General features: G+C 43.0%; 4 protein-coding genes across 12 annotated transcripts in view; 3 read left to right on the top strand and 1 right to left on the bottom strand.

The window, feature by feature from the left end:
- Window positions 1-13,680, top strand: part of LOC124031405 (solute carrier family 2, facilitated glucose transporter member 1-like) — a 20,646-nt gene extending 6,966 nt beyond the window's left edge. For both annotated transcript variants that reach the window (XM_046342612.1, XM_046342611.1), the window contains 9 exons: window positions 2,761-2,856; window positions 6,574-6,734; window positions 6,878-7,118; window positions 9,103-9,265; window positions 9,499-9,686; window positions 9,796-9,900; window positions 10,019-10,120; window positions 10,280-10,483; window positions 10,659-13,680. In XM_046342612.1, coding sequence (XP_046198568.1) covers window positions 2,761-2,856; window positions 6,574-6,734; window positions 6,878-7,118; window positions 9,103-9,265; window positions 9,499-9,686; window positions 9,796-9,900; window positions 10,019-10,120; window positions 10,280-10,483; window positions 10,659-10,859 — 1,461 coding nt within the window. In that variant the 3' untranslated portion in view covers window positions 10,860-13,680. The remainder of the gene's footprint in view (window positions 1-2,760; window positions 2,857-6,573; window positions 6,735-6,877; window positions 7,119-9,102; window positions 9,266-9,498; window positions 9,687-9,795; window positions 9,901-10,018; window positions 10,121-10,279; window positions 10,484-10,658) is intronic.
- Window positions 13,681-50,447: 36,767 nt separating this feature from the next.
- Window positions 50,448-225,073, top strand: LOC124031403 (rap1 GTPase-activating protein 1-like). 6 transcript variants are annotated; one of them, XM_046342607.1, is made up of 24 exons: window positions 50,448-50,705; window positions 107,851-107,876; window positions 145,353-145,388; window positions 191,011-191,104; window positions 201,501-201,548; window positions 202,124-202,162; window positions 202,336-202,515; window positions 202,886-202,989; window positions 205,508-205,586; window positions 205,725-205,778; window positions 206,147-206,230; window positions 206,493-206,593; window positions 206,948-207,077; window positions 212,020-212,175; window positions 212,416-212,487; window positions 212,584-212,670; window positions 212,921-213,061; window positions 214,141-214,260; window positions 216,439-216,548; window positions 221,035-221,151; window positions 221,673-221,808; window positions 221,945-222,056; window positions 222,147-222,247; window positions 222,817-225,073. In XM_046342607.1, the coding sequence occupies exons 5-24, from the start codon at window positions 201,510-201,512 to the stop codon at window positions 222,898-222,900; spliced, it is 2,046 nt and encodes a 681-aa protein (XP_046198563.1). In that variant the 5' UTR covers window positions 50,448-50,705; window positions 107,851-107,876; window positions 145,353-145,388; window positions 191,011-191,104; window positions 201,501-201,509; the 3' UTR covers window positions 222,901-225,073. The 6 variants fall into 6 exon arrangements, 5 of the variants coding, with proteins under 5 accessions (XP_046198563.1, XP_046198562.1, XP_046198560.1 ...); XR_006838122.1 differs by lacking the exons at window positions 50,448-50,705; window positions 107,851-107,876; window positions 145,353-145,388; window positions 191,011-191,104 and adding exons at window positions 198,064-198,498; window positions 200,187-200,222; window positions 222,648-222,713; XM_046342605.1 differs by lacking the exons at window positions 50,448-50,705; window positions 107,851-107,876; window positions 145,353-145,388; window positions 191,011-191,104 and adding exons at window positions 198,065-198,498; window positions 200,187-200,222; window positions 222,648-222,695.
- On the bottom strand, window positions 224,415-240,642 carry LOC124031404 (protein-arginine deiminase type-2-like). 3 transcript variants are annotated; one of them, XM_046342608.1, is made up of 16 exons: window positions 240,384-240,642; window positions 235,423-235,591; window positions 234,022-234,091; window positions 233,638-233,699; window positions 233,224-233,341; window positions 232,809-232,961; window positions 231,397-231,590; window positions 230,466-230,569; window positions 230,235-230,346; window positions 229,873-229,980; window positions 229,615-229,766; window positions 228,244-228,391; window positions 227,904-227,997; window positions 225,870-225,946; window positions 225,663-225,788; window positions 224,415-225,421 (listed from the first exon to the last, which is right to left on the bottom strand). In XM_046342608.1, exons 1-16 carry the CDS (start codon window positions 240,563-240,565, stop codon window positions 225,188-225,190), a joined length of 2,103 nt encoding a protein of 700 aa, XP_046198564.1. In that variant the 5' UTR covers window positions 240,566-240,642; the 3' UTR covers window positions 224,415-225,187. The 3 variants fall into 3 exon arrangements, with proteins under 3 accessions (XP_046198564.1, XP_046198565.1, XP_046198566.1); XM_046342609.1 differs by having other exon boundaries at window positions 231,397-231,587; XM_046342610.1 differs by having other exon boundaries at window positions 231,397-231,470.
- A 27,813-nt stretch (window positions 240,643-268,455) lies between these two features.
- lrig2 (leucine-rich repeats and immunoglobulin-like domains 2) lies at window positions 268,456-277,681 on the top strand. The gene is made up of 17 exons (XM_046342602.1): window positions 268,456-269,147; window positions 269,464-269,538; window positions 269,762-269,896; window positions 270,062-270,205; window positions 270,381-270,524; window positions 270,825-270,968; window positions 271,216-271,359; window positions 272,286-272,366; window positions 272,467-272,538; window positions 272,741-272,809; window positions 272,935-273,098; window positions 273,547-273,858; window positions 274,020-274,301; window positions 274,407-275,000; window positions 275,178-275,318; window positions 275,482-275,781; window positions 275,996-277,681. Exons 1-17 carry the CDS (start codon window positions 268,960-268,962, stop codon window positions 276,226-276,228), a joined length of 3,222 nt encoding a protein of 1,073 aa, XP_046198558.1. The 5' UTR covers window positions 268,456-268,959; the 3' UTR covers window positions 276,229-277,681.
- Window positions 277,682-288,358: the final 10,677 nt, after the last annotated feature.

The following is a 288,358-nucleotide window of genomic DNA, read 5'->3' as shown; positions in this document are numbered from 1 at the left end:
TAAGAGATTTTGTTTGCTGTCAGTATGCCAGTTAAACTCTCCTGATTTTGTTGTCTCACTGAAAGCTGTTTTCATTGACAATGTTGTTTTATTATATAACCAGTACCTTTAGTTCCTTATTGAACATGGGCATGAGTCATCAGTCATCATGTGATAACAAGGTCTTTTTGTATAGCTTAACTAATCAAAAGACTCAAAGTAAACATTTGAATGCAAATGAATACATCTTTAGCCGGAATGTTAACACGGCTGGTGACGCCAGCTGTTTTAGAAAGATGGTGACATTATGTGTTAAAGGGCCAGTATTAGTCTGTAAGGCTGCGACAAACATCTCCGAGCTGAAGGGTGTGACTTCATTGTTTCCTAGGTAAATGATACATGACCATCCCCTTTCAGGAAGGAATGTTTTCTGATAGCATAGAACACAATATCTTCCCTAACTCTTCCTCCATGCAGTGTGTGTGTTTGTGTGTGTGTTTAGGCCAGGGGGAAGGCATGGTCTCCCTCTACACACTGGTATCTAGTTTAAACGCAATGTCACAGAGGAGTGTTTCATAGTTCCTCACACCCACTCACACGCAACGCATGCACGCGCACACACACACACACACACACACACACACACACACACACACACACACACACACACACACACACACACACACACACACACACACACACACACACACACACACACACACACACACACACACACTCCAGTGAAGTTCCATATTTATGGAGTATTTGCAAACCAGTTTGGCTGTGTTAAAGAGTCCCAGACTCACTCAAGCAGTGGCCATTTAAAACTTGCACATCTTTTGAGTGAACAAGATGGAGGTAGCCTATGAGTGTAGTGTTGAAGGAAGACTGTCTCTCTTGCTAATTTCGAAACTGGTGTTTTTACGAAAGTGAGTTATTGTCTATATAAGAATGACATAACTGGTTCACTGAAAGGAAGCATGGCTCCTTTAAGAACCTAGCCAACAGCTTTAAAACCTCTGGATTCCTGAACATGTGTATTTGTGTGTGGTGTGTGTTCACATCCTGTACTTGGGCTGGTTATAACAACCCAGTGATGCACTCGTTGAACCCCATCTACTCATTGATTGTGTGGAACCTTATTGGTCAACATGTTATTGTGGGGTGGGCCCACAAAACTTTCAGGCCTGCCCTTTTTTGGGCTTCTATTACTGAGCTACATTGTACAGAGTGTTTCCAAACTTTCTAGCTTCCTACCCTCTTCATACCCCCAGGCAAGAATCTCAGAATTCACAAAAATGTTATTCCTCCCCTTTTGTTTAGAATAGCCTTGAGTATTTCTTCTCAACAGATATTTTAAGGTAGGTAGGGTTATTTCACTAGTGCCCTTAAAAACTGCCTTATATAAACCCTTTTTCCCTGTCAGATAGTCCTGCTAGTGGGCCTAGTCTAACCCATGAATAAGAAACACATTTAGGCTATAACAACCAATGACGCAACGCTGAAATCATGAAAGTTCAATATCTTAGTTTATATAGTTGAGTGCTTTTTATAACAATGTGTTAAAGCGTATGTGTCATAGTTTTGGGATGGTTCACTTTCACACACATTTTACAGACATGTGGGACCTTGTCATAACTACACTGGCTTTAAGTTTGGAATCCCAATATAGTCACATCACAACATGAGTAAGAAAGAGGATCTCAGCTGCCATCACAACTGGTGTGAACCACTAAGGCTAACTCTAACTTTAACAGAACAGCCATGTCACTACCAAAACATCACCACAGATACAGACAACTCCCAAACAGTGGAAAACTCCCATTACCAGTAACCCACATACCTCTTCTGTTCACGATTGTAACCAACTCAAAAAATCGACTCATGGGTAGCCTAAACTCCAATATGACTACAATACTGATTTAGCCACAGACACTACATGAAATGTGAAAGTGGCATAATGGCTCATCTGAAAAGGATTATGTGTGATGTTAACTTGATGGCATGAGGATAATCTCTGCCTGCCTTGGGGCTCCACTGGGATTAAACCCATCAAATGATTTTTAGAACTAACCAGAAACAAGAACAATGCCTGGGACTAAACCACCCCTCCTCTGAGAGAGCTGGGTGTGGACACATGATCCTAATGCACCAATATTTACATTCAACCACCTGAGGTGGACAGTTTGAGGATGAACCCTCCCTTCCTGTCTGCTTGGACTGAGGTTAGATTGCCTTCTTGCAAGTTGCGTCACTATCACACACATTTGGGGCGGTACAACCACCTATTGCACAATGTCGGATACTAGCCCATTCTACGGAAACTGCAGCTCAAGTTAGGCAAGTTTTTTTTTACATTTTGGAGGAGGTCGAAAAGCATTTAGGAACTAAAACATTACCAGGGCCACATTCATTAAAGTGATGTGCAGTCAAAACAACACAGAAGGTCCATGCAAAGGACATGAGTCAGGAGAATCAGGGCATTGTGCTTGTCACTCTTCAGGGTGTTCATAGTGAAATGACTTGTCTAACTAGTAGAACAGGATGAAGTCATTGGTTATTGTAAAACTAAGTTGATTAACCCTTACAGTACAGTACCTAGGTTCTCACTCAAATATTCCTAAAGGCCTATCTAGCCTAGGCCTATATGGAATGGCGTCAATGGGATAACTTCGCCTACAGATTTGTTATCACAATACAATAAGCCTGTCAACTCTAGGTACCTACAAGATTTGGAGGATAGGTGATTTCTAACTGACTCTCTCTCTTGTCTCTTTGCAGCAAGTAACCTTCCAGTTGATGCTGACAGTAGGAGCAGCGGTGATTGGCTCACTGCAGTTCGGTTACAACACAGGTGTCATCAACGCCCCTCAGAAGGTGAGTCCATAGGGATGAGATTGGGGGGGGGGGCTGATGTGTCTGATCGGAATTGGGCGTGGAAGACTTGTCTATATTTATCCCAACGACACCGTTTTCAAATCGTCACTGTGTTACGATCAACTAGGAGTGGTGGGTGGAATCAGGCGCAGAGAGCAGGGTTCAGTCTTTCTTTCAAATGTATTCCCCAGTGCAACAAAACAGTCACGCTAACACACAGGGCGTATAAAAGTTGCCAGTCCAAACAACAGGACAAAATAGTCCGGAGAATAAATACACAAATAACTTACACCATCAAACACAGAGTAACAAAAACAAGCCCGCACAAATACCCAGCGGGCCTAGTGCCCTTAAATACCCTACAAACAAACCCTAATACAAAACAGGTGTACCCAATTACCCAATAACCCAAAACAAACGGAAAGGGAATCGATGGTAGCTAATAGGCCGGCGACGACGACCGCCGAGCACCGCCCGAACAGGAAGAGGCACCATCTTCGGCAAGGTTTGTGACACACTGACACCTTTTCCCAGACAGGACTGCCCCGGTGCCTGTCTAGGCCAGACAAGATGTTCCCTGCAACACGTGAAAAGAAGGGGGCTAATAATAACTTGACGTAGGCCTATCTCATCCAAGGCTCTCTCCGTTAGAGGACCTCTGTGATGTGATTCATGTGTAAAGGAGTGTTTCCATGCCCCAAAAGGGCCTGCCAGACTGTAGGTGAGGAGAAAGCCAGGAGAGTGCTACTCACTCCGTTAAAGGAAACATAATTTAGGAGCTCTCAGTGAGATGTGACTCCATCAATTAAATGAACCTCTTTTCCATGAACTTAAACACGTTTCTTTGACCCTACTCCTTCAAACTGTTGCATATGTAAGTGTATCCCCTGGACAGATTTTTACTGTAGGTGCTAATTCTACAGAATGGTTTTGTTTACTGAAAGCTCCATAAGAATCTCTTAGTTCAGGTAAAAGGGCTAAGCCACACACAATATTTCTCTTTGTCTGAACAAACCTTGTGGCGCTCAGCTCTGCTCAAAGTTCCAGGTGCCTTGTTGCCAGAATACTAGAGCTCGACCGATATATCGGTTTACCAATACTATCAGCTGTTATACCACAGCATTGTTGAATACTTGTTTCTGATTGGCTAGAAGGACATACTAGAATGGACACAAGCCAAAAAAGTTTGAAAAGATATCAGGACACTTTGCAATCATGACGCAATATCACATGCAGACAGTACTTGCTACAAAGTTACAGAAATCTAATCCAACAACCACACAAGCTAAAATGGAATACATTATAAATGCAGGTACAACGAGCAAAAAAAATAGCTGGCTTACTAGCATTGATTTGTTTTTGCAGAGACATATTTTTTGGGAGAATCTGATGACCTGACGTGGTGAGTGATGAACATACATTTCTCCTCTGCCCTCCGCCACGAAAGTTGTCAAATCCTCCCACATGTTTCTAGTTTGACCAGCTGATTTCAGCAACTGATATTTTAGAATTCGGTTGTCATTGGCACGTTTACTAGCAACAAACTATTTAGCTAGCTTCAAGCCTAGTGTTTGATATGCAGTGCGATCTCCTTGTAACTTGCAGTCAGTGTCAACAAGTGTCCTGATGAGAAGGGATAAACACTACCATTCTGTACATTACCTTGGAAAAATTAACTTTGCAAAGGGTCTCAGCTCCACTTCGCCCCGCTGTGTTTTCCATTATTTCCAAGGTAATGTATCCCTTACATATTGGCCTTTTATTGCTATATCAGTATTGGACAATAATTCCACCGATAACTGATATTCAATAAATAGGATGATAAACATGAATCTAATGCTTACCATTCTCATGATATGTCATTATTGTCACAATGTAAGATTTAATTTCCCCGGCGTGAAACAGTATATCAGCAGATAAGTTTTGTCCTCCCCCCCAAAAAACGTAAATCGTATCGGACCCCTAAAACCATATTGGTCAGCCTCTACTCTAGATCCACGGGACACACAGGCCCTCGACCTTAACTTTGTCAAATTAGGGCTCTGTGGACATGTCCCTTCATCCCACTAATCTGCAGTCTGAGTTTACTCCTGTCCTGGTGTTCCTCTCTCAGGAGACAACTTATTGCTCCATTACACACTCATCTGTCTGTCATTATGTCTGAAGTGGCTACCTTGCGCTGACATTGTTGTCTGTGATCCAGCAATGTTTTACATTATTTTATAGTACTACTGATATTGATTACTGCATACAGTTCCTTCAGAAAGTACTCAAACCCTTTTAGTTTTTCCACATTTTGTTGTGTTACAAAGTGGGATTCAAATGTATTTAATTGCCATTTTTCTACACAAAAGACTCCACAATGTCAAAGTGAAAGAAAAATTCTAATAAAACACTAATACTGTAAGCACACTGACACATGCTCAGTAATACCACACCATGCCACAGCTGTTTAGGAGCAACATACAGAGTGCAGGGAAGTGTTCACAGAAACGACAGTGTTGCTGAACATAGAGACACATCCAGATTTAGGGTAAATGTGAGAACAGCATTGCTACTATATATGGAAACCCTAGATTATCCCCAACCTACCTCCCCCTCTCTCTCTCTTTCTCTATGATTAGGGATGGAGTGATGCGGGTTGTTGTGACGCAGGCCCTCCGCTCTAAAGAGTGCAGCACTGATTAGATTAGGTGTCTCTCAAGGGCCCTGGGCTGCTGTCCTGTTTGTCCTTCTGCCTCCCTGCCCGCTCCAAATTGGGCACCTTGTAGCACAGACAGACCTGACTGCCTGCCTAGCCAGGAGTCCACAGAGGCATTAACACTTTAATCAGAACAGGGTCATGAATGAACAGTGTATTTCATTGTGGCCAGGTGCTTGCTAGGTCTTGAGTCAGACACCAGACATTCTCTATCTGTAAGAATGTTGATTTTATTGGACAGTGTTAGGCTGACTAAGCTAGGCTATATTAGATTTGTCATCACTTCTTTGCAGAATAATTAGGATAACTTTCTGGGTCTGTATAAAATATGATATACCCTATGCCATATCTTGAACAGCCTACCCCTCAGCTGACTTATACATACATTATCAGTTCTATATGACTCACTCAGCGTTATGTAAGTATCGGTAAAGAAGTATATTGTATAATCTATCAGCAAAGCACATGACAGGAACCAGCGGTGATATGTGGGAGATAAGGACAGGAGGAGGCAGGGCTCAGTGCTGAGTGCTAGAAGTGCTAGATAGAGGGCACATTCTTCCCAGCCTGTACAGCTTAACTTCCATCACAAGCTGGGCGGACTTATGTATTTTTGTCAACACTGATAAGTCACTGTGGGGGAAGGGGCTGAAACCCAACACTTCACTCTTTCATAAACTTCCTTGTTGAAGGAAAACGAGGGGCGTGTTCAGCAGGACGCAACTTTTTGGAACGTTCAGATAGAAATATACTATGTAGAACAAACATGCATCTCTAACATGTAGAATAAGAATGCCGGCTCTATTTGTGGCAATTCTATCTACAACGTTCAGAATGTTTTTCGTACGGAACATGGCCCTGAAAACCAATCCTATACCGTCATCTACTGGCCAGACACCAAAACAGCAGTCACCTGGCCAATGGCAATGAGGACAATAATCTTCAATTAAAAAAACAAGTGAACAATTGACTGTGATTTCTTTCTTTGGCACTGTTTCATTTTCCTTCTCTGCTAGGTTATTGAGAGGTTCCTCAATGAGACATGGTTCGACCGCTACCAGGAGCCCATCACCAAGACCTCCCTCACCACCCTGTGGTCCGTCTCCGTCGCCATCTTCTCTGTCGGCGGTATCTTCGGGTCCTTCTCCGTGGGCCTGTTTGTCAACCGCTTTGGCAGGTAAATACGTAATTTTACAATGTTTATTTACAACTGTGTTATGTGAGATTATATGATGTGGATGGCCTATGTACTGTTTAATATGTGTGACATGTAAAGGTTTGGCCAGTAATTGTAATTGACTATTTCTGTGGTACCCACAGGAGGAACTCCATGCTCATGGCCAACGTGCTGGCCTTTGTCTCCGCTGCTCTCATGGGCTTCTCTAAGATGGGTGGCTCATGGGAGATGCTGATCATCGGGCGCTTCGTGGTGGGACTTTACTCCGGCCTCTCAACTGGCTTTGTACCCATGTACGTGGGTGAGGTGGCCCCCACTGCCCTTCGAGGAGCCCTGGGTACCCTCCACCAGTTGGGCATTGTCACGGGCATCCTGATGGCACAGGTCAGTGCCAGTGGCCACAGGGATATTATATGGAGAGTAATGGATAATACAGTGCCTTCGGAAAATATTCAGACCACTTAACTTTTTCCACATTTTGTTATGTTACAGCCTTATTCTAAAATGTATTAAATAAATACAAATCCTCAGCAATTTGCACACACTACCTATAATGACAAAGCAAAAACCTTATTTACAGTATTCAGACCCTTTGCTAAGAGACTCTATGCATCCTGTTTCCACTGATCATCCTTGAGATGTTTCTTCAACATGATTGAAGTCCACCCGTGGCAAATTCATTTGATTGGATATGATTTGGAAAGGTACAAACATGTCTATATAAGGTCGCACAGATTACAGTGCATGTCAGAGCAAAAACCAAGCCATGAGGTCGAAGGAATTCTCCGTAGAGTTCTGAGACAGGATTGTGTTGAGGCACAGATTTGGGGAAGGGTGCCAAAACAGTTCTGCAACATTGAAGGTCCCCAAGAACACAGTGGCCTCCATCATCCTTAAATGGAAGAAGTTTGGAACCACCAAGACTCTTCCCAGAGCTGGCCGTCCGGGCCAAACTGAGCAATCGAGGGAGAAGGGCCTTGGTCAGGGAGGTGACCAAGAGTTCCTCTGTGGAGATAGGAGAACCTTCCAGAAGGACAACCATCTCTGCAGCACTCCATCGGTAGCCACTCCTCAGTAAAAGGCACATGACAGCCTGCTTGGAGTTTGCCAAAAGGCACCTTAGACTCTCAGACCATGAGAAACAAGATTCTCTGGTCTGATGAAACCAAGATTGAACTCTGTGGCCTGAATGCCAAGCGCCTGGAGGAAACCTGGCACCATTTCTACGGTGAATCATGGTGGTGGCAGCATCACGCTGTGGGTTTTGTTTTCAGCGGAAGGGACCTGGAGACTTGTCAGAATCGAGGGAAAGATGAACGGAGAAATGTACATAGAGATCCTTGATGAAATCCTGCTCCAAAGCGCTCAGGACCTCAGACTCGGGCAAGGTTCACCTTCCAACAGCACAACAATTCTAAGCACACAGCCAAGACAATGCAGGAGTGACTTAGGACAAGTCTCTAAATGTCCTTGAGTGGCCCAGCCAAAGCCCGTACTTGAACCCGATTCGAACATCTCTGTAGAGACCTGAAAATAGCTGTGTAGCGACCATCCCCATCCAACCTGACAGCTTTAGAGGATCTACAGAGAGGAATGGAAGAAACTCCCCAAATACAGGTGTGCCAAGCTTGAAGTGTCCTACCCAAGAAGACTCAAGGCTGTAATCACTGCCAATGGTTCTTCAACAAAGTACTGAGTAAAGGGTCTGAATACTGTAAATGCAATATTTCCGTTTTTTTATAGATTAGAAAACATTTCTAAAAAACTGTTTCTGCTTTGTCATTATGGGGTATTGTGTGTAGATTGACGAGGAAAATAAACAGCTTTAAACATTTTTGATTAAGGCTGTAACGTAACAAAATGTTTATTTTGACAGGGAGTCCGGCTGAGACCAAGGTCTCATTTACAGATGAGCCCAGTAATTACAAAACAATCAATGCACTACCAAAGCAAAACAGAAGTACAGAACACAATCATAGAAAATAAATCTGTTTCAGTAAATATGTCCTCAATCAGCCGTCAATATTGCCCTAGAAGCACCAAATCATAAAATAACATGCAAAAAAAACTAAAAGCAGATTTACCATTCAGTTGATAGAACATGGCGCTTGCAACTTCAGGATAGTGGGTTTGATTGCCCGGATCACATAAAATGTACGCATGCAAGTCTCTTCGGATAAAAACGTCTGCTAAATGGAATATTATTATTATTATTATAGGTCGAAGGGATCTCCAGAGTTAGCCATGACTGAGACCGGCTCGGTCTGGCTGCTCGTACGTCTTTAGGTTAACAAATAAGTAAGGTATGGAGGTCGTTTGCACAAGAAGGCTTCATCTGATGGTGGTCTAACGATGTGTTTTGGTTCAGGTGTTTGGCATGGAGGCCTTAATGGGGAACGCGTCTCTGTGGCCCTTCCTGCTGGGCTTCACCTTCATCCCAGCCCTGGCGCAGTGTGCCCTGTTGCCCTTCTGCCCCGAGAGCCCCCGCTTCCTCCTCATCAACCGCAACGAGGAGAACAAGGCCAAAACTGGTGAGTAGAGTACATTTACACACAAACACACATTCATATGTCATCAGTTCAGACAATTTCAGGTCTGTCAGTTTGAATGACTTGAAAAGATTCTGAATCTAAAATAATGGCTTATTTTCAATTCATTAGTTGAATTTAAACTCATCCATGAATTGTCTGAATTTACCAGGTATGGAGTGACCCAGCCCTAGCAGACTGTAATGTAACCTCCGTTCTCTCTCTGTCCCTGTCAGTCCTGAAGAAGCTGCGTGGGACCACAGACGTAAGTGCAGACATGCAGGAGATGAAGGAGGAGGCCAGGCAGATGATGAGGGAGAAGAAGGTGACCATCCTAGAGCTGTTCCGCTCGCCACTCTACCGCCAGCCCATCTTCATCGCTATCATGCTCCAGCTCTCCCAGCAGCTTTCTGGCATCAACGCTGTGAGTTACTTCTCATACTTCTCACCCCTAACACACACTCCACATATACAAACACCTATACAGCCATGTCTATTTTGTAACTTTAATCTATGCTGTTGGTTTCCTCCAGGTTTTCTACTACTCTACCCGTATCTTTGAGAAGGCCGGAGTTGCTCAGCCTGTTTATGCTACAATTGGTGCCGGTGTGGTCAACACGGCCTTCACTGTGGTGTCGGTGAGTAACTATGGCAGATACGGGTGTGTTTGTGTCATTTTTGGTGCACATGATGCATGATGCACTTAATTTGTGTTTAGACACTTAATTTGTGTTCAATCCTCTCTCCCTTCCTCAGCTGTTTGTGGTGGAGCGTGCTGGACGCAGGTCTCTCCACCTGCTGGGGCTGATAGGAATGGCAGGCGCTGCCGTCCTGATGACCATCGCTCTGGCTCTGCTGGTACTTAGACTAACTATAACACACTTCACATAATGGTAGCAGCTCTCATAAGGAATCAATGAGGAAAAACACTTGTTTTTCATACTAGTCCTTGTTAATGTAATATGTAGAATGAATACCAGTAGTTTAACCCCCTGCTGTCTGTTTGTCCTCCATCAGGACAAGCTGCCATGGATGTCCTACGTGAGTATTGTGGCCATCTTTGCCTTTGTGGCATTCTTTGAGATCGGCCCGGGTCCCATCCCCTGGTTCATTGTGGCTGAGCTGTTCTCCCAGGGTCCCCGGCCCTCGGCTTTCGCTGTGGCTGGCTTCTCCAACTGGACTGCCAACTTCATAGTGGGCATGGCCTTCCAGTATGTAGAGGTAAGCACTGAGCACAACCTTGTTAGTCAGATGTTCAACATGGTAAATGTTGTAGAAATACTAATCTTGATATATATGAACTGGTAGTTTGAATACACTTTTGTTTGGAGCCCACTGCTTAATAAACTGTGTCATCAATGTTCTATTTTCTTCTCTTCTCCGTCTCACCATACAGGAGTTGTGTGGCCCTTATGTCTTTGTCATCTTCACCATACTGCTGCTCAGCTTCTTCATCTTCACCTACTTCAAGGTGCCTGAGACCAAGGGCCGGACGTTTGATGAGATCTCAGCCGGGTTCCGCCAGTCGGCTGGCACAGGTGGAGAGAAGCACTCGCCAGAGGAGCTCAACAGCCTGGGGGCTGACTCTCAGCTCTAAGCACCTGTCCCTCCTCTTTCCTCTCGTTCCACTCCCGCTGATGAGGCCCGGCCCTGAACCCTCTCTGGCCACCCCAACCTGAGGGGACCACTCACTAACTGCGTGCAAACTGACTACTAAACTGACACACTGGTTGTCATTACATTTCAAGCATCTTCACCAAGCAGAGAACAGATGCCCCGATCGCCCCTCCCGATCCCCTGTCTCAACGTCTCTAGCTCCTTTCTCTTCTTATCACAACACTAACTTGGTGGGAGCAGGGACATGGGTGGCAGAATGTGGGTTGGAATGGTAGATGGTTAGTAGAATGAAAAGGGGGTCTTCAATTATACAACGGTCACTGCCAAGTTACATTTATTTTAATTTCTCTTATTTTGTCTGTTGCCTTAATCATTTTGTCAGTTTAGATATCCATGCGTATGTCTCTTATGTAGGTCTCAGTACTTCTCATTGAAGTAAGGGATAATTTTAAAGTTCAGAATTTGTGTTTTTGTTCCCTTTGTTACTTGGTGAAACAGAGCATACTGTGTAGCAACACTGTAGCCACAGCAAATTTGAGCAGTTGTTGTGGAATTGAAATATGACATATGTACTGTTTTCCAACAGGGGGAGCAGTACCCTCAATGAAAGGCCTTCTACTGTATCGTACCACAACTTGACTTGCTTTGCCAGTCCAGAGACTAAACCACAGCAAATCGTTATTGTGTTCCACATAGGGGATGTCTGAGGCTACATATAACAATATGTATCTTTGTTACACAGACAGTTTATGACCTAAATGATTTACTGGATCAATCAAGACCCTCAAGACATTGTATGCCATGTAAATATTTTTTTTACCAACTAATTTTTAACTTCTGTCCAGATAGAATTTTGATTATTTTAGAAATATTTGTTTCTTATGGAAAAATAAATCAAATCATAAAGAGTCATTTTTTATGAGGTTTATTTCTTAGTGAATTACAGCACTGTTACAAAAATGTTATCAAACATTGGGTGCAAACGTTTTGGCTGTAAGTACTCTATGTGTACATGTAATATTTAATTCCCAAGCAATACCCATGAGCATGAATTTTACACTATGAAATCATAGGACTAGCTGAAATATTTTCTACTCTGACACTAGTGATGGTAGTTGGCGTCTTGAATATGACAGGAGATTTGATCATTGGAATCACTCATCCGCTTCTTCATAAGAGCAAACCGTTGAAAAGCAACGTACGCCTGTTTCACTGCATGCTAATTGCTAATATGAGCGTAACCCCCCGCTAAAACTAAACTGAAGTCCCTCACAACAGGCTTCCTTTCAAACAGGGTCTAGTATGTAATGTGGCTTCCAGCCGTACCAAGGTCTGCTTCATCCTGAAAGTGCTTTTACACCCTTTGGGGTCAGACTCACAACTAATGATCCATTTTTCTAGAAAAGTTGTGATTTTTGTTATTGTAACTCCACAATGCCTTTGCATAGTTCAGCACTGTAGGGACTGTTATATTGTTCAGTTATGTTTTGTGACACATAGCTGACAACCCTGTATAGTTGGCTGATTCAGGCGACTCCACCTCTTGATGTAGAGGTTCCTGTCTATGACTGCTGTGCCACTTCAATAAGTTTTCCTTTCATTTTATAAGGCATTATGAGAAGTGTTTTTAGCTGCATTTTTTTCATCCACAATGTTGGTTGTTTTGTCACAAAAGAAATCTTACGTAATAGTAGTTGGAGTATTTCTCAAAATGTTCTACAAAATGTGGAACCCCGTTGTTACTGAAAAGAGATTGGGTTAGATGTCATTGTTGTTGTTTTTAACTACATGATTAGCCTAACCTATCCCTACATTCACAGGTCTTTGTTATTTGAAATCAAAAGGTAGGCAGAATATGTTTTACAATCTAATATAGGCTAATCCAGCGAGTCTAAAGTGAATATGGTTTTAAAGTGGTTTATATGGTTTTCGTAATGGCCCTTGACCCAAACAGAACTCCACAAGAAACATCCATTGTAATCATTCCATGATGACTTTGTGTGCATTCACATGCATGCAAATATATGTATGCGTCTTTGAAATGATATGGGACTCTTTAGTACAGTCTCCTCCACAAACAATCTGTCGGTTAAACACTGCAACCTCCGTGACTGTAAGTCGCCCTAAATCATCAAATGTCAGGATCAATGTTGGCACCAAAGACTTGGCATATGTCGGATTGAACTCCGACCCTGTGATGGAGAGAAAAAGATGCACTTATGGACTGAAATCAAATGCAATGTACTTTGTGTGTTTAGTTTTTGACAATTATGTTTGGGCATTTTATAAACACATTTATTAACACATGATGTATGCATAAAACAGGTGAAGAAATCTATCACTGCACATAATGAGGCCACACGACTTTTAATGTAAATAAAATAGTACAGAATCCAAATATATAAATATTTTATTTTAGTTACTACTCGTATCGGTAGTTGTACATCTATTTTTGCATAATAAACACACCTGCCTTTATTTTCTCTGATTTGCTCTCTGAAGAAATATTGTTTGAGATAACTATTAACACAATCTTATTTCAGCTTTGTACATGAACCATTGAATGATATATACTATTTATTAGATGTCTAATTTATTAGATGTTTTTATGTTCAATTTTAGTGCAGTATTAATTTACATTTTGTAAAAGCACCTGTGTGTATGTTGGGTGGATATGAACCTCCAACAGAACAATCTTTTGTAAAACAGTGTGCTATGATGTCAGTGTCCTGATGGTTTTCTTTTGTAAGATGTGTGGTTGGATTTTTTAATCAATAAAATAAAACAAGCTTACAGGGAAACATGGAAATTAGCTGGGTTATTTATTTTCACAAGAATTGAGTTCAGATTTTAATCAATGATTACAGATGCATAATCTATTTTTCGAATAATTTATGTGCTTTCTGATCTAAATAATGTAGTTAGTAATTTGATGTATACTACAGTATTTTGATAAGCAAGTAAGAGAAGATCCTTATTGGTTCCTGAGTGCCACAGTGCTATCGCCAGGGAAACAAAATTGTCTCGTCCTATGTAAGTGTAGATGTGTGTGAGTCTGTTTGTGTGTACGAGCGAACCTGGTATGTGTGTGTGTGTCCGTGTCTGGGTGGCCAGATATCAAAGGAAGAAAGCTTTGAAAATCACGCAGTCAGAGACTCTTCTCTCTCTCTCTCTCTCTCTCTCTCTCTCTATATATATATATATATATATATACTGCTCAAAAAAATAAAGGGAACACTAAAATAACACATTCTAGATCTGAATGAATGAAATATTCTTATTAATTTTTTTTTCTTTACATAGTTGAATGTGCTGACAACAAAATCACACAAAAATTATCAATGGAAATCAAATGTATCAACCCATGGAGGTCTGGATTTGGAGTCACACTCAAAATTAAAGTGGAAAACCACACTACAGGCTGATCCAACTTTGATGTAATGTCCTTAAAACAAGTCAAAATGAGGCTCAGTGGTGTGTGTGTGGCCTCCACGTGCCTGTATGACCTCCCTACAACGCCTGGGCATGCTCCTGATGAGGTGGCGGATGGTCTCCTGAGGGATCTCCTCCCAGACCTGGACTAAAGCATCTGCCAACTCCTGGACAGTCTGTGGTGGATGGAGCGAGACATGATGTCCCAGATGTGCTCAATTGGACTCAGGTCTGGGGAACGGTTGGGCCACTCCATAGCATCAATGCCTTCCACTTGCAGGAACTGCTGACACACTCCAGCCACATGAGGTCTAGCATTGTCTTGCATTAGGAGGAATATGGTCTCACAAGGGGTCTGAGGATCTCATCTCGGTACCTAATGGCAGTCAGGCTACCTCTGGTGAGGACATGGAGGCCTGTGCGGCCCCCCAAAGAAATGCCACCCCACACCATGACTGACCCACCGCCAAACTGGTCATGCTGGAGGATGTTGCAGGCAGCAGACTCTGTCACGTCTGTCATGTGCTCAGTGTGAACCTGCTTTCATCTGTGAAGAGCACAGTGGCGAATTTGCCAATCCTGGTGTTCTCTGGCAAATGCCAAACGTCCTGCACGGTGTTGGGCTGTAAGCACAACCCCCACCTGTGGACGTCAGGCCCTCATACCACCCTCATGGAGTCTGTTTCTGACCATTTGAGCAGACACATGCACATTTGTGGCCTGCTGGAAGTCATTTTGCAGGGCTCTGGCAGTGCTCCTCCTGCTCCTCCTTGCACAAAGACGGAGGTAGAGGTCCTGTTGCTGGGTTGTTGCCCTCCTACGGCCTCCTCCACGTCTCCTGATGTACTGGCCTGTCTCCTGGTAGCGTCTACATGCTCTGGACACTACGCTGACAGACACAGCAAACCTTCTTGCCACAGCTCGCATTGATGTGCCATCCTGGATGAGCTGCACTACCTGAGCCACGTGTGTGGGTTGTAGACTCCATCTCATGCTACCACTAGAGTGAAAGCACTGCCAGCATTCAAAAGTGACCAAAATATCATCCAGGAAGCATAGGAACTGAAAGGGGTCTGTGGTCACCACCTGCAGAACCACTCCTTTATTGGGGGTGTCTTGCAAATTGGCTATAATTTCCACCTGTTGTCTATTCCATTTGCACAACAGCATGTGAAATGTATTGTCAATCAGTGTTGCTTCCTTCCTAAGTGGATAGTTTGATTTCACAGAAGTGTGATTGACTTGGAGTTACATTGTGTCGTTTAAGTGTTCCCTTTATTTTTTGAGCAGTGTATATATACATATATATATATATATATATATATATATATATATAGAAGAGATTCAGACTTAGAGAAAATTTTGGGTGAGTGTACATTCCCCTCACACAACAGAAGACAGTAGATTCTGAATGACCCCTATCTACACATAAACTCAGCAAAAAAATAAACGTCCCTTTTTCAGGACCCTGTCTTTCAAAGATAATTCGTAAAAATCCAAATAACTTCACAGATCTTCATTGTAAAGCATTTAAACACTGTTTCCCATGCTTGTTCAATGAACCATAAACAATTAATGAACATGCACCTGTGAACGGTTGTTAAGACACTAACAGCTTACAGACGGCAATTAAGGTCACAGTTGTGAAAACTTAGGACACTAAAGAGGCCTTTCTACTGACTCTGAAAAACACCAAAAGATGCCCAGGGTCCCTGCTCATCTGTGTGAATATGCCTTAGGCATGCTGCAAGGAGGCATGAGGACTGCAGATGTGGCCAGGGCAATAAATTGCAATGTCCATACTGTGAGATGCCTAAGACAGCGCTAAGACATCCACCTCCCTCATGTGGTACCCTTCCTGCAGGCTGATCCTGACATGACCCTCCAGCATGACAATGCCACCAGCCATACTGCTCTTTCTGTGTGTGATTTCCTGCAAGACAGGAATGTCAGTGTTCTGCCATGGCCAGCGAAGAGCCCGGATCTCATTGAGCACGTCTGGGACCTGTTGGATCTGAGGGTAATGGCTAGGGCCATTCCCCCCAGAAATGTCCGGGAACTTGCAGGTGCCTTGGTGGAAGAGTGGGGTAACATCTCATAACAGAACTGGCAAGTCTGGTGCAGTCCATGAGGAGAAGATGCACTGCAGTACTTAATGCAGCTGGTGGCCACACGTTGTTGATCATTGCTAAACAACCATTTTCAAGACTTTGCCATAGATCTTCAGGCAGATTTAAGTCAAAACTGTTACTCGGCCACTCAAGAACATTCACTGTCTTCTTGGTAAGCAACTCCCGTGTTGATTTGGCCATTGTGTTAGGTTATTGTCCTGCTGAAGGTGAATTAATCTCCCAGTGTCTGGTGGAAAGCAGACTGAGCCAGGTTTTCCTCTAGCATTTTGCCTGTGCTTAGGTGTGTTCCATTTATTTTTCATCCTGATTTTTGCATTAGATGCGTCTCAAAGCATTCCAGGTGAAGATGGTTGAGAGAATGACAAGAGTATGCAAAGCTGTCATTAAGGTAAAGGTTGGTACTGTATATATATATATATATATATATATATATATATATTTTTTTTTTTTTCTTTTCTACTTTGCTATATTGTATTTACTTTGCCACCATGGCCTTTTTTGCCTTTACCTCCCTTATCTCACCTCATTTGCTCACATCGTATATAAACTTGTTTCTACTGTATTATTGACTGTATGTTTATTGTACAGCCTTATTTTAAAATGGATGAAATAAAAACATTTCCTCGTCAATCTACACACAATACTCCATAATGACAAAGTCAACACAGGTTTTTAGACATTTCTGAAAATACAGCCAGAGCCCGGACTCAAATATCTCTGGAGAGACCTGAAAATAGCTGTGCAGAGACACTTCCCATCCAACCTGACAGAGCTTGAGAGGATATGTAGAGAAGAATGGGAGCAACTCCCAAATACAGGTGTGCCAAGCTTGTAGCTGTCACGCCTTGGTCATAGTGTTTTGTGTTTTCGTGATATATTTGGTCAGGCCAGGGTGTGACATGGGTTTATGTTGTGTTTCGTATTGGGGGTTTTGCAGGTATTGGGATTGCGGCTGAGTAGGGGTGTAGCATAGGTTGGCTGCCTGAGGAGGTTCTCAATCAGAGTCAGGTGATTCTCATTGTCTCTGATTGAGAACCATATTTAGGTAGCCTGGGTTTCGCTTTGTATTTCGTGGGTGATTGTTCCTGTCTCTGTGTAGTGTTCACCAGATATGCTGTAATAGGTTTCACGTTCCGTTTGTTGTTTTTGTATTTATTAGTTATTTCATGTATAGGATCCGTTTTGCTTCATTAAAGACATGAGTAACCACCACGCTGCATTTCGGTCCGACTCCCTTTCTACAAACGAAGAACGCCGTTACAGTAGCGTTATACCCAAGAAGACTCAAGGCCGTAACTGCTGCCAAAGGTGCTTCAACAGAGTACCGAGCAAAGGTTCTGAATACTTATTTAAATGTAATTTTTCTGTTTTTATTTGTAATACATTTCCCCTAAAATTCTAAAACACTATTTTTGCATTGTCTATTGTCAGATGGATGGCATATCGCTGCAGAATTCTGTGGTAGCCATGCTGGTTAAGCGTGCCTTGAATTCAAAATAAATCCCAGACAGTGTCACCAGTAAAGCAACCCCACACCAAACAATTCATATTCAGGACAAAAAGTTGATTGCTTTGACACATTTTTTGAATACATTATTTAGTGCCTTATTCCAAACAGGATGCATGGAATGTTTTTTTTCTCTACAGGCTTCCTTCTTTTCCCTCTGTCAATTAGGTTAGTATTGTGTAGTAACTACAAAGTTGTTGATCCATAATCAGTGGTCTCCTATCACAGTCATTAAACTGGGCTTGAATTTTTCATTGGGTGTTTTGATATCTGTAGCGTTGCGCACCATGTCAACTTTGATACTATGTAGATCATTTGCAGATGGGAGGCAAGCCTTTTCCAGCTGCTATGTCTCCTGTGGCTTCTTGGTCATGCACTTTCCAGAATGGTGTTTGCAGCTGGGACCTATTTACATAAACACAGGATTGGTCATTGATACACCCTTTGTATCTGAGTAGTCTACAGTACTATAGCAGTAATTTAATAGCAGCATTGAGGACCTTGGTTCAATGCTGACGAATGTTACTCTAACCTGCTGATCTACAAACCTGAACCTCTTCCCCTTGCTTTATCATCAAATCTAAAATTCCTGGAATAGTTTGTTGAAATACTGTACCTCCTAAAAATCATATCTTCGGGTTTTTGTAGACACATTTCTATTTTTACCTTTGTCTTGGCTTTTCTGAAAAATCTAAAATGTGCTTTTGGGTTGTTTACATTAAAACCTGAAGATAAAGAAATCTGAACCCCCACACCATCAAACCTCTTCCTCCATGCTTCGTGGTGGGAACCACACATGCGGAGATCATCCGTTCACCTACTCTGCGTCTCACAAAGACACAGCAATTGGAACCAAAAATGTCAAATTTGGTGTCATCAGACCAAAGGACAGATTTCCACCGGTCTAATATCCATTGCTCATGTTTCTTGGCCCAAGCAAGTCTCTTCTTCTTATTGGTGTCCTTTAGTAGTGGTTTCTTTGCAGAAAATTTGACCATGAAGGCCTGATTCACACAGTCACCTCTGAACAGTTGATGTTGAGATGTGTCTGTTACATGAACTCTTTGTATTTATTTTGGCTGCAATGTCTGAGGCTGGTAACTCTTATGGATTTATCCTCTACAGCAGAGGTAACTCAGGGTCTTCCTTTCCTGTGGTAGTCCTGTGGTAGAGCCAGTTTCATCATAGCGCTTGATGGTTTTTGCGACTGCACTTGAAGAAACTTTCAATGTTCTTGAAATGTTCCCTATTGACTGGCCTTCATGTTTTAAAGTAATCATGGACTGTTGTTTCTCTTTGCTTATTTGAGCTGTTCTGGCCATGATTTTGGCTTGGTCTTTCACCAGATAGGGCTATCTTCTGTATACCACCTCTACCGTGTCACAACACAACTGATTGGCTCAAACACATTAAGAAATTCTACAAATTAACTTTTAACAAAGCACATCTGTTAATTGAAAATCATAGCAGATGACTACCTCATGATGATTACTTTGAAGAATCTCAAATCTCAAATATATTTTGATTTGTTAAATACTTTTTTTCTTACTACATGATTCCATATGTGTTCTTTCCATATGTGTTGTTTTATAGTTTTGATGTCTTCAATATTATTATATAATGTAGAAAATAGTAAAATAAAAAATAAAAAACTTGAATGAGTAGGTGTGTCCAAACTTTTTGCTGCTACTGTATATGTCAGTGGAGGCTGCTGAGGCGAGGACGGCTCATTTATTTGTATTTTTATTTTATTTCACCTTTATAGGCCAGTTGAGAAGAAGTTCTTATTTACAACTGCGACCTGACCAAGATAATGCAAAGCAGTGTGACAAAATCAAACAACACAGAGTTACACAACACATAAACAAACTGTCACGACTTCCGCCGAAGTTGGTGCCTCTCATTGTTCGGGCAGCATTTTTCGGAGGTCGTCATCACCGGCTTTCTAGCTGCCACCGATCTACATTTCTTTTTCTATTTTGTTTTGTCTTGATTGTACACACCTGTTTCCCATTACGTTAATATTATTTTCCCTATTTAACCCTCTGGTTCCCGATATGTTTTGTGCGTGTTTGTTCCTTGTTGAGTGTTAGACTGATGTGTTATGGTATGTTTTCCCTGCGTGGAATTTATGGTTGTTTCTTTTCAGGTAAAGTACGTTATTTTACTCAGTTCTGTGACCTGTGCCTGACTCCGTCCTCACCGCTGCACACTGACACTTGACAAAAATGTACAGTCAATAACACAAATGTGCAAATGTAGAAGAGTATGGAGATAGGCAATAAACAGGCCATAGCTGCGAAATAATTACAATTTAGCATTAACAAAGGAGTGATGGATGTGCAGATGATGATGTGCAAGTAGAGATACTGGGGTGCAAAAGAGCAAGAGGGTAAGTAATAATATAGGGTGAGGTAGTTGGGTGTGCTATTTACAGATTGGCTATGTCGGTACAGGTACAGTGATCTGTAAGCTGCACTGACAGCTGATGCTTAAAGTTAGAGAGGGAGATATAAGGCTCCAGATTCAGTCATTTTTGCAATTTGTTCCAGTCATTGGCAGCAGAGAACTGGAAGGAAAGGCGGCCAAAGGAAGTATTGGCTTTGGGGATGACCAGTGAAATATACCGTCTGGAGTATGTGCTATGGGTGGGTGTTGCTATGGTGAGCTGAGATAATGTGGGGCATTACCTAGCAAAGACTTATAGATGACCTGGAGCCAGTGGGTTTTGCGACAAATATTAGAGTGAGGGCCAGCCAACGAGAGCATACAGGTCGCAGTGGTGGGTAGTATATGGGGCTTTAGTAACAAAACGGATGGCACTGTGATAGACTGCATCCAATTTGGTGAGTAGAGTGTTGGAGGCTATTTTGTAAATGACATCGCCAAAGTCAAGGATGGGTAGGATAGTTAGTTTTACGATGGTATGTTTGGCAGCATGAGTGAAGGATGCTTTGTTGCGAAATAGGAAATCGATTCGAGATTTAATTTTGGATTGGAGGCCCATAATGTGAGTCTGGAAGGAGAGTTTACTGTCTTACCAGAAACCTAGGTATTTGTAGTTGTCCACATATTCTAGGTCAGAACCGTCCAGAGTAGTGATGCTAGTCGGGCGGGAGGGTTCGGGCAGCAATCGGTGGAAGAGCATGTATTTAGTTTTACTTGCATTTGAAATCAGTTGGAGACCTCGGAAGGAGTGTTGTATGTCATTGAAGCTTGTTTGGAGGTTTGTTAGCACTGTGTCCAAAGAAGTGCCAGATGTATACAGAATGGTGTCATCTGCCTAGAGGTGGATCAGAGACTCACCATCAGCAAGAGCGACATCATTGATGTATACAGACAAAAGAGTCGGCCCGAGATTGAACCCTGTGGCACCCCCATAGAGACTGCCAGATGTCCGGATAACAGGCCTTCCGATTTGACACCCTGAACTCTATCTAAGAAGTAGTTGGTGAACCAGGCGAGGCAGTCATTTGAGAAGCCAAGACTATTGAGTCTGCCGATAAGAGTGCGGTGATTGACAGAGTCGAAAGCCTTGTCCAGGTCGATGAAGATGCCTGCACAGTACTGTCTTTTATCGATTGCGGTTATGATATCGTTTAGGACCGGTGAGGTCACCGCATGTGTGGGAAATGGAACGAAAGGGCTAGCTAATGCATATTGAGCAGGGATGAAGGCTCTACATTGAAATAAGACAATAATAACGAACCATAACAGCAATGGACAAGGCATAATGATATTAGGGAGAGGCATGCGTAGCCGAGTGATCATAGGGTCCTGTGAGTCCTGTGAGTAACTAGGTGAGCTGGAGGCACGGAGATTCAGACAGCTAGCGGGCCACGTGTAGCAGGCTAGCAGATAGGCCTTCAGGGGACGTCGTGACAGAGGAGCCTGTTGAAACCCACTTGGGCGGATTACGTCGGTAGACCAGTCATGATGGATCGGCGGGGATCCGTGTCAGCAGTAAAAGGGGTCCACGCCAATTGGCAAAATAGGTATTGTAGCCCAAGAAGTGTCCGATGGACCTCTTCAGCTAGCCGGGAGATGGGCCTAGCTCCAGGCTAGCTCCAGGCTAACTGGTGCTTGCTTCGGGACGGAGACGTTAGCCAGGAGTGGCCACTCGGATAGCTAGCTGCAATGATCTAGGTGAAAAGGTTCAGAGCTTGCGGTAGGAATCTGTAGATGTGGTAGAGAAAAAGCAGTCCGATATGCCCTGGGTTGAATCGCGCTGTGCAGACTGGCAGGAGTTAACCGGGCAGAGGCTGGCTGATGACCGCTAGCAGTGGCTAAATGACTACTAGCGAGTAGCTAGTTAGCTGGCTAGCTTCTGTTGGGTGTTCCGGTTCTAAGCAGATTCATACCACATTGGGTGAGGCGCGTTTCCGGACGGTATGTTGAAATTGAGGTTGAAAATACAAAAAATGTACATTAAATATATACGAAGAAAAAATATGTATATACACAGAACACGACAAGACAAAGACGTCTGACTGCTACGCCATCTGGTATTCATAATAACGGCTGGAACAGAGGGAATGTAATGGCATCAAACACATGGAAACCATTTGTTTGATGTATTTGATACCCTTCCACTATTCTCCTCCAGCCATTACCAAGAGCCCATTCTCCCCAATGAAGGTGCCACCAACCTCCTGTCATATATATACAGAGGGTGGGGGTGTTGTCGGGGTTGCCGGGAGAGTAATTTAAGATACTCTTCAAACAGGTAGGGTTTTTTTGGAAGATGGGCAGGGACACCGCTGTCCTGACTTTAGGGGGAAGCTTGTTCTACCATTTGGTTGCCTGATCAGAGAAGGGTTTTGACTGGACTGAGCAGGAGCTGCCCTCCTATAGGGGTGGGAGGGCCAAGAGATCAGAGGTGGCGGAATGGATTGGGTTGGTATGTAGGGTTTGAGCATAGTCTGAAGGTAAAGAGGGGCAGTTTCCCTTGCTGCTCTGTAGGCAAGCACCACTGTTATGAAGATGATGCGAACTTCGAGTGTGGAATGGGTGGAGGAGTGGGATGACATGGGAGAACTTAGGAGCTTGAACAACAGGCAGACGGTGGCATTCTTGATAGATTGCAGGGGTTTGATGGCACAAGCGGGCAGCCCAGCCAACAGAGAGTTGCAGTAGTCTAGACAAGAGATGATTAGTGCCTGGATTAGCACCTGTGCCCCTTCCTGTGTGAGGCAAGGTCGTACTCTACGGATGTTGTAGAGCATGAATCTGCAGGAGCAAGTCACTCCTTTGATGTTTGCAGAGAATTTTATTTGTATTTTTATTTCACCATTATTTAACCAGGTAGGCTAGTTGAGAACAAGTTCTCATTTACAACTGCGACCTGGCCAAGATAAAGCGTAGCAGTGTGAACAGACAACAACACAATGTTACACATGGGGTAAACAATAAACAAGTCAATAACACAGTAGGGGGAAAAAGAGTCTATATACATTGTGTGCAAAGGGCATGAGGAGGTAGGCAATATTAGTTTTATTTATTTTACTAGGCAAGTCAGTTAAGAACAAATTCTTATTTTCAATGATGGCCTAGGAACAGTCGGTTAACTGTCTGTTTAGGGGCAGAATGACAGATTTTGTACCTTGTCAGCTTGGGGATTTGAACTTGCAACCTTTTGGTTGTTAGTCCAATGCTCTAACCACTAGGCTACCCAAGGTTCTTTGCGCTCTGGGAGGATGACACCCTGCAGTTGACAACCGTGAAGGTTGACAATAGGGTCCCGGGGAGGAAGAACAGCTCCGTTTTTGTTGAGGTAGTTGGCCGACATACAAATTGAGAAGTTTGCCAGGCATGCAAAAACCTGTGTCACCACCTGGGTGTCAGATGGGAGGGAAGGAGAAGTATAGTTAAGTGTCATCCGCATAGCAATGATAGGAGACACCATGTGAGGAGGATATGAAGGCACTGAGTGACTTGGTTTATAGAGAAAAGAGGAGAGGGCCTAGAACGGAGTCCTGCAGAAAATCAACAACAAGTGATGAATAATGTCATTGTTCATCTCTTGGATGTGTTCACGTACAATATACTTTATAATGTGCATTTTAAATCGCATGCAATAACATGAGGCGGAAATTCTAATGAAACCCATAGTTTCACTCTCAGCCCGACAGACAGCTTTGACCCCAGACGTCAGCAAGATTTTACATTCTCCTTTTGAAATCCAATGATTCAGGGGAATCAGAGGAATTGACATAATTTGCCAGGGAACTGTAAATTTAGAGTCCCTTAGAGTCCCTTTGACCTAGGTGAGACTAAACTGTAAAATAAGAATCCCAATGCAAGACTCTCTAAGATCTGTGTGTTAAATATGTGTATTACATCTGTGTGTTAGATCTGTGCTAGATCTGTGTGTTAGATCTGTGTGTTAGATCTGTGCTAGATCTGTGTGTTAGATCTATGTGTAAGATCTGTGTGTTAGATCCTTGACAATGATTAGGGTTTGTTATAGTAATCCCCATCTCAGTCACAGGAATCACGGGGGTAGGACATCTGGATGGGGAAGAGAATACATCTAGCCTCATTTCTATCGTTCACCTGAAATCGTTTCCCTCCTGATAGCAATTACGGTGACGGCATGTCGTCAAGGCCGTCGTTATGCAAATCCTGTCATTCCCAGGATTGCGTGATTTTAGCAAAGATACAGCCATTCCCTCTCTCTCTCTCTCTGCCCTCAAAAAGGCTTACTGATTTCAGAACACATACAGACAACTCAACTAAAACATGATGCTTTTTGGTTTTAAAATGTAAGACAGTCTGACAGTGGTTTGCAAGAGGGTTCATTCAAATCCAAGGCGTATTCAGTGGGATAGATGTATATGCTTTTAGTCATTCCAACTGGCATTTTCCTTCTTTTGATGTTCAGTTGTTTCTTCCATGAGGTCTGCAGACACCATACATCAGCTGTAACAAACTGTGGCAGTTTGAAATGCTGAAAGATGTCAGGGAGTGACACGATCCCAGCAGCAACAATTACATAAACCTTGAAAGAGAGAAAGCGAGGCTACCAGAACTGGCAGCAGCAGCAGCAAGCAGGGCAGCAGCATTGGGTGGATTCTGAAGAGCTGAAGCAAACATAAAGGGGTGAGGAGGACATGGGGGAGGAGAGAGCTTTTACAGGGAACATAATGGAGGACAATATGATGTGTTGAAAGCACAGCAGGGGATACGTCCCAATTATGTCACCAGTGCAGGGATTTGAGTCTTGGGTTCGAAAGGGCAATCGTAGACAAAAGGTGGTAAAGTGGCACTGAATTAATGTGACCATGATTCCCATTCAAGTGAAAACTGTAGAACGTTTTTTTTACACTACCGTTCAAAAATTTTGGGTTACTTAGAAATGTCCTTATTTTTGAAAGAAAAGCTATTTTTTAGTCCATTAATAACCAGTTGCGACGAGCAAACCCGTATCCGGGAGCGTAATCATAGCCTCAAATGCATTAGCATAACGCAACGGACATAAATACCCCTAGAAACTTTTCCTATTCATGAAAATCACAAATGAAATGAAATAAATATATTCAAACACAAGCTTAGCCTTTTGTTAACAACACTGTCATCTCAGATTTTCAAAATATGCATTACAGCCAACGCTAGACAAGCATTTGTGTAAGTTTATCATGGCATAATGCTATGCTAGGCTCTGCTGGCAACATTTTCACGAAAACAAGAAAAGCAACCAAATTAAATAATTTACCTTTGAAGAACTTCGGATGCTTTCACTCAGGAGACTCCCAGTTAGATAGCAAATGTTCCTTTTTTCCAAAAAGAGTATTTTTGTAGGCGAAAAAGCTCCTGTTTCTTCACCATGCTTGGCTGAGAAATCAACCGGAAAACTATAACGCCAAACGTTTTTCAAAATTTGCTCCATAATATCGACAGAAACACTGCAAACGTTGTTTAGGATCCATCCTCAAGGTGTTTTTAACAAATATATTCGATAATATATCCGTCGATGCAGTTGGTTTCTCATAAGAAGCGATGTGGCTACCTCGGTATTTTACTCAAGGTTTTATGCGGGAGACACCATGTGACCACATGCCATATATGGTCCCTTACAGCCATTCTTCAAGGGAAATGCCTAAAAAGACGTCACAATGCTGTAGACACGGAAAACGTAAGCTCATTCGTAGCTCATTCACAGCAAGATAAGGAGTCATTGGCATGAGGCGGTTTCAAAAAATGCGGCACTTCCTGATTGGATTTTTATCTGGGTTTCACCTGTAACATCAGTTCTGTAGCACTCACAGACAATATCTTTGCAGTTTTGGAAACGTCAGAGTGTCTTCTTTCCAAAGCTGTCAATTATATGCATAGTCGAGCATCTTTTCGTGACAAAATATCTTGTTTAAAACGGGAACGTTTTTCATCCAAAAATTAAAATAGCGCCCCCTAAATCCAAGAGGTTAAAATAACATAAAATTGATCAGAAATACAGTGTAGACACTGTTAGTGTTGTAAATGACAAATGTAGCTGGAAATGGCAGATTTTTTTTATGGAATATCTACATAGGCATACAGTGGCCCATTATCAGCAACCATCACTCCTGTGTTACAATTGCATGTTGTGTTAGCTAATCCAAGTTGATAATTTTAAAAGGTTAATTGATCATTATAAAACTATTTTGCAATCATGTTAGCACAGCTGAAAACTGTTGTCCTGATTAAAGAAGCAATACAACTGGCCTTTAGACTAGATGAGTATCTGGAGCATCAGCATCTATGGGTTCGATTACAGGCTAAAAATGGCTAGAAACAAAGAACTTTCTTCTGAAACTAGTCAGTCTATTCTTGCTCTGATAAATGAAGGCTATTCCATGCGAGAAATTGACAAGAAACTGAAGATCTCGTCCAACACTGTGTACTACTCCCTTCACAGAACAGTGCAAACTGGCTCTAATCAGAATATAAAGAGGAGTGGGAGGCTCCGGTGCACAACTGAGCAAGAGGACAAGTACATTAGAGTGTCTAGTTTGAGAAACAGATGCCTCAGATGTCCTCAACTGGCAGCTTCATTAAATAGTACCCGCAAAACATCAGTCGCAACTTCAACAGTGAAGAGGCGACTCCGAGATGCTGGCCTTCTAGGCAGAGTTCCTCTGTCCAGTTTATGTGTTATTTTGCCCATCTTAATATTTTATTTTTATTGGCCAGTCTAAGATTTGGCTTTTTCTTTGCAACTCTGCCGAGAAGGCTAGCATCCCGGAGTCACCTCTTCACTGTTGACGTTAAGACTGTTGTTTTGCGGGTGTTTTCAATTGTTTTCTATGGGGAACTAGATTTATGAGGCTCCTGTTTGCAGTTCCTATGGCTTCCACTAGATGTCAACAGTCTTTAGAAATTGGTTTATGTTTTTCCTTTGAGAAATTAAAAAGTAGCCCTTTCCTTTCTGAGTGTCAAGCCAAGTGTACTTTTTTGTTTGGTGCGCGCGACCTGGAACTCGCTCCACTTTTATTTGATCCGCTATTGAACACTGTATATTCCGTGCTTGTGTGTGTGTGTATATAGTGTATGTGTGTGGGTTTTGTGTGGGAATGTGTGTGAGCGAGTATGCATGGTTGGGTAGATTCTTTTTTAAATGTAATCAATTACAGTTACTAGTTACCTGTCAAATTGTAATCAGTAATGTAACTTTTGGATTACCCAAACTCAGTAACATAATCTGATTACATTCCGTTACTTTTAGATTACTTTCCCCTTAACCTGTTAAGGAAGTTGAGAATTCAAGCAGCTTTTCGCAGCTTTTTGTTAAAAATCGCGCAACATTTCAGCGCCCTGATATTCATGCCAGGAATATAGTATATGCATATGATTAGTATGTGTGGATAGAAAACACTCAGACGTTTCTAAAACGGGTTAAATCACGGCTGTGACTATAACAGAACGTGCGTTTCATCGAAAAGTGCATGAAAATATGATCACTGAAAATGGAAAAAAATATCCATCTGCGACATCAAGGAATTGTTCAAAGTGAACCGAATTAAAGTAGGCCGAGGTTGCAGTGCCTACAGCTTCCACACGTTGTCTAGAGTCTTGTCATTTGATTCGCAATTGATTCTTGGTCTAACCGAATCAAGGGAACTCCTTCCCTCCGGTGATCGAGCTCTCTTCAGACATGTTTTGGACACGGACAGCTAATGAATTTACATCGCCTCCTGATGAATTTTATCGCTTATTAACGTGTACTAATACCTAAAGTTGCATTACAAAAGTATTTCGAAGTGTTTTGTGAAAGTTTATCATTGACTTTTTGAATTTAAAAAAATGACGTTACGTTATGAAACGCTATTTTTGTCCGTTTATCACACAGTATTCTTAGATCGATATCTAGGCTATATATGGACCGATTTAATCGAAAAAAAGACCCTAAATTATGTTTATGGGACATCTAGGAGTGCCAAGAAAGAAGCTCGTCAAAGGTAATGAATGTTTTATATTTTATTTCAGCGTTTTTGGTTTGCGCCGGCTAACGCTAAATCCGTCGTGTTAGGTGACGTTTCAGTATTTTGAGGGTGCATGGTATCAGATAATAGCTTCTCATGCTTTCGCCGAAAAGCATTTTACAAATCTGACTTGGTGGATAGATTCACAACGAGTGTAGCTTTAATTCAGTATATTGCATGTCAATTTTAATGAAAGTTTGAGGTTTATCAACCTCTATAGGTGGCGCTCTTTAACATTTCCGCTGATTGTGGTTCCCACCTCGGTACCACGTCCTTAATTAAGAGGCATTAGAAGAAGACAAAAATGTATGTTACCGATTGAACGACATCTATTGCAGGATAAATCAATGTTAAGGTTTACATAGCTGGCCATATATGGATGTTCAATTTCACTGTATGGGTTGGTTATGTAGGCTTCTTCTAACCCATTGCTTTCTACTATTGCCATGCCTGCTCCCGCTCCCTGGCACTCGAAGGCGCCAGACTACCCAGTTTTACTCACTCCTGCCACCATCATTACGCACACCTTCCTTCCCCTGTCACGCGCTTCAGCAATTATTGGACTCAATCACCTCTGACATTATCTCTCATATATTTGTCAGTTCCCCAGCTCTGTTCCCCGCTGCTGCATTGTTTGTCGTCTGTCCTTATGTTACCCGATGCTGACGCTGTTGCTTGTTTGTTCCATGTCTGTTGCAGTTAAATGTTGACTCCCCCCGTACCTGCTTCTCAGCTCCAGCGTCGGTTCATTAGCCAAATTGTTTTATCTTAGCATGACCCCAAAACCTTTTCTTTTGCATTATTGAGTGTATGTTTGTTTATTCTATGTGTAACTCTGTGTTGTTGTATGTGTCGAACTGCTTTTCTTTATCTTGGCCAGGTCGCAGTTGCAAATGAGAACTTGATCTCAACTAGCCTACCTGGTTAAATAAAGTTTAAATAAAAATAAATGTTTGATTTTTCATCGGAGGTTGTAGCGGGCTTTTTTTGTATGTGTCCATGTCCTTGTAAGTCTCATTCATTGTAAGCGGCAGCTCTAGCCTTTAGCCCAGCGCAGATATTGCCTGTAATCCATGGTATTTGGTATGGATACGCTCTTATAGTCACTGTAGGGACAACATTGTCTATGCACTTATTGATGAAGCCCATGACTGTTGTGGTAAACTCCTCAATGCTATCGGATGTTTCCCGAAACATATCCCAGTCTGTAATAGCAAATAGTCTTGTAGTCTCGTGACTGCTTCATTTGACCACTTCCGTATTGAGCACATCACTGGTACTTCTTGTTTGAGCTTTTGTTTCGTAAACAGGAAGCAGGAGAATCGAGTTATGGTCAGATTTGCCAAAGGGAGGACGAGGGAGGGCCTTGTATGCATTTATGTGGGTAGAATAAAAGTGGTCAAGGGTTTATGCACCCCAAGTTAAATTCTCCACCCACCAAAAACTATGCCTCTGGGTGAGAAGTTTCTTGATTGTTTATGGCCCCATATAGTTTGTTGAGCGCCAGAGTGGTGTTGGCTTGGTGCGGGATGTAGACAGTCGTGATAATTACAGATGAGAACTCTTTTGGTAGATAAAAGGGTCTTCCATGAAGTATTCTATATCCAAAGAGATGGCAGCTTCGCTTCAAGTCCTTAGGAAACTGTGCAGTATTTAGTTTTTTTATGTATTATTTCTTACAATGTTATCCCAGAAAACCTTAAGTGTTACTACATACAGCCGGGAAGAACTACATGATGCTGCCACCTCTGTGATTCACGGTTGGGATGGTATTTTTTGGCTTGCAAGCCTCCCCCTTTTTCCTCCAAACATAACGATGGTCATTATGGCCAAACCGTTATTTTTTTGTTTCATCCGAGCAGAGGACATTTCTCCAAAAGTACGATCTTTGTCCCCATGTGCAGTTGCAAACCGTAGTCTGGCTTTACTGAGTGGCCTTTTAGGTTATGTCAATATAGGACTCGTTTTACTGTGGATATAGATACTTTTGTACCTGTTTCCTCCAGCATCTTCACAAGGTCCTTTGCTGTTGTTCTGGGATTGATTTGCACTTTCACACCAAAGTACGTTCATCTCTAGGAGACTGAATGTGTCTTCTTCCTGAGCAGTATGACTGCTGCGTGGTCCCATGGTGTTTATACTGGCGTACTATTGTTTGTACAGACGAACGTGGTACCTACAGGCATTTGGAAATTGCTCCCAAAGATGAACCAAACTTGTGGAAGTCTTGGCTGATTTATTTGGATTTTCTCACGACGTCAAGCAAAGAGGCACTGAGTATTAAGGTAGGCCTTGAAATACATCCACAGGTACACCTCCAATTGTCTCAAGTGATGTCAATTATCCTATCCATGACATAATTTTCGGGAATTTTCCAAGCTGTTTAAAGGCACAGTCAACTTAGTGTATGTAAACTTCTGACCCACTGGAATTGTGATACAGTGATACAATTATAAGTGAACGAATCTATGTGTAAATATTTGTTGGAAAAATTACTTGTAACATGCACAAAGTAGATGTCCTAACCGACTTGCAAAACTATCGTTATTAACAAGAAATTTGTGGAGTGGTTGAAAAACGAGTTTTAAATCCCAAAACAACAGCAAAGGACCTTGTGAAGATGCTGGAGGAAATAGGTACAAAAGTATCTATATCCACAGTAAAACGAGTCCTATATCCACATAACCTGAAAGGCAGCTCAGCAACGAAGAAGTCACTGCTCCAAAACCACCATAAAAAAAGCCAGACTACAGTTTCCAACTGCACATGCGGACAAAGATCATGTAACGGCTGTTTGAAGAAGTGGACCAAAGCGCAGCGTGGTAAGTGTTCATGATATTTTAATAGAAATGAACACTGAATAACAAAAACAACAAAGAAGAGTGGTGCCAAGGCTGCGCACCAGAGCTCCAGTGCTCCCCCACAGCCCGGTTCATCCGGTGCCTCCTCTACGCACCAGGCCTCCTGTGCGTCTCCTCCCTCCAGCGACGCCCTCCAGTTCGGAGCCTCCAGTGTCGCACTCCAGTCCAGAGCCTCCAGAGGCGCCCTCCAGACCGGAGCTTCCAGTGATGCTCTCCAGTCCGGAGCCTCCAGCGACACCCTCCAGTCCGGAGCCCCCAACAAGGGTGCCCAGTCCAGGGCCCGCAGCGAGGGTGCCCAGTCCGGGGCCCGCAGCTAGGGTGCCCAGTCCAGGGCCCGCAGCGAGGGTCCCCAGTCCGGGGCCCTCCCCTATAGGTTTGGCCTTAGAGCTTTGGCCTTGGCCTTAGAGCTTTGGTTTGGTCAGGGTGTGATTTGTGTGGGCATTCTATGTTTTTGTATTTCTTTGTTTTGGCCAGGTGTGGTTCTCAATCAGGGACAGCTGTCTATCATTGTCTCTGATTGGGAACCATACTTAGGTAGCTTTTTCCCACATGGTTTTTGTGGGTAGTTATTTTCTGTTTCGTGTTTTGCACCTGACAGGACTGTTTCGGTTTCGGGTTGTTCTCTTTGTTATTTTGTTAGTGTGTTCAGTTTCAAAGCATGAACACTTAAGTTTTTAACACGCTTTGGTCCGATTCCTCTTCTTCAGACGACGAAAACTGTTAGACTCGGGTTATTGGTCACCTCCTTGACCTTCTCCCCCAATTGCTCAGTTTGGCCGGGCAGACAGCTCCAGGCAGAGTCTTGGTGGGTTCAAACTTCTTCCATTGAAGAATGATGGAAGCCACTGTGTTCTTGGGGACCTTCAATGCTGCAGACATTTTTTGGTACCCTTCCCCAGATCTGTGCCTCGACACAATCCTGTCTCGGAGCTCTACGGACAAATCATTCAACCTCATGGCTTGGTTTTTGCTCTGACATGCACTGTCAACTGTGGGAACATATATAGACAAATGTGTGCCTTTCCTAATCATGTCCAATCAATTGAATTAACCACAAGTGGACTCCAATCAATTTATAGAAACATCTTAAGGATGATCAATGGAAAATGGAAGCACCTGAGCTCAGTTTTTTGTCTCATAACAAAGGGTCTGAGTACGTATGTAAATAAGGTATTTCTGTTTATAATTTAATCATTTTTGAAAAAAGCCTGTAACATAACAAAATGTTGGAAAGGGGAAGGTGTCCGAATACTTACTGAATGGACTGTATGTGGTCAAATTTCACAACTCTGAGTACAAAACTCAAAACAGATAATCATATTTTCTTAAAACTTCACACACATTTTCAAGTACAACACTCAAAATCTCAAAATCACACAGTTACTCTTTCACCAAACCTAAATAGTGTTTAATGTACAAATAGCTTTCATATAAAGTAATTGCCTTTCACAATGAAATGCTCACAATGCTTTTCATATGATTCTCTTCTAATTTATTAAAATACATTTAACCATCACTTAAAACCTCTTTGGGATAGGGGCAGCATTTTCACTTTTTGGATAAATAGCGTGCCCAATTTCAACTTCCTGCTACTCATGCCAAGAATATAAGATATGCATATTATTAGTAGATTTGGATAGGAAACACTCTGAAGTTTCTAAAACTGTTTGAATCATGTCTGTGAGTATAACATAACTTATGTAGCAAAGTTCTTATGTAACAAAACCCAGAGGACTAACCATTCAGAATTATTTATTTTTGAAGTCACTGTCTGTTCAATGAGGTCTCATGGGGAAACAATATTTATTAGGCACTGGTTTGCAGTTTCTACCGCTTCCACTGGATGTTACCAGTCTTTGGAATTTGGTTGAGTTTATTCCTTTGTGCAATGAAGAAGTACGGCCATCTTGGAAAAGGGTAACACTGTTGAGAATTGGGCAAGACTAGAAAAGTAGCGTTAGTTTCCTCTCGTCCTCTATTGAAAACAGATAAAAATAATAATATATGCCATTTAGCAGACACTTTTATCCAAAGCGACTTACAGTCATGTGTGCATACATTCTACGTATGGTTGGTCCCGGGAATCGAACCCACTACCCTGGCGTTACAAGCGCCATGCTCTACCAACTGAGCTACAGAAGGACAGACCCATCTTCAATTTGATTGATTATTAACGTTTAAAAATACCTAAAGTTGTATTACAAAAGTATTTTGAAATGTTTTGGAAAAGTTTACAGGTAACTTTTGAGATATTGCTGTTTTTTTATCTCGATCAAACACGCTAAATAAATGGACATTTTGGATATACAGTGGGGCAAAAAAGTATTTAGTCAGCCACCAATTGTGCAAGTTCTCCCACTTAAAAAGATGAGAGAGGCCTTCATCATAGGTACACTTCAACTATGACAGACAAAATGAGAAGAAAAAAATCCAGAAAATCACATTGTAGGATTTGTAATGAATTTATTTGCAAATGATGGTGGAAAATAAGTATTGGGTCACCTACAAACAAGCAAGATTTCTGGCTCTCACAGACCTGTAACTGTTCTTTAAGAGGCTCCTCTGTCCTCCACTCGTTACCTGTATTAATGGCACCTGTTTGAACTTGTTATCAGTATAAAAGACAGTATAAAAGACACCTGTCCACAACCTCAAACAGTCACACTCCAAATTCCACTATGGCCAAGACCAAAGAGCTGTCAAAGGACACCAGAAACAAAATTGTCAACCTGCACCAGGCTGGGAAGACTGAATCTGCAATAGGTAAGCAGCTTGGTTTGAATAAATCAACTGTGGGAGCAATTATTAGGAAATGGAAGACATACAAGACCACTGATAATCTCCCTCGATCTTGGGCTCCACGCAAGATCTCACCCCGTGGGGTTAAAATGATCACAAGAACGGTGAGCAAAAATCCCAGAACCACACGGGGGGACCTAGTGAATGACCTGCAGAGAGCTGGGACCAAAGTAACAAAGCCTACCATCAGTAATACACTACGCCGCCAGTGAACCATAGTGAACTGCATCCTACTCTGTCCTAGATTGCTAATATATGCATATGATTATTACTATTGGACAGAAAACACTCTGAAGTTTCTAAAACTGTTTGAATTATGTCTGTGAGTATAACAGAACTCATAGGGCAGGCAATCTTCCAAACAAGAAGTGAAATTCTGAATGTGGGTCAAATTTGACGTCATCGCCCCTTCCCTTCCAAACAAGATATGGATCTGGTAGCACTTCCTACGCCTTCCACTTGTCTTATGAAGCCCAGGTCATCGTCGTTGAACGTATGTTAAACAGAGTCCTTACCATGGCAGAGACTGTCAAATTAGTTCACCCCAATCTGAAAAGATCAACTGTCAATTCGATCATGAGAACATTTTGCCAAGAAAAACAGTAAGTCTGCAGGATATGCACTATGCTTAACCATTACATTTACAGTAAATGACATATTATAATGCATGTAAATTCACAAAACGTTACAGTAGTCGTAAAGTATGATCTATTGACAGCATACTTTGTTCTACCCTCAGAATTGACAGAAAACCCCATGGTGGTGGCCATGGCCGTGTGTTGACCGACCAGCAGGAGTGGACAGTGGTGGAAATGGTGAGGGCCAAATAAAGCAGGCCTTGGAGAACAATGACATTTTTGCCAATGCTGCTTCCATCAGCCTACCAACAATCACCCGCCTTTTGAAGAGGCAGCATGTGTTTATGAAACACATTTACCTGGTGCCACTTGAGAGAAAAAACGACCGGGTGAAACAACTCCAGGCCGAGTTTGTTCAGGTACAGCACTATATACTGTATTACTGTTACTATTTGATGCACATGCTATTCAAAATATCATATTGGAACTATACTGTTAAATAATGAATGAAAATATATTTTTAGAGGGTGATGGGGCTTGATTCTGCTGTGAACCATCGCAAGTATGTCTTTGTTGATGAAGCAGGCTTCAACCTGGCCAAAACTTGACGCCGTGGGAAGAACCTCATCAGCCAACGGGTGACCGTCCAAGTTTCTGGACTACATGGGGGAAACATCTGTCATGACGTTGGCCTGGGGGTAGGTTTATGACAGTCATAAACACCTCTTTCTCCCTTTTTCCTCTCTCTACCCTACTGATGTTACATTTGCAAAACCCTTGGCTAACATAGAGATTCTGGGAACATCAGAAGGTGGGGGTTAATGAACTATATTCTGGTAATCCGACCAATTGAACATATGCGGTGGTACTTAATGAATAAGATGTCAGTTCGGCTGTCATCTGAGACATTCTCATCAGTGATAAGATGACAAACTCTACAGTGGAAAGTCTGCACATCAGAGTTATCGGATTCACATGGACTTGTTGTTCAATGTAAATGTTTGAATATGAAATTATTTGTGATGGGATGAAATGTGATTTTAGCTTCTAAAATGTGAGAATTTATAAGGTTAGGGCCCTGCTCAATCAGTGGCCCGCCCCTGTGAAGGGACATGGACTATAAAACGTTTCAAACACGCCCTCCTCTCCCTTCATATATAAAGCCTTGACGACAATATAACGTTCTGTTCCAAGTATGTGAGGACAACGGTCTGATGTCAGAATGGTTCAGATAATAACTACAGAAAGAAGCCAACATCAGCGTGAGCTTTGGTTGCGAATGGTATGAACTTTGAACTCTTATTCACTACAGAAGTGATACCTCCTAGCCGTTGAGTTAGCAACTGCAGCTGCAAATGAGGGTTAGGAAGGAACATACAGAGTATCCCGTCTATCATACAACGAAGTTACTACAACATATCCAATTGACCACCAGAGACATTCTTCAAAGGACAAAGGACTCGGTTTGGCAACAGGGCCTTCCATCTACGACCAACCTACCGAAGCGCAGCTCAGAGTAAATATTTATTGCACTTTCCTTTTCCAAATGGGCGGTAATTTAGAATGCATAGGATATTGTATTTACCATAGCACAGCTTCGCCCTTTGTTCCTCACTCTTCCCGCTCTTTCACTCAAACCCAGCCCCTTTTCTTTTGTGTAACAAGCTGTCATATCTGTTCCGCCCGCTAGGGACGTTTTCCTTTATGACGTCATTTGTAATCAAGTTATGATTTCATTATGTGTATGTGTAATTCTGTGTGATTAGTTAGGTATTTAGTAAATAAATAATTAAACCCAATTTTGTATTGCTGATTCAACTTGTTAGCCAGGGTTAGTGCAGATAACCAAGAATTTACAACTTTCAGATGAGACTGAATTAAGATGATGATTAATATTGACTGTTATTGATATAAAATATTACTAGGTCGTTAAGAGTTTATTCGGAAGATAACGGCTCTATAAATATTATTTTGTGGTGCCCGACTCTCTAGTTAATTACATTTACATGATTAGCTCAATTAGGTAATATTTACTACGGAGAAATTATTTTATAGAATAGCATGTCACAACACTTAATCCGGCATAGCCAAAGACACGACACATCTCTATGTACTGTATACAGTTATCTCTGAAGATGGTGTGGTAGGACATAGACCATTATTTGGATCCTGCAACACTGCACACTTCATTGTGTTTTGTTGAAATTGAGCAGGCCTGTCAAGGTGATGGGGTCACCTATGTCATTGAGTGGAACAATGTCAGGTTCCACCATGCACAGGTGGTTCAGACATGGTTTCAGGCCCATCCCCGAATAGTGACCTTATACCTTATACCTGTCCCCATACTCTCCTTTCCACAACCCCATCCCCATGAGCATGCCACTCTCCTTCTGGCCACAGATGAGGCATGCGACGACATCAATGCAGTGTAATGTCAAGCTCGGATTCGCCATGCCAAAAGGTTCTTCCCACGGTGCATGAAAAATGAGGACATTCACTGTGATGTGGATGAGAATTGCCAAATGCTCAAGATGGGCTTGATGCAAATGAATGCGTGCTAAATGTTGTTTTATTTTTATTCAACTTGAATTTCTTACATTTGATTAGACAATACACCTATGTTGCAATTATATCTGAAAAATAAAATGATTGTTTTTGCACCTTTGATTACATATTGGATAGATATTATGGAAATTATGATTTTCTCTAAATTCTGTTGGGTAATGTGAAAACTTTGTAATCTACTGGTTATTACTTTCAGCATTTCTAAGGGTGATTTGAAACACGTACAGTATCTTGCATTGTTTGCTATTGGATTAACTGGTAGCTAAAACGACTCAATTGATAATATATAATTATCTTGTTTTTGTGATTAAACCAATGTTCTCATTACATTTCACAATAAATATATTTTGAATCAATGGTTGTGGTGAGAGATGTTTACAATCCAAATGAATAAACAATGACAGGTTTTGAATGAAAGACTGGCTGCATTGCAAGTGTGAACAGTTTGGTGTTTTGTACTAAGTTGAATGAATACGATGGAAGACAGAGAGCTGGTTTCAAGCGCAGGGCGCAGCAGGTGTTCATTTGTAAAGGACCACAGGAGGAGGCAGATAGCTGGGTCCAGGGGCAGGCAGAGGTTCATACACAGGTGGTCCAAAAAGACAACAGTACAGGCAGGGAAAATGCTAGTAACATAGTCTGGGAGATCAGGCAAAAGTTTGATGACAGGAAATCCTACAGGCAGGGAATAGGCAAAAAAAGCATCGTTAGTGAGCATGGCCAAAAAAACTACAATACACAGGAGGACTAATACAGGAACAAAACTGTACCACATACTTGTGCTCATGATTTTATAGTACTGCATTACCATCATATTGTAATGAATGTTACTAATTAGAATGAAACCCAAAAGTACTCTTAAAGTGTCTTTGCTGATGAGGTCATCCTGTCAATGGTACGATAAAATAATACCTGTACTAGGAAGGCAAATGTCTAACAGCTGCTGGTCCATTTTCTTGGTGCTAAGAACCTACGCCTCATTTCAATGAATGGGTCCGGATGTCTCTATCGTGTATCTATGTTTTTATTTTACCCTTATTTTAACAGGTAAGTTGACTGAGAACACATTCTCAATTACAGCAACGACCTGGGGAATAGTTACAGGGGGAGGAGAGCGGACGAATGAACCAATTGGAAGTGTATTTGCAATCCTTTTACAAATGGCTGCACAGAATAAAGAAATGCTTTGCTGAAGTTTCAGTGAGGTGTAGAGAGAGAACAAGTTGGTCACAGTCATAACAACATGGCTGTGTGGTTCTACTGCAGGGAGGAAGGCATCCATAATTCACCAGGGTCTACCACAGAGAGATGGCTTTTCCATCCCACAGGAGCCATATTGAGTTTATATGCTGGTGCCTGCTCTCTCTCAGTGCGGAGGAGAAACACCCTGTCCCTCTCTGGCCCGGCCTGTGGCAGATCTAAGGTGACATGCCTGGTGTATATTGTTCCTGAACCCAGCACCCCACAACCGCTGGGACAGGACCTAACTCAGTCACTATGACAACCAGGACAGGACTTTCTGACTCTGAGCCCCAGCTCAGCCATAATGTAGAAGGACATTCAGCATGCTGCAGTGCAACACACACAAATTAGAAAGGAAAACACAAAGGTGGGGTAAAAGCACTCATGCATTTCACAACCAAAATGGGATCAGTGGCAATTTGACTCTATAGACATGGGTGATTAAAAACATCTTAATCTCAACTCTGGTGTATAAGGATTGTAGTTTCATAGGATGAGTTTTCCTGTGGAACGTGCGTACGTGGTGGAACAATTATCACTGCTCACATTTTAAGAGGGCTCAACACACAGTACGAACGAATCAAAATATACAAGCTAGCTGCAGAAAAAGAGCAGATGCCCAGCTGAATGTGTGTTGCATGGTGCACACTATATAACTAACCCATTAATTAGCTAACAATGCTTGCATAGTTTAATAGAAATAATCAGAAGTCTCCCAGTAATAGCATTTCCTGTAAATGAGCTGTGCACACATTGGAGTGACTAAGCACTCAATTAAAACCCCCACTGTCTCTTCATGGGCCTGCCTGCTTTTCAATCATGAGGTGCACCAGACAATGAGACTCTTTACCCAGGGGTGCCCACCACTAATGCACTAGCTGATTACACAAACATACATATTAAATTGGGACATATTGATCCCCTGCTCAACGGACCAAGCAGTCTGTCTCTCCTCTACAAGTCCCTCCTCCTCTAAGGATTTAAAATGCACTCATCCAGCCCTGGAGAGGAGAGAGGACATCTTCGAAAAAACAACTAATCTACGGCCATTGACTGTAACACACAATAAACACTCCTTGACTGCAGCACTGTGTGACATCAGGGTTAAATACTGTTAGATAAATGTGAAGTGGGGAGAGTTATGAGGAGTATTTTCAAAAGTAAATTATAAAGGTTTTTGTTAGAATTGGCTAATTTCTACAGTATGATTCCTCTTTCTTTCATTAGGTCTTCCCTAAAATAAAAAATAATCACCGCAGTTTTGTTCGACAGTGTAACGGCTCTCTTCTATCTCCTCCTCTGACGAAGAGGTAGAACAAGGATCGGATCAAAATGCAGCGTGATGATGATTCATGATATATATTTTAATGAAGGAAAAACAAAACAAGCGGAAACTACAAAATAATGAAAAGTGAAAAACCGAAACAGCCCTATCTGGTGCAAACACAAAGACAGGAACAATCACCCACGAAACACTCACAGAATATGGCTGCCTAAATATGGTTCCCAATCAGAGACAACGATAATCACCTGACTCTGATTGAGAACCGCCTCAGGCAGCCATAGACTACGTAGACACCTGACAAAACTCCTAAGACAAAAACACACCACAATAACCCATGTCACACCCTGGCCTGACCAAATAAAGAAAGAAAACACAAAATACTAAGACCAAGGCGTGACAGACAGACTGGCTGGAGCTTCCTCACTGCCATGGAATTTCTCAGCCTGTTCATAGAAGTTAACATTGTCAATAATAACAAAAGTATGTTATAAACATGAATTACATGTTGATTACAGAGGAATGTTTAAACCATTCCACTCAGGCATTGTGCATAATCACGTTTTAGGGAAGACCCAGATGCAGACAGTGTTGAAGTAACAAAAGTTTATTAGTAGAACATGGGGCAGGCAAAACGACAGGTCAAGGGCAGGAGCAAAAATGTTGTTTTTTTTAACTGTTTTTGCTTTGCCATTATGGGGGTACTGTGTAAATATATATTTTTTATACATTTGAAAATAAAACATAACAAAATATGGAAAAATGCAATAATCCGTCAGCAACAGGAAATTGAAGTTTTATGGTGATTATAATTAATGGACATTTTTGTAGGGGTTGATCCATTTTTTTGTTTTTTGTTGTTATGCGCTCCACCGCATAACACAGTGCCTGACCAGTACCACGCTCCTTCCGGTAAGCATGAGGAATCGGCTCAGGTCTGAATCCTGACTCTGCCACACTCCCTGTGTGCCACCCCCCAAAATGTTTTGGAGTGGCCTCCCGGTCTTTCTCTGGCCCGGCTGACAATCCTGGGACCTTTTTCTCGCTGCCTCGGCCTTCCTCGCTTCTTCCACCTGCTCCCACTGCAGGCGATCCTTTCCTGCCAGGATCTCCTCCCACGTGCAGGATCCTTTCCCATTCAGGATGTTATCCCATGTCCAGCCCTCCTTACCACGCTGCTTGGTCCGTTTGTGGTGGGTAGTTCGGTCACGATCGTCGTCAGGGTGGGAATGACCGGACCAAGGTGCAGCATGGTGAGCGTGCATTTGTTTTTATTTATAAATGTCGCCAACAAAACAAAGAATAAGGAAACGACCATGAAGCTTACTTCGGCTATACAGGCCACGAACAAAGACAACTACCCACAACTAAGGGGGCAAAACAGGCTGCCTAAGTATGATTCCCAATCAGAGACAACGATAGACAGCTGTCCCTGATTGAGAACCACACCCGGCCAAAACATAGAAACAGAAAACATAGAAATAAAGAAACTAGAATGCCCACCCTAGTCACACCCTGGCCTAACCAAAATAGAGAATAAAAGCCTCTCTATTGCCAGGGCGTGGCAACTATTGTCACGGTTGTTGTAAGAACGGGACCAAGGTGCAGCGTGTGTAGAGTTCCACATATTTATTCCAAAGTGAAACTTAGCAAAACAAAATATATCAATAAACGAGCAACGAAACGTGACTACGTGGTGCACGTGCACAAACACAAAACAATATCCCACAAAGCAGGTGGGAACAGGGAACCCTTAAGTATGATCCCCACCATAGAAATATATAACCTAGAACACCCCCTAGTCACGCCCTGACCTACTACACCATAGAGAACCAAGGGCTCTACGGTCAGGGTGTGACAAATATATAGGGGAACATCCTGTAGGATCTTTAAAACGCTATGCATTGTCACTGTATAACATATTTTTAGGAGATCATTGAGACCTTTCTGAGCTTATGGTTGTTTCATTAGGGTTTATATTCACAGCACGCTGTACTTACATAGTACATGTAAAATGTATTCAGAAATAGATTAAAAAACAGGAGTGTGTAATAAAGTATGTGAGAAGCCCTCTCCAAAATCAAGGCTCTACTACCTCTTGTTTCATAAGCCATGGTTCCAGTGGAGGCTGCTGAGGGGAGGACAAAGCAAATTACATTTACATTTACATTTAAGTCATTTAGCAGACGCTCTTATCCAGAGCGACTTACAAATTGGTGCATTCACCTTATGACATCCAGTAGAACAGTCACTTTACAATAGTGCATCTAATGGAATGGCATCAAACCATGTGTTTGATATATTTGATACCATTTCACTAATTCCGCTCCAGTCATTACCACGAGCCCATCCTCCAATGTAGGTGCCACCAACCTCCTGTGCATGGTTCTAAATGGGATGAGAATGCATCTCATTTCGGGGCAGATTATGATGACATATCACTGCATATCTCTCCACTGTAGCCAGGCAGGGCCTGAATAATGAATCCACAGCCTTGATCCACTTCTGACAGACTGTGTTCTGTCTCAGCTTGTAAAATGCACTTTAATAGCATGTTACATTAATACAGTACATTGTGGTACTGTACATCACAATTCCAGTCAGACTCTCCAATGGTGGCTGACCGCAGTAGCAGAAAAAGAGTGCAGCAAATGTGTTTAATTTCACAATGAAGATGTTACCAAACCAAATCCTCTGATACCCGTACCAGGCTTACAGCCACTTACATTCCTGTAGTGGCTCCAGCCACATCAAATTGCTATGAGCCTTTAAAGCAACTTATGGAAGACAATTGAGTGCTGTTCGTCTTACAGAGACATTCAGTAACCTTGGTACCAATACTCAGTGTATGGTAGGCCTACAAGTTTTGCAGGTCTGCTTCCCAAAGTATGGAATTTTTATTTTTATTTTTTTATTTCACCTTTATTTAACCAGGTAGGCTAGTTGAGAACAAGTTCTCATTTGCAACTGCGACCTGGCCAAGATAAAGCATAGCAGTGTGAACAGACAACACAGAGTTACACATGGAGTAAACAATTAACAAGTCAATAACACAGTAGAAAAAAGGGGGGGGTCTATATACAATGTGTGCAAAAGGCATGAGGTAGGCGAATAATTACAATTTTGCAGATTAACACTGGAGTGATTAATGATCAGATGGTCATGTACAGGTAGGGATATTGGTGTGCAAAAGAGCAGAAAAGTGAATAAATAAAAACAGTATGGGGATGAGGTAGGTGAAAATGGGTGGGCTATTTACCAATAGACTATGTACAGCTGCAGCGATCGGTTAGCTGCTCAGATAGCAGATGTTTGAAGTTGGTGAGGGAGATAAAAGTCTCCAACTTCAGCGATTTTTGCAATTCGTTCCAGTCACAGGCAGCAGAGTACTGGAAGGAAAGGCGGCCGAATGAGGTGTTGGCTTTAGGGATGATCAGTGAGATACACCTGCTGGAGCGCGTGCTACGGATGGGTGTTGCCATCGTGACCAGTGAACTGAGATAAGGCGGAGCTTTACCTAGCATGGACTTGTAGATGACCTGGAGCCAGTGGGTCTGGCGACGAATATGTAGCGAGGGCCAGCCGACTAGAGCATACAAGTCGCAGTGGTGGGTGGTATAAGGTGCTTTAGTGACAAAACGGATGGCACTGTGATAGACTGCATCCAGTTTGCTGAGTAGAGTGTTGGAAGCCATTTTGTAGATGACATCGCCGAAGTCGAGGATCGGTAGGATAGTCAGTTTTACTAGGGTAAACTTGGCGGCGTGAGTGAAGGAGGCTTTGTTGCGGAATAGAAAGCCGACTCTTGATTTTCGATTGGAGATGTTTGATATGGGTCTGGAAGGAGAGTTTGCAGTCTAGCCAGACACCTAGGTACTTATAGATGTCCACATATTCAAGGTCGGAACCATCCAGGGTGGTGATGCTAGTCGGGCATGCGGGTGCAGGCAGCGATCGGTTGAAAAGCATGGATTTGGTTTTACTAGCGTTTAAGAGCAGTTGGAGGCCACGGAAGGAGTGTTGTATGGCATTGAAGCTCGTTTGGAGGTTAGATAGCACAGTGTCCAATGACGGGCCGAAAGTATATAGAGTGGTGTCATCTGCGTAGAGGTGGATCAGGGAATCGCCCGCAGCAAGAGCAACATCATTGATATATACAGAGAAAAGAGTCCCACCCCCATAGAGACTGCCAGAGGACCGGACAGCATGCCCTCCGATCTGACACACTGAACTCTGTCTGCAAAGTAATTGGTGAACCAGGCAAGGCAGTCATCCGAAAAACCGAGGCTACTGAGTCTGCCGATAAGAATATGGTGATTGACAGAGTCGAAGGCCTTGGCAAGGTCGATGAAGACGGCTGCACAGTACTGTCTTTTATCGATGGCGGTTATGATATCGTTTAGTACCTTGAGTGTGGCTGAGGTGCACCCGTGACCGGCTCGGAAACCAGATTGCACAGCGGATAAGGTACGGTGGGATTCGAGATGGTCAGTGACCTGTTTGTTGACTTGGCTTTCGAAGACCTTAGATAGGCAGGGCAGGATGGATATAGGTCTGTAACAGTTTGGGTCCAGGGTGTCTCCCCCTTTGAAGAGGGGGATGACTGCGGCAGCTTTCCAATCCTTGGGGATCTCGGACGATATGAAAGAGAGGTTGAACAGGCTGGTAATAGGGGTTGCGACAGTGGCGGCGGATAGTTTCAGAAATAGAGGGTCCAGATTGTCAAGCCCAGCTGATTTGTACGGGTCCAGGTTTTGGAGCACTTTCAGAACATCTGCTATCTGGATTTGGGTAAAGGAGAACCTGGAGAGGCTTGGGCGAGGAGCTGCGGGGGGGGCGGAGCTGTTGGCCGAGGTTGGAGTAGCCAGGCGGAAGGCAGGGCCAGCCGTTGAGAAATGCTTATTGAAGTTTTCGATAATCATGGATTTATCGGTGGTGACCGTGTTACCTAGCCTCAGTGCAGTGGGCAGCTGGGAGGAGGTGCTCTTGTTCTCCATGGACTTCACAGTGTCCCAGAACTTTTTGGAGTTGGAGCTACAGGATGCAAACTTCTGCCTGAAGAAGCTGGCCTTAGCTTTCCTGACTGACTGCGTGTATTGGTTCCTGACTTCCCTGAACAGTTGCATATCACGGGGACTATTCGATGCTATTGCAGTCCGCCACAGGATGTTTTTGTGCTGGTCGAGGGCAGTCAGGTCTGGAGTGAACCAAGGGCTGTATCTGTTCTTGGTTCTGCATTTTTGAACGGAGCATGCTTATCTAAAATGGAGAGGAAGTTACTTTTAAAGAATGACCAGGCATCCTCAACTGACGCGATGAGGTCAATGTCCTTCCAGGATACCCGGGCCAGGTCGATTAGGAAGGCCTTCTCACAGAAGTGTTTTAGGGAGCGTTTGACAGTGATGAGGGGTGGTCGTTTGACTGCGGCTCCGTAGCGGATACAGGCAATGAGGCAGTGATCGCTGAGATCCTGGTTGAAGACAGCGGAGGTGTATTTGGAGGGCCAGTTGGTCAGGATGACGTCTATGAGGGTGCCCTTGTTTACAGAGTTAGGGTTGTACCTGGTGAGTTCCTTGATGATTTGTGTGAGATTGAGGGCATCTAGCTTAGATTGTAGGACTGCCGGGGTGTTAAGCATATCCCAGTTTAGGTCACCTAACAGAACAAACTCTGAAGCTAGATGGGGGGCGATCAATTCACAAATGGTGTCCAGGGCACAGCTGGGAGCTGATGGGGGTCGGTAGCAAAATTAGTAGTTTGAACTGTTTGGGTATGGACCTGGAAAGTATGATATTACTTTGCGGGCTATCTCTGCAGAAGACTGCAACTCTTCCCCTTTGGCAGTTCTATCTTGACGGAAGATGTTATAGTTGGGTATGGAAATCTCTGAATTTTTGGTGGCCTTCCTGAGCCAGGATTCAGACACAGCAAGGACATCAGGGTTAGCAGAGTGTGCTAAAGCAGTGAGTAAAACAAACTTAGGGAGGAGGCTTCTGATGTTGACATGCATGAAACCAAGGCTTTTTCGATCACAGAAGTCAACAAATGAGGGTGCCTGGGGACATGCAGGGCCTGGGTTTACCCCCACATCACCCGCGGAACAGAGAAGGAGTAGTATGAGAGTGCGGCTAAAGGCTATCAAAACTGATCGCCTAGAGCGTTGGCGACAGAGAATAAGAGGAGCAGGTTTCTGGGCATGGTAGAATATATTCAGGGCATAATGAGCAGACAGGGGTATGGTGGGGTGCGGGTACAGCGGAGGTAAGCCCAGGCCCTGGGTGATGATGAGAGAGGTTGTATCTCTGGACATGCTGGTTGTAATGGGTGAGGTCACCACATGTGTGGGAGGTGGGACAAAGGAGTTATCAGGGGTATGTAGAGTGGAACTAGGGGCTCCATTGTCAACTAAAACAATGATAACTAACCTGAACAACAGTATACAAGGCATATTGACATTTGAGAGAGACATAAAACGTGGCATACAGTAATCACAGGTGTTGAATTGGAAAAGCTAGCTAACAGTAGGTGAGATAACAACAGCTAATCAGCTAACACGACAACAGCAGGTAAAATGGCGTTGACTAGGCAACGGGGCCAAAAGATAAAACAAACAAGCAGAATGGAGTACCGTGATTAATGGAATGTACACTAGGTGTGAAATGTACCTTCAGTGAACACTTAAGAGTTTAAAACGTAATGACTTATTTCATGTTGCAAGCAATCAAAGTTTATTCATCAAAGTTAATTGAAATGTAATTTCTTTCACTTGGCAACAACTTTCAAGATGACATTCATCCATAATCTCCATTTGTGTTCTGAATTTCGAGCTTTGATTTCTGAAATAGAATTTGACATAAAAAATTTAAAAAATCCAATAACAAGAAGGGCAATAACAAAGGGAATAGCAATCAGGTGAGGAAAGAAGATTCATTTGCTTTGAACAAGCAATGGATTGCTGCCTCTCCATTAAGGTTTGGATAATAGCATTGGCCTCAGTCCTAAGGGTTTCAATGTCCAGCCATTAAACAGGTGTTGGGGATAATTTAGTTGAAGTCATCCTATAGGAGCTTAACCCAGGTATTAGTTCTACGAGATACCCGTCATCTTTACTCAGACAAAATATATAGGATTGAAAGGTCTGCATTCGAAGGTAGTGTACCTGCAGGCAGGTCTGTCAGATGCTGATGCAGAGAGAGCAGTGTTGCCATTGTTGCACAGCAGCCACTTATTATGGCACAGCTGTCATCACAGCTCAGTTGTTTTGTTGTGCAGCAGATGGTAGTTATTTATAAGGGTCAAATATTATATTTGTGGGTGGAGGTAAACCTTTTTTAACAGATCCTTTCATGAGTGTCCCAGTCAAACAAATAAATTGTTATTTATTGTAGAAAGCTGGTTACCAGCTATACCTGGCAAGGATTTGTTATTGTAATTTTTAAAAAAGCTTGGATTCTGAGAAAAGCTGCAAATGATTAATCTGGGTATATATTGATTTGACATGATTGTTGATGATCAGTACCATACCTCAAGCCAAAATCTATTGCTGTGTGGGAGGACTGAGTGGGCCGATAGCCAGAGTCAGTGAGAGAGAGGGCGTGGGTTGGTGCGGGGAGCAAGAGAGAGAGAGAAAGAGAGAAAGGGAGCGGGCTCTGCTCTGGAAGGATTACAAGGCCACATCCTGCCTGACCACTTTTACAGAGTTTTCAAAGTCAGGGTGATCAGGCAAGAGGCTAGTCTTTCACTTCACATTTAGATAAAAAGGGACCGGATGTTTCCCAAGTCACAAAGTTGGTTCTGAATGAAGTAAGAAGCTTTTTATGACCTTCCACACATAGCACTGGAATGAAAGATCTTTTAAAAATTCCAGTGTGCATTTTGTACATTGAACTGTGCAGTCATTTCCGAGCAACTTGTGCAGGTGTAAGCACCCCTCCAGGCCTCTTCAGTGACAAAATAGGAACCACACAGAGGGCAAGCAGCAGGTTGCTGTAAATAATTAGCTTTCCATTAAGTTGCCCGTAAACCTTGCACTAATTGATGTCATGACATGTAGAAAGGCTCCAGTACATGTTTTTGCATGCATTACAGTTAAGACAGTCAGCAAGACATTTTCCTTTCCGCTCTTTAATTACTTTTCAAATGTTTGGGAGCTAATAAATTGAGTCCTGGAATGGGGCGGACTTTATCATACAGTAGAGGGACAACAAAAAAGTATTTTATAATAGGTTTAAAAATGTTATATTTAACCAAAAATGAAAAGCTTCAACGGCCTTTAACCTCCCTTATACAGTGCCTTCGATCGTAAAAGCATTCAGGCCCCTTGACTTTTATCACATTTTGTGCCTTTTACTGAGGAGTGGCATCCGTTTGGCCCCTCTACCATAAAGGCCTGGTTGGTGGAGTGCTGCAGATATGGTTTTCCTTGCTCAGTTTGGCCGGGCAGACAGCTCTAGGAAGAATCTTGGTGGTTCCAAACTTCTTCTATTTAAGAATGATGGAGGCCATTGTGTTCTTGGGGACATTCAATTCCTTCGGCTTGAAGGAATTCAAAAATATATATATATATTTTATTTTACCTTCATTTAACTAGGCAAGTCAGTTAAGAACAAATTCTTATTTTCAATGACGGCCTAGGAACAGTGGGTTCAGGGGCAGTTGGCTTGGTTTTTGCTCTAACATGCACTGTCAACTGTGGGACCTTATGTAGACAGGTGTGGGCCTTTCCAAATCATGTCCAATCAATTGAATTTACCACAGTTGGACTCCAATCAAGTTGTAGAAACATCTCAAGGATGATCAATGGAAACAGGATGCACCTGAGCTCAATTTCAAGTCTCATAGCAAAGGGTCTGAATAGTTATGTAAATATGTTACTTCTGCTTTTTTATTTCTTTAAACCTGTCTTCGTTTTGTCAGTATGGGGTATTGTGTGTAGATTGCTGATGGTTTTTATTTAATACATTCTAGAATAAAGCTGTAACTTATCAAAATGTGTAAAAAGTCAAGGGGTCTGAATACTTTCCGAAAGCACTGTTTCCTGAAAGAAAGATTACAAAGAAACTCAATGGTGAGTCACTCAAAGGCCCTCATCTTAGATACATAAATCTCTTCTACTAATAGCAGAATATCTGTCTCAAAGCCTTCCATTCATATGATGATAAATATACAAGACACTTGAAAATATATTAAAGGTCTTGAGTAGTTTCAAGAGAGCTAATGTGGCTGTGGAAATGGGACTTTGATATCAGCATGTTTTGTATGTTCACCGGTAGCAGACGAGTTTCACATCTCTATGAAAAGCAGAGATCAAATACTCTGATTAAACTGAGGTTGGGATAAAATTATACAGATGTAGGATCTCAATTTGATCACCATGTTGCAGGAAGACTTTCCTGCATTCAGGACATTTTAAAGTTGTAGGGTATATTGTGGTTGTAAAAGATGAAGTTAGATATTTCCTCTCTGAAATTTCTGACTTGATTTCCCCTTATGAAAAATGTATAAGCCCCTACAAAAATGTACATTAATTGACATTCACATAATATTTACAATTTACAATTTACATTTCCTGGATTATTTTCCTGCTGTAGCAAACTGGCTCAATTTAAGATCTTACATCTGTTTACACTTTATGAACATTTGTGCTTTTAAGTGTGACACTATCATATGAAACAAGTCCAAGATTCAAATCAAGATTATCATCAGTAAAAACTGATCAAACATGCAGTTCTACAGGGAGTAATATTTGCAGTGTATTTTAAGAATCGATACTGGACTGTTACTCACTTGTTGCATGATTCTTGTACAGACATGCTCCATGTCTAAAACAAGTTACCCTGTCTGGGATAAGTTGTAACACAGCCAGGGAAGTACATTTACTGTTCTTATCTTTGATTGACAGGGAGAAAGGAAGATGGATGAGATTTATTTAAGAAAAGTCACGGACAGAGGGGTCATGACTTTGAAAATGGCAGAGATATTTCAATTTAAAATACATTTTGAGTCAAAATGACTCACTCTGCCTTTCAAGTGTTAAAGGAGAGGGATGTAAAATAACAGAGATATATTTAACAGAGCAGAGGATGGGAGGAGGATGGGAGGACTGAATAAAAGTTCTCATCTGTAGATCACCCTGCACATGTCCTGTCAAGTAGTCTACATGATGAGACATATTCCTCACCAACTGAATTAGGAAAGAAAGTCAGATCAGAAGAGAGCCAGTATGGGTGTGTCAAACTGCTGAGTGAAAAGTATAGAATTTGAGCAGCCTTCTTCTAAAGGGAAGATAACAATTGTTTCTGTCCCTCCCTACTGCTTCTATTCTATCAAGGAGAATAATGATTATCAGCAGGTAGCCTATATGTTAACATAAACATGACTAATCAATCAATCGATCAATCAAGATTTTTTTTTCAACAGTTAGAAAATATTAAAAGGCTAAAGCCTACAAACATATCTTACCTTCCACATAAGTGCTGGTCAATGAGATTGGACAATTGTTTTTTAATTGGCTATAATAAAATATGATATTCTTTATTCTTCCATTGTAGGGATGTCTTTTTTTTGTTGCTGCTTTACCATTTGGCGTGTATCGAACATTGGGTATTGTGGGGTCTGTGGGGATTGAGCACGTGACAGTGACAGCATATTTTATAGGATCTCAAGGAAAAACTGTTTATTTTTACTTGCTACGTTAGGTAGCAAGTAGATCTGCGGTGATACGTCGAGAGCGGATTTATCGAACATCACAACTGCTCTGCTCAGGCTTTATGAATAGAGAAAATTGGCCAAATTAAACAGTGAGAGCTACCCAAACGCTTGAGAAAAAACATCATGAACTGGTCGTTTTTTTAGAGTAATGCAAGCAGCCTTCCTTCAACGAGTTCACCTGTATTGCGGTTAGTCGCGCGCCAAGCATACAAGAACCGATTCATCCAGTGGATGCAGCCGTACTGGCTCCACCAAAAGGTAAGATATTGTTTTTGTTTATTAAGAGTCGGCATGTTGCATTTTATAGTGTCCATATGGTTGTAGTTTTTATTTATCTGATTATCAAGTCTCATAAAGCGCATAAAGCGCATAAAACGTTCAACCATCTAATTTGTCTTCTATGTTAGGCTATACTTAAATTAGCGTACGATCTGCCGAAACAACCCTTATAGTCACGTGTTTATTTCACTGACCATAACACGCTCCGCTGATGTACATAGCACAATACCTTGTTGCGCTCTAGTAGTCTGTCGAGAGAGTAGTAAGGAGTGGCATCTCCTTTATTTATGATGTAGCAGCCTACACAGTTTCTTACTACTTGGTATATCAAGTTGTATATCACGACTCTGCTCTATGAGCCCCAATGAAACAGAACAGTTCATATATTGTTATGTAGGCATGTTACCAGTAGTTAACGTTATAAGTCTGTAATAATAACATTTAGAAGTATGAACCGCTGTAAAATAAAGCCCATATAGCAGGTGTCACACAGCTCCTTATTATGCACATGTAATAGTACTGTCCATGGCCTCTAGTTGACCATGAATACCTATTACCTTACTATGATGGCAACTACAGTTGATAAATACATGATTTGATTTCCAAATATATCCTTGAAGGCCCAATCCAGAAAAGGGATAAAGGCTTAATTTCCAGTTACAAAAGCTGATTTAAAAACCAGTTGGCTTTAGGTCAGCAGTGTCAAAGTAATTTTTTCTAGTGGTTGCTCAGTGATAGTCATATATAGATGTTTTATCTACAGTATACTATGACTAATTATCTTAGAGTGCAAGCTATACGCCTTGTGAATGAGACTCTGAACCTTGTCTGTTGTATGTATCATTGTCAGAGATATTTGTCCCATCTCAGCAATGAGAGTTAGACTCAGTGCTGCCTGCTGCGGTGGAGCTGGGGCAAGCAGGCAGACTATTTTATTTCTCTCTCTATCCACAGTTAGTTTGCTTCGTCAGCCTTATGTCTCAGCAGAAATTGGAAAAACAAATTAGCAGTTGATTCAGTATGGGCTTTTGATTGCTTGTGCAAACCATTTGCAACAAGGAAGGTCTATTAACTAAGGTTAAAAAAGACAGCACTCTCCAGAAATTCATGGATTGAGATATTTTATATTGAGAGAAAAATGTAACACTGTCAATGTCTCCAAGCCTTAACATTAACATAGTATTCCCCTGTTGCTTATGGCTGGATAGGTTTGCATTGTCCCCTCCTCTCTGTGAAGAAAACCTGACAGCTGCTTGGGTGCAATGTAGTCCAGGGTCCTAAAGCTATTTGCTTTTTGTTTCTTTCTAGACTGACCTTCTGGATGTAATTAATGGGTCTCTACACTTCACAGGAATAAAACAGAAAAATTCCATTATTTTCTGCTGAAAGTGTGGGAGCTTACTGACAGCTCAATTTTGCCGCAGGCCAATGCTGATCGTCTGTTGGCCTAGTTCAGTTTTTGGTTTGTTTATGTAAATTTCACTTGATGATGTACCTATGAGGCCGTGTTGTCATTGGTGATGTTGTCGTCGTTGCTCTTGTTACCATATTAAGCCGTTGTCATGAGGTTCCTTGGAAAACTACAATGCTCCCTCCCTCCAGCAGTTTTCTATGCAATTAAGTAAGTTAAGGTCATCCAGATGATCTGTTGGCAGATATACCAATACTTTTGTAGCCATCTGAGCATTCCTCATTGGTACCAGCCCAACATTTTCCTGACATAAGTCTGCTAAATAAGCAAAGATATAAACTAAGATTCCATTGCCTTGAAATTTCCCAGGTTTGTCTTTAAAAACACTTGAGCTGGCACCCATGTACCCCTCTTTCTATATTCTGGAACATGCCTTTGTTCATTCTTCTATGTAAAATGAAAATTAGAGTGAACTCAAGATTTACCATAAAACATTGCGACCTACTCAACACTCTCAGAATCTACACTCTGTGGTGCACTTGCAGTTTAATCTAATTGATCATTTTATTCCCTATTGTTTTGCAATTCTAAATTTAAGGAAAGGGAAATTGGAACAATAATCACAATCAGAAGTAGCGTTTGTTCCCCCTGATGCTGCAGCCCATGCCAAACATCTCAGTTCTTTCTCTTCTCCCAGAGTGGTATACTACAAAGCACCTTTTCCTCACTCCTATCGATCCTTCTTCTATCTGTGGAACAGCTTGTTCCAATTTGGCCATAGACATAATCAATGACTGAATATGCATATAATCTACAGAAGGGTTTTGTAACCTCTAAACCTGGAAATTTGACTGTTAAACTCATGGGTACACTATAGAGGTCGACCGATTAATTGGAATGGCCGATTAATTAGGGCTGATTTCAAGTTTTCGTAACAATCGGAAATCTGTATTTTTGGGCGCCGATTTGCCGATAAAAAAAGTATATTTTTTTATTATACCTTTATTTCACTAGGCAAGTCAGTTAAGAACATATTTTTATTTTCAATGATGGCCTAGGAACAGTGGGTTAACTGCCTTGTTCAGGAGCAGAACGACAGATTTTCACCTTGTCAGTTCGGGGGATCCAATCTTGCAACCTTACAGTTAACTAGTCCAACGCAATTACGACCTGCCTCTCTCTCGTTGCACTCCACAAGGAGACTGCCTGTTACGTGAATGCAGTAAGCCAAGGTAAGTTGCTAGCTAGCATTAAACTTATCTTATAAAAAACAATCAATCATAATCACTAGTTAACTACAAATGGTTGATGATATTACTAGATATTATCTAGTGTGTCCTGCGTTGCATATAATCTGACTGAGCAAACAAGTATCTAAGTATCTGACTGAGCGGTGGTAGGCAGAAGCAGGCGCGTAAACATTTATTCAAACAGCAATATCGTGCGTTTTGCCAGCAGCTCTTCGTTGTACGTCAAGCATTGCGCTGTTTATGACTTCAAGCCTATCAACTCCCGAGATGAGGCTGGTGTAACCGAAGTGAATGGCTAGCTAGTTAGCGCGCGCTAACTAGAGGGACGGAAGCTATATTGTTTCACTGGCAATACTAAAGTGCCTATAAGAACATCCAATAGTCAAAGTTTAATGAAATACAAATGGTATAGAGGGAAATAGTCATATAATGCCTATAATAACTACAACCTAAAACTTCTTACCTGGGATTATTGAAGACTCATGTTAAAAGGAACCACCAGCTTTCATATGTTCTCATGTTCTGAGCAAGGAACTGAAACGTTAGCTTTCTTACATAGCACATATTGCACTTTTACTTTCTTCTCCAACACTTTGTTGTTGCATTATTTAAACTAAATTGAACATGTTTCATTATTTACTTGAGGCTAAATTGATTTTATTGATGTATTATATTAAGTTAAAATAAGTGTTCATTCAGTATTGTTGTAATTGTCATTTTTCCAACAAATAATATCGGTATCGGCTTTTTGGTCCTCCAATAAATCGGTATCGGTATCGGCGTTGAAAAATCATAATCGGTCGACCTCTAGTACACTAGCAATGGCTGCCAGTCTTGACTTGAATGGGAACTGCCAATTATGGATTATATGTCTATGATTGGTTGCAGCTGTCATCTTTTTTCAAATGTCTAAATAAAATCACGCATAAAAACGTATAGTTTGGAAAGCAACTGCTGTCATTACTAAATGACTCCTGTGTTTTAACAGGACAAAATATTTTACCCCTCCCAAAAACATTTCATTAATAAAATATTTAATGAGTCGTCTTCCTTAATTTCTTGCGTCGAGCCATCCCGGATCCGGTATCTTGACTACAGCCTCAAGCTCATTACCATAACGAAACGTTAACTATTCATGAAAATCGCAAATGAAATGAAATTAATCTATTTGCTCTCAAGCTTAGCCTTTTGTTAACAACACTGTCATCTCAGATTTTCAAAATATGCTTCTCAACCATTGCAAAACAAGCATTTGTATAACAGTATTGATTGCTAGCGTAGCATTTAGCGTTAGCATTCAGCAGGCAACATTTTCACAAAAACCAGAAAAGGATTCAAATAAAATAATTTACCTTTGAAGAACTTCAGATGTTTTCAATGAGGAGACTCTCAGTTAGATAGCAAATGTTCAGTTTTTACAAAAAAATATTATTTGTGTTGACAAATTGGTCCGTTTTCTGCGTCACGTTTAGCTATGAAAAAAACCTGTATCCAGGATAGTGTAAATCTATCCGCAAGCTCATTAGCATAACACAACGTTAACTATTCATGAAAATCGCAAATTAAATTAAATGAATCTATTTGCTCTCAAGCTTAGCCTTTTGTTAACAACACTGTCATCTCAGATTTTCAAAATATGCTTTTGAACCATAGCTAAACAAGCATTTGTGTAACGGTATTGATAGCCTAGCATAGTATTATGCCTCTCTTTCACCATGCAACATTTTCCACAAAAACAGAAAATAATTCAAATAAAATAATTTACCTTTGAAGAACTTCAGATGTTTTCAATGAGGAGACTCTGTTAGATAGCAAATGTTCAGTTTTTACAAAAAATATTATTTGTGTCGACTAATCGCTCCGTTTTGTTCATCACGTTTGGGTAAGGAAAAAAATAAAAAATAGTCATTAAAACGCAAACTTTTTTCCAAATTAACTCCATAATATCGACAGAAACATGGCAAACCGATGTTTAGAATCAATCCTCAAGGTGTTTTTCACATATCTATCGACGATAAAATCCAGCGTGGCAGTTTACTTTCTCTTCTGAAGAAATGGAACTCGCATGGACCTACAGATTACGCAATAATTTCGACACAGGACACCGGGCGGGACACCAGGTAAATGTAGTCTCTTATGGTCAATCTTCCAATGATATGCCTACAAACACGTCACAATGCTGCAGACAATGGGGGGGGAACGACAGAAAGCGCAGGCTCATTCCTGGCGCATTCACAGCCATATAAGGAAACATTGGAACACAGCGCCTTCAGAATCTGGGGCATTTCCTGTATGAAACTTCATCTTGGTTTCGCCTGTAGCATTAGTTCTGGGGTACTCACAGATAATATCTTTGCAGTTTTGGAAACGTCAGAGTTTTGTCTTTCCAGGGCTGTCAATTCCATGCATAGTCGAGCATCTTTTCGTGACAAAATATCTTGTTTAAAATGGGAACGTTTTTTATCCAAAAATTAAAAGAGCGCCCCCTATCTCGAAGAGGTTAAATGAAGGGGATGATGACACAATCTTTGCGAGAGGGAGGATATCTGATTTTATTGGCCCTCAACTCGTGACTCAGACAATTCAGGATAATGGAGTTAGCCTACCCTGGAGCAGGTTAGTTCTGAAGGATTCGTTGCCATAGAAATGTACCTGGCTAAAAGATGAGCAACTTTCGTATGAGCAGTTATCCCAAGTTGACCTCAGAGTGGATCAAAGTTACCTCGCTAAATCCTCAAACCTAATACGTAGTATACACCTATTCCCCGACTCGAATTTGCTCTTTATGAATGCTGCTTGTGTGAGGGGCGGGCCCACCTGTAGTAGCGCTCTCCCCTGCCATGGTGCTAAAACTCGCTGTCAAGCAGTGCTTTCTACCGCTAGCCACAATCCTGAAATCTCTGGTGCGCTATTGAATAGGCACATTTCTGGGTCCACAGGTTAATATGCCATTTATTTTTTATTTTAGTTACAACACGCTCCTTTTTGAGGAGTGCACAAACAGTACATAAACACTCAAGAACAAAATACCCCTAAGAAATAACCTCAGGTAGGCTTATTTGAGGAGTTAGCTAGGTAACTTTGGCCAGCTCTGAATTCTATCTGAGGTCGTACGAAAGTGGCTCACCTTTTAGCCAGGTACATTTCTATGGCAACAAATCCTTCAGAACTAAACTGTTCTGGGGCTGGCTAAATCACGGCTATTTTTTTGTCTCTGTCTTTTAGGGTTGCCTATAGCAAAGGTGGTAGCCTAGATTCACATTAGCAGGCCTATCATATTTAACCAATAAAAAAAACATATATATTTCACCTTTATTTAACCAGGTAGGCTAGTTGAGAACAAGTTCTCATTTACAACTGCGACCTGGCCAAGATAAAGCAAAGCAGTGCGACACAAACAACAACACAGAGTTACACATGGAATAAACAAAACACAGTCAATAACACAATAGAAAAAACAAATATATACAGTGTGTGCAAATGAGGTAAGATAAGTGAGGTAAGGCAATAAATACGCCATAGTGCAAAATAATTACAATTTAGCAATTAAAAACTGGAGTGATAGAGACTGGAGTGATCGATGTGCAGAAGATGAATGTGCAAGTAGGGAGATATGAGTCTCCCGCTTCAGTGATTTTTGCAAATTGTTCCAGTCATTGGCAGCAGAGAACTGGAAGGAAAGGCAGTAAATATACCTGCTGGAGCGCGTGCTACGTGTGGGTGCTGCTATGGTGACCAGTAAGCTGAGAAAAGGCAGGGCTTTACCTAGCAAAGACTAGATGACCTGGAGGTGGGTTTGGCGACAAATATGTGAATTGAGGATCAGCCAGCGAGAGCATACAGGTTGTAGTGGTGGGTAGTATATGGGGCTTTGGTGACAAAACGGATGGCACTGTGATAGATTGCATCCAATTTAGAGTAGTGTGTTGGAGGCTATTTTGTAAATGACATCGCCGAAGTCAAGGATCGGTAGTCAGTTTTATGAGGGTATGTTTGGCAGCACGAGAGAAGGATGATTTGTTGTGAAATAGGAAGTCGATTCTAGATTAAATTTTGGATTGGAGATGCGAGTCTGTGAGTCTGGAAGGAGAGTTTATAGTCTAACCAGACAGATATGTATTTGTAGATGTCCACATATTCTAAAGTCAGAACCGTCCAGAGTACTGATGCTGGACGGGCGGGCATTGGACGGGCGGGAATTGAACCCTGTGGCACCCCCATAGAGATTGCCAGAGGTCTTCATTGTTCCCTTCTTGCACAATACACACATTTCCGCTTGTAACTGCACTGGCCTATCTCTTGTCCTTCTGTCTAGCTCTTGAACGAGTAGCCTAGATAGGCAATGAATAGCAATATAGTTTGAAACATATTTAACTAATAGGCCTAGGCCTATTCGAGGAGAGAAGCGTAGATCAATCCTCTTGCTTGCTGAATGGCTATAAAATAGGCTACAGTGTTGGCAATGTACTTGCGGGGAAGTTATAATGGTGAGAGCTCTGGTGTGATGTGTTGGCTAAATAGATGCAATGCTGCGCTGATTCATTGCAAACGTAAAATAAAAAGTAGAGAGAAATTAATTCATTCATTCACACAACAAACCCACAGGCTTCTCAGTGGCCGTGTGTGGCCTGTCAGTGTCCCAGATAAACATTTCTATTGGTCAACAGCTTATTTTCACATGCGAGAAAAGATGCAAAAATCGAACCTGTTCTGAATAAATAATTGCGACGTGATGATATTTTGCAATTGGTGTGAATGGAGTCATAAACACGATTTATTTATTCGTCCGAATTATTTGGCTGAAAATAATGGACTTGGTGAGAAAGGGCCTTCTCCCCGAGTCAATGAATGGAGAACGTTTTAAATGTGCTACCACCATGAAAGTCTAATAGTTTGGGAGAAGGACAAATTCATTTGACTGGGACTTGGTGTGATGATATTTCAGGCAGAGTTGGCCCTCTGAGTACAAGCTGTTTGTTCCAAACTACAATGAACAGAAATATAAATGCAACATGTAACGTGTTGGTCCCATGTTTCATGAGTTGAAATAAAAGATGCTAGAAATGTTACATTACACACAAAAAGTGTATTTCTCTCAAATGTTGTGCACACATTTGTTTACATCCCTGTTAGTGAGCATTTCTCCTTTGGCAAGCTAATCCACCCACCTAGCAGGTGTGACATATCAAGAAGCTGATTAAAAAGTATGATCATTACACAGTTGCACCTTGTGCTGGGGACAACAAAAGACCACTCTAAAATGTGCAGTTTTGTCAGGAATGACTCCAGGAATGTCCACCAGAGTTTATGCCAGAGAATTGAATGTTCATTTATTTATCATAGGCCGCATCCAACGTCGCTTTAGAGAATTTGGCACTTCCTGCAATCGGCCTTACAACCACAGACCATTTGTATGGCGACGTGTGTGCAATGGTTTACTGATGTCAATGTTGTGAACAGAGTGTCCCGTGGCGGCAGTGGGGTTATGATATGGGCAGACATAAGCTACGGACAACGAACACGATTGCATTTTATCAACGGCAATTTGGATGCACAGAGATATCGTGACGAGATACTGAGGCCCATTGTCATGCCATTCATCCGCTGCCATTACCTCATGTTTCAGCATGATAATACACAACCCCATGTCGCAAGGATCTATATGAAATTCCTGGAAGCAGAACATTTTATACTCACCATTGACCATGTTTGGGATGATCTGGATCGACACATATGACAGGGTTCCATTTTCCACCAACATCCAGCAACTTCGCACAGCCATTGATATGGCATTGACATTGACATTCCAAAGTAGTGGCTTCCATCTGGCCACTCTACTGTAAAGGCCTGATTGGTGGAGTGCTACAGAGATGGTTGTCCTTCTGGAAGGTTCTCCCATCTCCACCGAAGAAGTCTGGAGCTCTGTCAGAGTGACCACTGGATTCTTGGTCACCTCCCTGACCAAGGCCCTTCTCCCCGGATTGCTCAGTTTGGCTGGGCAGCAAGCTCTGGGAAGCTTCTTGATGTTTACAAACTTCTTCCATTTAAGAATGATGTAGGCCACTGTGTTCTTGGGGACCTTCAATGCTGCAGAACGGTTCTGATACCTTTCCCCAGATCTGTGTCTTGACACAATCCTGTCTCGTAGCTCTACGGACAATTCCTTCGACCTCATCGCTTAGTTTTTGCTCTGACATGCACTGTAATCTGTGCGACCTTATATAGATAGACACGTTTGTACCTTTCCAAATCATGTCCAATCAATTGAATTTGCCACAGGTGGACTTCAATCATGTTGTAGAAACATCTCAAGGATGATCAATGGAAACAGGATACATAGACTCTCATAGCAAAGGGTCTGAATACTGTAAATAAGGTTTTTGCTTTGTCATTATAGGTAGTGTGTGCAAATTGCTGAGGATTTGTATTTATTTAATACATTTTAGAATAAGGCTGTAACATAACAAAATGTGGAAAATGTTAAGTGGTCTGAATACTTTCCAAAGGCACTGTATTATCCATTACTCTCCATATAATATCCCTGTGGCCACAGGCACTGACCTGTGCCATCAGGATGCCCGTGACAATGCCCAGCTGGTGGAGGGTACCCAGGGCTCCTCGAAGGGCAGTGGGGGCCACCTCACCCACGTACATGGGTACAAAGTCAGTTGAGAGGCTGGAGTAAAGTCCCACCACGAAGCGCCTGATGATCAGCATCTCCCATGAGCCACTCATCTTAGAGAAGCCCATGAAAGCAGCAGAGACAAAGGCCAGCATGTTGGCCATGAGCATGGAGTTCCTTCTGTGGGTACCACAGAAATAGTCAATTACAGTCCAATTATTGTACAAACCTTTACATGTAATTGTGGGACCTTATACAGACACGTGTGCCTTTCCAAATAAATGTCCAATTGAATTTACCACAGGTGGACTCCAATCAAGTTGTAGAAACATCACAAGGATGATCTATGGAATCAGGATGCACCTGAGCTCAATTTTGAGTCTCATAGCAAAGGGTCTGAATACTTATGCAAATAACAACATATTTCTGTTTTTTAGTTTTAATATATTTGCAAACATTTCTAAAAAACTATTTTTTTCTTTGTCATTATGGGGTATTGTGTGTAAATTGACGAGGAAAAAAATGTAAAAACATAACAAAATGTGGAAAAAGTCAAGAAGACTGAATAATTTACGAATGTGCTGTATTTTCACTCAGAGCTTTTCCGCCCAACTATTGAGTGAACACAGAATAATTGTATTGTTGGCCTGAAAATAATATCTGAGGTGTTTGAAGTTTCTGGGAATGACATGGTTATCATTCCAGTTAGGTTTTACATGAAAAATCAGCAAAAATTGCTAAATTATTCGTTTTCAAGTTTCTTTAATGACTTTAAATGGGCAAGCCTGCAAATTTAATAACATATTGACCTACTGTAATAAACTTTTAATAAATTTACACCCAAGTGAATGAGTGGGATGTTGCTGAAATATTTGTTCTTATTCATGGGTTTTGATCAAATGAAAACTGTAATCAGTGAAGGGCTAAAAATAATGATTTTGACTTAGAACGGAATGACTCATTTCTGGAGCTACTGTACCTGAAGAGCTGTCACCATAAAACATATGTTGATTGCCTTGTCTTTTGACATTTCCATAAAGGGTTGCTTGTAAGATAGAGGGGCAGAGCTATATAAAGACATGTCTTTGATGGTTGAAGTGCCAGTAGGCACACCATGAGCATCCTTTCCCCATGACTCAGTGTTTGCCCCCTCGATTACAGGATGTATGCTCCAACGAGTCTCTGTTTGTCTGTCTGAGTTGTTTCATGATGGGTTTATTTTACAATGCATGCATAAGTAAGACTCCCTGTTAGAGACTGGTTTTCTTAGGTTACATTAATTGTAAAAGTTTAGCCTTTTGTTTTCTATGCAGACATTCAAATTGAGCATGTTTGAAAGCAATCATGATATTACAAAAACACGAGTGATGGTTTTTTTAAATAAAAAAATCTATCAAATATGCAGGACCTGATTGACAGTCTATTTGTATGTTATATAGATTCAGATGAATAAAAACAAAATAATGTCAGTAGTTGAACACGCCAACACTGTTCTCTTCAGTTTTCCAGTGGAGCAATGGACTATATTTGTTCTAACATGTGTATCCAACAGTAGCACAATTTACAAACACATTGACAGGCAAGCATTCCCTAGACATTAGACATGTAACTGAGCTTCCCTGTTGTAAGGTTCTTTATTTATTTTCTTAGTCAACCTTGTGTTCTGTTTTGTTGTGTTCTTGAACATAGCCCTATTTCTTTGTGTTCTTGAACGTAGCCCTGTCTTTAATTTTTGGTTCATTGATTTCACCTGTGTTAGTTACTCACCTGGTCTCATCATTTAGTTCAGTTCATTCTGTTTGTGCCTTTGTGAGGTATTGTTAGTTTTGACTCTACTTAGCCTTTTCCTAGCTCGTTTGTGAGAACCGGTTGTAGCCTTCAGTCCTAGTTTTGCTTTGCCTACTGTACTTTTGTATGACCATTGCCTGCCTGTGAGTACGATTCCTACCTTCTGCGAAGGCTAAATAAACACCTGCCGTGCTCTGTGTGTGAATCTACACCTTTTTCTCCATGAGTATTTACTACGCCTGTGTTCTGTAAGGTGGAGTAGGCAAACAGGAGGATGGGAATACAAGCTGAAAATGAACAAAACCAGTGACTTTCCTTGAACTAAAATCCTTAGTTGAAACAATAACAAAGCGACACCCCTCTGTTTTAGTAAAAAGTTGAGGGATTGGCCTGGAGAAATAAACCACTCAAATTCATACAGACCTACGGATGTAAGGACTGGCCATCGATATCAAAAGTATAATTATAGTTTAACCATGTTTTCATTTATGTTAAGTTTAACTGTATATTTTGGATTTTGATAGGGTATGACCGTTGAACGGCATTTCTAAGTTCTGATTCTCTAAGAATCAATGGATATGTATCATTAATTATAAGTCAAAAAATGGACATAGCATCTAAGGATTCTACCTGTAGTTTATGACCTTTCAATTGATCCTTTTAGAGTGTCTGGTGCTGAGGGGGGATTGATGGCTTTTTTTACTCAGTGAGAAATCCATTGTTTCTCTTCAGTCAACTGACACAGACATGTATCTGTTATGGCCAATTTACACCACTTCTGTAACACAAGTTTAATTCCATGGCAATTTGTCTTGTCCACCGTGATGGACACATCCATCTGTCCTTCGTAACAGCGCTGGTGTATCTCTGTAGCTGCAGGGACCAGTGTCAATGGCCACAGGTAAATGGCTGCCAGCTCACACTCTTGATTGTGACCTTTTTACGAGGAAGGTGGCTTCAGGTGTGGTGTAACCAATGACTTTGATGTAATGCAGGTTAGGTTTGGAGTTATCCTCAGGTGTTAAGCTCCTGTTATGAAAATCGATAAAACAGGAGAGCCCAATTCACTCAGCGTTTGCATTGGTGCCGACCTGAAATAATTACTGATGATGGAACATCTCAGGTGTTACTATTTGCATGCTTTCAACACAGCATACAACAACATCACATTAGCATACAATTGATTCAGATGCTGAATGTACTCCATGTAAACGGTTGTCTATCATTTTAGTGTTACCCACACAGTTAACAGTGATGCTGTATTTATTGACCGTATATTAAATCTCTCTCTTTTTTTTACATTAATAAAAAGTCCATTTAAAAATGGAATCCGCCAGGAGGTTGGTGGTACCTTAATTGGGGAGGATGGCTTGTGATAATGGCTGGAGCGGAAGAGGTATCAAATACATTAAACACATTGTTTCCATCTGTTTGATGCCATTTCATTTGATTCGTTCTGGCCATTATTATAAACCGTCCTCCCCTCAGCAGCCTCCAGTCAGTAATAAAATGTAGTACTGTGCAATATTCAGAAGATCTGTAAACCACACCATTTATCTGAAATAGAGATGTGATAAAAATATAGATAACCCAAAATTCAAACATACATGAATGCAGAATTTTTGGGGGTAGAACATCAGTAGTAGCAAGTTGATTTATCCTCATTCTCTATGTAAAACAAATCCCTATAGTCGCTGTAATGGTATGTGGAAAGGCAAGTTTAATTGATTCATATTTAAGGATTCTATAATTGGTTCTCAGATTATTCTCGCTCTGTAGTGGTTTCATATTGTGAGATCATATACTGCTTTTTAGAATACTGATTTGGTCCAGTGTATACAGTACAGTATATTACTCCGGCATCAACTTAAAGATGGTTGAAGTTGTAGAGGGTCTTATGTTATAATGGTTTCCTTTATTTTTATTGATCTTAATAGCCATTTCAGCTGCTTAATCAATGAATAACTGTCAGTCTTTTACTATTATGGACCTGACCATTGACTTTCTTGCACTCTTATTTGACAACGGTTCCCTAATTGCCATCCTTTTTTCTATCCCTCCTTTCCTCTGATTTCCCCCACCCTCTCCAGTTTGTCTTCATTATAGAAACTAATTCACTGTGCTCTAAGTGCAAGGTCACTGCCCATGTTTTGCATTCAAATGGAAACATTTTCTTATGGCCAGAAAGTCATTTGCTGCATCTGTTATGACGGCGAGAGGCAAAAGTAAGACAGTTATTGTGGCTCTCTGCCTTCGAGAAGAGTGGAAACTATGTTCAGTATTCCAGGAAGCCGCTTGTTAAGATATGCCTTATCACACAATGGCTCTGGTTATTGCTAGACAGAAGCTCCAGACCAAATTCTTCATTCCTCCTTTTTCAGAATAGTTTAACAGTGTGTCTGATTTGTTTACATGTGTAATGCATGCCTGCCAGCTGTTTTATAGATTCTCTGAGACAAGCCTGATATATGCTGTGTGGAAGCACACTGTTTTGCACACAGATTTGTTTTTGATTGCCTCACTATTACATTTCATAGAAACATGGAATACATTATCCTTCCAGTAACCACACGCACCATCGCAGAGACAGAGTAGGTTATCAAAAGAATCCCGAAATGTTATTAGATTTTTGTCTTGTCCTCTCCACCGTTATAAAACACTTTGTCAAAGTGTCCCCCTAATGTTGGTGTGAGATCAATTCTCTGTGTGTACTGTTTACTGTTTGTCTAGAATATGAAATTGCATACTGTAGATGTTGTTGGAACATCAGACCAACTTGTTTGCCAACAGACAGTAACCCCAGAACGGTCTCAGTGAGGCGCTGACAATAGCAGTGGTCCGACGAAGCAGACAGGAGGCTACAAGACTGTTTTGTTAGTATAGACTGCGATATGTTCCAGGATTCGTCTGATAGCATTGAGTCGTTTACCACATCAGTCATTGGCTTCATAAATAAGTGCATAGATGACGTCGTCCCCACAGTGACTATACAAACGTATCCAAAGCAAAACACAGGAAAAATGTGTGTTAGCCTAAAGGCTAGAGCTACTGCTTAAAAGAAATGGGACCTGGCATGGATGCATACAAGAAAGCCCGCTACGACCTCCGAAGAGGAATAAACCATGCAAAATGACAATATAGGAGGAAGTGGAATCCTATTACACCAGCTCCGACGCTCGTCGTATGTGGAAGGGCTTGCAGACGATAACGGTTTACAAAGGGAAACCCAGCCATGAGTGGCCCAGTGATGCAGAACTCCCAAAACTACACTAAATGCATTTTATGCTCGCTTCGAGAAATACAACAAAGAGTCTTGCGTGAAAGCCCCTGTTGTTCCAGATGACTGCGTGATCTCGCTCTCTGTGGCTGTGAGTAAAACATTTAAACAGGTTAAAGCTCACAAGGCCGCCGGGCCAGACGGAAAACCAGGGCACGTTCTTGCGCAGACCAGCAGGCAAGTGTCTTCACAGATATTTTCAATCTATCCTTGTCCCAGTCTGTAATCCCAACATGATTCAAGCTAGCCACCAAATTCACTATATATATATACAAACATATGTGGACACCCCTTCAAATGAGTGGATTTGGCTATTTTAGCCACACCCGTTGCTGACAGGTGTATAAAATCCAGCACACAGACTTGCAATCTCTATAGACAAATAATGGCAGTAGAATGGCCCATACTGAAGAGCTCAGTGACTTTCAACGTGGCACCGCTTGATATAGAGGTCCTGGATGGCAGAGAATGCGGCCAGCGTGATATACTGGGCTGTCCGCACCACCCTCTGTAGCACTTTGCGGTTGAGATCAGCGCATTTGCCATACCAAGGGGTGAGGCAGCCTGTCAAGATGCTCTCAATTGCATGGCTGTGTGCTCAATTGTATACACCTGTCAGCAACGGGTGTGGCTGAAATAGCCAAATCCACTCATTTGAAGGGGTGTCCACATACTTGTATATACAGAGTATCTACCTCAAATACCTAATACCCCTGCACATTGATTTGGTACTGGTTATCGCTTAATTCTTGTGTATTTTATTAATCTTGTGTTACTGTTTTTCTTTGTATTATAATTTTTGTACTCTGCGTCATTGGAAAGGGCTCGTAAGTAAGCATTTCACCGTAAAGTCTACACCGTTGTATCTTGCTCTTTTGACAAATACAAATACATTGTTTAAGGAATTGTGGGGTTATCGGTGTAACATGAAGAGCAATGATTCATCAGTTTAATAGCTAAAGCCTGGAGCCGCTGGGGAGCACATCTAACCTGCTGTGAGTGGATTCCACACAGGGCTCAGTCTGGGTGACGATGACACTCCCGAGGCCACTGCTTTCTTTCTGTCCCCTCTCTCTCCTTGTTCTAGTTGTGTTCTATGAGGCAGATGAGTTTTAATGGAGAAATATGTCAAAGGACCACAGGAGGAGGCAGGTAGCTGGGTAACGTAGTACAGGAGATCAGGAAATCCTGTTACCTACATGGCTACAGTACAGGCAGACAACAGGCAAAAAGGCATCGTTAGTGAGGCAGGCAAAAACTATCATACACAGGAGGAATAAATCACGGGGAAAACTCAGCACACACGACGTGTGTCACAAAACAAACAACACCACAGAGTGATGGGGTGCAAAGAACTAAACTAAATAGTGTGTGACAATAACATACAGGTGTGTGAACAGGTAATTAGAATTCAGAGAATTGCTGAACGTAGTCAGAGAATTGCTGATGAATGTCTTGCTTGAGCTGTGTATGCAACTGGTTCACATCTAATGCTCACAGGCAATGTGTATTGGAAGAGATTTCTGAATGTTCTTCACCCATCATACACCCCTCCAACCAGACATGCTTTATCTACTCATTTGCTGGATGCAGAGTTCAATAATTCAAGTGAAGGTCAAGCAAATCATAGAGAAAGCAGACTGTATTGCAATCATCTCTGGTGGGTGGTTGATTGTTAGTGGGCAAGGAATAATTAACTACACCATCTCCCCCCCTCAACTAGTATTCTTCAAGAGCACAGACAGAAGGGACACCGGTCTCTACATTGCAGATGAGCTGATGGCAGTCACCAATGACCTTGGACTACAGAAGGTATTTGCACTGGTGACAGACAATGCTGTGAACATGAAGGATGCTTGGTCTGAAGTGGGAGAGTCCTAACCTCACATCACACCCATTGGCTGTGCTGCTAATGCATTGAATATGCTCCTCAAGGACATCATGGCACTAAAAACAATGGATACACTCTACATGAGAGCCAATGAAATGGTTAGGTATATGAAGGGTCATCAAGTTATAGCAGCATTCTACCTCACCAAGCAAAGTGAGAAGAATAAGAGCACCACATTGAAGCTGCCCAGCAACGTCCATTGGGGTGGTGTTGTCATCATGTTTGAGGGTCGGGAAGGAGTCTCTCCAAGAAATGGCCATATCACAGTCTGCTGATATGGACAGCCCCATCAAGAGGATCCTCCTGGATGATGTATTTTGAGAGAGAGTGGTAAAGCAGCCTGAATCTCCTGAAACCTATAGCAGTAGTCATTGCACGGATTGAGGGAGACAATGCCATCCTGTCTGATGTTCAGTCTCTGCTTGCAGATGTAAGAGAAGACATCTGTACTGCCCTGCCCACCACTGTTGCTCCAAGCAGAGGAAACTGCAGGTCTAAAATACATCAAAAAGCGTGAAGACTTCTGCCTAAGGCCCATACATGCCGCAGTGTACACGTTGGGTCCCAAGTATGCTGGCAAGAGCATCCTGTCTGGTGCAGAGACCAACAAGGCCTATGGTGTCATCCCTACCGTGTCTCGCCACCTTGGCCTGGATGAGGGAAAGGTTCTTGGCAGTCTGGCGAAGTACTCTTCCAAGCAAGGGCTTTGGGATGGAAATGCAATATGGCAGTTGTGCCAACATATCTCATCAGCCACCTGGTGGAATGGACTTTGTGGATTTGAGGCTCTTTCTCCTGTTGCCTCCATCATCCTCCAAATCCCACCAACATCAGCCACCTCAGAGCGCAACTGGTCCTTGTTTGGGAACACACACACCAAAGCACGCAACATGTTGACCAATACAAGAGTTGAGAAATTGGTGGCCACCCAGGAAAATGTTTGGCTTTTGGAGCCATCAACAAGCCACCCTCAGAGTCTGATGTTCAAGAGATGGACATTGAGGAGGTCCAGGGAGAAGACATGGAAGCCTGAGAGGAAGACATCCAAAGCTTTAGTGTCTAGACTATAATTTTACATATGTATGTTGAAAACATTTTTGGGAGATGCGATGGATCATTGGGGATCATTCAATATTCCCTTTCTTTTGTTGTTCAGTGAAATCATCCCATGTGAAGAGTCAACTCATTTCATTGAAGTTTCATTCGCAAATATTTTATTTTATTTTATCTCTATTGGAAGGATTTAATAATTTGCAATTATGTCTACTTATGATAAAGGTAAAATGTTTGTTTCTGGCTCCATATGATATGTTAAATATACCCAATGCAACATACATCTACATTTAAACGGTATTAATATTAATTTGCATATATTTCTGTTAATTCCCATATATTCCAGTTAATTCCCCATATATTCCTGTTAATTCCCACGGAAAGTTTCCACCTCTGAGTATTCCCCAATCCTAATGTCAACAGATGTATTAGGTTACGAAATCAGACTTTTTGGGTATAATGTTAATTATATGTTCGAGAATGACCCCAATGTGAATAAACATATTTGTCTTGGTAAAATGTATTTTATCACATAAGGAAGTGAAATTTCATCACCAAAGAACATTTTCACTCACTCTGGGCAGAGTGTGTGGACAATATATTACATGTAACTAATGACATGGAATCATTTATTCCCCAACCCTGCTAAAAGGTCAGGAAGGAAGGATGAGCCCAGTATAAGAGTCATTATCCGCTTCAGAGCCCCGTGGGCATCTTGGCAGTGCCACCTCCACCATTACTCAAGCAGTGTGCATGGGGACCTTGGCTGGAACTGCCACCTCTGTCATTATCTAGACCACAGATGGACTCACCACCACCCTATCACCAGCCACTTAATGGCCAGGGAGACGTAGAGAGCTGATGGTTGGTTTATTGGGTTGCTTCCCTGCTACAAGCATCTTTTCCAAGTCAACATTAAGGACTTACATAAAAGTAAGGGCCCTGACTCTGTGCTTTTCTTTGGTCTAATTAATGGACAGAAGAGTGATTATTGGACAGTCAAGTCGGTCAGAAAATTTTAAGTTTTGAAAATAAGGTGATCTCAGTAACGTAAATGTATTTTTTTCTGAACGTCACAGTTGTGTAAGCGTGGCTTATTGCGTGGCTTATTGACTGGAGTGGAATTAGGAAGTGGATACTGCAGTGTGCAGCCAAGGTCCAGACGCTCCTGTGAAGCTCGCCTTCAGCATCATGACATCAGGAGGAAGAGGGAAGGTTAGCTGGGGCTCTCTGCAAAGCTTATAGGCCTGCAAGGGTCATGAGTCACTCTTGTGACAAACAGATGATGACCTGTCTGTCTGCTTTCCGCTCTGTCAAATGTCAATCACATCTCAGCTTGTTCCTGTTTCCCCTAGCATTCTGCTTCCTGGAGTGACATTCGTCATCACATAATGATGTGTAACTCAGAGGTTTAAAATTCCCAGCTTGAGCTGATATTTGATTGACACATAAGTAATGCACATAGGGGGAAATTCTGACCTTAGTTAAGCATGCGTAAATGGAACGTAATTCCTTTTTTATGCACTTTTTCATCTATCTGTATTCTGACCTTGAACTTAAGCATGAGAATAGCATGCTATCCACCTACTATTAGTTTGGGATGGTGATTAAATAAATGAAGGTGTGTCTACGTATTCTGACCTTGACTTAAATACTTAATAATTCCACTATCTCTACGTGCGAGGAAACCATGAATACGGTCCATGAATTTCTATCGTGCATAAAGGCTCTCCAAACTATTTTTGGGGGATTCATAAATATTTTTCTAACCCTAATAATCTACACAAAGAGTATTTTTTAATGTATGAATTGGTGCTGAAACAGAGATGGATATGCATATACAGTTGAAGTCAGAAGTTTACACACACCTTAGCTAAATACATTTAAACTCAGTTTTTCACAACAATAATTCCAGTAAAAATTCCCTGTCTTAAGTCAGTTAGGATCACCCCTTTTATTTTAAAGAATGTGAATTGTCAGAATAATACTATAGAGAATGATTTACTTCAGCTTTTATTTCTTTCATCGCATTCCAAGTGGGTCAGAAGTCAATTCACATACTCAATTAGTATTTGGGTCAAACGTTTCGGGTTGCCTTCCACAAGCTTCCCACAATAAGTTGGGTGAATTTTGGCCCATTCCTCCTGACAGACTGCCATACTGTGTTTGATCTTGTCTAGCCATCACAATGGAAATAAGTCCCAGACTTTATTGTGTGTTATCCTCGAGGATTTTATTAATGTGCATACATGGCTTTTAAGTTTTATTTGTTGGTGACAATTTCTGGTTTATAGAGATGGGTGTATTACTGTATGTACATTACATTATTATGTAATAAGGCAGCATTACCCATATATTTATTTCTAATTAGAATTGTGAAATGGCATTTCTATGGCATTCAGTGCTGTTTTTGTGCAACACATCTCTTTGCATATTGTTTTTTTTTAAAATGGTTGAATTAATAAACTAAACGAAGGAGCTGGTGCAGCTGAGTCAGGTTTGTAGGCCTCCTTGCTCGCGCACGCTTTTTCAGTTCTGCCCACAAATTTTCTACAGGATTGAGGTCAGGGCCTTGTGATGGCCACTCCAATACCTTGACTGCGTTGTCCTTAAGCCATTTTGCCACAACTTTGGAAGTATGTTTTGGGTCATTGTCCATTTGGAAGACCCATTTGTGACCAAGCAAAACTTCCTGACTGATGTCTTGAGACGCTGCTTCAATATATCCACATCATTTTCCTTCCTCATGAAGCCATCTATTTTGTGAAGTGCACCAGTCCCTCCTGCCGCAAAGCACCCCCACAACATGATGCTTCCAACTCCGTGCTTCATGGTTGGGATGGTGTTCTTCGGCTTGCAAGCCTCCCCCTTTTCGCTCCAAACATAACGATGGTCATAATGGCCAAACAGTTTTATTTTTGTTTTGTCAGACCAGAGGACATTTCTCCAAAAAGTATGATCTTTATCCCGATTTGCAGTTGCAAACTGTAGTCTGTCTTTTTTATGACCGTTTTGGAGCAGTGGCTTCTTCCCTGCCTTTCAGGTTATGTTGATATAGGACTGGTTTTACTGTGGGTATAGGTACGTTTGTACCTGTTTCCTCCAGCATCTTCACAAGGTCCTTTGCTGTTGTTCTGGGATTGATTTGCACTTTTCGCACCAAAGTACGTTCATCTCTAGAAGACAGAACACGTCTCCTTCCTGAGCGGTATGAAGGCTGCGTGGTCCCATGATGTTTCTACTTGCGTACTATTGTTTGTACAGATGAACGTAGGTAAAAACACACACACGCACAAAGAGAGAGAGAGAGAGAGAGAGAACATCCTCCCACACTGAGAGGCATGCACACCAGTGGAGGCTGCTGAGTGGAGGACAGCTCATAATAATGTCTGGAATCGAGTGAATGGAATGGTATCAAACACATGGTTTTCATGCATTTTATACCATTTCATTCCCGCCATTACACACCATTCCAGACATTATTTTGAGCCGTCCTCCCCTCAGCAATCTCCACTGATGCACACAGCACACGCAGTGCACATGCTGAAGTGAAATGCCAAGGAGATAATCTAAATTGTTTTGCAGCTCCCCATGGAGCAGGGAGCAAGGTAGTGCTGTCTGCCTTACTACAACACTACTCACAGTGTTCAGGCTCACGTCTCAGCCACGTACGTACTTACACACAGACATACCCATCAGTTTGACTACAGTGGCTGGTTTCTTCCTGCACTCTATGGCTGGAGAAAGTATCGTTTTCTCTCTGTTCTGAGTCTAGGGCTGTGACGGTCATGGAATTTTCAATGACGGTAATCAGCCAGCCAAATGACCGCAGTCACACTAATAATCTTTTGATAGCAACAGTTTTTTTATTGACTCACATTTTCTCCTCTGCTCCTGGCTGCATGTGCTAGAAATAGAATGAATAGAACGTGCGGCCCCATTCAAGTCAGTAATGGCATAATGGGTGGACTGGCGGCCATTGCCAGTGTACCCATAGGAGCAAAGCAGGAAGTAAAAGCACAGAGTGTACCCATTTATATGTGTTGTGATTTGTTGATTTAACTCAACTGACATTACAAAAAATACATTCCATTGCATGAGCCACATCAGTTAACATAATTTGAATGAACATTTTACATTTCAGCAAGGAGCAACAAAGTTCTTATCATGTTGTTAAAAGTCCATGTTACTGCAGAAATGCCCCACCATCCCCAGTAAGTTGTTCGTTTCACACACCAAAAAATTACATGAATGGTTATGACGGTTATTTTATTTTCATGACGGTCTTTATCCGTAACCGTCAGTTGCACGTTAATTGTGCCAGCCCTGGTTCTGACTCAATCCATTTTACATGGTGAAGACAGCAGGCAGGCTCCAGAGTTTCTTGTATTGATGTACTGTATATAAATTGTTCTGACTCCAGTCCAGGCTGTAGTTTCATTTTGACGCATATGAGTTATGTGTTGGTCAAGAAAAGGACTAGGGCTAGGATGGACTGTAAGATAGGTTCAGAACTGTTGCTGCCACCATGGTGCATCGGTCAGAATGCAAATGAGGTGATGGAGCAGGAATCCAGGTTTAAGGGTATTTATTACACACAGATGGAGTTGAATATGGAGGTTAGGAGTTGAGCTTGTAAAGATAGGAAGAATGTTCTTTAGGATGTGGCTTGTAAGGCCTTGGAGAAAGGATTGGATATGGACTGGATGTGGTGGTCTGGAAGGGAGATACAAAAGGGAAACATTAGGAACACATCAACATAAAAGGTGACATTAGACATGAAAAGGTGACTATTACAGGGAATTGGCTTAACATATAACTACAAACTAAGGAGGCTGTCAGGACTAGAGATAACAAAGGGGAATTATTAGGGTTGCACATTTTGGGGAATATTCAGAGGTGGAAACTTTCCGTGGGAATATATGGGAATTAACTGGAATATATGGGAAATATATGCAAATTAATATTAATACCATTTAAATGTAGATGTTTTTTGAATTGGATATATTTACCATATCATATGGAGACATAAACATAAACCTTTTACCTTATCATTGATAGACATAATGGCAAATTATGAAAACCTTCCAATAGAAATAAAAACAAAACAATTTAGTTACGAATTGAACTATAATTAAATGAGTTGACTCTTGATTTCACTGAACAACAAAAGAAATGGAATATTTAATGATCCCCAATGATCCATCGCATCTCCCAAAAACGTTTTCAACATACATCTGTAAAATGATAGTCTAGAAACTAAAGCTTTGGATGTCTTCCTCTCAGGCTTCTATGTCTTCTCCCTGGACCTCCTCAATTTCTACCTCTTGAACATAAGACTCTGAGTCCTCACCTTCACTGTCACTTTCCAACCTTGTTGATGATGACTTGTTGTCAGGCTCAAAAAGCCTCAAATTTTCCCAGATGGCCACCGATTTTTCAACTCTTGTATTGGTCAACCTGTTGCGTGCTATGGTGTGTGTGTTCCCAAACAAGGACCAGTTTGGCTCTGAGGTGGCTGATGTTGGTGGGATTTGGAGGATGATGGAGGCAACAGGAGAAAGAGCCTCAGATCCACAAAGTCCATTCCACCAGGTGGCTGATGAGATATGTTGGCACAACTGCCATATTGCATTTCCATCCCAAAGCCCTTGCTTGGAAGAGTACTTCACCAGACTGCCAAGAACCTTTCCCTCATCCAGGCCAAGGTGGCGAGACACGGTAGGGATGACACCATAGGCCTTGTTGGTCTTTGCACCAGACAGGATGCTCTTGCCAGCATTCTTGGGGCCCAACATGTACACTGCGGCATGTATTGTTATGCAGGTGAATGAGGACCCAAAAGCGACTTGGCGAAAACAGAGTCTTTAATCCAGTAAAGTAAAATACAATCAAAAAACACAACTTCCACTCGTAATGACGAGAACCGACTGGAGACTCGATCTTGAACAGCAGGTTGCCTCGGGAAGGCACTTGAACCTAGCAGACTCAGACACCTGCTCACCACGCAGCATCTGAGGGAAACACGACACGACTGGGCGATACACAAACACAGCACGGTGACCAATACATACAAGGATCCGACAGGACAGGAACGGAACACAAGGGAAGAAATAGGGACTCTAATCAGGGGAAAGGATCGGGAACAGGTGTGGGAAGACTAAATGATTGATTAGGGGAATAGGAACAGCTGGGAGCAGGAACGGAACGATAGAGAGAAGAGAGAGCGAGAGAGTGAGAGAGGGAGGGGGAGAGAGAGGGATAGAAAGAGGGAACGAACCTAATAAGACCAGCAGGGGGAAACGAACAGAAGGGAAAGCATAATGACAAGACAATATATGACAAAACATGACAGTACCCCCCACTCACCGAGCGCCTCCTGGCGCTTCGAGGAGGAACACTGGCGGCAACGGAGGAAATCATAGATCAAACGGTCCAGCACGTCCCGAGAAAGAACCCAACTCCTCTCCTCAGGACCGTAACGAAAAAAACGATAAAAAGGGAAACTAGGGTACTACTCTAAAAAAAAAAAATGAGACACGGGTAGAGAACTGAAAACTTTAGAGCAAACAGGACCAAACAGGCCAGGAGAGTAACAACTAGGGACAGACTGAGACACAGCAAGGGCAGGAACAAGAACAGGAGAGATGCGATGGCAGGGAACAGACTGAGACCCAGCAAGACCAGGAGCAGAAGCAGAAAAATACGCACAAGGGTGGACCCCATCGTCAGTATCGGAGCGCTGGGACAGAATGGCTCCCACGCCCACCCCCGACGCGTCAACCTCAACAATAAACTGTTTAGTGACGTCAGGTGCAACAAGGATAGGAGCGGATGCAAAACGCTTCTTAAAGAGATCAGAACCACAATCATACGACCGGTGAGGAGGAAGGGAGTTGGTTCTGGACCGACTGAAGACCGTGCGCAGACCATGATATTCCTCCGGCACTCCTGTCAAATCACCAGGTTCCTCCTGAGAAGAGGGGACAGAACAAACAGGAGAAATAGCAGACATTAAACACTTCACATGACAAGAAACGCTCCAGGAAAGGACAGAACCACTAGACCAATCAAAAGAAGGATTATGACACACTAGCCAGGGATGACCCAAAACAACAGGTGTAAAAGGTGAACAAAAAAGAAAAAAAGAAATGGTCTCACTATGGTTACCAGATACAGTGAGGGTTAAAGGTAGTGTTTCATATAATATACTGGGGAGAGGACTACCATCCAAGGCAAACATGACCGTGGGCTCCCCTAACTGTCTGAGAGGAATGTCATGTTCCCGCGCCCAGGCTTCGTCCATAAAACAGCCCTCTGCCCCAGAGTCTATTAATGCACTGCAGGAAGCTGCTGATCCGGTCCAGCGTAGATGGACCGGTAAAGTAGTACATGTACTTAACGGAGAGGACCGTCTAGTAGCGCTTATCAGTCGCCCTCCGCTTACTGATGAGCTCTGGCCTTTAACTGGACATGACATGACAAAATGACCAGCGGAACCGCAATAGAGACAGAGGCGGTTGGTGATTCTCCGTTCCCTCTCCTTAGCCGAGATGCGAATACCCCCCAGCTGCATGGGCTCAACACCTGAGTCAGTGGGGAAAGACGGTAGTGTCGGAGAGAGGGGAGACACAGTTAACGCGAGCTCTCTTCTATGAGCTTGACGAAGATCTACCCGTCGTTCAATGCTAGCGAGTTCAATCAAAGAATCCACGCTGGATGGAACCTCCCGAGAGAGAATCTCATCCTTAACCTTAGCGTGGAGTCCCTCCAGAAAACGAGAGCAACGCCTGCTCGTTCCAGTTACTGGAGGCAGCAAGAGTGCGAAACTCTATTGAGTAATCCGTTATGGATCGATTACCTTGACATAGGGAAGACAGGGACCAGGAAGCTTCTTTCCCAAAAACTGAGCGATCAAAAACCCTTATCATCTCCTCTTTAAAGTTCAGATAATTGTTAGTACACTCAGCGCTTGCCTCCCAGATAGCTGTGCCCCACTGCCGAGCCCGACCAGTAAGGAGTGATATGACGTAGGCAATCCGAGCTCTCTCTTGAGTATGTGTTGGGTTGGAGAGAGAACACGATATCACACTGGGTGAGAAAGGAGCGGCACTCAGTGGGCTGCCCAGAATAACAAGGTGGGTTATTAACCCTAGGTTCCGGAGGCTCGGAAGAACCGGAAGTAGCTGGTGACACGAGACGAAGACTCTGATACTGTCTTGAGAGGTCGGAGACCTGAGCGGCCAGGGTCTCAACGGCATGCCGAGCAGCAGACAATTCCTGCTCGTGTCTGCCGAGCATCGCTCCCTGGAACTCGAGAGTAGAGTAGAGAGAATCCATAGTCGCTGGGTCCATTCTTGGTCGGATCCTTCTGTTATGCAGGTGAATGAGGACCCAAAAGCGACTTGGCGAAAACAGAGTCTTTAATCCAGTAAAGTAAAATACAATCAAAAAACACAACTTCCACTCGTAATGACGAGAACCGACTGGAGACTCGATCTTGAACAGCAGGTTGCCTCGGGAAGGCACTTGAACCTAGCAGACTCAGACACCTGCTCACCACGCAGCATCTGAGGGAAACACGACACGACTGGGCAATACACAAACACAGCACGGTGACCAATACATACAAGGATCCGACAGGACAGGAACGGAACACAAGGGAAGAAATAGGGACTCTAATCAGGGGGAAAGGATCGGGAACAGGTGTGGGAAGACTAAATGATTGATTAGGGGAATAGGAACAGCTGGGAGCAGGAACGGAACGATAGAGAGAAGAGAGAGCGAGAGAGTGAGAGAGGGAGGGGGAGAGAGAGGGATAGAAAGAGGGAACGAACCTAATAAGACCAGCAGGGGGAAACGAACAGAAGGGAAAGCATAATGACAAGACAATATATGACAAAACATGACATGTATGGGCCTCAGGCAGAAGTCTTCACGTTTTTTGATGTATTTTAGAACTGCAGTTTCCTCTGCTTGGAGCAACAGTGAAGTGGGCAGGGCAGTACAGATTTCTTCTCTTACATCTGCAAGCAGAGTCTGAACATCAGACAGGGTGGCATTGTCTCTCTCAATCCGTGCAATGGCCTACTGCTATAGGTTTCAGGAGTTTCAGGCTGCTTTACCAATCTCTCCCAAAATACATCATCCAGGAGGATCCTCTTGATGGGGCTGTCCATATTGTCAGGCTGTAATGTGGCCATTTCTTGGAGAGACTCCTTCCCCGCCAGGAGACTGTAATACATGACAACACCACCCCAATGTATGTTGCTGGGCAGCTTCAATGTGGTGCTCTTATTCTTCTCACTTTGCTTGGTGAGGTAGTTTGCTGCTATAACTTGATGACCCTTCACATACCTAACCATTTCCTTGGCTGTGTTGTATCCATTGCTTTCAGTTCCAAGATGTCCTTGAGGAGGAGATTCATTGCTTGAGCAGCACAGCCAATGGGTGTGATGTGAGGGTAGGACTTTAGACCAAGCAGCCTTTATGTTCACAGCATTGTCTGTCACCAGTGCAAATACCTTCTGTGGCCCAAGGTCATTGATGACTGCCTTCAGCTCATCTGCAATGTAGAGACTGGTGTGTCTTTTGTCCCTTGTGTCTGTGCTCTTGTAGAATACCGGTTAAGGGGTGAAGATGATATAGTTAATTATTCCTTGCCCATGAACATTTGACCACCCATCAGAGATGATTGCAATACAGTCTCCTTTCTCTATGATTTGCTTGACCTTCACTTGAACTCAGTTGAACTCCGCATCAAGCAAATGAGTAGATGAAGCATGTCTGTTTGGAGGGGTGTATGCTGGGCGAAGAACATTCAGAAATCTCTTCCAATACACATTACCTGTGAGCATCAGAGGTGAACCAGTTGCATACACAGCTCGAGCAAGACATTCATCAGCATTTCTCTGACTACGTTCCTCCATTGAGTCAAAACAACTTCTGATTCCAGGAGGACCATGAGCTGTTGCTATCAATAAGGTGTCTGATTCATCATTTTCACCTTGAATAGAGGTAGAGGGACTTTTGTCAGAGGTTGCTTGTTGTGAGCGCTGAGGGAACTTTATGCACTTGGCCAGATGATTCTGCATCTTTGTTGCATTCTTCACATATGATTTGGCACAGTTTTTGCACATGTACACAGCTTTTCCTTCTACATTAGCTACAGTGAATTGTCTCCACATGGCCATGGCATTTTCCTGTAAAGATAAGAACAATTATGAGTTTAAAAAAATAATACAATTCCATGTACAGAAAAATACTTAAGCAGTTAGATTAAATAACACATTTGTAAGATAACTGTTTTAAAATGTATGGAAACAGGTGAATTAACACTCCTCAGTTAGCAGGCTCAAGCAAGGTAAAACCCACATGGTAGCAAAAACTAATTAGCAGAAAGTGTTAAGAAATGTTTTAAACACTCTTTGCTGTAGGCTACTATGTACTAGTTAACAAAAAAATAATGTATGATATATAAAATAGATTCACTACAACCAGTATTTTAATCAAAACTTACCAGAAAGCATGTAGTCCTTGGCTCAGCCAGTGTAGAGTGTGGGCTCAATAGTATCTCATTAGTGTACAAGATCTTGAGAATCAGCTGCAGTCATGGCCAAAAGTTTTGACAATTACACAAATTGCTGCTGCCTCAGTTTGTATGATGGCAATGCACATATACTCCAGAATGTTATGAAGAGTGATCAGATGAATTGCAGTTAATTGCAAAGTCCCTCTTTGCCATGCAAATGAAATGAATCCCCCCAAAACTTTTCCACTGCATTTCAGCCCTGCCACAAAAGGACCAGCTGACATCATGTCAGTGATTCTCTCGTTGACACAGGTGTGAGTTTTGACGAGGTGTGGGTGTTGACGATCACTCTGTCATGCTGATTGAGTTCGAATAAGACTGGAAGCTTCAAAAGGAGGGTGGTTCTTGGAATCATTGTACTTCCTCTGTCAACCATGGTTACATGCAAGGAAACACGTGCCGTCATCATTGCTTTGCACAAAAAGGGCTTCACAGGCAAGGATATTGCTGCCAGTAAGATTGCACCTTAATAAAGCATTTATCAGATCATCAAGAACTTCAAGGAGAGTGGTTCAATTGTTGTGAAGAAGGCTTCAGGGCGCCCAAAAAAGTCCAGCAAGCACCAGGACCGTCTCCTAAAGTTGATTCAGCTTTGAGATCAGGGCACCAACAGTACAGAGCTTGCTTAGGAATGGCAGCAGGCAGGTGTGAGTGCATCTGCACGCACAGTGAGGCAAAGACTTTTGGAGGATGGCCTGGTGTCAAGAAGGGCAGCAAAGAAGCCACTTCTCTCCAGGAAAAACATCAGGGACAGACTGATATTCTGCAAACGGTACAGGGATTGGACTGCTGAGGACTGGGGTAAAGTCATTTTCTCTGATGAATCCCCTTTCCGATTGTTTGGGGCATCTGGAAAAGAGCTTGTTCAGAGAAGACAAGGTGAGCGCTACCATCAGTCCTGGGTCATGCCAACAGTAAAGCATCCTGATACCATTCATGTGTGTGGTTGCTTCTCAGCCAAGGGAGTGGGCTCACTCACAAAATTGCCTAAGAACACAACCATGAATAAAGAATGGTACCAACACATCCTCAGAGAGCAAATTCTCCCAACCATCCAGGAACAGTTTAGCGACGAACAATGACTTTTCCAGCATGATGGAGCACCTTGCCATAAGGCAAAGGTGATAACTAAGTGGCTCGAGGAACAAAACATGGATATTTTGGGTCCATGGCCAGGAAACTCCCCAGACCATAATCCCATTGAGAATTTGTGTCCAATCCTCAAGAGGCGGGTGGACAAACAAAAACCCACAAATTCTGACAAACACCAAGCATTGATTATGCAAGAATGGTCTGCCATCAGTCAGGATGTGGCCCAGAAGTTAATTGACAGCATGTCAGGGCAGATTGCAGAGGTCTTGAAAAAGAAGGGTCAACACTGCAAATATTGACTCTTTGCATCAACTTCATGTAATTGTCAATAAAATCCTTTGACACATATGAAATGCTTGTAATTATTCTTCAGTATTCCATTGTAATATCTGACAAAATATCTAAAGACACTGAAGCAGCAAACTTTGTGGAAATTGATATTTGTGTCATTCTCAAAACTTTTGGCAACAACAGTACATGTGATGTAAGAATGCACAGTACATTCAGAGGGTTGCAATTCCTTTGAATTGGGGATAGTATGACACAAGACCTAGAATTGCCTTATGTGTATCCCACAAAAAAGGTTTACCGTTATAAGCTAACAGTTGTGATGAATTTAAGCAAATTCCCCAAATTCCTGGGCTTAATTTCGCATGGAAAATTTCTGGAAAGTTTCCGAACCTTTGCAACCCTAGGCATTATCAAACTGAAGGCATGGATATACAAAGAGATATAATATAGGGCAAAGTTTAAGGCAGCATACAGTGCATTTGAAAAGTATTCAGACCCCTTTCCCTTTTCCACATTTTGTTACGTTACAGCCTTATTCTAAAATGGATTAAATGCTTTTACTCGTCAGTCTAGACATAATACCCCATAATGACAAAGAAAAAACTGTGTTTTAGAATTTTATGGAAATGTATTAAATTTAAAAACAGAAATACCTTATTTACAGTGGCCCCCAAGATCACAGTGGCCTCCATCATTTTTAAATTGAATACGTTTAGAAACACACTATGATCACTCTGATAGAGCTCCAGAGTTCCTCTGTTGAGAATTTAGAACCTTCCAAAAGGCCTGATTGCTGGACTCCACCAATCAGGCCTTTATGGTAGAGTGGCCAGACAGAAGCCACTCCTTAGTAAAAGGCACATGACAGTGCACTTGGAGTTTGCCAAAAGACTCCCAAAGACTCAGACCATGAGAAACAAGACGCTCTGGTCTGATGAAATCTTTGTCCTGAATGCCAAGCATCAAGTTTGGAGAAAACCTAGCACCATTCCTTCGCTGAAGCATGGTGGTGGCAGCATCATGCTGTGGGGATGTTTTTCAGTGTCAGGGACAGGAGACTAGTCAGGATTAAGGGAAAGATGAATGGAGCAAAGTACAGAGAGATCCTTGACGAAAACCAGGACCTCAGACTGGGGCAAAGGTTCACCCTCCAACAGGACAACGACCCTAAGCACACAGCCAAGACAATGCAGGAGTGGCTTCGGGTCAAGCCTCTAAATGTCCTTGAGTGGCCCAGCCAGAGCCCGGACTTCAACCTGATCAAACATCTCTGGAGAGACCTGAAAATAGTTGTGTAGTGACGGTCCCCATCCAACCTGACAGAGCTTGAGAAGATCTGCAGAGAAGAATGGGAGAAACTCCCCAATTACAGATGTGCCAAGCTTGTAGCATCACGCCCAAAAAGACTCTAGGCTGTAATCGCTGCCAAAGGGACTTCAACAAAGTACTGAGTATTTTTAAGTACTGAGTAATTTAAAATGTAAATGTTTATATTTGACACATTTGCTAAAATTTCAAAAAAACATGTTTTGCTTTGTTGTTATAGGGTATACTGTGTAGATTGATGAGGGGAAAATACAATTTAATCAATTTTAGAAACAGGCTGTAACGTAGCAAAATGTTGAAAACGTATACGGGTTTGATCAGAGAGGGAGAGAGAGATATATAAGTCATAGCCTGAAAGGCCATGCCCCAAAACTCCTTGGTGAGGAGGGGACAAAGACTGTGTAGGTGTCTCACCAGTTTAGGTTATGGACAGAAGAGAAAGAGCAATGACTCTAAGAGCCTTTTATAAGCATATGACTGGTTTGGTTACAAAATCTGAGTTGTTTACCAATAGTATTACTGTAAAAGTTAACTTCCAATCACATCGTCAGACCTACAGGATGTAAAGACAACTTGACCTCTGGTCTGACAGAATGGGGGGGATGTGTAGAGCAACACAGAGAAAGCTGAATTTCTGAGAAGACAGAAATTCCTTACAAAGCATTATTAGATTCATGTCTCAACTGAACAGGTTGAATAATTCAACTGTGGCAAAACTCATTCATTTCAAATCAAATCAAACTTTATTTGTCACATGCTCTGAATATAACAAGACCTTACCGGGAAATGCTTACTTACAAGCCCTTGACCAACAATCCTGTTCAAGAAAGAGTTAAGACATTTTTTACCAAATAAACAAAGTAAAAAATAATAAAAAGTAACACAATAAAATAACAATAATGAGGCTATATACAGGGGGGTACCGGTACCGAGTCAATGTGCGGGGGTACAGGTGAGTCGAGGTAATTTGTACATGTAGGTCGGCATAAAGTGACTATGCATAGATAATAAACATCAAGTAGCAGCAGTGTAAAAACTAATGGGGGGGGGTGTCAATGTAAATAAGATGCTTCCAAGATGGCATAGCAGTCGGACATGTGTTTTGTCTTGGGGGGTGGGACAAAAGGGCTATCTAAGGCATATTGTCCCGTGTAAATATCGTTTTCCATGTTTTTTTTTCTTCATATATTCGGTATATATTCTAACTTTCCATCTACGGACTGAATATACTCCCCTGCAACCCGCCTCGCCCAGTGTGGTGCGGATCTGCTATTTTTATACTTCAGAACCGGAACCCCCATCAGAAGCTAGCCGGCTAACTAGATACTAGCTAGTAGTCAGTTAGTCACTGCTAGCAGTCTTCACCGTTAACTCGGACACCAGCCAGCCTCAGCTTGGTCAATACCTGCCAGTCTGCACAGCGCAATATCAACCCACGGCATACCCACTACAGCTTTTTCTCTACAACATCTCCAGATTCCTCCCGCAAGCTCTGAACCTTTACACCGAATCATCGCAGCTAGCTAGCTGCAATCTGAGCTTAGATAGCCCTTTTGTCCCACCCCCCACACATGCGGTGACCTCACCTGGCTTAACTGGTGCCTCGGGACAAAACCTCTCTCATCGTCACTCAATGCCTAGGCTTACCTCCACTGTACTCACATCCTACCATACCCTTGTCTGTACATTATGCCTTGAATTTATTCTTCCACGCCCAGAAATCTGCTCCTTTAACTCTCTGTCCCGAACACACTAGACGACCAGTTCTTATAGCCTTTAGCCGTACCCTTATCCTACTCCTCTGTTCCTCTGGTGATGTAGAGGTTAACCCAGGCCCTGCAGCCCCCAGCTCCACTCCCATTCTCCAGGCGCTTTCATTTGTTGGCTTGTGTAACCGCAAAAGCCTTGGTTTCATGCATGTTAACATCAGAAGCCTCCTCCCTAAGTTTGTTTTATTCACTGCTTTAGTACACTACGCCAATCCTGATGTGCTAGCCGTGTCTGAATCCTGGCTGAGGAAGGCCACCAAAAATCCTGAAATTTCCATCCCCTACTACAACATTTACCAACAAGATATAACTGCCAAAGGGGGTGGAGTTGCAATCTACTGCAGAGATAGCCTGCAAAGTTCTGTCATACTATCCAGGTCGGTGCCCAAACAATTCGAGCTTCTACTTTAAAAATTAATCTTTCCAGAAACAAGTCTTTGCCACTTGCTATAGACCCCCCGCAGCCCCACCTGGACACCATATGTGAATTGATTGCCCCCCTTCTATCTTCAAAGTTTGAACTGTTAGGTGACCTAAACTGGGATATGCTTAACACCCCGGCCGTTCTACAATCTAAGCTAGATGCCCTCAATCTCACATAATTTATTAAGGAACCTACCAGGTACAACCCTAAATCTGTAACCATGGGCACCCTCTTAGGTATCATCCTGACCAACTTGCCTTCTAAATACACTTCTGTTGTCTTCAACCAGGATCTCAGCGATCACTGCCTCATTGCCTGTGTCAGTAATGGGTCCGCGGTCAAACATCCATCCCTCATCATTGTCAAATGCTCCCTTAAACACTTCAGCGAATAGGCCTTTCTAATCGACCTAGCCCGGGTATCCGGGTCCCCAGTCCACCTGACCGTGCTGCTACTCCAGTTTCAACTGTTCTGCCTTATTATTATACGACCATGCTGGTAATTTATGAACATTTGAACATCTTGGCCATGTTCTGTTATAATCTCCACCCGGCACAGCCAGAAGAGGACTGGCCACCCCACATAACCTGGATCCTCTCTAGGTTTCTTCCTAGGTTTTGGCCTTTCTAGGGAGTTTTTCCTAGCCACCGTGCGTCAACACCTGCATTGCTTGCTGTTTGGGGTTTTAGGCTGGTTTTCTGGACAGCACTTTGAGATATCAGCTGATGTACGAAGGGCTATATAAATACATTTGATTTGATTTGATCCTGGAAGGATGTTGACCTCATCCTGTCAGTAGGATGCCTGTTTGCTCTTTAAAAGTGCTTTCCTCAAGTAAGCATGCCCCATTCTAAAAATGTAGAACTAAGAACAGATATAGCCCTTGGTTCACCTCAGACTAGACTGCCCTTGACCAGCAGAAAACATACTGTGGCGTTTTCAGGGTAGACAGCAACCAATATACACAGTCAGTTAGGAAAGCTCAGCCTAGCTTTTTCAAACAGAAATTTGCATCCAGTAGCACAAATTCCAAAAAGTTTTGGGACACTGTGAAGTCTATGGAGAATAAGAGCACCACCTCCCAGCTACCCACTGCACTGAGGCTAGGAAACACTGCCACCACCGATAAATCTATGATAATCGATCATTTCAACAACCATTTTTCTACGGCTGGCCATGCCTTCCAGCTGGCTAGGCCTACCCCGGGCCAACAGCTCTGCACTCCCTGCAGCAACTTGCCCAAGCCCCCCCCCCCCGCTCCTCCTTCAACCAAATCCAGACAGATGATGTTCTGAAAGAGCTACAAAGTCTGGATCCCTACAAATCAGCTGGGCTAGACAATCTGGACCCTCTCTTTCTAAAATTATCAGCCTAAATTGTTGCAACCCTATTACTAGCCTGTTCAGTCTCTCTTTCATATCGTCTGAGATCCCCAAATATTGGTCAGCTGCTGCGGTCATCCCCCTCTTCAAAGGGGTAGACACTCTAGACCAAAACTGTTGTAGATCCATCCTGCCCTCTCTTTTTAAAATCTTCGAAAGCCAGGTTAACAAACAGATCACAGACCATTTTGAATCCCACCATACTTTCTCCACTGTGCAATCTGGTTTCCGAACTGGTCATGGGAGCACCTCATCCATGCTCAAGGTCCTAAACGATATCATAACCGCCATCGATAAAAGACAGTACTGTGCATCCGTCTTCCTCGACCTGGCCAACACTTTCGACTCTGTCAATCACCGCATTCTTATCGGCAGACTCAATAGCCTTGGTTTCTCAAATGACTGCCTCGCCTGGTTATTTCAATGATGTCACTCTTGCTGATGATGATTTTCTGATCCACCTCTACTCAGATGACACCATTCTGTATACATCTGGCCCTTCTTTGTACACTGTGTTAACAAACTTCCAACCGAGCTTCAATGCCATACAACACTCCTTCCGTGGCGTCTAACTGCTTTCAAATGCTAGTAAAACTAAACGCATGCTCTTCAACCGATTGCTGCCGCACCCGCCCGCCCGACTAGCATCACTACTCTGGACGGTTCTGACTTAGAATATGTGGACAACTACAAATACCTAGGTGTCTGGTTAGACTCTAAACTCTCCTTCCAGATTCACATTAAGCATCTCCAATCCAAAATGAAATCTAGAATCGGCTTCCTATTTCGCAACAAAGCCTCCTTCAATCATGCTGCCAAACATACCCTCGTAAAATGGACTATTCTACCAATCCTTGACTGTGGCGATGTCATTTACAACATAGCCTCCAACACTCAACTCAGCAAACTGGATGTAGTCTATCACAGTGCCATCCGTTTTGTCACCAAAGCCCCATATACTATCCACCACTGCGACCCGTACGCTCGTTGGCTGGCCCTCGCGTCATATTCGTCGGCAAATACAGTACAGCTGAAAACTGTTGTCCTGATTAAATAAGTAATAAACTTCTTTAGTCTAGTTGAGTATCTGGAGCATCAGCATTTGTGGGTTCGATTACAGGCTCAAAATGGCCAGAAACAAAGTCTTTCTTCGGAAACCCGTCATTCTATTCTTGTTCTGAGAAATGAAAGCTATTCCATGTGAGAAATTTCTAAGAAACTGAAGATCTCGTACAACAATGTGTAGTACTCTCTTCACAGAACAGCACAAACTGGCTCTAACCTGAATATAAAGAGGAGTGGGAGGCCCCGGCCCCAGTGCACAAATTAGCAAGAGGACAAGTGCATTACAGTGTCTAGTTTGAGAAACATGTCCTCAACTGGCAGCTTCATTAAATAGTACCTGCAAAACACCAGTCTCAATGTCAACAGTGATGAGGCAACTCCGGCATGCTAGCCTTTTAGGCAGAGTTCCTATGTCCAGTGTCTGTGTTCTTTTGCCCATCTTAATCTTTTATTTTATTGGCCAGTCTGAGATATGGATTTTTCTTTGCAACTCTGCCTAGAAGGCAAGCATCCCGGATATTCCATAAAAATTCTGCCGTTTCCAGCTACAATATTAATTTACAACATTAACAATGTCTACACTGTATTTCTGATCAATTTGATGTTATTTTAATGGACAATTTATTTTATTTTCTTTCAAAAACAATTATATTTCTTCGTCACCTCAAACTTTTGCGCGGTAGTGTAGGTATTACAGACTCGGTCAGGGAGACTTGGCCCCTCAATGTGAGCAAGACAAAGGAGCTGGTCGTGGACAATAGGAAAAGCTTGGTTGAAAAGGCCCCCGTTAACATTGATGGGGCTGTAGTGGAGCGGGTAGAGAGGCGAGCGAAATAAGATTTTAGCTCATCTAGTAGGCTCGCGTCACTGGGCAGCTCACTGATGGTTTTCCTTTGTAGTTCATAATAGTTTTCAAGCCCTGCCACATCCGACGAACGTCAGAGCCAGTGGAGTAGGATTCAATCGTAATCCTGTATTGACGCTTTGCCTGTTTGATGGTTTGTCTGAGGGAGTAATGGGATTTATTTTAAGCGTCCGGATTAGAGTCCTGCTCCTTGAAAGCGGAAGCTCTAGCCTTTAACTCGATGTGGATTTTGCCTGTAATCCATGGCTTCTGGGTGGGATATGTACGTACAGTCTCTTTGGGGACGACATCGTCGATGCACTTATTGATGAAGCTGATGACTGAGGTGGTGTACACCTCAATGTCATTGGATGAGTCCTGGAACATATTCCTGTCTGTGCTAACAAAACAGTCCTTTAGCATAGCATCCTCGACATCTGATCACTTCCGTATCGAGCGAGTCACTGGTACTTCCTGCTATAGTTTTTGCTTGTAAGCAGGAATCAGGAGAAAATAATTATGGTTAGATTTGCCAAATGGAGGGTGAGTGAGAGCTTTGTATGCGTCTCTGTGTGTAGGTAGGTGGTCTAGATTTTTTTCTCCCCCTGGTTGCACATATGACATGCTGGTACAAAAGAGGTAAAACGGATTTAAGTTTCCCTGCATTAAAGTCTTGTTTGCTTATGGCCTTATACAGCTGGTTGAGTGCAGTCTTCGCATCGGTTTGTGGTGGTACTGTAAGTAGACAGCTACAAATAATAGATGATAACTCTATTGGTAGATGGTGTGGTCTTCAGCTTATCATATGGTACTCTACCTCAGGCAAGCAATGAGTCGAGAAGCAAGGACAGGGGGTGAATTTAATAATTAATTAAACACAGAATAATACACAACAAGAGTAGCTTCTGGACATGAAAAACATAACTAATACTGCCTGGGGAATTAATCAAAGGGAGTGACAGATATAGTGGAGGTAATCATAGAAGTGATGGAGTCCATGGGAGTCTCATGAGGCACAGGTGCGCGTAACGATGGTGGCCGGTGTGTGTAATGATAAGTAAATTAGCGACGTTGATTGCTGGAGAGGGGGAGCGGGAGTAGACGTGACAGCATACAAGCTGTTATTGACACATAGACATACATCCTCGCCCTTCATCTTACCAGACGTAGCTTCTCTGTCCTGCTGATGCATGGAAAATCCCGCCAGCTCTATATTATCTGTGTTGTCGTTCAGCCGCGACTCATAGAAACATAAAATATTACAGTTTTTAATGTCCCGTTGGTAGGATACTCTTGATCATAGGTCATCCATTTTGTTTTCCAATGATTGCACGATGGCCAATAGAACGGATGGTAGTGGGGGTTTACTCACTAGCCTATAAATTCTCAGAAGCCAGCCCAACCTCCACCCCCTTTTTCTCCGTCTTTTCTTCACCCAAATGACGGGGATTTGGGCCTGTTCCTGAAAAAGCAGTATATCCTTTACGTCGGACTCGTTATAGAAAACTCTTTGTACAGTTCGAGGTGGGTAATCGCTGTTCTGATGTCCAGAAGTTATTTTCGGTCATAAGAGACAGTAGCAGCAACATTATGTACAAAATAAGTTACAAAATCAGTTACAAACAAAATGAACAAAATAGCACATTTGGAGAGGAGCCGGTAAAACGGCAGCCACCCACTCCGGTGCCATTCTAGTGTTCGCCATTCTTGAGATTGTGTAAACATTTTGTATGCTCTAGTTATGAAACATTTAGATAGTTCTACCCATTCACTTTTAAGTTTTAAAAGTAATAATTGAATATTAAAGATTGTTTGCATGGCCTCAGTTCAATTATTTTGTTCAGTTTTTTTCTGTGAGCTCAATGTGCACATTGCACTGTATATTCTCAAGAGGTAAATCGGATCACAGCCGAACTGTGCAATGTAGTAGGGAGTTGTAGTTTCCAACAGGCCAATATTCTACCATAATCCATTGCGCGGTTACTTGTCCGGTCTGTGTTTCTTTTATGCCTGCTACGTAAGAGACAGATGAATATGTGGTCAAGAAGGGATACATAGAGAGCAGTTTCTTTGCGAGGTATCTCTACCTGAAAATACATGATCTAAGTGATTGATATCTTGTATTCAGCAGTCATAAAAGTATGCCTTATTTACTACTAAAATAGTGATTTTGTCTGACAGCATAGGCAGCAGCTCTAGAGAGATGAGATGATGATTTGGAATTAAATAACAAATTAGTCAAATAAAACAATTGTATTATACACAACAAATGTTTTGTTAAAGTAATGTGAATTAACTGAAGGTTAATATGTGATAAGCAGTCACGGGCAGTCACTACCATCATGGGACTTTTATTCATTGTTTTATTCTGTGTTTTCACAGTATTCAAATTGATTTAAAAATAATAATAATCGCAACCATAATAGTAAATCTTGATACATTTCTTTATAACTGACCTCAAACTGACCGCACTAATAACTCAGCACTGTTGCATGTGTACATTTACATTACATTTAAGTCATTTAGCAGACGCTCTTATCCAGAGCGACTTACAAATTGGTGCATTCACCTTATGACATCCAGTGTCTGAGTAGCCAAAACCAGATCATTTTTAATAATGTTTAAAACACTAATGTCATGTATGACTACATGCGTAATGTTGAGCCCTATAATGTTTTTACCATAGTTAGGAGAAAACTGGTCACAGAACTTCATCCCAGTCTCTGTGGAGCAAGCTGAATGTGAGATAACAGTAACATCATCCTCCTCCTCTCTGTTCTGCTTGAAGAGGTGTCTCTGTATGCTGCAGATGGAGGATCACAGCTATCGTCATCAGATGGATGTGTGTGGGTTCTGTTGTCCGAGGGGTTCTGTGTAGGTGCTATAGCCCGGGAGGTTTTATAGTCAACATTATTTTGGAGAAACGTGTCATGGTATTATACAAAGACACCTGGTGGTGAACATGCTGCCTAGCCACTGCACTCTTGAGATGTGAAGCTTGAGCATTTTTCCCAGTTTCTCTTCGTTATTCTCTGCATTTTCTGAACTTCAGCTAAAATGAGGGTCAGTTTGCTGTGGCCTTCCTTTTGGCATACAACAACAGCCTCCATGGGTTTGAGCTTTTGGTAACAGGCACATCTAGCAGATAACATGAACAAAAAATACTAAAATCAATAGATTCAAGAAGAAAAAGGCTTTCTTTGCCACATTATAGGGGTATTAGGTATTATCTTTGTATTCTCTGGCAATGTATTTCTGGGTTGCTGATGTATTGATTTCCAAAAGAAAAGCCCTTGTCAACCTTTATAAACCCTGTATTTTACTGCCGTTTCTCCTGTCTCTCACTTGGAGATAAATTCAATACGGCCATGCTATTTTACCATCCTGAGGAAGTGGGCTAGTTATACAGTCTTTGGCTGTGCAGCTGACACAACTATGTGCAGAGGTGCAGATACATTGGCAGATCAATTATTGATATGAACACAATTTCTCAAACTACAGTGGCAAGAAAAAGTTTGTGAACCCTTTGGAATTACCTGGATTTCTGCATAAATTGGTCATCAAATTTGATCTGATTTTCATCAAAGTCACAACAATAGACAAACATTGTGTGCTTAAACTAATAACACACAAATGATTGTATTTTCTTGTCTATATTGAATGCATAATTTAAACATTCACAGTGTTGGTTGGAAAAAGTATGTGAACCCCTAAGCTAATGACTTCTCCAAAAGCTAATTGGAGTCATGTGTCAGCTAACCTGGAGTCCAATCAATGAGACAAGATTGGAGATGTTGGTTAGAGCTGCCTTGCCTTATAACAACACTCACAAAATTAGAGTTTGCTATTCACAAGAAGCATTGCCTGATGTGAACCATGACTCAAACCAAAGAGATCTCAGAAGACTTACGATTAAGAATTGTTGACCTGCATAAAGCTGGAAAGGGTTACAAAAGTGTCTCTAAAAGCCTTGATGTTCATAAGTCCACAGTAAGACAAATTGTCTATAAATAAAGTTCTGTACTGTTGCTACTCTCCCTAGGAGTGGCCGTCCTGCAAAGATGACTGCAAGAGCACAGCGCAGCATGCTCAATGAGGTTAAGAAGAATCCTAGAGTGTCAGCTAAAGACTTACAGAAATCCTTGGAACATGCTAACATCCCTATTGACAAGTGTATGATACGTAAAACACTAAACAAGAATGGTGTTCATGGGAGGACACCACGTAAGAAGCCACTGCTGTCCAAAGAAAAATGTTGCTGCACGTCTGAAGTTTGCTAAAGTGCACCTGGACGTTCCACAGCACTACTGGCTAAATAGTCTGTGGACAGATGAAAGTACAGTTGAGTTGTTTGGAAGGAAGGAATACACAACACTGTGTGGACAAAAACGGCCCAGCACACCAACATCATAACCTCATCCCAACTGTAAAGTACGATAGAGGGAGCATCATGGTTTGGAGCTGCTTTGCTGCCTCAGGGCCTGGACAGCTTGCTATCGTTGACAGAAAAATGAATTCCCAAGTTTATCAATATATTTTGCTGGAGAATGTAAGGCTATTTGTCCGCCAATTGAAGCTCAACAGAAGTTGGGTGATTCAACAGGACAACGACCCAAAACACAGAAGTAATTCAACAACAGAAGAAAATACGCCTTCTGGAGTGGTCCAGTCAGAGTCCTGACCTCAACCCGATTTGAGATGCTGTGGCATAACCTCAAGAGAGCAGTTCACACCAGGCATCCCAAGAATATTGCTGAACTGAAACAGTTTTGTAAAGAGGACTGGTCCAAAATTCCTCATGACCATTGTGCAAGTCTGATCCGCAACTACAGAAAATGTTTGGTTGAGATTATAGCTGCCAAAGGAGGGTCAACCAGTTATTAAACCCAAGGGTTCACATACTTTCCCCACCCTGTACTGTGAATGTTTACACAGTGTGTTCAATAAAGACAAGAAAACATATTGTTTGTGTTATTAGTTTAAGCAGACTGTGTTTGTCTATTGTTGTGACCTAGATGAAGATCAGATCAAATTTGATGACTAATTTATGCAGAAATCCATATTTCCAAAGGGGTCACATACTTTTTCTTGCCACTGTACATCATGGAAAATCAGATTGTCTGCTGCTGCCATCATTTGGCTGGATATGATTAAACATCATGATGGAAGATAAGCAGAGAATGTTGAACTGACAGCATTTGAACTACTTTGAAGATATGAAACAAACATATCAGTGAAAAATGTACAATTTCCAGTTTATGCTACCACACCAACCTTATAAGAGGTTGAAATATTTATATGACGTAGAGTAAGGCATTGTTGGCAGAATAGATGGATGCAGTAAATCATTTTGTTTGCTAGCTATGCTGGACTTGAATGACTGTTAACCACAGTTGGCATATCTCCTAGTTGTCAATCAAATGTATTTGGCATCAATCAAATGGGTGGGCAGGCAGGCAAGTTCCTATTCAGTTGTCAAAACGTGGGTTGGGACAAGAATGCATTGGCAGACAAGCTGCAGAACGGCGAGCAGGCTACTATTCCCCGTTGTTTATCTATGTCATTTTGACGGCCAGCTCTGGCTATCATTAGTTGTTGATCTTGTTGATGTGCATAGGCAACTGAGGAAGAGAGCCTACTGAAAGGGGAATGGGGATACCTAGTCAGTTGTCCAACTGAAATGTGTCTTCCGCATTTAATCCAGCCCCTCTGAATCAGAGAGTTGTGGGGGGCTGTCTTAATTGACATCCAGCTTTTCATGGTTGTTTGATCAATAGGACTGTAACGTTCCCAAATGTAAGAGGCATACCTTGGTATTTACATATTTACAGAAATCCATTAAGGTGTATTTTGTTGCTTTTGGCAAATACATTCTAATGATCTAAAGTCCTGCTGCTTTTACAGCCTGGTCTCATAAACTAGATGTAACATGGTAAATGTATATCAATGCTCAGCTCAGTCAAAACTGTTCGCTGCTCTGGCTCCCCAATGGTGGAACAAACTCCCTCACGACGCCAGGACAGCGGAGTCAATCACCACCTTCCGGAGACACCTGAAACCCCACCTCTTTAAGGAATACCTAGGATAGGATAAAGTAATCCTTCTCACCCCCCCCCTTAAAATATTTAGATGCACTATTGTAAAGTGGTTGTTCCACTGGATGTCATAAGGTGAATGCACCAATTTGTAAGTCGCTCTGGATAAGAGCGTCTGCTAAATGACTTAAATGTAAATGTAATGTAAATGTATATCCAGGACACTCAAATTAGAATTATATTTTACATTTAGTATGATTAGATTTTATTTTACCTTTATTTAACTAAACAAATTGGTTAAGAACAAATTCTTATTTACAATGAATTTGTAGGAACAGTGGGTTAACTGCCTTTTTCAGGGGCAGAACGACATATTTTTATCTTGTCAGCTTGGGGATTCGATCTAGCAACCTTTCAGTTACTGGCCCAACACGCTAACCACTAGGTTACCAGCCATCCCAATTTTGGGGTTAGACAGATGCTTAAGGTAAAAACAATTGTAGGGTGGTTGGTCAGGGTGGATGGCTGGGCGTATAACGCGAACGTCTAGCAACTCAAAGGTTGTGAGTTCAAATGTCATCATGGACAGCTTTAGCATTTTAGCTAATTAGCACTTTTCTACTTAGCATGTCAGCTAACCCTTCCCCTGAACCTTTTAGCTAACCCTTCCCCTAACCCTAACATTAACCCTTTTAGCTAACCCTTCCCTTAACGTTAACCCTTTTAACCTTACTCCTAAACTTAACCCTAACCTTAACCCAGACGCCAGCTAGCCAATGTTAGCCACCTCGCTAGAATTCATAACATCATAGGTTTAGCAAATTCTTAACATATTGTAAGTTTCACAAATTTCTAACATATTGTAGGTTTTGCAAATGTTTAACATATAGTAAGAATTGTAATTATTGTAATTCATGATTGTCATTCACAAATTAATACATAGCATACTAAATGAAGTGTCTCGGGTTTATGTACATAATAATACGAAATGCTCTGGTACCAGGCTACCTATACCAGAGCACAACCTAGTTCAAAGTGAATGTTGGCAGGCCCATGTGGCAAATGCGTTATTTGCATATAGGCCTACTGAAGCTCTGATTGGCTATGGTCCGGTCCTGGACAAGACATGTTTTTATTAGGTTTTATTTATAGCAGTATCTATTAATTATCCAAACACAAGGCCACTTTCCCACTCTATATTGTTGTAGAACTTTCACAAATGCCTTACTCTACATCACTCCCAAACATTCTATGAATATATGAAAACTTGAAAATGACCATATCTAAGTACACACGTGTCCCCCCCAAAATAAAAAGAAATAAGTCTTCATATTCGTCCTGGGGGTGTTTCGGACCAGATTTTATTAAGCTTTCATGTTGCTAAAAGTACTGTACCAGTCAAAAGTTTGGACACACCTACTCAAGCAAGTCTCTTCTTCTTATTGGTGTCCTTTAGTGGTTTCTTTGCAGCAATTCGACCATGAAGGCCTGATTCACGCTGTCTCCTCTGAACAGTTGTTGATAAGTGTCTATTACTTGAACTCTATGAAGCATTTATTGGGGCTGGTAACTCTAATGATCTCATCCTCTGCAGCAGAGGTAACTCTGTCTTCCTTTCCTGTGATGGTCCTTATGAGAGCCAGTTTTATCATAGAGCTGGATGGTTTTTGCAAAAGCACTTGAAGAAACGTTCAAAGTTCTTGAAATGTTCCATATTGACTGACCTTCATGTCTTAAAGAAATGATGGACTGTCATATCTCTTTTCTTATTTGAGCTATTATTGGCATAATATGAACTTGGTCTTTCACCAAATAGGGCTGTCCTCTGTATACCACCCCTACCTTGTCACAACACAACTGATTGGCTCAAACACATTAAGAAGGAAATAAATTCCACAAATGACTACCTCATGAAGCTGGTTCAGGTGACTACCTCATGAAGCTGGTTGAGAGAATGCCAAGAGTGTGCAAAACTGTGATCAAGACAAAGGGTGGCTACTTTGAAGAATCTACGTGATTCCATGTGTTATTTTATAGTTTTGATGTCTTCACTATTATTCTACATTGTAGAAAATTGTGAATATAAAGAAAAACACTTGAATGAATAGTACCGTGGTACCGTTGGACTGGTACCGTGTCTATGAAGCCTCTCATCGTAATCAAGGTTGCAGAGATATCACCGTATCACTGCATTGATAGTATGTCATCTACATTCATGTTGCGTCGTTATACTTTAAAAAATATTGATTTGTGAAAGGTCAGTGGTACTTTTTCTATTACTTCTGTATCAGTATTTCTCTATATTCTTACAATACAATTTGCCCAATGGCTATTGACATTCTAGTTCCACCTGGAAAGCAGGATATGTAGGAGGTATTCATTTAAAAAACTATGATATTGTAACGATCGTCGTGTTCATGATAAATGTAATACTCAAAACACTCGAACAAAATAACAAAGAGGGAAAACCGAAACAGTCCTGTCTGGTGCAGATACTAAACAGAACACAACTACCCACAAAACCCTAACGAAAAAGGACAACTTATATATGATCCCCAATTAAAGACAACGATAGAGAGCTGCCTCTGATTGGGAACCACACCAACATAGAAATAAAGAAACTAGAATACCCACCCTAGTCCCACCCTGGTCTAACCATAATAGAGAATAAAAACCTCTCTATGGCCAGGGCGTGCAGATATAAATAAATATGTTTGAGTATTGTTGTCCTTGGTCTCTCCCTCCAGCTCCTCATTACCAATGAGTTAATGAGTGTAGCCTGCCCAGGCCTCCATCTTGATAACAAACTAACTAATTACCTACTGTATTTCCCACTAATTAGACATAGTGGCTGACAGATTACAGGATAACTGGTGATACTGGTACAGTCATAATGATAATTGTCAGAGTACTTTGTTTATTACTTGTTCAACACTTGACTGTCTGAGCTAAAGACAGCATCGTCAGATTCAATAAACTCATCTCTGCAACAAATATTTACTTTGAGAAAAACACACTGCAGTTTTTATCAACACTATATAACCATCTTAAATATGCATGCCCCATTCAAGAAATGTAGAACCAGGAACAGATATAGCCGTTGGTTCTCCCCAGACCTGACTGCCCTAAACCAACACAAAAACATCATATGGCGTTCTGCATTAGCATCGAACAGCCCCCGTGATATGCAGCTGTTCAGGGAAGCTAGAAACCATTATACACAGGCAGTTAGAAAAGCCAAGGCTAGCTTTTTCAAGCAGAAATTTGCTTCCTGCAACACTAACTCAAAAAAGTTCCGGGACACTGTAAAGTCCATGGAGAATAAGAACACCTCCTCCCAGCTGCCCACTGCACTGAAGATAGGAAACACTGTCACCACTGATAAATCCACTATAATTGAGAATTTCAATAAGCATTTTTCTACGGCTGGCCATGCCTTCCAGCTAGCCATGCTTTCCATGCTTTCAACAGCACTGCACCACCCACTGCAACTCGCCCAAGCCTTCCCCATTTCTCCTTCTCCCAAATCCAGTCAGCTGATGTTCTGAAAGAGCTGCAAAATCTGGACCCCTACAAATCAGCCGGGCTAGACAATCTGGACCCTTTCTTTCTAAAATTATCTGCCGAAATTGTTGCCACCCCTATTACTAGCCTGTTCAACCTCTCGTGTCGTCTGAGATTCCCAAAGATTGGAAAGCAGCTGTGATCATCCCCCTCTTCAAAAGGGGGGGTGGGACACTCTTGACCCAAACTGCTACAGACCTATATCTATCCTACCCTGCCTTTCTAAGTTCTTCGAAAGCCAAGTCAACAAACAGATTACCGACCATTTCAAATCTCACCATACCTTCTCTCTATGCAATCTGGTTTCAGAGCTGGTCATGGTTGCACCTCAGCCACGCTCTAGGTCCTAAACGATGTCTTAACCGCCATCGATAAGAAACATTACTGTGCAGCCGTATACATTGATCTGGCGAAGGTTTTCGACTCTGTCAATCACCACATCCTTATCGGCAGACTCGACAGCCTTGGTTTCTCAAATGATTGCCTCGCCTGGTTCACCAACTACTTCTCTGATAGAGTTCAGTGTGTCAAATCGGGTGGTCTGCTGTCCGGACCTCTGGCAGTCTCTATGGGGAGGCCACAGGGTTCAATTCTTGGACCGACTCTCTTCTCGGTATGCATCAATGATGTCGCTCTTGCTGCTGGTGAGTCTCTGATCCACCTCTACGCAGACGACACCATTCTGTATACTTCTGGCCCTTCTTTGGACACTGTGTTAACAACCCTCCAGGCAAGCTTCAATGCCATACAACTCTCCTTCCGCGGCCTCCAATTGCTCTTAAATACAAGTAAAACTAAATGCATGCTCTTCAACCGATCGCTGCCTGCACCTGCCCGCCTGTCCAACATCACTACTCTGGACGGCTCTGACTTAGAATAAGTGGACAACTACAAATACCTAGGTGTCTGGTAAGCCTGTAAACTCTCCTTCCAGACCCACATCAAACATCTCCAATCCAAAGTTAAATCTAGAATTGGCTTCCTATTTCGCAACAAAGCATCCTTCACTCATGCTGCCAAACATACCCTACCAATCCTCGACTTTGGCGATGTCATTTACAAAATATTTACAAAATAGCCTCCAATACCCTACTCAACAAATTGGATGCAGTCTATCACAGTGCAATCCGTTTTGTCACCAAAGCCCCATATACTACCTACCATTGCGACCTGTACCCTCTCGTTGGCTGGCACTCGCTTCATACTCGTCGCCAAACCCACTGGCTCCATGTCATCTACACAACCCTGCTAGGTAAAGTCCCCCCTTATCTCAGCTCGCTGGTCACCATAGCATCACCCACCTGTAGCACGCGCTCCAGCAGGTATATCTCTCTGGTCACCCCCAAAACCAATTCTTTCTTTGGCGGCCTCTCCTTCCGGTTCTCTGCTGCCAATGACTGGAACGAACTACAAAAATCTCTGAAACTGGAAACACTTATCTCCCTCACTAGCTTTAAGCACCAACTGTCAGAGCAGCTCACAGATTACCGCACCTGTACATAGCCCACCTATAATTTAGCCCAAACAACTACCTCTTTCCCTACTGCATTTATTTAATTTATTTATTTATTTTGCTCCTTTGCACCCCATTATTTTTATTTCTACTTTGCACATTCTTCCACTGCAAATCTACCATTCCAGTGTTTTACTTGCTATATTGTATTTACTTTGCCTCCATGGCCTTTTTTGCCTTTACCTCCCTTATCTCACCTCATTTGCTCACATTGTATATAGACTTGTTTGTACTGTATTATTGACTCTATGTTTGTTTTACTCCATGTGTAAATGTAGATCATCTACAAGTCCATGCTAGGTAAAGCTCCGCCTTATCTCAGTTCACTGATCGCCATGGCAACACCCACCCGTAGCACGCACTCCAGCAGGTGTATCTCACTGATCATCCCTAAAGCCAACACCTCATTTGGCCGCCTTTCATTCCAGTTCTCTGCTGCCTGTGACTGGAACAAATTGCAAAAATCGCTGAAGTTGGAGACTTTTATCTCCCTCACCAACTTCAAACATCTGCTATCTGAGCAGCTAACCGATCGCTGCAGCTGTACATAGCCCACCCATTTTCGCCTACGTCATCCCCATACTGTTTTTATTTATTCACTTTTCTGCTCCTTTGCACACCAGTATCTCTACCTGTACATGACCATCTGATCATTTATCACTCCAGTGGTAATCTGCAAAATTGTAATTATTCACCTACCTCCTCATGCCTTTTGCACACAATGTATATAGACTCTTTTTTTCTACTGTGTTATTGACTTGTTAATTGTTTACTCCATGTGTAACTCTGTGTTGTTGTCTGTTCACACTGCTATGCTTTATCTTGGCCAGGTCGCAGTTGTAAATTATAACTCGTTCTCAACTAGCCTACCTGGTTAAATAAAGGTGAAATATATATTTTTTTAAATCTACCAGGTTGTCACCGAAATGCTTAAGCCATATCTGTCACGCATTCCCCCGGTACTGCTGCTCATTCCGTTCAACAGCTCCAGAGGTCTACGTCTCCGCCCTTCTAGGTGTCACTGAACTAGATCATTACCACCAACCCCGGACTGTCTTGTCTCATTATGCACACCTGGTTCCAATTACCCCTAGTATGTGTATTTGTGCCCTCTGTTCCCCATTGTCCTTGTGGATTATTGTTCCATGTCCATTGGTCTTGTGAGTATCTGTGCTCTGTTGTATCGGCTTTCTTGTTACCCTGTTCGTGTGCACTTGTTATTACGTGGCTCGTCCAATGTATTGTTATTATGGGTCTCTTCCCGTGTATTGTTTAGGCTTACACCTCACTCTTTGTTTGGGTTACAGCCCTGTATTATATACATATACCTGTTTTGGGCTTCATCCCTGTCATGTTCATGACATACTCAATTTTGGGTAGAGAAATAAAAATCAGGTATGGAACTGACCAAAACAATTGTCTGGATGATGCTTAAACACTAAAAGTATGTGGAAAATGAGGTCTACCAGGCTAAAAACCACTCCTACAAAAGGCAACACACACAGCCCCCCAAAAAAGAGCATACACACAAACACACCAGTGTTTCCAATAAAAAAACGTATTTTGTATTTCTCCACCTGTCTCTTATCATTATACAATGTTAAAATATCAATGCCGTTAAACAGGTTCATGTAAAATAATGAATTATGTTGGCTTACACTTCTGGCACTTCCAAGGCTGTTTCATGATGATTATTATTGCCTACCTGGTTAAATAAAGGTGAAATAAATAAAAATAAAATGATGGTCGTGTCAATCATGTTATACAGTGCATTCGAAAGTATTCAGACCCCTTCCCTTTTTCCACATGATCTTGCAGCCTTATTCTAAAATTGATTAAATATATGTTATTCCTCATCAATCTACACACAATACCCCATAATGACAAAGTGAAAACAGGTAAAAAAAACAGAAATACCTTATTTTCATAGTTATTCAGACCCTTTGCTATGAGACTCGAAATTGAGCTCATGTGCATCCTGTTTCCATGAATCATCCTTGAGATGTTTCTACAACTTCAAATCTAATTTTATTGGTCACATACACGTGATTAGCAGATGTTATTGAAGGTGTAGCGAAATGCTTGTGCCTCTAGCTCTGACAGTGCAGTAATATCTAACAAGTAATATCTAGCAAATTACACAACACATACCCAATACACACAAATCTAAGTAGGAATGAATTAAGACTATAAACATATGGACGAGCGATGCCAGAGCAGAACGGACTAGGATATAGTATAGAAAAACATTATATACATATGAGATGAGTTGTCATGTTTTGTCATTAATTATCATGTCTTGTCCCTGTGCTTCCCCTTCTATTCATTTCCCTCTGCTGGTCTTATTAGGTTCTTTCCCTCTTTCTATCCCTCTCTCTCCCCCTCCCTCTCTCACTCTCTCGCTCTCTCTTCTCTCTATCGTTCCATTCCTGATCCCAGCTGTTCCTATTCCCCTAATCAATCATTTAGTCTTCCCACACCTGTTCCCGATCCTTTTCCCTGATTAGAGTCCCTATTTCTCTCCTTGTTTTCCGTACCTGCCCTGTCGGATCCTTGTCTATATTCACCGTGCTGTGTCTATGTTTTGCCCTGTCGTGTCGTGTTTCCCTCAGATGCTGCGTGGTGAGCAGGTGTCTGAGTCTGCTAGGTTCAAGTGCCTTCCCGAGGCAACCTGCAGTTCTTGATCAAGTCTCCAGTCTGTTCTCGTCTTTACGAGTAGTATTATGCCTTTTGTTTTGTTAAGTATCTTACTGGATTAAAGACTCTGTTTTCGCCAAGTCGCTTTTGGGTCCTCATTCACCTGCATAACAGAAGGATCCGACCAAGGAATGGACCCAGCGACTACAGAGGCTCGTAACACTGCCGTCAAGATCCAAGGAGCCATGCTCGGCAGACACGAGCAGGAATTGTCTGCTGCTCGCCATGCCGTGGAGAACCTGGCCGCTCAGGTTTCCGACCTCTCTGGACAGTTCCAGAGTCTTCGTCTCGTGCCACCTGTTACTTCCTGGCCTGCCGAGCCTCCGGAACCTAGGGTTAATAACCCACCTTGCTACTCCGGGCAGCCCACGGAGTGCCGCTCCTTTCTCACCCAGTGTGATATTGTGTTCTCTCTCCAACCCAACACATACTCTAGCGAGAGAGCTCGGGTTGCTTACGTCATTTCACTCCTTACTGGCCGGGCCCGAGAGTGGGGCACAGCTATCTGGGAGGCAAGGGCTGATTGTTCTAACAATTACCAGAACTTTAAAGAGGAGATGATTCGGGTTTTTGACCGTTCAGTTTTTGGTGGGGAGGCTTCTAGGGCCCTGGCTTCCCTATGCCAAGGTGATCGATCCATAACGGATTACTCTATAGAGTTTCGTACTCTTGCTGCCTCTAGTGACTGGAACGAGCCGGCGCTGCTCGCTCGTTTTCTGGAGGGACTCCACACAGTGGTCAAAGATGAGATTCTCTCTCGGGAGGTTCCTTCCAGTGTGGACTCTTTGATTGCTCTCGCCATCCGCATAGAACGACGGGTAGATCTTCGTCACCAAGCTCGTGGAAGAGAGCTCGCGTCAACGGTGTTTCCCTGCTCCGCATCGCAACCATCTCCCTCCTCTGGCTCAGAGACTGAGCCCATGCAGCTGGGAGGTATTCGCATCTCGACCAAGGAGAGGGAACGGAGGATCACCAACCGCCTGTGCCTCTATTGCGGATTTGATGGACATTTTGTCAATTCATGTCCAGTAAAGGCCAGAGCTCATCAGTAAGCGGAGGGCTACTGGTGAGCGCTTCTACTCAGGTCTCTTCATCTAGATCCTGTACTACTATGTCGGTCCATCTACGCTGGACCGGTTCGGGTGCTACATGCAGTGCCTTGATTGACTCGGGGCTGAGGGTTGTTTCATGGACGAAGCATGGGCTCGGAAACATGACATTCCTTTCAGACAGTTAGACAAGCCTACGCCCATGTTTGCCTTAGATGGTAGTCATCTTCCCAGTATCAGATTTGAGACACTACCTTTAACTCTCACAGTATCTGGTAACCACAGTGAGACTATTTCTTTTTTGATTTTTCGTTCACCTTTTACACCTGTTGTTTTGGGTCATCCCTGGCTAGTATGTCATAATCCTTCTATTAATTGGTCTTGTAATTCTATCCTATCCTGGAACGTATCTTGTCATGTGAAGTGTTTAATGTCTGCCATCCCTCCCATTTCTTCTGTCCCCACTTCTCAGGAGGAACCTGGCGATTTGACAGGAGTGCCGGAGGAATATCATGATCTGCGCACGGTCTTCAGTCGGTCCCGAGCCAACTCCCTTCCTCCTCACCGGTCGTATGATTGTAGTATTGATCTCCTTCCGGGGACCACTCCTCCTCGGGGTAGACTATACTCTCTGTCGGCTCCCGAACGTAAGGCTCTCGAGGATTATTTATCTGTGTCTCTTGACGCCGGTACCATAGTGCCTTCTTCCTCTCCGGCCGGGGCGGGGTTCTTTTTGTTAAGAAGAAGGACGGTACTCTGCGCCCCTGCGTGGATTATCGAGGGCTGAATGACATAACGGTTAAGAATCGTTATCCGCTTCCCCTTATGTCATCAGCCTTCGAGATTCTGCAGGGAGCCAGGTGCTTTACTAAGTTGGACCTTCGTAACGCTTACCATCTCGTGCGCATCAGAGAGGGGGACGAGTGGAAAACGGCGTTTAACACTCCGTTAGGGCATTTTGAGTACCGGGTTCTGCCGTTTGGTCTCGCCAATGCGCCAGCTGTTTTTCAGGCATTAGTTAATGATGTTCTGAGAGACATGCTGAACATCTTTGTTTTTGTCTATCTTGACGATATCCTGATTTTTTCACCGTCACTCGAGATTCATGTTCAGCACGTTCGACGTGTTCTACAGCGCCTTTTAGAGAATTGTCTCTACGTAAAGGCTGAGAAGTGCTCTTTTCATGTCTCCTCCGTTACTTTTCTCGGTTCCGTTATTTCCGCTGAAGGCATTCAGATGGATTCCGCTAAGGTCCAAGCTGTCAGTGATTGGCCCGTTCCAAGGTCACGTGTCAAGTTGCAGCGCTTTTTAGGTTTCGCTAATTTCTATCGGCGTTTCATTCGTAATTTCGGTCAAGTTGCTGCCCCTCTCACAGCTCTTACTTCTGTCAAGACGTGTTTTAAGTGGTCCGGTTCCGCCCAGGGAGCTTTTGATCTTCTAAAAGAACGTTTTACGTCCGCTCCTATCCTCGTTACTCCTGACGTCACTAGACAATTCATTGTCGAGGTTGACGCTTCAGAGGTAGGCGTGGGAGCCATTCTTTCCCAGCGCTTCCAGTCTGACGATAAGGTTCATCCTTGCGCTTATTTTTCTCATCGCCTGTCGCCATCTGAGCGCAACTATGATGTGGGTAACCGTGAACTGCTCGCCATCCGCTTAGCCCTAGGCGAATGGCGACAGTGGTTGGAGGGGGCGACCGTTCCTTTTGTCGTTTGGACAGACCATAAGAACCTTGAGTACATCCGTTCTGCCAAACGACTTAATGCCCGTCAAGCTCGTTGGGCGTTGTTTTTGCTCGTTTCGAGTTTGTGATTTCTTACCGTCCGGGTAGCAAAAACACCAAGCCTGATGCCTTATCCCGTCTGTTTAGTTCTTCTGTGGCTTCTACTGATCCCGAGGGGATTCTTCCTTATGGGCGTGTTGTCGGGTTAACAGTCTGGGGAATTGAAAGACAGGTTAAGCAAGCACTCACGCACACTGCGTCGCCGCGCGCTTGTCCTAGTAACCTCCTTTTCGTTCCTGTTTCCACTCGTCTGGCTGTTCTTCAGTGGGCTCACTCTGCCAAGTTAGCTGGTCATCCCGGTGTTCGAGGCACTCTTGCGTCTATTCGCCAGCGCTTTTGGTGGCCGACTCAGGAGCGTGACACGCGCCGTTTCGTGGCTGCTTGTTCGGACTGCGCGCAGACTAAGTCGGGTAACTCTCCTCCTGCCGGTCGTCTCAGACCGCTCCCCATTCCTTCTCGACCATGGTCTCACATCGCCCTAGACTTCATTACCGGTCTGCCTTTGTCTGCGGGGAAGACTGTGATTCTTACGGTTGTCGATAGGTTCTCTAAGGCGGCACATTTCATTCCCCTCGCTAAACTTCCTTCCGCTAAGGAGACGGCACAAATCATCATCGAGAATGTGTTCAGAATTCATGGCCTCCCGTTAGACGCCGTTTCAGACAGAGGTCCGCAATTCACGTCACAGTTTTGGAGGGAGTTCTGTCGTTTGATTGGTGCGTCCGTCAGTCTCTCTTCCGGGTTTCATCCCCAGTCTAACGGTCAAGCAGAGAGGGCCAATCAGACGATTGGTCGCATACTACGCAGCCTTTCTTTCAGAAACCCTGCGTCTTGGGCAGAACAGCTCCCTGGGCAGAATACGCTCACAACTCGCTTCCTTCGTCTGCTACCGGGTTATCTCCGTTTCAGAGTAGTCTGGGTTACCAGCCTCCTCTGTTCTCATCCCAGCTTGCCGAGTCCAGCGTTCCCTCCGCTCAAGCGTTTGTCCAACGTTGTGAGCGCACCTGGAGGAGGGTGAGGTCTGCACTTTGCCGTTACAGGGCACAGACTGTGAGAGCCGCCAATAAACGCAGGATTAAGAGTCCAAGGTATTGTTGCGGCCAGAGAGTGTGGCTTTCCACTCGCAACCTTCCTCTTACGACAGCTTCTCGTAAGTTGACTCCGCGGTTCATTGGTCCGTTCCGTGTCTCCCAGGTCGTCAATCCTGTCGCTGTGCGACTGCTTCTTCCGCGACATCTTCGTCGCGTCCATCCTGTCTTCCATGTCTCCTGTGTCAAGCCCTTTCTTCGCACCCCCGTTCGTCTTCCCTCCCCCCTCCCGTCCTTGTCGAGAGCGCACCTATTTACAAGGTACGTAAGATCATGGACATGCGTTCTCGGGGACGGGGTCACCAATACTTAGTGGATTGGGAGGGTTACGGTCCTGAGGAGAGGAGTTGGGTTCCGTCTCGGGACGTGCTGGACCGTTCGCTTATTGATGATTTCCTCCGTTGCCGCCAGGGTTCCTCCTCGAGTGCGCCAGGAGGCGCTCGGTGAGTGGGGGGCACTGTCATGTTTTGTCATTAATTATCATGTCTTGTCCCTGTGCCTCCCCTTCTATTCGTTTCCCTCTGCTGGTCTTATTAGGTTCTTTCCCTCTTTCTATCCCTCTCTCTCCCCCTCCCTCTCTCACTCTCTCGCTCTCTCTTCTCTCTATCGTTCCGTTCCTGCTCCCAGCTGTTCCTATTCCCCTAATCAATCATTTAGTCTTCCCACACCTGTTCCCGATCCTTTTCCCTGATTAGAGTCCCTATTTCTCTCCTTGTTTTCCGTACCTGCCCTGTCGGATCCTTGTCTATATTCACCGTGCTGTGTCTATGTTTTGCCCTGTCGTGTCGTGTTTCCCTCAGATGCTGCGTGGTGAGCAGGTGTCTGAGTCTGCTAGGTTCAAGTGCCTTCCCGAGGCAACCTGCAGTTCTTGATCAAGTCTCCAGTCTGTTCTCGTCTTTACGAGTAGTATTATGCCTTTTGTTTTGTTAAGTATCTTACTGGATTAAAGACTCTGTTTTCGCCAAGTCGCTTTTGGGTCCTCATTCACCTGCATAACATGAGTAATGCAAGATATGTAAGCATTATTAACAACTATTTAACCATGTTAATCATTACTGAAATGAAAACTACAAACATTTAACCAGTTAAAGATAATGAATACATGAAAACAACAAATATTATATTAAAAATAATTCATGCATAAGTCAAGAGTTGGCTATAACATGAGTACAAACAAAGTGAGTGTGTGTGTGTAAGTGTTTGTGTGCATGTATGTGTATTATGGTGTGTATTATAATTTCCCATCATAAAAATGTATCCCCATTCCCCAATCAAATAACGTCAAATAAAATAAAAATCTGTATTTACACAATCTGGCAACCCTCATAAAAGTCGACATAGCCTTGTATAAATTGCATTATGGAAGGAATGGTGTAATGTACACGAAAAAGTGGAGCCCTGTATTAAATGCATTTTGAAGAAAATTGTGAAATGTAGATTCCACGAAATATGAAATGCATTAGGAATGAAATCGTGTAGACCTACTGTTGCCTTCATGAAAATAGGGCCTTTCTGACTACAAGTGTACCAGTATATATTGGCATTATTTTAAAAAACAACTTAAGGCTACTATTATATTATAATTATTTTGGTGACAACCTGGTTGATAAACAATATATACATGTTCATTTCTTTATATAAATAAATGTGGCACACAAAAAAGACAGTGTAGACCACCATTGCCCATCATGTATTGCTCTAATAACTTTCAAAATATTTGTTCTGAAATTCCCCCCCCCCCAAACAATTATATTTTCCTATGAATGAAGTCACACAAAAATGTGTCTTTTCACAGAAATGCACAAAAATGCACAAAATCTTCTGAAATACTTTTTGTACATATTTGCACAAATTGAGTGTGATATTGTGTTACTTATATATATATATATATATATATATATGTAGATTTTTAGCATGCTATATGAATTATGTTGACATTTGTGTGCATACTATGTTTTCGACTATTTACACTGAGTGTACAAAACATAAATAATTACCTTCCTAATATTTAGTTGCACCCCCTTTTGCCATCAGAGCAATCTCAATTTGTCATTGCATGGACTCTACAAGGTGTCTAAAAAGTTCCATGGTGTTGGATTCGTCATTTTGAACATTGAGATATGAAATAAATAATAGGAAAGAAGCATAGAATGCAAGGAGAAAGAAACTGGGCCTCTGTAGAAAGACAGATAGCTGTGGAATGTGTTGGAATGTGTTGGGGGACGGGAGCAGAGCACCGTGTTGATACAGGGGAGACAGATGGACATCTGTGGATTAGATGAAGGAGGGGTTGAGGTCAGCAGGTGAGGACAGATTCAGAGAGAAATAAGGGTTTGGTATCCTGTTGCCCTCTTTCTGTTGAACCATACGATGTAAGGATTGGAGAGAAGGTGTGTCTTAAGTAGAATGTATATAACTGTGATGGAGAGAAATGTTTTGGTGTCTGAATACAGCTGTACAGAACCTTTGGGAAGAATGAAATGTGGTTAAAGCTTCTCTGGTGTCCGTGAGTTATTTACTCAGAAAAATAAGAGCCTAACAACAGGGATGCTGGCCCATGTTGACTCAATGCTTTCCACAGTTGTGTCACGTTGCCTGGATGTCCTTAGGGTGGTGGACCATTCTTGATACACACAGGAAACGTTTGTGAGAAAACCCAGCAGTGTTGAAGCACCTGGCACCTAGTACCATTCACTGTTCAAAGGCACTTAAATCTTTCGTCTTGCCCATTCACCCTCTGAATGGCACAAATACACAATCCATGTCTCAACTGTCTCAAGGCTTAAAAATACTTCTTTAATCTGTCTCCTTTCCTTCCCCTTGATTGAAGTAGATTTAACAAGTGACATCAATAAGTGATCATAGCTGTCACCTGGATTCACCTGGTCAGTCTATGTCATGGAAAGAGCAGGTGATCCTTATATTTTCTACATTCAGTGTATGTTGCCATACATCTCAATTCACCCAACCCCCAAAGTAAGTATTTTCCTGGTGGCTTTGTTCTAGCATTAACCTGTGATGTTAACTGCCCATGTGCATTTCCATCAGCCCACACAATGGAACTGCCTGCACATTTCCACAGCTCCACTTTAGGAATAATTGATATTCATGATGCATACTCATGCAGCTGAAAGTTTAATTCAGTTTACTTATGCAGAAAGATGGCATTCACAGCACTATGCAGTTTAGTGTGCCAATGACTATGACAAGTTTCAAGTAAAAAAATATATATTTTGTTTCAAATCCTGAAATGGGTAGGGTGTTAATTAGGATGTTTACATTTTCTTTGTCATTTTAAAGATCCTTTCCTCTTTTTCAGGAGGAGAATACACAGACATAAAACAGGTAAGACAATGGACATGTGTATCACACTGAGAGCTAAATGAAATCAAGCTGTTTGCTGAACCTGTAGTGTGTTTGTTGGTGAACTGACGGACACAACATTGCCAGTCATCATTGTCTGTCAGCCAGAACAAGCAGAGCACTTGCAGCACTATTCCCTGCTGTTGCTGAGAGCAGCAGCAGTGAGAATGGCTCCAGGTTATGAATGTGGCATTTGAAATGGGACTGGCCAGTCTGGTGACTCCATGGGCTCAGATTATTGCCCCAGCGTGGAGGCAGCAGCAGGAGGAGTATGCATGGCTTCAGCCCTTTCTGTCTGTCTGTTACGCGCCTCAGTACTGAATTGATTTGGAAAGGGATGGATGGTTGTGTTTTGATGTGAGTGTTTCATCTGCCCGGAGGCAGCATTCATTCTGCGCTCTGCCTGGTTTATGTGTTAAAGCACGCTAATGCCTCCTGTATTTTCAACTGACATGAGTACACTGACCTGCCGTGCCTCTCTTCTCAGGAGTTTTATAGATACAGTTGAAGTTGGAAGTTTACATACATCTTAGCCAAATACATTTAAACTCAGTTTTTCACAATTCCTGACATTTAATCCTAGTACAAATTCCCTGTCTTAGGTCAGTTAGGATCACCACTTTATTTTCAGAATGTGAAATGTCAGAATAATAGTAGAGAGAATAATTTATTTCAGCTTTTATTTCTTTCATCACATTTCCAGTGGGTCAGAAGTTTACATACACTCAATTAGTATTTGGTAGCATTGCCTTCAAATTGTTTATCTTGGGTCAAACGTTTTGGGTAGTTTTCCATAAGCATCCTACAATAAGTTGGGTGAATTTCTGCCCATTCCCCCTGAACGAGCTGGTGTAACTGAGTCAGATTTGTAGTCCTCCTTGCTCACACACGCTTTTTCAGTTCTTCCCACAAATCATTCATATATCTTTATGTACATATTATTTATCTCTTTACACTTGTGTGTATAAGGTAGTAGTTTTGGAGTTGTTAGGTTAGATTACTCGTTGGTTATTACTGCATTGTCGGAACTAGAAGCACAAGCATTTCGGTACACTCACATTAACATCTGCTAACCATTGGTATGTTACAAATATATTTGATTTGATTTGATTTGATTGAAGTCAGGGCTTTGTGATGGCCACTCCAATACCTTGACTTTATTGTTCTTAAGCCATTTTGCCACAACTTTGGAAGTATGCTTGGGGTCATTGTCCTTTTGGAAGACCCATTTGCAACTAAGCTTTAACTTCCTGACTGATGTCTTGAGATGTTGCTTCAATATATGAAGTGCACCAGTCCCTCCTGCAGCAAAGCACCTCCACAATATGATGCTGCCACCCCCGTGCTTCACGGTTGGGATGGTGTTCTTTGGCTTGCAAGGCTTCCCCTTTTTCCCCCAAACATAACAATGGTCATTATGGCCAAACAGTTCTATTTTTATTTCATCAAACCAGAGGACATTTCTCCAAAAAGTATGATCTTTGTCCCCATGTGCAGTTGCAAACCGTAGTCTGGCATTTGAACCCGAAATATTTGAATGTCGTTCCTTCATGCATTTGGAAATTGCTCCCCAGGATGAACCAGACTTGTGGAGATCTACAAAAACAATTCTGAGGTCTTGGCTGATTTATTTAGATTTTCCCATGATGTCAGGCACTGAATTTGAAGGTAGGCTTTGAAATACATCCACAGGTACACCTCTAATTGACTTAAATGATGTCAATTAGCCTATCAGAAGCTTCTAAAGCCTTGACATCCCTTTCTGGAATTTTCCAAGCTGTTTAAAGGCACAGTGTATGTAAACTTCTGACCCACTATAATTGTGATACAGTGAGTTATTAGTGAAGTAATCTGTCTGTAAACAATTGTTGGAAAAATGTATTGTGTTGTTCTTACTGACTTGCCAAAACTGTAGTTTGTTAATCTACTGCCTGTTACTCAGGCCCAGAAGCCAAGATATGCATATAATTGGTAGCATTGGATAGAAAACACTTTTAAGTTTGTGGAAATGTTAAATAATGTATGAGACTATAATACAATTGATGTGGTAGGCGAAAATCCAAAGAAAAACCAACCAGAATTATTATTTTTTACGTCCCAGACTCTTATATTGCAAAGCTATGCAATTCTAGCGCCCAGATTGCAATTCCTATGGCTTCCAATAAATGTCAACAGTCTATGTTCAAGGTTTCAGGCTTGTTTCTTCCAAAACGTTGTTAATTAATAGGGTTAATAGGGTCGTCAGCGGGACACCTATCCCTATTATATTTGTTATTGCAGGTGCGGCGAAATGCTTATATTTCTACCGCCAACATTGCAGTAACACCTAACAATACAAACAATTCACACAAATCCCCCAAAATGTTAATTAAGAAATATCAGAACAAGCAATGTCCGAGTCTGGAATATGTAGAGAGCTGCAAAAAGTATTGGGACAGTGACATATTTGTTGTTGTTTTGGCTCTGTACTCCAGCACTTTGGATTTGATACAATGACTATGAGGATGAAGTGTGGACTGACAGCTTTAATTTGATGGTATTTTCATCCATTTGTTTAGAAATTACAGAACTTTTTGTACCCCCATTTTAGGAGACCAAAAGTACTGGGGACAAATGAATATGTGTGTTAAAGTTAAGAATTTGGTCCCATATTCATAGCACGTAATGACTACATCAAGCATGTGACTTTACAAATGTGTTGGATGCATTTGCTGTTTGTTTTGGTTGTTTCATACTATTCTATGCCTTATAGAAATGAATGGTAAATATTGTATTACAGTGCCTTGCAAAAGTATTCATCCCCCTTGGCGTTTTTCCTATTTTGTTGTATTACAACCTGTAATTTAAATGGATTTTTATTTGGATTTCATGTAATTGACAAACAAAATAGTCCAAATTGGTGAAGTGAAATTAAAAAAATTACTTGTTTAAAAAAATTCAAAAAAATGGAAAAGTGGTGAGTGCATATGTATTCACCCCCTTCCTTATGAAGCCCCTAAATAACATCTGGTGCAACCAATTACCTTCAGAAGACATATAGTTAGTTAAATAAAGTCCACCTGTGTGCAATCTAAGTGTCACATAATCTGCCACATGATCTCAGTATATATACACCTGTTCGAAAGACAGAGTCTGCAACAACGCTATGTAAGTGGCACCACCAAGCAAGAGGCACCATGAAGACCAAGGAACTCTCCAAACAGGTCAGGGACAAAGTTGTGGAGAAGTACAGATCAGGGTTGGGTTATAAAAAAATATTGGAAACTTTGAACATCCCACGGAGAGCCATTAAATCCATTATTAATAAATGGAAAGAATATGTCACCACAACAAACATTCCAAGAGAGGGCCACCCACTAAAACTCACTGACCAGGCAATGAGGGCATTAATCAGAGAGGCAACAAAGAGCCCAAAGATAACCCTGAAGGAGCTGCAAAGCTCCACAGCGCAGATTGGAGTCTGTCCATACGAACACTTTAAGCCGCACACTCCACAGAGCTGGGCTTTATGGAAGAGTGGCCAGAAAAAAAGCCATTGCTTAAAGAAAAACATAAGCAAACACATTTGGTGTTCGCAAAAAGGGATTTGGGCGACTCCTCAAACATATGGAAGAAGGTTTTTGGCCATCAAGGAAAACGCTATGTCTGGCACAAACCCAACACCTCTCATCACCCCGAGAACAGCATCCCCACAGTGAAGCATGGTGGTGAGAGCATCATGCTGTGGGGATGTTGTTTTTCTGCAGGGACTGGGAAATTGGTCAGAAGGCCAGATGGTGGTTCTAAAACTGACAACCGATGCTACAGTGCAGAGGCAATCACATTGTTAACTATAATAGTGCGCCCCCTATATGACATGCGAGATAGTAACCAACGCCATCTCCTCATCCTCCCTCCCACCATTTCAACCACCCCACTCCAATTTTTCCCATAGTCCCCTCATCTCCTAGGTACACTCCAAGATGCTTAAAACCTCCCTTACACCATTCTAGCCCCCCTGGCAAAGCCATGATCCCTCCAGAACATTCTCCAATCTGTAAAGCACAACTCTTTTCCCAATTTACCTTTGCAGAGGATATTCCCCTAAAACGATCAACCATTAGACTCAAGCTATCCACCTCTGCTTGATTTTTCACTAACACAACTACATCATCAGCATAGGCTGAGAGACGAATAGGAGGAATATCCTCTGAAAAGTGCACCCCTGCAATGCGACTTCTAATGCTATTTAGTAGTGGCTCTATAGCAATGGCATATAACATTCCTGACAAAGAACATCCCTGTCTAATACCTCTACACACTTTAAAAGGAGCACTCAAACCACCGTTAACTTTCAATACACTTCCAATGTCACCATATATCACCTTTATCATGGCAATAAAACCAGAGCTGAACCCAAACGCCTCAAACGTGTGCCATAAATATTGATGTTCAACTTGGTCAAATGCCTTTTCCTGATCAATAGCCATAGAGACGTCCAAAAAAATCACGAATCAGAGAAATGTTATCCCCTATCTGCCTGCCAGGAAAACAGTAGGACTGATCCGTATGTATGATTTGCCCCATCACCTCCCTCAGCCTGTTGGACAAAGCCTTTGACAATATCTTATAATCAGTGCACAATAAAGCCACCGGCCTCCAGTTCTTCACCTCCCTCGGGTCACCCTTTTTGGGCAGTAGGGTGAGAACAGCCCTTCTGCAGCTTATTGGTAGTAACCTTCCGGTTAAACTATCATTAACTACTTCTAACCAATCCTCTCCCAACATAGCCCAAAAAGACTTAAAAAAGTCAATGGGAAGCCCATCAATGCCTGGTGCCCTTCCATTTTCCATGCATTTTAATGCAGTGTATAAATCCTGCAAAGACAATGGTTGCTCAAGCTCAACCTGAGCTTCTGCAGCCACCTTTGGGAGCCCATCAAAGAACTGCTGTGTCACTGTTGTATCCTCTTTGTACTCACACTTGTAGAGCTCAGCATAGAACTCTACTGCCCTCTTTCTAATTTCACTAGGGCTAGTGAGCTCTTGTCCAACAGCTGATTTGAGACAATGAATAATTTTTCTTTGTCCATTCTTTTTCTCTAAACCAAAGAAAAATTTGGATGAGACATCCATTTCAGATATTCCCTGAAACTTACTTCTCACCAATGCCCCCTGTGCTCTGATACCCAGCAGGTCTGCCAATGCAGCTTTTCTCCTCTTGAGGGCCTGAGTATGGCCTCGATCTCCTGTAGTCTCAACCAACGTCATGAGTTCCACTATTTCAAACTCTAGGGCTTTCATTGATCTGGTGATATCCTTGGTGACATTTCTCATGTATTGCTTACACAATTGTTGAATCTGGATTTTCCCTATATCCCACCACTGTTGAAGGGATACAAAACTGGCCTTTTGAGACCTCCACCTCTCCCAGAAAAAAATGAAACATTTCCTGAAGTGAGCATCACTCAATAAAGTTATATTAAAATGCCAGTATGCGCTTTTGGGTTTTACATCGTTAATGAACACCACCTCTGTTATTAAACAATGACCAGAAAATCCCACTGGGGTTATCACACTTGATTTACAGACCTGGGATTGATGCTCAAAAACATAAAACCTATCTAACCTGGCCATAGAGATGATGTTCTCTCTCAAATGCTCCCAGGTGTACTGCCTTGTTCCTCCATGTTGACTCCGCCAAATATCACACAGTTCATGTGTTACAATGAGGCGTTTCAAAAAAGTCCTTGAGGCTATATGAGGTTCTTGGTGATTTCTATCTAAATCGCTAACTGTGCAGCAATAAATAAATAATCTTCTTTGTTACATTGCTCAATGGTATTTGATAATGTCTCTAAAAAACATACCCTCTCAACTGTCACCACTGGGGCATATACATTTATCAGACACATAGTGATGTTTTCATACCTTGCTCTAACTTTTAATAACCTCCCCTCAACTACCTCTTCAACCTCATATGACAAAGGCAAAAACCCTTTTGAGAACAAAATAACCACACCCCCACTTTGAGTTTTTATGACTACACACCACTGTCCCCCCCCACACCTGTTGCCACATAACTTAATTTTCCAAATTACTATGCGTTTCTTGTAGAAAATGTATGTCACTTCCCTTTCCCCTAATTAACTCATACACCATGGCTCTTTTTTTACCATCTCTTGCCCCATTTACGTTTAAAGAAGAAATCTTAAAACTGCTCATGGATGAAAAAAATATACAGAGGAAGATACAGCCACCACATCTCTTTACAGAGTTAAAACTGCAACTGAACTCTTTAATTTTCTTTAGAATTTACATCACTTATCTCTCTCGTGACCACTTTCTTGAGTCTAGCAATTTCAGGGCTTTTTAAACTTCCCCCTGTAATTTTTGACATCAGAAACTTTGCTGATTCAATAAACAATTCATGTTCAGGGAAAAAATCAGTTACATTGTAATCCTGCATATATTTCTTCCCTTTTGTCAACTTCAGAAATTGACGTATCTTCTCGATCCCATACCTCCCTTCCACCCCATTTATCTCACTATATTTTTGTGACGCGTCAGATGACTCACTCTCGCTATCCTCCCCAGAAGAAAACTCCACCATCTCTACAACTTGTTCATCTTCAACTGATTTATCAATCTCTACCTTTCTCTTAGAATTAGACCCTTCACCACCCCCTAAATTCTTCCTTTTACTCCTCTGTATTTTGAAAACATCCGCTTCCTTTTCCGTTATTTCAATCTCCTCTTGACCTCCAATTTCATTTTCCAGCACCACCTCAGCGACGGCAGTCGCAATCTCACCTACTGTTTCCCCTCCCTCTTTGTTCTGATCTACCACAATTGCCCACGTATCCACAATGCCTTCCTCTCCTACTTTTCCAATCACATCTGCCCACCTTCTCCCTTCCCCTGCACCCTTAGCATGTTCATCCCTTCGCGGTGGTGCGTTAGTTTCACCCGCACTAGAGCTACTACCAGGCTCAGCGCGCTCATTCTCGGGACAACTACGCACTAAATGCCCCTCTCTTCCACAGCCAAAGCATTTCATTGATTCAGTAGATGCACAGAAGACATAATCAAATCCATCAACCTTAAAACCTCGCTCCAACATTTCATCTCTAACAAATGGTGGCACGTTAGAAAGTATAACTTTCTTCGCCGGATTCATAAGCGGAAATACCGGTGTCTGTGTCTCCCGCAACACAACACCCCTCTCAACTATCTTATTCACCTTTTCAATTGAATCTAAGAATATCACTACAGCGCTGTTCATCCTTGAGGCTGATTTGATGCTATCATACCCAATGATAGCACCCACAGCCAAGCTACATTCTTCCACTGAACACCCGGCCGCAGCAGGAATCTTTACTCCATGCCTCCGACGAAGTTTTTCAAACTCTACACTTCCGCGAGTGGCCATTGCAACCAGCCCCACCCACTGGTTGTGCCCTCGCGAAAAACCAACCTCAAAGATCCCACCACCCCTATACGTGCTTAGTGATAGTTAAACAAGATACCATTAAAACAACTAAACTAATCAATATATATATATATATATACATACCAAAACCCAATAGAGTGAAAAGAAATTCCATTCGCTCTCACAATCACTCCTGCTTGACGACTCACTCCCAGCATGCACTCCGAGAGAGAGAGAGAGAGAGAGAGAGAGAGAGAGAGAGAGAGAGAGAGACAGAGAGGGAACTTAAGATCACCAGATAGGAGAATTACACCAGATAGAACCGACTTTAGCCCCGGCACATAGACTATTGCAGCATAGATACTGGAGACTGAGACATGAAAGAAAAAAGCTTGCCAAAAGAGAGATCAGGGTCAAGAGTAACGCCAAGGTCCTTCACGGTTTTATTTGAGATGACTGTACAACCATTGAGATGAATTGTCTTTGTTTTGTCTGAGTTTAAAAATAAAACATGTCCAACCATTCACTTCCTTATGTCTGAAACACAGGCTTCTAAGGTAGACAATTTTGGGGCTTCACCAAGTTTCATCGAAATGTACAGCTGTGGGTCGTCTACATAGCAGTGAAAGTTGACAGTGTGTTTCTGAATGACATCACCAAGCGGTAGCCTCTATAGTGAAAACAATAGTGGTCCTTAATCGGAACCTTGAAGCGTGAACCTTGAAACTTGAATTTATCAAGGGACAAACCATACACAGATACAAACTTATATATTTCCGACAGATAAGATCTAAACCAAGCAAGAACTTGTCCGTGTAGACCAATTAGGGTTTCCAATCTCCAAAATAATGTGGCAATCACCTTGTTTCCTTTGTGACAGTGGAATAATTTTGTGAGGGATTTCGAGGTTCTGATTTGAAAAGTGTTTGAGCCGAAAAGATTCATCATCATACAGGGCAGCTGAAGATTTCCCCCTGTTATTTCTGCTGAACGTAGGCTGTGCATACCCACATCCAATCAATCAGAAGCTTCAGTATGAATAAGGAAAGGGGGATACCTTGTCAGTTGTCCAACTGAATGTATTCAACTGAAATGTGTCTTCCGCATTTAACCCAACCCCTCTGAATTAGAGAGGTGCAGGGAGCTGTCTTAGTTGACATCCACAACGCCCAGGGAACAGTGGGTTAACTGCCTTGCTCAGGGCCAAAACAACAGATTTTTACCTTGTCAGCTCAGGGATTTGATCCAACAACCTTTGAGTTACTGGCCCAACGCTCTAACCACTCGGCTACCTGCCAAATACTAATGTTTCTGAAGATTGATGAAGAACTTTCTATATCATCTCTAATTCAGTTTGACTATGCATGTTCAGAGACTTTCCATAAACATAAATTGGCATAAAATAAAAAAAAATGAGAAAAACTCTCATCTTGCTTTATTGCACTATAGCCTAATTTATTTTGAGTTTAGTACTTGGCTAGAACTAGCAGATAAAGAGCTTATGGATGTTTTGTTATGTGATGAATGGTATTGCCCTCAAAGCAGTTTAAGTGTAGTGTGTGTCAGCAAAAGAGGAATTGGAATTTATTCAGCAAAGATGATTTTTTCTCCTCTCCTTTTTGTTTATCTTGCACTCATAAGCAGAGAAGAACTCACTATAACTCTAGGGTAATATAACAGCTACCACCTGCCTCATTTTCATTAGACACAAACATCCTCACATCCTTCATGATACTATTCCCCAACAACATGTGATACACAACTGTTGTTATGTCTGTAACTGTCAAGGTATACTAGTCATGTTAACTTGTCAAACATGTTCTCACCAGGATCTGCCTAAAACCCAGTCTATTTGTATTTGTATGAAAAACCTTTGGGACAATTCTAAGGCTACTGTTGAGTTGCCATGTTTTGGTCTGTGAGTTTCATCTCCATGGATGATTCCTCCCCTCCCCCCTTGGAGACTGAAGGATGGCATCATGAGCCTTTAGAGTTACAGTTATGACTCACTCTCTCTCTCCCCCCCTCTCTCTGTGAGCATTATCTCATCAATCTAAAGAAAACTCCACCTCTTGAGTCATGATTTGTTAACGCTATATCTTATGTGTTTCATAGTGTATAAGTTAGTGCTGTAGTGACAAGCAGATAGCATTATGTACCATTGGGATCTAGTGGGGTAGCCATCAGAGGTGATGATTTAAATTCAAAGGGAAGCAAGGCACATACTCACTCTCTGATGGCTACTAGCTTTTGTTGAGTGGCTGATGTAGAGGCATCTATCACTAAAGCCTTGGGCTAGGCCAAGAGGCTAACAGCTCCATCAATGCAAGCCTCCTCTATTGGCTCATACCGCATAGTAAAATGATCACAACAGAAAAATAAACGTTCAGTGCTTAAGTACCTTTCATGGGTAGCCTATGCCCATTCAGCAACCTTTATGCAACCTTGGCTTCAACTGGTGGAAGCTTGACCTGTTGACCATGATGCAAATTTCACTTGATCAGCCTAATGCAGTTCAGGATAAACACATGCAGATGGCAGAAAAACCCCAACCCCAACCCCAAAGACAACATCCAGTGTCAGTAGAGTTGCTGCAAGTGGTTGTTAATGCTGGTACCAACCTTTTATTGATCGTCACATTACTGTGCTGCAACCTATCCTTCTTGTGGAACCTCTGTCATCAGTTAGGCCTGTTAGACAACCAGTTAGACAACCTAGAGATACCTACAGTAGCAACATAAGCATAGGAACAGAAACCTGAATGATGGGGGTAACAGTTCTGTTGGTGATCTGCTCGCACCATGTGTCCTCGGTTCCTCACTGTCTTGATGAGCCTTATGGTGGACAGCAGGAGCTGGGCCAGGTCTTGGCTGTGTTTTGGGCTCACCATGACCACCACAGGGCTGATGCCGGTCCTAACCATGACCAGAGGCTGGCCCAGGGAGAAGTAGAGGAAATAAATCCTGCCCCTGACAAGAGCGAGAAACACAGGGAACATGGATATTAGACAAGTACTGTCTGTACCCAATATATAGTCTAGACAGAAACACAGAGCAGAAACTATAATATTCTGATCACTATACAAAATTTTAAATACCTATGCCTAGGTTTCTGCTATTGTTTGAGCCAAGACAGTTGGCATTCATTGGGGTTGCAAAGAATTAGTTTGTATATACTGCATCATTCTGTATATGCTAGGCCTTACCTGTTCAGTGCCACCTCGTGAGGATAGGTGGGCAGGTAATAATGGTTTGGATTTATATAGCACCTTTAGGGCTGGGTGATATGGCCAAAATATCATATCACAGTACTTTATGTTTTTGATACGGTATTTGACAGTATTTTATGTTTTTGAATAATTCTAAGTAGTTCTAAATTTGCTTTATGGTCTTATTGTCACGCCTTGGTCATTGTATTTTGTGGTTTTGTTATATGTTTGGGCAGGCCAGGGTGTGACATGGGTTTATATGTTGTATTCGTATTGGGGTTTGTATTATTTGGGATCGCGGCTGATTAGGGGTGTTGTTAGGCTTGGCTGCCTGAGGCGATTCTCAATTAGAGTCAGGTGCTTTTTGTTGTCTCTGATTGGGAACCGTATTTAGGTAGCCTGAGTTCGCTTTGTATTTCGTGGGTGTTTGTACCTGTCTCTGTGTTGTAGTCACCAGATAGGCTGTAATAGGTTTCACGTTCCGTTTGTTGTTTTCTTCTTTAAGTTATTTCATGTACCGCTATTCTTTCATTTAAGTCATGAGTAACCTACACGCTGCATTTCGGTCCGACTCTCTTCATTCAACAGACGAACGCCGTTACAGAAACACCCACCTCTCACGGACCGAGCAGCGTGTAACTGGCAATGACGTAGATAACTGGCAGGAGCTAAAGGAGGACGTTATGGAAGGTAAAGGCATGGAGTATACGACGTGGGAAGAAATCGACAGGTGGGCGGCCGACCCAGAGAGAGTGCAGGCGCCCGCCTGGGATTCGCTTCAGCAGTGCGAAGAGGGCTATAGACGAATGGAGTCTAAAAGGAAAACACGGCGACGCAGAGCGAAAACCGAAAGTAACCCCCAAATATTTATTGGGGGAGAGCGCAGAGAGAGAGTGGCTGAGTCAGGAGTCAGACCTGAGCCTACTCTCCCTGTTAATTGTGAGGAGCAGCAATATAAGGACTTCTGGTCTTGGGAGATGATATTAGACGGAAAAGGACCCTGGGCGCAGCCGGGAGAATATTGCCGTCCCAAGGAAGAAATAGATGCGGCTAAAGCGGAGAGGCGCTGGTATGAGGAGGCAGCACGGCGACACGGTTGGAAGCCGGAAAAGCAACCCAAAAAAATTATTGGGGGGGGGGCTAGCAGGGAGAATGGTTATGCCAGGTAGGAGACCTGCGCAAACTCCCTGTGCTCACCGTTGGGCTAGAGAGACCGGGCAGGCACCGTGTTATGCTATGGAGCGCACAGTGTTTCCAGTGCGGGTGCAGAGCCAGGTGCGGCACATACCAGCCCTTCCTATTGGCCGGGCTAGAGTGAGCATCGAGCCAGGTAAGCTTGGGCAGGCTCGGTGCTCAAGAGCTCCAGTGCACCTGCACGGTCCGGTCTATCCAGAGCCACCTCTACACACCAGTCCTCCGGTAGCAGCTCCCCGCACCAGGCTTCCTGTGGGTGTCCTCGCGCCAGTACCACCAGTTCCAGCACCACGCACCAGGCCTCCAGTGCGCCTCGCCTGTTCAGCGCAGCCAGCACTTTTCTCCTCTCCTGCGCTGTCGGAGTCTCTCGCCTGTTTAGCGCAGCCAGAGCCTTTCTCCTCTCCTGCGCTGCCGGAGTCTCCCGTCTGCCCAGCGCCGCCAGTGCCACCAGTCTGCCCAGTGCCGCCAGTCTGCCCAGCGCCACCAGTGCTCCCAGTCTGCCCAGCGCCGCCAGTGCTCCCAGTCTGCCCAGCGCCGCCAGTGCTCCCAGTCTGCCCAGCGCCGCCAGTGCTCCCAGTCTGCCCAGCGCCGCCTGTGCTCCCAGTCTGCCCAGCGCCGCCAGTGCCGCCAGTCAGCCCAGCGCCGCCAGACAACCAGTCTCTTCCAGATCTGCCAGACAACCAGTCTCTTCCAGATCTGCCAGTCAACCTGAATCTTCCAGTTCCACCAGCCAGCCAGGATTTACCGGAGCCTACTACCTGCCTGAGCTTCCTCTCAGTACTGGGCTTCCTCTCAGTACTGGGCTTCCTCTCAGTACTGGGCTTCCTCTCAGTACTGGGCTTCCCCTCAGTACCGGGCTTCCCCTCAGTCCCGGGCTGCTTCTGTCCCGAGCTGCCCCTCTGTCCCGAGCTGCCCCTCTGTCCCGAGATGCCCCTCTGTCCCGAGATGCCCCTCTGTCCCGAGATGCCCCTCTGTCCTGAGATGCCCCTCTGTCCCGAGCTGCCCCTCTGTCCCGAGCTGCCCCTCTGTCACGAGCTGCTCCTCAGTTATGTGGGGATCTGGGTGAGGACTATTAGGCCATGGTCGGCGGAGAAGGTGGATTATCCCAGGACGCGAAAGGGAGGAAATAGGACATTAATGGAGTGGGGTCCACGTCCCGAGCCAGAACCGCCACCATGGACAGACGCCCACCCGGACCCTCCCTATGCTCTTGAGGTGCGTCCGGGAGTCCGCACCTTGGGGGGGGGGGGGGGTTCTGTCATGCCTTGGTCATTGTATTTTGTGGTTTTGTTATATGTTTGGGTAGGCTAGGGTGTGACATGGGTTTATATGTTGTATTCGTATTGGGGTTTGTATTATTTGGGATCGCGGCTGATTAGGGGTGTTGTTAGGCCTGGCTGCCTGAGGCGGTTCTCAATTGGAGTCAGGTGATTCTCATTGTCTCGGTTTGTTAACCGTATTTAGGTAGCCTGAGTTCGCTTTGTATTTCGTGGGTGTTTGTACCTGTCTCTGTGTTGTAGTCACCAGATAGGCTGTAATAGGTTTCACGTTCCATTTGTTGTTTTCTTCTTTAAGTTATTTAATGTACCGCTATTCTTTCATTTAAGTCATGAGTAACCTACACGCTGCATTTCGGTCCGACTCTCTTCATTCAACAGACGAACGCCGTTACACTTATGATAGCAATATATACATTCTAAGTGATTTCAATGGGTCTTTCTCCATTCTGATTGGTTTATTCTGTTCATTTCAACCCCAAAAATGTTTGTGCATTTGAGATCATTTCTCATTTGAAATCATTTTCACAATGCCACGTAGGTATGGGAAACAAAACTAGGCCTTATTTTTAACCAAATGTTGCAATTATGATTTGACTTGCCAGGTAGATGAAAACATTTGGGTGAACTGTTAGAATCATGGAAATAGAATGATTATTATAATTCTATAGTTAGAATATAATAGTGGGCACATTGAATACAGTGTTGACATGACAACAAATTAAAATGCTAGGGAGGAGTTATTGTGACAGTTTAGGGTCCAAAGTGTTGGTCATTGTTTCTTAGGTGAACCTATAATCTTTGGCTACATTAAATGTGTCTTACTTGTCGCCAACATATTCATGCTTTGTCTATTCGTCTTTGAATCAGAAGATACTGTTGCACAAGCACCATGCTCATGAAGGCCTACACCAACACTGGCATCAGGCTGTGTTAGCTAGCTGACTCAGTACATTTATTAGCTAGCCAACTAATAGCAATTAGCATTAGCGTATGTTCCCAGTTTGCTGGGACTAGCCAGATTGCCTTCAGAATATAGCCACAGAAGATTTGGGTTTCCAATCATACAAGAAAACAGTAATAAAGCACAGTTTCTCTGATTAAAACAGATAAAAACTCCATTCCAATTATTGTGTTTTTTAAGGCTGTCATGTTCTGTCCATCGTTCGTATGTGTTTTCCTTGTTTTAGTGTTGGTCAGGACGTGAGCTGGGTGGGCATTCTATGTTGTGTGTCTGGTTTGTCTATTTCTATGGTTTGGCCTGATATGGTTCTCAATCAGAGGCAGGTGTTAGTCATTGTCTCTGATTGGGAACCATATTTAGGTAGCCTGTTTTGTGTTGGGTTTTGTGGGTGATTGTTCCTGTCTCTGTGTTTGCACAAGATAGGACTGTTTAGGTTTCACTTTTCTTGTTTTGTATAGTCTGTTCATGTATAGTCGTCTTTATTAAAAACATGAATAACCACCACGCTGCATTTTGGTCCACCTCTCTTTCACCAGAAGAAAACCCTTACAAAGGTGTGTAAAAACCCACTTTAGACAGTGACCTTAGGATTTGATTCAATGTAATTATTCACCATTAGGTACCTCTTTTCTAACATAATAAAGGTCTTAGGAAAAACTAAAGTTTAGTTTATGTTATCCAACTGGTAGTAAAACAGCACTACTCTGTGAATTCTTGGCTTTAGTTTAAGTATTACAAACTACTCTACGGTTGTTGTTTTTTACCATAGCTCTAATGGGTCTTAAACAAGTGTTCACATCTCAAGGTGCTACATTACACTGCATTAAATCATCAAACTCCATTTGAATAACACTTTGTTTTTTGACATTTTATTAAACACTAGTAGAAATAGCGCTAGGTTATCAAGGAGCCAAATCGCTGTCTGGACAAGTTGGATTCCTACAAGCGTAGATGCCATAAAGGCAAATCCAGACTCGTATTTTACCCTTAGCATCTCTCAGCGCCTCAGGTGATCCATCATTCCCAACACACCCATGGTGATTGGGTTTGGTGTGAAAGGAAGACCGGTGGAGAGGCAGTTTTTCATCCCTTAGCAGAATACTATTATGATGATGAAATGGGATGTTGCTGTTGACCTACACTTCTGTCACTCTGCTTTAGTCATCCCCTCACTCTCCAACACTATTTATGGCTTTTACAGACACTGTCCTCCAATCCATTCCCAAATGGTTTGTGCAGTACTATGCACTGTACCATATACTGAAAGGAAGACTGCAGCAAGAGTAATGGAGTGTGTGTGTATTTATTTTTGGAAATAGGCACACACAAAGGTCAAATAAAATGAAATGTTTATTAAAGTGAAAGTTTATCTAAAATCTTAAATGTTCTAAGTGATTCCATACATTGAAACTAGTTTGCCTTCTCCCACTCTCTCCCCCTACAGCCTAGAACTGGAAATCTGGACAAAAAAAACGGGCTTGGCTCCGTTGTCAGTCAAAGAGCAATTGAGAAATCCGCAATTTGTTGACACATTTTTAGTTGTATTGAAAGCGTACGTCCAAATTAGCTGTTTTTATCGCACATACTCGGAGTCAGGAAATGTGTACTTTTCCACCTAAAACGATTGCGATTATTTTGTTATCATTTTATGTGGCCGACTGTAACAGCAGAAATGGGTAACAACTGTGCATGTGTGCTCTCGTGGGGGAATCACAAGGCCCTTATTCACAGATTGTGAAGCGCATGCAGTAGCCTAGCATTACAGATTCGTTATACAAAGTAAACAGCAATTAACAAACATGTCTGGCAATGAAATACTATCGAGTGATGAAGAAAGCTACTGGAGGACCGCTGTTGTTTATAATCTGTAATACATTTTTTTATGGCTATGGGGCTAAAAGTAATTATATTGTTAGGATACTCATGACCACTATTGACAGTAGGGGGGACCAGACTACATGCAACCAAATAGGCCTACCCCAGGAGGTTCCTGGGGCCATGTGTCTCACGCAAGGCTATATAGTTGTTATAAGCATGCAAGGCTGGAGCCTGGTTCCCATCTGAGGGTGAGGCACAGCAGGGGCTGGCCATGGCGCTAAAATAAAGTAAATGCCACTGCCGCCCACTACAAAGGAAAATGAAAGAGGGCAGTGGCACTTTGATGGTGTGACTGAAGACGAAGGCTATTGAAGGGGGCAGGGTGGAAGGACTACAGACCTATTACAGGGATCACACTACGCACAGGGGCCGTTCCACTAATGTACTGTCCATACCTTCAGCAATACAGCTGTCATTGAAAAGCATCAGGTTCATGATCTGGGAAAAAGTCAGGGATAATCCCTACCACTAGACTAACATGTGTTTTGTTTGTGAGTGTGTGTGTGTTTGTGTGTGTGCGTGTGCGTGTGGGTGTGTGTGTGTGTGATTTAAAGAGACGTACACAGTCCTTGGTGCTGAAACACACTCCAGCCATAGAAACAATAGAGGCCATTGTTTAGTAAAACCCAAAGAGTGGTGTGTTGCCAGGGAACAGCACCTGTCATTCTTCCAAAAGCTCACAGTGAGATCAGTCCTTTTGAAGCAGTATTATTTTCAGCCTCTCCTTTTCCGTGTGGTCTGATCCACTATTGCTAGTGTAAGTCGCTCTGGATAAGAGCATCTGCTAAGTGACTAAAATGTTTCCAGGAATTCAGTTGGCATTTTGTGGAAGTTCTGGAGTTGATTGCTTTTTCATTATGATTTTCAAAATGTATGTGAGGCTGTTGCAAGACGTAAAAGCAGCTCAAGGTTGTAAAAATATCTTAATTCATTAATAACGCAGTGAGAGCTAGTAGGCAAGCCTGTGTTATTTCAATAAAGCAGTGTGATGAGACATCCCCACTGTGTCTGTCCCTCTCTGTGTCTGTCCCTCGCCTCTGGATAAATGAAAATAGGTCTCAAACTGTGTCCTTCAAGTCTCTGTGTTTGCACAGTCATTAACCCAGGCTTGTGGTTGCTCTCCCTAGTTGAGCTGAAAGAAAAATCAGCTCTGTTCTTTTCTCTCCCTATTCCACCCTTCATATCTCTCTGTTGTTTATCCTAGAGGCCTTTGCTTCTCAGTATTCACCTCAGAGAATGTGTTGCGTGTGGTGTGTATGTGTTATACTGTAGTGTCTGTGTGGATTGGTCCAGTTGAGAGACAGGCAGGCGGGGATTCTGTCCATGTCTCTCTGCAGTATTGCTATAAAAGATTATGCCATATTCCACGTGCCCTGCTGGTGAGAGGTGAGAGGAGGAGAGAGCATGGATGCGAGAAGGAATACAAAGTGGCTGTGTGTTTACACGTGATCAGGGGTTATTAATTCCGCCAATTTTGTTAAACGTTTCTCAAATGGAACAAAACAGGCGTAAACATACTTGAATTTGTCCAATAGAACTTTTGTTTGCAACTGTTGGACTAATGGCTACATCCTATATCAGCTAGATGCAGGCAAGAGTGTGCAAGGCGTTATTGAATGTCACTGTCTATCCAAACTTGTCTCTCGACCTGAGTGCACCTACATTGTAAACTTTCATTCACAGGCTATGTTGTAGCAACCTCATGATGGGTATAGGGAAAATTTGAGTATCATGTAGTAGCCTAAACCTATCGACGTTGCATTGAACTGGGTGAATGGAATATGAATGACAGTCATCCAATATGCTGTAATAGAAAGAAAATGAAAGAAAAAGGAAAGAAATCGTCCTTTCTCATCTTAAACGGCACTGACCACCACTGATTTCTTCCTACTGGAAACTGTCTGCTTTGATGACAGGATTATTCAATATCTTTCTGTTAATCTGTGTTTTACAATTTGAGACAGGCAATAATAAAATAGCTACTATTTGAATATCATTTTCATCTCTGGCTTTGTCAATTAATGGGATATATTTTCTGAAGATGTTTTCCTTCACCTGGATCATTATTCTAATTCTCCTCTTGTCACGTTCGTTATGAGTGGACCAAAGCGCAGCGTGAGTAGAGTTCCATATATTTATTGAGGTCAAACAACAAATAAATAAACGATCGTGCAATTCGTAGCGCACATAGCATTACATTTACATTTACATTTAAGTCATTTAGCAGACGCTCTTATCCAGAGCGACTTACAAATTGGTGCATTCACCTTATGACATCCAGTGGAACAGCCACTTTACAATAGTGCATCTAAATCTTTTAAGGGGGGTGAGAAGGATTACTTTATCCTATCCTAGGTATTCCTTAAAGAGGTGGGGTTTCAGGTGTCTCCGGAAGGTGGTGATTGACTCCGCTGTCCTGGCGTCGTGAGGGAGTTTGTTCCACCATTGGGAGCCAGAGCAGCGAACAGTTTTGACTGGGCTGAGCGGGAACTGTACTTCCTCAGTGGTAGGAAGGCGAGCAGGCCAGAGGTGGATGAACGCAGTGCCCTTATTTGGGTGTAGGGCCTGATCAGAGCCTGGAGGTACTGAGGTGCCGTTCCCCTCACAGCTCCGTAGGCAAGCACCATGGTCTTGTAGCGGATGCGAGCTTCAACTGGAAGCCAGTGGAGAGAGCGGAGGAGCGGGGTGACGTGAGAGTACTTGGGAAGGTTGAACACTAGACGGGCTGCGGCGTTCTGGATGAGTTGTAGGGGTTTAATGGCACAGGCAGGGAGCCCAGCCAACAGCGAGTTGCAGTAATCCAGACGGGAGATGACAAGTGCCTGGATTAGGACCTGCGCCGCTTCCTGTGTGAGGCAGGGTCATACTCTGCGGATGTTGTAGAGCATGAACCTACAGGAACGGGCCACCGCCTTGATGTTAGTTGAGAACGACAGGGTGTTGTCCAGGATCACGCCAAGGTTCTTAGCGCTCTGGGAGGAGGACACAATGGAATTGTCAACCGTGATGGCGAGATCATGGAACGGGCAGTCCTTCCCCGGGAGGAAGAGCAGCTCCGTCTTGCCGAAGTTCAGCTTGAGGTGGTGATCCATCATCCACACTGATATGTCTGCCAGACATGCAGAGATGCGATTCGCCACCTGGTCATCAGAAGGGGGAAAGGAGAAGATTAATTGTGTGTCGTCTGCATAGCAATGATAGGAGAGACCATGTGAGGTTATGACAGAGCCAAGTGACTTGGTGTATAGCGAGAATAGGAGAGGGCCTAGAACAGAGCCCTGGGGGACACCAGTGGTGAGAGCGCGTGGTGATGAGACAGATTCTCGCCACGCCACCTGATAGGAGCGACCTGTCAGGTAGGACGCAATCCAAGCATAGGCCGCGCCGGAGATGACCAACTCGGAGAGGGTGGAGAGGAGGATCTGATGGTTCACAGTATCGAAGGCAGCCGATAGGTCTAGAAGGATGAGAGCAGAGGAGAGAGAGTTAGCTTTAGGGGTGCGGAGCGCCTCCGTGATACAGAGAAGAGCAGTCTCAGTTGAATGACTAGTCTTGAAACCTGACTGATTTGGATCAAGAAGGTCATTCTGAGAGAGATAGCGGGAGAGCTGACCAAGGACGGCACATTCAAGAGTTTTGGAGAGAAAAGAAAGAAGGGATACTGGTCTGTAGTTGTTGACATCGGAGGGATCGAGTGTAGGTTTTTTCAGAAGGGGTGCAACTCTCGCTCTCTTGAAGACGGAAGGGACGTAGCCAGCGGTCAGGGATAAGTTGATGAGCGAGGTGAGGTAAGGGAGAAGGTCTCCGGAAATGGTCTGGAGAAGAGGGGATAGGGTCGAGCGGGCTGGTTGTTGGGCAGCCGGCCGTCACGAGACGCGAGATTTCATCTGGAGAGAGAGGGGAGAAAGAGGTCAGAGCACAGGGTAGGGTAGTGTGAGCAGAACCAGCGGTGTCGTTTGACTTAGCAAACGAGGATCGGATGTCGTCGACCTTCTTTTCAAAATGGTTGACGAAGTTATCTGCAGAGAGGGAGGAGGGGGGGGGGATTCAGGAGGGAGGAGAAGGTGGCAAAGAGCTTCCTAGGGTTAGAGGCAGATGCTTGGAATTTAGAGTGGTAGAAAGTGGCTTTAGCAGCAGAGACAGAGGAGGAAAATGTAGAGAGGAGGGAGTGAAAGGATGCCAGGTCCGCAGGGAGGCGAGTTTTCCTCCATTTCCGCTCGGCTGCCCGGAGCCCTGTTCTGTGAGCTCGCAATGAGTCGTCAAGGCACGGAGCGGGAGGGAAGGACCGAGCCGGCCTGGAAGATAGGGGACATAGAGAGTCAAAGGATGCAGAAAGGGAGGAGAGGAGGGTTGAGGAGGCAGAATCAGGAGATAGGTTTGAGCAGAGGGAAGAGATGATAGGATGGAAGAGGAGAGAGTAGCGGGGGAGAGAGAGCGAAGGTTGGGACGGCGCGATACCATCCGAGTAGGGGCAGTGTGGGAAGTGTTGGATGAGAGCGAGAGGGAAAAGGATACAAGGTAGTGGTCGGAGACTTGGAGGGGAGTTGCAATGAGGTTAGTGGAAGAACAGCATCTAGTAAAGATGAGGTCGAGCGTATTGCCTGCCTTGTGAGTAGGGGGGGAAGGTGAGAGGGTGAGGTCAAAAGAGTAGAGGAGTGGAAAGAAGGAGGCAGAGAGGAATGAGTCAAAGGTAGACGTGGGGAGGTTAAAGTCGCCCAGAACTGTGAGAGGTGAGCCGTCCTCAGGAAAGGTGCTTATCAAAGCATCAAGCTCATTGATGAACTCTCCGAGGGGACCTGGAGGGCGATAAATGATAAGGATGTTAAGCTTGAAAGGGCTGGTAACTGTGACAGCATGAAATTCAAAGGAGGCGATAGACAGATGGGTAAGGGGAGAAAGAGAGAATGACCACTTGGGAGAGATGAGGATCCCGGTGCCACCACCCCGCTGACCAGAAGCTCTCGGGGTGTGCGAGAACACGTGGGCGGACGAAGAGAGAGCAGTAGGAGTAGCAGTGTTATCTGTGGTGATCCATGTTTCTGTCAGTGCCAAGAAGTCGAGGGACTGGAGGGACGCATAGGCTGAGATGAACTCTGCCTTGTTGGCCGCAGATCGGCAGTTCCAGAGGCTACCGGAGACCTGGAACTCCACGTGGGCCGTGCGCGCTGGGACCACCAGATTAGGGTGGCCGCGGCCACGCGGTGTGGAGCGTTTCTATGGTCTGTGCAGAGAGGAGAGAACAGGGATAGACAGACACATAGTTGACAGGCTACAGAAGAGGCTACGCTAATGCAAGGAGATTGGAATGACAAGTGGACTACACGTCTCGTATGTTCAGAAAGTTAAGCTTACGTAGCAAGAATCTTATTGACTAAAATGATTAAAATGATACAGTACTGCTGAAGTAGGCTAGCTGGCAGTGGCTGCGTTGTTGACTTTGTAGGCTAGCTGGCAGTGGCTGCGTTGTTGACACTACACTAATCAAGTCGTTCCGTTGAGTGTAATAGTTTCTACAGTGCTGCTATTCGGGGGCTAGCTGGCTAGCTAGCAGTGTTGATTACGTTACGTTGCGTTAAAAGAACGACAATAGCTGGCTAGCTAACCTAGAAAATCACTCTAGACTACACAATTATCTTTGATACACAGACGGCTATGTAGCTAGCTATGTAGCTAGCTACGATCAAACAAATCAAACCGTTGTGCTGTAATGAAATGAAATGAAAAATGTGATACTACCTGTGGAGCGAAGCGGAATGCGACCGGGTTGTTGAGTGCGGAAGTTGTATTCAGTAGACGTTGGCTAGCTGTTGGCTAGCTAGCAGTGTCTCCTACGTTAAGGACGACAAATAGCTGGCTAGCTAACCTCGGTAAATTAAGATAATCACTCTAAGACTACACGCTCTAAACTACACAATTATCTTGGATACGAAGACAGCAAAGACAACTATGTAGCTAGCTAACACTACACTAATCAAGTCGTTCAGTTGAGTGTAATAGTTTCTACAGTGCTGCTATTCGGTAGACGGTGGACGTTTGCTAGCTGGCTAGCTGCTGGGCAGATAGCAGTGTAGACTACGTTAGGACGACGAAATACGAAGTTGCAATAGAAGTGCTGACTGTTTCACTTTGTTGTCCTCTTTCTTTTCCTTTTTCTTCTGTCCTTCTTTTGTCCTTATTTTGTCTTCCTTTCTTCTGTTAACTAGATATTTTTTGTTGTTATTCTTTGTAAGCTAGCTAGCTTCTTCCAGGAGAGATAGCACTAAACAAAAACAATATCCCACAACGCAGGTTGGAAAAGGACCACACTAAGTATGATCCCCAATTAGAAGTTAAATCTTGGTCGCAAATGGGTCTTCTAAATGGACAATGACCCCAAGCATACTTCCAAAGTTGTGGCAAAATGGCTTAAGGACAACAAAGTCAAGGTGTTGGAGTGGCCATCACAAAGCCCTGACCTAAATCCTATAGAAAATGTGTGGGCAGAACTGAAAATGAGTGTGCGAGCAAGGAGGCCTTACAACCTGTCTCAGTTACTCCAGCTCTGTCAGGTGGAATGGGCCAAAATTCACCCAAATTATTGTGGGAAACTTGTGGAAGGCTACCCAAAACGTTTGACCCTAGTTAAACAATTTAAGACATAACCTTTTGACCCAACTGGCTTTTCAAAGGCAGCTTCAAATGTAGCCTAAACGCTTTGTGCTCTTGTAGGAAGCTGTAACTCCCCATTGCTGACCTATACTTATCTATAACTTGGCTACTAACAAATGTGCACGTGTCACACTGCGCGCATTCACTCGCAGGTGATTTTAAGAACGCTAGTGGGCTACCTCCACCAATAGAATTCTGCTCCATTGTGGTCTGTCTCCGCCTACATCAAAATCACAGACTCAATCTTGCAAAGTTAGATTTGTTTTGGTTTGTTGTATAGAAAAGGGGCTAATATAATTAAGCAATAAGGCCCGAGGATGCGTTGTGTCGTGCCTAAGAACAGCCCTTAGATGTGGTATATTGGCCATATATCACAAAACCCTAAGGAGCCTTATTGCTATTATAAACTGGTTAGCAATGTAATTAGAGCAGTAAAAATAAATGTTTACGGTCTGATATACCATGGCTGTCAGCCAATCAGCATTCAGTGCTCAAACCACCCAGTTTATTGATTCGTTCACACAAAAAACGTTGATCTATATAGTGCAAACTAATGGGTCGAACCTAGTGAAGTTCAATCTCTTGCGTCTTTGCGCAGCATGGCATGTCTTCTGCACCGCAGTCCTGGAGGAAGTGCGCAGCTTAGAGAGAACATTGGTCCCATACAATAAGGGGATATGTTATACCTATGTTATGACAGAAAAAGTCTGTTTTACATGTATCTGTCCTGGTTAAAAACAAGTTGTCATCCAATAGGCTTTGATTACATCTCTAATATCCTCGCCCACCTGGAAATTCTGTAAGAGTACTGTATATACCAATCATTTATTGGTCTGACTGCATTCTGTCTCCCATCAACACTTTTTTTGCCAGCGAGAATGACATAAGAAAGTAGTCAAGACGACTAGCTTGATTTAGCCTCCGCCATGTTTATCTCACTAGGTCAGGATATTTAAGCCGCCATATATTCACTAGTTCCAATATATCCCATGATATTTGTGATTTCCTTAAGTGCATGAGGGTGATATTTTGTAGTGTGATTTCCTTTACAGTCCATTGAGGTATTTAAAACCATATTATAGCCTCCCACTATAATAATCGAGTCTTGCATTGCTTGTAGGCTTGATCAATTATTGTACATATTTTCAAAGAATCATCATTGTTTGGACCATATAGATTAATGAGCCAAATCGGTTTATGGTCCAATAACATATTTAAAAGAATCCATCTACCTTGTGGACCTGTTTGGACAATTTTCATATTCAGATCAAAATTATTATTTATTAATATAATCTTTTGAGTTTCTTTACCCATGGTAGAAGTATATATGCTCCCCACCTCCCCCCCAGTAATTTTTCCACACAACCTCATCTAAAATGTTGAATGAGTTTCCTGAATACAATAGATATTATATTCCTTCTCTCTTAGCCAGGTAAATACTGATCTTCTTTTCTTATTATCTGCTAAGACATTACAATTATAACTGGCTATACTTATTTCACCATTTACCATAATGAGATACACGTTTCAATTCTATTTATCATAATATATGTTTATAAATGTACCATTTAAAAGTACTATAACGATTAAGTGTCCATAAAGCTGTGCAATGATATTTACACTGCTACTGAGTAAACCTCCAATTGTTCTCCACTATTCCACCCACTAAAACCTCCCCCCATCCCAAGTTGGGTTGTCATCCCAGTGACTGGCCAACTGGATTTTAGGGCCTTTGAGTGATTGGGACCCATCCTTTAAAAAGAACACACAGTGCCACCCATAGAACAAAAGCAGATTAACTGCCGAAAGCATTTCCAACACCCTCACCTTGATTGTATTGTATACAATTATTAAAAAATATGTCAATAAATCTTGCATATCTTAATTTATTTCCACAATTAACTAATAATATGCGCAATAATGTTGGCAGTTCATACGAAGGGTTGTTACCTGTAACCAGGAATGGCATTACAAAAAATACATTTTTGGCAAGGAATGATTATTTTGGCAAACAACCCTATAGCAACAGATGTGGGATACACACACACACACACACACAAACACACACACACACACACACACATACTGTACACACTCCCCACTCTTCCACCACAAACAACCCCAAGCTCAGATGTTCAACAGTTGTTCCATCCCTGAGCCCAACTCAAGAGAAGACTTGTTGTGCAAGTTTATATACAGTTGGAGCTGTTTGAGAAGGCATGCAAAATTCAGCAAGATGAGGGAGATTTGATTAACCAATGTCAAGTCCTAGCTGATGGAGCTCAGATACACCCCTTTCCCCTGAACCACACACACGCTGGTCCCCCGTTGGGACCATTTTCCCTAGCATCTCTGTGCAGTCAGACCTTTTGATTATTTTGTGCCACCAGGGCCACAGTAATTTGCCCCCCTCTGATTCTCTGTGTGACCCCCTCCCAATGGGTTACTGCAGCTTGTGTTGCCAGCACTGCCACTACACTGGCTAGGTACAATATTTTCAAGGTTCTCATTAGCAGCTTTGAAAAATTCCTTGACTTGTTGTGCAAGTGTATATACAGTTGGAGCTGTACACCTAGGTGTCTGTAAAGTCCATGGAGAATAAGAGCACCTCCTCCCAGCTGCCCACTGCACTGAGGCTAGGAAACACTGTCACCACTGATAAATATGATAATCAAGAATTTCAATTAGCATTTTTCTATGGCTGGCCATGCTTTCCACCTGGCTACCCCTACCCGTTCAACAGCTCTGCACCCCCCACAGCAACTTGCCCAAGCCTCACCATTTCTCCTTCACCCATATCCAGACAGCTGATGTTGCCCACTTAACCAGGAAAAACTGTACACCTGGCGACCGTGTCAGCGTGCGCTGCGCCCGGTGTCACGGTTTTCATAAGGTGAAGGAGAGTCGGACCAAACTGCAGCATGTATATTGCGATCCATGTTTAATCACACAACGTAACACGAATCCAAAACACAAACTCTACAAAACAATAAACGTAGTGAAAACCGAAACAGCCTTAACTGGTGCAAACTAACACAGAATAAGGACGTCAAGACACTCAGGACAATCACCCACAACAAACTCAAAGAATATGGCTGCCTAAATATGGTTCCCAATCAGAGACAATGATAAACACCTGCCTCTGATTGAGAACCACTTCAGACAGCCATAGACTTTCCTAGAACACCCCACTAAGCTACAATCCCACTAAGCTACACACCACATACAAAAACCCATGTCACACCCTGGCCTGACCAAATACATGAAGAAAAACACAAAATACTACGACGAGGGCGTGACAGAACCTCCCCCCTAAGGTGCGGACTCCCGAACGCACCTCAAATCAATAGGGAGGGTCGGGTGGGCGTCTGTCCATGGTGGCGGCCCCAGTGGGGGACGTGGACCCGCCTTATTGTCCGCCTCCGTGGCTTTCTCACCATGGCCACCCTTATAAATGACCCCGCTGGACAGAGTGGCAGAAGCTCTGGACAGAGGGGCAGAAGCTCTGGACAGAGGGGCAGAAGCTCTGGACAGAGGGGCAGAAACTCTGGACAGAGGGGCAGAAACTCTGGACAGAGGGGCAGCTCGGGACAGAGGGGCAGGGGCTCTGGAGCCTCTGGGCTGAGGGGCTCTGGCGCCTCAGACTCCGGCAGCGGCGCCGGACAGGCGGGAGACTCCGGCAGCGGCGCCGGACAGGCGGGAGACTCCGGCAGCGGCGCCGGACAGGCGGGAGACTCCGGCAGCGGCGCCGGACAGGCGGGAGACTCCGGCAGCGGCGCCGGACAGGCGGGAGACTCCGGCAGCGGCGCCGGACAGGCGGGAGACTCCGGCAGCGGCGCCGGACAGGCGGGAGACTCCGGCAGCGGCGCCGGACAGGCGGGAGACTCCGGCAGCGGCGCCGGACAGGCGGGAGACTCCGGCAGCGCAGGAGAGGCGAGGCGCACTATAGGTCTGATGCGTGGTGCTGGCACTGGTGGTACTGGGCCGAGGATACGCACAGGAAGCCTGGTGCGGGGAGCTGCTACCGGAGGGCTGGGGTGTGGAGGTGGTACTGGATAGACCGGACCGTGCAGGCGCACTGGAGCTCTTGAGCACCGAGCCTGCCCAACCTTACCTGGTTGAATATTCTCGGTCGCCCTGCCAGTGCGGCGAGGTGGAATAGCCCGTACTGGGCTATGAAGGCGAACCGGAGACACCGAGCGCAAGGCTGGTGCCATGTAAGCCGGCCCAAGGAGACGCACTGGGGACCAGATGCGTAGAGCCGGCTTCATGGCATTTGGCTCGACGCTCAATCTAGCCCGGCCGGTAAGCGGAGCTGGAATATACCGCACCGGGCTATGCACCCGCACTGGGGTCACCGTGCGCACCACTGCATAACACGGTGCCTGCCCGGTCTCTCTAGCCCCCCGGTAAGCACAGGGAGTTTGCACAGGTCTCCTACCTGGCGTTGCCATACTCACTGTAAGCCCCCTCCCAATACATTTTTGGGGCTGATTCCCGGGCTTCCGTCCGCGCCGTCGTGCTTAATTCGCCAACCTCATTCTACTGTAACCTTCCGCGCACTGCTCCATCGAATCCCAGGCGGGCTCCGGCACTCTCCCTGGGTCGACCGCCCACCTGTCTATCTCCTCCCAAGAAGTATAGTCCATACTGTACTCCTCTTTGGGCTGCTCCTGTTTCCTCTTCTCCTGCAGCACCTTTGGGCGGCTACACTCCCCTGGTTTAGCCCAGGGTCCTCTCCCGTCAAGGATTTCCTCCCATGTCCAGAAATCCTTAATACGCAGCTCCTCTTTGGGCTGCTCCTGCCTGTTGACACGCTGCTTGGTCCGTTTACGGTGGGTGATTCTGTCACGGTTTTCATAAGGTGAAGGAAAGTCAGACCAAACTGCAGCGTGTATATTGCGATCCATGTTTAATCACACAACGTAACACGAATCCAAAACACAAACTCTACAAAACAATAAACGTAGTGAAAACCGAAACAGCCTTAACTGGTGCAAACTAACACAGAATAAGGACGTCAAGACACTCAGGACAATCACCCACAAGAAACTCAAAGAATATGGCTGCCTAAATATGGTTCCCAATCAGAGACAACGATAAACACCTGCCTCTGATTGAGAACCACTTCAGACAGCTATAGACTTTCCTAGAACACCCCACTAAGCTACAATCCCACTAAGCTACACACCACATACAAAAACCTATGTCACACCCTGGCCTGACCAAATACATGAAGAAAAACACAAAATACTACGACCAGGGCGTGACACCCGGCCCGCCACAGGAGTTGCTAGTGCGCGATGGGACAAGGTAATCCCTGCCTGCAATGAATGACTTTCTAACATGGCTAACTAAAATCCAACACAGCGCCTGGGTATTCTTCTTTTTATTACCTCAGCCCACTTTAGATAGAGACTACTGAATACGGCCCATTGCTCTGTGGCCCAGCTGTGGAGAAGACACGTCCTAAAGTCATATCTCCCTTGGAGGTTTTCTGATGAATCTCCACTCAATGACAAGAGCAAGCAATTGCAAACATCAGGCAGGCGAGTGGAGGGGAGCAGACTGGTGCGGGCAGAACACTCCTATTCTGTGCATGTTTGTGATTTAATTAAGAGCCTATGTCTAGCCTCAGTCCATTCTGGCCTAATTGAATTAGAGAAGGTGCGACAGGCACCAGGGCACACCAACACCACAGCTGATAGATGGAGAACAGAGGAGTAGAGGTCACCCTGTACCACTAGATGTTCCTGGACAGGACACTCTGACCATGGTACAGAGGGCAGGTAGGAGGGGAATCCACTTATATAGAGGGCAGAGCAGAGGAAGGGAGAGGAAAAACGTGGGGTGGCCCATCCCTCATCCTTGGTTGACCTTAGGACAGGCTTAGGACCCACTCTGTCAGCAGATCAACTGACATACTCCACCAGCACCACGCCCTTTTCCAGCTTTCTGTATGATCAACATTTCTGCAAGAGATGCAAGTGTGTTTGTTTGGGTTTGACCTCTTTAACCTTTTGGTGTACTGGGTTACTTTTACATAGACTCATCTGACTTGATTGTAGGATAGGAAAAAGGTAATGGGATTCCAATAGGGGTAAGCTGATAAGTACAAGGTCAATACTTATCTTACTTACACTGTTCAAACTTTTTGTCAGAGCCTTGAATCTGTCTGCTCCTGCTAAGGAATACAACATTTCCCTTGTGCAATATTAAGACTACTTGAGTAAAGGATATATTCTATTGAATAAGTCAGTGATAATACAACTGAGGATTTAAGCTGGCACAAGAAGTTACCTATTTAGGTTGAGGATTGAAATTGAGGACATCCCACTGGGCACACTGGTTGAATGAATGTTGTTTCCACGTAATTTCAATCAAATGACATTGAACCAACATGGAATAGAAGTTGAATTGACGTCTGTGCCCAGTGGGATGTGGGTTCTTTCTTTCTGATAGCCTGGAAATTAATTTAGAATCAGTATAAGTGAGGAAGAGGAGCACCTGCTCGTTACCTGGGCAACGGAATGGTCGGACGCATCTTTCTCTTAATCTGAGGGAGATATGACGTACTGAGAGAGCGGAGTAGAGAAGTGAGGAGGAAAGGAAGGAGAGAGGGAGGTGGAGGGCAGGGATGTTTACAGATGGAAATGTACTCTTGCAAAACACATGCACCCTCCGTCAGCCTAGAGGGTTTCAAGAAAATAACTGAGGGAGGGAGGAAGAGAAAGGAAGGGAGGGAGGTAGGGGAGATGACTGCTCCCATTTCTTACTTGCTGTTGAACTCCGCTGATGTGGACAGTCTCCCCAGAAAGCCTCAGCAGCCCCTAGCTAGCAGGATGTCACAGAGAAAGAGGAGCTTCACTTTCGGAGCATATGGAGGGTAAGGTTGAAGCCCATTCGGACAAAAGATAACATTTACTCATGTCTGTCTCTCTGCATGCTAGAAATAGCCGGTGGGGGATAGTAATGGGGAAATGTTACAGACAGTAATACCTGGTATGGAATTCACTCCATCACTGAAGAATTGATGACTACTTAGGCCTGAGATCTAATGAGATCCCCTGTGGAATCATGCTTTACATCTTCAGCAGGCTAGCAGTGAAAGGATAATAACAAGGTCAGTCAACAGTGTCTGCTCTAAACTACAGCTTGTTAGCGTCTATAGCTTGTTAGCATCTATGATAAGTGCTGGAAGTTAATGAAGTGGTCTCATAAGGAGGTCAATGAAACCGAAACATCATTAGCTCTTAAATGACTTTGTCAATGTTTTGGTCAAGCTTGCCCCCTTTCCTAGGTTTTAAAGACAAGGTCAACTTTACCAAAACAAAATAGTCATGTGTAGAAGAATCTGTTTAATTTATGACCAACCAGTGAGTTTTCTTGTTTTTATTCTCAGCACCACAAAGATAGGAATGGTGGAGGTGTGTAATGTTTATTAGTTTGCATTTGAGAGGTTCATGATAGGTTTTAGATTTGATTGTTTATTTGGAGAAAGAAGTGCACTTCAACCTGTTGCTTTGGCTCTTTGGGGTAGAAGGATGCTTGGAATTTGTTGCATTGATGAGGTCAAGAGGACGCTGTAAAATGGGTCTATATGTTATGTATGGTTTCTGTGTAAAACACACTGATGTTACAATGAATCCCAAGTTATCGTGGTCTGTGGATAGGAAACAGTATAGTGTATAAAGAGGTTAGCCAGACAGTGAATGTGGCTCACGCATTAAACAAGTCTATTTCTACTGTAGATGTGTAAATGATACACTTCAGCACAGCACTGATGTGCATTCAATGATGTATGATGCTGTGTAGACTAGTTGCATCGAAAACACCTTGGGACTGGAATAACTATAACTTCCATCATTATGTTGACCCTGGCCTTGGGCACTAACAGCTACACTCCGGAAAACATCTCACTCACGAGACAGAGTACAACCTCACCACTTTGGCTGACCCTTAGGGACTGTGTGAATAGAACAGTGCAGTGTGCGTCGAGTTCCATGGACACTGTTTGATTCAGAGTTGGATCATCAAGGCTGATAATCCTCCAGACCAGCATCAACCGATTGTTCAGGCTCTACATGCTATGGTTGGCACTGTAGTGAATTCTATGGAGAGAGGGAGATTCTTAGGATGTTTAGTTTATACAGCTACAGACGTGGGGGAGGAACCACATTCACATGATGTGTTCGCGCGCACACACACACACACACACACACACACACACACACACACACACACACACACACACACACACACACACACACACACACACACACACACACACACACACACACACACACACAGTGCTCTGAACTATGGAGCACATTAGATAGTCCCCTGACCGCCATATGCACTCTGAGAAATGGACCTTGTCTCCTCCAAATGAACATTTTATTCTTCTCTTTAATTTTTCTGTCACATCTTTATAACTGCATGCATCTTTTCATACACAGCATCCCCGAGCACGTAAATGTTTAATGGAACTCAGGACATAGGAGAAGAACAATACATAGGGACATAATACTCATACAAAGAAATGTTGTCTATAAACAAGACATAAAATACAACAACACTGTTTAGGGCCTCTTTTCTCAGAGCCTTGGAAGCGTTAAAGATCATCATTAGAACCTTCTTACGATGTATCTTTAGTAGCCAAGGTGTTTTCCAGAGCCTTGGTTAGTAATGTGGCTCTTAAAAACCTTTGCGGTCTACAAGTGATCCAGACCACTGGAAGAGCAGCCAAACGGCATCATTAGATGCCTTTTTTCTCTTCCGCATCACTTTATTCAGATCTCGGCTAAATGTAGAGTCAAGATGTTTAGGCTTTCTGTCTGACTGTGACTGCCGATCTCCTCAGAATGAGGTTTACTCATTTAAGTTGCCAAATGATTTGCAATTGTTACAAACAAGTGAAGCATAAAATGATGCTTCAAATGAAAACAGAGATGACGGCATTAAAAGATGCAAAGGCTACGTGGGTCTATATAGGCCATTTCAATTATATTTAAATCGATGTCATGTTCAATCAATTTAGTTATATTTTGGGATTTGCAGCAATATGTTTCAACGCATGCGCAATGATGTACCCAATCTATGATTTAGTGCATTATTATTGTGTAAGCATAATAAACCGCCTCAATAACCTATTTCAGCCATAGGTGGTAATATCTCTCTAGGAACTGATCCGTCATCAGTATTGTGGAATAAGTCTAATGTTAAGGTACAATTTGAATGGAGAAAACTGATCTGAGAGCTGCGCTGCTTTTCTTACGATCCTATGCGTATGGACACATGGTTTAACAATGCACCTAGCGAACGTTCTCTATGCATGTTTCTTTGGGAAACACTCTTAAAAAGTTGGTGGGTAAATAACGATGCATCTGATACGACGATCAATGTACTGCTTAAGTTACATCGCAACTGGTAAACGAGACCCAGTTCAGTCTCATGGTTCAAAAGTCTATACTCCACCCTTTTGCGTACACAGTGTGGGCCTCAGGTAAAAATAAGGAATACTGTATATCATGGTGAAAAGCCATGCTGTCATAACTGTACTGTACTTGTTCAGGCTGGACAAGGTTTTCTGTTTGTTTTATTTGACTGTATGCTTTTAGTATCAAGAGAAATCCTTGAGAGGAGAAAGGCCCTGAAAATTCAACCACGGACATCTCAACCTTCAGTTTAGCCAATAGCTGTATTGGACTCCATTCTACAGAGAAGTGAAAAGACCTGCAGGGATTGTTTTTGATTAATTAGAAATCCTTTGAACATCACTTAATTGACACTTAATATTGAGAAACTATATGAAGTAATAAGCATAGTCACTTTGCTTTAGGGATTGTCCATTCCTAACATAGACATAGGCTACACATTGAAAGGCTTGTTTGTGTCTTTGTTTGTGACTGCACATATTTCAATTAGATCTTTAGTTTTATTCAAGGAGAAAATAGGAAGACTGTTGCCGTGACAATGCCTCAACTTTCAAAAGAAGCTGTGAAAGGAAATTACAACAAATAGCCTAGGCGACAAATGTATTGCTGTCAGGAATAGAATTCAGGCCACAAAATCATTTATCTTTACGTGTTCTGTCTTTGCGGAAATTACTTTGTCACACGTACACAAAAAAATAGAAATTGCCATTTGTAGATAATGCTTCCTACAGCATGTTCAAAACTATAATACATGCCGTAATTTCAAACCGGAAGATTTAATCAATGAGAAACTAGAAATGCATGACATCTATTTGGGCCACGCAAAATACAATTTTTCATATGGCATTTTATGCTCTGTTTTGAGGGTATAATTTAGCACAGGCAATCATTTGGAGTAGATGAAGATGTAAAAGAAAATGATCCATATTTTAAATGGAAGGAACCGCATAAACACCTAGTATATTTAAGGAGTGGTTAAAGATTCAGCACAGGGGATGTCAAAAAAACTAATCTTACCGAAAACTATCCTTTCATCTCTGACATTTGAATGTTGTTGTCGGTTTACACTTTATAGTACCACACCCTCTCAACACAGAGAGGTTAGAGGGGAAAAGATGAGGACATTGACCTCTTGCACATACAGAAAATAGCTATTTGATGCAGGTTAGGTGTGTATTCTCCATTCAGTGAATAGGGCTGGAGTTGTGTTTGTAAACTGAACATTTGGACAAGTACACTAAATACTGGTGTGTGTTGACATCACTGTGTAAGCTGTTGGCTACTGAAAACGGTCATTGTCTAGCCAAGTGCAAGTACACACACACACGCATGCATGCATAAACACGCATGCACGGACACATACAGTTGAAGTCGGAAGTTTACATACACATTAGCCAAATACATTCAAACTCAGTTTTTCACAATTCCTGACATTTAATCTTAGTAAAAATTCCCTGTCTTAGGTCAATTAGGATCACCACTTTATTTTAAGAGTGTGAAATGTCAGAATAATAGTAGAGAGAATGATTTCTTTCAGCTTTTATTTCTTTCATCACATTCCCAATGGGTCAGATGCTTACATACACTCAATTAGTATTTGGTAGCATTGCTTTTAAATTGTTTAACTTGGGTCAAACGTTTCAGGTAGCCTTCCACAAGCCTTCCACAAACAATGCTACCTTATATAATGTTACATACCCTACATTATTCATCTCATATGCATACGTATATACTGTACTCTATTACATCTACTGCATCCTTATGTAATACATGTATCACTAGCCACTTTAACTATGCCACTTTGTTTACATACTCATCTCATATGTATATACTGTACTCGATACCATCTACTGTATCTTGCCTATGCTGCTCTGTACCATCACTCATTCATATATCTTTATGTACATATTCTTTATCCCCTTACACTGTGTATAAGACAGTAGTTTTGGAATTGTTAGTTAGATTACTTGTTGGTTATTACTGCATTGTCGGAACTAGAAGCACAAGCATTTCGCTACACTCGCATTAACATCTGCTAACCATATGTATGTGACAAAATAAATTCGATTTTATTTTTTGAGCTTCCCACAATAAGTTGGGTGAATATTGGCCCATTCCTCCTGACAGAGCTGGTGTAACTGAGTCAGGTTTGTAGGCCTCCTTGCTCACACACGCATTTTCAGATATGCCCACACATTTTCTATGGGATTGAGGTCAGAGCTTTGTGATGGCCACTCCAATACCTTCACTTTGTTGTCCTTAAGCCATTTTGCCACAACTTTGGAAGTATGCTTGTGGTCATTGTCCATTTGGAAGATCCGTTTGTGACCAAGCTTTAACTTCCTGACTGATATCTTGAGATGTTGCTTCAATATATCCACATAATTTTCCTGCCTCGTGATGCAAATGTTTTTTGTGAAGTGCACCAGTCCCTCCTGCAGCAAAGTACACCCACAACATGATGCTGCCACCCCCATGCTTCAAGTTTTGGATGTTGTTCTTCAGCTTGCAAGCCTCCCCCTTTTTCCTCCAAACATAACGATGGTCATTATGGCCAAACAGTTCTATTTTCGTTTCATCAGACCAGAGGATATTTATCCAAAAAGTACGATCTTTGTCCCCATGTGCAGTTGCAAACCGTAGTCCGGCCTTTTTATGGCGATTTTGGGGGCAGTGGCTTCTTCCTTGCTGAGCGGCATTTCAGGTTATGTCGATATAGAACTTGTTTTACTGTGGATATAGATACTTTATAGCTGTTACCTCCAGCATCTTCACAAGGTCCTTTGCTGTTGTTCTAGGATTGATTTGCACTTTTCGCACCAAAGTACATTCATCTCTAGGAGACAGAACATGTCTCCTTCCTGAACAGTATGATGGCTGCGTGGTTCCATGGTGTTTATACTTGCGTATTATTGTTTGTACAGATGAACGTGGTACTTTCAGGCGTTTGGAAATTGCTCCCAAAGATGAACCAGACTTATGGAGATCTACCATTGTTTTTTCTGAAGTCTTGGCTGATTTCTTTTGATTTTCCCATTATGTCAAGCAAAGAGGCAATGAGTTTGAAGGTAGGCCTTGAAATACATCCACAGGTACATCTCCAATTGACTCAAATGAGGTCAATTAGCCTATCAGAAGCTTCTGAAGCCATGACATCGTTTTCTGGAATTTTCCAAGCTGTTAAAAGGCACAGTCAACATAGTGTATGTAAACTTCTGACCCACTGGAATTATGATACAGTGAATTATACGTGAAATAATCTGTCTGTAAACAATTGTTGGAAAAATAACTTGGGTCATGCACAAAATAGATGTCCTAACCGACTTGCCAAAACTATAGTTTGTTAACAAGAAATGTGTGGAGTGGTTGAAAAACGTGTTTTAATGACTCCAACCTAAATGTATGTAAACTTCCGACTTCAAATATATACTGTTTACATGCAATTTTGCACACGCTCACGTTTTATCCATACATTTACAGACAACAACACACTAACATTTAAACAAGGTCATTTGCATAGAAATACATGCTCTCAATGACAACATATATAGCAGTCAGACACAAGAGAGTGAACACACACACACACACACACACGAAAGATAAAAGTGTCATGCAAGACACAGTTTGATTCCCTAGACGAACCTCTAGGCTTTGCAGGCTTGAGATATCACTGTCTAAGACATGCTCGTTGCCATTTATTTGATGAGACATAAATAAATATGTTTTTTTACTCTTATGGTTGGTTTGATACCATGTTCTGTATTTGTATTGTTGTTTAGATCTTTTATTGTTATGGTGCCTGCCCGGTAACATTTACAGCCAGTGTGTTATGGTTTATTATTTTGCCATTCAGTAATAGTAGTGTATTTAAAAAGGGTTGACTGTTCATAGTATATGAGTAGGCCTACATGCGTGTCCCGTGGTAGAATGTTGTGACATTGTTTTTGTGTAGGCGTGTTTTCCACTGTGGAATGTTAACACCAAAACAGAGGTTCTTCCTCAATCAGCAGAAAGTAGAGCAGAGAGACCCCTGAAAGACAACCTGATATTTTTATTCCTATCAGTCAAACACAAAACGGGAGAAAGAGCATGGCCATTTCCTGTTGTCACACACGACGAGGTGGGACGACTTTGTTCGTATGATCAACTAATGGTACGATGCTGCAAGGTTTGTTTAAGAAATAACACAGTTGGTTCTGGTTATTGGATTGTTAAGCAAATGTTTAATTTTTTCACATCACTTATCTCATACTACAAGTCTCTCGGTAGTTCCTCTTCTCCTCAGCCATAGTTAGTCATATCTTCAGCCATTTAGAGACAAAAAAGAGGTCCCAAGGGAAACCAAGGCTCTTCTCTACAGACTGAACCTTCAGCTCTACTGAGCCATCCAGTAGCACCAATATATCTAAAGCATGTTGCACCACTCCGAATTTCTCTGATTCTTTCCGTCAGAGACTGCTGGGTATTTGATTGCCTGTTTGTTATTTTCCATGATGGATGGCTTTCATTTGAGTTTGATTTGCTATGAATGACAATGTCATTTGTTTGATTGGCTTAGTATTCAGGGGGGCAGGGATAAGTGGTGATTAGCAGTTGATCGATTGACCCATTTTTAGCATTTATTCAGCATCAACCCCACGACGGCTCCTGTGTTTGATCCAGGCAGAGCATTTGCCAGTTTGATTTGTATGCAGCGCTGTAAATGTAGTCAGAATTTAAACCACTCTTTTCCTACGTGCAAACACCACAAACAAATCCATGGAAAATTTGTCAAGATGATAAAACGGGATGTTGCTCCCTCTATCTCATCAACCCTATTCGCTATGGTTTTTCTCATATCTTGGCTGGGTGGGCTACGGCTGAAAACACTTTCATTTGAAGAATGCCGGTATTACTGAGTGGGTTTGTGTAATGGTGTGCCAGCCTTGTCAGGGTATTACAGTGGGCTCTGACTGTCTGACTGGCACCTCAACCAGTCTGCCTACTCACCTAGGAGACTGTGTCAGCCTCGGCCTGAGAGCGTGCCCATCGGCTGGTTGGCAGGCAGAGGAGGGAGGGAGGGAGGTAGAGATGGAGGGAGAGAGAGAGGAGAAGTGGTGAGAGGAAATTATAGACTCATTCATCTGGTGCCATAGGGGTCCATGGAGGTTGATTCTGTTTTAAATACACACTATGATTAAAAGTAAATTCTGAATTATGATTTTTACAGGTATATTAATGTCGTAGATTTTATTTTCAGCCAAAATTGTCCCAGATGCTTTCACCTCATAGATTCACCTAAAACTCTGTTTTGATATTGTAGTCTTTGGTTAATGCGGTGTTCTAGACACTTCATTAGTCTTAGATGACCTTACACACTCAGTTGATTAAACCAGACCAGGTGAAGTGGGAGTGGGACAGAAGTCTGATCTACTATCTCTCTTTGTTCTCTCTCTTTCTAGTGTCGACAAGACCTTTTCCAGGACCAGAAGTCTATGGTGAGTTTACTCTCCTCCTTGACATTAAGAAATTCAGTTAATGTTGTGTGGGATAACTTCATTGTATGCATAGTTGGTTCTAGATCACTCTTAAAAGTACTGTAGATTACCATAGAGTTTTTTAAGATAGAGGTCACCTCATAGCTTCCTTTTTCCAGTGATGCTGTCCACCCCTGGTTAAGTACTGATTACAGTCAGAATAACAGGGCATGAAACATCACATGGATGTCAGCCAATGTCTTTATTTACTGTTTATATTGTACCAAATATGTCTATGCTCAATGTTCCATCCTGCTGTTGTAGCCACGCTTGGATTTTCTTAGTGAAGTGCTACATCAGACAGTTACATACACTGAGAGTATACAACATTAGGAACACCTTCCTAATATTGAGTTGCACCCCTTTCTGCCCTCATAACAGCCTCAATTTGTCGGGGCATGGACTCTACAAGGTGTCGAAAGCGTTCCACAGGGATGCTGGCCCATGTGGACTCCAATGCTTCCCACAGTTGTGTCAAGATGGCTAGATGTACTTTGGGTGGTGGTCCATTCTTGATACACACAGGAAACTGTTGTGCATGACCCAGCAGCTTTGCAGTTCTTGACACAAACAAGCTGGTGCACCTGGAACCTACTACCATACCCCTTTCAAATGCACTTCAATCTTTTGTCTTGGCCATTCACCCTCTGAATACACAATCTATGTCTCAATTGTCTCAAGGTATAAAAATTATTATTTACCCTGTCTCCTCCCCTTCATCTGCACAGATTTTAGGTGGATTTGACAAATGACATCAATAAGGGATCATATTTCTCACTTGGATTCACCTGGTCAGTCTATGTCATGGAATGTTTTGTATACTCACTGTATATTGACAGTGAGGAAGTCTAATGTCATGGCTGTGGATCAGGGCATCTGGTAACAAAATTAATATTGAGAAGGAGGGCCATGTAATATTCCATCCTTGGCATTATGAGAAAAAGACGTATGAATGCAGCAGGAGAGGGGTGTAGATGGGGGGGTAGACGAGCAGAATGATTCTGCAGAATCATCAGACGGTAAAATTTAGCCCGTACTTCTGCTGAACTGAATTAAGAGGGGACTGGGGGTTAATTCTGTGCCGTGTTCCAAACAGGTCTGTAGCGCATGCTAATGTAGCGGGAGACCAAAGGGAAGGAACGCCTTCTAGCCACTGAACAGTGCAGCTCTGAACAGGGCTCTCGCTGCACTCAGTAAGTCATTATGTACTGGTGAATACTATCAGCCTCTACGTACAGGCAGATGAAAATCCCAAAGTCATGAAAGCCTTGTTTTTTTAGGTTTGTGTGTGAGAATTTCTGTTATTTCTTAAAAATGAAACTAACATTGACCTGTATTTATTAAATTCATTCATCACTGCTATCAATCATTTAGAAGGGCATGTATGACTTACTAAGAAGGGGTTTAATCCTCAAGTCATAGGAAGGATGTCCGGACTCCATCTACATTATACAGGTCTGATAGGTGTCACTGTGTAAGACTAGCAGCTTTTCGGTCAGAATTACGATAGCAGGTCTAAATCAGACACAGTATGCCATCGCATCCCTCTTGAATCCATCATAGCCTCAGTCACCCTCTCTCTCAGCAGCTGGCGAGGTGTGTGTGTGTGTGTGTGTGTGTGTGTGTGTGTGTGTGTGTGTGTGTGTGTGTGTGTGTGTGTGTGTGTGTGTGTGTGTGTGTGTGTGTGTGTGTGTGTGTGTGTGTGTGTGTGTGTGTGTGTGTGTGTGTGTGTGTGTGTGTGTGTGTGTGACAAGGGGACTATGTCCAAACACTCAGTCACTGTCTCTCTTGCTTTTGTTATTATGGCAGCAGTGATATTGGTGGATCGTTCTGCAAAATGAGTGCCTTTTTGCGTCCCTTTGACATTGTACGGCGAAATTGTGCACAAATATTGCACTTTAAAAGCCTGTTATATTAAAATAAGTGCCCTTTAATATTATATGAAGTGCCCTTTAATATACCACATGAAAATTCAATAAATCAGATTTATTTATATGAATAAAGACTTGCTAAAGTGCCAAAGAAAATTATCCAAATGTAGATTTAGCTATAGCCTTGTTCTGTTCAATGTCCTCTACATACACTACAATGTACAAAAGTATGTGGACACCTGCTTGTCAAACATCTCATTCCAAAATCATGAGCATTAGCATGGAGTTCAACCCCTCTTTACTGCTATAACAGCCCCACTCTTCTGGGAAGGCTTTCCACTAGATGTTGGAACATGTCTGTGGAGACTTGCTTCCATTCAGCCACAAGAGCATTAGTGAGGTCGGGCACTGTTGGGCGATTAGGCCTGGCTCACAGTCGGCTTTCCAATTCATCCCAGAAGTGTTTGATGGGGTTGAGGTCAAGGCTCTGTGCAGATCAGTCAAGGTCTTTCACACAGATCTTGACAAACTATTTCTGTATGGACCTCGCTTTGTGCATGGGGGCATTGTCATGAAAGAGGAAAGGGCCTTCCCCAAACTGTTGCCACAAAGTTGGAAGCACAGATTTGTCTAGAATGTCATTGTATGCTCTGGTGTTAAGATTTCCCTTCACTGGAAATAAGGGGCCTAACCCGAACCATGATAAACAGCCCCAGACCATTATTCCTCCTCCACCAGACTTTACAGTCTGATTTTTCCATCGGACTGGTGATTGATTCATCACTCCACAGAACGCATTTCCACTTCTCCAGAGCCCAATGGCAGCGAGCTTCACACCACTCCAGCCAACGATTGGCATTGCGCACTGTGATCTTAGGCTTATATGCGGCTGCTCAGCCATGGAAACCCCTTTCATGAAGCTCCCAGTGAATAGTTATTGTGCTTACGTTGCTTCCAGAGGCAGTTTGGAACATGGTAATGAGTAATGCAACCAATTATTATTACGAGCAACACACTTCAGCACTCGGAGGTCCAGTTCTGTGAGCTTGTGTGGCCTACCATTTTGCGGCTGAGCCGTTGTTGCTCCTTGACATTTCCACTTCACAATAACAGCACTTACAGTTGATCGGGGAAGCTCTAGCAGTGCAGAAATGTTATGAACTGACCTGTTGGAAAGGTGGCATCCTGTGACGGTGCCACACAGTAAGACTATTCTATTGCTAATGTTTGTCAATGGTCATGGATTGCATGGCTGTGTGCTCACTTTTACACACATGTCAGCAACGGGTGTGGCTCAAATAGCTGAATCCACAAATTTGAAAGGGTGTCCACATACTTTCAAATGTGTGTATACAGTGCATTCGAAAAGTATTAAGTCCCCATGGCTTTTTTCAAATGTTGTTACATTACAGCCTTAGTCTAAAATGGATTAAATGAAACATTTTCCTCATCAATCTACACACAATACCCCATAATGATGAAGCGAAAACAGTTTATTAGAAATGTATGCACAGATGTGGGGAAGGGTACCAAAACATTTCTTCAGCAAAAACAGAGTGGCTTCCATCATTCTAAAAATGGAAGATGTTTGGAACCACCAAGACTCCTCCTAGAGCTGGTCGCCTGGCCAAACTGAGCAATCAGGAGAGAAGGGCCTTGGTCAGGGAGGTGACCAAGAACCCAATGATCATGACAGAGCTCCAGAGTTCCTCTGTGGAAGTGGGAGAACCTTCCAGAAGGACAACCATCTCTGCAGCACTCCACCAATCAGGCCAGATGGAAGTCACTCCTCAGTAAAAGGCACATGACAGCCCACTTGGAGTTTGCCAAAAGGCACCTTAAGGACTCTCAGACCATGAGAAACAAGATTGTCTGTTCTGATGAATCCACGATTGAACTCCAAGATTGAATTCAAAGTGCCCTGGATGGTGTCCTGGCACCATCCTTACAGTGAAGCATGGTGGTTGCAGCATCATATCTGTCTAGCAATGCTCCCAATCCAACCTGACAGAGCTTGAGAGGATCTGCAGAGAAGAATGGGAGAAACTCCCCAAATACAGGTGTGCCAAGCTTGTAACATCATACCCAAGACTTGAGGCTGTAATCGCTAATATTTTCTTATATATATTTTTAGGGGATGGATCAGGTTTAATATTGCAGATGGATTGTTGCTTCCATCAATGTCATTGTCTGCATCATTTCCAAACCCCCATATATTTTTGGGGTAAATATGTATATCCATATACATACATACGAATACCCATAAACAGTTCAAGTCGGAAGTTTACATGCACCTTAGCCAAATTCATTTAAACTCAGTTTTTCACAACTCCTGACATTTAATCCATGAAATTCCCTGTCTTAGGTCAGTTAGAATCACCACTTTATTTTAAGAATGTGAAATGTCAGAATAATAGTAGAGATAATTATTTATTTCAGCTTTTATTTATTTATTCACATTCCCAGTGGGTCAGAAGTTTACATACACTCAATTAGTATTTGGTAGCATTGCCTTTAAATTGTTTAACTTGGGTCAAACGTTTAAGGTAGCCTTCCACAAGCTTCCCACAATAAGTTGGGTGAATTTTGGCCCATTCCTCCTGACAGAGCTGGTGTAACTGAGTCATGTTTGTAGGCCTCTTGCTCGCGCACACTGTTTCAGTTCTGCCCACAAATTTTATATGGGATTGAGGTCAGGGCTTTGTGATGGCCACTCCAATACATTGACTTTGTTGTCCTTAAGCCATTTTGCCAGAACTTTTGAAGTATGCTTGGGGTCATTATTCATTTGGAAGACCCATTTGCGACCAAGCTTTAACTTCTTGACTGATGTCTTGAGATGTTGCTTCAATATATCCACATAATTTTCCTGCCTCATGATGCCATTTATTTTGTGAAGTGCACCAGTCCCCCCTGCAGAAAAGCACCCCCACAACATGATGCTGCCACCCCTGTGCTTCACGGTTGGGATGGTGTTCTTCAGCCTGCAAGCCTCCCCTTTTTCCTCCAAACATAATGATGGTCATTATGACCAAACAGTTATATTTTTGTTTCATCAGACCAGAGGACATTTCTCCAAAAAGTATGCTCTTTGTCCCCATGTGCAGTTGCAAACCGTAGTCTGGCTTTTTTATGGTGGTTTTGGAGCAGTGGCTTCTTCCTTGCTGAGCGGCATTTCAGGTTATGTCGATATAGGACTCGTTTTACTGTGGATATAAATACTTTTGTACCTGTTTCCTCTAGCATCTTCACAAGGTCATTTGCTGTTGTTCTGGGATTGATTTCCACTTTTCGCACCAAAGTACGTTCATCTCTAGGAGACAGAACGCATCTCCTTCCTGAACGGTATGAAGGCTGTGTGGTCCCATGGTATTTATTCTTGCATGCTATTGTTTGTACAGATGAACGTGTACCTTCAGGTGTTTGGATATTGCTCCCAAAGATGAACCAGACTTGCGGAGGTCTACAATTTTTTTCTGAGGTCTTGGCTGATTTCTTTTGATCTTCCCATGATGTCAAGCAAAGAGGCACTGAGTTTGATGGTAGGCCTTGAAATACATCCACAGGTACCACTCCAATTGACTCAAAATGACAATTAGCCTATCAGAAGCTTCTAAAGCCATGACATAATTTTCTGGAATTTTCCAAGCTGTTAAAAGGCAAGTCAACTTAGTGTATGTAAACTTCTGACCCACTGGAATTGTGATACAGTGAATTAAAAGTGAAATAATCTGTCTGTAAACAATTGTTGGAAAAATGACTTGTGTCATGCACAAAGGTGCTGTCCTAACCAACTTGCCAAAACTATAGTTTGTTAACAAGAACTTTGTGGAGTGGTTTAAAAACGTGTTTTAATGACTCCAACCTAAGTGTATGTAAACTTCTGACTTAAACTGTATATATTTACATACACATACATACATACATACATACATACATACATACATACATACATACATACATACATACATACATACATACATACATACATACATACATACATACATACATACATACATACATACATACATACATACATACATACATACATACATACATACATACATACATACATACATACATACATACATACATACATACATACATACATACATACATACATACATACATACATACATACATACATACATACATACATATACACTTTTTATATACCTTTATTATTCCCCGCAAACCCTACCACACCTCCAAAACAAGCTACATATGGACAGTACCAAAGTAAATGATCCAATGACTCTGCCTCCTCCTCGTAGAAAAATCTGCAGAGCTGGGAAGATTGTTTCCCTCGTATAAATAAAATTATATTGGTTGCAAGAATTTTTTGAATCCGGTGTCGTTTTGCTTTTCAATTCACAAAAACCTCTTGCCAACTATTTTGACATTTATTTGGCCCAGCTGTCAGTATTTTGGTCCTTAAATGAAACTGGTGTATATTTTTATTTATCACAATTTTCTTTAACCATTTTTGGTCTTTAATGCAGGGCCGACGGACAAGTTCCTTACTTTTCCCACCTTCCACTTCCATTTCTCTGGTAATGCTTCAATTAGTTAGTTGTAATTTTGGGTAGAGCAGACATTTCCACATGTCTGAGTTAGCTGCATGTGTGACATAACTCCACCAGTTCAATGTATGATACAATTTCCAAATATTATTCCTTTTATTTATTTTTTTATGGAAAAAAGAATGTTGTTAAGTTCAAAAAAATACTAGATAGAAAATAGCTACCACCCTTCAAACCAATTAGGGTTCAGAACTTAAAAGCTTAATTATCTCAGAATCATATTTTTGCAGGTAAAACCTTATAGTCCCAAGCTCTCAATGTCCTCCTGTGGATCCTCTGTGACTTCTAGGAAGATTTTAACCCTCAAAAATGTCTCCAAGTTTTCACCATCACTGTAAAGCCATAGTTATTTTGTTGCTTTAACAATGTCATTTCTGAAGATTATTATTTATTTAATGTTACTAGTGATTATTTTTAATCTAAAAAATACACTCTCCCTTATTTTAAAGTCAACCCGGTTACTGATCTCTCGTTTTAAAGGGATACTTCAGGATTTTGGCAATGAAGATTTACATTTACATTTAAGTCATTTAGCAGACGCTCTTATCCAGAGCGACTTACAAATTGGTGCATTCACCTTATGACATCCAGTGGAACAACCACTTTACAATAGTGCATCTAAATATTTTAGGGGGGGGGTGAGAAGGATTACTTTATCCTATCCTAGGTATTCCTTAAAGAGGTGGGGTTTCAGGTGTCTCCGGAAGGTGGTGAAGACATTTATCTACTTCCCCAATCAGTTGAACTATTTGGTTACCATTTTTATGTTTCTGCGTGCATTTTGAAGGAAGTTGCTAACTAACATTAGCACAATGACTGGAAGACTGTGGGTATCTGCTAGCATTGGCTCACAAAACGACCTCTAACTTCCTTCATACTGGACACAGAGGCATAAAAATGTCCATCTGACACTTTGCAAGTAAAATATCCCGAAGTATCCCTTTAATATGGTGAAACTATTCTCTTTTAAATATTGTTTTCAAACGAGACATTGGACATCTAATAGTCAAATCATAGCATAAAAGCAGTTGAGCTGGTTCCAGACTTTATGACCATTTTCTGGTGTTTTGTGGTAGAAAACTGAGTGGGTCAAGCATAACACGTCAAACCTGTTACCCATAGATAGACAGGCTAGAAATATTTTAACAATTGAAATATGTTTGTGAAGCTTGCATTCAAATGCTCATCACTATTGCACATAACAAGTTTACATTTCCTCTGTCACAAGAGGATTTATGTCTGATTTAAGATGAAGTCGTCAACCCTGGTACTTTATTTGGCACTTAATAGACACTATAGGTTTTTCACAAAGTTACACAACTCAAAAGGCACCTAATTGGTGGAATGACCCTGGTAACCTGACACTCACTAACAACTTACATTTAATTGAGTTGTCAACTAATGTGAATTCAACCCAAAATCATTGGATTTAGGTTTAAAGTTGTGGGGGGGGGAAAAAGTTCCTTTACGTTGATATGACATGTACCATTTAGCAGATGCTTTTAACCAAAGTGACTTACAGTCGTGTGTGCATACCTTTTACATATGGGTCCCTGGCGAAAATCAAACCTACGAGCCCTGGCGTTGCAAGCACGATGCTCAACCGACTGAGCCACACAGTACACGTTGATGACTTTTTGCATATCCTGTCAGTTTTCCACATCGATTCAACATCACATACATTGTTTTTGTTGAATTGAAATGCAAACAATGTTGATTCAACCAGTTTGTTCCCAGTGGGTACAAAGTAAACCCAATCCATCTCGGTTCATCCCTCAGTGTATGTGTGGCAAGTGCCCTCTAGTGGTTCATTATCAATCATCTCCATCTCAGACCGTCTACCCCTCAATAACTGTTTTGGGGTAAGCCAACATACTGTATATCTTACAAAATCCTTTCAAGATGTTGAAATTCTAACAACATAATGTTCTGTAATGAAACAGTTGTAAACTTTATTACTCTTGATTATGGAACCGCTTACCCTCTAAAACTTTTTCACTGCCATGCTGAAAATATAACCATCTCGACTCTTCTGAATGTCATGACATTTTTAGAGTTAGTCTTAGCTGTGCTTTTGGAAATAACACTTCCCCAAGGACATAACCCAGCTATAAGCAATGGCAAGAACTTTGTCCTGTGTGTGTGTGTGTGTGTGTGTGTGTGTGTGTGTGTGTGTGTGTGTGTGTGTGTGTGTGTGTGTGTGTGTGTGTGTGTGTGTGTGTGTGTGTGTGTGTGTGTGTGTGTGTGTGTGTGTGTGTGTGTGTGTGTGTGTGTGTGTGTGTGTGTGTGTGTGTGTGTGTGTGTGTGTGTGTGTGTGTGTGTGTGTGTGCGTGCGTGCGTGCGTGCGTGCGTGCGTGCGTGCGTGCGTGCGTGCGTGCGTGCGTGCGTGCGTGCGTGCGTGCGTGCGTGCGTGCGTGCGTGCGTGCGTGCGTGCGTGCGTGCGTGCGTGCGTGCGTGCGTGCGTGCGTGCGTGCGTGCGTGCGTGCGTGCGCATGCTTGTGTGTATTTGCAAGTCAATGAGCCCGATGGGTATCACCTCTGACTGCTGCCAAAGCCTTGTTCCCGTTCAGACCCCAGAGCACTGTGTCATGAAGTACTTGTCAGTGGTGAGTGATGAGGAGGACTTCATTAACAGGATGTTCCTCCACTCCACCCTAACGCATGCTGGTAGTAGCAGCAGCATGTCGTGAGGGAAAAGCTGAACTGTGTCACAGTGTGTCTCACCTGTTAAACTGCTCTCTGTAGTCCCCTTGGCATCTCTAATGGCACAGAATGAAGAGGAGGACGGAATTTGCTCATTCAATTGCTAATGGGAGTGCTTAGGATCCTGATTACTTGACTGATTCTGATTATGCATTGGAATGGGGTCTGGTTATTTTGGGTACTGTAAGTCACTGAGCATGTACTCTTGGCCTCATGAGGACAACAGAGAAAGCTGAACATTCACTAAGCATTCCGTTTGTCTAAGTGGTGATCCAGACGGGTGTCGTGTCTACACAAGTTAGATCAAACCCATTCTACTGTATGACCTCCATTACCACGAGGGGACACTGGTGGAGATTGTACACGCTTAGAAAAAAAGGTTTCCAAAAGGCTCATTTGCCTCGCCCCATAGGAGAACTCTTTTTGGTTCCAGGGAGAACTTGTTTTAGTTCTCGATAGCACCTTTTTTACTAAGAGTGTGTAGATGTATTTACACTTCACTTTTAGTCAAAGTGCCTTTTCTGTTTAATGCATAGTAGAGAGCAGGCAGCTGGAGGCACACACACACATCCACCCATTTCCAGATTTGTAATTTACACCAATCATACCCTGTTAAAATAATGTCCCACCCCCACAGTACCACTCAAGTATGAAATATTATATGACCAACTTGATATCCCCCATCTTCCCTGCTATAGTTGTATAGGCTAATGTAGATACTATAGGGGAAAACTCCCCTGTCCTCAGCATTTGTCTCCACCGTAACACTTACCTTAATCATTGCAATAAGAGAAATTAGAATTGAATTGAAATCATCATCTACTTACATCATCACATCTTTAGGAAGATGATGTGTTGAAGGGTGACAAAGGAAGGGAGCTGTCTAATGCGATTTCCCTCCCCATTCCTTTTAATGACTCAATGCCAATCCATAACATTACCTCTCCAGTTTCCCCCTCATATCTGATGACATGATAATGCATGGGACTGTGAATAGCATCCAATTATGCAGGTAAATGTTTCTCAGCGATACCACATACACCACATGACCAAAAGTATGTGGAAACCCCTTCACATTTGGATTTGGCTATTTCAGCCACAGCCGTTGCTGACAGGTGTATAAAATCCAGCACACAGCCACAAAATCTCCATAGACATTGGCAGTGACTTTCAATGTGGCATAGAATGCCACCTTTCCAGCGAGTCACTTCGTGCTACTAGAGCTTCCCCCGTCAACTGTAAGTGCTGTTATTGTGATGTGGTACTTCTAGGCGCAACAACGGCTCAGCAACAAAGTGGTAGGCCACACAAGCTTGAAAATAAAAGAGAGCCGCACACTCTAGGAGCTCAGATGCAAAAATGTAATTACCAACGTTTCGACAGCCAAGCTGTCTTCATCAGAATGGGACTCACAGAATGGGACCACTGAATGCCAAGCGTCGGCTGGAGTGGTGTAAAGCTCGCCACCATTGGACATTGGAGCAGTGGAAACGCGTTCTCTGGAGTGATGAATCACACTTCAACATCTAGCAAGCCAACTGATGAATCTGTTTTTTATTTTTTTTATTTAACTAGGCAAGTCAGTTAAGAACAAATTCTTATTTTCAATGACAGCCTAGGAACAGTGGGTTAACTGCCTGTTCAGGGGCAGAACAACAGATCTGTACCTTGTCAGCTCAGGGGTTTGAACTTCCAACCTTCCGGTTACTAGTCCAACGCTCCAACCACTAGGCTACCCTGCCGCCCCAGGTTAGCAGATGCCAGGAGAACACTACCTGCCCAAATGCACAGTGCCAACTGTAAAGTTTGGTGAAGGAGGAATAAGTGTCTGGGGCTGTATTTCATGGTTCGGTCTAGGCCCCTTAGTTCCAGTGAGCCAGGCTTAATTGCCCAACATCAGTGCCCGACCTCACTAGTGCTCTTGTGCCCGCAGCGATGTTCCAACATCTAGTGGAAAGCCTTCCCAGAAGAGAGTAGGCTGTTATAGCAGCAAAGGGGTGACCAACTCCATATTAATGCCAATGATTTTGGAATGAGATGTTCGACTAGCAGGTGTCCACATACTTTTGGCCATGCAGTGTATGACTAAGAAATGCTTCCTTCGCGTGTCTAGTTGAGTGGATTGAAGAGGAAACTCATTTCGCGCATCAGTGTGTTCTGTCCTCTTCACCACCTCCCTTCCATCCGTAGAGGCTTGTTATGAATTGTGTTGATTTGCGGCATCTTTCTGCATTAGCATGTGAGAGTGCATTCACTTAGCTGTGATCTTGTTAATCAGTCAGAGTCCCTCCACTAAGGTTCCATACATTCATGCAATTAATCGATTAGATGAAACTCATTGAGGGAGTAATGGCCCCTGCAGTTGTGAGCCTTCCCTATAGTCATTCTCATCTAATCAAGGGTTGTTGTAATCTGTTTAGTATGAGCTCAGGGGATTGGCTAAAGGAGCTGTCGCTAGATGAATTGAAGTGTGTAGGCTACCTCGATGAAGATACAAAGGGAATGTCAATTTCAACTTGTTATTAGTGCGTTGTCATGCCTTTGTCATTCACAGACTAATTAATGCGTCAGTCAGAAGGATCTGGCCTGGTTTGACGCAGTTTGAAGAATGTTGTCCACCCACTTATAAGTGGAACAATGAAATTAAACTATTCACAGTTCTTATATTGTTCTTATTCAAATCCCAGTGGTTTAGGCATTGTGTGCATCAGCATAACAATACCTGAATGATTCAGATCCATCTCCAACAGTTCTTTTGAAGCCAGTTTCTATATTTAACTCTGCTGCTTTCATCTGGTGGTATATTCATGATAGAATAGCGTATGGCTGGCCTTGCTTTTTGCTGCTGCTGTTGGAGTTTAATGCACTTCAGTCAGCCACTGAGGTCCACCTGGAGCACCTGCTGAGACCACTGGCTGTCCACTTAATGACAGTAATCACCCAATTAGTCACCTTGTCAGCAGAGGAAAAGCCACATAGCGAAACGTCTGAGCGTAGCTCCCCCTGGACCAAGACCAGTGAAGAGCAGAGCAGAACAGTACACTGAAGCACACGGACAAAGGATCACCTGGGTTGGGCTGGGGCTCATTACGGAGCAGAGCAGCCTCGCTTCATCCCCAGAGGTCCGGGTGACTGGAGCTGACACTGTGAAATGAACCAGGATGCTGCTGCCTGCCTGTGTGTAATCACGTTGAGCTGCAGGGAACTGGGGAAAGGGGCAGCATTCTGGTCAGACTCCACACTGTGTTTCCAGCACAGGGCTGCCAAAATCAATGGAGGTAGAGTTCCAAACACAATGTAATTATGAGAAGCAGAGGAGGGAGGCAGGGTTGACAGGGTTCTCGTTTGCTGTGCGGCAAGCCATTTGTAGTCCTAGTCCCAGCAGACTCAGAGGGAACGATGAGTCAGAATCCCACAGCCCCAGGACAGGCCAGACAGGACTTACTTATTCTGATGAAGTTACTCCTTCAGTCACACTCAGTGAGGAGGCCATTGCCCCTCTCCTCACCCCTCTCTGCAACATACTCAATATAGTGTCTGTGCCTCCGGCAACAATTTATTTGAATAAATCAAATCAAATTGTATTTGTCACATGCTTTGTAAACAACATTTGTAGACTAACAGTGAAATACTTACTTATGGGCCCTTCCCAACAATGCAGAGTGAAAGAAAATAGAGAAATAGTAAAAAAGTAAAACATGTAATAATAAATACACAATGAGTAACAACAACTTGGCAATATACACGAGGTACCAGTACAAAGTCGATGTGCAGGGGTACGAGCTCATCTGGAGATGCTTCTACAGACTATCATTATCATTTCGACTAACTATCAACTAACCCAAGCCCCTTATCCTAACCGTAAATTAAACCTACCTTAACCCCTACCCTAAACCTTATTCTCACCCTTTTGTAGGATAAATCCCCCACAATCTTTTTTTAAAGATTTATAAAATTGCTAAATCTTCTCTCCGTCCCATGGGAAAATCTGTAGTTTTGCAGGAAAATGTTCTCTAAAACATCAATTGTTTTCTTTCCGCTGTCAAATTATTTTGCCTGCAAGGTAGAGTAGCAACAAATTTTATTTTAAGGCCCTGTCATGACAAATAGTGTCCCCCTGCCAAAAATTATGCAAAAAAAAGCTGATTTCCGTGACAATTTCATGTTTAAACAAGTTTTTTGTTCAGCTAATATCATGAAAACATTACGTCAAGCTACTTGTGGGTACCTTGTTATTATTTTAACAACATGAAATACATGTCTTAAACGTTGCTACATTTCGGAAATAGCAAAGAAAACGTGTAATCAGCTTGACACATTGTTACTTACCTTACAGATCACAAAGTCAGTGAGTTTCCACGCCATCCATATGCAAATACATTTCATTCATACACTGGCGTCTGGCTAGCATGTTTTTATTTTAAGCTGCCCGTCCCTTATCTACACTGAATTAGTATTATTTCAGTACTCTTCTATTATGCTGCATTTTCTTTCAATCTCTCATATCTCATTAGTACCCCCTTGTGGTTGAATATGTGCATTCGGAAAGACCCCTTGACTTTTTCCACATTTTGTTACCTTATAGCCTTATTCTAAAATTGTTTAACAAAAACGTTTCTCCTCATCAATCTACACACAATACCCCAAAATGACAAAGCAAAAACAGATTTTTTGAAATGTTCGTAAATGTATAAAGAATTAAAAACAGAAATACCTTATTTACATAAGTATTCAGACCCATTTCTATGAGACTCGAAATTGAGCTCAGGTGCATCCTGTTTCCATTGATCATCCTTGAGATGTTTCTACAACTTGAACTAAATTGAGTCAACATGATTTGGAAAGGCTTACACCTGTCTATATTAAGATGGCGCCGGAGAAGAAGGCTGACGTTTTACGTGTCCCCAACCACTACTGTTTCTTATGACTGAAAATAACTTCAGGACTGCGATTACTCACCACGGACTGGCAGAATCCTTTTTTTCCTTTAACTAGTCTGACGAGCCCGATGTGAATGATATACTGCTCTCCCGGGACAGTCCCAGATCCCTGTGATTTGCGGGAAGAGAAGGCGGAGATAAAGGGGCCAAAGGGTGGGCTGCCTTCTGAGAATTCGTAGGCGATTGAATAAACTCCCACTTCCTTCCATTCTGCTAGCAAACGTGCAATCTTTGGAAAATAAAATAGATGACCTACGCGGAAGACATTCAAAACTGTAATATTTTATGCTTCATGGAGGCGTGGCTGAATGACGACACTATCAACATAATGCTGGCTGGTTATACGCTGTACCGGCAGGATAGAACAGTGTCATCTGGTAAGACAAGGGGCAGCGGACTATGTATTTTGTAAATAACAACTGGTGCACGATATCTAAGGACATCTCGAGCTATTGCTCATCTGAGGTAGAGTATCTCATTATAAGCTGTAGACCACACTATCTACCTAGAGAGATTTCATCTGTATTTTTCATAGCTGTTTTACATACCACCACAGACTGAGGCTGGCACTAAGACCGCATTGAATGAGTTGTATTCCGCCATAAGCAAACAAGAAAACGCTCACCCAGAGGCGGCACTCATAGTAGCAGGGGACTTTAATGCAGAGAAACCAAATTTCTATCAGCGAGTTAAATGTGCAACCAGACGGGGAAAAACTCAGGACCTCCTTTACTCCACACACAGAGGCGCATACAAAGCTCTCCCTCGCCCTCCATTTGGCAAATCTGACCATAATTCTATCCTTCTGATTCCTGCTTACAAGCACCAGTGACTCGGTCAATAATAAAGTGGTCAGATGAAGCAGATGCTAAGCTACAGGACTGTTTTGCTATCACAGACTGGAATATGTTCCGGGATTCCTCCGATGGCATTGAGGAGTACCACTTCATCAATAAGTGCATCGATGACGTCTTCCCCACAGTGACCGTATGTGCATACCCCAACCAGAAGCCATGGATTACAGCCAACATCCGCACTGAGCTAAAGGCTAGAGCTGCCGCTTTCAAGGAGCGGGACCCGGAAGCTTATAAGAAATCCCGCTATGCCCTCAGATGAACCATCAAACAGCCAAAGCGCCAATACATGGCTAAGATTGAATCGTACTACAATTGCTCTAGCGCTCATCGGATGTTGCAGGTCTTGCAAACCATTACAGACTACAAAGGGAAGCACAGCCGAGAGCTGCCCAGTGACACAAGTCTACCAGACAAATTAAATCACTTCTATGCTCGCTTCGAGGCAAGTAACACTGAAGCATGCATGAGAGCACCAGCTGTTCCCGGAAGACTGTGTGATGACACTCTCCGCAGCCGATGTGAGGAAGACCTTTAAACAGGTCAATATTCACACATCCGCAGGGCCAGACGGATTACCAGCACGTGTACTGCGAGAATGTGCTGACCAACTGGCAAGTGTCTTCACTGACATTTCAACCTCTCCCTGTCCGAATACCAACATGTTTTAAGCAAACCACCATAGACCTTGTGGCCAAGAACACTAAGGTAACCTGCCTAAATGACTACCGACCCGCAGCACTCACGTCTGTAGCCATGAAGTGCTTTGAAAGGCTGGTCATGGCTCAAATCAACACCATTATCCCAGAAAACCTATACCCACTCCAATTTGCATTTGCCCCAACAAATCCACCGATGATGCAATCTCTATTACACTCCACACTGCCCTTTACCACCTGGACAAAAGGAACACCTATGTGAGAATGCAATTCATTGACTACAGCTCAGTGTTCAACACCATAGTGCCCTAAAAGCTCATCAATAAGCTAAGGAGCCTTGGACTAAACACCTCCGTCTGCAACTGGATCCTGGACTTCCTGACAGGCCGCCCCCAGGTGGTAAAGTTAGGTAACAACACGCCTGCCATGCTGATCCTCAACACAGGGGCCCCTCAGGGGTGCCTGCTCAGTCCCTACCTGTACTCCCTGTTCATTCATGCCTGCACGGCCAGGCACTACTCCACCATCATTACGTTTTCCGATGACACAACAGTGATAGGCCTGATCACCGACAATGACGAGACAGCCTATAGGGAGGAGGTCAGAGATCTGGCTGTGTGGTGCCAGGAGAACATCATCTCCCTCAACGTGTTCAAGACAAAGGAGATGATTGTGGACTACAGGAAAAAGGAGGACCAAGCAAGCCCCCATTCTCATCGGTGGGCCTGTAGTGGAGCAGGTTGAGAGCTTCAAGTTCCTTGGTGTCCACATCAGCAATAAACTAACATGGTCCAAGCACACCAATACAGTGGTGAAGAGGGCACGACAAAACCTATTCCCCCTCAGGAGACTGAAAAGATTTGGCATGGGTGCTTAGATCCTCAAAAGGTTCTACAGCTGCACCATCGAGAGCATCCTAACTGGTTGCATTACTGCCTGGTATGGCAACTGCTCGGCCTCCGACCGCAAGGCACTACAGGGGGTAGTGCGAACGACTCAGTACATCACTGGGGCCAAGCTTCCTGCCATCCAGGACCTCTATACCAGGCGGTGTCAGAGGAAGGCCCAAAAAATTGTGAAAGACTCCAGCCACCCTATTCATAGACTCTCTCTGCTACTGGATGGCAAGTGGTACCGGAGTGCCAAGTCTAGGTCCAAGAGGCTTCTAAACAGCTTCTACCCCCAAGCCATAAGACTCCAGAACATCTAATCAAATGGCAACCCAGACTATTTGCATTGCCCCCCTCCCCCTTTTCACCGCTGATACTCTCTGTTGTTATCATCTATGCATATTCACTTTAATAACTCTACCTACATGTACATATTACCTCATCTAGTCGGTGCCCCCGCACATTGACTCTGTACCACTACCCCCCTGAATATACAGTGCCTTGCGAAAGTATTCTGCCCCCTTGAACTTTGCGACCTTTTGCCACATTTCAGGCTTCAAACATAAAGATATAAAACTGTATTTTTTTGTGAAGAATCAACAACAATTGGGACACAATCATGAAGTGGAACGACATTTATTGGATATTTCAAACTTTTTTAACAAATTCAAAAACTGAAAAATTGAACCCACTCTGACAGCACTCCAGATTTCCTTTGTGGAGATGGGAGAACTTTCCAGAAGGACAACCATCTCTGCAGCACTTCACCAATCAGGCTTTTATGGTGAGTGGCCAGACAGCAGCCACTCCTCAGTAAAAGGCACATGACAGCCCGCTTGGAGTTTGCAAAAAGGCGCCTAAAGGACTCTCATATTCTCTGATCTGATGAAACCAGGATTGAACTCTTTGGCCTGAATGCCAGCGTCAAATCCAATATATAAACATTGATCTTTTTTTGGTTCAGGTATGTCATTATTTTATGTTCACAGATTTTTTTGAACACTCGCATGGCAAACAGAGACTGAAACACTGAATTATGGTGTGTGGAATAGAGAGGAGGGTGGGTGCTGTGTGGGTGGGAGATTCTGCCTGTCATTTGTTCTCGGAGACTGCGAAGTCCAGGCACTGCTGCTCCCTTTGTTCTGAGTGTTTGCAATGCTAGTGTTTTTAGTTCATCTTTTTATAACTCATATGATGTGCCCATTATGATAGACCGAGAAATGTTACAAGCAGATAATGACAACATGATAACAACAGTAGCTGTAGATGATGTAATGAAAAGTTGGAAGGTGGTTGGTAATGGAGGACATCAGGTGGATCCACGTCTGGGTGTTAGGCAGAAAGCCTAGGTCCTGGAGAACAGGAGCAGAGTTAAAGGGAGTTAAAGGGAACCGGTTAGGAGACAGAGACATAAGATCGGGTATGTAAAAATACAGTTATTGAATTATTGAATTTTAATTAAATGTTAGATTAAACTCTGGGGTGGTGTCATGATCACTGGAATCATACACCATAACAGTACTTACCTGGCAGCGGAGGTTACTTAACGTGACCCAGTGGTTAGCCTTTAGATTCACTATCTGGACTAACCCCTGGGCCAGTGTTGGTACTGCTGATGGCATGGCCATGCCTTCCACCTCCAGTCTGACACAAGCCACCTGTGAGAACATTTGATGGATTAGTGCAGTGTTATAACTGGGAGATATGTACTTTTCAACTGTTTTTGAAGGTATAGCCTACCTCAAGCTGGTCCCCCTCCGGCTTTTAGCTCAGAGAATCAGACTAATCTTAACTCACTGGCTCTGATGGATGGGATACCACATGGGGGGTTTGGACACCCGATGGTCCTAAAGTCAATTGAAGAGTTAAATTGAAGAGGTACATAATGGATGGTGACCCCAGCTTGGAGTGAAAGAGCAGCGAGGTTTCCTAGGTCTTGCCTTCCTTTCGTCCTTCTTCCAAACCGTCATTCGCCCGGAAGCACTTGGTCCCCATCTTGATTCTCCTCTGGTATCTCTCCTGTTTCTCCTGCACCTTGTCGATGTTCAGTCTCACCTTGATTGATAACAGAAATAAATGCAATTATATTTAATATAATAAATATCTATCATATCTCTTGGAGATAATACATTAATAGCGGACAATCATTTTTACCTGCTCCAAAACCTCCACATCCTTCTTAGCCCATGCCTGAAGATGGTTCTGATCTGGTTCGACAACCTTGAGCACCACCGGTGGAGTTTCAGTGATCTGAAACTATTTTACACAAAAATAGCAATAGACAAACAGCAACAATAATTCAGTAAATCACAAATTACAGATGGCTAATTCTGATACTAATAAAATGACAAATTACTAATTCAGTAGTGCACAAATTTGAAAGACAACAGAGACGATATACAATAATTGTATATACAATTGCATTGTTTACCTCAGTCAACAGCTGCAGCTCCCGTCCATACAGCAGGCGATAGGGCGAGTACTTGGTGGAGGCCTGGACGCTGCTGCTGAGTGCAAAGAGAATTACCTTCAGTTTGTCTTCCTGGTACCCATCAAGGGACTCGCCCATGGTATTCTTGAGGGTTTGGTTGGGCCGTTCATCCAAACCTGGAGGAGGGAGTAGGAAAGGGATATCTATTGACACTTTTTATTTTTTTTTATTTAACTTTTATTTAACTAGGCAAGTCAGTTAAATTTGTGTTTACAATGACGGCCTACCGGGGAACAGTGGGTTAACTGCCTTGTTCAGGGGCAGAATGACAGATTTTTACCTTGTCAGCTCGGGGATTTGATCCAGCAACCTTTTGATAACTGGCCCAACACTCTAACCAACCAAATATGTCTGACCAACGGAAAAACTAAAACAAATTGTGGCAAAAAAAAACACTCCCCAAAAAACATTGGTGACAGAATATGATCTACAGTTGAAGTTGGAACTTTACATACACCTTAGCCAAATACATTTAAACTCCGTTTTTTACAATTCCTGACATTTAATCCTAGTAGAAATTCCCTGTTTTAGGTCAGTTAGGATCGCTACTTTATTTTAAGAATGTGAAATATCAGAATAATAGCAGAGAGAATCCTTTTATTTCTTTCACCACATTCCCAGTGTCAGAAGTTTACAAACATACACTCAATTAGTATTTGGTAGCATTGCCTTTAAATTGTTTAACTTGGGTCAAACGCTTCGGGTAGCCTTCCACAAGCTTCCCACAATAGGTTGGGTGAATTTTGGCCCGTTCCTTCTGACAGAGCTGGTGTAACTGAGTCGGGTTTGTAGGCCTCCTTGCTTGCACACACTTTTTCAGTTCTGTCCATACATTTTCTATGGGATTGAGGTCAGGGCTTTGTGATAGCCACTCCAATACCTTGACTTTGTTGGCCATTTTGCCACAACTTTGGAAGCATGCTTGGGGTCCTAGTCCATTTAGAAGACCCATTTGCGACTAAGCTTTAACTTCCTGAGTGATGTCTTGAGATGTTGCTTCAATATATCCACATACTGTTCCTGCCTCATGATGCCATCGATTTTGTGAAGTACACAAGTCCCTACTGCAGCAAAGCACCCCACAACATGATGCTGCCACCCACGTGCTTCACGGTTGGGATGGTGTTTTTCCGCTTGCAAGCCTCCCCCTTTTTCCTCCAAACATAACGAAGTCATTATGGCCAAACAGTTCTTTTTTTGTTTCATCAGACCAGAGGACAAAAAGTACCATCTTTGTCCCCATGTGCAGTTGCAAACCGTAGTCTGGCTTTTTTCTTGCCGTTTTGGAGCAGTGGCTTCTTCCTTGCTGAGCGGCCTTTCAGGTTATGTAGATATAGGACTTGTTTTACTGTGGATATAGATAATTTTGTACCTGTTTCCTCTAGCATCTTCACAAGGTCCTTTGCCATTACATAATTTTTGGGAATTTTCCAAGCTGTTTAAAGGCACAGTCACCTTAGTGCATGTAAACCTCTGACCCTTTGGAATTGTGATACAGTGAATTATAAGTGAAATAATCTGTCTGTAAACAATTGTTGTAAAAATTACTTGTGTCATGCAAAAGGTAGATGTCCTAACTGACTTTCCAAAACTATAATTGTAAACAATAAATGTGTGGAGTGGTTGAAAAACGAGTTTTAATAATTCCAACATAAGTTTATGTAAACTTCCGACTTCAACTGTATAACATCCGTACCATGTTCTAGAGTTCACGACATCGGTCACTCAAGATGACCTCAGCTTCAACCGTGGGTGTTGAAGATTTCCATCATCATCTTGAAGGTGGCCTCGCCAGTCTTGTCCTTGATGGGTATTACAAAATGAAGATACATTTTTTGTTCCAAGCACCCTTTTTAATGGGTTACAGAATGGAATTTCAGAGTTAAGCTTACTGACCTTAATGGATATTGCCTCCACCCACTTGGTAAAGTAATCGGTCGCTGTCAGACACCAGCTGTTGTCATTCCTGGATTTGGTGAAGGGTCCACTCCTAACAAATAAAGTGTTAGAGAGAAGATTTCTTGATTCTTATCCGTGTCTGTCATATAGTATGCTGATTTTCATATTTGTAAGGATACTGACACACACACACACACACACACACACACGCACGCACGCACGCACGCACGCACGCACGCACACATGCACACATGCACACACACACACACACACACACACACACACACACACACACACACACACACACACACACACACACACACACACACACACACACACACACACACACACACACACACACACACACACACACACACACACACACAAGCAAAACGAAATCTAGTCCTTAGGAAACTATGCAGTACTTCATTTTTTAATGTATTATTTCTTACATTGATATCCCAGAAAATCTTAAGTGTTATTACATACAGTCGGGAAGAACTATTGGCTATCAGAGCGACGTCAACTTACCAGCACTATGACTAGGAATATGACTTTCCCAAAGCGGATCCTTTGTTCGAACCACCCAAGGCAATCGAACTGTTTCCAGAGGCTGACCCAAAACAACATTGCCGCAGGAGAGGTAGACAGAGCGGCCTTCTAGGCAGATTTTGGAGGCGCACACACCACCCACCGCTTCCAAGTATTTTACTCGCTAATGTCCAGTCTCTAGTTAACAAGGTAGACGAAATTAAGGCTAGGGTTGCTTTCCAGAGAGACATTCGGGAATTGTAACATACTTTGTTTCATGGAAACATAGCTCTCTGGGGACATGCTGTCAGAGTTTGTACAGTCACCTGGATTCTTTGTGCGTCACGCCGACAGGAATAAACATCTCTCAGGGAAGAAGAAAGGCGGGGGTGTATGTTTCATGATTAAGGACTCATGGTGTAATTGTAACAACATACAGGAACTCAAGTCCTTCTGTTCACCGGACCTAGAATTCCTCACAATCAAATGCCGTCATTATTATCTCCCAAGAGATACTCGTCGGTTATTGTCACTGCGGTGTATATCCCCCCCTAGCTGACACCACGACGGCACTCAAGGAACTCAACTAACTCAACTAGACTCTATGCAAATTGGAAAACTGTTCCGATCAACTAGGAGTGGTGGGTGGAATCAGGTGCAGAGAGCAGGGTTCAGTCTTTTTTTCAAATTTATTCCCCAGCGCAACAAAACAGTCACGCCAACACACAGGGCATATAAGTTGCCAGTCAAAACAACAGGACAAAATAGTCCGGAGAATAAATACACAAATAACTCACACCATCAAACACAGAGTAACAAAAACAAGCCCGCACAAATACCCAGCGGGCCTAGTGACAGCAGACAGCGGAGTCAATCACCACCTTCCGGAGACACCTGAAACCCCACCTCTTTAAGGAATACCTAGGCTAGGATAAAGTAATCCTTCTCACCCCCCCCCCTTTAAAAGATTTAGATGCACTATTGTAAAGTGGCTGTTCCACTGGATGTCATAAGGTGAATGCACCAATTTGTAAGTCGCTCTGGATAAGAGCGTCTGCTAAATGACTTAAATGTAAATGTAAATGTAGTGCCCTTAACTTCTTGCGTCAAGCCATCCCGGATCCGGGATCGTGAATACAGCCTCAAGCTCATTACCATAACGCAACGTTAACTATTCATGAAAATCACAAATGAAATTAAATTAATCTATTTGCTCTCAAGCTTAGCCTTTTGTTAACAACACTGTCATCTCAGATTTTCAAAATATGCTTCTCAACCATAGCAAACTAGCATTTAGCGTTAGCATTTAGCATTAGCATTTTGTGTTAGCATTAGCAGGCAACATTTCACAAAAACCAGCAAAAACATTCAATAAATAATTTACCTTTGAAGAACTTCGGATGTTTTCAATGAGGAGACTCAGTTAGATAGCAAATGTTCAGTTTTCCTGAAAGATTAGTTGTGCAGGAGAAATTGGTCCGTTTTCTGCGTCATGTTTGGCTACCAAAAAAAAAATGAAAATTCATTCATTCAAACGCCAAACTTTCTTCCACATTAACTCCATAATATCGTCTGACAATGGAAAACAGAGCCTCAAAAATCCTGCTCATTTCCTGTTTGAGGTTGCATCTTGGTTTCGCCTGTAAGATCAGTTCTGGGGCACCCACAGATAATATTTTAGCAGTTTTGAAAATGTCAGTGTTTTCTTTCCAAAGCTGGCAATTATATGCATAGTCGAGCATCTTTTTGTGACAAAATATTGCGCTTAAAACGGGCACTTTTTTTTATCCAATAATGAAATAGCGCCCCCCTAGCTTCAACTGGTTAAATACCCTACAAACAAACTCTAATACAAAACAGGTGTACCAAATAACTCAAAACAAACGGAAAGGGAATCGATGGCAGCTAATAGGCCGGCGACGACGACCGCCGAGCACCGCCCGAACAGGAAGAGGCACCATCTTCGGCGAGGCCTCCCTGACCAGCCCTGACCCTAACAGTCGGCTATCTAAGGAGTGCACGGGGACAGGTGGGTCTATCTGCACTAACGGAATACCCAATTTACGGGCGAGTCCACGATCCATAAAACTCCCAGCTGCGCCTGAATCGACTAGCGCCTTATGCTGAAGAGAGGGGGAAAACGCAGGATTTTTTTTTTTTACAAAAATATGTGACCAACAGGGAGCTCTGGGTGAGTTTGGTGCTTACTCACCTGGGGTGGCCGAGGAGTGTTCCGCCGACCCTCTCGACTCCCAGAGGGACTCCTCCAACACCGCTCCGAAGTGTGTCCTCTCCATCCACAATAGGAGCAGGAGGAGCCCCCTCTGATCCCCCTAGATGCAGCTCCTCCCAACTCCATCGGAGTGGGAGTGGGAGAGCTGGAAGGTGGAATTAACAGGACCCCTTCTGAACGCCCGCGGGCAGTTATCAGGTTGTCCAATCTAATAGACATGTAATAGACATTAGTTCATCTAGGGAGAGAGTTGTCCCTGCAAGCTAGCTCCCGGCGGACGTCCTCCCGGAGACTACACCGGTAATGGTCCATCAGGGCCCTGTCATTCCACCCAGCACCAGCAGCTAGGGTCCTAAACTCCAACGCGAAGTCCTGTGCGCTCCTCGTCTCCTGTCTGAGGTGGAACAGTCGCTCACCCGCCGCTTTACCCTCTGGTGGATTATCGAACACAGCTCGGAAACGGCGGGTGAACTCCAGGTAGTTGTCCCGAGCCGAGTCTGGACTGTTCCAGACCGCGTTAGCCCAGTCCAGGGCCCTGCCCGTTAAACAGGAGACGAGGAGGCTCACACTCTCCTCACCCGAGGGAGCCGGACGCACGGTAGCCAGGTAGAGCTCTAGCTGGAGCAAAAATCCCTGGCACCCGGCCGCCGCTCCATCATACTCCCTCGGGGGGGAGAGACTCAGTGCGCCGGACCCAGAGGACGACGTAGGTGGAGTAGCTGGTGTCGGCAGTGGGGGAGCTGGGGTAGACGTCGGTAGACCACTCCTCTCCCATCGTTCCATCCTCTCCATCATCTGGTCCATCGCCGTACCAATCCGATGGAGGACCGCTGTGTGGTGATGGGGAGAGGGTGGGGAGAGGGGTGGTCGCTGCTCCTGCTGATTCCATTTCTGAAGGTGCGGGCTTCTGTTACGATCAACTAGTCCGGAGAATAAATACACAAATAACTCACATCATCAAACAGAGTAACAAAAACAAGCCCGCACAAATACCCAGCAGGCCTTGTGCCCTTAAATACCCTACAAACAAACCCTAATACAAAACAGGTGTACCCAATTACTCAATAACCCAAAACAAACGGAAAGGGAATCGATGGCAGCTAATAGGCCGGCGACGACGACCGCCGAGCACCGCCCGAACAGGAAGAGGCACCATCTTCGGCGAGGTTTGTGACAAAACCATATATCCGAAGGCTGCATTTATTGTATTTGGGGATTTTAACAAAGCAACTTTGAGAACAAGGCTACCTAAATTCTATCAGCATATCAATTGTAGTACCCGGGCTGGCAAAACTCTGGATCACTGCTACTCTAACTTTCACGATGCATACAAGGCCCTCCCCCGCCCTCCGTTCGGGAAATCTGACCACAACTCCATTTTTCTTCTCCCCCACATAGGCAGAAACTCAAACAGGACGTACCCATGACTAGGACCATTCAACGCTGGTCTGACCAATCAGAATGCTTCAAGATTGTTTTGATCACGCGGACTGGGGCGTGTTCCGGGTAGCCTCAGAGAATAATATAGATTTGTACGCTGATTCAGTGAGTGAGTTTATAAGGAAGTGCACAGGAGATGTTGTTCCCACTGTGACTATTAAAACCTACCCTAACCAGAAACCGTGGATAGATGGCGGCAGTCGAGCAAAACTGAAAGAGTGAACCACTGCATTTAACCACAGAAAGATGACCAGGAATATGGCAGAATACAAACAGTGTAGTTATTCCCTCCGCAATGCAATCAAACAAGCGAAACGTCAGTATAGGGACAAAGTGGAGTCACAATTCAACGGCTCAGACGTATGTGGCAGGGTCTACAGGCAATCACAGACTACAAAAAGAAAACCAGCCACATTAAAGACACCGACGTCTTGCTTCCAGACAAACTAAACACCTTATTTGCCCGCTTTGAGAATTATACAGTACCACCGACACAGCCTGCTACCAAGGACTGCATCCTTGTCCCTGACCGACGTGAGTAAGACATTTAAACGTGTTAACCCTCGCAAGGCTGCCGGCCCAGACGGCATCCCTAGCTGCGTCCTCAGAGCATGCACAGACCATTTGGCTGGTGTGTTTACGAACATATTCAATCTCTCCCTATCCCAGTCTGCTGTCCCCACATGCTTCAAGATGGCCGTTGTTCCTGTACCCAAGAAGGCAAAGGTAACTGAACTTAATGACGATCGCCCCATAGCATTCACTTCTGTCATCATTAAGTGCTTTGAGAGACAAGTCAAGGATCATATCACCTCCACCTTAGCTGTCACCCTAGACCCACTGCAACTTGCATAATGCCCCAATAGGTCCACAGATGATACACAATCTCCATCACACTGCACACTGCTCTATCCCATCTGGGCCGCCTCCACTTCACTGATCCTCCACACTGGGGCCCCACAAGGATGCGTGCTTAGCCCCCTCCTGTACTCTCTGTTTACCCATGACTGCGTGGCCATGCATGCTGCCAACTCGATCATCAAGATCATTTGCAGACGACTCAAGAGTAATAGGCTTGATCACCGACAACGACGAGACGGCCTACAAGGAGGAGGTGAGGGCTCTGTGAGTGTGGTGTCAGGAAAAAAATCTCTCATTCAATGTCAACAAAACAAAGGAGATGATTGTGGACTTCAGGAAACAGCAGGAAATGATTGTGGGAAATGGCCACCATCCAATCCACATTGACGGAAACAGCATTGGAGAAGGTGGAAAGTTTCAAGTTCCTCAGTGTACACATCTCGGACAAACTAAAATGGTCCACCCACACAGACAGTGTGGTGAAGAAGGCGCAACAGCTGAAGAAATGTAGCTTGTCACCTAAAAACCTCACACAGTTCTACAGATGCACAATTGAGAGCATCCTGTTGGGCTGTTGCCTAGTACGGCAACTGCACCGCCCAGCACCCGATGTCACAGGAAGGCCAAAATGATCATCAAGGACAACAACCAACTGAGCCACTGCCTGTTCACCCCGCTACCATCCAGAAGGCAAAGTCAGTACGGGTGCATCAAAGCTGGGACCGAGAGACTGAAACATATCTTCTATCTCAAGGCCATCAGACTGTTAAACAGCCATCACTAACACAGAGTGGTTGCTGCCTACATACAGACTTGAAATCATTGTCCACTCTAACAAAATTATCACTAGCTAACCTGCTAACCATCTGTATGTAACCAATAAAATATGATTTGATTTGACATTCTATAATATTTAACTCTGCTGTGGTTAAATAAAGCAACCATTACAACAAAAAAATGTATTAGGGCGAAATATGAATTGTGACACTTTTTGATGGGCTTCAACTACAGCGCCACAGTCTTCACTCACTCAAACTTCTAGCAGGCTAGAGAGGTACCGACCTTTAGCCACAGTGACAAATTTAAACATTGTGTGCTTTCTGATATGACATTCATTGAAATCAAATAATTTCAGATATAATGCAATGTGATTGATAAACAAAAGGCTATTTCACTTTCCCAGCTATCCACATCCTTGACAATCCCACGCCAGAAGATGCGTAGGTTGATTTTGGCAATCATGTGCTTCACTCCCAAATGGCCAGCATGCTTCTCGGTCAGCACGGCCTCCTTCTCTTCAGTGAAAATCACCCTCCTGTGTGGCTGGGTATCCTTTCCAAGGTAGATGTGATTTCCTAACAAGTTCAAAGACAAGCGTTTTCTAAATACTCAAGTTTAACTACATTTGCACGGATTTTTCTCTCTGTTTCTCTCTCTCTATCTTTCACTCTTCACACACCTCTCTCTCCCTCTCATCCTTTCTTTCTCACTTTCTTCCTCCTCCCCCCTCTCTCTCTCTGTCGGTGTCTGTCTAGCCAATATACCTAGTTAAACGATGTTGGAATTACCATAATTGCTTACACCTATCCATTTGATTGATCGGGGTTAACTTATAGCTAGATACCAGTACCTCAATATGACATACATATAACTAAATGCAGAGCTAGCAACATGTAGATGTTGGGTAGTGGGTGGTGGGACACAATGCAGATAGTCCGGGTAGCCAATGTGCGGGGGCACCGGTTAGTCGGGCTATTTGAGGTATTATGTACAATGTATTATGTACATGAATGTATATTTAAAGTGTCCATGCATATATGATAAACAGAGAGTAGCAGCAGCATAAAAGAGGGTTTGACCCAATGCAAATGGTCCAGGTAGCCATTTGATTACCTGTTCAGGAATCTTATTGCTTGGGGGTAAAAGCTGTTGAGAAGCCTTTTGGTCCTAGACTTGGTGCTCCGGTACCACTTGCCATGCGGTAGTAGAGAGAACAGTCTATGACTGGGGTGGGTGGGGTCCTTTACAATTTTTAGGGCCTTCCTCTGACACCACCTGGTGTAGAGATCCTGGATAGCAGGCAGCTGAGCCCCAGTGATGTACTGGACTGTACGCACTATCCTCTGTAGTGCCTTACGGTCGAAGGCCGAGCAGTTGCCATACTAGGCAGTGATGCAACAAGTGGAAAAGATCTCGATGTTGCAGCTGTGGGACCTTTTGAGGATCTGAGGACACATGCCAAATCTTTTTAGTTTCCTGAGAAGGGAATAGGCTTTGTCGTGCCCTCTTCACGAGTGTCTTGGTGTGTTTGGACCATTCTAATTTGTTGGTGATGTGGACACCAAGGAACTTAAAACTCTCAACCTGCTCCACTACAGCCCCATCGATGAGAATAGGAACGTGCTCGGTCCTCCTTTTCCTGTAGTCCACAATCATCTCCTTAGTCTTGGTTACGTTGAGGGATATGTTGTTATTCTGGCACCCCCCGGCCAGGTCTCTGACCTCCTCCCTATAGACTGTCTCGTCGTTGTCGGTGATCTACCACTGTTGTGTCGTCTGCACACTTAATGATGGTGTTGGAGTTGTTTGGGTATGGTGGTCTGCTTGAAACATGTTGCTATTACAGACTCAATCAGGGACATGTTTAAAATGCCAGTGAAGATTCCTGCCAGGTGATCAGCACATTCCCAGAGCACACGTCCCGGTAATCCATCTGGCCCCACGGCCTTGTGAATGTTGACCTGTTTAAAGGTCACATCGACTATGGTCGATGCGTCGATGCGTCATCAACTATGGAGAGCGTCATGCATGCCTTAGTGTTGCTTGCCTCGAAGCAAGCATTGAAGTGATTTAGCTCGTCTAGTATGCTCCTGTCACTGGGCAGCTTGCGGCTGTGCTTCCCTTTGTAGTCTGTAAAAGCTTGCAAGCCCTGCCACATTAGTCGAGCATCGGAGTGGGTGTAGTACAATTCAATCTTAGCCCTGTATTGGAGCTTTGGCTGTTTGATGGTTCTTCAGAGGGAATAGCAGGATTTCTTATAAGCTTCCGGGTTAGATTCCTGCACCTTGAAATCAGCAGCTCTACCTTTTAGCTCAGTGCGAATGTTGCCTGTAATCCATGGCTTCTGGTTGGGGTATGTACATGCAATCATTGTGGGGACAACGTCCTCGAGGCACTTATTGATAAAGCCAGTGACTGATGTAGTGTACTTCACAATGCAATCGGAAGAATCCCGGAACATGTTCCAGTCTGTGATAGCAAAACAGGCCTGTAGTTTAGCATCTGCTTCATCTGACCACTTTTTTATAGACCGAGTCACTGGTGCTTCCTGTTTTAATTTTTGCTTGTAAGCAGGAATCAGGAGGATTGAATTATGGTCAGATTTGCCAAATGGAGGGCGAGAGAGAGCTTTATATGCAGCTCTGTGTGTGGATTAAAGGTGATCTTAATTTGTTTTCCTTTGGTTGCGCATTTAACATATTGATACAAATAAGGTTACACGGATTTAAGTTTCCCTGCATTAAAGTCTCTGGGCCACGAGGAGCGCCACCTCTGGGTGAGCGGTTTCCTGTTAGCTTTCCCACTCGCCTTCTCCGGATCCTTACGAGGCACCCCACTCTGTGTCCTCTGTATCTGCGTCTCTTTCTCTTGCCAATAGCGGGGATGTCGACCTTGTCGGGTGTTCGCAGTGTATCCTGTGCTTCCTACTTGTTGAAGAAAAAATCTTTGTCTAATTCGAGGTGAGTGATCGCTGTCCTGATATCCCAAAGCTCTTTTTTTGCTGTAAGATACGGTGGCAGAAACATTGTGTACGAAATAAGTTACAAATAACTCGCAAAAAAACACATAATAGCACAATTGGTTAGGCACCCGTAAAACTGCCTAAATGACTATCGACGCGAAGCACTCATGCCTGTAGCCATGAAGTGCTTTGAAAGGCTTGACATGGCTCACATCAACACCATTTTCCTAGAAAACCTAGACCCACTCAAATTTGAATTCGCCCCAACAGATCCACAGATGATGCAATCTCTATTACACTGCCCTTTCCCACCTGGACACCTATGTGAGAATGCAATTAATTGACTACAGCGGAGCATTCAACACCATAGTGCCATCAAAGTTAAGGACCCTGGGACTAAACACCTCCCTCTGCAACTGGATCCTGGACTTCCTGACGGGCTGCCCCCAGGTGGTGAGGGTAGGTAACAACAAATCCTCCACTCTGATCCTCAACACAGGGGCCCTCAGGGGTGCGTGCTCAGCCTCCTCCTGTACTCGCTATAGACCCATGACTGCGTGGCCAAGGACGCCTCCAACTCATTCATCAAGTTTACCGATGACACAACAGTAGTAGGCTTGAATACCAACAGTAAAGAGACAGCCTACAGGGAGGAGGTGAGGTCTTTGGAAGTGTTGTGCCAAAAAAATGACCTCTCACTCAAAGTCATCAAAACAAAGGAGATCATTGTGGACTTGAGGAAGCACCCCCTTATCCACATCGCCATCAGTGGAGAAGGTGGAAAGCTTCAAGTTCCTTGGCGTACACATCACTGATAACCTGAAATGGTCCACCCACACAGACAGTGTGTTAAATAAGGCGTAACAGATATGTTGCTTGTCACCTAAAACCCTCACAAACTTTTACTGATGCACAATTGAGCATCCCGTCGGGCTGTATCACTGCCTGCTATGACAACTGCACCACCCGCAACCACAGGGCTCTCCAGAGGGTGGTGCGGTATGGTCAACATATCACCGGGGGCAAACTACCTGCCCTCCAGGAAACCTACATCACCCGATGTCACAGGAAGGCCAAAAAGATCATCAAGGATAACAACCACCCGAGCCCTTACCTGGTCACTCTGATATCATCCAGAAGGCAAGGTCAATACAGGTACATCAAAGCTGAGAGACTGAAAAACATCTTCTACCTCAAGGCCATCAGACTGTTAAATTGCCATAACTAGCACATTAGAGGCTGCTGCCTATATAAATAGACTTGAAATCACTGGCCACTTTAATAATGTTTACATATCTTGCATTACTCATCTCATATGTACAGTTGAAGTCGGAAGTTTACATACATTTAGGTTGGAGTCATTAAAAGTAGTTTTTCAACCACTCCACAAATTTCTTGTTAACAAACTATAGTTTGGGCAAGTCGGTTAGGACATCTACTGATGCCATGAAGTCATGGCTTTAGAAGCTTCTAATAGGCTAATTGACATCATCTGAGTCAATTGAGTCACTATAACCCGTGGATGAATTTCAAGGCCTACCTTCAAATTCAGTGCCTCTTTGCTTGACATCATGGGAAAATCCAAAGAAATCAGCCAAGACCTCAGAAAAACAATGTCCAAATTAGAGATTTTGGGTTCCAACTGCCGTGCCTTTGTGTGACACAGAGTAGGTGAACGGATAATCTCTGCATGTGTGGTTCCCACCATGAAGCATGGAGAAGTAGGTGTGATAACACTGTCAGTGATTAATTTAGAATTCAAGGCACACTTAACAAGCATGGCTACCACAGCATTCTGTAGCGATATGCCATCCCATCTGGTTTTCACTTAGTGGAACTATAATTTGTTTTTCAACAGGACAATGACCCAACACACATCCATGCTGTGTAATGGCTATATAATCAATAAGGAGAGTAATGGAGTGCTACATCAGATGACCTGGCCTCCACATTCACCCGACCTCAACCCAAATGAGATGATGGTTTGGGATGAGTTGGACCGCAGGGTGAAGGAAAAGCAGCCAACAAGTACTCAGCATATGTGGGAACTCCTTCAAGACAGTTGGAAAATAATTCCAGGTGAAGCTGGTTGAGAGAATGCCAAGACTGTGCAAATTTGTCATCAAGGCAAAGGGTGGCTACTTTGAAGAATCTAAAATCTAGTTTGATTTGTTTAACACTTTTTTTGGTTACTACATGATTCCATATGTGTTATTTCATAGTTTTGATGTCTTCACTATTATTCTACAATGTAGAAAATTGTTTAAAAAATAAAGAAAAACCCTAATTTTAGGTGTGGTAACTTTTGACTTGTACTGTAACTAAATCCTTCCAGTTATCTAATGTAAGTTAACTGCTTAATGTTAACCTGAATTGTGAATTTCTCAGCCTTCTTTGAATGTTGCGCCTCTTGTCGAGATCAGTGGTGCCTTCATAGTACTTTGTCTAGTTGGAAGATAGAAGAAAATCTTCTGAAGGTATGCCATTGAAGTGCAAGCTACATACAAACAGAAAGCTACAATAACAGTTAGCTAGCTAGCTAACGTTAGCTAAATACAACTGTCTGGCTAGCTAGCTGACTAGGCAGACCGAGGTAAATAAGTACAGTAGCTAGCAAAGTCAATCTAAAAACAGCTCACCGAGAATGGGGCACAGCTATCTGGGAGGCAAGGGCTGATTGCTCTAACAAGTTCCAGAACTTTAAAGGAGATGATTCGGGTTTTTGACCGTTCAGTTTTTGGTAGGGAGGCTTCTAGCTTCCTATGCCAAGACCGGAGGATTAAAGTTTCGCACTCTTGCTGCCTCTAGTGAGTGGAACGAGCCGGCGCTGCTGCTCGTTTTCTGGAGGACTCACGCAGTAGCTAGCAAAGTCAATCTAAAAACAGCTTAAATGATTTATTCCTATTTTACAATATTTTCTTATGTAAAGACCGATATATGGTAAAGAAAGAGTGTTCTCTTTCCAGTCTTTTCGGTCTTCTGAAGCAGTAGGTAGTCAGCAATTAGTCACTGTCAAAAATGCTGTCCTTGGATAGCGATTATGAGGTACTAATTTTGTGACAACTAAGTGGGCGCTTATGTAGTGATATAGAACTAAAACTGCTAGGTAAAATAAAGCCAAGCAACCAGAATAGCAACGTAGGCTTTACTTCATTACGTAGGCCGGTCAGAATTTTGAAAGTTCTAGCAACTACCCTAGCAGCGGAAGCTAGAACTCATCAAATCCCATTGTGAGGCAGGGAAGGACACTTTTTGGCAGGGGGACACTATTTGACATGACAGCCCCCAAAAGGCTAGGCCCGGCTCTGAGTGCATGTGTGGGATGGATGTGGGTACGCTGACCCGAAAGCCACTGCAACCTCTCATGATGAGTTCAGATTTTTTTGTGGCCCTCGACCCCATCAAAGTTGCCCATACTTCTTCTAAATCTAACCCTAACCATAACCTTAGTGAGCAGTTGTTTATCAACAGATAGTTTGTTGATATGACCACCTGTAGAGATTCTACAGATGGACTATCCAGACTATCCAAATAAAGTGTGACTGTGCTTCCTCCTACATACTCATTGTTAGTCTCTCAGCATGGAGTGAATTATCTGCAGTATGACAGTGTGTAAATGTAGAGTTTAGCCTAGCTGCCTCCACAGTTGACTGCAGGGACTGAAAAGACAGTGACAAAGGGATAGGGAGTGAATGGAAAGAGAGAACATGAACAGAGGGATGAAAATAGAAACTGACGGGAGAGAGAGGGAGACAGTAATCTCCAGTTTAATCTCCAGTCAAATGGGGTATTGTACATTCCTTTAATTAGCAGCACAGTCCAAAGAACATACTTTTTCTAAATGTTCCTCAAATACATTTTGTGGATCCCTGCCTGGGCTGACAATGAGAGTGATTTGGGATATTGACTCCCCATGAGCTGGCTTTACTCACTCATTCCCTGTTTGGAAACAATGATCCCCTGCTAATCCTATTGCAGCCATACCAAAATCTGAGAGGCCCAGATTGAGATGTGTGTCTAGCCTCACACACCACGTGCCTCATCAGCCCATCCAGGCTGCCTGAGAATTGGTCTGGTCATTGTCTCCTGAGAGGAAACGTTATCTGAGGTAAACGGATCTTCTCTGTTTGCGTGCCAAAGTAGTTCATCTGGGAGAGAGACAGGGGGAAACCACCGGCTGTTAAAAGCAAATTGTTAAAAAGTTTTGAGAGGGGTGTTCTGGATGGGCTTTAGGGAGTTCTGGACTGACTTGTAAGACTACACTCTGAACTTGGTGTGGGCCGCAGGACTAAGACCTAGATTCAATCAGATCAAGCATCAACTGCTGATAGCAGACACCCACATAGTGGATGTTTTGCCGGTGTCAGGACTGCATTTGAGGCGTCAAATCAACCGAGCAGATGCTCTTACAATCATTTTCAAGAAGCCACACCTACCCCACTCGTGTTAGAATTTAAAAACGAGACAGTGTAGGCTATATATAAGAGTAATTGTGCTCAAATTGAAAAATCATTCAATGAAATAATGACGATTTCTATCATCCTAATCGAAGTGTCGATTAGTTCTCACATTCCAGTGTTTGAACTTGTAAACAAGGCTGCATGGAATTTCTGTTAATGTGACTCCATGCAGCCAATGGCAATGTCCACTTTAGTTATAATGCCAGGAACAGCTTGTGGATTGACAGCTTCAATGCAGATCCACATCTGACACCCCCAAAACAATCAGCTAAATGGCGGCTAAAGTGGATCTGATTGAAAAGTGTCTTCTTTCTGTCAATATCCTTTGGTTTCCTTTGGCATCCACCATGGTCCTTTGTCTAGCTGAGATTCAGTGGTCCAGGCAGGTCCAGGTGGACCCTCCTCCAGTGTAGAACTGCAACAGGCAGCAGCCAGAGAACATGCCTCAGAGCAAGAGGACAGGAGCAGGCACCATGGGCCTTGGAACCAGGAGAGGGAGCTTCTCTGATACTATCCTCTGTAAGTTGCAGCCCATCTGGTAAGGACTGATAGGGGAGGTGGAAAGAGACATCAGTCTGACTCAGTGGGGGATGATATAGGTTTCTAGACCTGGTAAACATAGTAGTTTAATGATGATGCGATAGAGTGAAAGAGAAAGAATATAGCGGGAGAGGAGAGAAGAGAGAGAGAATCTGGAGGGTCCTTTGACCTTGAGAGAGATAGAAAGGAGAGAGATGAGAGAGTGATAGAAAGGAGAGAGAGGAGAGAGTGAGAAAACGAAGAAAGAGAGAGGGAAAAGAAAGTGAGCAGCTCAATGCAGAGCTGTTCAAAATCAATCCAGTATTGGCTGCAAACATCCTTTTCCCACTCTTCACTAAGATCTGGATGAAGGGAAAGATACCTTCAGACACCAAGGGTACCTAAGAAGGGCACACTATCCGATTGCAACAACTGGAGGGGCATCACACTGTTATCTGTTCCCAGCAAGATTTTTTGCAAGATTATCGTACAACAGATGTCTTCCTCTGTAGACAAAATGCTTAGGAATGAACAAGCTAGTTTTATGGGAGGTAGGAGCTGTACAAACCTGATCTTTGCCCCTCAGGAACATAATTTAGCAATGTAGTGAGTGGCAATGGAAACTCTGCATCAACTTCATTGACTTGCAGAAGGCTTTTGACAGCATCCACCGGAAAGGTTTATGGAAGATCTTGAGAATTTATGGATCCCTACCCATGTTGTTAACATCATGAAACTGTTCTACAGCAACTTTTCATACAATGTGGGAACGAGCAACATGAGCTTTGCTGTGAAGTCTGGAGTTCGTCAAGGTTGTGTTTTGTCAGCTGTACTCTTGTGGCGAACAGAAGATCAGGCAAGAGGAGAACGATGGACCTTGTATTCTACTCTAAAACACCTTGACTTCGCAGATTACCTGGCTTTTTTATCACACACCAACATCTACAAGACTAAACTGACAGAGTCCAGTCCTTTGGCTAGCAAGTCAGCCTGGTTATCAACTGCAGCAAGACAAATGTCATATCCATCAACATCAACACAGCAAAAGCAGTCAAAATCAAAGAACAGGACCTGGAGTTCACCCGCAGTTTTACTTACCTTGTTAGCACAATATGCAATAATGGAGGCACCAGCAAAGACATTTGCACCAGAATCAATAAAGCAAAAGCTATTTTTATGAAGTTTTGGAAATCTGGACCATACAGCACAAATAAAACCACAAAATATACCAGAGCTGTGTACTGGCAACTCTACTTTATGGTTCAGAATGCTGGAAAATAACAGAAGCAGACCTGAAAAAACAATCTTTCACACAACTTGTCTCTGGAGAATCATGCACATCTTCTGGCCAAACACAATATCAAAAATACTTAGACAAATGAAGCAGGAAGCCATGGATTCAATATTCAAGAGATGCTGCTGGAGCTAGATTGGACACTTCATGAGAAAGAGTACAGACTCTATCCCAAGAATAGCTGTCCTTTGGACTCCAGAGGGCAGACGTAAGAGTGGGAGGCCCAAGACAACGTGGCGGAGAATAATCAAGATCGAGCTTCAACAACATCAGCAGAGCTAGAGAAGATGGCCAGAGACAGACAGAAATGGGGTGGCTTTGTTGCTGCCCTATGCGCCAGCTGGCGCAGCAGGGATGAGTGAGTGAGTTAGCACTTCACTTCATGAGTCTCCGCCACTCCATACACCCACTGCACTCTCGTCACTCATATGAACATTGCCCTTTTATCGAGGAGTCAAAGTGAGAGGAATGCTAAATGAACCAATAACTAACAGCTTGGATGGACATGCTTCTCCGTCTCCCTTGTTATAGTTAGAGAAAGGAGAGAGAGAGAGAGGGGGGAAGGGGAGAGAGGGAAAGAGAGAATATGTGCATGTGGTGTGTGTGTACATGTGAGAGTGCGTGAGGAAAGAGAGAGAGAGGGATGGAGAGGAACAAAGAGAGATAGGGAGTATATGTGTGAGAGGAAGGTATGGGGAGCTTTCCACAGTATCATCTGACAGGAGAGCCTGAGCTCTGACAGCAGGTGTCAGAGCACTACGACTGAGTCAGACAGAGAGGTAGAGTCACAGAAGGAAAGGGAGAAAGTGGGAAGACATTTGGTGGTGAGGGATAGTGAAAGACCACTCTGTGAAGCAAGTAAGTAAAAGAGGGAGGGAGAAACTAAGAGCAGGTGAAATACGGAGAGAGGGAGAAGGAGAGAATGTAGGTGTCTACAGCACTTTCCATCAACGGTCTCCTGGCTAGGTTCTGCTGCATAGAGCAGTGCTGATTTTCAGCTGATTTCTTCATCCGATGCATGACCCTGCCTCTGCGCTCTGCTCTCTGCTCACACACTGATGCCTAGAGTAAGTAACTCTGCTTTCATTGTGCATTAGCTGCTGCAGTTGATTTGATTGCCTTCTGTCTGTTTGTGTCCTGGCTGGCTGTATTTGCTGGATAAGCTCCGGTAACTATAATGTGTGTGTGGGTAGATGACCAGTGGAGTGGGGCAGAGGGAAAGGAAGACAGCAACATCAACTCTAGCTGTTGTTAGCTTTAAAATGGCAGGGATTTACTGAACATGTTGGCGTAGTAGAGTGGTTGTATACATGATAACGATCCAATAATCTGATGATAGTGCTTGGATTCATGGTTTTATGTCTGTAGGCTACGTTTGCAATCCAGATGAGATAACAATTTGTGTCAGAGACACATTCAATACCTTTGAATGTAAATGTTTTATACTCTGTGTCTTGATTATGCTTTTACTATTATGCTTTGATGCCTCATTCATTAAGTCCATGTTGGTATCAAACTTTATAATATAAGCACTCCTCGACAGACGTGATTTTGCTGCTGAAGTTAATCACTAGATCAAATGGAATTTTTACTGCATCTTGAACCATGGTATCCATCTCTTGGTTGAACCAATAATGAGTGAGAATTTGCCCTCCACATTGCAGGCGTATCAATGGACTGCAGGATATGTTTATACAGTATGACTGGTATGGATTATACCCAACTGCGAGCATTGGACTGAGGATATTGAGCTTTTGTCTTGGTGCAAAAATGTTCTCGCTCACTTTCTTTTCCCTCCCTCTTTCTTCTTTTCCTCACTCTATCCTCTCTCCTTTCTATCTCTCTCTCTCCTCTTTCTCAAGGTCAAAGGACACTCCAGATTATCTCTTTCTCACTCTCCCGCTCTCTCGCTATCTTCTTTCTCTTTCACTCTAGCGCCATAGCTCAGGGACCAAAGAAATGAATGTCGTTTCGTTTTGTTGTAATACATGCAAACCTGTCCAGTTAATTTGTATTTCCAGGTGTACTCCACACCCATCAGGGGAGGAGAGCGAGCTCATTTGCATTTTCTTATCAGAGCCCATGACCCAGCAGTACTGTGAGGAGGAAGGCTGTCCAGGTTTAAAATGCTCTCCCTGACTGGAAGTTTCCACGGTCGGTGTGGGACACGTAAACAAACACCCACACATAGCATTCATGGTAGTAGTGGCATCTTAATCAGTTGTGATTGAAGGTTGGTGACCTCTTGTCCTCTTCGCCTGGGGCTATATTTGGACAGCTGTATTATGTAATGGTTGCATGACTCATTCTCTGTTTCAGTTCCCCAGATTAGCCCTGGACCAGGACATTCCCTCTGTCTGCCAATCACTCCTCCGTTAGAGAATGTTAACTGAGGCACGCATGGATGACCACTAGCACCAATCTGTCAGTTAGGCCAGTGTCACTATTAAATAAAAATAAATTACATAGTGCTAACTCAGAGGTGCGCAAAACCATTGATCTGGACTTGGTGTATCAGTGTATTTTTTAGAACATTCATCGTATGGTAGGTGTCCCGGTAATTGGTATTGTGATGTGACACATATTGGATAGTATTGGTGCTGTCATCAGTCACACTGTGAGACCATCATCTCTTACCTCTGTCAAACTCGCCCTCTGTTAAAACTCACCCTTAGTGAAATTATGATTATACACTCCCTGTATGTGTGCGTTGTTAGGTGGCTTTTAAGCTGCCATTGATAGGCACGCGCACGCACACATACTGCTCTCGTGATCAGAGCCATTAAGCAGGCTTTGTGTGTTCCTGGGGTGAGGTGACAGGTTTCAGGCTGATCCTTCTAATCGCTCCGTACCTGTAGTGACTCCCTGTGTATTAGTGCCTGGGCTTTACCCAGCCGCTATCTCAACCAGACTAATACCTGATGCCAACGTGTTGCGCTGTTGTTGGTTGACATAAGCGCAGCAAGACCCTGCTTTTTAATGGGACAGTATTATGACGGCCATGTTTTTGATTTAGAAAAGCTTTTGACATGAGCTCTCTGTCTTTCTACTGTGTTTTCATTTTGAATCTATGAAATAATTATAGAAAAGGAGCATTTCTGTCTAGGCCTGCCTAGGGTGACATAGAAACTGACAACCACTTTCAGCCATCTGAAAATACTATAGAGCAGGCAAACAAAGAGCATCATAATTGCTGTAATAGGGTCATCCTATGTTATAACAACTACTGTTCATGAAATCTCTTGAATGTCCTCTGTTTACATAGGACAATGTGAATCACCAATGCATTCTAGCCAACTACTATTATACTACCCATGTTCACTTCTGGCAAGTTTCTTCCCTGCCCCCTAATTTTGGCAATGAATGAAATGGCCTAGACATTAGTAGATCATATTCTATCCCAAAAAAATCAGACTACAGCAAGTATGCCAATAAAACCAAAAGAGATATGCATCATTTTTCATCAAGTGGTGATTGAATCCATTATACGATTGATTGGCATTATCTAATGCGACATTTACTAATGTAATGTATAGTTAACTTTATTTACAGGATGATCTATAATGATGCATAAACCAAACATGGGATGACTTTATGAAATGTGAAGGTGTAGAGCGAAGATGTAACGTGAAGATGTCTCTGTTTCCACCCCTCTCTCTACCCTGGTGCACTGGAACAATGATGTATTATGGATAGCTGAACTCCTGTAAATAGTGAAAGGACATTTAGATGTCTATGGAACAGTTTTCCAACCATAAAACTGTAAAACACTCACAGTGGGCTATGAGTTTTTCTAATCAGGTCACTATATTTTAAAAATCTTCTGGACCTTAGGGAGGATGAATAGGGACACAGAGATAACAATTGTACAATAGAGAACAAATAGGGCTGAGCTTGCTTTATGCAGGGTTGCAATGTCTATGCACCTATAATTAAAAAGTTATTCACATAGTCTATGTCATCACTATGTTGATAAATTAATTTCAGTGAATAATTTGGAATGAAAAGGTCTAGGTAGCCTAACCAGTCGAAGCTGGTAAAATTGATCACATTCACAATTTGTACCGAAATCAATGGGCTTATATGCCTAAATGCGTGATGTAGTGGCTTTGTTTTCCCGAGGCAGAGGGGACAGGGCGCATAGGCTGTAGGCTACCTGTTGTTAATCAGTAGCCTACAGTTTGTCAGACTGAAAAGGATTTATCCATTGTGCCCATGTTGGGCAGAGGTGTGAATGGTATCAAGGAAAGATATAAAGGAAAGGGTTGCATTAGCTTGTGCAAGCCGGAACGGCTCATAGGATCTACTCCTGTTTCTGTAGCGTCAGGCAGCTTGATGTACAAGTATAACCCCTGGATAGGACAATAGTCGATCGCAGGGCCTCACCCCAAATCTATCTTCTTAATACTGAGTGCCAAGCAGAGACGCAACAGGTCCCATTTTCAGTCTTTAGTATGAATCAGCATACTGAGAACCACAGCTAGCTATCTATATCATAATGTATCTAGAAAACACTTTGCATAAAAAGCAGTTCATTTAGAAAGCCAATCAAAAAGATGCATTGAAATCGACCAAGGTCGCACCTAACCTTCTGATCTTTGCAGCAGCTTGCTCTAATGTCGTCTTGGCACACCACAGATAGCTGTACCACAGATTATCCATTATATTGACCAGATACTCAAGTGGCCTCTCATACAATTAAAATAGCAAGGCAGTCAGGAAGAAGCAAGGCAGGTGGGACCATTCTAGCCAATGAGAGGGCAGATACGCATGTGAACCAGAGGAACAACTCTGATTTAATGTGTTTTTTTCTGAAAGTTGCCGGGATGTCACATCCTACTTACGTACACTTGTAACAACCTTAGAATTACGAAACTTCTATTCGATCAAATAAGCCTCACATAGCAAATAAGCCATACACATTTTTGTTGACCAAATTCGACACTCTATCATTGACCTCCATACAAAAACTTTTTTTTAAACTAAACAAACGCCACCTGCTGGAGAAGATGATTTTGGGCACAGTTATCCCTCTCACTTCGCCTATCCTCTCTCGTTGTACACATCCCATCTTACATATTTCCCTCATCTTGATTCCTAGACAAGACCAAGCTAATGTTAGACATACTAGCCAAAATAAAGCTAGTTAGCAAGTTACTTGAGTAGAGACTTCAGCCACGGTTTCTAAATCAGCTATAACTAGCTAGATACAAAAAAAAATATATCCAGTAGTTTAATAGCTAGCTAGCTAGCTAGCAAAATAACATGAATGGCTAAAGCTACTTCATTAGCTAGCTTACAATCGCTAACTAGCTAGCTAAATAATGGATTTGAGCTGTCCAATTAATTAATTCACTCTGGCGGCTAACATGTTATTGATGTGTTCAATAACTTTAGCTAAATAGTAATTACATCTTCAAAGCTGACATCAAATTATTATTACTATTATTTATTTATTTTTTGTGGAATTTTACCCCCTTTTTCTCCCCAATTTCGTGGTATCCAATTGTTTTAGTAGCTACTATCTTGTCTCATCGCTACAACTCCCGTACGGGCTCGGGAGAGACGAAGTTTGGAAGTCATGCGTCCTCCGATACACAACCCAACCAAGCCGCACTGCTTCTTAACACAGCGCGCATCCAACCCGGAAGCCAGCCGCACCAATGTGTCAGAGGAAACACCTGGCAACCTTGATTAGCGCGCACTGCGCCTGGCCCGCCACAGGAGTCGCTGGTGCGCGATGAGACAAGGACATCCCTACCGGCCAAGCACTCCCTAACCCGGACGGCGCTAGGCCAATAGTGCGTCGCCCAACGGACCTCCCGGTCGCGGCCGGTTACGACAGAGTCTCTGATGGCACAGCTGGCGCGGCAGTACAGCGCCCTTAACCACTGCGCCACCCGGGAGGCCCCCCTGACATCACATTTTGATAATATGCACCGAGTGTAGAACAACTTTGTGACAGACAAGTAGATATTTTCCAGTGTCACAGGAAGTAGGCAGACTGGCTAATCGGAATGTGGAAGTGCTGCCAAAAGTGGGCGTAGCTAAAGGCTATAGAGAGAGAATGTATTTACACAACTCTGCTCCAGGTCAACAGTGTATTGTCAGTGATGTTCAGTGGTGTGCACTGAGGGATGCAACAGGGTTAATGGACAGGGAAACCTTCAGAGTAGAGCTGCAATTTGCAGATAAAGTATTTCTGAGAAACAAGACCGCTTGGTAAATTGGCTTATTGAACCTCCAAACCACCCCCTGTGCCGTGTGTGTGTGTGTGTGTGTGTGTGTGTGTGTGTGTGTGTGTGTGTGTGTGTGTGTGTGTGTGTGTGTGTGTGTGTGTGTGTGTGTGTGTGTGTGTGTGTGTGTGTGTGTGTGTGTGTGTGTGTGTGTGTGTGTGTGTGTGTGTGTGTGTGTGTGTGTGTGTGTGTGTGTGTGCGAACGGAGTGTGTGTGTGTGCGAACGGAGTGTGTTCATGCATGTGACCGTATGTGCTGTGAGTGTGTGTGTATTTGTGTGTAAGTGGGGGGGATTTATATATTAGCAGCTCACCTTCCCATGCTAACCAGAGATTGGTTGTTGTGACAATCCTTATTCCTTAACTTTAACCCTTTTCTCAACCGGCTGGTAGAGCATGTTTTGCAATGGATTTAGAAGTGGATATGAAAAGAATCTTCACTTGAACTTGATTCGTCAATTGATTTGTCAACTCCCCCAGCACTGCTGCATCAATGTATATATAATTTTTATCCTTTTGGGTTGTTGTAGTTCAGTGTTGTGGCACTCTAACTTTGCCCACTCAGAGGTCTGAACATGTGGGAAACATGGTTTAAGAATATGGATCATTTGAAATTTAAGAAAAGCATTTTGAGGGACATTCCATTTGGGATGTGACAAATGGACAATTTTGTCTATAAGGGTACACTACGGCTTTTTAAATGCAGACACAACCTTTCCTGGAGATACAATGCATTCGGAAAGTATTCAGACCCCTTGACGTTTTCCACATTTTGTTATGTTACAGCCTTATTCTAAAATAGATTAAGTAGTTTTTCCCCCCTCATCAGTCTACACACAATACCTCATAATGACAAAGCAAAATCAGGTATATAGAAATGTTTGCAAATGTATAAATAAATAAAAACTGAAATGTCACATTTACGTAACTATTCAGACCATTTACTCAGTACTTTGGTGAGGCACTTTTGGCAGAGATTACAGCCTCGAGTCTTCTTTGGTATGACACTACAAGCTTGTCACACCTGTATTTGGGGAGTTTCTCCCATTCTTCTCTTCAGATCCTCTCAAAAATTTTCAGGTTGGATGGGGAGCATCGCTGCACAGCTATTTTCAGGTCTCTCCAGAGATGTTCAATCGGGTTCAAGTCTGGGCTCTGGCTGGGAAACTCAAGGACATTCAGATATTTGTCCCAAAGCCACTCCTGTGTTATGTTGGCTGTGTGTTGTTGTCCTGTTAGAAGGTGAACCTTCACCCCAGTCTGAGGTCCTGAGAGCTATGGAGCACGTTTTCATCAAGGATCTCTCTGTACTTTACTCCGTTCTTCTTTCCCTTGATCCTGACTAGTCTCCCTGTCCCTGCCGATGAAAAACATCCCCACAGCATGATGCTGCCGCCACCATGCTTCACCGTAGGGATTGTGCCAGGTTTCCTCCATACGTGACACTTGACATTCAGTCCGAAGACATCAATCTTGGTTTCATCAGACCAGAGAATCGTGTTTCTCATGGTCAGAGTCCTTTAGGTGCCTTTTGTCAAACTCCAAGCGGGTTGTCTGGTGGATTCCAATGAAGTCGTAGAATCATCTCAAGGATGCACCTGAGCTCAATTTCAAGTGTCATAGCAAAGGATCTGACTACTTATGTAAATAAGGTATTTCTGTTTTTTATATTCAATACATGTTTTCTTTGTCATTATGGGGTATTGTGTGTACATTGATGAGGGGAGCAAAATAATTGAATCATTTTTAGAATAAGGCTGTAACGTACCAAAATGTGGAAAAGTCAAGGGGTATGAATACTTTCCGAATATATCGTAGTTTTGAAGTGCCACTGAACTGGCATTTTACTTTTCTGTAAAAGAATTACGCTTCTGAAGCAGGACTAACATACATCACTAGGCAACCAGAAGTCAAGCAAATAATCTTGAGCTGCCTACACTCTCCTAAAAACGTACTTTAAAATGTGTTAAATACAGTGACTAACCAAGCTTTTTAGTAGAAAAATAACACGTCTTCCGCTAAGAATCGACTCCTAAGATTCAGTATTTTTGGAACGGAGGAGACTGATTAGTACTTCAGAGAACACAAGCACTCGCATCTTTCATAGTGAGCTAACGAGGAACGGAGAGAGTGGGGAGGGACACACTATAAGCATGTCAGCCACCAGGCAGATGGATTCAGAACCGTGCAGTAGGCCTATCCTTTGGCAATCTTGCAATGGAATGCTTTTTTTCATCATTTCTTGGCTTACAATGTCTCGCAACTTCAGTAAAGCAGGGCCTGTCATCAAAGAATAGGCTAGGATATTCTATACGCAACAGACCGAAGACTGAACACACACTCGCATCATTAGCAAAGAGAAAAAGCAGGCGAACCAGCTTCACTGTGATTAAAATTTTGTGGTGTAAAAAAATAAATAAAAATATTAACGTTAAAGATCCCAATTTCGTCTAAACGTTATAACGTTAAAACATTTGTACCTCCACATTGCACTATACACCACCTGATGGCATTGCTGGTGTGACCTTCTAACTGCTTAACCGCCTGATAGAACTTTGTTATTGCACCAAAAAAATATATTATTTGAGTTGTTAGAAATAGGAATTTAAGGTGAAATCATTTTTTCGACATGCTTTTCAAGAAGAGACAGCTAAAGTTAATAGAGCGCTTCCAGCTTAAAGGCTCAGTAATGGTGCCCTCTGCTCAAGGTTTGTGTGCAGAATGCAGAGAGGCTCATTAATTGATTGTATATGGGCCGTTGAAAGCCTGACTGCCAGTCAATCCAGCAGTTGACTGCTTTGTGAGATGTTGTGTGAAGTAACATGTTTTGACTCAGTATACAGCTCTGGCCAGGATGCTAATAAGATCCTGTCACCAGAGAAAACGTGCACAGACAGAGGGAGGGAGTAGGATATTTTAACCTCCCTTTTCCCTCTGTGTTGTTCAGAAAATACAATTAGAATTACTTAGTAGTTATTTGTCAATGGTTCAGACATCCCAGTTTCCTGACAGCCCTAGTTATAGCCTGTCCTCACCACTTCACAGGCTCAGGAAACAATACTGTAGGCTAGTGGAACAAGGCAGAAAAACAAGTCTGGTTTAACCCCAAGTATTTACTGTTGAGAGACTGGAAAGACATTCAGCTCAGTCACATGATCCACAGTGTTAGCATGTTCCTCTCTCTAATGTGGTGAGGGCAAAACTTGGAACTCTATAATGGCCAGAATTCACAATACAATATATGTGATCTTTACCAGAGATGTTACACTCAAAAGCAACCTAACCTGATTTTTCAACTGTAATAGACTCTAATCGTACCCACATAAAGTCATGATATATAAATGTCAATGACTCTGACTTTTCCTCTGTGCCCCACAGGAAAGAGGATGGAAGGATTCCTCGTATCTCTAACACACTAGAGCCCTCGCTGTCTCACTCCCACCCTTCGTATCGCACTCGCTCGTTATCAAAGGTAAGAGGGGGGTCCAAACCGCCCACTGCACCCACCCTGTCAGCTCTTCTATTCAGCCATGACTTCTTACCTCTCTTCACAAGCCTCTCTCTTACCTGTCTCTTTCTCTCCTGTTTTCTATTCATCCCCACTCCTCTCTGTGTTGTGTTCCCTTGTGCTGCTCTGTGTGCAGGTGAAAGGTGTCACCAATCAGATCGCTCCAGATCCAGTCTCATGGACAGTCTGCTCTGATATTTTTTTTCTTTCTTTTTTTGTTGTTGTTTCTTTAACCTTTATTTAACTAGGCAAGTCAGTTAAGAAAAAATTCTTATTTACAATGACGGCCTACACTCACATTGAGTGATGGCCTATATGCCACAAGCTCCCGGGGTTGGGTCCGGTATTCATTGAAGTCACTATAAGATCCTGGTTCGAGATCCTGGTTAGATTCCAGGCTCTGTCACAGCTGGTTGCGACCGGGAGACCCATAGGGCAGCCCACAATTGACCCAGCGTCGGGAGGGTTTGGCCGTCATCACGCTCTAGCGACTCCTGTGGCAGGCTGGGTGCATGCATGCTGACACGGTCGGCAGGTGTACGGTGTTTCCTCTGACACATTGGTGTGGCTAGCTTCCGGGTTAAGCGGGCATTGTGTCAAGAAGCAGTGCGTCTTGGCTGGGTCATGTTTCGGGGGCCGCATGGCTCTCGACCTTCGCCTCTCCCAAGTTGGAGTTGCAGCGATGGTACAAGACTGTAACTACCAATTGGATCCCACGAAATTGGTAACATTTATTAAATACATTTACATTTACATTTAAGTCATTTAGCAGACGCTCTTATCCAGAGCGACTTACAAATTGGTGCATTCACCTTATGACATCCAGTGGAAAAATAAATGAAAAAGTATACTATAAATTGTACATATAGAAATACATATTTCATAGCATAATGTTTTGGCTCTCGGATCCCAGCTCTTCACAGGCACATAGCTAGAGTCTCATAAATAATATCTGTCTCTCAAAGACCCACACATTACAGAACTGGAGTGTTAGAGTGAGGTAAACAGTTCCAGTGGTCTAGATTCTAGTGGTCCTTCCTCAACCTCTGCAAACCCACTGTCACTCACTCTCATGGTGATTCATTTATGCTGCTCCATGAACACAGGTGCCGTGACTCAATTGGACATGAGGAACACTCAATGATTAGGTCTGCAGTAATGCGCACGTTTATAGGTGAGTGACCTCGTCAAGAAGCTGTCCATTATAGTCATGCATAATGTCCATGATTATGCATTGCATCCTTATATAAAACATATTCGGCAGAATATAAATCACAGGGTACTTCAGTAGAACTGTATCCGGTAAATGCTCTTGGTCCAGACTGTATTGCCATAGTGTCTATCGGTCCATATTCCCACTGCTGTGTTCTGGGGCACAATGCCGCAGCCTACAGATGTCTCTCTGGTGGTGTTGGTGGTCCTGGAGACACTGCTACCCTCTGCATCAGTCAAGCCCTCTGATGGATGGATGTGTGAAGAGCAGAGGAGAGCAGACCAGAGCAGATGCTGCAGTGGAGACTGAGGCCTCTTTGTGCTCCTCAGCTCGGCTAGCCAGAGGAAGGTCATGTGGGAGTCTGCTGCTGACAGCCACAATGAGTGGATCCTGATGCATTTTCTCCGGCCCGTGCCAATTGGCTTTTGTGCACACTGAATACTCCTTTAGTCAATCAGAGAGCATGATTGCAGAGAAGTGGACGGAAGAGTGGCGTGGCCAAAGCATTGTCAGGTCTCTCCACAGGTCTGGGATGGGAAGTTCAGGGATCTGGTGTTGGAATAAGTGGTGGAAGTGAGCTGAAAGTTGTGATGTGAGCTATGGGTTACAGTGGTGATGGGGGATTCAGGTCCATCTTCCTCAGCCCAGTTTGTCTGATCTTACCAACATCCCTGTTCATGTCCTTGTATGCAAAAGCCTTGTAGCGATTGTAGTCATTGATTCATGGTCAATAGGGTCAATGTTATTGCTGTGTAACTCATTGGTATCAGATGAGCCACAGCGAATCGTCTCTCCCTCAGGCCCTGGGCCTATCAGGCGCCTTCTAACTGAAGCTTTGCCACACTGTTATATTTAGGGTTGTAGGGAACATCATTTCACTCACACAGAGTAGCTCTGGTAATCAAGTCAGAAAACAAAAATGGGTAGCGTGTAGACCCCCAGGCAAGGGAGGGCAGTGAGAGTGCATCAGTGGGAGAGAGGCTCCTTATTTCATCTATCCTAGGGCACTAACCTGGAGTGCTTAAAGGACTTGTAAAGGGAAATAAAGGTAAAGTGTACTTGGACTCTCAATATAATGTTGGGGCTTGAGAAAGAGAGCTCTTATCTATTCACTATGCTGGTTATTACTTTTCTACAGTATTTCCCTTTTATCATTCAGCCCACATCCCTTCGCTGTGTGTATGCATGGTTTCCACATGGTTTCCATTGAATGCTACTTGTATTTGACAATGAGCTAATATTTTAACAGTTTTGACAGTTTTGACAGTTTTGTTTATTACATTCACTTCCCACATCCAATGTGAATTCTAACTTCCACTTGAGTTTAATTTTTACTTATAATTGATGTAAATGGAAAAGGAAAGTGTTATGCAATGACCACATACAGTGCATTCGGAAAGTATTTCCACATGTTGGTACGTTACAGCCTTATTCTAAAATGTATAAAATTATTTTTTTCCCCTCATCAATCTACACCCAATACCCCATAATGACAAAGTGAAAACAGGTTTTTAGAAATGTTTTCAAATGTATTAAAAATACATAAGTATTCAGACCCTTTCCTATGCGACTCAGAATTGGGCTCAGGTGCACCCTGTTTCCATTGATTATCCTTGAGATGTTTCTTCAACTTGATTGGAGTCCACCTGTGGTAAATTAAATTGATTGGACATGATTTGGAAAGGCACACACCTATCTATATAAGGTCCCACAGTTGACAGTGCATGTCAGATTAAAAACCAAGCCATGATGTCATATTACGGAGGGTAGTGCGTGGGGGGGGGGGGGTAGTGTTCACTACAGAGGGTAGTGCCTGCAGCCCAGTACATCAATGGGGCTAAGCTGCCTGCCATCCAGGACATCTTTACCAGGTGGTGTCAAAGGAATGCCCTAAAATTGGTCAAAGACCCCAGCCACCCCAGTCATAGACTGTTCTCTCTAAGCGGTACGGAGTGCCAAGTCTAGGACAAAAAGGCTTCTCAACCGTTTTTACCCCCAAGCCATAATACAGGTATGAACGTATGAAGGTAAGACCCAGATGCAGACCATGTTGAGGAAACAATAGTTTAATATTCCACCAGGGGCAGGCAATAGACAGGTCAAGACAGGCAGGGGTCAGTACACCAGAGGTGGAGCAACGGTACCGGGTGGCAGGCAGGCTCAGGGTCAGGGGCAGGCAGAGTGGTCAGGCAAGCAGGCTCGGAGTCAGGACAGGCAAGGGTCAAAACCAGGAGGGTGAGAAAAAAGACTGGAAAAAGCAGGAGCTGAGACACAAAACGCTGGTTGACTTGAACAAACAAACAAACGAACTGGCAACAGACAAACAGAGAACACACAGGAAATAATGGGGAAGATGGGCGACACCTGGAGGGGGGTGGAGACATTCACAAAGACAGGTGAAACAGAGTCAATAATAATTCAACCCCTTTGTTATGGCAAGCCTAAATGAGTACAGGAATAAACATTTGCTTAACAAGTCACATAATAAGTTGCATGGACTCATTCTGTGTGCAATAATAGTGGTTAACATGACAACTCCATTTCTGTACCACACACATACAATTATCAGTAAGGTCCCTCAGTAGAGAAGTGAATTTCAAGGACAGATTCAACCACAAAGACCAGGGAGGTTTTCCAATGCCTCGAAAAGAAGGGATGGGTGAAAATACAAAAAAGCAGACACTAAATGTCCCTTTGAGCCTGGTGAAGTTGTCAGTTACGCTTTGGATGGTGTATCAATACACCCAGTCACTACAAAATGCAGGCGTCCTTCCTAACTCGTTTGCCGGAAAGCAAGGAAACCGCTCAGGGATTTCAACATGAGGCCAATGGTGATTTTAATACAGTTACAGAGTTTAATGGCTGTGATAAGAGAACATTTAGGATGGATAGTTACTCCGTAATACTAACCTAAATGACAGAGTGAAAGGAAGGAAAAATATTCAAAAACATGCATCCGGTTTGCAATAAGAGGAATAAGAGGAAAATCTGGTTCAGGCTTGCTTACCAAGAAGACATTGAATCGGTTTGAAAATCTATGGTAAGACTTGAAAATGGCTGTCTAGCAATGATCAACAACCAACTTGACAGAGCTTGAATTTTAAAAATAATAATGGGCAAATATTGTACAATCCAGGTATGTAAAGCTCTTAGAGATATACCCCAAAACACCCACAGCTGTAATGTCAAATGGGATTCTAACATGTATTGACTCTGGAGGTTGAATACTTAGCTAACCAAGATATATTAGTATATTAGTGTCCACTTTTACATTACAGAGTATTGTGTGTGGATCGTTGACAAAAAAAGGACAATTAAATACATTTTAATCCCACTTTGTTACGTAACAAAATGTGTAAAAAGTCAAGGGATGTCAACACTTTCTGAAGGCACTGTATTACCCTGTAGCCTTGCGTCTAATAATAATACACTGATATGTTCTCAGACATTTGCACACATCTTTACAATATCGACAGGGTTGACCTTTTTTAGGATATTACTGCTGAACCCAAGTTTGGTTATTTAATTTAAAGTCTGAGTATACAGACTGACAAATGAGATGTAATACATTCTAAAGAGCCTATACCAGGGATGGGCAACTTCATTACTTGTGGGGCCCACAAAAAGACTGCATTTTATAACTAATTTCATGCAATGCAATAGCTGACATGGGTTAATTGAGTGACTGCTTGTGCACAACGAAATGTTGAAATTGCACCTGATGTATTCTACTACTCTAACTCCCAAAAGTAAGTACATACCCAGTCTGAATTTTTTAAATTGTATTTATAGGTCCGCGGGTCGCCAGTTGCCCATCCCTGGCCTGTACAGTGTGTTCTCCTACAAAATCCAACTTTATCTGCTGCCATTAATGCAAATGTACGCTTCGCTCAAAGCTCTTCCTACAGTACAACAGTCCTTCACAGTAAAGTGTCTCCATTTTATATAAAGACATCAATCGGTATTAGAGGTTTAATGCTGCATACATAGCCTCCTCATCATAGAAACTCAGAACTCTCCCCTCTAGTGTTTTGTCCATTGATTTTCTCTCTGCAGAAATGTATTTTGGTGGATGAACTGACAGTGTTCATATTCTTGTACAACTGCAGCGCCATTAGAAAATTAACCCAATCAGTTTTTTATTGAGATGTTTCTGAAATGTGTTTCCCTGTGGCAGGAAGTAGGTCAGTATTGGTTGTAAATGTGATAGTGGGAGAGTACCAGAGAGCAGGAGTTCCATAAAATACACAAGTGTACACTTTCACATAATAATACAACTAGACTCTACCCCTTTCTCTCCTCCCTCTTTCTCTTTCTCTTCCTCTTACTCACACATGCAACCCAATATACTACAGAATGTTTACCCTTCTTGTTGTTCTGAAAGTTGAAGAGATGAGATGTTGATACCCTGATCTCAGACCCTGGACCTTGCAGAATCAGCAGACCCTCTTTGGGCTCATGCAGCCTGCTGAGTCATCTGAGACCAGGCCCATTAAAACTTTCACAGGGTCAGTAAAGGCCCCTGGAGAAAAGGGCTGTGTGTCAATACAGGAAGAAGGAGGGTCTTACTGTAACATCAAGAACCATGGTCTTTACAGAGCACACCAATAAATTGAGCATTTGCTTCTTCAGTTCATGGAAGGCAGTTTATACACGTTATTCAGACTGGAAGGTAGACTTACTTTACAGTGTAAATAAGCTCGTTTTGAGCACAGACTACTGTATGTACAGAATGCAAATTTACGATATGTGTTTAGCTCAGAGGATGTGTGGACTATGGCACTCGTGGACTGTATGTTTGCATAGTTTGACAGCCGTGTGTATGATAGTTTAGACAATGTGTATTCTTGTTATATTCAATATAGTGTTTATTTTACCTTTATTTGAACACGGAAGACATATTGATACCTATGTCTCAATTCCAAATGCGCTCTGTATAATACTATATAAATATACGATATGCATACACATTTAAATACAAAAACACAGTCATTGTTAGCACAAATAAAACATCACAAATCACCAGTGTGATAATTCATTTAGCTAGACCATTTGACTTTGTAGTTGTTTGTAGTGTGTGGTGGAGAAACAAGCTTTATTTGAAGTGCATTTATTGGGGAAATGCCGTAGAGTGGGAAAGGCCTCTGATGATTGTTTATGAGTTCATGGTGCTTTTGTCCTCAGATGAGAGAGAGAGAGAGAGAGAGAGAGAGAGAGAGAGAGAGAGAGAGAGAGAGAGAGAGAGAGAGAGAGAGAGAGAGAGAGAGAGAGAGAGAGAGAGAGAGAGAGAGAGAGAGAGAGAGAGAGAGAGAGAGAGAGAGAGAGAGAGAGAGAGAGAGAGAGAGAGAGAGAGAGAGAGAGAGAGAGAGAGAGAGAGAGAGAGAGAGAGAGAGAGAGAGAGAGAGAGAGAGAGAGAGAGAGAGAGAGAGAGAGAGAGGACATTTGAAATGGCTCTATTCCTTTGGGACCTTTGTGAGTGTAATGTTTACTGTACATTTTTATTGTTTATTTCACTTTTATTTATTATCTATTTCACTTGCTTTGGCAGTGTAAACATGTGTTTACCATGCCAATAAAGCCCTTTGGATTGAGAGAGGGGGGGAACAGAAAGAGGAAGACAGTATTTTCACCATATGAAAGGGTAAAAAAAGAGAACTGTACAAAGCAAGAGAGGCAGGCCAAATAAGCCAGAGAGAGGCATAGTTATTCACAGTGGGAGGTGGAGAAACGCAGTGCCTCTCTCTCTCTCTCTACTTCCTCGAACAGACAGAGTGTGTGAAAAGAGGAAGAGAAGGGGAGGATCTTTACAGTCAGGCACATGCTCACACAAATATAGTACATACAGATCTATACCCACAGACACACCCATGCATTCTAATGGGCATGCAGAGCTATTTAGACATGAGACACAGCAGCAGTTCCTGTCGTGTTTTTAGATGCAGTAGAATGCAGAGTGTAAAGTGACAGTAGTAGTCAGGCCTCTGACCATCTGGTCACTACACACACAGAGAGACAAATATACCAGTACACTGTTTTTTGGAGTCTGAATTTTGAAGTTATGACTGACTTCAGGATGACTAAGAGTGGCCATGTGTTCCTCAGTCCTGCGGTTATTACACGGGGCCAGAGGAGACGACACAGCGATGTAAGTATTTATTCTTACTGTTGTAAATGAGTAAGAGACTGAGTAATACTGTAGTGCAGATCAGTGTGATCTTAGATATCTTTCAGTGTAGTGTTACTCTAAATGCATATCTGATCGACATTACTCTGTAGCAGTCAGAACAGCTGTTCTCACTTGAAGGCACAGCTGTGTCTTATCATTCATATTAATTTGTTGATTTCTCATGTGCACAGAGATTGGTTGAACATGACAGATGTGTGATCAACTCATTTGGTTTGCTTGGTTTTGATAGGACAGTTTACTGTAGCCACAGAAACAATTGAGAGTATAGGAGGCCATTAGGTCAGGGTTGGTCTTTAGTGCAGTTTCCAGTTCCATCACTGTTACTCATTATCATGTCAGCACCTCTCAATGGTCGGTTTTTGTCTGGCAGATAGTTCAGTCATCCTGCACGTGCAGGCTAGGTTATTATTGCACAGTCACAGATTTTGAGGTGAATATTTGTGTATGAAAAACAGTAATATCTTAGTTTTGGGTTCCGATACACACTGGCAATTTGGTCCATGTTTGTTTGCACTTGTGTTTGTTTTCAAGGCGGCAGTAGGATCTGCCAGCGTATCATATGACACTGTTTGTTCACACAGGGAACAATGGGTTGCACCCATGGCTTTATTGAGACAAGCCAATGTTGGTCAGTATGTGAGTAGTGTGTGTATGCACCCTTTTAGTAAGTCCTGGTGTGACCATAGTAAATGTATGTTGTCATGTGGAAACATCAGCTTGACACCTCATTCCACGTTTGTTACATGGTACAGAGAGGGCCTCTCTGCACAACAATCTGGGCTATCATTGGCTATGTGACGCTCCTCATTGGCCATGTAGCTCACAAAGTGTTTCATTGGAGAACAACTGCCTGGCTGTGGGTATTACTTCTCTTACTCTATATGAATGTCTCTTATCTGGGATAGAATGGATCCTGCAGTTAATGGGAGCTGATAGTGAATGGAGTTTGTAAAGAGGTTACAGCATTGGTGTTGATTTTTGGTTAGAGGAGTATGAATCTGATGGATCTCTGCCTCACTTCTTGCAGGAGTTGTACAGTAGACTTCTATTGATTAGAAATGAACAGGGCTGGCAGACGGAGGGTAATATTAGAACCCGTTTGTAAAGCCAGGTATCTCATTTGTTTCCATTTGCTGACTTATATCTACTCTCCCCATTCCATGTTGATCTAATGGGCTAAGTGTATTACGGTCACTCATCAACACACCTTGAGTGTCCAGAGTTAACACACAGTGCCAGGAAGTCAGCTGAGGTGGTTAGTGGCTGTTTGCAGCCTTAATATTCCTCCACCGCCTTTTAGAGGCACTGGGCTGCACTCCTTCAGAGGAATATATATGTGTTTCCAGGAGATTGTTTTCCAGTGTGGAGGAGCAATTCAGTGAATATTGAATGGTGTCTCAGTTGGGCTGGTGTTGTTCTGGGGTGGTGTGACAGGCCTGGGAAAGAAGTGCAGCACATCGATGCCATGGAGGAGTCAGAGGCCGGTTGTAAATAAAATTGGCCTTGGATCAACAGAACTCCCAGCTCCATATCCACAAATGGGTTGGGATGAACACAAGAGAAATCTCATGTGAAGAACACTGCAGAGCCAGCCTATTTTACCAGTCAGTAAACCACTCTCCCTCTTCGATTTGTCTCTCCCTCAGACCTCGGACCTATTTGCAATGATCGAGAGGATGCAGGTACAGTAAGTGGTCTGAGAGCTCTGCTGTATACTATCGTCACTGCTTTGTATTCTTTTGTCGTTTCTCCTCTGTGCTCTGAGAGGCCGAGATGGAAAGTGTCTTCGTCCTGTTTCCTGTTTACAACATTTGTGATTTATTTGTTGTGCAACACTGTTAGGGTTTAGGAGACAAAACCAGCTCATATTCTTATTCATTTGATGAGCACAGCATAGTAGGAGTATATAAGTGACACAGATCTTAGATGGTTTGATGAATTATGAGTGCTACTACTATAGTGCATACTGGGTCTTTTGCGTTGGAATATTCCCTCTTTATCTACGTTATCAGCTCGAAGAGCTATCAGCCTTTGAGAGCCTATCAATATCTCTATCTCTATGTGTAGCAAAACTAATTCTAAGCTATAAACTGTCCCTGTTGGAACAGTGACCAATTAGCTCCTTGTGTGAAGCACTGGGCCTTTTAACTGCTTCTGTTTCAGTTACTTTACTCACTCCGATTATCTCAATGCTGTGTGTTTATATGTATCTCCATTAGCTGTTGCATAAGCCCCAGCTACTGTATTCTTCCTGGGGTCCACAAACATAAAAACATTTAAAAAATAATACACTATAAAATACAAATATGAAAAGATAATAGAACATAAACAATTACATATCATGCATATTATGCAAATCCAAAACCAACTATATACAGAAAATGCAGGAAGTTAAGGTAGTTTGCTGTGAGGTGCTGCTTGATTTGTCTTTTAAAGCTCATCTTGCTGTTCGCTTGAGCAAGCTGCGACGGAAAAGTGTTGCATGCCACCACTGCTCTATATAGTACTGTCCGATGCCCCGAACACGTTCTGAACATGGGTACTGTGAAGAGACCCCTGGTCTGTGTAGTCTGGGATCTGGCTGTTGATGACACCTTCCCTGTTGTCCCCTGTCTTTCACACTGTCACTCCTCTGCTTCAGTTGCTACCCTCTCTTTTCTCTTCCACTTACATTTGAATTCTCTCTGCCTTTGCTTCCTCGTGATGCTACGTATGTCTAGTTGATATGTTGAAACAATGTATTGCCCTTCATCTGAAAGCTTCTCATGTCTCTCTTTTCCTTTGTACCTGTAATGCCGAGGTTTGTTATAGAGGAATGTTTCATACATTATGAACTTGAATATTACATTATATTTTAAGTGAAATTGGAGTAAGAAGTTTAATATTTTGTGCAGATGTGTGAGTGTGTGTGTACTGTGTATATCACCTGTCCCCTGGCATGCCTCTATCTCCCTCCACAGGGCAGTAGAATGGACGAGCAGAGATGCATCCTCCCTCCACCCCTCAAAGTGAGTCTAGGAACGGTAGACTTTGTATCATATCCTCAGCGGGTTGACAGTCTGTATCCAAACAAAGGGATGCTTGCCAAGGCGGCAGGGTAGTCTAGTGGTTAAAGCATTGGACTAGTAACCGGAAGGTTGCAAGTTCAAACCCCTGAGCTGAAAAGGCATAAATCTGTTGTTCTACCCTTGAACAGGCAGTTAACCCACTGTTCCTAGGCTGTCATTGAAAATAAGAATTTGTTCTTAACTGACTTGCCTTGCTAAATAAATTTTAAAAATAAAGGCCCTGAGTGTCACAATAGGGGATAATTCAGATGTGAATACATTGTTAAGTTTATTGTGTTGGCCACTCTAAAAATGGTGTTGTTTTAGTTGGGTTGCACACTCAGAGTTAAAGTGGTTTCAGTCTCTGATGTAATGTAGGTTCCTTTCATTTAAGTAATGGGCATTGTAGATTGAGCATTTGTATATTGATTGAATGTGCTTTGAACACATCAGTCACATGCTGCATTTATGAGGGCACTATGATGGGAAATAGAACAATGTTGTTCATAAGTATGAACATGTGATTGTCTCTGCAGACAGAGGAGGACTATATCCCTTACCCCAGCGTTCACGAGGTACGAACAATCTGAAACTGAAATCTGTCTCGCATATAGAGCTTTGTGATACGTTATAAACATTCTGTGTGAACCCACAGTGTGGTAACCCTTTATCTGCTGTTGAATTGAATTCCATGTATGGTGTTTATTTTCATGTAACCATTAACCTGTGTCATCATGGTTGATATCAGGTCCTGGGCCGTAGGAGCCCCTTCCCCCTTATCCTGCTGCCTCAGTTTGGAGGCTACTGGATCGAGGGGACCAATCACAATGCCACACCTGGGCCTGAGCAGCAGCCATGTGCTTCCTCCCACATCAAGCTGGAGACCAACAGCATTGCCAAGATCTACAGGAAACAGTTAATGGGCAAGGTGAGCAGAGTCTTATAGGCAGCATTCTGCTCCCCGTGTTTTTCTGGAGTATTCATTCCAGCTGAAATTGGAATAGATTGAAACTGAAATGGAAATAGAAGGAAGTATGTTTTTTTGCTAGCTCAGATTCCCTCAGGTTGCTTACATCACAGGGTGAGCCGACATCCATTCATTCTCCTGGGGGGAAGACTGTGTTTCTAACAAATGAAAGTATTTTCTGTATTTACCACTGTTAGGTTAGCTGGAGGAGCTTCTGTCTGTTTGAGCAATGGAGCTGAGGGGGACTAGGCCAGTCAGAGAATTAATGAACAAGTGCCTGAGGCATGGATGAGTTGTAATCTGAGGGGATCTCCTGGTAATGTCTCTATAGGAACACTTTAACTACTACTCCATGGACACTGCCCTGGGCCACCTGGTCTTCTCCATGAAGTATGACGTCATCGGGGACCAGGAGCACCTCCGCTTGCTGCTAAGGTACCAATTATCTTTATCTCTCCCCTGCCACCTCCCTGTCTACACATTACCTCCTCTCCTGTTTCCTGTCTCTATTGCCCACTGCCGTTCTCTCCCATTCTCTTCTGTCTCCAGCACTCTCTTTATTTCTCTCCCCATGTGCCGCTCTTTTCCTCTCTCTCTCTTTCCTTCTATTTCTTCCCCATGAACCTCTCTCTCTCTCTCTCTCTCTCTCTCTCTCTCTCTCTCTCTCTCTCTGTCTGTCTATCTCTCTCTCTCTCTCTCTCTCTCTCTGTCTGTGTCTCTCTCTCTCTCTCTCTCTCTCTCTCTCTCTCTCTCTCTCTCTGTGTATCTCTTTCCCTTTGTGGCCTCCTCTCAGGCTCTCTTCACCTAGTGTGCAGTATAAATACTGTTCCAGGACAGTATAGTCAATAATGGACTGCAGGCGCTTGACCACCATGTAGTGCTCAATAACACCTGACCCAGAGTAGAGGAGAGGGCATCGATCTGCTTCAGCCTCTAAGCAGTCCTGTCCACATTTCCATCCCTACCGAGGTCCACTATGTGGTCAGAGAGAGGTTAATTTAGCTCAGGGTTAGCACTCTAGCCTTAAACACAGGCCACTGAAATTCTCAACTCCTCCCCGTTATAACACTAATGATAAAGTAGCAAGGCGGGAGGCAGCACTCAACGCTCCATAAAAGCTGTGAATTAATTTTACGACCCTAGAGAGAGGACTCCAGCAGTAGCGGCTGTTTATCCTCCTCCCACTTGATGTAAGAAAGAAGCTGGCGAGCGGGTGGCCCACCTGCTGTCTAATGATCAGCTGGGCAGTTTCCATGCTTCTGGTACAGTCACCACCTCAGTTACGTCAAATACCAACATTCACTGAGTTGGCTCAAGACCTATACTGAGAAATGACCCATGAAGACAGAAAATATTGAGACGAGGCTCTCTATTCCAATGTGGCCTGAGTTTGCAGGTGGTGTATGGCTGAGAGTAGTTGTGTTAGTTAGTGTGCTCGGTTTGCAGGTGGTGTATGGCTGAGAGTAGTTGTGTTAGTTAGTGTGCTCGGTTTGCAGGTGGTGTATGGCTGAGAGTAGTTGTGTTAGTTAGTGTGCTCAGTTTGCAGGTGGTTTATGGCTGAGAGTAGTTGTGTTAGTTAGTGTGCTCAGTTTGCAGGTGGTGTATGGCTGAGAGTATTTGTGTTAGTTAGTGTGCTCAGTTTGCAGGTGGTTTATGGCTGAGAGTAGTTGTGTTAGTTAGTGTGCAGTTTGCAGGTTTGCAGTGTGCTCAGTTTGCAGGTGGTTTATGGCTGAGAGTAGTTGTGTTGAGTGTGAGTTTGCAGGTGGTGTGGCTTAGTTAGTGTGCTCAGTTTGCAGGTGGTGTATGGCTGAGAGTATTTGTGTTAGTTAGTGTGCTCAGTTTGCAGGTGGTTTATGGCTGAGAGTAGTTGTGTTAGTTAGTGTGCTCAGTTTGCAGGTGGTGGTGTTTCACAAACACTAATATATTAAGTCCAGCATAAGAAAATGGCGAAGATCAACTTAATGTTATCAAATCTAGAACTGATATTGTACATTGGATCTACTTAATATTTCTGATGAGATCCTTTCATTGATCGTGTCTTAGTGTTAAACATGGCTTTAAATATTTAATTACTTTACATTTGTATCCAGGAATTGTTGAGCGCAGTGCTCATTCCACTAACACTAATTGGAGGTAAAGCTGAACGCATTGTAGCTTGATGTAGTTTCCTCTGTCAAAAGTGGCTCAAATTATGTTACTAATTGTGAGAATGGGTGGTCTCATCATTGTCAATTTCCCCAATGGTTTTGATATCCGTTCATCATGATCCATTACACCTCAAAGCATATCAAAATGTTTGATACTAATATAGAAATGTGCTTTTTATTCTTCAAACATGCATACAACATTGTGTAAAAGTATCGTAAAGTTGAACAAAACAAAATGACCCACAATCCTCTGAAAAGAGAGCCACATGGCAAGTTGTTAGAAGAACTTAAAATTCCTAAGATGAAAGGAAATATTATGAAAATTTAGTAAGTTAAACACAATTTCCCTTGTAGTTGTTTTTAAACACATAGTTATTTATATCATGCGTTTATCTTGTGTTGAAATCATTTTTAGAGTAAATGTTAGGGTAAAGTAGAGTAAATTACTAATTATATTCAAGTAAATGTTTTTATGGCAAAATAATGATATTTTCAAGAATAATTTACTAACCACCTGAATAATTTTGTACAGTGCCGGTCTGAACAGTTTGTGTTGCTCATAGTTGGCTGTGGCAAGGCAGGCTATGCAAATCACCATTGTGTCTCCACAGCATTCAAGGGAAGATTCTCTACAATAGTTCTGCATCACATTTGCATCAGCAGGGATGTCAACAAAATGGGAAGGAAACAGATTTGAAATGGCACCAAAGTGTTGAAGGTTCTTTACATGGGAAACAAATATAATCCCCTCTATAGAAACAGAATGGTGAATATCTATGTGACTGTTCTAACATTTTGTCTTTTAGGACCAAATTAAAAACCCACCATGATGTGATTCCTATCTCCTGCCTGACCGAGTTCCCCAACGTGGTCCAGATGGCCAAGGTAGGATGACAGAGCCCAGAGGGCATGTTGTGGACAATGGTTGGAAAGGTACTTCTTAGATATGGAGTTGAAACAAAATATATTGTATAAAGTTGCAATGGCCGGAGGAAAAGTTGAAAGTACATTTTTATTTTGCAGCTGGTGTTTGAAGAGGTAAACGTGGACAGATTTTACCCAGTCCTCTACCCAAAGGTAGGATCTGTATTCATCGTGAAATGTTCAATGGAGTAGAAAACTATTTTATTACTTTTTTATTATACACTAATATTTTGGTCCAGCAAGGAGCATTTATTAATGTTGTATTTCTCATCTATTTATGGTCCCCCCATCACTGCTCTACATTGATGCTACACTATTAGAAAAAGAAAAGGTGCTACAGTATCTAGAAGCTAAAAGGGTTCTTTGGTTGTCCCCATAGGAGAACCCCTTTGTAGAACCCTTTTGGTTCCAGGTAGAACTCGTTTTGCTTCCATGTGGAACCCTTTCCACAGAGGGAACCCTTTTTTCTAAGAGGTAGTCACCTTCACCTTGACTCTGCTAAATGTACTATCATTTTCCAGGCCTCAAGGCTCATTGTCACCTTTGATGAGCATGTCATCAGCAACAACTTCAAGTTTGGAGTCATTTATCAGAAGTTTGGCCAGGTGAGTGGTATATACCCTGTGGTAGTAAAATCATATAAAGTCATATATACTGTATTTATAACAGTTGATGGGTTCCTGAATTTGGAGTATTATTATGACTGTGCTACTCATCATTGCATGGCAGCTTGGCCACTTTTAATAGACTATAGGTGTCTGAGCTTCTCCCCCCCCAAACTAAGAGGACTTTCTGTGCTTCCTCCGGTGGAACTGTTGAGTTCAGATGTCTTACTTCCTCTTCATGGCCTTGTATTTCTCCCTGCAGACCACTGAGGAGGAGCTCTTTGGGAACAGCGACGAGAGTCCTGCTTTTGTGGAGTTCTTGGAGTTTCTGGGCGACAAGATTGAGCTCCATGACTTCAAAGGGTAAGAGTGGGCTTGCAAAGGCATTGGCATGGCAGACGATAGACTGGTCATGTCTCTTATTGATTACAATTTACTTTGACATGACTCCCTGGGTGATGACACTGCAGTCTTTCAGCCATGGAAATAATACATCTATGTTTATTACTGTAGTTCTGCTCTTATTCTCTCAATTTAGAGCAATATAATATTCTTAGTGATACTGACATTATGATTAAGTGGAAGGGAATAAAGCCCTTCAGCATTCAATGCATGATGGATGAGACAGAGTGGTGTGGATGGGCTGTCTGGTTGCACAAAGACTGAGACTACCTGTGCTGCTGCTGTAACAGTCTGGTTCACACTCTGGCTCTGCAGGTTCAGAGGGGGACTGGACGTCACCCATGGTCAGACAGGAACAGAGTCAGTCTACACTAACTTTCACAACAAGGAGATCATGTTCCATGTGTCCACCAAGCTGCCATACACAGAAGGAGACACCCAGCAGGTAACTGTCTCCGTCAACTCACGGGCCCTATCCTGTCTGTCATTATGTCTGTCAGTAGCTGTAGATTGACTGTAGATTATAACAACTTAATTTCTATTGAGTAACATAACTGGGTAATAAGTACCGGTTTGTAAAATCTGTGGAAAATATTTTTTTGCCTGAGGGACTAGCCACCATAAATTATGATGCTTTTTTACTGTTATTCTTTTCTCCTGTTGGTGTCCTCAGTGACCCTGTCTGCTTTGACCTGAAAGGGTTATTTTTCATGACAAGTTGTAACTTCCGTGAAGATGGGTGTGGAGTAGCTCGGCATGAGCAACATGTAGTTTCCAATTTGATGACAGTCTGGTGGCTTAATGCTTTATCCTGCTGTTTTGAGTGATTTTAGCTACCTCACCTGCCCCCCTGGGAGAATATTCCCAAGGAGAGTCCATATTCTCAGCAGACGAATGAGTAACAGAGCTGAGCCATGTGGGCACACAGAAGATAGCCTTGTAGGCAAAGACGAGCAGGGATTCAGTGTGACACCAAAGAGATACAGGCAAAGATGAACAGACACAATGTGTTGAGAGGAAGAGGAAGGAAAACAACTAGCAGTCCAAAGTGGAGGTTTACTTGGCGTTGAACCTGTGTTGAGATCACTATTGAGTGTCTGTGTTTCACCATGGTTATACATGACAGCGCTCACTCCCTTGTTGTCCATCTGCCCTCATGCATAGTAACTGTTCTGGTACCATCTGGCCCCTGTGTGTGTGTGAGCATGTGACTATTGAATAGATATATAGCCTCTGTGATAATAACAACATCGTCCTTATTTCTTTAGAGCTTGAAACAGATGGTTGATTGTTCTCATGTGTAAAACACAGTGTCAAAACACAGGACTATAAAGCAATTCAGCAGCTAAAGCCCTAAAAATAAATATTTGCCTTACTGTTTTATGCATACAATCAATATGCTCTGTGCTATTTTATGGCAGAGCTTAGCTCTGCAGGGAATGTCATTAATCAACAGGTGTCATGAATATCTCCCCAATGTTCACAGGGGTGTCATGAATAACATGTCAAACTGGTGACTGATCAGTGAGTCAACATGTTAGAGAGCAAGTGCTAAGCTGTAGAGGCCTATAATCACAGTGCAGGGAAATATGATCTCCCAGTGACCAAAATGAGGTTGAAAAGAGGCCCAAAAAATTGTCAAAGATTCCAGTCACCCTAGTGACCCAAGTCATAGACTGTTCTCTCTGCTACCGTACGGCAAGTGGTACCGGAGCGCCAAGTCTAGGTTCAAAATGCTCCTTAACAGCTTCTACCGCCAAGCCATAAGGCGGCTGAACAAGTAATCAAAAAAAGACTGCTCAACAATGAATCAAATATTTTTTACTTTAGTTTATTTAGTAAATATTTTCTTAACTCTATTTCTTGAACTGCATTGTTTGTTAAGGGCTTGTAAGTACGAATTTTCACAAACGCTCTGTGGATAGGCACTGTTTTAGATAATGAATTGTCTCTAAATGATTACGTTGATTTTAATTTCTGTGGTAATTGGCGCATGTGACAAATAAGATTTGATTTGATTCGATTTTCCAGAGGTTGAAATTAGGTTGATTTTTGGTTCTGAATTACAGATGAAAATAAGTATTTTACAGAAGTTGAAAATACGTCATTTACGGACTTTGAAAATATGTATTTTACAGATGTTAAAAATAGTTTTTTTACGGACATTGAAAATACGTCTTTTACATTTTTCTTATTATTGTAATGAGCTCCACTCCCAAACAAGACCAATTTTGGTCGTTCCGGAAGTCTGTGTCACAAGTTTGTACAGCACAGTACAGCAGAACACAGAGTTTAGTTCAATACAGGAGAATACAGTACAGTAGAGTTTAATTCAATAGAGTATAGTACATTAGAGAACAGTACAGTAAGGGACAGTAGTGCTGAGAGATTACTACTTTTTAAGGTCGGTTCAGTTTCTGAAAATTATCACAGTTTTCAATTTTGGTTTCGCAAATTCTGTTTTAACATTAAATGTACTATGCATTATGTGGGTTGAATACTGTAACACAGAATAAAACAATTGTAACGGTTTTCTTGAGGTGAACGAGAGGCGGACCAAAATGCAGCGTGGTTTCTATTCATGTTTTTTAATAAGACAACTAAACATGAACATAATACAAAACAACAAACGTGGAAAACCAAAACAGCCCTATCTGGTGCAAACACAGAGACGGGAACAATCACCCACAAACACACAGTGAAACCCAGGCTACCTAAGTATGATTCTCAATCAGAGACAACTAATGACACCTGCCTCTGATTGAGAACCATACTAGGCCGAAACATAGAAATACCCAAATCATAGAAAAACAAACAGACTGCCCACCCCAACTCACGCCCTGACCATACTAAATAATGACAAAACAAAGGAAATAAAGGTCAGAACGTGACAGTACCCTCCCCCAAAGGTGCGGACTCCGGCCGCAAAACCTTAACCTATAGGAGAGGATCTGGGTGGGCATCTGTCCGCGGTGGCGGCTCTGGCGCGGGACGCGGACCCCACTTCACCATCGTCTTAGTCCGCCTTATTGTTCACCCCCGTGGCTTCCTAACCACGGCGACCCTACTAAATGACCCCACTAGACAGAGGGGCAGCTCGGGACAGAGTGGCGGAAGCTCGGGACAGAGTGGCGGCAGCTCGGGACAGAGGGGCTCTGGCGCCTCTGGGCTGAGGGGCTCTGGCGCCTCTGGGCTGAGGGGCTCTGGCGCCTCTGGGCTGTGGGGCTCTGGCGCCTCTGGGCTGAGGGGGGGCTCTGGCGCCTCTGGGCTGAGGGGCTCTGGCGCCTCTGGGCTGAGGGGCTCTGGCGCCTCTGGGCTGAGGGGCTCTGGCGCCTCTGGGCTGAGGGGCGGGGGCTCTGGCAGCGCCGAACAGGCGGGAGACTCCGGCAGCGCCGGAGAGGAGGAAGGCTCCGGCAGCGCTGGACAGGCGGGAGACTCCAGCAGCACTGGACAGGCGGGAGTACCTGTAGGAATGAAAGACAGCTTGGTGCGGGGGGCTGCCACCGGAGGGCTGGTGCGTGGAGGTGATACCGGATAGACCGGACCGTGCAGGCGCACTGGAGCTCTTGAGCACCAAGCCTGCCCAACCTTACCTGGTTGAATGCTCCCGGTCACCCTGTCAGTGCGGCGAGGTGGAATAGCCCGCACTGGGCTATGCAGGCGAACCGGGGACACCGTGCGCAAGGCTGGTGCCATGTAAGCCGGCCCAAGGAGACGCACTGGGGACCAGATGCGTAGAGCCGGCTTCATGGCACTTGGTTCGATGCTCACTCTAGCCCGGCCGATACACGGAGCTGGTATGTACCGCACCGGCTATGCATCCGCACTGAGGACACCGTGCGCTTCACAGCATAACACGGTGCCTGCCCGGTCTCTCTCGCCCCCCGGTAAGCACAGGAAGTTGGCGCAGGTCTCCTACCTGGCTTCGCCACACTTCCTATGTGCCCCCCCCCACAAAATATTTGGGGCTGACTCTCGGGCTTCCATCCACGCCGCCGTGCTGCCTCATCATACCAGCGCCTCTCTGCTTTCACTGCCTCCAGCTCTTCTTTGGGACGGCGATATTCTCCAGGCTGTGCCCAGGGTCCTTTTCCGTCCAATTCGTCCTCCCCATTCCCATTCTTCCTCGCGCTGCTCCTGCTGCCGGTTCTCCTGCTGCACCTTGGGGTGGCGACACTCCCCTGGTTTGAAAAACAAACTTACTGCCCACCCCATACTAAATAATGACAAAACAAAGGAAATAAAGGTCAGAACGTGACAACAATTAATAAAAGTCCCATGATGGTAGTGACTGCCCATTTCTGCTTATCACTTATAAAGCATAATTTATTCACATTACTTTAATAAAAATGTTCAATTGTTGTTTATATTACATTTATTTTATTTCATGAATGTATTATTTCCTTCCAAATCATCATCATCTCTCTATAGAGCTGCTGTCTATGCTGTCTGACAAAATCACTATTTTAGTCGTAAATAAGGCATACTTTTATGACTGCTGAATACCAACTATCAATCATTTAGATCATGTATTTTCAGGTAGAGATACCTTGTGAAGCAACTGCTCTCTATCCCTCTCCATCACACGTTCTTCTGTCTCTTCTCTCCCTCTCCATGTCTGCCCCACACTAACGTAGCAGGCTTAAAATCAACATACAGACCGGACAAGTAGGCGTGCAATGGATTATGGTCATTGAAGTTAATTACCACATTTTCCGCACCAGACTATGTAGAATATGTGCCTGTTGGAATCTACAACTCCCTACTACATGGCACAGTTCGAGCTTGATCAAATTTACCTCTATACGCAATGCACACATTGAGCTCATAGAAAACGAAATGGAATTCAAATAATTAATCCGATGTCGATCAATTAGTTGTTTAAAATAACCGAAGTGTTAGTAATCGTACTCTGCTGTGCTGTGCTGTACTGTGCTGTGCTGTACTGTACTGTGGTGTACTGTGGTGTACTAACCGTACAAACTTCTGAAACCGAGACATCTATGATTTGTTCAAATTTGGTCCGGTTCAGATTTGAAGGGACGTCTGTGGACATTGAAATCAAGGCCAGTCAAGGTCTTTTCAAAGTCCATGGACACCAGACGGTGCTCACTGGGCTTTGCCTTTTAGTCTCCACTCACTGAATGGGCTATAGGCTGCCCTATGCCTTTCAATAAGCATCACATGACTGCAATTGTTACTTGAAAACTGCTTTTAGAGAGATGTTTCATACTTACAATTAGTAAGCACAAATTGTTTCTGTACTATGCATTTAGTGGAGTTTTTACCTGTTCAATTAATCAAGGTGTTCCTGGCTGATCTTAATGCAGTGGTAAAGTTTATGTCCAATAATGGTGACACTGTTGTTTGTGCTGTTGTGTTTGCAGCTGCAGAGGAAAAGGCACATAGGCAACGACATCGTGGCCATCTTGTTTCAGGAGGAAAACACGCCCTTTGTGCCAGACATGATAGCCTCCAACTTCCTGCATGCCTATGTGGTGGTGCAGGTGGAGAATGCCTGCTCAGACACCGTCACGTACAAGGTACTATAAGCCTAGGGACACTCCTCACAGTCTATAACCCTGCTCAAGCCTGCTATTTCAATACATAGAGACGTGGCCCAAGGCAACCTACATATGCCTTACTAGAAATCAATCAGTAAATGACTGCCCATTATCTTCCTCATAAAGGTTTTTAGGGGCTAGCCAGTGTTATGTGATTTAGTGGTAGCATAATGGGCTGTTGTCATTTGGATACATTTCACCGCTCTTCTTCCCCTCCAGGTGTCTGTGACAGCGAGAGACGATGTGCCTTTCTTTGGACCCGCTCTACCGGACCCGGCCATCTTTAAAAAGGTGAGAAGTCATGAATCTAAGTAATGCATAAACTAGGTGAGCCCATGAGAGGGACAACATATTCATGTAGCCCTTCCTCCTCCCCTTCCTCTCTAGGGACATGAGTTCCATGAGTTCCTGTTCACTAAGCTGATAAATGCGGAGTACGCCTGTTACAAGGCTGAGAAGTTTGCCAAGCTGGAGGTGGGAGCATGAGCGTGCCACGGCATGCTGTGCAGTGTGGGGGCGGAGTCACGCGGCTCTCGCTGCACCACTTTACTATGACGTCTGTTTGTGTGTTTGTAGATGCTGTATGTGATGATGAATGACTGGATCGTGTCGGTTCACATAATCATTACGTGTGTGTGTGTATTTGTGTGTTGAACAAGTGCACAAGTGTTTACATACGATTGATTTCTATAGTTCTGACTGGTGTAATGTGTATTGTTGTCAGGAGCGCACACGGTCGGCCCTGTTGGAGACACTGTATGAGGAGCTACACATCAACAGCCAGTCCATGATGGGCCTGGGAGGGGACGAGGACAAACTGGAGAATGGGGGTGGAGGGGGGGGGGGCTTCTTTGAGTCCTTTAAGGTAACCCTCCACTATACGAGGTGCAAGCTTAATCGGGCACATGACATGCATGAGAGAGGTTGAATATTATTTCCTGGAAGGGATTCTGGGTATTCAAACATGAAAAATAATGCACAGAAAAGAAAGTGCTCTCTGGCAGTGCCCTGGTGCTGTTGAAGATTCCATAATTAGCTGTTACCGTATCACATCCCACTTTTAGTGTCATGTGACCAGGCGGTGATCAGGGAGTTGGGAGCATCCCTGTCAATGTGCATCCTGCAATCTGACTCTATGTCCTTCATCAATGACCATTAGGGTGGCTGAGCGTGGAGTGTGGGCAGGACAGTGTGCCATGGCTGTGGAGGAGCTGTGATTATGTGTCTCTGAAGAACACTGTAATGGTCTCTCATTAGCAAGCTGATGACGCTGCTCGCATGGCAACCCATGTGCCACTATGCTCTTTTCTTCTCTGGCTCTCTCTCTCTCTCTCTCTCTCTCTCTCTCTCTCTCTCTCTCTCTCTCTCTCTTCTCTCTCTCTCTCTCTCTCTCTCTCTCTTTTCTCTCTCTCTATCCAGCGCCGCACATTTTATTTAACTAGGCAAGTCAGTTAAGAACAAATTCTTATTTACAATGACGACCTAGGAACAGTGTGTTAACTGCCTTGTTCAGGGGCAGAACGACAGATTTTTACCTTGTCAGCTCAGGGATTCTATCTAGCAACCTTTCTGTTACTGGCCCAAGGCTTTAACCACTAGGCTACCTGCCACCCCACATCATTCATGGATGAGTCTACTGAGCACCTGCAAGACATTGAAGGATTATATCACTCTCCTCTGAACACCCACTCTCAGACCTCAGACTTATTTGACACTTTCCTGTCAGTGTGAAGCACTGGAACTGTCTTGCACTAATAGACATCTTCTCTCTTTTGGCCTCTTTCCCTCTCACTTATCTACACTGCCCCCAAGTGTTCAAATACGGTCCTGCATGATCTCCATCACTGGTTATCATTAGAATCAGGGTTAGTGTGGTTAAGGCGAGGGTTAGGGTCCATACACACTTACCGACCGTGTCTCCTCGTCTCTCTCTGTACTCTGTAGCGGGTGATCCGCAGCAGAAGCCAGTCTATGGATGCCATGGGCCTCAGTAACAAGAAGCCACACACTGTCTCCACTAGTCTCAGCGGCAGCTTTACCGAGACTCCCAAAACCCCAGGGATAGTAAGTAACCCTTTTGGTTTTACCAGAGGCCCACGTGGGCCTAAGTACTGACTCCCCTGTAGTAAACACTGACCCTCCCCTAACAACACTCAATACATTCATACCCTATCCTCTCAGCCCTGTGGGATTGGCCTAGACTGTCTGTAGCAAACGCCTTATTCCTCCCATCCTTGTCTATCCTACCTGTGCTCAAACCCCTTTATTTAACACACTGTTTCATATATGTGCCCCCCACTTTAAACCTCATATCCGTCACCTCTACAGTTTGCCATTTTCCATGACTTTTTCCATGGCCTTTTTAAATGAACCACTGTTAATTCCACAGTAATGATTGTCATTTTCATATCATGATAATGTTATACAGTCATGCTTAATCTCAAACCATATTTATTTTCATATTGTGAAACCCAGTTCCCAGATCTGTTGAGGCATAAAAATAGGCGCTAGTGCACTTTAAAAAAAGTTTTTCTTATGTGAATGATCCCTTTCTGCCCTTTTACAGACTTGGTGGGCTTTTGACTCAGACTCTCATAACATTTTGAATCCAGATTTGCTTTCTCTGACAACCTGAGAGCCAGTTGAGAAGAGATGAGTTGAGCTGTCTGACTACCCAGAGTCTCTCCCTTGTTATCTTGCTGGCATGAGTGTTGCATGTGCTGCTGTAGCCTCTTTATGCAGCCTAGCATTGTCGCTGCATGAAGCCTATCCTGTATGGAGCTGTGCCTGGTGGCCAGTTGTGAAGACGAGAAGTTAGTGCACAGTCTCCTGTATGAATGCACCCACCTATTCGCACTTTGTGACACACTATTGCAGAATACTCTGACTGGCAATCCAAAGAAACAGCTGCTGTTTTTCAATTAGTTCGCCAAAATAAATCTGCCTTTCACATACTAACTTTTTGGATTGTGACAGACCCTACTGTATCTCTCTCTATCTGTCATATTTTATTTTTAAAAGCCACAATCACGATAACGATAAATTGAAGGATACGTTTATAGCATTGTGCACCACAATGTTTCCCTTAAAACTAGTACTTTGAATGTTGTTCCATTAACGATCGGCCATATTAGCAAACTGATTTGATTTTAAACATCACACTTCTCTAGTTAAGGCTACTTATCGTAGTGAACAATATCTGCAAAATGTCCACGATAAGCTGTCGGTATGGTCGGTGTCGATACCTTTTGGTTTATCATCCCAGCTCTACCAAATACAGTACGTTATGCCCCACGGTGGTCTCGGACTCTAGTCGAGCTTTCAATATGAATGGCCTTCCAATGTGTGTTCAATATGTCGCCTGTCTTCTCTGTCCTATGGTATACTGTGAGCTCATGTTCTAATTTGCAACTTGCGTTCCAATGCTACATGCTGCATGAAATCTCATGGTGACTTCGTTTCTCTGCAACTCTCAATCTCTTTCTATTTATCCCTCTTTCTCTCTCTCTGCTTTCTACTGCCCTGTGTGGTTCAGTCATTACTTGTTCCAGGGAAAAGTCCCAGTAGGTATCATGGACGTCGCGGCAGTGCCATAGGGATAGGAACAATAGAAGAGGTTCATGTATAATTCTCACTTCTAATTCGCTGTTTCTCTGCTGTTTTCTTTGCTTATTTGTCTGGTTATCTGTCTCTTTGCATAACTCAATTGCTGTTGCTTTCTGCCTCAACCAATATTTTTAGTTTCATTTATGAAGCAATCATTTTCAACATCTCAAGTGTGGGGTAAAACCACTGGGTTATAATAAAGCTATAATTTAGGTAATAAAGAGTTTATGAAGAATATCCATTGCAAAAATGGAACGGTTTGTAAGAATACTTACTGGTTTATTACCTTACTCCGTGTATCAATTCCTCTCTTTCACTCATGATGAAGTGATGGACTATCTCAAATTGTCTTTCACCAACATGCTGCTGTCACTTCATTTTAGTCCCCCCATAACATTTACCATGTGTTGTAGATAGCAAGTATCATATACTGAAGGCATTTGAGTCATTGTGCAGACTCTCAATGACATTTAACAAATGCCTTTCACTCATATTTGAATGGAATTCATGTTTTCACTGGCTGTAAAACAGGCCAAGTAATATCTTAGACAGTGTACTACAGCCTCCATGTTTTACTATAAGTCATGCTAGAGGAATATAGTACTGTGGCTGACTAACCTATCCACTACTCCCCAGTCTCTGATCATTCCTGGGAAGAGCCCCACCAGGAAGAAGTCTGGGCCTTTTGGCACCCGACGGAGCAGTGCCATCGGGATCGAGAACATCCAGGAGGTGCAGGAGAGGAGGTGAGAGGAGGGCTTCCTGGAGATAAAAGAGGAAAATGGGAGTGTTAGAGAAAATGGATAGAAAGAGGTGGAGAAATTAAACGTATCAGAAGTGTGGGCCAATACCACAAGTCACTATAAATGGCTGTCAGTTGTTACGTGGTTGCATTTTACAGAAGTGTCTCAGTTGCGTTAGCATTAGTGGCTAACGGTAGATTAGAGTTAGGGATAGGTTAAGGTTAGGGTTGGGTTCATGTTAGGGTAGGGTTAGCTAACAAGTAGTTGCAAAATGCTATGGTTGTGTTTAGCTACATTTTATAATTAACTTAGATGCTAAAGTTGTCCCTGAGAGGATTCAAACATTCGCATTTTACGCCTAACTATCCTCCTCAACAACCTCCTTACTTTTGTTTCTGTCTAAAGTACCTCCCACAACATCAGATTGCCTAGTGTTTTTCTTGCCAATGGTATGACGGGTTCAAACTAGTGGTTTTGTCCTGCGAATTGGCACAGTTTTATGCCTCAAGAGATGGGAGACAACGGGTAAAGAGAGAGATGAGGCATTCAAAGATACAGGGCTGCCAACTTTTGAATAAATCTCAGAGTGAGGTTTATTATGTGAATTTCATTGCCCCCTGGCCCTAGAAGGGGGACTGGGGAAATTGTTCTGTTTTAAAGCTAATTTCCTACAAATCTATGTATTTTGACAAGGCTTAGGTTTACGACCAGAGTGGAAAATAACAAAATAAAAACCACAGGTCAGGTGTATTTTTACATTTAAGTCATTTAGCAGACGCTCTTATCCAGAGCGACTTACAAATTGGTGCAATCACCTTATGACATCCAGTGGGACAGTCACTTAACAATAGTGTATTCAGGATGCTTTTTAAATGAACACTCAAAATTCGACAACTTTGTTACTTTGAGATTTTGGCGGGATCAATTTTAAAGTATGCTAATATTTTTTTGGGGGGGGTATTTTTTGGTGGTTTGACACTTCATTCAGATAGTAATGAAATGAAATAGGGAGACAGGCAAATGCTAGAAACAGTGGGAAGGTTGGATTGATCCCTGTTCTCAGCTAGAAAGTTATATGCAACATGTGCCAGGGAGTGTTACCACTACACCAAGACTCTGCACAGCAATTGTGTTATATTAACGGTTGATGGCAGAAGGTAACCAAATCATAGATTACAATCTCTGTCACGTTCGTGTGGAGAGACGGACCAAGGCGCAGTGTGATTGGAGTTCCACATCTTTATTTATTTTTAGTGAAACTTAAAACAAACCAAGAGACAAACAATGACTGTGCAGTACTGAGGTGACATGAATCTGCCCCTACACCCTAACCACATTATTAATACATTTTTCTCCCCAAATAGAATCAAATATACACTTTTGGGATCACAACCTGTTTGACAAAGTTATTTTCACAGTTACGAATCAGGTCACCCTACCAAACCTCCCTGCTAAAACATAACGTAGGTCTTCTGCCTTTTTGTTGCAGGTGTGGATTACATCAATTTTAGTACATGCTGTCAAAAGGCTGCATTCTGCAATAGAGTTATGGACGGGAGTAACAGCAACCTAATTTTGTTCACAACATTTTACATAAAACAGTGCTACCGTGCTACTCTTTTTACAGGTAAAATATCTTGAAATAATATAATTTATTTGTATTTAGCCTGTTTTAGGTTAAAATAAGACAAATATAAAATCAGCGGAGAACATCCTCTCTCCATTCAGCGGCACCCTAATCTGAGAGGCATTGCTGTAAAACATGCATCCAATCCCCTTGATCTCTCACATAACTAGACCAATCATATGCTTTAATGTTCCGCTTTTCAGAGTGCTGTGAATCGCAGGAGCAGATGGTTTTGATTTCAAAACGATTTGGAGCACAGTTGAAAAGTAAACGCGCTAATGGACTAATTAGAAAAATAAAAGCAGTAGTTTTCAATAAGTGACATATAAGGTGTGTCGTGAGAGCGTGAGGGTCAAGTACGTGTGTCTCACGGCCAATGTGTGAGAGTTGGCAGCTCTGAAGATATGTGAGGTCACTGGAGAGACATGTTGGTGTTTGACTATTCCAATCAACAAACCGATAGGCTTTAGCATCCTGATCTCAATTAAAGGGGCTTTATTGGCATGGGAAACATATGTTAACATTGCCTTAGCATGTGAAGTAGATAATAAACAAAAGTGGAATAAACAATTAAAATGAACAGTAAACATTACACTCACAGACATTCCAAAAGAATAAAGACATGACAAGTGGCATAGTATGTATATACACTGCTCAAAAAATAAAGGGAACACTTAAACAACACAATGTAACTCCAAGTCAATCACACTTCTGTGAAATCAAACTGTTCACTTAGGAAGCAACACTGATTGACAATAAATTTCACATGCTGTTGTGCAAATGGAATAGACAACAGGTGGAAATTATAGGCAATTAGCAAGACACCCCCAATAAAGGAGTGGTTCTGCAGGTGGTGACCAGACCACTTCTCAGTTCCTATGCTTCCTGGCTGATGTTTTGGTCACTTTTGAATGCTGGCGGTGCTTTCACTCTAGTGGTAGCATGAGACGGAGTCTACAACCCACACAAGTGGCTCAGGGAGTGCAGCTCATCCAGGATGGCACATCAATGCGAGCTGTGGCAAGAAGGTTTGCTGTGTCTGTCAGCGTAGTGTCCAGAGCATGGAGGCGCTACCAGGAGACAGGCCAATACATCAGGAGACGTGGAGAAGGCCGTAGGAGGGCAACAACCCAGCAGCAGGACCGCTATCTCCGCCTTTGTGCAAGGAGGAGCAGGAGGAGCACTGCCAGAGCCCTGCAAAATGACCTCCAGCAGGCCACAAATGTGCATGTGTCTGCTCAAATGGTCAGAAACAGACTCCAGAGAACACCAAGATTGACAAATTCGCCACTGGCGCCTTGTGCTCTTCAAAGCAGGTTCACGCTGAGCACCTGTTGTCAGGACCCGGTTACGAACCCGGGTCTCCGGAGTGAGAAACAGTCACTTAACCAACTGAGCCACGAATAGTCGGCAGAACCCAGAAGATGAGGCAGACACAGCAGTACTTGAGACGGTGTATTTAATGAAGTAAAAAGTGAAGTCCTTCAGGAAAACATGTAACTCCACAACCTCAAAAGGAATTCCACAAGAACAAAGGTAATCCTCCAAGACAAAAAAAGGTAAATCCACAAGGTGGAAGGTATAGCATAAAAAGCCTCACAAGATACTCAAAAATAAATAAACAAGAACAAAAAACAGAATTCCACAAGAGAGTCCACTGGGATCAACAATAGTTCACAGAATACTAGGGCTGGGTGCTAACATACAAACACAGAGCAAATAACTGAGGAAAACTAAGGGTTTAAATACAATCAGGGGAAACGAGGCACAGGTGCAAATAATAATGGGGATCAAGGGAAAACAAAAGGTCAAAAAGCACAATGGGGGCATCTAGTGACCAAAAACCGGAACAACCCTGGCCAAATCCTGACATCTGTGACAGACATGACAGTCTGGAGACGCCGTGGAGAACGTTCTGCTGCCTGCAACATCCTCCAGCATGACCGTTTTGGCGGTGGGTCAGTCATGGTGTGGGGTGGCATTTCTTTGGGGGGCCGCACAGCCCTCCATGTGCTCGCCAGAGGTAGCCTGACTGCCATTAGGTTCCCGAGATGAGATCCTTAGACCCCTTGTGAGACCATATGCTGGTGCGGTTGGCCCTGGGTTCCTCCTAATGCAAGACAATGCTAGACCTCATGTGGCTGGAGTGTGTCAGCAGTTCCTGCAAGAGGAAGGCATTGATGCTATGGACTGGCCCGCCCGTTCCTCAGACCTGAATCCAATTGAGCACATATGGGACATCATGTCTCGCTCCCATCCACCAACGCCACGTTGCACCACAGACTGTCCAGGAGTTGGCGGATGCTTTAGTCCAGGTCTGGGAGGAGATCCCTCAGGAGACCATCCGCCATCTCATCAGGAGCATGCCCAGGCGTTGTAGGGAGGTCATACAGGCATGTGGAGGCCACACACACTACTGAGCCTCATTTTGACTTGTTTTAAGGACATTACATCAAAGTTGGATCAGCCTGTAGTGTGGTTTTCCACTTTCATTTTGAGTGTGACTCCAAATCCAGACCTCCATAGGTTGATAAATTTGATTTCCATTGATAATTTTTGTGTGATTTTGTTGTCAGCACATTCAATTATGTAAAGAAAAAAGTATTTAATAAGAATATTTCATTCATTCAGATCTAGGATGTGTTATTTTAGTGTTCCCTTTATTTTTTTGAGCAGTGTATATACACAGTGTTGTAACGATGTGCAAATGGTTCAAGTACAAATGGGAAAATAAATACACATAAATATGGTTGTATTTACAATGGTATTTGATCTTCACTGGTTGCCCTTTTCTTGTTGCAACATATCACAAATCTTGCTGCTGTGACTGCACACTCTGATCTCTCTCTCTATCTCCCTCAGTCGGGAAGTGTCCCCCAGCACACAGAGGACCCCAGACAGTGGACACATCTCCCAGGACCCCAAATCAGAGAACTCATCCAATCAGAGCTCACCAGAGATGCCCACCACAAGGACCAGGTGAATAGACCGCACTCAAAAGGGCTCAGTTGAACCCAGGCTGAAGAATGTGTGTGTGTGTGCACTGCAAAAAATAATTTATAATCTTTCAAGATATTTTTCAAGATAATTTACCTTCATATGATGATTAAGGTCAAATATCTTGAAATAATATAATTTATTTGTATTTAGCCTGTTTTAGGTTTTAAAAAAAAATTATATGACAATGACGATAGATAATTTAGCTTGATAAGAAACAACTAGAAAGGGAAAAAAAGGGAATTATCACTCATAAAAAATGTAGGCTTGTTTCGTTTGTACTTTTTGCGATGAGTATTAGAGTGGTAATTTACATTTTAGTCATTTAAGCAGACTCTCTTATTCAGGAACAATTTGGGTTAAGTGCTTTGGTCAAGGGCACATCGACAGATTTTTTTTTTACCTTGTCGGCTCGTGGATTTAAACCAGCGACTTTTCAGTTACTGGCCCAACGTGCTTAACCGGTAGGCTACCTGTCACCCCAGAGTGACCAAGGTGTATAGTTCCACCATCTGTTGCAGGGCTCCATACATCCCTGAGGCCCAGGACCTGTCCCGCTCCTCATCCAATGCTAGCAGCTTTGCCAGTGTGGTGGAGGAACACGATAATGTGTGCATCGAGGGATACAACACTGGACTGGTAGGTGCCACTGTTTTCCCACCCTCACTCACTAACATACAACACACCGTAACATAGAGGTTCATGTCTATATAATTGTGACACACACTCGAAAAAGATCCTGACTGACATTTGCTCGTGTTTTTGTTTGTTGCAGGAGAGTCTATGCTCTTCTGGAACACCACACAAGAAGGACTCATTTGGGTATGTCTCCTGGGTAGAGGATAGTATGAGCAATACTAGTGCAACCAGCCAGGTCAGCTCTCCAGGTGAGCTTTTTAATAGTGTTTTCAATACTGCCATAAGGCTTCAAAAGTTTAGTTTGTCATGATGGCCCATCGTCTGCCCCTCCCTGACAGCACCTGCACTGCCCCATCAGACTGAGGGGGGCAAAAGGGTAGAGCTCAAAAGGGCAGAGAGCCGAGACAAGACGGAGAGGTCACAGGATAAGTCATCATCGGTAGGATTGGTTATACTATTTTAATAATCAGATCCACTGTAACATCTACGCTCGTTCACTGTACTAGATGTGTACAATGGAATACAATCAAATACAGATTTCATTCTGCTAACATACAGCACAGGAGGTTGGTGGCACTTTAATTGGGTTTGTGGTAATGGCTGGAGTGGAAAAAGTGAAATGGTATCAAACCCAAACACATGGTTTGATGCCATTCCATTCAGTCCTTTCAGGCCATAATTATGAGCCGTCCTCCCCTCAGGAGCCTCCACTGACATACAGGTATATATTGGTGTTAATAAATGGGCTTATAAATGTATAAACTTACCCTTCATTGTTGTTCAGTAATTGTGGTCTTTGTTAACCTTGTCATTCTCTTTCTGTGTCTGTCTGTGTCCAGAATTGTTAGCCTCTCCCCATTGATCACTACATGGGTGTCCATTAGCAGGTACCTGGAGTTTTCCAAGTCAGTAGATGTAACTAACCATGTGTTAACCAATCCAAAAACTGACATGGGTATGTGTGATGACCAGATAGGGTCTGACCCCAGTCTCTCTCTCCTCTCACAGCATTCCCATAAGAGGCACCCCCTGCAGGAGATGAAGCAAGCACACGTGTTTTCCACCACAGACGCAGAGGAGGATCAGAGCTAGTTGCTGGGACAGGCAGACCTGGTGTAGGCCGGTCTAGTCTGTACAGCCAGGTCCATGGACATGCACTTACAGCCCTCGCTCATTCCAACTCCATGTGGCTGACTCCCAGCATGCCTAGAGGGGTGAAGGAGAGAAGTGTCCCGCACCCCACCCAAAAGGAATGCCACTCACACAGCATCGCCTCTGGCTGTCGTCTGTTGGCTCGCTTAGCCTGCATCTGTTCATGTGGTTTCTCATTGTATACTCTCCCTTGTCTTCTCAATGGCATTGTTGATTGTTTCGAAGGTCGAAGCAGGGGTGGATCTCATGCATTCAATAGATTGGTTTTGCAGGAGATCCGTTGACCATGTGTGAGGTACAACAGGACATTCTGTTAGGCTAAGGAGGACTGCATGAGGAGGATATAAGGGTGTTGTCCTGTTGCCATTGTGGGAAGAAATTACATTATTGCACCCATCAACCTCACATTGCACCATGATACTGTACATGTGTTACTCTTGGTGTCCTGGATCCTTTTTTGTCACATCAATCCTTGTGTTTCAATTATGAGTGTAATGGTGGGTGTTGACTAGAAACTTTTAGTAAATGTTACATGTTTTTAATAGAAGGTACTTTTGTCATCATGCTGCTGCTGGTTTCAATTTCACTACTTCCCCTGACAAACTGTACAATCACAGTTGATGTTGGAAAATGGAAAATCTTTTACTGACTCAACAATTATGCTCATCCTATTTCATGCCATTTAAGCTGAGCAAAAAACATGAAGTATTGAATTACTGGATAAGGTCCAGTGTCCAAACGAAATGACTCATCAGTCTTCATCCCTGTTCCATACTGATAATACCGCACAGACATTCCACCAAGGTGACCTAACCAAAGCAGACAGCCTCCAAAGTCAAGCTACTGTCCAGTGACTATAGTCTTCAGCTTTTCTTTAAATCAAGCTTGTGGTTTGGAATAAAGTATGTGTTTGGATGTGTATACAACTGTGCATGGTGTAAATCTGCTTGCAACCCCCAGTCAACTGATACCATGCTCGAAATAGGTGTTGTCCCTGGACTGTTCCTGTGATGTGTTACTCCAAACCAGTCAACTTCTCCAAATTCAGTGCACAATGCAGATATACAATCACTTTATCAGTTTCATATAGGTTTTGATTGAGAAAGATGGGGCTACATTGTGTAGATGTGGAAACTGGCACTACGTTTTCAGATTGCTGATAGTTTGAAAATCAGACTTATTTCTAAAAAGAATTACACTGTGACAAGTCTTAATGTTGCCTTTTTGAAGATTGTGTTAAGCTGCTTTGTAGGAGGGTAACCCCCTTCATATAAGGAATCTATCCAACGGTGGACTTTGCCAACTGGAATCTATCACCAACTGGTTTGAATGTAAAACTAAACAGATGTCTATGAATTTGTACATATCTGCTCTCTATGAATGGAACCTGGGTCTTGTGAAACATCTAGACATTTTCCCTCTGATGTATGTGATGAAAATAACTGATATGAAGGCATGGTTTTCATTACTTTTTATTTCAATAAAATTAAGAGCCAATGTGGAATTTAGTTGTGCTTTCTCTGTTGTGACATTAGTACATTCACTTTTCATACAATCTTTTTGAAATCTTTCAGTTGAATCTTAAGGATCCCTGTCTAAGTAACCCTACACCAAAATACAGTTAGTCTTGCATTTAATCATAAAAACACCATTCTGAAGATTACGATGAAACAAAATACTATTAATTGGAAAGTCATTGGAAAGATGATAAAGTTTCATCATGTTAACAGAGCCTTTGGAGTCAGTGTGTATTGCACACAAACTCAAAATATATTTTTAAAAACTTTATCACAAAGGTCTCACTGGTCTTTGTAAAATGCTTGAATTACCAGTAGTTGGATTACACCCTCCGGTGGCTCCAGATTATATTTGCACATTTCTCTGTGGTCCTGTTGTTCTGTTTGTACATGCAAGACATTTGGATTGAGCCCCCAGCCAATTCAAACAACAGATCTAATTTGCAATGTGCTTGATTCAGGTGATTGTATTGCTCTTCTCGTTGACAGTCCGCTTAAGCCCTTGTTCAAGTTCCAAAGTCTTGTTTGTAAATATTGCTTTTCACCCTTTTGTAAATTAAGCCAAATATGTTAATAAAGACAAAGGTGTAATACCATTGGAGGAATACTGTGGTTGTTTGAAGGCAACTGCTGCTGGTGATTGTTACTGCTGTTTATTTCAAGCATGATTCCCTCTTTCTAACTACAACCGTTCCTTCCCCCCAAATCCTTCACATCTCCAGGTTCCACCACTTGAAGGAGAACGGTTCCCTGCGGACGTTGGAGCCACAGTGAACCTCTCCCAGCAGTTTGTGGTAGGAGGCAAAGTCATCAATGTATGTGCAGCTGAGTCCCAGGCCCCCCATGAGGGAGGTCATCTCTGCCTCCAGGGCACAGCGGCCATCCACCTTGGGCCCAAATGGCTTAGGGATGCCCAGGTTCTTTCCCAACACAATCATGTTTACCTGGAGGTAGAGACATATGCCTCATTTAGGAACTGCCTCTTTGCTAGTAGATGACTTGAACATACTCCTTAATCACATGTAGAAAATCATCAAAAGAACTACAAAGCTGATTTGGCAGCATTTTTGAGAGGTTTGCCATTCTGTAAGAATAATAGGTCCCAAAAAATAAAGTAAGAAGTACTTTGGGTCTAGGTTAAGGGTCAGCATGAGGTGTTCTAGTGTAGAACCAATGTATTCTCACCATGTCTGGGTAGTAGGCCACTGCCCTGTTCTCCATCACATGGAAAAGGATGGGCAGGTCAATGATGTCATCGTCGTCTAGACCCAGCTCCCTCTTCAGGACATCCCTGTTCCAGTCTATACAGCTCTGTAGGGTGGCAGCATGGTTATTATACCAAGCCATGCAAAGCTCTGCTTGCTTCTGAGTAACTAGTCATTCTGGCCTCACCTGGACATAGTTGTTTTCTGCCTTGAGTTTCTCGTCACTCAAAATCTCATCTACTGTAATCTCTTCTGCTCCAAGACCTGTGGGATGGAAAAGCTCATGTTGGTGTTGATGAGTGACAAATACAATTATTAATACAGTGAAACACACACAGACACGCTGAAATGAGTCCCCTAACACAGTGGTTCCCAAACTTTTTATAGTCCCATACCCCTTCAAACATTCAACATCCAACTGTGTACTCCCTCTAGCACCAGGGTCAGCGCACTCTCAAATATTGTTTTTTGCCATCATTGTAAGCCTGCCACACACACTATACGATACATTTATTAAACATAAGAATGAGTGCGTTTGTCACAACCCGGCTTGTGGGAAGTGACAAAGAGCTCTTATAGGAACAGGGCACAAATAATAATATAATAATCAATCATTTTGCTCTTTATTTAGACATCTTATTTATAAAACCTTATTTGTTCATCGAAAAATGTGAATAACTCACCAAATGTTAATGAGATGGGTGTGCTTGAAAGGATACATATAATCTGCAATGTTGGGTTGTATTGGAGAGTCTCAGACTTCAATCATTATCCACACAGTCTGTGCCTGTATTTAGTTTTAATGCTAGTGAGGGCTCCCATAGGTAGGTGGCTGCAAAGGGCATCAGTTTCTTAACAGCACGATTTGCCAAGGCAGAAGACTCTACTGGATTGAGCGCAGCCCAATCCAGAAATCTGTCAGTAGCTTCTGATTAAATAACATTTTCACAGAACCGCTTGTTGCAATTTTGATGAGACTTTCTTGTTCAGATATCGGTAATTGGACTGGAGGCAGGGGATGAAAGGGATAACGAATCCAGTTGTTAGTGTCATCCGTTTTGGGAATGTACCTGAGTAATTGCGCACCTTGTCCGTAAGCCTGAGTTCATTTGCACACAAAACATCATACAGCGATGGAAAGACATTTGTGTTGTCCTTGTTAATGCAGACAGAAGAGCTACAACTTCTTAATCAGAACCTCAATTTTGTCCTGCACATTGAATATAGATGCGGAGAGTCCCTGTAATCCTAGATTCAGAACAGGTTTGCCTGTCCTAGCCACTCGGTAGCTCACCATATAAGACGCTTCTGGCTCCTTCTTATTAATGGTATCTGTTGCTTTTATACATGTCTTACTACTCGAAAGTCATCTTAATTCTTGCTCAAAAAACTCCTGTTGCTTATATTTCAAAATGGCATGTTTTGTTTCTAAATGTCTGCGCAAGAGTGAAGGTTTGTGAGATAGTACTTCTGCACATATAACAAACACACTGTGGCTGAGGAAATGCACTACTCCCAATATAAGTGAACCCCAAATCAATGTAGTGATCATCATATTTGCGCCTCTTCGTTGGTCCAACGTCCCGGTCTGTTGTTCGGTGCTTTCCTGGGTAAGGGGGCAGTAGCTCTTCGGCTACATCAGATTCACAACTATTAGTGTCCATGCTAGCTGGGCTAACAACAAATGTTGAATTACTGATGATAGCATTGGATGTGCTCGTGGAAGCAGAGCAACTTGTGTCGTCGACAGGTGCTTGTAGTAGCCGTACTGCTCGTAGTAGCAGTACTGCTTGTAGTAGCAGTACTGCTCGTAGTAGCAGTACTACCAGTAGAGCTGGTATGTGTCTCTATGGACACAGGCCTTACTTTTTTTAACCATTTATCAATTTATGAGCAAACGGAATGAGCAGCAGCTATGTTTGGCTACATACAGACCGTTAGTGGAATTCCCGCAAGAGAGTAATGGTTAATGTGATTGGATGTTAATTATTTGACTAGGCTACCTGTATTTGAAATTGTGGTGTTATTTCTCTGAACACTAGATGGTTTAATTTTATTTTTGGCAGTGAAATGAGGCTACTCAAGTGAGAAAAAAACCTCACCCAAATGTTTAGCCCTGTTGGAAAATCTAAATGGACTGTTTGAAAATGTCGGCGTACCCCCGACGGCATTGCGCGTACGTACCCCAGTTTGGGAATACCCGCCCTAACGGAAGGCCTACCATCAAACATTTTGGCTTGTCCATGCCCGCCATTCTGTAAGCCCCTGAATAGTTTGTAACTTGCATCAGGGCTGGCGAGCAGAAGCCGGAATCCCTGCAAAGAAACGGGAGACAAAGACAACATTGGCAGTGCCCTTCCTTTGACAGCCTGAGAGCTGTACACTATCACATAACCACAGGGCAACCAAAGTCTGTGTCATGTCCAAGTGCAAATAGATGGGATGAACAATTCTGGTGCTCAAAGGATCTCACTAATTTCTACTCTAAATTACAGAGCAATGTCATTTTACTAGAATTTACTAGAGTGAAAAAAAAATGTTTTCCTTGAGAAGATTTGTACCTTTTTGTCCGGAGCTGGGACGAAGGTCATGAATTCATCCACATGCCCAACCAGGAGCCAATCAGAGAACAACGCAATGGGCTCCTGGACTTTCTGGGCCCACAGGAAGTCTTGCACTACTTTAGTCATGTTGCGGCCCTTAGTAGCCCTGAAAAGTCAAACAGCCTTATCACCACTGGCCACAGACTTATTTGAATGTTCCACATACTCACCATTACAATGAAATCCATTATTAATTAATCTTAGGTCATAAGAAACACAAGTAATAAAATGTAGTTTCAAAAGAATAGAATGGCAAATTTAGAGTTTAATTATGTTATACTGGTCTGTGTAGCCTATATACTACATGGCTACGCCATGCATGAAATCAATATTTATTTTGTTAATTAAAACAGACAAGACACTCTTAGGCTACCCTAATCACAGTCATCACACATAGGCTATTGTATAGTAAGCTAAGAATATAATGAAATACAACACAATAAAATACAAATAACATTTTTCCCACACAACTTGCTTCAAGGCAACATGTGGAACTGCTGTCATAAAAATAAATAAAACAAGATATTTTGAAACAGAGCCCAAGGCAAGCCAGTGCTTTTTAAGCCGTGCTTCATCTGTCCTACCCTCATTCCACTTTGTTAGAGAGCAGGCGTAGGGTCTTACATTGAAAGTAGGCCATCTTCATATTATACTGATAGAAAATATTAGCAATCTCGTTTTTCAAAAGCATGAGAGCCTCAGGATCCTATTTTCACAACATCTGCGGTACTGAAATAGTTGACCACATGCAAGTAGGCTTTTGCTTCAAATGTAGGCCTATTATAACAATTGGATTACTTTGGGAGTTTCAGTAACCAACAATTTGATGTCTTCAATTGCATTAGCGTATTTTATCCCTGAATTTTCATGATTTAGGAATATTTATTCCCACAGTAATTCTTTATGAATCCATCCAGTGGTGGTTAAGAAAACAGGACATGTGGTGAGCTATGCATAGAGATGGGTGAAGTGACATGCCTTAGTACATTTAAAGCTAAGACATAGGCAGAACTTTACCACAATCATGGCTAGGTCATTTGGCGGAAATAAAAGTAGAGGCTTTGTCACCGCCAATACCTTTCATATATAAATAAAAGTAGAGGCTTTGTCACCGGCAATACCTTTCATATATAAATAAAAGTAGAGGCTTTGTCACCGGCAATACCTTTCATATATAAATAAAAGTATGCAAAAAGTTGGTAGGATGCTAAAGTTGGTAGGATGCTAAAGTTGGTATGATGCTAAAGTTGGTAGGATGCTAAAGTTGGTAGGATGCTAAAGTTGGCGGGAAAATGTCTTGGTTTGAAAAGTGTATTATGTTACACTCACGTAGGGAAGGCCACTCCAATGATGATCCTACCCAGAGGGTAGTTCTTTCCATTTACAGTGACTGGAGGGCTAACCTCCAGGTTACCAAACGAGTCCAGGCTGCTCACTTCTTTGCCATATGCTGTCCTAGTCACATATCCAAAGTCTTGGCCCTGAGGGCACCAGGTAGAGAGCGGTTAAGACACAGGTCCACCACACCGCTCACATTTCAGAGATAAGAACATTTTAACTCTAGGTGTTGTGAATGCCTTTTCTTACCAGTAGCACATCATAAGGGAAGTCCTGTAGTGCTCCGTCTCGGGGGGAGTCCAGAACAACAGGGAAACGTTGGTGAGGAGAATCAATGTAGCCAAACTCAATCTCATCCTGAGAGAGAAAGCTCCATTACATTTTTATACATTTTCTAGAGCAGTTAGAAACAAGACACTGGTCTTTGTTCTGATGTCTTTCATTTAAAGAAGAGGGTATCTAGAATTTAAATTGACAAAGGTTAGCAGACATATGGAAGAAATGTCGTTTTGATTGAAAACAGGTTGGAATTGTAAAGTGTTCAAATGACGAAGATTTCAAGCACAAAACGGCTTGAAAGATTACAAGCTGAATCACACGGCTTACAGTACCTGCATCCAACGGTCTCCTCTGTTCATATCCTCAGGGCAAATCTTCAGTTTGCACCCACTTTTCTCCACCAGCCTCCTCATTCTCTTTAAGAACTGGTCATTATCAGTTGTGCTGGGTTACCAATGTACAAAAACACTTGTCTCAGTACGTTTACAGCTGGCATCATTATTTCCATCAACATCAATGCCATCATTATACATTTCTTCATCATCATCATCATTGCCTCTCACCTGCAGACAAAAACCTCTACAGGGTTGAGTGTGTTGGGTGTCATGATCCAGGGAGCCACTCGGAACACCACCCTGTCTGTAAAGATGGGCGTCTCAGGAAAGCCCTGGCAAAAGAAGAAAAAAACAAGAGAGTCCAGGATAGAGATATATAACCTTGGAAGTTTTAAACTAGAAAATTACATTTATTGAAGTAAATGTGGTGTGCTTGCTCATCAAAGTATTTATGGTTGTGAAATGGTAGTAATAGTGGTAGTGATGGCAGTAGTAATAGGCTGTGTTAGTTATAGTGACCTATTTTGGGGTGGTTTGTAAGTGTGGAATTATTATAGTAGGTTATAGTGAGCTAATATAGTTGGCTAGGCTAAGTACTATATCATCACACAGCAAGTGGTTTTAAGCTCTCAAAATATTTTAGTTTGAATATTCTGAGAGTTTTGTGGCAGTGATTTCAGTTTAGAATATTGAAGCCTGCATTCCGCCATTTAAATTAATAGAGTTACAACAAGCATTTTAGTTTATGAAGTAAGAATGGTAGCAAAAAGTTGTGTTCAAGAAATCTAAGTTCAGTCAGTCTACCCATGCTAACATTGGGGTTGTGTTTGTAGCTTTAACGGTTAAAGAGCAGAGGCAAATCCAAATACTTCCTATTCAAGCCTATGGAGCTTATAAGTACATATAAAATGGTTATAGTTCAAAAGCATAAATTGTGTCAAAAAGCTGTATACAAGCACACTATTCCAGATCGGTCTGCACCTTTTAAAGTTTGAATGGTGTTCCTAGGTTAAACGGTAAAGACTAGTTATGACCTGAATTTTTCCCATTCGAGACTATGGCCATTAGATAAGAAGTATGAACAGTTTCTAATGTTGTGCTTTGCTTTCAGCAAGCACACCTAACAAACAAACAATAAAAGTGTTAAATTACACCGTACCTGAGAGCTCGGCTCCAGCATGCTGAGGTTGATGCTGATTAGGCCATCAAAGTCTTTGTCAGGGAACCTCAGGCCTTCAACGTAAAAGTTCATCTCAGAATTTCCCCAGAGGCAAGGTACTTCCTTGGACAGATCCTCACCTCCCACCACTAGTGGGTAGTCCTTCACAAAGCTCTTGTAAAACAGGTTTTCTGCTGCAGTAAATAATGTTTTAAATGTAAATAATAGGGCTGGCATAAAGCTGCAATATGTAACACTTTGTATGAACTGACAAAATGAACATAGAAATGTGAGTTAAAGATCTGTCATTCTCATTAAAAGCAAGTCTAATAAGCGGTAGATCAGGTCTATGTGCACTATTTCTATGCTTCACGTTTTAAAGTTTAGTTTTTGCATCTTTTTCTTTCAGTTTTGTACACCAGCTTCCAACAGCTGAAACAACAATATTTTTGGTTATGGAAAATATATTTCCCAGTTGTTTAGATGGTACAAGGATTCTCTACACTATACTTACGTAGAATGTATGCACACATGACTGTAAGTCGCTTTGGATAAAAGCGTCTGCTAAATGGCATATATTATTATTATTATTACTTGTTTTGCCACATAAACTGAAATTAACTATTAGAATATTAGCAACCAGGATATGGCATAGTGATCTTTACAAATGCTATCAAGTTAATCACAGGGCGGCATGTAGCCTAGCGGTTAGAGAGGCGAAGCAGCAACCGTAAGTTTGAATCCTGGGTCTGACAGGGATGTGAGCTGACAACCAGAGGGTTGCTGGTATCAATCCTAGATACTGTTGAGCCTATGAGCAAGGCACTTAACCTCCCACAACACCTGCTACACAGGCACCCAGTGTGGTTCCAACATGTATGTGTCTCTTTCAGAGACAGAGGGATCAACAAAGAAAAATAGGTTGGACCTGAACTCGATCGCAAATTCCGAATTTGCTCCAATTAATCTGTCATTTAAAAATGTTTATACAAAAAACATTGCAAGAATATTGACATCTTGATTTTGTCTTAATTGTCTTAAGTAACGTTTAGCAAATTGGGGTACAATGATAAAGCACACTTTCTTTAACCTGTAACCTCCGATTAATATAATATTCAGCCATAAAACTGTAATTGTACATCACGTGTCCAACTCATTCCACAGAGGGCCGAGTGTCTGCGGGTTTTCGTTCCTGCCTTGTACTTGAATTATGAATTAAGGTCACTAATTAGTTAGCAACTCCCCTCACCTGGTTGTCTAGTTCTTAATTTTAAGGAAAAAAATAAAAGCAGCAAACAACAGGCCCTCCATGGAATGTGTTTGACACTCCTGTTGTACATGCATGGACAGCCACACACACCACATACAAGATCTTAACAGACTGGACTCATTATATAATTTATTTGACTCACTCAGGGTTTGGTGCATGCCTGTTGTGGACCTGGTCCTGAAGACCCTCACACACTCTGCATCACCCTGGGAGATGTGCATGGTCAGCTTGTAGCCTTCTGGGAGCTTGTCAGGGCCACTGGTCCGCAGCACCATTGGGGACATATCTTTAAGATCTGACATATCGAAATATTGGAATTATTGCACATCAAGTGTCAACCGATCAACCACACAAGACACAGGGATCCATCTAATCAAACAAGACACTCCTAGCTCAGGAATGTTGTATTTAGCCAACACAAACATAACTGCTGCTCCTCTCTAATGAATCCACACAAGAGACCTGCAGCCTTTAAATGTTTATTTATTGCAATGCCTGCAGCACTGTCAGCAAGGCTGTCAGCTCAGTAGACCAGGATGACTTGGATGTTGTTAGACCTGAGACTCTGGTGACCTCAGCATGCTCACTGTCCAGGCTCTTCTGAGAGGTGTATTCTGAGTCACAGTTGACCAGTAGGATGGCACCGTGGCCATTAGGCCCCCACATCCAGGATCCCTGAAGAGAGATGAACAATCTCATTCAGGGACAAACAAACACTTCCGTGCGAACTTAGCTTTTCCCAATTTGTTTGCAAGAGGTTAGATTACATTTACAGCTGAGTGGAAAAGTACAACGTTTTAATTTCCTATGAATACATTGACAATCTTCCAGGATTATAGCATGAACACTAGTCTTCTGACATGCCTATTCATGTTAGAGCGTCTCCTGTGTCCTGTTGTGTTAGGAGACAGAGATAGTGACATCTGTGCTGAAAGCGACCAGCCTGGACAAACCCTGCAGATATAACTAACCTTGTTGGGGTTGTTCCTCTCCACCTGGCCATCTCGATCAGCATCAACATCCAGGGAGATCTCTGTAAGATAGACAGGGCCTCTGTGCCATTGAAGCTCATAAGCTGCTTTGGGTCTAGAATAGACCAATGAAATATACCTTAAAGGGGCCATCTGCAGTTCAAATAGTAGACCTTACGCTAATGAGGTTATATTCTTCAAGAATCGATGGATATACAGTATTTCATTATTTTAAAAGATCCATAAATGGATGTAGCAATCGAAGATTTTCTCTAACACGAAACTGTACACCCGACAGATTTACAGTACAAAAGGTATGGTATTAACGGGGTCAGAGGCGTTTATATGTGTTTGCTCTCCGGTCATCAGCATGACATGACATACCAAAAGCAGTGAGGTGAACGACAGCTTTACCCAACACCTCCGTCTTCTTTCCATAATACATGACCGATAGCTGCAACAAAGGAGAACATTTACAAAGTCACAGGTAAAGTAATAACATCTCTAGACCAAAGCAGTGGTTGTGTTTTGATGGGGTTCTTCAATGTTATATTCCTATCCAGATATGTACAGTACATTACTTCAGTGGAGAATCTGGACACCCGGCCCATTTTGGAATTGGCACTGGCTTAACATAACCCTGGAGTCCCTTATCACCCTCTGAACCTTTCACCTATTACTACCTGTCAAGGAGATTGAGGTTGTAACCTCATATAAATATCTTGGAATTTTAATTGATGACGGCCTCTTTTAAATTGCATATTCAACAACTTACAAAAAAATTTAAGCTGAAATTGGGATTTTATTTTAGGAATAAGGCCTGTTTTTCTTTTGAAGCCAGAAGGAGGCTAGTATCAGCTACATTTATGCCTTTACTAGACTATGGGGATATTTTATATATGAATGCTTCCACTCAGTGTTTGAGATCAGTTGACACTCTTTACCATGGCACTTTGAGATTTATTTTAAACTGCAAAACCCTTATGCACCACTGCACTTTGTATACCAGGGTTGGCTGGCCTTCTCTAGTCACTCGTAGGCTCAGTCACTGGTATACTTTTATTTACAAAGCCATTTTGGGTTTACTAACTTTTTATTTGTGCATTTTTATTGTTCAGAAATGTGGTGGGTACTCTCTTCGTTCGCTGGACTTTATCCTCCTAACTGTTCCAAATGTCTGAACTGAATTTGGTAAAAGGGCGTTTATGTACTCTGCACCATCGTCTTGGAACACCTTACAAAATACTTTTAAACTGGAAGAACTTGTCCCGATTGTGGTGTTTTTAAATCACTGATGAAGGATTGAGAGGCTGATTCCCTGACCTGTCAATGTTTTTAATTTTCTGTTTTATACTCTTGTGAATTCAATAGTTTTTACTAGATTACTTGTAGTTTCATGTTGTCTATCTAATTTTTTTGTAATGACTTGGTGCTGCCTATCATGGCCAGCGCGCTCTTGAAAAAGAGATTTTAATCTCAACGAGCCCTTCCTGGTTAAATAAAGGTTAACTAAAAAATCAATAGGACTTTCACTGTGGTGTACCACTTCACTTTCCAACGTTTGACATTTCTCTGGTATCAGGTTGAGACAGGGCCATATTGGCATTATTTCCATGTGGTTTGCACGCCACTCTTGAGGAGCTGTGGATACTTGTCTTAATTAAATACTTCCCTGCAGCATGTTCAGTCACAAGAGGGAATAGCCAACTCTGGATTATTTTAATATGATTTCACATACTGACGTCTCAGGGTAGTTTTCATGGCAGTGCCTGTGGCCTACTTTACCTTGCTATCATTTTCCACTTCGCTAGCAGTGTCCATGGTGAGAAGAAGCACTGTATTCCCATTGAAAGGGGTGGGGATTGGTCCACTCTTCGCTGGGGGTGGGGTAATCCTGTACTGCACGTTGGGGCTGCATTTCACAGAGAAGTACGTGGAGCTGGGAGGGGCACTCCTAGGGGGAAAACAAATACACGTGACAGTTACACGTCACATCCTGATGCTTTGCTTGCACAAATCTATAGCAATAACAGAGACAATTTATTTATTTTTATTTCACCTTTATTTAAACAGGTAGGCCAGTTGAGAACAAGTTCTCATTTACAACTGCGACCTGGCCAAGATAGAGCAAAGGAGTGCGACAAAAACAACACTTACACACAAACAAATGTACAGTCAACAACACAAAAGAAAAGGAATATAAGAGAACAAGTGCAGTGGACCATCAGCAGTGAGTACAGTTCATAATCTCCTATTTCCAGAGGCAACGGGTGGTAGTGCTAGTTCTACAGTCATCGTAGAGGTATGATGGCGTCTACATCCCTCTAAAATGAGTAACATACCAAAGGGGGAGAAATACTGGACTGTCAACCAACACTAGTATAATTTCACAAGAATACTGGCAATAAGGATGTACTTACAGTATATATATCTATGTATCAAACTACATCTCAAGGTGTTTATACTAAGTATACACCTGTTTATAAACATTAAGCTTGGGCTGTAAAACCTAATACCTGAAGTCCAGGGCTTCAGGCTGGACCAGGGAGTTGGTCCATGCTAGAGGTCAGCCGATTAATCGGAATGGCCGATTAATTAGGGCCGATTTCAAGTTTTCATAACAATCGGAAATCTGTATTTTTGGACACCGATTTGCCCGTTTAAATTATTACTTATTTGTTTACACCTTTATTTAGTCTTTATTTAACTAGGCAAGTCAGTTAAGAACACATTCTTATTTTCAATGGCGGCCTAGGAACGGTGGGTTAACTGCCTCCTTCAGGGGCAGAACGACAGATTTTCTCATTGTCAGCTCGGGGGATCAAATCTTGCAAATGTACAGTTAACTCGTCAAACGCTCTAACCACCTGCCTTTCATTGCACTCCACGAGGAGACTGCCTGTTACGCGAATGCAGTAAGCCAAGGTAAGATGCTAGCTAGCATTAAACTTATCTTATAAAAAACAATCAATCAATCACTCATAATCACTAGTTAACTACACATGGTTGATGATATAACTAGTTTATCTAGCGTGTCCTGCGTTGCATATAATCTGACTGAGAATACAAGCATACAAGTATCTGACTGAGCGGTGGTAGGCAGCAGCAGGCTCGTAAGCATTCATTCAAACAGCACTTTCGTGCGTTTTGCCAGCCGCTCTTCGTTGTGTGTCAAGCATTGCGCTGTTTATGACTTCAAGCCTATCAACTCCCGAGATTAGGCTGGTGTAACCGATGTGAAATGGCTAGCTAGTTAGCAGGGTGCACGCTAATAGCATTTCAAATGTTACTCGCTCTGAGACTTGGAGTGGTTGTTTCCCTTGCTCTGCATGGGAAACACTGCTTCGAGGGTGGCTGTTGTTGTTGTGTTCCTGGTTTGAGCCCAAGGAGGAGCGAGGAGATGGACGGAAGCTATACTGTTGCACTAGCAATACTAAAGTCCCTTCTCACCTTATTTGCTCACATTGTATATAGACTTGTTTATACTGTATTATTGACTGTATGTTTGTTTTACTCCATGTGTAACTCTGTGTCGTTGTATCTGTCGAACTGCTTTGCTTTATCTTGGCCAGGTCGCAATTGTAAATGAGAACTTGTTCTCAACTTGCCTACCTGGTTAAATAAAGGTGAAATAAATAAAAAATAAAATAAATAAGAACATCCAATAGTCAAGGTTAATGAAATACAAGTGGTATAGAGGGAAATAGTCCTATAATAACTACAACCTAAAACATCTTACCTGGGAATATTGAAGACTCATGTTAAAAGGAACCACCTACTTTCATATGTTCTCATGTTCTGAGCAAGGAACTTAAACGTTAGCTTTCTTACATGGCACATATTGCACTTTTACTTTCTTCTCCAACACTTTTTTTTGCAATATTTAAACCAAATTGAACATGTTTCATTATGTATTTGAGGCTAAACTGATTTTATTGATGTATTATATTAAGTTAAAATAATTGTTAATTCAGTATAGTTGTAATTGTCATTATTACAAATACATGTAAAAAATAAAATAATAATAATAATAATATTTTAAAAAACAGCCAATTAATCGGTGTCGGCTTTTTTTGTCCTCCAAAAATCGGTATTGGCGTTGAAAACTTTTTTTTTTTAATCGAATAGAAATGTCCCTTGAGAGGAAGCATTTCGTTTTTACACACACCATTGTTATGAAACCATCTGTATCTGCTGTGTAATAATATCTTGTGGAGTCTCCGATATACTAACCACAGCTCAGAGGCACGACAGTTCCACAATATTGTAGCGACCTTAACTCAACACCTAGCAAGCTCATCAACAGGTTCTTACCTCTGGTTGTAACGGTTAACGTGTTGGCTTGACAGTCGCTGGACCTAGGTTCAAATCCCAGTTGGTTTGTGTTGGGCTTAACACTCTTCATAACACTTCTAATTCAGTTGCACTGTATCTTTGCCCTTGATTGGCAAGACTGGTGTCATATGAATTGGCAGCTTGTAAGAATAACAAAAGAGTCTGTTGACTAGCATAAAGACATCACTAATGCAGACTCCATCTTAAGAACATGTGGTCCGACTCCTCCGCTGAATACAAATGCCATCCACAAACAGTACTTTCAGTGCAATAGAGGGAATGATCCAACTATTTATGCAGTTGGAATATCCCAAATATATGACAACAAAATCAGTTGATCATGTCGCCTAATTAGTCATTTGAAAACATATCATCATCATTTGATATAACTTCTCAGGCTAATGAAATGTAAATAATGGCACCACCACTTTACATGAGACTAATTGTCTATAGTAACTATTCCAATCTTGTGTGCCATCTTAATTTTACTCATAGCTGAATAATAAAACAAATGGGATACATTTTTCCACAAACAATAACAGAGATGATTGTATATTAGCCTCAAATCAACCATTTTTACCAACGCATGACATTAGTAAATATTTTTAATCCAATTCAAATGAATGAATAAATAAAACAAGACAACCCATATGAGCACATGGGCAGTTCGGTGCAAGACGACCGTTAGAGCCGATGACGTGTTAGACCCGAAGACGTGCTTCTACGCATGAGTTTAACTAGCCAAAGTCACCATGACATTACCTACAAATGTGATCAGGGATTTCTATTGGAGAAGCAGTTTTAGCCCACATTCATACTGTACTGTCTTTGATTGTATCTTAAAGCTACAATACGTAACTTTTTGGGTGTCCCGAACAAATGTAAATAGAAATATGAGCTATAGATCTGTCATTCTCATTGAAAGCAAGTCTAAGAACTCGTAGAGCTTGCTCACGAGCTTCAAAAACAGCTGAAAATAAAATATTTTTGGTTATGGAAAATATATTTCACAGCTGTTTAGATGGTACAATGATTCTCTATACTACCCATATGGGAAAGTAATATGGCAATATATGTATATTACTTATACTGTATGTTTTATATTGGCATATATTGTGGAAACATATGCCCATATATGCTTATATACTGTATGTATTGTGGCAGACGGCAGTGAGAGGAGAGGAGAGTGGTTATTGAGGGGAGATATTTTGCAGCCCGCTAGCTCCACCCCGAGCCTTATATGGACTTCCTGCCCCAACGAGGCAAGGATGTCGTTCGTTAAGCCAGGGAGTGCTTGGGGATAAAGTAGGAATCAGCCTGAACAAAGTGCTATATGAAGAGAGAGAACCATATCTGTGGGATTACCTGTTGTGACCTGGACTGTCTGACTATTTGGGCTGCAATCTGAGGCTGGTAACTAATGAACTTATCCTCTGCAGCAGAGTTAACTCTGTCTTTCCTGTGGTGATCCTCATGCGAGCCAGTTTCATCATAGTGCTTGATGGGTTTTTGTGACTGCACTTGAAGAAACTTTCAAAGTTATTGACATGTTCTGTATTGACTGACCTTCATGTCTTAAAGTAATGGACTAATTTATTTGCTTATTTGAGCTGTTCTTGCCATAATATGGACTTGGTATTTTACCAAATAGGATTATATTCTGCGTAATACCCCTACCTTGTCACAACTGATTGGCTCAAATGCATTATGGAAAGAAATTCCACAATTTAACTTTGAACAAGGCACACCTGTTAATTGAAATGCATTCCAGGTTGACGCTGGTTGAGAGAATGCCAAGAGTGTGCAAAGCTGTCAAGGCAAAGGGTGGCTACTTTGAAGAATCTCTATGTTTTGATATAACACCTCGGTTACTACATGATTCCATGTGTTTTCTATTCTACAATGTAGAAAATGGTACAAATAAAGAAACCCTTAAATGAGGTTAACTTGACGGGTACTTTTTTGTATGGGAGTGTAAGATGTGTTAAAATACACCACATTTAAAATATTTCACGTTCATATGGTTTATAATTAAATCACATGGCCACATTACTCTTCCGTATGGGTATACTTGCTTGTCACAATTTCAATGTCTGAACTAAAACCATTTTTGGCAACGAGGACATGGCGGCACGATCTATGTATAGTGCACCTTTTAATTGCATCGTAGCATCGCCATCTAGCCTACAATTTCGTTAACCAAATACGGCAATACGGATTTATGCCGCGTTCATGTGATAGTCGGGACAAGGAAACCGGGGACAAACTGGGCTACTGTTAATTCAAAGGTAATCAAATTGTCACGTGTAGACTATACTGTGAAATACTTGCTTACCAGCCCTTAATAATAGGGCTACCCAGCTACTACCGCCTGAAGAGGCAATTCTGGGTTGGGTAGCATGAACACATACCTGTTCAGGTTCACTTTCAACACTGTGCCGACGACGTAAAGAGCCCTCAAAGTTTTCTCAGTGTCGAGGCGAAATGTCCGTTGGTACATCTGGTCTACCGGCTTGTTGGTGGCTATTCTATTAAAGTGCTGAAAGAGATTAGGGTGCCCGGTCAAAGAAACTTGCTCCTGGGAAACATTCATGGTGATAGGCTACGTTGCAGTGAATCCGAATTATGGAATGAGACATGGCGGTGTAGTGTATACAGGTCGAAGGATTGGCCCTATTGTTGAGGGGGTGTTTTCCTGCATGTAATTTGAGACTGCAATTACCCAGCAAACCGAACGTATGCAATTTGCATGAATCTTCTAGAGTATGATGGTGTACGCAGCAATTGAATGTGCATTCCACCACCACCTGTGCGGGTGGATAATAAGGATCCCAAAAAATAAAATTAATGTGGCTAAAATTGCATTTGTCACATGTGTCGAATACAATCGGTGTAGACCTTAGCGGGAAATGATTACTTACAAGCCCTTAACCAACAATGCAGTTTATTTATGTATTTTTGTTATTTCACCTTTATTTAGCCAGGTAGGCAAATTGAGAACAAGTTCTCATTTACACCTGCGACCTGACCAAGATTAAACAAAGCAGTGTGTGACAGAGTTAAACATGGAATGGAAAAAACAAAAAATACAGTCAACACAATAGAAAAAAGTCTATATACAGTGTGTGCAAATGAGGTGAGATAAAGGCAATAAATAGGCCATAGTGACAAAATGATTACAATTTAGCAATTAAGCACTGGTGTGATAGATGTGCAGAAGGTGAATGTGCAAGTAGAGATACTGGGGTGCAAAGGAGCAACAAACAAAATAATAGTATGGGGATGAGGTAGTTGGATGGGATATTTACTGATGGGCTATGTACTGGTGCAGTGATCTGTGAGCTGCTCTGACAGCTGGTGCTTAAAGTTACTGAGCGAGATGTCTCCAGCTTCAGTGATTTTTCTTTGCAATTCATTCCCATAATTGGCAAGCAGAGAACTGGAAGGGAAAGCGGCCAAAGGAGAAACTGGCTTTGGGGGTGACCAGTGAAATATGACTGCGGGTGCTATGGGTGGGTGCTGCTTTCCTTTAATTTCTTAAGGTATCTATAGACTATTTTCCTTTTAATCGGGCTGTTAAGACCTTTTATGTTGAATGTGACACTTGCTCTGACTAGCTAAACCTTGGTGTAAACTAAAACCTGCGAGCTCTCTAAGTTGAAAACAAAAGTTGTGAATAGACATTTATGGCTGATTATTTGCCCACGGTAAGGGCTGCTTACGTCTCTTTTCAGAAGAGAAACATAAATGGCGGGGAAAGCAGTCATATCCGGGAAAAAGCTGACCCTCTTGCCATTGATGGTTATGTCCCCTTTGGCTCTTGCAGTATATTCTCTCTGTCTTGGAAACGGAGGAACCCGATCAGGACGGCCCGTGGGGGCTCATCTGGCCGGGGGTTTCGGCACTTATGTTCTGTGGGCGCATTCGATTTCCAGCGGCTTAGTGAAGTTGATTATGCCTAGGACATCAGGGATCCATTGAATGAAGAAACGGACCGAGTCACGGCCCTCGCTGTCCTCTTTCAATCCAACCACACGGATATTACTACTTCTGCTCTGGTTCTCCAGCTGAGCTAGGCATTGTCCTTTTGCAGTTGTATCAGAACCTGGTCATGTCGAGCGATGGTATCTTCAACTGTGCTAATGCGCAACTCAGCCTCAGTCGTTCTCAAAAGGAGATCATTGATGGAGGATTTTTGGGTCATCAATGGAAGAATGGAATTCAGCCGATTTCTTGTCAATTTTCATAGAAAGACCTTTGTTACCACCCTGAATTTCCCGGAGGAGAGTAGCCAGCATGTCGGCAGGCTCGCAAGAGTCTGGAACTGTCGTCTGAGTTATGAGGGCTAATGCTAATCTTGCTAGCTGTAGCATTATCGTTATCTTAGGAATCAACAATGTTTTGGTTGTCCTTCTTGCCTCACGGTAGGAGGTCCATGGCTCTTTGGGAAGGTAAGTACTTGACAATTTATCAGCCGATGTTAGAATATTGTTTCAACGTTGTTATTTAGGTAATAATAGAGTAACTTTGAAGAGCTCGGTTTGTCAACGTCTACTCAGCGGCATCACGTGCTCCCGATGTCCACATATTCTAAGTCAGTACCGTCCAGAGTAGTGATAATGGATGGGCAGACGGGTGCTGGTAGCGATCGGTTGAAGAGCATGCATTTAATTTTACTTGCATTTAAGTTAAGTTGGAGGCCACGGAAGGAAAGTTGTATTTATTTTTATCTTCATTTAACTAGGCAAGTCAGTTAAGAACAAATTCTTATTTTCTATGACGGCCTAGGAACAGTGGGTTAAATGCCTTGTTCAGGGCCAGAACGACAGATTTTTACCTTGTCAGCTCAGGGATTCAATATTGCAACCTTTCGATTATTAGTCCAATGCTCTAACCACTAGGCTACCTGCTGCCCCAAATGGCATTGAAGCTCGTCTGGAGGTTAGTCAACACAGTGTCCAAAAAACGGCCAGAAGTATACAGAATGGTATCTGCGTAGAGGTGGATCAGAGAATCACCAGCACCAATAGCGACATCATTGACTTAAACAGAGAAAAGTGTCGGCCCGGGAATTTAACCCTGTGGCAAACCCATAGACTGCCAGAGATCCGGACAACAAGCCCTCCGATTTGACACACAGAACTGTCTGAGAAGTAGTTGGTGAACCAGGCGAGGCAAGTTAAGAAAATACCAAAAAAGTAAGAGGTAAGAATAACAAATAATTAAAGAGCAGCAGTAAATAACAAGTGGGCTATAATACAGGGGGTACTAGTACAGAGTCAATGTGCGCGGGCACTGGTATGAGGTAATATGTAGGTAGAGGTATTAAAGTCACTGCATAGATAGCAGCGGGGGGGCAATGCAAAATAGACTTATGGCTTGGGGGTAGAAGCTGTTTAGAAGCCTCTTGGACCTAGACTTGGCACTCCGGTACCACCAGTCTATGACTAGGGTTGCTGGAGTCTTTGACAATTTTTAGGGCCTTCCTCTGACACCACCTGGTTTAGAGGTCCTGGATGACAGGAAGCTCAGCCCCGGTAATGTACTGGGCCGTATGCACTACACTCTGTAGTGTCTTGCGGTCTGAAGCCGAGCAGTTGCAATACCAGGTAGTGATGCAACCTGTCAGGATTCTCTCGATGGTGCAGCTGTAAAACTTTTTGAGGAACTGAGAACCCATGCCAAATCTTTTTAGTCTCCTGAGGGGAATAGGTTTTGTCGAGCCCTCTTCACAACTCTCTTGGTGTGCTTGGACCATGTTAGTTTGTTGGTGATGTGGATGCCAAGGAACTTGAAGCTCTCAACCTGCTCTACTACAGCCTCGTCTATGAGAATGGGTGCGTGCTCGGTCCTCCTTTTCCTGTACTCCACAATCATCTCCTTTGTCTTGATCACGTTGAGGGAGGTTGTTGTCCTTGCACCACGCGGTCAGGTCTCTGACCTCCCTATAGGCTGTCTCATCGTTGTTGGTGATCAGGCCTACCACTGCTGTCTCATCAGCAAACTTAATGATGGAGTTGGAGTCGTGCCTGGCCGTGCAGTCATGAGTGAACAGGGAGTACAGGAGGGGACTGAGCACGCACCCCTGAAGGGCCCCAGTGTTGAGGATCAGCATGGTGGATGTGTTGTTTGCTTGTAAGCAGGAGTCAGGAGGATAGAATTATGGTCAGATTTGCCAAATGGAGGGTGAGGGACAGCTTTGAACACGTCTCTGTGTATGGAGTAAAGGTGGAATGATGACTTTTCCTAGATTGACCCAAACATTTTGGGTTTGATAACCGTGAGTCAAGACCTGCAAGATGTTTGAGAGACAAACTGGAGGCCATAAGAGAGGTCTGGGAGAAGTGGGTGGAGCATCTGCCATACCTCTACAACCCTGTGCTTGAACTAACAGTGGATGAGCAACTGGTTCCATTCGGAGGAACATGTAAGTGATTTGCACTGTTAATTGTATTATGTATGGCTATAATATCATTGATTTATGTGATTGTTTTCTGTGACACTAATACTAATTACTGAGAGCAATCTCTTTTGTCAAAAGATCGCTGGCCTTTCCGGCAGTATATGCCCAGCAAGCCATTAAAGTATGGCATCAAGATATGGGTGGCCTGTGACACACAATCCAGCTACGCTTGTAAGATGCAAGTCTACACAGGGATACCGGCCAGTGGAGGCCCGGAGAAGAACCAGGGGATGCGGGTTGTGCTTGATGTGACAGATGGACTGAGGGAGCACAATGTCACGTGTGACAATTTCTTAATCTCTTATGAACTCGGCTAGCATCTCCTGAAGAGGAATATCACTATGGTTGGCACAGTTAGAAAGATCAAGCCTGAGCTCCCCCTGCACTCCTCGCAACAAGGGGTAGAGAGGCCTTCTCATCAAAGTTTGCCTTCACCCCCACCACCACTCTAGTTTCTTACGTCCCAAAGAGGAACAAGAATGTGGTCCTCCTGAGCACACTGCACAAAATGGCTGAGATCAGTGATCGTGAGGACAGGAAGCCAGCCATCATCCTGGACTACAACCACAACAAAGGAGGAGTAGACAACCTGGACAAGGTGATTGGAACTTACAGCTGCAGGAGGATGACTGCACGCTGGCCCCTGGTTATCTTTCATAACATCATTGATGTGTCCTCATACAATGCCTTCGTGATATGGAACAAGATCAACCCTACCTGGATGCCTGATAAGAGGAACAAGAGGAGGGTGTTCCTGGAGCAGCTGGGAAAGGCATTTGTAACTCCACACATTCAAAGAAGGGGGCACATCCCCCACACAGCAGCTTCTTCGGCGCTTGTGGAAGCTGTTCAGGGGGCTGAATCTTGTCCTGATCCACCCGAGGCTGCAGCTGTGCCAGGCAAGAGGAGGAGATGCCAATTCTGCTCCCCAAAGAAGGACTGTAAAACAAATGCCATGTGCTACACATGTGAAAAATGCATCTGCAAAGTCCATGCACACACACTTACATACTGTCCTGCATGTGCTAATTAGAGTTGATTGATTTATGTTCTTCACATTTTTGTTTTGTATCTATTATCTTATTTTATTGTTGTTGTTTATACACCTTGTGGGTGGGGGCAATAGTTTAGATGGGAGAAGACTAGTATTTTGTAGATGAATTCATCATTGTACAGTATATAAGAATATCACTATGTTGCCAAAAACTTTCAAGACTATTATTGTTTCCCTTCAATAAAATGCATTTCTGCTACTTTCTTTGGCTATACAAGTGCTATCTATTGCTAAAGAAATTGTTAACACCTATGCAGTACCTTTAGCAATAATAATAATAAACCTCTACTTTAGTAAAGAAAACAATTATGACAGGTGTGTTTTAATAAAAACAAGTGGTGTCCACTGATTAAATGCAGTATTTCTGTATTGTGAAGAGGGAAGACCCAGATATTCACAAGGTTTGTGATGAATTGCTGGTTGTTCCTTCATGCAAAATAGATTTGGAGTTTAAAATTCAATTAAGCTTCTTTATTTTAGGGGTTTAGTGAAGGAGGGTATTTTTTACCATTGGGACAAGGGGAGTATACAGAATGTTAGACTACACAAGGGTTAAGTTTCCCTGTATTAAAGTCCCTGGATGAGCATTTTCCTGTTTGCTTATGGCGGTATACAGCTCATTGACTGCAGTTTTAGTGCCAGCTTCGTCTGTGATGGTATGTAGACAGCAACGAAAAATACAGATGAACACTAGGTAGATAGTGTGGTCTACAGCTTATCATGAGATACTCTACCTCAGGCGAGCAAACCCTTGAGACTTTTAGATATCGTGCACCAGCTGTTGTTTGCATATATGCATAGGCCCCTGTCCCGTGTCTTACCAGAGGCTGCTGTACTATCCTGCCGATAGAGTGTATAACCCGTCAGCTGTATGTTCTTAATGTTGTCGTTCAGCCACTACTCGGTGAAACATGAGATATTACAGTTTTTAATGACCCTTTCGTATGATATACCTGATATCAGTTTGTCCCATTTATTTTCCAGTGATTGAACGTTAGCTAGCAGGACGGAAGGCAAAGGCAGATTAGCCACTCGTCGTCTGATCCTCACAAGGCATCCTGATCTTTTCCCGCTAAATCTCAGTTTCCTTCTCCAGGGAATGACGGAGATCTGGGCCTGGTTGGGTGCCTGTAGTATATCCCTCCCGTCCAACTCATTGAAGAAACACTCTTAGTCTAATCTGAGGTGAGTAATCGTAGTTCTGATGTCCAGAAGCTCTTTTCGGTCATAAGAGACGATAGCAGCAACATTGTGTACAAAACAAGTTATGAACCATGCAAAAAAAACTAACAAAATAGCATAGTTGGTTAAGAGCCAATACGACGGCAGCCATCCCCTCCGGCGCCATCTTGCAAAAGGACTATACTAGCCCTATACATTTAGTTGTCACACTGATTGACAATACCGAAATAATATATATTTTTTAAGAATAATATTATAGTGGGGCAAAAAGTATTTAGTCAGCCACCAATTGTGCAAGTTCTCCTACTTAAAAAGATGAGAGGCCTGTAATTTCATAGGTACACTTCAACTATGACAGACAACATGAGAAAAAAAATCCAGAAAATCACATTGTAGGATTTTTAATGAATTTATTTGCAAATTATGGTGGAAGATAAGTATTTGGTCACCTACAAACAAGCAAGATTTCTAGCTCTCACAGACCTGTAACTTCTTCTTTAAGAGGCTCCTCTGTCCTCCACTCGTTACCTGTATTAATGGCACCTGTTTGAACTTGTTATCAGTATAAAAGACACCTGTCCACAACCTCAAACAGTCACACTCCAAATTCCACTACGGCCAAGACCAAAGAGCTGTCAAAGGACACCAGAAACAAAATTGTAGACCTGCACCAGGCTGGGAAGACTGAATCTGCAATAGGTAAGCAGCTTGGTTTGAAGAAATCAACTGTGGGAGCAATTGTTAGGAAATGGAAGACATACAAGACCACTGATAATCTCCATCGATCTGGGGCTCCACGCAAGATCTCACCCCGTGGGGTCAAAATGATCACAAGAACGGTGAGCAAAAATCCCAGAACCACTCGGGGGGACCTTGTGAATGACCTGCAGAGAGCTGGGACCAAAGTAACAAAGCCTACCATCAGTAACACACTACGCCGCCAGGGACTCAAATCCTGCAGTGCCAGACATGTCCCCCTGCTTAATTCAGTACAAGTTTGCTAAAGAGCATTTGAATGATCCAGAAGAAGATTTAGAGAATGTCATACGGTCAGATGAAACCAAAATATAACTTTTTGGTAAAAACTCAACTCGTCGTGTTTGGAGGACAAAGAATGCTGAGTTGCATCCAAAGAACACCATACCTACTGTGAAGCATGGGGGTGGAAACATCATGCTTTGGGGCTGTTTTTCTGCAAAGGGACCAGGACGACTGATCCGTGTAAAGGAAAGAATGAATGTGGCCATGCATCGTGAAATTTTGAGTGAAAACCACCCGGGCAACAAGGAGTGGCTTCGTAAGAAGCATTTCAAGGTCCTGGAGTGGCCTAGCCAGTCTCCAGATCTCAACCCCATAGAAAATCTTTGGAGGGAGTTGAAAGTCTACAGGAACGGGCCACCGCCTTGATGTTGGTTGAGAACGACAGGGTGTTGTCCAGGATCACGCCAAGGTTCTTAGCGCTCTGGGAGGAGGACACAATGGAGTTGTCAACCGTGATGGCGAGATCATGGAACGGGCAGTCCTTCCCCGGGAGGAAGAGCAGCTCCGTCTTGCCGAGGTTCAGCTTGAGGTGGTGATCCGTCATCCACACTGATATGTCTGCCAGACATGCAGAGATGCGATTCGCCACCTGGTCATCAGAAGGGGGAAAGGAGAAGATTAATTGTGTGTCGTCTGCATAGCAATGATAGGAGAGACCATGTGAGGTTATGACAGAGCCAAGTGACTTGGTTATAGCGAGAATCGGAGAGGGCCTAGAACAGAGCCCTGGGGGACACCAGTGGTGAGAGCGCGTGGTGAGGAGACAGATTCTCGCCACGCCACCTGGTAGGAGCGACCTGTCAGATAGGACGCAATCCAAGCGTGGGCCGCGCCGGAGATGCCCAACTCGGAGAGGGTGGAGAGGAGGATCTGATGGTTCACAGTATCGAAGGCAGCCGATAGATCTAGAAGGATGAGAGCAGAGGAGAGAGAGTTAGCTTTAGCAGTGCGGAGCGCCTCCGTGATACAGAGGAGAGCAGTCTCAGTTGAATGACTAGTCTTGAAACCTGACTGATTTGGATCAAGAAGGTCATTCAGAGAGAGATAGCGGGAGAGCTGGCCAAGGACGGCACGTTCAAGAGTTTTGGAGAGAAAAGAAAGAAGGGATACTGGTCTGTAATTGTTGACATCGGAGGGATCGAGTGTAGGTTTTTTCAGAAGGGGTACAACTCTCGCTCTCTTGAAGACGGAAGGGACGTAGCCAGCGGTCAGGGATGAGTTGATGAGCGAGGTGAGGTAAGGGAGAAGGTCTCCGGAAATGGTCTGGAGAAGAGAGGAGGGGATAGGGTCAAGCGGGCAGGTTGTTGGGCGGCCGGCCGTCACAAGACGCGAGATTTCATCTGGAGAGAGAGGGGAGAAAGAGGTCAGAGCACAGGGTAGGGCAGTGTGAGCAGAACCAGCGGTGTCGTTTGACTTAGCAAACGAGGATCGGATGTCGTCGACCTTCTTTTCAAAATGGTTGATGAAGTCATCTGCAGAGAGGGAGAAGGGGGGGGGAGGAGGATTCAGGAGGGAGGAGAAGGTGGCAAAGAGCTTCCTAGGGTTAGAGGCAGATGCTTGGAATTTAGAGTGGTAGAAAGTGGCTTTAGCAGCAGAGACAGAGGAGGAAAATGTAGTGAGGAGGGAGTGAAAGGATGCCAGGTCCGCAGGGAGGTGAGTTTTCCTCCATTTCCGCTCGGCTGCCCGGAGCCCTGTTCTGTGAGCTCGCAATGAGTCATCGAGCCACGGAGCGGGAGGGGAGGACCGAGCCGGCCTGGAGGGTAGGGGACATAGAGAGTCAAAGGATGCAGAGAGGGAGGAGAGGAGGGTTGAGGAGGCAGAATCAGGAGATAGGTTGGAGAAGGTTTGAGCAGAGGGAAGAGATAAATAGGATGGAAGAGGAGAGAGTAGCGGGGGAGAGAGAGCGAAGGTTGGGACGGCGCGATACCATCCGAGTAGGGGCAGTGTGGGAGGTGTTGGATGAGAGCGAGAGGGAAAAGGATACAAGGTAGTGGTCGGAGACTTGGAGGGGAGTTGCAATGAGGTTAGTGGAAGAACAGCATCTAGTAAAGATGAGGTCGAGCGTATTGCCTGCCTTGTGAGTAAGGGGGGAAGGTGAGAGGGTGAGGTCAAAAGAGGAGAGGAGTGGAAAGAAGGAGGCAGAGAGGAATGAGTCAAAGGTAGACGTGGGGAGGTTAAAGTCGCCCAAAATTGTGAGAGGTGAGCCGTCCTCAGGAAAGGAGCTTATCAAGGCATCAAGCTCATTGAAGAACTCTCCGAGGGAACCTGGAGGGCGATAAATGATAAGGATGTTAAGCTTGAAAGGGCTGGTAACTGTGACAGCATGGAATTCAAAGGAGGCGATAGACAGATGGGTAAGGGGAGAAAGAGAGAATGACCACTTGGGAGAGATGAGGATCCCGGTGCCACCACCCCGCTGACCAGAAGCTCTCGGGGTGTGCGAGAACACGTGGGCGGACGAAGAGAGAGCAGTAGGAGTAGCAGTGTTGTCTGTGGTGATCCATGTTTCCGTCAGTGCCAAGAAGTCGAGGGACTGGAGGGAGGTATAGGCTGAGATGAACTCTGCCTTGTTGGCCGCAGATCGGCAGTTCCAGAGGCTACCGGAGACCTGGAACTCCACGTGGGTTGTACGCGCTGGGACCACCAGATTCTTTTGCTTGCCACCAACATGCAGTGTGACTGAAAATGCAAGTTTAGTAGATCAGTAGAGTTGATGTCATGTATGTATTAGATACAATATTATTGCCAAAGCTATTGTTAAATGTGTTTGGCTAGCCAAGCAATGTGTTGCTTGCTAGTTAACTGACTTAGCTAGCTTTATTGAGGGTTGGGTGACTGGTATAACTGGCTAGCTAGCTACTGTAGCCAGATACACTGAGTATACAAAACATTAGGAACAGCTTTCTAATATTGAGTTACACCCCCTTTTGGTTCCAGAACAGCTTAAATTCCTCTGGGCATGTGTTGACTCAAATGCTACTCCAAGTTGTGTGAAGTTGTCTGGATGTCTTTAGGTTGATGGACCATTCTTGATACACATGGAGTGTGGAAAACCCAGCAGTGTTGCAATTCTTGACACACTCAAACCGGTGTACCTGGCACCTACCACTATACCCTCAAGTAATCCTGGCCCAGGTAAACAGTGTCAAACGGCCAGGATTACTGTATTCTGGATCACATTTCATAAAATGTGGGAAACGGATCCTAGATTATAACTCCTACTCTGCTGTGATGTGCTGTATTTTTGTTAGGAGAAAACATGAAAGCTGCTCCAGGAATAGGAGATCATCATAAAATAAACTGCATTTAAATGCAGGCACAGCAGGCACACATGCCACCTGTGGTTTCACAGAAACACTCCACACTAGGAGGTGCAGGAGTTGATAAACATTGTCCTCATGGGTAAGTACGGTGAAGAAGCATCCCATCATAAAAGCATCTCAGAGAAGGAGCGCTGATCCAAGATAAAGTGTTGCCATCCATGAATCTCCCTCTGGCCTCCTTTCCCCATAGAAACCCCAGAAGCAGATCTGCATCTAGAGTGTGGAATGCAGTATTGTTATGTATCTTCAAAGTCTGATCGTTTCCCTATCTGAATATTACAGAAATTCCCAAAATCACACGGGAGTTGGAAGAAATAAAGTCTGTACTCCAAATCAGGCCCCAAAATGGTCCATGGGAGTCTGCTAACCAGATTGACATAAAAAAAGCCGACTACGGTTTGCAACTGCACATGGGGACAAAGATCGTACTTTTTGGAGAAATGTCCTCTGGTCTGATGAAACAAAAATAGAACAGTTTGGCCATAGTGACCATTGTTATGTTTGGAGGAAAAAGGGGGAGGCTTCCAAGCCAAAGAACACCATCCCAACCGTGAAGCACGGGGGTGGCAGCATCATGTTGTGGGGGTAATTTGCTGCAGGAGGAACTGGTGCACTTCACAAAATAGATGGCATCATGAGGTAGGAAAATATGTGGATATATTGAAGCAACATCTCAAGACATCAGTCAGGAAGTTAAAGCTTGGTCGCAAATGGGTCTTCCAAATGGACAATGACCCAAAGCATACTTCCAAAGTTGTGGCAAAAGGGCTTAAGGGCAACAAAGTCAAGGTATTGGAGTGTTCATCACAAAGCCCTGACCTCAATCCTATAGAAAATTTGTGGGCAGAACTGAAAAAGTGTGTGCGAGCAAGAAGGCCTACAAATCTGACTCAGTTACACCAGCTCTGTCAGGAGGAATGAGACAAAATTCACCCAACTTATTGTGGGAAGCTTGTTGAAGGCTATCCAAAACGTTTGACCCAAGTTAAACAATTTAAAGGGAACGCTACCAAATACTAATTGAGTATATGTAAACTTCTGACCCACTGGGAATGATCCCCTCTACTATTATTCTGACTTTTCACATTCTTGAAATAAAGTGGTGATCCAAACTAACCTAAGACAGGGAATTTTTACAAGGATTAAATGTCAGAAATTGTGAATAACTGAGTTTAAATGTAGTTGGCTAAGGTGTATGTAAACCTCCGACATCAACTGTAGCAATAACTTCTGCTGTTAATTCCTATAAAAAAATACAAGTTAAATGGGTTTCCATCGCATTTTCAAATCTACTGATGGTTTTGTCAACAATCAAATAAAGAACTAAATAGCTAATATGCCTACTCTGGCATCTGCGCTCTTGTCAACAGTTTGCATATTCAGTGCGGGTATAGCCTACATGATGATATTATTATGGACAAAAGAGCAAGTTTATTTTTATTTGTCAAATGGCAATCAAGCACTGATCATAATATCACCAGAATAAAAACATTGGAAAGGAGCATCAAGCTCATCAAATTGTACTTTCACCACCCTGTGAAGTACATCATAACTTATTTCATGTGTAGGCTAATAAACTACATGCTTTCTCGAAGTTGTTGTGGGAGGACCTATTTCTCGCATAATACAAACACCAAAAGATCCCACCTCGTCTAGCGTATCTTTGTTGTTGTAGACAGTTGGAAAGTTTACCGACAAATTTGCTTTTCTCATCAGGCCTGTCATGACATTTCTTATCAGATATGTACTTTACGGCTTCCCGAGTGGCACAGTGGTCTAAGGCTGATGGAGATTCTGGGTTCGAGTCCAGGCTCTGTCGCGGCCGGCCGGGATCGGGAGATCCATGGGGCGGCGCACAATTGGCCCAGCCTCGTCTGGGTTAGGGGAGGGTTTAGCCGGCAGGGATGTCCTTGTCCCATCGTGCACTAGCGACTCCTGTGGCGGGCCGGGCGCAGTGCACGCTGACACGGTCGCCAGGTGTACGGTGTTTCCTCTGACACAATGGTGCGGCTGGCTTCCGGGTTAAGTGGGCATTGAGTCAAGAAGCATTGCGGCTTGGTTGGGTTGTGTTTCGGAGGATGCACAGGCTTCGCCTCTCCCGAGTCCGTACGGGAGTTGCAGTGATGTGACAAGATTGTAACTACCAATTGGATACCACAAAATTGGGGAGAAAAAGGGGTAAAAAAATTATAAATAAAGACATACTTTACTTGCATAGAGAGGTTGGATTTTAATGTGGTTAGTGTTTGGAATAAATTGTGACCCATCTAGCCGGCCGGGAAGATTGACAGGTCCGGCCAGCCGGGTTGGTCAAATAGGCAGGTCCGGCCCCCAAATATGCAGGTCCGGCCGGCCGGCCCTCCAAATAGGCAGGTCCGGCTGGCCAGATAGGCAAGTCCTGCTGATCACATAGGCAGGTCTGGCCAACCAGTTAGACAGGTCCGGCTGGCAGGCCGGATAGACAGGCCCGGCCGGCAAGCCAGACAGACAGGCACAGCCGGCAGACCAGATAGGTAGGTCCGGCCCGGGCGGCAATATAGGCAGGTCCGAGCGATCAGATATTTGGAACTTGCTTGCCGGTCAGATAGGTTCTTTGCTGTTATACAGATGAAAACTACTCATTTCTGATGGCTTGAAAATGAAACCCTTTTTAAAGTATCTTTATTTTAAAATGAAGCTACAATTCCAATTTTATCTTCCAGAAGAGGTCAAATCTATATTACAGCAAATAATATGGCTAAACGCCAAAATACTGGTCAAATCAAGTCAAATGTATTTATATAGCCCTTCGTACATCAGCTGATATCTCAAAGTGCTGTACAGAAACCCAGCCTAAAACCCCAAACAGCAAGCAATGCAGGTGTAGAAGCACGTGGCTAGGACAAACTCCCTAGAAAGGCCAAAACCTAGGAAGAAACATAGGTACTGGTAGAGGATTAAATATATTTTCTTGGAAAACATTTATAAGAAAGCCATCATGTTTATGAATGACATTGTAAACAATGACAGTATAATTATATCTTACAACCAATTCATCCAGGTGTATGGAGATGAATGATCAATACAAAATTATAACCAACTCATCACAACTCGAAGGCAATTACTTAAAACAGAAAGGAATTAATTAGTTTGTCTGCAACAAATAAAACATCATAAATGGCTTAAAATTACGAATATAAATCATAAAATGTATCAGTTTCACTTACGGTCAAGATGTTTTACAACAATGCCGCATAAAATTAAAGATAGTGGGGAACAGGTTTTTATAATGTCCCAATAGCATTACATCAGGTTTATGAGCTGATTCACAAAACAACAATTGATGCATCAATTCGTTCTTTTCAATTTAAGCTATTATATAAAATTCCCACAAAAAAAGAATGCTCAATATATAGAGTATTCAACAGTCAGACCGGTACAGACTCTGCAATGCAGAAATCAATAGAGCATCTCTTTTGGTACTGTCCATTGGTGGCTTGTTTTTGGAGTCAGATCCAGGAATGGTTGTTATGTCATCATGTCACGCCCTGGTCGAAGTATTTTGTGTTTATCTTCATGTATTGGGTCAGGCCAGGGTGTGGCATGGGGTTTTTGTATTGTGGTGTGTTTTGTCTTGGGGTTTTGGTGTGTATGTATTGGGATTGTAGCTAGTGGGGTGATCTAGCAAAGTCTATGGCTGTCTGGAGTGGTTCTCAATCAGAGGCAGGTGTTTATCGTTTTCTCTGATTGGGAACCATATTTAGGCAGCCATATTCTTTGAGTTTGTCGTGGGTGATTGTCCTTAGTGTCCTTGTTCCTGGCTATGTTAGTTTTCACTAGTATAGGCTGTTTCGGTTTTCGTTACATTCTTTGTTTTGTAGTGTTTGTGTTTTAGATTCGTGTTACGTTTTTTTGTTCATTAAACATGGATCGCAATCTACACGCTGCAGTTTGGTCCGACTCTCCTTCACCACACCTAGAAAACCGTCACACATAATATCAGGGGGCGGTTGGACCTGCAAACTGTATTGCCGGCGTCTTTGGGTAGGCGGGGGTGAGCGCACTCTCAGTCCTGAGAATCCACTGTGGGAGCGGCCATTTGTATTGTATTGTTTTAAAAAAGCTAAATATTGCCTGGTTGGCTAGTTAGCTGCATTAGCTAAAGTTGGTTAGCTAGTTCACAGAGGACTTGTGGTCTCAATGTTTTCCCATATAAAACACAAACGGTTGCATCTGATGTACATGACAAATCATGTCTGTGAAGTCAGTTATACCTGTCAGCAGGGATGGAAATTAAGTTTAATACTTTACAGACTGGGCTAGTAGACAATGTGCCAAACTAGCCTGAGACACCAGTGAAAAGTCTAGTAGAACATTTTCCAAAATGGCCTTTAATGCAGTGAAATTTTGCCTTTACAAACATTGCATGCCACAGATTTAGGACCTGAATGTAGAAATTCATGGTCTGCTGGCCAGTTCCCCCGAATCCTTGTTACATTCCTGCATGTCAGTCCTTTCAGAGAAACCCGCTATCACTGTTGGACATCCTCAGTGACCTCAGGGCTCGGTTTTAACTTTCCTCTTGAGGATTAGAATCAGAACAGTTGTATAGCTCGTCTAGTTGAGCATTCCAGATCATTTCTCCATCCCAGCAGAAATGTCCCTTTCACATAGTAGGATTTTATATATGTCGATAGACTATTTGCACAGTCTATTTTACCATTACTATGGTCAAGTTTGTGGGTTATGGTATTAAAATATAGATGTTAGCATTTTACTAATCAACCTAGCTAGCTAGTAAAATTAACTGTTTTTGTTGTCTTTCAGATGGGTGGACCGAAAACCCAGTGACAACGCCTGGGTCTGCAGCTGTCATTTTCCGTTGAGCAAGAGAAATGGCCCTGTATTTACCAGAAAAGGTAGCTCATCCACCATGGCAGAAGAGGAAGATCCAGACCTATCCACCATGGCAGACAATGAAGTTCGAGGCCCCTCGGCCGCTGGAGAATGGCTGATGTCTGCACATTTGCAGAATGTTCTCATTGAGGTACACTACCAGTCAAAAGTTTTAGAACACCTACTCATTCAAGGGTTTTTCTTTATTTTAACTATTTTCGACATTGTATAATAATAGTGAAGACGTGACAACTATGAAATAACACATGGAATCATGTAGTAACCAAAAAAGTGTTAAAAAAATCTAAATATTTTAAATTTGAGATTCTTCAAAATAGCCATCCTTTGCCTTGACAGCTTTGCACACTCTTTTTGCACACTCTTAATGATTCCATATGTGTCACGTTGTATAAATGATGGGAGACAGGAGCAGGAATACGAGGTTAAACCTCTAAAAAATACCCGGGTCGAGACCCAAATAACAATACAAGGCATGAGACCCGTAATATACACTACACGGGACGAGACCTGTAATAACTGTAAATGCAGCACGAAAGCCGCAACAACAAAGCACAGGTACTCAAAACCAACGGACATGAGAAAAATAACCGACCGAGATAATGGTGAACAGAGGGCACATGTATACAATTACTAATCAGGGGGAATGGGAACCAGGTGTGCGTAATGAAACATTTCAGTAACGCCTAGAGTCCGGTGATGTTGACCTCCGGTACTGGTGTATGGAATTAGGGATCCGTGACAATGTGTTATTTCATAGTTTTGATGTCTTCACTATTACTCTAATGTAAAAAATAGCAAAAATAAAGAAAAACCCTTGAATTAGTAGGCGTTCTAAAACTTTTGAACAGTAGTGTACATCTTGAGGAAACATTGGGGCAGTTGAAGGTTCTTCAGGAGACTCAGCTTTATACTTGCAACAGGTATTCAGCGTCAGTTGTCTGATGAAGTACTTAGGATGGAAACAGGACTTCCAGACAAAGACATGTTCAACACTTTGCTAAGTGGAGGGTCGAGATGCTGTCATTTGAGGATCAAGTGTTTATGTCACTTATGAAGTTATGTCACAGCTACACCAACTTGCACCTGGCTCAACTACACAGTTGTAGTGCAAGCACTGTCAGCAATGTTACAATCACTTTCATTCATGTGATCCACAACCTTTTTTTCATTAGCATCATGAAGACTTCCAAGACGGGAGAAACTGCTGGATGGTCATGGACTGTACCGACATAGAAGTTTCTACTCCAAGTCAGTTGGATCTATTATGTATACCATTCAATGCACTCCTTAAAGCTACTCCTGGGAGTTGCACCTAATGTGGTGATAACATACTTCAGTGATCTGTATCCAGGATCTGAGTCAGACAAAGCCATTGTCAAGAAGTCAGGGTTTTAGAAGATCTTCACACCTGGAGACATGATTTTGGCAAACAGGTTTCTTGACCCAGAGCTTGATGCTTGCAGGAGTCACTATGAACATTCCTCCATTCCTGAACCATGAAAGATTTGCAGAGAGTGATATACATGTCACAAAAGACATAGCGTGGAACAGGATCCATGATGAGAGAAGAACAAAACAATGAGGCTTGAGGATTGGGTGTTGAGGGAACTCTTGTCACATTGTCCAAGGTGGGTTTGTGTTATAATAAACAATTCATTTTCTGTCCAGATAAAGATGTTGACACAGCATTGAAAAAGACCCACCACTGACTAAATGTCTCTTTGTTTTTCAGTCCAACAGGAGTGTGCCCATCCTGTGCCAGTGTAATCTGGTTGTGGAGACTACAGCACATTGAGCCTGTGGACAAACAGGTCAGTAACTCATCAAATATGATCCTGGATATACAAATCCATCGACTTCACTGCCTCTTCAATGGTATGGTATTGGTAATGGTATGGTATTCAATGGTATTGCACAGAATGGGCTCCTGAGTGGCGCAGCTGTCTAAGGCACTGCATCTCAGTGCTAGAAGCATCACTATAGACTCTGGTTCGATTCCAGGCTGTATCACAACCGGCCATGATTAGGAGTGACTTGCCTAGTTAAATAAAGTTTAAATATAAAATGTTTAAATAAATATGGACACTTGACCTCCACCACTGCTGTGGTGCCCACCAGGCCATCCGGTGAGGCACCCAGGATCCCGGACCCCATGACCCAAAGCCCTGACTCCTGCACATCCATCCCTGTAGCCATTTTGAATTCCTTGATGTCCTCCTCTTTGTTATCTGTGCCCCACTTTACAGACAACACTCCTTCCAACGACTGTGAACACCTTGAAATGCATTCTTTGTAAGAAATGTGCTTTATAAATTAAGTTTGATTTGATTGATGACATTACAGCTGTAGAATATTTAATAAACTCTGCAGTTTTTCCATGAAGTTCAAATTGATAACTTGGGATTTTATCACTTGACATACAGTATCAATCATAGTGGGAAGGATCCGATAAATCAAAACTGTGTGAATGCATGTACCACTCCAAATAAATATATACTGTGCCTTTTGAAGATATGTCTCTGGTCATGAAACTATAATACAGGCTGGATGTCTAAACAAAGTCAACTTTGAATGTCAATAGATTTTTAGGGTGCGTTCGTAAATTCACTCTGGCTGTCTACTCCGATTTCAGAGCACTCTCGTCTGAGTGTGCCAGAGAGCAGAATAACTGCTAAATTTACTAACGCTCAACACCAGTTGAATATGGCCGGTGTCAGTAAAATTCATCAACAAAAACTTAATTAAATTGCCACCAGCAGCACAGTCGCAGTCACCAACTCTCTAGATAACATGAACAGACTCACCAGCTCTGCTAGGGGAGTAAATTGGTAAATGAGGTGTTCTCTCATTTGTGTCTAGAAGTAGCTTGGAAGCTCTGAGGGCACTCTGGCACTCCAGATTAAATTTCCGAGCACACCCTTAGATTCATTCTCATCAATGACAACATTCTAGAACTGGTTATCACTCATCGAAGTCTGGTATCTGGAGTAATCTGGTTCATGATTATAAAATTGATTAAGCGGCTCTTTCCTTGTAGATTGTTGACAGCTGTACAGAACACATTGAATTGCTAAGATGCTCAGACTTAACTTAATAGCTACGTTTATCGACATAGGATAAACGTTATCCCTCATGCTATCTCTGCACAAACTAATAAATTGCCCCTCACTATAGATGCACTTCTCCACATGGCCAGACTTATAATGTTCTTCTCCACTTTTAATGCTCTTATACTCATCCCTGAAAAATGCCATAAGGTCTGAAATAGGCACCAAAGTTAGCCTAGATAATTGTTTGTACAGTATGTTAAGTAAAACATTTAAAAAGTATGTCATCAGTGGCTAGATAAGACAGAGAAAGGGGACATAAGTTCATGGATTGGGCACAGAAGGTCCTAGGGCTCAAGTCCTCTGGAGGGAGAGAGAGGTGGGAGAATTAGAGGGAGCATACGTAAGTTCGCACAGGACATCAGATAGGATAATTACATGAGATAGGACAGACTGACCCTTGTCCCCATGGCACATAGACTATTGCAGCATATACTGGAGACTGTGGGGTTGGGGGAAACTGTGGCCCCGGACAGGGCCAAACAGGCAGGATATGACCCCACCCACTTTGCCAAAGCACAGCTCCCACACCACCAAAGGTATATCAACAGACCACTAGCTTACTACCTTGAGACAAGGCCGAGTATAGCCCACAAAGATCTCCCCCACCACACAAGCCCGAGGGGGCGCAAAATCGGACAGGATGATCACGTAAGTGACTCAACCCACTCAAGTCGAGTAAAGATCCTGGCACAACCTGATGCACCCCTCCTAGGGACGGCATGGGAGAGTTTGTTGTTGGTTTGTTACTCCAGTTCCTTGCCGTTTACCTTTCACACCCCTGGGCTAGACTACACTCAATCATGGGACCTACTGAAGAGAAAAGTCTTCAGTAAATACTTAAAGGTTAAGATCAAGTCTGTCTCTCTGACATGGATCAGCAGACCATTTCATAAAAATGGATCCTCCAGCTGTTTGCTTTGAAATTCTAGGGACAATAAGGAGGCCTGCGTCTTGTGACCGTAGCGTACGTGTAGGTATGTACGGCAACACCAAATAGGAGAGACAGATAGGAGCAAGTCCATGTAATGTTTGTAGATAGCAGTAAAACCTTGACTAGCCTAAACAGGAAGACAGTGTAGAGAGGCTAGCACTGGATGCTATGATACATTTTTTGGGTTCTAGTCAAGATTCTAGCAGCCGTATTTAGCACTAACTGAAGTCTATTTAGTGCCTTATCCAGGTAGCCAGAGAGTAGAGCATTGCAGTAGAAGTGACAGAGCATGGATGAGCTTTTCTGCATCATTTTTTAACAAAAGTTAATTAATTTTTCAATGTTATGAAAAAAGCTGCTCTTAAAATATATTTTATACATTTGTCAAAAGACAGATCAGGGTCCAGAATAACAACAAAGTGCTCCATAGTTTTATTTGAGAAGACTGTACAACCATCAAGATTAATTGTCAGATCCAACAGCAGATCTCTTTGTTTCTTGGGACCTAGAACTAGCATCTCTGTTTTATCAGAGTTTAAAAGTAAACCATTTGCCACCATCCACTTCCTTATGTCTGAAACACAGGCTTCCAGGTTAGGCAATTTTGGGGCTTCAGAAGGTTTCATCGAAATGTACAACTGTGTGTCGTCTGCATAGCAGTGAAAGTTTACATTACATTGTGTTTCTGAATGACATCACCAAGAGGTATATAGTGAAAACACTAGTGGTCCTAGAATGGAGGAACTTGAAACATACCATTGATTTGTCAGAGGACACACCAACAGAGACTAACTGATATCTTTCCAACAGATAAGGTCAAATCCAGGCAAGAACTTGTCTGAGTAGAACAATTAGTGTTTCCAATCTCTCCTAAATAATTTGTTGTTTGATGGTGTCGAAAGCGCCACTAAGGTCTAGGAGCAGGACGAGGACAATTGCAGAGCGTTGGTCAGACGCCATTAAAAAGTCATTTAAAACCTTGACGAGTGTGTTCTTAGTATTATGATGAGGTCCAAAACCAGACTGGAGCATTTCATATACATTATTTGTCTTTGGAAGCCAGTGAGTTGCTGAGCAACAGCTTTTTCAACATCAAAAAATGAGAGGAAAGAGAGATTCGATATAGGCCAATAGTTCTTCAAATTTTCCCTGTCAAGTTTGTACTTTTTCAAGAGAGGCTTTATTACTGCCACTTTGAGTGAGTTTGGTACACATCCGCAGGATAGGGAGACATTTATTATGTTCAACATAGGAAGGTCAAGCACAGAAAGTAGCTATTTCAGTAGTTTAGTTGGAATAGGGTAGACAGCTGGAAGGTTTAGTAGACAGCTGGAAGGTTTAGAGGCCATGACTATTTTAGTGAATGTGTCAAGAGATACAGGATTTAAAAAACTTGAGTGTCTCCATTGATCCTATTCATTTGATGAGAATTTGATGACAATCTCTTTTGCAGTCAAGTTGCACATGACAAGATATAGGCTATATCAAAAGGATGTGGTAGTGGTGATGTTAAACACTTCTCCAATTGTTGTTGAGATCTGATATTCTGCACAGCGTAAGACTAGACATAGGCCAATGTCACATCATCAACCAATCACATTTGTGAAATCCTTTCGGGCTAAATTCCAGCTGAACTTGGAGAGGACAGTTATAGCCTAACAGTTATAGCTTAATTACACTGAACAAAAATACAAATGCAACATGCAACAATTTCAAAGATTTTAATGAATTATAGTTAATTTACAGTGGGGAAAAAAAGTATTTAGTCAGCCACCAATTGTGCAAGTTCTCCCACTTAAAAAGATGAGAGAGGCCTGTAATTTTCCTCATAGGTACACTTCAACTATGACAAACAAAATGAGAAAAACAAATCCAGAAAATCACATTGTAGGATTTTTAGTGAATTTATTTGCAAATTATGGTGGAAAATAAGTATTTGGTCAATAACAAAAGTTTATCTCAATACTTTGTTAAATACCCTTTTTCTGTAAAGTTTTCACACACTGTTGCTGGTATTTTGGCCCATTCCTCCATGCAGATCTCCTCTAGAGCAGTGATGTTTTGGGGCTGTTGCTGGGCAACACAGATTTTCAACTCGCTCCAAAGATTTTCTATAGGGTTAAGATCTGGAGACTGGCTAGGCCACTCCAGGACCTTTTAAATGCTTCTTACGAAGCCACTCCTGCATTGCCCGGGCGGTGTGTTGGTGATCATTGTCATGCTTAAAGACTCAGCCACGTTTCATCTTCAATGCCCTTGCTGATGGAAGCTGGTTTTCACTCAAAATCTCACGATACATGGCCCCATTCATTCTTTCCTTTACATGGATCAGTCGTCCTGGTCTCTTTGCAGAAAAACAGCCCCAAAGCATGATGTTTCCACCCCCATGCTTCACAGTAGGTATGGTGTTCTTTGGATGCAACTTAGCATTCTTTGTCCTCCAAACACAACGAGTTGAGTTTTTTATTTACAATGACAGCCTACCCCGGCCAAACCTGGAACAACCTGGGCCAATTTTACTCCGCTCTATGGGACTCCCAATCACGGCCGGATTTGATGCAGCCTGGATATTGGCGGGAACTGGAAAATGCTGTTGTACATGTCGATCCAGAGCATCCCAAACATGCTCAATGGGTGACATGTCTGGTAAGTATGCAGGCCATGGAGAACTGGAACATGTTCAGCTTCCAGGAATTGTGTACAGATCTTTGTGCAATGGGGCTGTGCATTATCATGCTGAAACAAAAGGTGACTTAGGATCTCATCACGGTATCTCTGCACATTCAATTTGCAATCGATGAAATGCAATTGTGTTCGTAGCTTATGACTGCCCATACCATAACCCAACCACCACCATGGGGCACTCTGTTCACAACGTTGACATCAGCAAACCGCTCGCGCACACACAACGCCATACACGATGTCTGCCATCTGTTGTCACAGTTTAAATCTTTGGTGACTTTAATATTCACATGGAAAAGTCCACAGACCCACTCCAAAAGGCTTTCAGAGCCATCATCGACTCAGTGGGTTTTGTCCAACATGTCTCTGGACCCACTCACTGTCACAGTCATACTCTGGACCTAGTTTTGTCCCATGGAATAAATGTTGTGGATCTTAATGTTTTTCCTCATAATCCTGGACTATCGGACCACCATTTTATTACGTTTGCAATTGTAACAAATAATCTGCTCAGACCCCAACCAAGGAACATCAAAAGTTGTGCTATAAATTCACAGACAACCCAAAGATTCCTTGATGTCCTTCCAGATTCCCTCTGTCTACCCAAGGATGCCAGAGGACAAAAATCAGTTAAACACCTAACTGAGGAACTCAATTGAACCTTGCGCAATACCCTAGATGCAGTTGCACCCCTAAAAACTAAAAACATTTCTCATAAGAAACTAGCTCCGTGGTACATAGAAAATACCCGAGCTCTGAAGCAAGCTTCCAGAAAATTGGAACGGAAATGGCGCCACACCAAACTGGAAGTCTTCCGACTAGCTTGGAAAGACAGTACCGAAGAGCCCTTACTGCTGCTCGATCATCCTATTTTTCTAACTTAATTGAGGAAAATAAGAACAATCTGAAATTCCTTTTTGATACTGTTGCAAAGCTAACTAAAAAGCAGCATTCCCCAAGAGAGGATGGCTTTCACTTTAGCAGTGATAAATTCATGGACTTCTTTGAGGAAAGGATCATGACTATTAGAAAGCAAATTACAGACTCCTCTTTAAATCTGCGTATTCCTTCAAAGCTCAGTTGTCCTGAGTCTGCACAACTCGGCCAGGACATAGGATCAAGTGTTTTAGTACTATATCTCTTGACACAATGATGAAAATAATCATGGCCCCTAAACCTTCAAGCTGCATACTGGACCCTATTCCAACTAAACTACTGAAAGAGCTGCTTCCTGTGCTTGGCCCTCCTATGTTGAACATAATAAACGGCTCTCTATCCACCGGATGTGTACCAAACTCACTAAAAGTGGCAGTAATAAAGCCTCTCTTGAAAAAGCCAAACCTTGACCCAGAAAATATAAAAAACTATCGGCCTATATCGAATCTTCCATTCCTCTCCAAAATTTTTAGAAAAGGCTGTTGCGCAGCAACTCACTGCCTTCCTGAAGACAAACAATGTATACGAAATGCTTCAGTCTGGTTTTAGACCCCATCATAGCACTGAGACTGCACTTGTGAAGGTGGTAAATACCCTTTTAATGGCATCAGACCGAGGCTCTGCATCTGTCCTCGTGCTCCTAGACCTTAGTGCTGCTTTTGATACCATCGATCACCACATTATTTTGGAGAGATTGGAAACCCAAATTGGTCTACACAGACAAGTTCTGGCCTGGTTTAGATCTTATCTGTCGGAAAGATATCAGTTTGTCTCTGTGAATGGTTTGTCCTCTGACAAATCAACTGTAAATGTTGGTGTTCCTCAAGGTTCCGTTTTAGGACCACTATTGTTTTCACTATATATTTTACCTTTTGGGGATGTCATTCGAAAACATAATGTTAACTTTCACTGATATGCAGATGACACACAGCTGTACATTTCAATGAAACATGGTGAAGCCCCAAAATTGCCCTCGCTAGAAGCATGTGTTTCAGACATAAGGAAGTGGATGGCTGCAAACTTTCTACTTTTAAACTCGGACAAAACAGAGATGCTTGTTCTAGGTCCCAAGAAACAAAGAGATCTTCTGTCGAATCTGACAATTCATCTTAATGGTTGTACAGTCGTCTCAAATGAAACTGTGAAGGACCTCAGCGTTTCTCTGGACCCTGATCTCTCTTTTGAATAACATATCAAGACCATTTCAAGGACAGCTTTTTTCCATCTACGTAACATTGCAAAAATCAGAAACTTTCTGTCCAAAAATTATGCAGAAAAATTAATCCATGCTTTTGTCACTTCTAGGTTAGACTACTGCAATGCTCTACTTTCCGGCTACCCGGATAAAGCACTAAATAAACTTCAGTTAGTGCTAAATACGGCTGCTAGAATCCTGACTAGAACCCAAATATGTGATCATATTACTCCAGTGCTAGCCTCCCTACACTGGCTTCCTGTCAAAGCAAGGGCTGATTTCAAGGTTTTACTGCTAACCTACAAAGCATTATATGGGCTTGCTCCTACCTATCTCTCTGATTTGGTCCTGCCGTACATACCTACACGTACGCTACGGTCACAAGTCGCAGGCCTCCTAATTGTCCCTAGAATATCTCAGCAAACAGCTGGAGGCAGGGCTTTCTCCTATAGAGCTCCATTTTTATGGAACGATCTGCCTACCCATGTCAGAGACGCAAACTCGGTCTCAACCTTTAAGTCTTTACTGAAGACTCATCTCTTCAGTGGGTCATATGATTGAGTGTAGTCTGGCCCAGGAGTGGGAAGGTGAACGGAAAGGCTCTGGAGCAACGAACCGCCCTTGCTGTCTCTGCCTGGCCGGTTCCCTTCTTTCCACTGGGATTCTCTGCCTCTAACCCTATTACAGAGGCTGAGTCACTGGCTTACTGGGGCTCTTTCATACCGTCCCTGGGAGGGGTGCGTCACCTGAGTGGGTTGAGTCCCTGATGTGATCATCCAGCCTGGGTTGGCGCCCCCCTTGGGTTGTGCCGTGGCGGAGATCTTTGTGGGCTATACTCAGCCTTGTCTCAGGATGGTAGGTTGGTGGTTGAAGATATCCCTCTAGTGGTGTGGGGGCTGTGCTTTGGCAAAGTGGGTGGGGTTATATCCTTCCTATTTGGCCCTGTCCGGGGGTGTCCTCGGATGGGGCCACAGTGTCTCCTGACCCCTCCTGTCTCAGCCTCCAGTATTTATGCTGCAGTAGTTTATGTGTCGGGGGGCTAGGGTCAGTTTGTTATATCTGGAGTTCTTCTCCTGTCCTATTCGGTGTCCTGTGTGAATTTAAGTGTGCTCTCTCCAATTCTCTCTTTCTCTCTTTCTTTCTCTCTCTCTCTGAGGACCTGAGCCCTAGGACCATGCCTCAGGACTACCTGACATGATGACTCCTTGCTGTCCCCAGTCCACCTGGCCATGCTGCTGCTCCATTTTCAACTGTTCTGCCTTATTATTATTGGACCATGCTGGTCATTTATGAACATTTGAACATCTTGGCCATGTTCTGTTATAATCTCCACCCGGGCACAGCCAGAAGAGGACTGGCCACCCCACATAGCCTGGTTCCTCTCTAGGTTTCTTCCTAGGTTTTGGCCTTTCTAGGGAGTTTTTCCTAGCCACCGTGCTTCTACACCTGCATTGCTTGCTGTTTGGGGTTTTAGGCTGGTTTTCTGTACAGCACTTTGAGATATCAGCTGATGTACGAAGGGCTATATAAATACATTTGATTTGATTTGAAACTGTAATCGATCTGTGATGGGGACACTTCTCCACTTCTTCTCAGGCCAAGACCCTGGTGAGGACGATGAGCATGCAGCTGAGCTTCCCTGGGACGGTTTCTGACAGTTTGTGCAGAAATTCTTCGGTTGTGCAAACCCACAGTTTTATCAGCTGTCCGGGTGGCTCGTCTTAGACCATTCCACAGGTAAAGAAGCCTTATGTGGAGGTCCTGGGCTGGTGTGGTTTCACAAGGTTTGCGGTTGTGAGGCCAGTTGGACGTACTGCCACTGTCTCTAAAACGATCTTGGAGGCAGCGTATGGTAGAGAGATTAACATCAATTCTCTGGTAATAGCTCTGGTGAACATTCCTGCAGTTAGCATACCAACTGCATGCTCCCTCAAAATTTGAGACGTCTGTGGCATTGTGTTGTGTGACAAAATTGTACATGGACTTTTATTGTCCCCAGCACAAGGTGCACCTGTGTAATGATCATGCTGTTTAATCAGCTTCTTGATATGCCAAATCTGTCAAGTGGATGGATTATCTTGGCAAAAGATAAATGCTTACTAACAGGGATGTAAACACATTTGTGTACAACATTTGAGAGAAATTAGCTTTTTTTGTGTAAAGAACATGGGATCTTTATTTTCAGCTAATGAAACATAGGACCAACACTTTACATGTTGCGTTCATATTTTTGTTCAGTAAACTTACAAAAAGTATGCTTCTAATGAAGAGCTACAAAAGTAAATAGCCATATTAGACTGAAAGATATAAGGTCATTTCGGCAAATGTGTGAGGCTCTCCATGCTCATTAGTTGCTCATTCAACATATTTGCTGCAACTTCACTCAATCCCATATTAAGTCTCCCTTCTTAACTGTTTTACATTCTAGACCAACCAGAAATGTTTCCTTGGCTAAATATTCCCAGATTTCCCAGATTCACTGATATTCATAAAACAGCCACACGTGTCTTAATGTAAAGTTAGGTATAAGGTTATCAGTGTGGTTAAGATTGGGGATAAGGTTAGGTTTTAAATATTGTAGAAATAGGTGGGGTTTAGCCATAGTTATGACCTTGCCCTAGAGAAAGAGGTAGGTGAATGGAAATTAGCTTGGTTAATTGGAAATGGTAGATTGTTCATATTTTGTGGTAGCCAGGCTCCGCAAGAGAAGATTCTGAAAATGGAAAAGCTTAATGGGAAGAAGATTTAAAGCCATGTCCCTGGTGCTTATGCTAGATTGGGGGGAGTCATTGCTGGGGTCCAAATATCTATGTAAATAGATGATATTAAAAGAAAATTTGAAGGGGGGGAAGAGGGATGAGGCCAAAAGGTTGATCAGTCGAAAATAAGGTCAAAGAAGTGAAAGCGTATCAGTGCTTCTGAGGTTTGGGAAGGTTTTGCCTGGGAAAGTACATACAGAATTCCTTAGTTTCAATGTCAGAGAATTTGTCCCATCCTCATTGCAGGGTTTTAAATGCCAAAGCATGGGACTTGTAGCTGTTCAATGTAAAGGAAGGAAAAGATGAGCCAAGTGTGGAGGGGAACATGATTACGGTGAATGTGTTGTAATTGTGGGGGGAACACCGTGCATCATTTGGTGGATGCCAGGAGCAGAGAGAGGCTAGAGAGGCTCAGCGATATAGAATTAGTCATGATGTATCGTATCTAGCTTCATAGCTTTTATTGGTAAGGTTATCAATACTACTCAGGTTGTGGTAAGCAGAAATGGCAGGTTGAAGGTTATTGTAGAGATGGCAAAAGAGATATTGGGGGTATCAGATGCTACTGTTGAAATGGTTGTTGATATGCTGAACAATCCTAAGGGTGGATTGTTTGAGCATGATATAGACTACATTAAATTTTTTATGTATTTTTTTATTTAACCTTTATTTAACCAGGTAGGCAAGTTGAGAACAAGTTCTCATTTACAATTGCGACCTGGCCATGGGGTAGGTGGGGATGGGGAGGGGTGGTAGAAATTAGTAGGGATTTATTCGTTTTTTATTTTATTTTCATGGTAGTACAGAATTGGGCAGATCATGATTGATCGTACATTCCAGCACAGTAGGTGGCGGCATGCACTTAAACGATTGTTTGCGGACCATAATATCATAGAAGAAGAAGACGGTAGTTATGACTTTGTGGCTGTGGTAACTAGTGACGACGGAACGCAAGACGTCTTTGTTGTTCCTTCGATTAAACAGAAGTCGGGGAAATAATGTCTACTTGGTAGCTAGCGATTTATTGTGGTAAATTAGCTAGAACACACTATGGACGATCCAAATACGTTTGATACGAAGTCAAATTAAAACTTGGTCCGTGGAAACATCGACGGTCTTGGTTACTTGACGAAAGCTAGCTAGGAGTTGTGTTGAGATTGGAAGCGGAAGGAAATTCGAAGGGGAAAGAAGGGAAAAATCGGTGGTAGGACGTGGGATGCATTGCGCAAGTTGGAAGAAAGACTTTCCCGATGTTATGCGACAAATGGGTTTCCCAAGTCGTGAAAGCGGGAGGTTATTTTATTAATATCAAGTTATAGGAATCGGTTGGTATTGTTGTTGAGACATATTTCATAATTGTCAGAAGCTAGCTACAGTACTGTAGGCATTGATAGTTAGCTAGCTAGACTTTTAAAATGGCGGAAGCCTGGCCCAGACCCCCGGCCCTCTTTTTGTTGTTGAGTTTGAGTGCCTGCTGGGAAGTGGATTCCTGCCCTGCTCCGTGCTCTTGTATGAGGGGATCAGACGAAATCCAAATCCTGGATTGCAATAGGAAAAGGTTGTCCTCGGCCCCTCTGGATCCACCTCACGGGATTACTCATCTGTAAGTAGCTAGCCTAGTTATCTACTACGGCTAGCTAACGCCTTAGCTAACACATTTGTTGACAAGCAACAGTGGGTTTCCCATGTTCTCTGTGGTGGCTCCTTACCGTAGCAAGCCACCTGGCCTTGTTAGCTTGCGAGCTAAGTCTATATCAGTTGTTTAACTCACTAGATACTAGTATCTGGATGTGATCATTTTAGTTTTTCTTGTAAAGAAGCAAAAACAAATGCTACATCCACTGTAGTGGACTACCTGAAAGGTGGCAATGGAATTCTCCTGTAACTTTATGTAATAAATAATGCTATCTCATTTTCAGCACTATGAATCACAATGATCTGACAACTGTGCCATACCTTGGAGAAGTTACCTCAAACATCACAACACTCTTATTGTAAGTCAAAACAAATGTATCCTCTAAGTCTTGCATGTTGTGCAATAACCAATGTGATTCCTAGATGTCCTGTATTATGATAGAGAAGTGTTAAAGAAAATAATCACTTGTCTTCCCGGCCTTAGTCATAGCTAAGGTTTATTTGGGTCATCACATGTTCACATTGATGGTGTCATGTAGATCCATGTTGATAATTATGTACGTTACTGATCATTGTGCACAGGGTCCACAACCTGATCTCAGAACTGTGGATGCATCAGCTGCAGCTGTACATCTCCTTGGAGACACTTGATCTGTCATCTAACTCTATCTCAGAGATCAAGGCTGGAGCCTTCCCACCAATGCAGCTGAAATACTTGTGGGTCCTGCCTGTAGCATTGTTTTCCAACTATACTAAACTAGTTCTAATGAGTGAAGAGCTGGTCATTAAAGTCATAACCCAGTCTTTGGCCATTACCCAGAAGGGCATTCTAATGTACTTGTTGTCATTGGGTTGTTAATTTTGTGTTTCTGCATCTCCCAGGAATTTAAGCAATAACAAGATCAGTGTCCTTGAACCTGGCTGCTTTGACAACATCTCTAGTTCCCTGCTGGTCCTGAAGCTGAACAGGAACAGAATAACACTGCTGCCATGCAAAGTATTCAGGCTTCCCCAGCTGCAGTTTCTGTAAGTTAATTTTTATCTTTAGTTAATCCATTACCGTAGTAATTATGAGCAGTTAAATATTTATTTTCAAAAGTTTGCATTCATGACTGAATTTTTAGATTTCACAGATTCGATGTTGCACTACTTTCAAGTAGTTAAAACGAATGGTTCTAAACTGCCTGTCTGACTACCCTAGGGAATTAAAGCGCAACAAGATCAAGATAGTGGACAGTCTGACCTTCAAAGGGATGGACTTACTGAAATCACTGAAGATGCAGCGGAATGGCATAACTAAGCTGATGGATGGTGCTTTCTTTGGGCTCAACAACATGGAGGAGCTGTGAGTTATTTTTCGTGATGGTCTTCTATTAAAATGATCATTACAGTATGTGTTTATATGCATGTAGGACTAGGAGTTGTGATACCCTGTCTTTTTAATACCCCATCCTTTGTTTTAATAATATAATAATATATGCCATTTACCAGACGCTTTTATCCAAAGCGACTTACAGTCATGTGTGCATACATTCTACGTATGGGTGGTCCCGGGAATCGAACCCACTACCCTGGCGTTACAAGCGCCATGCTCTACCAACTGTGCTACAGAAGGACCAATGTATTCTAATTCTAATGTATTCAGAGAGCTGGAGCACAACAACTTGACGGAGGTCAACAAAGGCTGGCTGTATGGACTGCACATGCTGCGTGTGCTGCGGTTCAGCCAGAACGCCATCGGCATCATCCGACCAGACGCCTGGGAGTTCTGCCAAAAGCTGGAGGAACTGTGAGTGTTCTCTACCTAAACCCATCCCCATGGGAGTGCATCTGCACATTTTTTGCATAAGAGCCATTTGACCCCTTTTATGAAGCTGAAGGACTAATATCTAGTTGGGACTTGGGGAGGGTGTATTGCAGAGCATTTTATGTTTCACATGTATTCATGCTGATTCTTAAGGGTCCAGGATGTTTTGGTAAAGTGTGATTGCACAAGACCATTGTTCAAGCTTGTCTCCTGTGGATGTCCTCCTTAGAGATCTGTCCTTCAACCACCTGACCCGGCTGGAGGAGACAGCGTTCAGTGGACTGGGTCTTCTGGAGAACCTGAATCTGGGAGATAACTCAGTCAGCCACCTGGGAGAGGGAGTCTTCAGCAGCCTGGCCAATCTGCGCTCACTGTAAGGATGTTACGCCTCACTCTTAGAAACCTGTGCCTTTCATTCACTCATTATGCATTCACATAACACAATAAACACTAACATGTTTTTGGCACCTCTGCATTCTGATGAAGGCTGCAAACAGTAGGTTTGTGTATTTTTTAAAAACATTTGTTGATTTGTCCTGGCTTTGTTTTTGTTTATTAGACTGTTGTATGGTAGACCACTAAACTGTAGTATAGTAACTAGCACCTTTATGTTCTCATCGTCATGTAGTTTAGAACCACTCTTTCCATTGCTTAGTTGGACTGTGTAGTGACTAATGCAATAATGACAAACATAGACAACTCAATTGTTTTTAAAGACCTCTGAGACAGGAAGAATAATGTTGAGTACAAAATAAATAGTGAATGTAGCCTCCAGCCAGTAGATTGGCTCAATTAACCAAATACTTTGCAAAATCGCTCTGGGAAGAGATGGGGCACTAACACAATTGATGTGCTGAGTTCCAAGAAGGCATTGAGCTGCAAAGAGAGGGAGGTCAGGGCTCGGGTTCAGCACACCTCCCTGGGCCCTATGTGGCATGGGGAATTAGAGGGTTAAGGCCCTTTTGAGAGCCACCCAGGCATGAGGAAGGAGAAACAAAAGCGCCCATGACCTGTCCTGTAAACACAAGCCCTCTGCGGGTTTTTAGAAGGACCCGTGAACTGTTAAATGCTAAACGCAGCCAATTAATCCCCTCATCAGAACTGCAGGAGCACTGAGCTATGACACTCTGTAAAGTATGCCGCTTCACATTTGCCAAATTAATCAAATTGGCTTAGACGCACAGAGCAGAAATGAACTTATTTTCTCTCACCAAGCAAAGAGGCTCAGTGAGCTTTGTGCTTCTGATTCTGGGGAAAGTATTTTTTTTCTTACATACTGTATTTCTGTTTGCATTTCAGAGACATACGGGATAATGAGATCTCTTGGGCCATTGAGGACTCCATTGGTGTGTTTGTTGGAATGAAGAAGCTGAACACCTTGTAAGGGCATTCTGCATAATATATATTAATTTTGTTGCTATGGATACTGATATCAGCAGAATATTTGTAGGCAAATTTCATCTGAGCGTTTATCCCCCAGGATTCTCCAGCAGAACAAGATCAAATCTATCACAAAGAAGGCCTTTGAGGGTCTGGAGGCGCTTGAGCACCTGTAAGTACCACTACAGCAAACCCACTCTGAGATGGTTGGTCTCCATTAACAGACGATTCAGCAGCTATCACTTCAAGCCCGAGACAGGAGATGGTTCTGATTACCCCAGTGCAGTGGTTTTATTGTGCTAGTATCATAGGAAACCAATGATAATGTCATGATGCTAGCGCAGCACTTCATTCATATTTATTTTTGCCAACAGAGACCTGAGCAAGAATGGGATCATGTCCATCCACCCTGATTCTTTGTCTCACATGAAGCTGAAAGTGTTGTAAGTAGGACCTACTAATGTCTGAGGTGGTGGTCTTGAGTCCTTGTAGCAGAGGCTACAATATTTAGAAATTGAAGAATGCTTGAATCATTTCATAATATTGTGGCTGTATGTCCTGTCCTCAGTGTCCTGAACACTAGCAGCCTGCTTTGTGACTGCCAGCTGCAGTGGCTGGGCCCGTGGTTGACTGACAACCACTTCCTGCAGTCTGTCTCAGTCATGTGTGCCCACCCTGCCAGCCTGCTGGGCCGCAACGTTGTGTCTGTCAGCCTGGAGGAGCTCGTCTGTGGTTAGTCACCTAGCTACCTACCCTGCTGTATTTAGTCTGGACCAGATCTCACTAACCAGGTTTCCATCCAACCTTTCTATGTGAGTAAAGTACATGTCAGATAAAACATTTCACAACAGGCCTGATGGAAACAGCAAATTAGTGGCATCTTTTTTGCCAAAACCAGAGTGGACACATTCCCTTTATAAAACCATCAGGAGAGTTTAACTGTAAATGTTATTGTATGTGCACTACGTTATCACGCACAGCCTTTTATCTGCAATTTGGTGAAAACACGTTGTCTTGCGGGAGAATGCGCATATAGTTTTTAATCAGGAAAATATTTAAAAAATCATTAAATCTGTTGCCAATTGGATGGAAACCTAGCTACTGACTGGGACAATTATCACACAACCTTTCTTGAAGTTTTTTAATTCACTCATGGCCCTCTCCCTCCACTCTCCCACAGATGACTTTCCAAAACCCCGGATCACAGAGCACCCTGAGACTGCCACCGCCCTGCGTGGGACCAATGTGACTCTGAGCTGCCTGGCGTCCAGCAGCAGTGACTCCCCCATGACCACGGCCTGGAGGAAGGACGGGGAGGTGCTGTATGATGCAGAGGTGCAGAACTACGCCCGCTACCAGGAGGGAGAGTTGGTCTACACCACCGTGCTGCACCTGCTCAACGTCAACTTCACAGACGAGGGACGCTACCAGTGTGTAGTTTCCAACCATTTTGGTGCAAACTACTCCAACCGGGCCAAGCTCACAGTCAATGGTGAGGAGGCTTTACAAAAAAAAAAACATTTACAAACTGTTATCATGACTTGTTTCTTGGTAGGCATTGAGCTGTTAATCTAAGTTTGAGCTGGCATGGTTGGGCTTCCATATCAAGGCATTGTGATCTTCAATCTTTTTTTTCTTACTTTCCTCTCTCAGAGCTACCATCCTTTCTGAAGACTCCCATGGATCTGACCATCCGTACAGGCACCATGGCCAGACTGGAATGTGCCGCTGAGGGTCACCCCTCACCCCAGATTGCCTGGCAGAAAGACGGGGGCACAGACTTCCCTGCTGCCCGGGAGAGAAGGATGCACGTCATGCCTGACGATGACATCTTCTTCATTGCCAATGTAAAGACGGAGGACATGGGTGTGTACAGCTGCACAGCCCAGAATGTTGCAGGAAGCCTGTCAGCCAATGCTACACTCACTGTGCTAGGTAAATTCCAATCTCATGATCAATTATCTGGTCAAAACATACAGTTTTATATCATGTGTTCATAATTTGATTGGTAATTTATAATGTAAATCTCTCTGCTCCCAGAAACGCCGTCCTTAATGCGTCCCATGGAGGACAGGACAGTAGCTCGTGGGGAGACGGCGGTGCTCCAGTGTATCGCAGGGGGCAGCCCTGCGCCCCGTCTCAACTGGACCAAGGACGATGGGCCCCTGGTCCTTACTGAGCGCCACTTCTTTGCTGCTGCCAACCAGTTGCTCATCATTGTGGACACGGGGCCGGCGGACACCGGGAAGTACACATGTATCATGTCCAACACGCTGGGCACGGAGCGCGGCCACATCTACCTCAGCGTGTCGCCATCGCCCAACTGTGACACGGCCGGCGGCTACGACCAGGACGGCTGGACCACGGTGGGCATCGTGGTGATCGTAGTGGTCTGCTGTGTGGTGGGCACCTCGCTGGTCTGGGTCATCGTCATCTACCACATGCGTCGGAAGAGTGAGGACTACAGCATCACCAACACAGATGAGCTGAACCTGCCGGCAGACATCCCCAGTTACCTGTCCTCTCAGCGCACACTGTCAGAGCCTCAAGAGGGATACAGCAACTCTGAAGCAGGGAGCCACCAACAGCTCATGCCACCACTGTCCAACGGCTACGTCCACAAGGGCACTGACGGTAACCTTACTGTACTGACTCCCTAGATTCAGTCTCATTCATCTGAGGCCCTTTGACATAAATGTTTTTTCTGTTTTTGCACTCTGTCACTAAAGACAGTTTGCTCAAATTTTGATTGACTGACCCCTGACTGGTGAGCAGAAAGATGAGTCCCCATCCTGTTTGTGTGTTGTCCAGGTGTGTGTTATGGTGATACAGGCAGTGAGGTGGACACTGAGGCCAACGGGATGCTACACTGCCGCGTGGGCTCTCTGTTTACGGGACGGAGCAGCTTCCATCCTGGGGAGCCTCGCGAGGGACTGGCTGGGGTGCCTACAGGTGGGTTTAGTCATTAGAACCAACCAACCAACCAACCAACCAACCAACCTCAATCTCCTAAACAACACTTTTACAGCACATTTTGTTGAAAGGCCTGTCTGTCACAATCAGATTGTATGGATTTGTTTCAGAGTAAGAGTTTATAGTTGACTGTCCTCAACAGGTGGTGCAGGGCCGCTGGTCATCTGCTCGGACTGCTACGACAACGCTAACATCTACTCTCGAACCCGGGAGTACTGCCCCTATGCCTACCTGGCTGAGGATGACTCCCTTGACAAGAGTCTGTCAGGTATCATGGCCCACTTTCCCAAGGAGTCCTACAGGGAGCAGCACACCCAGCATGAGGACACAGCCCTGGAGAGCCTCATCAACAACCAGGACTCCTCAGTCTTCCTCACCAGCCACGACCTCACCAAGAGGCTGAGCACAGCCCTCAGCCCCCCAGAACAACACTACAGCACCGGTGAGAGACCAGCTACAGACAGGCTCTGACCTCTGTGGCATGCATGTCAACAATGAGTTCACAGAGATGTTTAGACAGTGATTTCACAGATGGGTTTGCTAAGTGACCCCAGACATTCATTTTAAGTCAGATTAGACTGTGCCAGAAAACTATGAGCTCCTATGGATGCAAACCCTTTTTGTTGAATAATAATGTATGTTTGGTCTCTCTGCAGATGTTCCCTCCAGGTTGTTTTGGGGCAAAGGAGAGGACCTGTCGACAGTGCCCCAACCAGGTCTGTCTCAGCAGCCAGTGAATGTGCACAAGACTCCCCATGTGTCCTCAGTTGGCATGGGTGGAGAGGAGAGGAGTGGAAAGGGGGATGCCTCCCTTTCCCAGAGCACACAGGACCACATAAGTGCCTCTTATAGGACTAAGCCTCAAGAGCACACCCACTCCCCCACATAAAGCCTCTTCCCTATACACCCAGTCATCCTCTGCTCCAGCCACTACCTCCAAAGAGATGTATCACTTTCTGCCAAAAATGCTTTCTTGTATGTTTACATTACTTTCAATCATGCAGAGACAATTTGTTCCTATGAATTTGAAAAGGGACTGAACAGGTGACTAAACCCCACACCCCCCCCCCATATTCCTTCCACTTCCCTTTCCTCCCACTCCCTCTAGAGGAAACTGAATGTATCCATCAAAGAGCCATTCTGGATGCTTCCCTTTTGATTTTTAAGACATCAGAAGTTTGAAACGTGCTAACACTGTCCTCTGTACAGAAGTAGGGAATGGCAGCAGTGTTGGTAGATCTCCTGAGCATTGTGCTTTACACTTGCAGTTGCCACATTATTTCTACAGTCACTTGTTGGAGCAGCCTTCATGATTTAAGGTACAAGTCCAGGACCACCTCTGCTCTCTCGTCCAGGACTAGAGGGGCCAGAGACCCCAGTCGTTGCTTGTTCAGCAGTGAGTGGTACGTACCTAACAGGCCTATAGGTCAAGAAGGACCCTCACTGAATGGATCCCACTTCTAGCCATCTGTATTGACTAACAGTCTGCTATTATACAAACTCAGAGACTGACACCAGACATGGTGTGTCTATATGCAATATTATTTTCCCCTATTCTCATCAATGTATCTTAAGCGCAGATTGTTTTCCCGTGTGTCAAATGGAGACAGTCGTACTAACAATTTTTTTCCCCTTTTTTTTTTTATGAAAGCGCAAAGAAAATATTCGGTATTGCACATTTGACAATCATGGTTTCGGTGGCCTCTTTGTGGTGGTTCTATCAGAGGGTTTTCAACAGGCATTTTCAGTAACGTTCCATCAGGTATGGTTTCTCGTCACATATATGCACTGATCATATTTTCCTCAACATATTATTTTACAGGCATTTACCTCTCATGGTGGTATGTTTTATTATGCAGTGTGCATGCCATTTTAGATTCAAGGATAATATGCCTTTACCCCCAATTTCATCAACCCTAGATACTGACCAGATTTTACCTTTGGACTGTGAAGAATGTATTATATGTATGTGTACATATGGTCATTAATCTATTCAATACTATGTCCTTCAAGACCTAAGCAGAATAATTTTATTCCTAAACTGCAGTAAGTTTTTATTTTATTTGTTGCATGTATATGTGTCTGTCAGTATTATTTTTGTAGTTACTCCTGGGTGAATCCTAACTTGGTACGGGAGGTTTCCACAACATTGCTGAAAGATTTGGCCATAAATGTTGGTACTAATTTCAACAAGCTTAAACAAAGGCTTTTAATACTAGTTCTCGTTATATCAAGTCTACCTGTTTCCTTTGTTCAAATAAAATCACTGAATCATTTTGGCAATGGAGCATGGCTACTTCAGAATAAAATGTAGGCTATAAAAACACATTGCGTAAACATAAGTGTTTCTTGTCACATGCTCTTTATTTAACTGTTACATAACGCATTTCCGCTTGAATCAAAACTTTTAGACATTCCATGGGGCATTGCTTGATAAAGCATCTGGTACAAAACCATTCCAAGCCCATGCCACTGCATTCAATATTAGCTTAAATAGGGGTCACAGATTACGCTCTCTGCTGGGTAATTAAGGCAGGTAGTTATTGTAGCTGATCGCTTAACCATCACACATTTATGACTCACTTTTTACCAACGCATCTTAGTGTCTGCTTTGTGTTGCTTTCAGAACATCTTGTTTTTGTCATTCTACCAAAGTTCAGCAATAATGTTCTGGCAATATTTACAATGCTGCTTGTTTTCTGACTTGTTGAAGTTTTGCATCTTGACTTAATTGTACATTCTGTAAAGCATGTATAAAGAACATTTTGTTTCTTGAAATGTAGCTGTAATTAAAAATAATCACATTCTGATCATTCTGACCAGATGTGGTTTAAAATGTATTTTGTGTAAATAGGCTTTAAATAAGTTTTGATCACGTGGCCTGGGACATGTTCCAGGTTGCCTCTGAGAAAAACATTGACATATACATGGACTGTGACTGAGTTCATCAGGAAGTGTATAGGGAATGTTGTTCCCACTGACAATTTTAAAGCCTAACAAAACGTGGATGGATTGCAGACGAACCACGGCAAGGTGACTGGGAATATGATCGAATACAAGCAATCCATTTATGCTATCCGTAAGGCAATCAAACAGGCAAAACATCAGTATAGAGAAAGTTGTCGCAAATCAATGGCTCAGACGAGATGTAGGTGGCAGGGACTCCAGACAATCATGGATTATAAAGGGAAAACCAACCATGTCGCGGACACCGTCTTGTTCCCAGACAAGCTAAACTTCAACTTCGCCCACTATGAGGATCACACAGTGCCGCCAACACGGGCCGCTCCCGAGGTCTGAGCTTTCGTTCGCCGTTGCCGACTTGAGTAAGACATTAAAGCGTGTTAACCCTCGCAAGGATGCCGGCCCAGGACGCGGCTAAGGATGCCTTCTCAGAGCATGCGCAGACCAGCTGGCTGGAGTGTTTATGGACATATTCAATCTCTGCCTATCCCAGTCTGCTGTCCCCACTTGCTTAAAGACGTCCACCATTGTTCCTGTACCCAAGAAAGCAAAGGGAACTGAACTAAATTACTATTGCCCTGTAGCACTCACTTCTGTCATGAAGTGCTTTGAGGCTAGTTAAGGATCATTTCACCTTACACCCTAGACCCATTGCAATGTTCATACCGCCCCAGTATATCCACAGATGATGCCATCGCATTGGACACTGCCCTATCCCAACTGGACAAGATAAATAACTGTAAGATTGCTGTTCATTGATTGCAGCTCAGCCTTCAACACCATAGTACCCTCCAAGCTCATCATTATGCTTGGGGCCCTCTGTCTGAACTCCGCTCTGTGCAACTAAGTTGTGGACTTCCTGACAGGGCTCCCCCAGGCATCAACACCACTACGCTGATCCTCAAGATGTGCCCCAAATGGGGCTGTGCTCAGCCCCCTCCTGTATTCCCTGTTTACCCATGACTGTGGCCATGCACGCCTCCAACTCAAACATCAAGTTTGCAGATGACAACAGTGGTAGGCCTGATTACCAACAATGACGGGACAGCCTAAAGGGAGGTGAGGGCCCTGGCAGAGTGGTGCCAGGAAAATAACCTCAACAACACTAAGGAGCTTCAGGAGACAGCAGAGGGAGCACACCCCCATCCACATCAATGGGGTCGCAGTGGAGAAGGTGTAAAGCTTCAAGTTCCTCTGCATACACATCACTGACAATCTGAAATGGTCCACCCACACAGACAGTGTGGTGAAGGGGTGACAGCGCCTCAACAACCTCAGGAGGCTGAAGAAATTTGGCTTGGCATCTAAGACCCTCAAACTTTTACAGATGAACAATTGAGAGCCTCCTGACAGGCTGTATCACCATCTGGTTTGGCAACCGGGAGCACACTGCCTGCCCTTCATGATGTCTACAGCACCCCGCTAAAATCCAGAAGGCGAGGTCAGTACAGGTGCATCAAAGCTGGGACCGAGACTGAAAAACAGCTTCAATCTCAAGGCAGTCAGACTGCTAAATAGCCATCACTAGCCGGCCTCCACCCAGTACCCTGCCCTGCTTAGTCACTGTCACTAGCCGCCTAAAGGGTTACTCGCTCCTGCACCTTAGAGGTTAATGCCCTATTTACAGTTGAAGTCGGAAGTTTCCATACACTTAGGTTGAAGTCATTAAAACTTGTTTTTCAACAAGAAATTTGAGGACTGGTTAAACTATAGTTTTGGCAAATCGGTTAGGACATCTACTTTGTGCATGACAAGTCATTTTTCCCCCCAAAAAATTTCAGACAGATATTTTCACTATCACAATTCCAGTGGGTCAGAAGTTTAAATACACTAAGTTGACTGTGCCTTTAAACAGCTTGGAAAATTCCAGAATGTGATGTCATGGCTTTAGAAGCTTCTGATAGGCTAATTGACATAATTTGAGTCAGCAAGGAAGAAGCCACTGCTCCAAAACCACCATTAAAAAAGCCAGATGACGGTTTGCAACTGCACACGGGGACAAAGATTGTACTTTTTGGACAAATGTCCTCTGGTCTGATGAAACAAAAATAGATATGTTTGGTCATAATGACCATTGTTATGGTTGGAGGAAAAAGGGGGATGCTTACAGGCTGAAGAAAACCATCACGACCGTGAAGCACGGGGGTGGCAGCAACCTATCGTGGGGGTGCTTTGCTACAGAAAGTGCACTTCACAAAATAGATGGCATCATGAGGCAGGATAATTATGTCGATATATTGAAGCAACAGCTCAAGACATCAGTCAGGAAGTTAAAGCTTGGTCGCAAATGGACAATGACCAACAAAGTCAACTTATTGGAGTGGCCATCACAAAGCCCTGACTTCAATCCCATAGACAATTTGTGGGCAGAACTGAAAAGGCGTGTGCGAGCAAGGAGTCCTACAAACCTGGCTCAGTTACACCAGCTCTGTCAGGAGGAATGGGGCAAAACTCACCCAACTTTTTGTGAGAAGCGTGTGGAAGGCTATCCGCAATGTTTCACCCAAGTTAAACAATTTAAAGTCAATGCTACCGAATATACGCTGATACAGCTGACTTATTTAAACAAATGTGTTTTCTACTGACAATTGAGATGTACAAATGATGGCATAAGGGAACGATGAGCAGAGAGGCAATGTGTCATTTAGATTGACATTAATGAGCGAGCTAGGACGGGCATAGTCAATATAACTATTTGTTCAGCACTTCAGCAATTTTACAGAAACAGAATTCAGAACATTGGCCGTTTTTACAGTATTCTCCTTGTACACCAAGTCAGAACCGTAGGATAAATAAAGGGGGAATATAAGCAGACAATGAAATCCCTTATAATATTTGATTATTACATTTTTCTAAAACAGGCTATAGGCTACATGTGCACCACTAAGTCAGAACAGTAGACTAAGTTATGAGAGGGAAAGGGACCAAATTATTAGGGCGACTAACAGCTTACACTACAACTACACTACATACACTTCATATTTCTTTCTTAGCTACAGTATTTTTTATTTAACCTTTTATTTAATATTTAAAAGTATACATATCTCCCTGGCATATTACATCATTTATGCATCAGCATACAAGCCATTTTTGGACTCACCTTGTGCTGTGCTCACTTGAACAGGAATGTGGCACGGTGGTCCTTGTGGAAAAATGTTGTCATCAACCTTTGTCATCAAAGTCTGGCATTCTCTGGTTTTATGGTGCTTTCAAGACGCTTTCAAGACAACTGTGCACTCTGAAAAAAATTATGTCAAATCACGACGTCAGTGATCTTCAGGTCAGAGCTCGAGAAAGAGGCCCGACTTCCCGACTTCCGAGTTGGATGACCATTGAAAATATATTTTCCCAGTCTGAGCTTATTTTCTTCCGAGTTCCCAGTTGTCGTGAACTGACTGAAGTCTGATATTTCCCAGTTCCGAGTTTCCAGTTGTTTTGAATGCAGCAGAAGTCATGCTAGATTGACAGCATGGCTAATGTTTTCAACCTTTTCTGACCCATGGCATGTGAATGTTTATTTACATTTAAGTCATTTAGCAGACGCTCTTAACCAGAGCGACTTACATCCTTTTAAGCTTGGAAAAAAGACCCTTAAATCCAGACTTGGACCACACACCCACTCCACTGAATAGCAGGCTAGTGATTGCTTTGCAACCCTTGCAGTTAGCCACTGATTCCTTCCAAACCACTCATTGTTGAATTTGCAATTTCCAACTTGTTGTGTAATGTTTATGTTCAATGGCTGATGAACACTATGTTTTATCTAGAATTTCACTTCATATGACAACGATTGAAAAGGATTTGCCATGAGATTGTCGACGTGATTCATGATGATGACTGCTTGTCTAGCTTGCTAGCTAAGATTTTTAAAGTATGATGTTGACATGATCAGTCCAATCAAAGCTAGTGTAGATATAATGAGATTTGAAGTAATTTTATCTGTGGCCAATGACCTTGAGCCTTCTTGGAGGGGCACTTCAAATGTAACTCTATGGCAGCACCCAAGGGGCTTGAATTTTCAAGCTCTCGCTTTAGATTTTGTGGTGACATAGTGTCCCCATGAGTAACAGAATGCTGAACCAATCACGGTGCAACTAGAGAATATTACCAACCCCTACGCTCTGTATTTTCTGCTGGCTGCCCCACCACCACAGAAAGCACTGAGCTAGGCTGAAACACCTGAATTTTGGAGCTGCCTTAAGAAAGAATCAAAGAGACTATGTTTGTACGTGGTTTGAAACTGAATGAATATATTTTTTACATTATTTGTCAACTGATATGTGAGATGTATTAATATCAAAATAACTTGCAAAACAGACAACATTTTCTTTACAGGTGAGGCTCAAAATGACAGATTGCTGCTGCATATGCGTATATTGTATTCTAATAAAGTCCATTTTATTCAACTATTGCTTTACACGTATTCTACAGATATACTATATATTCTATCCACATACTGTCCATAATATCTGTACATCCCATCCCACACGCACAGTAACATTCAAATTTTGGACACACCTACTCATTCAAGGGTTTTTCTTTATTTTTACTATGTTCTACATTATAGAATAATAGTGAAGACATCAAAACTATGAAATAGCATATATGGAATCATGTAGTAACCAAAACAGTTGGTTAAATCTAAATCTATTTTATATTTGAGATTCTACAAAGTAGCCACCCTTTACCCCAACCCAGATAGGATGGCTTATTGCTAATACCCCAAACCAGATGGGATGGCGTATTGCTGCAGAATGCTGTGGTAGCCATGCTTGGTTAAGTGTACCTTCAATCTAAATAAATCACTGACAGTGTCACCAGCAAAGCACCCCACACCATCACACCTCCTCCGTGCATAACGGTGGGAAACACACATACTCTGTGTCTCATATCATATTTGGACTCATCAGACCGAATGACAATTTCCACCGGTCTAATGTCCATTGTTTGTGTTTCTTGGCCCAAGCAAGTCTCTTTTTCTTATTGTGTCCTTTAGTAGTGGTTTATATATATATATATATATATAGTAATGACCTGGCCTGACTAGATCATAAAGGAACAATTGTCCAGGCAGAGGATTGAGTTTACGAATTGACGGTTTATTAACCCAACTTTACACAGGCTACTGTTTGGCCGTAGCCCAAAAGCCAACCGTGACCTTCTCTTGTGAAGGCCAGACGTAAGAGAGAGAACAAAGGCTTAACCTGGTCTTAACTTTCAATGCTCCTTGCCCTACCCCCCTCCACGCCACTCTGCCAACCGCCAGGATGCCCGGCATCAGAACATTCCAGGCATTCCCGTGATTGGCAGATAGCAGGTTGATTGGCATGTCGGACCCAGCGAACACTGGGTACTGGTAAGTACAACACAACCACCTACTAGCCTAACACATAACACACAGCTGTCTGTGCGGGTCGCTACAATATAAATATATATATACACACATTGATATTGCTCACCCTAAAAGTTTTTTTACTGATCTTGGGCTTACAGTATGCCATTAAAAGGCGCTACATGGGCAATTAGACGTCTGCAGCATTTATGGTGGTACATTCATTCATATTGCTTGCACTTCGCAGAGGCAAGGCAGAGCTGTTGTGAAGGAAGTTGTCAATTAAGTCAGTTTGTGTTTATACAGGATTTATCGCCCCCACCTACCGTCAACCAATCATGGGAGGCGCATGGTGCTGTGCTACAGACACAGATAGAACAATGAGACAGATATTTCACTTGATGTATAAATGTGAAGCATCCGGTTGGCGGTTCCACTCATTACCAAAATATTAAGAGCAGTGGGAGAAGATCGAATGAGATGTATTTTGGCCGACATTCTGCAAATGTTTTAATCAATGAAACATTTGATCTCGATACAGTTTTCTTTTTCAAAACTATAATATGTTATGATCAGAGTGGACTAGTTTGGTAGACTTTGAAAAAGTTCTAAAAATGACGCTGTTTAGAAGGAGAGCAAAGGCAAATTGATTTATTGCACATGCGCACTTCACGGAGTAGTGCGTACTAGAAAGCGGCAATATTATATCGCTTGGCTCTGCCAACCTCGCCTGTTCTGCCCACTATGAGTAATTTGTTGCCATTGGAAACGACAAACTGCGGTCTATCTTGGTTTAGTTATAAAAACATCTTTGGTATGAAGCTCAATTTGGCCTCTGCATTCCTCTAGAGCAGGGATGTCAAACTCAAATACCCAGTGGGCCAAAATGTAAAACCTGAACAAAGTCAGGGGCCAACATTGAACAAATTAACCTTTTAATATGGACCCAAACAAGTTTTGCTTTAACATTGAATATGGAACAAGCATCGCTTATTACCATACAATATATAATTTAATAGTGGAGACATGCAAAATCGAATTTCAAATGAAAAAACACATCAATGGCATTCATTTATTAAATAAATAAAATGTAAATAAAAATTGTATGCATCTTTTCTATTTGCAGCCTTCTGATTTAAATACCAAAATAAACTTTTTACACTGGCTAATAATTTTACAAATAAAATTATAATAAATCAGTCAACCATTCAAGCCCATGCCTTGTAGCAAGAAAAAGTGCATAAAGAAAACGTTAATTATTGCACACTGGTCTAATCTGATGTGCCCAAGCCAGATACCTGGCATCTCTTCTTGGATGCTAGTTCATCAATGTCTGGGCTCAAGCTCTGAGCTGAAGAAATCCTCAGTATCGAGCGAAGATGTTCATCAGTCAGACGTCTCCTGTGAGTTGTTTTGGTCATCTTCATCGAGGAGAAAAGTTGCTCGCATAGATAAGTGCTGCCGAACATAGAGAGCATCTGAGCAGCTTGGGTGCGGAGCTGAGGCATTGTGTCAGGGATGAACCGTGGAAACTGTGCGGCGCCCACAGCATCATACTTTGACTTCAGCGTGTCGTTGCACTGGAGTTCAATCAGCTCCATTTGGATGTTGGTTGGTGCATTTTCCACATCAACTGCGAAGGGATTACTAAGCAGTTCAAACTTACATTTCTGGGCATCGAAGTCGGCGGCTAAACTCAGCGGAGAGAACACTGAGTTTTTCAGCAAACTGTGCGCATGGGAACACGGCGGTAGAGATCTGCGCTTTTATGGATTGGCAGCAAGGAAAATGGCAAGGGTTTCCTTGCAGCATCTGATTCTCCCACAGGCACAGTTTAGTTTTGAAGGCCCTCACTGCAGCGTACATGTCTGTGATGATGCGCCCCCGCCCCTGAAGCTGCAGGTTCAACGCATCGAGATGGCTCGAGATGTCACAGAGAAAGGCCAGCTCACACAGGAACTTTTGCTCCAGGAGCTCTGCTGTATCCTTCCCTTTGGTTTCCAGGAATTGACATATTTCCTCACGCAGCTCGAAACATCTGTTCAGTACTTTTCCTCTGCTTAGCCATCTCACCTCTGTGTGATACGGCACGTCTGCGTATTCCGAACCACACCCCTCCAGAAAAGATTTAAACTGGCGGTGATTTAGACCTTTGGTTCTTATAAAGTTAACTACCTGTGTTACTGTGGTCATAACATGTTCCATCTTTAGGGCTTTGGCACACAGTGCTTCCTGATGTATGATGCAGTGGTAAACAGTTAGCTCACCTGCACAGTTCTCTTCCCGCATCTTCTCCCGAACCATGCCCACCAGTCCACTCTTTTTACCGCACATCGCTGGCGCACCATCTGTCGTTAATCCAACGAGTTTATCCCACGGCAGCTTTATTTCAGTTACACATTTGGAAACCTCCTCAAAGATTTCCTTTCCTGTGGTTGTGCCATGCATTGATTTGAATCCTAATAGCTCCTCCGTAACACACAGATTTGAGTCCACTCCATGGATGAAGACTGACAGCTGAGCAGTATCAGATGCGTCGCAGCTCTCATCCACAGCGAGGGAGAATTCAACAAAATCTTTTCCCTTTTCCATCAGCTGGTCATACAGATTGGTGACAAGATCACATGTGCGATCAGCTACTGTGTTCCTGCTCAGGCTCACGTTTGAAAATGCTTGTTTTTTCTCTGGGCATACGAGGTCACAAACCTTCATCATGCACTTTTTCATGAACTCTCCCTCATTAAAGGGCCGGCGAAAACAGCAGAGCATTATGGGATTCGTAGCATTAGTGGTGAATGCGCTGTATAATACCGGCGGGCCAGCTCTAGTAGTAATTTGGTATTGTCTCGCGGGCCAAATATAGTTACCCCGCGGTCCAGAGTTTGACACCCATGGAGAGAGACTCCTAAATTGCGTCAGACGGAGCCACATTTACAGATCAAGCATAAATTGGCTTGAGGCCTGTTTCATCCATCCTATTCGAAACAGTTCGCATATATTAAGACAATTTCGTGACGTTTTTGTTCGTTGGAGTTCGGCAGAGTTTTGGGGGTTTGGTTGCCTTCGTCTGTGATTAGTCAACAGGACAAGTTGAGTGGGAACTATGGACGGAATACTTCACTGAAGTGTTAGTTTATATTAGTTTTCATGCACGTGTTTTCACTTGAGAAATAATGCACCAAACATCTTATTCTAAGACCTTGGCAAAAACGTAAATTAATTAGATTTCCTGATTTCTTAGATTAATTCGGAACCGACGTTCGCTTCGCGTAGCTGCGTTCTGCGGCAAACCAAACATACGTATGCAGCCGCTTTTAGGGCATATCATGCTGATATTGAACAAAGTATGTGGAGAAGTTTATCTGATTTTTGACTAATCGATTGAGTCTTAGTGCTTTGAAGTGTGCAGGGTTGTACAACAGAACTGGGTGTGAGTTTGTCTTTTCCTTAACCTAATCAAAGGCATAATCAAGGCAGTGCTGCTCACCACCCTCCATCAATCAATGAATTTTTCAATACAATGTCTAGGGTGGCATCATCTCACTAGTCAAACACACATCTGATCTCACCCTTTTATAATTCATCCAAATAAATTATGGTATGCAGATGCAAGCTCTTTGGAACATGTCACACAGCATAGTCTGCATTTCAGAGGGTAAATTCATACATTTCTGGGTGTCTGGATTTTCTGACTATTCTCGGCAATTAATAGGTGAGTTCGAGATACATTGTAATGCCAGCAATTTGATTTCGGCCTATTTCTGTTGAATTGGACTATCCCTGTTAGTTTGGCAAATATCTGTGTATCACGGAGAAGGCCAATAAAGTCTCAGATTAAACAGAATTTACTGTATACAAATGATTTTTAATGGAATGATTTGAATGCCTTTACCGCTCCACTTCTGCTGGGTCGAAGTGATATATAATAGTCAGAGGGTGGCACTGTAGAGACGTGTACAGAATATTAGACAATTTGTAAAAGATTATAAGCAATTTGGTCTCCCAATTTGAATGCGTTTTAACAGCAACCGTGTAGGCTATATTTGGAATTCTAAAGTTCCCTGTTATCTATAACAGGACTCATCTTCACCCAAATCATTCTTCCATGCAATAACTACTGAGAGAAAGCATGCAGAATTTTTTTTATATCTATATTGGTAACACGTGATATATACAAACTGTTATAGCAAACTGTTATAGCAGGGGTATTCAACCAGGGGGGATTTTTTCTCCATCTATTTTGTACGAATATCGCTAGCAACAATAAATATTTGAATAACATAACTACAGTAGAAAAGAGGAGCATATTTCGTTTGGAATGATTATACAAATGACACTCATTGAAGCAAATTATACTCACTGAGGTATCTGACATCTGCTTTGAATAATAATAGGCTACCAGTGCGGGAAGTGCTGCTGGCTGCTGGTAATCTTTCTTGACTTGAACATACATTTTTGAAACACATGGCTGACTTTTGTTTAAAGGAAAAATCCACTAATTTTTCCACTGTTGATACAGATGATGATGTGGCAAGTGACACGTTGCTTCTTGAAGGTCCTAAATCTTGACTGCTGACATGCAAAACATTTTGGGACTGTATTAACACTAGGCTAATTTAAAAAATGACCTAAATATGGATTTGAGTGTATTTTCCCTTTAACCAGCTAAACAGCTACTCAAAATGTGTTTTGAGTTACCTTTCTAAGCTATGTTAGAGTCTAC

The sequence above is a fragment of the Oncorhynchus gorbuscha genome, linkage group LG03 (assembly GCF_021184085.1).
Source record: "Oncorhynchus gorbuscha isolate QuinsamMale2020 ecotype Even-year linkage group LG03, OgorEven_v1.0, whole genome shotgun sequence".
Lineage (NCBI taxonomy): Eukaryota > Metazoa > Chordata > Actinopteri > Salmoniformes > Salmonidae > Oncorhynchus > Oncorhynchus gorbuscha.
This window is presented reverse-complemented; position numbering and strand designations above follow the sequence as displayed.

Bases quoted from the DNA above. Each gene is read 5' to 3' on its own strand.
- LOC124031403 (XM_046342603.1), top strand. From the start codon at position 198,412: ATGACTGACTTCAGGATGACTAAGAGTGGCCATGTGTTCCTCAGTCCT. The intron at 212,671-212,920 runs GTGGGAGCATGA...TATTGTTGTCAG, and splicing joins AGAAGTTTGCCAAGCTGGAG to GAGCGCACACGGTCGGCCCT. The intron at 214,261-216,438 runs GTAAGTAACCCT...ACTACTCCCCAG, and splicing joins CTCCCAAAACCCCAGGGATA to TCTCTGATCATTCCTGGGAA.
- LOC124031404 (XM_046342608.1), bottom strand. From the start codon at position 240,565: ATGAATGTTTCCCAGGAGCAAGTTTCTTTGACCGGGCACCCTAATCTC. The intron at 234,092-235,422 runs GTAAAGTAGGCC...CCTTTGTTGCAG, and splicing joins AAGTGGAAAATGATAGCAAG to CTATCGGTCATGTATTATGG. The intron at 228,392-229,614 runs GTGAGTGTAACA...TTGACTTTTCAG, and splicing joins ATTGGAGTGGCCTTCCCTAC to GGCTACTAAGGGCCGCAACA.
- lrig2 (XM_046342602.1), top strand. From the start codon at position 268,960: ATGGCGGAAGCCTGGCCCAGACCCCCGGCCCTCTTTTTGTTGTTGAGT. The intron at 272,810-272,934 runs GTAAGTAGGACC...TCCTGTCCTCAG, and splicing joins CACATGAAGCTGAAAGTGTT to TGTCCTGAACACTAGCAGCC. The intron at 273,099-273,546 runs GTTAGTCACCTA...ACTCTCCCACAG, and splicing joins CCTGGAGGAGCTCGTCTGTG to ATGACTTTCCAAAACCCCGG.